General features: G+C 47.8%; 10 protein-coding genes and 2 pseudogenes across 26 annotated transcripts; 10 read left to right on the top strand and 2 right to left on the bottom strand.

The window, feature by feature from the left end:
- The first annotated feature begins 35981 nt into the window (after positions 1-35981).
- LOC100664557 (lysosomal alpha-mannosidase-like) lies at positions 35982-65698 on the top strand. The gene is made up of 18 exons (XM_064279895.1): positions 35982-36149; positions 36946-37213; positions 37580-37773; positions 38261-38393; positions 38499-38644; positions 39178-39294; positions 43458-43537; positions 43616-43736; positions 43817-43895; positions 44080-44189; positions 44477-44584; positions 45160-45276; positions 45737-45922; positions 46771-46868; positions 46952-47048; positions 64991-65109; positions 65199-65300; positions 65470-65698. Exons 1-18 carry the CDS (start codon positions 35982-35984, stop codon positions 65660-65662), a joined length of 2436 nt encoding a protein of 811 aa, XP_064135965.1. The 3' UTR covers positions 65663-65698.
- A 21110-nt stretch (positions 65699-86808) lies between these two features.
- LOC111751490 (low-density lipoprotein receptor-like) lies at positions 86809-110085 on the top strand (annotated as a pseudogene).
- Positions 110086-144252: 34167 nt separating this feature from the next.
- On the top strand, positions 144253-146432 carry LOC100664837 (large ribosomal subunit protein uL4-like; annotated as a pseudogene).
- A 3942-nt stretch (positions 146433-150374) lies between these two features.
- Positions 150375-154588, top strand: ACP5 (acid phosphatase 5, tartrate resistant). Of its 4 annotated transcripts, none has more exons than XM_064280704.1 (6): positions 150375-150516; positions 151983-152069; positions 152314-152580; positions 152794-152921; positions 153060-153405; positions 154004-154588. In XM_064280704.1, the coding sequence occupies exons 3-6, from the start codon at positions 152314-152316 to the stop codon at positions 154244-154246; spliced, it is 984 nt and encodes a 327-aa protein (XP_064136774.1). In that variant the 5' UTR covers positions 150375-150516; positions 151983-152069; the 3' UTR covers positions 154247-154588. The 4 variants fall into 4 exon arrangements, with proteins under 4 accessions (XP_064136774.1, XP_064136772.1, XP_064136771.1 ...); XM_064280702.1 differs by having other exon boundaries at positions 150375-150616; XM_064280701.1 differs by having other exon boundaries at positions 150375-150620.
- Positions 154589-161612: 7024 nt separating this feature from the next.
- On the top strand, positions 161613-166776 carry ELOF1 (elongation factor 1). 3 transcript variants are annotated; one of them, XM_003413079.3, is made up of 4 exons: positions 161613-161736; positions 165404-165537; positions 165708-165778; positions 166081-166776. In XM_003413079.3, the coding sequence occupies exons 2-4, from the start codon at positions 165422-165424 to the stop codon at positions 166143-166145; spliced, it is 252 nt and encodes an 83-aa protein (XP_003413127.1). In that variant the 5' UTR covers positions 161613-161736; positions 165404-165421; the 3' UTR covers positions 166146-166776. The 3 variants fall into 3 exon arrangements, with proteins under 3 accessions (XP_003413127.1, XP_010591624.1, XP_023408162.1); XM_010593322.3 differs by lacking the exon at positions 161613-161736 and adding an exon at positions 161765-161951; XM_023552394.2 differs by lacking the exon at positions 161613-161736 and adding an exon at positions 161994-164050.
- Positions 166777-169029: 2253 nt separating this feature from the next.
- On the bottom strand, positions 169030-177900 carry CNN1 (calponin 1). Of its 3 annotated transcripts, none has more exons than XM_003413080.4 (7): positions 175445-177900; positions 173499-173620; positions 171009-171075; positions 170765-170902; positions 170445-170555; positions 169839-169985; positions 169030-169757 (listed from the first exon to the last, which is right to left on the bottom strand). In XM_003413080.4, exons 1-7 carry the CDS (start codon positions 175505-175507, stop codon positions 169512-169514), a joined length of 894 nt encoding a protein of 297 aa, XP_003413128.1. In that variant the 5' UTR covers positions 175508-177900; the 3' UTR covers positions 169030-169511. The 3 variants fall into 3 exon arrangements, with proteins under 3 accessions (XP_003413128.1, XP_064136776.1, XP_064136777.1); XM_064280706.1 differs by having other exon boundaries at positions 169839-169865; XM_064280707.1 differs by lacking the exon at positions 175445-177900 and adding an exon at positions 174372-174436.
- An 8380-nt stretch (positions 177901-186280) lies between these two features.
- On the top strand, positions 186281-201921 carry ECSIT (ECSIT signaling integrator). Of its 3 annotated transcripts, none has more exons than XM_064280698.1 (9): positions 186291-187114; positions 187309-187446; positions 192656-192772; positions 195642-196065; positions 196316-196539; positions 200358-200415; positions 200536-200684; positions 200850-200955; positions 201550-201921. In XM_064280698.1, exons 3-9 carry the CDS (start codon positions 192677-192679, stop codon positions 201804-201806), a joined length of 1314 nt encoding a protein of 437 aa, XP_064136768.1. In that variant the 5' UTR covers positions 186291-187114; positions 187309-187446; positions 192656-192676; the 3' UTR covers positions 201807-201921. The 3 variants fall into 3 exon arrangements, with proteins under 3 accessions (XP_064136770.1, XP_064136768.1, XP_064136769.1); XM_064280699.1 differs by having other exon boundaries at positions 186292-187114; positions 195900-196065; XM_064280700.1 differs by lacking the exon at positions 200536-200684 and having other exon boundaries at positions 186281-187114; positions 201550-201670.
- A 500-nt stretch (positions 201922-202421) lies between these two features.
- ZNF653 (zinc finger protein 653) lies at positions 202422-219676 on the top strand. Of its 2 annotated transcripts, none has more exons than XM_064280697.1 (9): positions 202422-202714; positions 208953-208996; positions 212201-212416; positions 216355-216978; positions 217111-217291; positions 217394-217505; positions 218447-218561; positions 218874-218973; positions 219238-219676. In XM_064280697.1, exons 1-9 carry the CDS (start codon positions 202422-202424, stop codon positions 219413-219415), a joined length of 1863 nt encoding a protein of 620 aa, XP_064136767.1. In that variant the 3' UTR covers positions 219416-219676. The 2 variants fall into 2 exon arrangements, with proteins under 2 accessions (XP_064136767.1, XP_064136766.1); XM_064280696.1 differs by having other exon boundaries at positions 217081-217291.
- A 3417-nt stretch (positions 219677-223093) lies between these two features.
- Positions 223094-237877, top strand: ELAVL3 (ELAV like RNA binding protein 3). 3 transcript variants are annotated; one of them, XM_064280694.1, is made up of 6 exons: positions 223094-230331; positions 230754-230857; positions 234222-234375; positions 234521-234746; positions 235793-235831; positions 237547-237877. In XM_064280694.1, exons 1-6 carry the CDS (start codon positions 230127-230129, stop codon positions 237875-237877), a joined length of 1059 nt encoding a protein of 352 aa, XP_064136764.1. In that variant the 5' UTR covers positions 223094-230126. The 3 variants fall into 3 exon arrangements, with proteins under 3 accessions (XP_064136764.1, XP_064136763.1, XP_064136765.1); XM_064280693.1 differs by having other exon boundaries at positions 237526-237877; XM_064280695.1 differs by lacking the exon at positions 235793-235831.
- A 3488-nt stretch (positions 237878-241365) lies between these two features.
- Positions 241366-253484, bottom strand: PRKCSH (PRKCSH beta subunit of glucosidase II). Of its 4 annotated transcripts, none has more exons than XM_010593325.3 (18): positions 253375-253484; positions 253121-253173; positions 252857-253020; positions 252527-252643; positions 251931-252026; positions 251778-251835; positions 250800-250917; positions 249231-249360; positions 246056-246140; positions 244972-245050; positions 244075-244161; positions 243601-243786; positions 243433-243529; positions 242811-242880; positions 242499-242588; positions 242190-242264; positions 242003-242102; positions 241366-241927 (listed from the first exon to the last, which is right to left on the bottom strand). In XM_010593325.3, the coding sequence occupies exons 1-18, from the start codon at positions 253441-253443 to the stop codon at positions 241781-241783; spliced, it is 1821 nt and encodes a 606-aa protein (XP_010591627.1). In that variant the 5' UTR covers positions 253444-253484; the 3' UTR covers positions 241366-241780. The 4 variants fall into 4 exon arrangements, with proteins under 4 accessions (XP_010591627.1, XP_010591628.1, XP_010591631.1 ...); XM_010593326.2 differs by having other exon boundaries at positions 252857-252976; positions 253375-253431; XM_010593329.3 differs by lacking the exon at positions 253121-253173 and having other exon boundaries at positions 252857-252976; positions 253375-253474.
- Positions 253485-253532: 48 nt separating this feature from the next.
- ODAD3 (outer dynein arm docking complex subunit 3) lies at positions 253533-264584 on the top strand. Its single transcript, XM_003413081.4, has 13 exons — positions 253533-254270; positions 256831-256952; positions 257039-257116; positions 259244-259411; positions 259490-259591; positions 259691-259816; positions 260025-260147; positions 260700-260852; positions 261825-261985; positions 262065-262221; positions 262813-262968; positions 263422-263506; positions 263695-264584. The coding sequence occupies exons 1-13, from the start codon at positions 254027-254029 to the stop codon at positions 263811-263813; spliced, it is 1794 nt and encodes a 597-aa protein (XP_003413129.1). The 5' UTR covers positions 253533-254026; the 3' UTR covers positions 263814-264584.
- Positions 264585-264817: 233 nt separating this feature from the next.
- Positions 264818-278321, top strand: RGL3 (ral guanine nucleotide dissociation stimulator like 3). 2 transcript variants are annotated; one of them, XM_064280691.1, is made up of 19 exons: positions 264818-264850; positions 265294-265407; positions 266001-266224; positions 266382-266435; positions 266617-266831; positions 271381-271532; positions 271618-271833; positions 272469-272572; positions 272676-272760; positions 273847-273903; positions 274020-274106; positions 274241-274273; positions 274356-274477; positions 275183-275278; positions 275379-275447; positions 275535-275631; positions 276294-276446; positions 276533-276647; positions 277999-278321. In XM_064280691.1, exons 1-19 carry the CDS (start codon positions 264818-264820, stop codon positions 278115-278117), a joined length of 2145 nt encoding a protein of 714 aa, XP_064136761.1. In that variant the 3' UTR covers positions 278118-278321. The 2 variants fall into 2 exon arrangements, with proteins under 2 accessions (XP_064136761.1, XP_064136762.1); XM_064280692.1 differs by having other exon boundaries at positions 275517-275631.
- The last annotated feature ends 4355 nt before the right edge of the window (positions 278322-282676 follow it).

Here is a 282676-nt window from a genome sequence, read left to right as displayed (position 1 = left end):
TCCACATCCTCAAAGACCACTGAGCCCTAAAACATCACATATATTCTGGATCAGCCAGATACCATCTTCTCCAGTGTGTGCAAAAGGATGGGTGAGGCTGACAGTCCTGAGGAACTGAAATAGGTCACACAAGGTTCTATGTTCTACTCTAGACTTTGGTTGTCCGTGTCCCTTCACTGACTACATTTGCCTCGTGACTGTTGGCATCTTATGTCATAGATTTAACAATACTTCTCACATACTGGGCTTATCTCTGCGTAGTTCGACTGTGACCTATCCAGTCTTATTCCTCTCTATATTTATGGTTTAGAACAAGCAGGAAACAGCAGAAGGGAAAAAAAGGGACTGGCAGCTTTTCTGTTGGTTAAACAGACAAAGCAAGCATCAGAACCTGACTAATATGGCAGAGATTTTGAAATTAACAGATGGGGAATTTAATACAAGTATGATTCACATAAAAATGCCAACAAGTGAAAAGGTAGACTACATTCAAAAACATATGGGTAATGTGAACAGGGAGATAGAAACTAAGAAAAATCAACAGGAAATTCTAGGAATCAAATATAACATAATAGAAATGAAGAATGCCTTTAAAGCGATTAGCAATAGATTGGACATGGACAAGGAAAACTCAGTGAGCTTTAAAATAGGTCAATAAAAATGTTCAAAACTGAAATAGAAAGAAAAAGGCACAAAAAAGGGGAACAGAATAGCCAAGAACTGTGTGAACCAAAAGGTGTAACATATGTGTAATAAGAATACTAAAAGAAGGAGAGAAATCAAATATCTGAAGTAATAATGGATGATAATTTTACAAAATTTACAACAGACTCCAAAGTACAAACCCAGAAGTTTAGAGTGGGCTAGAGAGAAACAGTTAAAGGAAAACATGAACAAAGAACTAAAGGTAAACAATGTACCAACAAAATGAGAGGAGTCCCTGGGTGGCACAAAAGGTTAAGCACTCAACTACCAGATGAAACGTTGGCAACTGGGACCCACCAGAGGCACCTCAGAAGTCAGGCCTGGCAATCTGCTCTCAAAGGTCACAGCCAGCATCTGGGGTCTTAAACGCTAGCAAGCAGCCATCTAGGATGCATCAATTGGTCTCAACTCACCTGGACCAAAGGAGAATGAAGAACACCAAGGCCACAGGGGCCTTATGAGCCCAGGAGACAGAAAGGGCCACATAAACCAGAGACTACATCAGTCTGAGACCAGAAGAACTAGATGGTGCCCGGCTACAACCCATGACTGCCCTGACAGGGAACACAACAGAGAAGCTCTGAGGGAGCAGGAGATCAGTGGCATGCACATCCCCAAATTCTTGTAAAAAGACCAGACTTAATGATCTAACTGCGACTAGAAGGACCATGGCCCCCAGACCTTCTGTTGGCCCAGGACAGGAACTATTCCCAAAGCCAACTCTTCAGACAGGGATTGGACTGGACAATGGGATGGAGAGGGATGCTGGTGAGGAGTGAGCTTCTTGGATCAAGTGGACACTTGAGACTATGTTGGTATCTCCTGCCTGGAGGGGAGATGAGAGGGTAGAGGGGGTTGGAAGCTAGTGAAATGGACACAAAAAGAGAGAGTGGAGGGAGGGAGCGGGCTGTCTTATTTGAGGGAGAGCAATTGGGAGTATGTAGCAAGGTGTATATGAGTTTTTGTGTGAGAGACTGACTTGATTTGTAAATTTTCACTTAAAGCACAATAAAAATTAAAAAAAAAAAAGACATAAGAATCTTAAAAAAAAAAAAGAAGTCACAGCCTTGAAAACCCTATGGAGCAGCTCTGCCACACACATGGGGTCGACAACTAATAATAAGAAAATGAGATTATCAATAAAGAGATGTGAATTATACAAAGGTACCAAACAAATTTTAGAACTGAAAAGTACAATAATTAAAATGAAAAATTCACTAGAGGAGTTAAATAGTATATCCCAGCAAGCAGAAGAAATAATCAGTGAACTTGGATATAGGACAACTGAAATTACTGTCTGAACAGAAAGGAAAAAGAAGTGAAGGAAGGTGAACAGAGCCAGATAGATTTGTGGAACACCATCAAGTGGACCAACACATGTATTATGGTGTACAAAAAGGGAAGAGAGAAAGTGACAAAATGAGTATTTGTAGAAATAATGGCTGAAATTGTCTCAAATTTTATGAAAGACATGAATCTTCATATCCAAAAAGCGCAATGAACTCCAAGAAGGAGTAACTGAAAGAGACCCACACTGAGAGGAATTATAATTAAACTGTCGAAGTAAAACCAAAGAGAGAATCTTGAAAAAAACAAAAGAAGTGATACATGAGGGATCATCAATAAAATGAACAGATATCACGGAGACCAGAAGGTAGTGAGATGACATATTTAAAGCGCTGAAAGAAAAGAAAAACAAAAACTTGTCAACCAGGAATTCTTTATCTGCCAAAATTGTCCTTTACAAATGAGGGTGAAATTAAAACATACCCAGATAAACAAGAATTTAGTTGATTCCCACTAGACTAGACTTGCTTTACAAGAATAGCTAGAGAGTCCTTCAGTCTGAAATATGGGGAAAAAAAACACTAGTAATGTGAAGCAGTATAAAGAAGTAAAGACATTTATATATGAGAATATAAAAGCCAGTATTACTGTATTTTAGCTTTGTATCTCTAATTTTTATGTCATAATCCACTGTAGTCAAGTTGATTTCAAATCATACCAACCCTGTAGGACAGAGTACAACTGCCCCATAAGGTTTCCAAGGCTATAAATCTTTACTTAAGAAGACTGTCACATTTTCTCCCACAAAGCACCTGGTAGGTTTCAAACTGCTAACCTTTCATGGCTCCTCTTTTATGTCGTACATGTTTAAAATAACAAATGTGTAAAAATATTTGTAAATTTATGTTATTTGGGACAAAATGGATAAAGATGTAATTTGTGAGAAAAAAACATAAGGTAGGAAGATGGAGCTATGTAGAACCAAAGTTTTTGTATACTATTAAAGATAGTAATAATTTCATTTTAATTGTTATAAATCCAGGATGTTAAATGTAATCTCCATGGTAACCACAAATAAAACATCTAAAAAACATATCTAAAAGGAAATGAAAAGGGAAACAAACAAACAACGTAGAATTGAATGGAGAAACAGTTCTACATGCAGAGTTGGAGACTTCAATATACCACTTTGAATAATGGACAGAAAATCCAGACAGAAGATCAATAAGAAAATAGGAGGATTTGAGTAACAGCATAAAACAACTAGACTTCACAGACGTACAGAACACTCCATCCAACAACAGCATATACATCCTTCTCTCGTGCATATGGATCATTCTCCAAGATAGACCACGCGTTATGTCAGAAACTAAGTCTTGATACATTCAGAAAGACTAAAATCATAAATTATATCTTCTCTGACCATAATGCAATGAAACTAAAAAGCAAAAACAGAAGGAAAAGAAATTTCACAAATGTGTGAGAATTAAACAACACACTATTAAATAAACAATAAATGATAAATCACAAGTAAAATTAGAAAATACTTAGAAGAATAAAAACAAAAGCAAAAGTTTCCAAAACTAAGGGGATGGAGCAAAGACAGTGCTCAGAGGGAAGTTTACAGCACTGAATGCCTACATTACAAAAGACCTCTCAAATCGATAACCTAGTATCACACCTTGAAAAGCAGAAAAAGAGGAGTTAAGTAAGCCCAAAGATACCAGAAGGACGGAAATGATAAAGACTACAGTATAGTAAATGAAATGCATAATAAACTATTGACAGAATCAACAAAACAAGAACTTGGTTTTTTTTTTTAAGATCAATAAAACTGACAATCTTTATCTAGATTGATAAAACAATGACAGAAGAGGCAAATAACTAAAATCAGAAATGAATGTGGAGACCCTAATACCAATCATACAGAAATAAAAAAGATTACAAGAGAATACAACGCACAATTGTACACCAACAAATAATCTAGATAAAAGGGGAAATTCCTAGGAACACATAAACTACCTAAACTGACTCAAGAAGAAATAGAAAATTTCGACAGAACTATAACAATCAGTAATCAACATCATCCCAACAACAGAAAGATTAGGACCTAATAGCTTCAATGCTGAATTCTACCAAACATTTAAAGAAGAATATACATCAATCCTTCCCAAACTCCTCCAAAAATAGAAGGAACATGTCCTAACTCATTCTATGAGGTGAGCATTACTGATTCCAAAGGCAGATACAGACATGAGCAGAAAAAGAATGAAAGATCAATCTCTCCCATAAATATAGATGCGAATCACTCAACAGATACTAGAAATCTAAAAACCCAAAAGCATATTAACAGAATTATGCATCATGACCAAGTAGGGGTTAACCCAGAAAGCAGAGATAGTTAAACACTAATAGAAAAATCAATGTAATACACCAAATCAGTAACATGAAGGAAAAATATTGTATGATCATTTCAATGGATAAAGGGAAAGTATTTCACAAAATCTAACACCATTTGATGATTTAAAAAAACTCAGCATACTAGGAATCAAAGGGAAATGTCTTAAAATGATAATAAGCATTCACGAAAAACCCACAACTAGCATCATATACACGTGGACCTTGCCAGATGGAATACACAGGAATCAAATCGACTATATCTGTGGAAAGAGATGATGGAAAAGCTCAGTATCAGTCAGAACAAGGCCGGGAGCCAACTGCGGAACAGACCATCAATCGCTCATATGCAAGATCAAGCTGACCAAAAAAAAAAAAACAAGCCTGTTGCCGTTATGTTGATTCTGACTCATAGCAACCCTAAAGTACAGACTAGAACTGCCCCATGGGGTTTCCAAGGAGCACCTGGTGGATTTGAACTGCCGACATTTTGGTTAGCAGCCATACCTCTTAACTACTATGCCACCAGGGTTTCCAGATCAAGTTGAAGCTGAATTAAGTTAGAAAAAGTCCACAAGAGCCAAAGTACGACCCTGAGTATATCCCACCTGAATTGAGAGACCATCTCAAGAATAGATTTGAAGCATTGAACACTAATGACCAAAGACCAGATGAGTTGTGGATTGACATCAAGGATATCATATGTGACAAAAGCAAAAGGTCATTAAAAAGACAGGAAAGAAAGAAAAGACCAAAATGGATGTCAGAAGAGACTCTGAAACTTACTCTTGAACGTTGAGTAGCTAAAGCGAAAGGAAGAAATGATGGAGTGAAAGAGCTGAACAGAAGATTTCAAAGGGCGGCCGAGAAGACAAAGTATTACAATGACGTGCAAAGACCTGGAATTAGAAAACCAAAAGAGAAGAACACACTTGGCATTTCTCAAGTAGAAAGAACTGGAAAAAAAAAAAAAATTCAAGCCTCAAGTTGCAGTACTGAACGATTCTATGGCGAAAATATTAAAAGATGCAGAAAACATCAAAAGAAGATGGAATACACAGAGTCGCTACACCAAAAAGAATTGGTCAACGTTCAACCATTTCAAGAGGTAGCACTTGATTGGGACCGATGGTAGTGAAAGAAAAGGTCCAAGCTACACTGAAGACACTGGCGAAAAACAAGGCTCCAGGAATTGATGGAATACCAATTGAGATGTTTCAATAAACTGATCCAGCACTGGAAGTGCTCACTCGTCCATACCAAGAAATTTGGAAGACAGCTACGTGGCCAACCGACTGGAAGAGATCCATATTTATGCCTATTCCCAAGAAAGGTGACCCAACCAAATGCAGAAATTATGAAACAGTATCATTAATATCACACACAAGTTAAACTTTGCTGAAGATTGTTCAAAAGCGGCTGCAGCAGTACACTGACAGGGAACTACCAGAAATTGAAGCTGGATTCAGAAGAGGACGTGGAACCAGGGGTATCATTGCTGATGTCACATAGATCCTGGCTGACAGCAGAGATGCCAGAAAGATGTTTACCTGTGTTTTACTGACTATGCTAAGGCATTTGACTGTGTAGATCATAACAAATTGTGAGTAACACTGTGAAGAGTGAGAATTCCAGAACACTTTATTATGTTTATGAGGAACCTGTACAGAGACCAAGAGGCAGTTGTTCAAACAGAACAAGGGGATACTACATGTTTAAAGTCAGGAAAGGTGTGTGTCAGAGTTGTATCCTTTCATCATACTTATTCAATCTGTATGCTGAAGAAGTAATTCGAGACACTGGACAGGCCATCAGCATTGGAAGAAAACTCATTAACCTGTGATATGCAGATGACACAACCTTGCTTGCTGAAAGTGAAGAAGACTTGAAGCACTTACTGATGAAGATCAAAAACCACAGCATTCAGCATGGATTATACCTCAACATAAAGAAAACAAAAATCTTCACACTAGACCAATAAGCAACATCATGATAAACAGAGAAAAGATTAAAGTTGTAAACGATTTCATTTTACTTGGATCCACAATCAACACCCATGGAAGCAGCAGTCAAGAAATCAAAGGACACATTGCATTGGGCATATCTGCTGCAAAAGACCTCTTGAAAATGTTAAAAAGCAAAGTCCTCACCTTGAGGACTAAGGTGTGCCTGACCCAAGCCATGGTGTTTTCAATTGCCTCATATGCATGCAAAAGATGGACAATGAATAAAGAAGACCAAAGAATTATTGACACCTTTGAATTTTTCTTGAATTACTGTGTTGGCAAAGAATACTGAATACACCATGGACTGCCAAAAGAATAAATATATCTGTCTTAGAAGAAGTACAGCCAGAATGTTCCTTAGAAGTGAGGTGGTGAGACTACATCTCACATACTTTGGACGTGTTATCAGGAGGGATCAGTCCCTAGAGAAGAACATCATGCTTGGTGTCATGGATTGAATTGTGCCTCCCAAAAATATCTGTCAACTTGGCTAGACCACGATGTCCAGTATTGTGTGATTGTTCACCATTTTGTCATCCAATGTGGTTTTCTTATGTATTGTAAATCCTATCACTATGATGTTAATGAGATGGATTCACAGCAGTTATGTTGCTGAGATCTACAAGATTAGATTGGGTTTTAAGCCAATCTCTTTTGAGATATAAAAGAGAGAAGGAAGTAGAGAGTCAAGAGGACCTCACATCACCAAGAAAGCAGCACCAAGAGCAGAGTACATCCTTTGGACTCGGGGTCCCTGTGCTGGAGAAGCTCTTAGACCAAGGGAAGACTGATGGCAAGGACCTTCCCCCAGAGCCAAGAGAGAAAGAAAGCCTTCTTGTGGCGCTACCACCCAAACCCAGTGCCATCGAGTCAATTCTCATGGCACTGGCGCCCTGAATTTGGACTTTTATCTATTAGACTGTGAGAGAATCAAGTTCTGTTTGTTGAAGCCATCCACTTGTGGTATTTCTGTTCTAGCAGCATTAGAAAACTAAGACAGCTATTTAATGTATATATATATAAAATATTGCTGAGAATGTGGAGAAACTAAAAGCCTCATCCACTGCTAGTGAAAATGTAAAATGGTCCATCCACTGCAGAAAACAATTCGGTGATTTCTCAACAAGTTATGCACTCACTCACCTAGGAATGTAAAGGGGAATGCCTGGGTGGCACAAACTATGGCAGTTTGAATCCATCTAGAGGAGCTTTGGAAGAAAGCGCTGGCAATCTACTTCCAAAAGGTAATAGCCATTGAAAACTTCATGGAGTGTAGTTCTCTCTGAACCCAGATGTGGTCACCGTGAGTTGGAATCAACTCGAAGGCAACTGGTTTAAGTGCTTTAAGAATGTGAAGGAGTTATCTAAGGGAATATCTGACAGAATGTTTTTTCAGAGAGGAAGAGTGTGCCCTGCGTGTTGTAGGTAGAGCCAAATACCACTGTGAATGGAGTAGAGTGAGATGTGGGTGAGCATTAGTAGAGGAAGTTGCAAAGGTGATTGAGGTAGGTGGACATATCATGTTTTAGGCATTTTTTGGCCGCAGTAAATCTCTGGCTTTTAACGTAAATGAAACTGCAGAACAATTTCAGGCTTTTGCGTAGAGGCGAATACCAATCTGACAACTCTTAAAAGACCTTTGTGTAGAGGCAAATGTAGAAGCCGGCAGACCTGTTAGATGGTTATGGTCATAATCATGTAAGAAATGATGAGACGGGAGTAGTAGCAATAAAAATGAGTGTGCAAGGGTGGTCCCTAGATACTATAAAGGTAGAACCAACAGACGTTTCAGAGAGACTGAAGGTTGACGTGTGAAAGAAAGAGGTGGCAAGGACGAGTCCAAGATTTTTACCCATGCAGACTGAAAAGATGGAGTGCCATCAACACAGATGTGGAAATTTTCAAGGGGAGCAGATTTTACAGGAAAGCATGCAGAGGTTACCTGGGGCTTTTTGAGAGACAAATGAGGATAAGATACAGAAAAAAGTTTTTTTTTTTTTTTAAAGAATGGTTGGTAATGAGGAAAGAATTTTCTCTACAACACATGGTGCTAGGACAACTAGATTTTCACATGCAAAAGAATGAAGTTGATCCCCATACATCATATCACATGCAAAAATTAGTTCAAAATATATCAACAACCTAAATATAAGAATTAAAACCATTAAAGCAATATTTATAATGCTACCAAAATTAAGCTTCCCAAATATCTTCAAAAAATTGAATTGTTAAATTATTACAGTATATTCCATCCAGAGAGCAACAGACAGCAATTATAGTGCATGAACAACCCATGGAGTCCTCCCAGTGTAAATCTGAACTAAAGGAATTGGCATTAAAAGTACCTCTAGTATTTTTCTATGTTTACAACATAAAAACTATCAAAACTCAAATGTATATAAAAAACCAAACCCATTGCTGTTAAGTCAATCCCAACCCATAGCAACCCTATAGGACAGAGCAGAACTGCCTCCATCGGGTTTCCAAGGCAGTATATCTTTACCAAAGCAGACATGCCACATCTTTCTCCAAGGAGCAGTTGGTGAGTTCAAATCACCAGCATTCTGGTTAACTTATCACTGCACCACCAAATGTATATATTTGGAGATATAGATACAAGTGAAAAAATATAAACAAAAGCAAAGAAATGATCCTTATAAATATCAAACTATGGGTTATACCAAAAGGGCAAAAGGGTAATGTGATTAAAAATCAACTCATGGGGCATGGTCAAGAGCAAGGGTATGTCCATGACGTGGATGTTCATTTTATGTTTCACTCAACTGTACATTTAGTATAAATTTTCCTACATGTATACAAAAAAACTCAACCAAATTTACAAATGGAAAGAAACATCCACAATCTGAAAATGAGCATAAACAAAAAAAAATAATCAAACAAAATAGATAGTGAAAAGTTCAATTTCCCAGAAAGGCAAGTGAAAAAAACAGATATCCATTATTCCATTCCTAGTCAACCATACCCTAGAGCTTTTAATCAGCACATTCACCTCAAAGAAAAAAAGGAAAAACCACAGCCTACTGTATTTTGTAGGTTAAATAATTATGTCTGTACAACCACAAAAGAACACGGCAGTCCCCAGGTTAGGAACGTCCAGTACTTATGAACCTTGTAAAGGCTATTATATTAAAAATTTGAGGTACATACAATGGTTCATAATAACAAAAGGTCACTACTTTGTGACTCACATCATCATTATTATTACTGTATTATGCTAAAGATGTTTTATATAACTGCAACTGCTCCTTTAATGGTTTTTATACATAGAAAGGTGCACTATAGACAACATGTGAAGACAAACATTTACCTGACGTTAGATATGAGTTGCAATTTACATACAAATTCAACTTAAAGACAGGCTTAGGAACAGAAGTTGTTCATAATCTGAGGACTGCCTGTATACAGATTTTTACAGAATTGAGAGATTTTAGCCCTGGTGGTGCAATGGTTAAGTGCACAGCTTCTAAACAAAAGGTCAGCAGTTTAGGTCCACCCACAAATCCATGAGAGAACAGACCTGGTGATTTGCTTCCTTAAAGATTACAGCCTAGAAAAAAAAACCCTATGTGGCAGTTCTACTCTGTCATATCACTATGAGTTGGAACTGACTGGACAGCACACAACAACATATACACTAGTATTTTAAAAGGATAGCATATCTTAGTGAAAATAAAACACATCAAGGAGTGTAACTAATAAAAGATTCTAACAAAAAATTATAAAACATTATTCAATGGCATCCAAATTGCCTGAAGTAAATGGATAGAGCATGCTTTTAGAACACTGTTCTACCCAAATAAATCTTATTTCCAAAGAACATCCAAAAAACTCCAACCAATTTTTTCTTAGAACTTCACAAAAACTACTTCAAAAAGTTATATGGAAGTATAAATGTCCACAAATAACCAAGATATTATAAGGATTACTGCATGGGGACTTAGTCCAAACATATATATATGTATCGTTGTTGTTAGGTGCTGTCGAGTCAATTCTGACTCATAGTGACCCTAGGTACAACAGTATGAAACACTTCGCAGTCCTGCGCCATCCTCACAATCATTGCTGTTTGAGTCTACTGTTGCAGCCACTGTGTCAATTCAGCTTGCCAAGGGTCTTCCTCTTTTTCACTGACCCTCTACTTTACCAAGCATGATTTCTTTCTCCAGGGAATGGTCCCTCCTGATAACATGTGCAAAGTAGGTGAGACAAAGTCTCACCATCCTCACATCCAAGGAGCAGTCTGGCAGTACTTCTTCCAAGACAGACTTGTTTGTTCTTCTGGCAGTCCGTGGTATATTGAATATTCTTTGCCAACACAGTAATTGAAATGTGTCAGTTCTTCTTCGGTCTTCCTTATTCTTTGTTCAGCTTTCATATACATAGGAGGCGATTGAAAATATCATGGTTTGGGTCGGAGGCACCCCAGTCCTCAAACTGGCATCTTTGCTTTTCAACACTTCTTTTTTTTATTCTGCTGTAAGTGAAAGTTTACAATTCAAGTCAGTTTCTCATACAAAAACTCATACACACATTGTTATGTGATCCCAGTTACTCCTCCTCCTTTCTTCCTTGTATTTCTCGTGTCCTTTCAACCAGCTCCTGTCCCCCTCTGCCTTCTCATCTTGCCTCTGGACAAGAGCTGCCCGCTTAGTCTCGTGTCTACATGAGCTAAGAAGCACACTCCTCACCAGTATCATTTTATGTCTTATGAAACCAAAAACCAAACCCACTGCCGTGGAGTCAATTCTGACTCATAGCGACCCTATAGGACAGAGTAGAACGGCCCCACAGAGTTTCCAAGGAGCGCCTGGCAGATTCGAACTGTTGACCTCTTGGTTAGAAGCTGTAGTACTTAACCACCATGCCACCAGGGTTATAGTCTAGTCCAGTCTAATCTTTGTCTAAAGAGTTGGCTTCAGGAATGGTCTTAGTTTTGGGCTAAAAGGCAGTCCGGGGTCCATGTTCTCTGGGGTACCTCCAGTCTCAGTCTGGCTCGCTTTTCTGCTCCATCGGGGACTCTCTATGCTTTTCAACACTTCAAAGAGGTCTTTTGCAGCAGATTTGCCCAATGCAATACATTGTCTGATTTCTTAACTGCTGCTTCCATGGCTGTTGAGTGTGGATCCAAGTAAAATGAAGCCCTTGACAAGTTCAATCTTTTCTCCATTTGTCATGATGTTGTTAACTGGTCCAGGTGTGAGGATTTTTGTTTTCTTTATGTTGCGGTGTATTCCATACTAAAGGCTGTAGTCTTTGATCTTCATCAATAAGTGCTTCAGTTCCTCTTCATTTTCAGCAAGCAAGGTTGTGTTATCTGTACATTCTAGGTTAATGAGTCTTCCTTCAGTCCTGATGTCACATTCTTCATATAGTCCAGCTTTTGGAATTATGTGCTCAGCATACAGACTGAATAAGTATGATGAAAGCATAAAACCCTGACGCACATATTTCCTAATTTTAAACCACACAGTATCCCTTTGTTCTGTTCAAATGATTGTCTCTTGTTGTATACATATATATACACACACGTATACATACACACACACATATAACTCTGTGTGTGTGTAGCTATAATAAATTAGACAGCATAGTGCCAGTAAAAGAATACACGAACAGATCAATGGAAAAAAAGTAAATAGTCCAGAAACAGGTCCACCTACCAATATGGAAAGTTGAGTCATGGCAGAGGAGGCACTGCAGGGTACTGCCAGAAACTACACTCACTTTACTATGAGGGGCTGAGTCACTAATTATCTAATCGGAATAATTAATGCATTACTACCTATTAAAACATTGTCTATAGAAATATAACAAACTGATCCCGAAATTTGCTTTGACTGGAAACTGTGACCTGAGAACTTAAATACACCCATCTGTTGGGTTGCAGATATATCCATTATGGATCCTGCCCGCAAAGGACTCTGGGATTGAGCAAGAGTGATCGACCAACAGTAACCCCATTCATAGTTAGACAAGAACATTAACCAGACTCTCCTCTTTTACCCTTGGGAGGGTATTAGATGGCCCCTAGGAGAACACAGTGGCTATGTGGCACTAATCTCTGGCCTTGGCTGGCCCCACCCGCCACTAGCTGGGTACTTGCGCTCTATGCTTTCCTTGGATCCGTTCCCGCATCTCAAGGTTCTACCCGCCCCTTACAATTAACCCATTTGGAGGGGAAGGTGGAGTAAAAGGTCTGTATTTTCTTGGTGGGAATACTTACCTGCTATTTTTACTCCTAATGTCAGCAATATTAATATAAAAACCAAAATTGAGACATTACAAAAGTTTGTCACTACTGCCCTAAATGACACTGAGCATGGGCTTGCTGCTGTCAACAAAGAAACTGCTGTGCTCCAGAACAGAATGGCTTTGGACATGACAGCAGCGGCCCGAGGAAGCACCTGTACTTTTATTAAACATTGAATGTTGTGTACATATTTCTAACAATGCAGTCCTGGTAAACCACTCCCTTGTTCACTTACAAACCATATTAGATGGCACAGAACGTACAGGAGATAACAACTGGTGGACGGAGATCGAGGGGTGTTTCTCTGGGTGGGGACATGGTGGAAAAATTGCTATTTGGACTTATTTGCCTCTTAATAGGTGGAATCATTTTCTGAACTTGTTTATATTGCTGGTGTGGTATACATTTGCAATGATTTAATAAAGTAGCACTCACTTCCCCCCTTCCCTGCAGGCTCGGGAAAGCCTACAGAAGAGGTGGGCACCTGAGAATGTAAAAGCCAGGCAGGATGGGATGCATTGTGGGGTGTCAGACATATCCAGTACGGATCTTGCTGATGAAGGACTCTGGGATTCTGGGACTGAGCAAGAACGGATGACCAGACAGTAACCCTGTAAGTACTCCGACAAAGACTTTAACCAGACTTTCCTCCTCAAGGTAACTCCAGCCATTCAAGGCTTGAAAAACAACACATGTGTAGAGGGACGGCCCAGTAAAAGTGGAGCAGGGCCTTAGGATGCCGCTTAGGATTGGGTCTCTTGGCCTCCTCTGACACCTTTTAGCTCACAGAAGAAACACAGAGCACACGGCAGGTCCCCCACCAAATCGTATTTAGCCTCACCCCCTTATTCTAAGAATTACCCAGTTCTCTGTGGTACTCACCATTTCCTGGCACAGCTCCTAGAGGTTAAGTGAATTTCCTTTCGGAGCCCAAGAAGCCACTTAAGTAAGACGCATGGGAGTGGAAGCAGAGCCACTGGGCAGTCAGAAGGCAGATAAATACTGTTTGGTCCACAGAGCCAGTCAGAGGAGTTGAATCTCTTACTTGTGATAGCAAGGATGTGCAAAATGGTCGCCCTAGGTACCCAGCTGCCTGACTGGACCAGTTCTCTCCATATCATACCAAGGACCTGAAAAGATGGAGGCAGGGGGGCGGGGGGAATGGTGTATAAAGAGGGAGTAACAGGTCCTTGGCCTTCAGCTCTTTCCCTGGGCAGGATTTCCTCCCAGGCTCAAGACAATGCTCTACCTTCCCGTAAGGGTATTTGCATTTAAGACATGGCAGGTGCTAGCCTTCAGAGCACACAGCTTCATTTTTCACATAGATTCACAGTCTCTTCCTTTTGGCAACAGGTGGAGGAATTTAGTCATTCCAGAGCATGACAGGCAGCCAGGGCAAGGCTGGAAAACTTGAACCTGATTTCCAGGGATTCATGGTTCCAAGGAACAGTTTGTGTGTTCACCTACATAACTTTGCCCCTTGTAGATCAACACACACACTGTTATTTGATATCAACATGGGTGCATTTTCAGGGAGAACCTATTTTTCAAGTTTGGTCAATTCACTCATCATGCATCATTGATTTTTAATTAAGTGCAGTTAAATCTCTTCCATTGAGCTTTGATTTTGTTTGTCAACTTTCATTTCATACTTAGCATTATAATATGTGGTATTTTTCCTGTGGGTTCTGCAATTAACATTTTTATTCCCCTTGAGTATTTCTTTCTTTCTTTCTTTGCTCTCAGACCATGACACCACCAGTCCCCAAGCTTTCAAGAAATCTGTGAGGATTCCTGAACACTTTGTCTTTCAGCATTATAATGAATCAATCAACAAATCAGAAAATCATTAAGTTTTCTCCAAGGAGCCATCTCTCGCCTCTGTTCCCATGCCCCGCCCCCAGTGCACGCAGCTTCCCCATCCAGCTGACTCCCACTCTTTTATTTCTTGATCTCAGTGTAAATGTTCTCTCTTGCATGACCATTACGCATGTGTCTCCCCTTTAAGTATTATCTTGCCTTTTATTATTTTCTTTAATAGCACTAATTTTAATCCACAACTTTATTTCTATATTTATCATTTTCAGCATAAACTGAGGGCTTGTTAGATATGTAGACTCTCATGCTACACCCCAGATGTGTTAAACAAAAATCTGCATTTTAACATGCCCCAGGGCCCCAGGTTATCCACATCCACATTCAACTCTGAGGAGCATTCACAGCTCTATAGCCTGCAACTCAAGGAGTGAGCAGTCTATCAACTGAGATGCCCTCTGAACCTTCTATATCTACATTATATCATCCACTATCTTCTTGTTCCACAACCAATCTCCATGTCTAGGCCACCTCACAGCCCTTCTAAACTTGTTCATAACAAGCTCCTGCTATCATTCATTCATGGTTGTCTTTTCCAGAATCTATTTGCATTACAGGAACTGGAGTGTTCTGTTTTAAATGACAAATATACTCATACCCATCCCTGCTTAATGCCTGTCAGTGGCTGTCTAGCCACTGACCTTCAGAGAGCCCCAAGTAGCCAGCCTGGTTCTAAACGACCTTCTGCCATCGCCTCCTCCAGTCTAGTTCATACAACAGCCCCAACCTCCAACCCACACTTTGTTTTCTTTGCTTCAATCATCTCTGACTCTTATCAAGCAATGGATAATAATGCATTCTCTGCTGCTTCACAGATTTACACACTTTTCCCAACTGAATTACTCTTTCCACGCCCACCCATCACACATGCTATCAACCCTGCTCATGTGTATAGCTAACTATGTATACAGTTGAAGCCAACTAATTCTGTAAATCTTCACATAAATGAGTTTCCCTTTCAAGCAGTCTAACCTGACTCTTGGTTTAGGCCCTTTCATTACAGGTATCAGGTGTCCCTCGTTTTTTGTAACTTATTTTAAACTGTCTCCCATGCTAGACTGTAAATTATGGGCACTCTATATTTTGTTTTCTTGTTCCTTCTGGCCTTTGACATTGATAATTGGGGTCACACACAGAATAATCATACACATGGATTATCACCCATTGTCTATACTCTTGTGCAGCACTATCCAGTGGAACTTTCTTTAAAGACAGGCATGTTTTGTCTCTGCATAGACCAATATGGAAGCCACTAGCCACATGTGGATATTTACCACTTAACACATGACTGGCGCAACTAGGGATCCAAATTTTTTCTTTCAGATTTAATTCATTTTAATTGCGAATAGCTACACACCTGGCTAGTAGATTGACCAGAAGCATAACTGATCAACACAACAGAGAGGGTGAGAAAGCTGCCATCACCACAATGCACAGCGTCACAGCTTTTGGTTTGCTGGAAGCCTGTCATATAGGGAAATAGACTAGATAAAAGCAAAGGTAACATTCCGTACAATTTGGTTGTATTCCCATGATTAAGGTTACTGTCAACCTAAAGTGGATTTACCACATTCTGAAAACTGCAGTGATATTAAACCACAGAAATGAGTGGGAAGAAATGAGTGGGAATACCTGAGGGCCAAAGGGGGAACTCTCTGAGGAGGTGACATTTGCAGTTAGACCTGAATTAGGAGAATAGTGGGATTCCTATGGTAAAAAGTTTTCCTCTAATCAGAGGAAACATCTGGTGCAGAGGATGAAAGGCATGACGAATCTTGGTATCTTTGTAAAAAAAATTTTTAAGTGTGTCAAGAGCTTACTTAACATGAGGATGAGTGTTATAAATTTAAGTTAGAGAGCTATACATAAGCCTGAACATGTAGGACTGTTAGGCAATGTAAAATATACGGACTTTATACGTGATTGACATCTTTCTTAGTTTACATTTTTGAAATATGCATCTTGCTGCTGGGTGTGGATTATACCTTCTTGAGAGAAGAGAAAAAGTAGGAGAAAGTTCAGAGGCTGTTTTTCTACAGGGCATCTCTCAGAGTAGCGTGGAGTAGGGTTGCAGCCATGAAGAAGGTGGTTATATTTTGGTTCCAAACCAACAAGACTTTGTGCTTTCCTGAAGGTGGAGGATGAGGGAAAAAGAGAACAGAAGTGGATGAGTATGTCTCCCAATCTAGTGAATGGATGTTGATGCCACTTACTGATATGGGAAAGCTAGGTGGGATGCAGATTTCCTAAGGTGACATTGCAGAGCTCTGTTTTGCACATGTTAGGTTTCAGAGCCATATAGCCCTTAGCACTCAAGGTGGACTGTGGGAAGGGTTTGGTTTATGAGTCCACTGGTACCCAAGAGCCCATATCTTAACCTGTAGGTTAAGAAGAATCAAACTGTGACCTTTGAAACAGGTTCCACTCCCATTTCTGAAGCTTTATGTTAGAGGGAAGGAAGAACACAGTTCTGGCATGTATTAGGCCTTCAGGAAATGGAAGGCGATATCGTGATGTTATCAGAGGGGCAATTCTTTGATTCTCAGCTAGGAAAATTCAGTAGTTTTAAATGAAGGTTTGAATTTGACGTAAAGTGACCACACTACCAGTCATGGCTCCAAGGGAACTCCAGTCCAAATAGAGAGTACTTCTAGAATATCAGTCTCTACGGATGGAAAAAGAAAAACAAATGCACAATATTTTTCCTGAGATTTCAAGTGGTGTTTAATGATCATTTTTCCTCTACACATTACTGAAATTTTTGGAACATGAAATGTTTTCAATTTTAAAAAACATGAACATTTATCTTCTCCACATACTAGTTTTCAAAAAATGGATTCTTAGCTATGATGCCAAAAGCAAGAGCAACAAAAGTCAAAACAGATAAATTGGACTTCATCAAAATAAAAATTTGGGCATCAAAAGATTTTACCAACAAAGTGAAGAGACAACATACAGAATGGAAGAAAATATTTGGGAATCATATATCTGATAAGCGTTTAATAACAAACATATATAAAGAACTCCTACCACTTAACAACAAAAAGATAATTTCAAAAATGGGCAAAAAATTTAAACAGACATATCACCAAAGAAGATATGCAAATGGCCAATAAACACATAGAAAGATGCTCAATGCCATTAGTCATTAGAGAAATGCAAATCAGAACCACAATGAGATACCATCTCAGCCCTACTACATGGCTACTATCAGAAAAACAGAAAGCAACAAGAGTTGGGGAAGGTGGAGAAATTGTTGGTGAGACTGTGAAATGGTGCAACCTCACAACCGATGACTGCCCTCACAGGGAACACAACAGAGAACCCCTGAGGGAGCAGGAGAGCAGTGGGATGCAGACCCCAAATTCTCATAAGACCAGATTTAATGGTCTGACAGACTAGAAGGACCCTGGTGGTCATGGCCCCCAGACCTTCTGTTGTCCCAGGACAGGAACCATTCCCGAAGCCAACTCTTCAGACATGGATTGGACTGGACAATGGGTTGGAGAAGGATGCTGGTGAGAAGTGAGCTTCTTGGATCAGGTGGACACTTGGGACTATGTTGGCATCTCCTGCCTGGAGGGGAGATGGGAGGGTGGAGGGGGTTAGAAGCTGGCGAAAGGGACACGAAAAGAGAGAGTGGAGGGAGAGAGCAGGCTGTCTCATTAGGGGAGAGTAATTGGGAGTGTGTAGCAAGGTGTATATGGGTTTTTGTGTGAGAGACTGACTTGATTTGTAAACTTTCACTTAAAGCACAATAAAAATTATTAATAGTCTCAAGTGTCCACCTGATCCAAGAAGCTCACTCCTCACCAGCATCCCTCTCATAAACTTACTTTTTGTCTGACCAGCAATACTTAACAAAAGTCCTGCTTTAACGAAGCACAGAAAACAAGAGTACGGTGAGTGGCGGGCTGAAGAGGGGAGCAGGGCATCCAGACTCTAGAAGGCCCGTGACTCTATTTCTCACAAACGCCCAGTGAAACTGATGCTGCTGGTCGGGGAACCACACTTTTTAGCTCAGCGAGGATTGACACGCTTTTACCCCTTAATGGCACCAAGAGACAAGGTACCGCCCAGGCCGTGCAGAAAACAGCTGCGGTCCAGGAGGGCGCGGGCGGGCCGGGCATCGCTCTCGGCCCAGGCGGTGGCGCGAGTCCCCCCCACAGTGCGTCTCCAGGAAGTCGCGCGGCCTTGGAGCAGCCCAGGGAGGGCGGAGAAGCCAGCACTGTGCAGGAGACCGGGACCAGCACCATTAGACCCCGGGACAGGAGTACCGGACCAGGCGGCACGCCAACAGACACCTCACGCCGGAACAGGACAACCACCAAACCTGGCTGTCGTTCCAAGGACGCGTACTTCCGCTTCCGCTTTCTGGGAGGTTAGGAGCGGAAGGAGGGCTTCTGTGTGCCATCCAGAGGTCTCCACCTAGTGACCGTGGGGTTCGGTGGTGTCACCTCGGACTTGGCATTTGTCCACTGCTGTCCTTATCTCCTCTGTAGAGAAGAGCTTAGGTTTTCTGAAATGTGTATATAAGCTTAAAGGCAGATTGCAGTAGACAAAGATTTCTAATACACTTGCGGAGCAGAGAAAGTTGGTATTTGTGTATTTGGCCGTTTGAAAAAATTTTATCACGCTCTTCAAAGAAATATTTGCCCATATTTAGAATCCTGGAAGTCTGAAGTGTTGCTTTCCGTTCATAGTTTGTGTTTTCTTGCATATCACGTATCTTTACCCAGGAACAGGGTAGATGGATGGATGGACGAATGGACGGACTACGGAGGGACGGACAGACGGATGGATAGCTGAATGTTTAGTGAGCACTTAGAAATAATGTGTCTTCTGCTGTTGTTGGATGGAGTGTTAAATGAACGTCAGTTAGGTCAAATTGGTTATGGTATTGTTAAGATCTTTATGCTGATTTCCACATCCTTGTGATTTTTTTTTTCTATTTCATCCTTCAGTTCAATCAGTTTTTCTTTCATATATGTTGAAGCTCTGTTATTAAGAATACACAGATTTTGGATTGTTGAGTCTTCTCATTGAATTCATCCTTTTATCATTATGTAATGTTCCCATTACTTGATGTCAGATAGATCCTGGCTGAAAGCAGAGAATACCAGAAGGATGTTTACCTGTGTTTTACTGACTATGCAGAGGCATTCTTCTGTGTGGATCATAACAAATTATGGATAACATTTCAAAGAATGGGAATTCCAGAAAACTTAATTGTCCTCATGAGGAACCTGTATATAGATCAAGAGGCAGTTGTTCAAAGAGAACAAGGGGATACTATGTGGTTTAAATTCAGGAAAGTTGTGCATCAGGGTTGTATTCTTTCATCACACTTATTCAATCTGTATGCTGAGCAAATAATCCGAGAAGCTGGACTATGTGAAAAAGAACAGGGCATCAGGTTTGGAGGAAGACTTATAAACAGCCTTCTTTGTGCAGATGACACAACCTTGCTTGCTGAAAGTGAAGAGGACTTGAAGCACTTCCTGATGATCAAAGACTACAGCCTTCAGTATGAATTACATCTGAACATAAAGAAAAACAAAAATCCTCACAACTGGACCAATAAGCAACATCTTGATAAATGGAGAAAAGTTTGAAGTTGTCAGGGATTTCATTTTACTTGGATCTGCAATCAACACCCATGGAAGCAGCAGTCAAGTAGACAGGGCAAATCTACTGCAAAAGACCTCTTTAAAGTGTTAAGCAGCAAAGATGTCACTTTACGGACTTTCGCCTGACTCAAGCTATAGTGTTTTCAGTCACCTTACATGCATGCGAAACCTGGTCAATGAATAAAGAAGACCAAAGAAGAATTGATGCCTTTGGATTATGGTGTTGGTGAAGAATATTGAATATACCATGGACTGGCAGAAGAATGAACAAATTTGTCTTGGAAGAAGAAGGACAGCCAGAATGCTCCGTAGAAGCAAGTACGGAGAGACTTCGTCTCACATACTTTGGACACGTTATCAAGAGGGACGAGTCCTTGGAGAAGGACATCATGGGTAGTAAAACAGAGGGTCAGTGAAAAGAGGAAGATCCTCAACAAGATGGACTGACACAGTGGCTACAACAGTGGGCTCAAGCATAACAATGATTATGAGGATGGTGCAGGACCTGGCAGTGTTTTGCTGTGCTGTACATAGGGTTGTATTGAGTCAGAATTGACGCCACAGTACCTAACAACAATAGTGTTCCTCATTATCTCTGGTAATATTTATTCTAGCCTTCCCTTGCTAATTATAATGTCTTTTTCTAAAGGTGAGAAGCCTGGCCCCCATTATCAACAATATCTCTATGTATTTTTCAACCATATTATACATGTAATTTCAAAATTGTTAATACATACCATTCTGTGAAACAAATTTACCAACTAAAGCACAGTGTTTCTGTACAGTTCTTTTTGTATTTAGTCTTGTAGTTTTCAGTAAAAACATGTTTTCCAAAGTTCTTCAGGTCAGCCCCTTTTTTCCTCATAAATATCAGTGAGATAATGGCAAACATTTGTAATACAGTTAGATTCTTTCCATTCTCTGCTGTCCTTTCTAGGATTTACAAATATTCTGGATGATTTTTTTAAATTTACGACTAATATAGTTCACTCTTCGTGATGTATAAATGCATGGTTTTGGCAAATGCTCAGAGTCACGTAAACAGCAAGATAGTACCATACAGAACTGTTCCATTACCTTAAAAATACCCTTGTGTTGCACCTTGGTAGACAGCCCCTCCTCCCTCCCTCGCTCCTTCCAAACACTGATCTACCCAATACATTGGACCAAGACTCCTGTTTAATTACTGCTTTTTTTTTTTTTTAATCTGCTTGCTTATAATCACTCTTCTGATCATTTTCCATAGACCCCTGTGATGGCTAATATCAACTTGGATAAGCCATGATTCTTAGTGGTTTGGCAGTTACGTAGTGATGTAGTTTGGCATTTATGTAATGATGTAGTGATCCTCCATTTTGTGATATAATGTAATTCCCTCCATAATGTGATCTGATGTGACCAGTCAATCAGTTGTAAGGGGCGTTTCCTCAGGAGCATGGCCTGCATCCAATATATATAGATGTTCTGGCAAATCTCACTGGCTTTTTCTGGCTTGGTTCCTGCATCTGGCTCATCATCATCTGAGAAAACACCATGGCTTGAGTTAGGTGCACCTTAGTCCTTACAGTGACATCTTTGTTTCTTAACACTGTAAAGAGGCCTTTTGCAGCAGATTTGCCCAGTGCAGTGCATCGTTTGATTTCTTGACTACTGCTTCAATGTACATTTGTGGATCTAAGCAAAATGAAATCCTTGACAACTTCAATTTTTTCTCCATTTATTATGATGTTGCTCATTGGTCCAGTTGTGAAGATTTTTGTTTATGTTGAGGTATAATCCATACTGAAGGTTGTAGTCATTGATCTTCATCAGCAAGTGCTTCAAGTCCTCTTCATTTTCAGCAAGCTAGATTGTGTCATCTGCATAACACAGGTTCTTAATGAGTCTTCTTCCAATCCTGATGCCCCGTCCTTCTTCATATAGTCCAGCTTCTCAGATTATTTGCTCAGCATACAGACTGAATAAGTGTGGTGAAAGGACACAACCCTGACACACACCTTTCCTGACCTTAAAGCATGCAGTATCCCCTTGTTCTGTTCGAATGACTGCCTCTTGATCTATGTACAGGTGCCTCATGAGCAGAATTAAGTGTCCTGTGATTCTCATTCTTTGCAAAGTTCTCTATAACTTGTTGTGATCCACACAGTCGAATGCCTTTGCATAGTCAATAAAACACAGGTAAACATCTTTCTGGTATTCTCTGCTTTTAGCCAGGATGCATCTAACCTCAGCAATGATATCCCTTGTTCCACATCATCTTTTGAATCCAGCTTGAATTTCTGGCAGTTCCCTGTTGATGTACTGCTGCAACTGCTTTTGAATGATCTTCTGCAAAATTTTACTTCTGTGTGATATTAAGGATATTGTTCGATAATTTCCGCATTCTGTTGGATCACCTTTCTTTGAAATAGGCATAAACATAGATCTCTTCCAGTCGATTGGCCAGGTAGGTGTCTTCCAAATTTCCTGGCATAGATGAGCAAGCACTTCCAGCGCTGAGTCCATTTGTTGAAACATCTCAACTGGTATTCTGTCATTTCCTGGAGGCTTGTTTTTCATCAGTGTCTTCAGTGCAGCTTGTATTTCTTACTTTCTTCCACACTATTGGTTCTTGATCATATGCTACCTCCTGAAATGGTTGAATGTTAACCAATTCTTTTTGGTACAGTGACTCTGTGTATTCCTTCCATCTTCTTTCTTTTTTTTTTTTTTTAATTTTTATTGAGCTTCAAGTGGACGTTTACAAATCAAGTCAGTCTGTCACATATAAGTTTATATACACCTTACTCCATACTCCCACTTACTCTCCCCCTAATGAGTCAGCCCTTCCAGTCTCTCCTTTCCTGACAATTTTGCCAGCTTCCAACCCTCTCTACCCTCCCATCTCCGCTCCAGACAGGAGATGCCAACACAGTCTCAAGTGTCCACCTGATACAAATAGCTCACTCTTCATCAGCATCTGTCTCCTACCCACTGTCCAGTCCCTTCCATGTCTGATGAGTTGTCTTCGGGAATGGTTCCTGTCCTGGGCCAACAGAAGGTTTGGGGACCATGACCACCGGGATTCCTCTAGTCTCAGTCAGACCATTAAGTATGGTCTTTTTATGAGAATTTGGGGTCTGCATCCCACTGATCTTCTGCTCCCTCAGGGGTTCTCTGTTGTGCTCCCTGTCAGGGCAGTCATCGGTTGTGGCCAGGCACCAACTACTTCCTCTGGTCTCAGGATGATGTAAGTCTCTGGTTCATGGGGTCCTTTCTGTCTCTTGGGCTCATAGTTATCGTGTGACCTTGGTGTTCTTCATTCTCCTTTGATCCAGGTGGGTTGAGACCAATTGGTGCATCTTAGATGGCTGCTTGTTAGCATTTAAGACCCCAGACGCCACATTTCAAAGTGGGATGCAGAATGTTTTCATAATAGAATTATTTTGCCAATTGACTTAGAAGTCCCCTTAAACCATGGTCCCCAAACCCCCGCCCTTGCTCCGCTGACCTTTGAAGCATTCAGTTTATCCCGGAAACTTCTTTGCTTTTGGTCCAGGCCAGTTGAGCTGACCTTCCGTGTATTGAGTATTGTCCTTCTCTTCACCTAAAGTAGTTCTTATCTACTAACTAATCAGTAAAAAACCCTCTCCCACCCTCCCTCCCTCCCCACCTCATAACCACAAACGTATGTGTTCTTCTCAGTTTATACTATTTCTCAAGATCTTATAATAGTGGTCTTATACAATATTTGTCCTTTTGCCTCTGACTAATTTCGCTCAGCATAATGCCTTCCAGGTTCCTCCATGTTATGAAATGTTTCACGGATCCTTCACTGTTCTTTATCGATGCGTAGTATTCCATTGTGTGAATATACCATAATTTATTTAACCATTCATCCGTTGATGGACACCTTGGTTGCTTCCACCTTTTTGCTGTTGTAAACAGAGCTGCAGTAAACATGGGTGTGCATATATCTGTTTGTGTGAAGGCTCTTATTTCTCTAGGGTATATTCCAAGAAGTGGGATTTCTGGGTTGTATGGTAGTTCTATTTCTAACTGTTTAAGATGACGCCAGATAGATTTCCAAAGTGGTTGTACCATTTGACATTCCCACCAGCAGTGTTATAAGAGTTCCAATCTCTCCGCAGCCACTCCAACATTTATTATTTTTTATTTTTTGGATTAATGCCAGCCTTGGAGTGAGATGGAATCTCATTGTAGTTTTAATTTGCATTTCTCTAATGGCTAATGATCGAGAGCATTTTCTCATGTATCTGTTAGCTGCCTGAATATCTTCTTTAGTGAAGTGCGTGTTCATATCCTTTGCCCAATTTTTGATTGGGTTGTTTGTCTTTTTGTGGTTGAGTTTTGACAGAATCATATAGATTTTAGAGATCAGGCGCTGGTCGGAGATGTCATAGCTGAAAATTCTTTCCCAATCTGTAGGTGGTCTTTTTACTCTTTTGGTGAAGTCTTTAGATGAGCATAGGTGTTTGATTTTTAGGAGCTCCCAGTTATCTGGTTTCTCTTTGTCATTTTTGGTAATGTTTTGTCTTGTGTTTATGCCTTGTATTAGGGCTCCTAACGTTGTCCCTATTTTTTCTTCCATGATCTTTATCGTTTTAGTCTTTATGTTTAGGTCTTTGATCCACTTGGAGTTAGTTTTTGTGCATGGTGTGAGCTATGGGTCCTGTTTCATTTTTTTGCAAATGGATATCCAGTTATGCCAGCACCAGTTGTTAAAAAGACTATCTTTTCCCCAATTAACTGACACTGGGACTTTGTCAAATATCAGCTGCTCATATGTGGATGGATTTATATCTGGGTTCTCAATTCTGTTCCATTGGTCTATGTGCCTGTTGTTGTACCAGTACCAGGCTGTTTTGACTACTGTGGCTGTATAATATGTTACGTTATATATTATTATATGTTATATAATATGTTCTAAAATCAGGTAGAGTGAGGCCTCCCACTTTCTTCTTCTTTTTCAGTAATGCTTTACTTATCCGAGGCTTCTTTCCCTTCCATGTGAAGTTGGTGATTTGTTTCTCCATCACATTAAAAAATGACATTGGAATTTGGATCGGAAGTGCATTGTATGTATAGATGGCTTTTGGCAGAATAGACATTTTTACTATGTTAAGTCTTCCTATCCATGAGCAAGGTATGTTTTTCCACTTATGTAGGTCCCTTTTAGTTTCGTGCACTAGTACTTTGTAGTTTTCTTTGTATAGGTCTTTTACATCCTTGGTAAGATTTATTCCTAAGTATTTTATCTTCTTGGGGGCTACTGTGAATGGTATTCAGTTGGTGATCTCCTCTTCGATGTTCTTTTTGTTGATGTAGAAGAATCCAAGTGATTTTTGTATGTTTATCATATAACCTGAGACTCTGCCAAACTCTTCTATTAGTTTCAGTAGTTTTTGGAGGATTCCTTAGGGTTTTCTGTGTATAAGATCATGTCATCTGCAAATGGAGATAATTTTACTTCTTCCTTGCCAATCCGGATGCCCTTTATTTCTTTGTCTAGACTAATTGCCCTGGCTAGGACTTCTAGCACAATGTTGAATAAGAGCGGTGATAAAGGGCATCCTTGTCTGGTTCCCGTTCTCAAGGGAAATGCTTTCAGGCCCTCTCCATTTAGAGTGATGTTGGCTGTTGGCTTTGTATAGATGCCCTTTATTATGTTGAGGAATTTTCCTTCAATTCCTATTTTGGTGAGAGTTTTTATCATAAATGGGTGTTGGACTTTGTCAAATGCCTTTTCTGCATCAATTGATAAGATCATGTGGTTTTTGTCTTTTGTTTTATTTATATGGTGGATTACATTAATGGTTTTTCTAATATTAAACCAGCCTTGCATACCTGGTATAAATCCCACTTGGTCATGGTGGATTATTTTTTTGATATGTTGTTGAAGTCTATTGGCTAGAATTTTGTTGAGGATTTTTGCATCTATGTTCACGAGGGATATAGGTCTGTAATTTCCTTTTTTTGTGATGTCTTTACCTGGTTTTGGTATCAGGGAAATGGGGGCTTCATAGAATGAGTTAGGTAGTATTCCGTCATTTTCTATGCTTTGAAACACCTTTAGTAGTAGTGGTGTTAACTCTTCTCTGAAAGTTTGGTAGAACTCTGCAGTAAAGCCATCCGGGCCAGGGCTTTTTTTTGTTGGGAATTTTTTGATTACCGTTTCAATCTCTTTTTTTGTTATGGTTCTATTTAGTTGTTCTACTTCTGATTGTGTTAGTTTAGGTAAAAAAAAAAATAGGTAGTGTTTTTCCAGGAATTCATCCATTTCTTCTAGGTTTCCAAATTTGTTAGAGTACAATTTTTCGTAATAATCTGACATGATTCTTTTAATTTCAGTTGGGTCTGTTGTGATGTGGCCCATCTCGTTTCTTATTTGGGTTATTTGTTTCCTTTCCTGTATTTCTTTAGTCAGTCTGGCCAATGGTTTATCAATTTTGTTATTTTTTTCAAAAAACCAGCTTTTGGCTTTGTTAAATCTTTCAATTGTTTTTCTGTTCTCTAATTCATTTAGTTCAGCTGTAATTTTTATTATTTGTTTTCTTCTGGTGCCTGATGGATTCTTTTGTTGCTCGCTTTCTATTTGTTCAAGTTATAGGGACAGTTCTCTGATTTTGGCTTTTTCTTCTTTTTGTATGTGTGCATTTATCGATTTAATTTGGCCTCTGAGCACTGCTTTTGCTGTGTCCCAGAGGTTTTGATAGGAAGTATTTTCTTTCTCGTTGCTTTCTATGAATTTCTTTATTCCCTACTTAATGTCTTCTATAACCCAGTCTTTTTTCAGCAGGGTATTGTTCAGTTTCCAAGTATTTGATTTCTTTTCCCTAGTTTTTCTGTTATTGATTTCCACTTTTATGGCCTTGTGGTCTGAAAGGATGCTTTGTAATATTTCGATGTTTTGGGTTCTGCAAAGGTTTGTTTTATGACCTAATATGTGGTCTATTCTAGAGAATGTTCCATGTGCGCTAGAAAAAAAAGTATACTTTGCAGCAGTTGGGTGGAGAGTTCTGTATAAGTCAATGAGATCAAGTTGGTTGATTGTTGTAAGTAGGTCTTCCGTGTCTCTATTGAGCTTCTTACTGGATGTCCTGTCCTTCTCCGAAAGTGGTGTGTTGAAGTCTCCTACTATAATTGTGGAGGTGTCTGTCTCACTTTTCAGTTCTGTTAAAATTTGATTTATGTATCTTGCAGCCCTGTCATTGGGTGCATAAATATTTAATATGGTTATATCTTCCTGGTCAATTGTCCCTTTTATCATTATGTAGTGTCCTTCTTTATCCTTTGTGGTGGATTTAAGTCTAAAGTCTATTTTGTCAGAAATTAATATTGCTACTCCTCTTCTTTTTTGCTTATTGTTTGCTTGATATATTTTTTTCCATCCTTTGAGTTTTAGTTTGTTTGTGTCTCTAAGTCTAAGGTGTGTCTCTCGTAGGCAGCATATAGACGGATCGTGTTTCTTTGTCCAGTCTGAGACTCTCTGTCTCTTAATTGGTGCGTTTAGTCCATTTACATTCAGCGTAATTATAGATAAATAAGTGTTTAGTGTTGTCATTTTGATGCCTTTTTATGTGTGTTGTTGACAATTTCATTTTTCCACATACTTTATTGTGCTGAGATGTTTTTCTTATTAAATTGTGAGATCCTCATTTTCGTAGTGTTTGACTTTATGTTTGTTGAGTCGTTACGTTTTTCTTGGCTTTTATCTTGAGTTATGGAGTTGTTATACCTCTTTGTGGTTACCTTATTATTTACCCCTATTTTTCTAAGTAAAAACCTAACTTGTAATGTTCTATATTGCCTTGTATCACTCTCCATATGGCAGTTCTCTGCCTCCTGTATTTAGTCCCTCTTTTTGATTATTGTGATTTTTTACATATTGACTTCCGTGATTCCGTTATGAGTATTTTTTTTTAATTAATCTTAATTTGTTTTTGTGATTTCCCTATTTGAGTTGATATCAGGATGTTCTGTTTTGTGACCTTGTGTTGTGCTGATATCTGATATTATTGGTTTTCTGACCAAACAATATCCTTTAGTATTTCTTGTAGCTTTGGTTTGGTTTTTGCAAATTCTCTAAACTTGTGTTTATCTGTAAATATCTTAATTTCGCCTTCATATTTCAGAGAGAGTTTTGCTGGATATATGATCCTTGGCTGGCAGTTTTTCTCCTTCAGTGCTCTGTATATGTCGTCCCATTCCCTTCTTGCCTGCATGGTTTCTGCTGAGTAGTCTGAACTTATTCTTATTGATTCTCCCTTGAAGGAAACCTTTCTTTTCTCCCTGGCTGCTTTTAAAGTTTTCTGTTTATGTTTGGTTTTGGCGAGTTTGATGATAATATGTCTTGGTGTTTTTCTTTTTGGATCAATCTTAAATGGGGTTCGATGAGCATCTTGGATAGATATCCTTTCGTCTTTCATGATGTCAGGGAAGTTTTCTGTCAGGAGTTCTTCAACTATTTTCTCTGTGTTTTCTGTCCTCCCTCCCTGTTCTGGGACTCCAGTCACACACAAGTTATCCTTCTTGATAGAGTCCCACATGATTCTTAGGGTTTCTTCATTTTTTTTAATTCTTTTATCTGATTTTTTTTTCAGCTATGTTGGTGTTGATTCCCTGGTCCTCCAGATGTCCCAGTCTGCATTCTAATTGCTCGAGTCTGCTCCTCTGACTTCCTATTGTGTTGTCTAATTCTGTAATTTTATTGTTAATCTTTTGGATTTCTACATGCTGTCTCTCTATGGATTCTTGCAACTTATTAATTTTTCCACTATGTTCTTGAATAATCTTTTTGAGTTCTTCAACAGTTTTATCAGTGTTCCTTGGTTTTTTCTGCAGTTTGCCTTATTTCGTTTGTGATGTCTTGAAGCATTCTGTAAATTAGTTTTTTATATTCTGTATCTGATAATTCCAGGATTTTATCTTCATTTGAGAAAGATTTTGATTCTTTTGTTTGGGGGGTTGTAGAAGCTGTCATGGTCTGCTTCTTTATGTGGTTTGATATGGACTGCTGTCTCCGAGCCATCACTGGGAAACTAGTTTTTCCAGAAAATCCGCCAAAAAAAAAATGCAGTCAGATCCCTATCAGAATTGCCTTTGGGTTATAACCGCCACCTTGTTCCCTGTAAGGATGAAAGTCTGAGATTTGGATTATATATGCTTGGCTGTAGCTGGTTCTGTGTTTTTAGTCCAGTTAGGGGTGGATTTTTGGTCCCTGGGTTTTTTTTTTTTGTTGTTGTTGTTCCTTCTCTCAGGCCGAAAGAGTGGGTTAGGAAAAGACCAAAAGAAAAAAAAAAGGGGGGGAAAGCAAAGCCGCTGCGGAGCAATTCCAATGTTAATGAAGCCGCCTGACTGGGACGCTGGCTCCAGGCTCCGAAAACAATCGCTGCTTCCCCGTATTTGTTCGTTTTCCGTCTCTAAATCTGTGTTTGTTGTTCAGGGTTCGTAGATTGTTATGTACTTGATCGATTCACTTGTTTTTCCGAGTCTTTGTTGCAAGAGGGATCCGAGGTAGCGTCTCCCTAGTCCGCCATCTTGGCCCCGCCTCCTCATCTTGTTTTGATGTCATTTCATCTCATGTTCATTTTCTTCACCTTGCCATGCTATTAGGTCTCATCTTCAGGATGAGTTGTTTCAGGGCTTTATTAGGGCAAGTTTAGGCCAAGCTTGAAGAATTCCTCTGCCAGGTGGAAGGACATTAACCAATACACCAATACCTGTATATCAATATGCAAAATTTTCCGCATAATTTTCTTGTTGAAAAGCACAAGTGATTAACATCAGTTTATCTGCAGGGCAAGTAGCTTTGGGTACACAATATTCCATAGAGGTGCAATAGTTGATTAGTAAAAAACGACATTTTATATTTGTAAAGAAAGATAGAAAGATGAATAGAAACAAGTTGGGGAAATTTAGTATTTTCTTCCACCATCCGCCCCAAGAGCCAAACAAGTTATTTAGAATTTCAGATAAAGAGGGAACAGGATCGTTGAGATTGGCACTATGCATTGCATATGGGAAACACAGTGAGTGATATTAGCACTATTATCAGGAATATAAAGAAAACAGTTTGAATAATGGCACAGGCCTCCTTGTGCTGCAGTAAGGATGTCAAGGACCGTTTGGTTCTGAAGAACTACTCTCATCATAGTCATTTCAGTATTCATTTCATAGAGTCCACAGGTGGAATCATTTAAAGTACTCCAAATATATTTAGTCAGAGTTTCTACATGTGTTGGAAACCCTGGTGGTGTAGTGGTTAAGAGCTACAGCTGCTAACCAAAAGCTTGGCAGTTCAAATCCACCAGGCACTGCTTGGAAACTATGGGGTAGTTCTACTGTGTCCTATAGGGTCACTATAAGTTGGAATTGACTCGACGGCACCAGGTTTGGTTTTTTATAGGTTTCTCTACATGTGCCATAACAACGTTCTCTAAACCTATTTGGGATGCAAAAATAGAAGTTAATGATCACACCAGTGAAACACTAGGCTGGACCACTGACCTCTTAAGAAGGGGATGTTAGCTGGAAGAGGCAAGTCAGTTAATATTTGACCTTGGGTATAGCTCAATCCTATAGTACATCTTCCAACCCATCCAGGTGGAAGCCAAGGCCAAAGAGTAGAGCCAGAAATGTGCCATTTGGGGCTAACCAGTAAATGCCAGGGCGTCACAACCAATCAGTGGCAAAACAATCAGTAGCTTGAAGAGAAATAGTGGCTATCAATCAGAAGTTTGCAGCCATCCCATGTTTCTGGTAGACTTTAGATCATGCTGTATGCTATGGTTGACTTGTTCCCAGCGTAGAGGAGCGTGTGACTTAACCTCTCTGCTTAGGGGTCAGCCAAATAAAATTGTCCCATACTTGTCAACAGGGGAGACAATACAGAAGGCGCTGTTTAATTATTCTTTAGGAGATGTTTTAAACCCTTCTTAAAGGCTAAAGCCTGAGTACTATGTAGAGAAATGGTCAAATTGTGTCCTTTGTTCAATGGTGGATGTAGTATTGAGCAACAGAAAATTTTGTTATGGTAGGGTCATTTAGGGAACTTTGTTCTTTCATAAGTTCCTGAATTAATAAATGAAGAACTGCCCAATCTGCCCTTTGCAAGGGGACACCCACCAAGGAGGTTTCAACTGGCTAGAAATAGGCACTGCTGCACAAATCGAATAGTCAGTTTAAAACGATGAGCATAAGTATCAGTCCAGGGTTAAAAGGCATTTGTAGAAGAGCAAATAGAAATGAAGAAACCTGATGGTAGAACTAGGAAAAAATAAGCATATTAAAAGAATAGTCAGTTATAAATCCCCGTTGGGGCTGCTTCCCTAGAGGGAGGTGAGGCTTTTTTTTTAGCTGGGATAAATGAATCCAAGATTTTATCTCTTCTAGCACTCAGCTGCTAACTGAAAGTAGGTTTGAACCCACTACATGCTCCGGGGAGAAAGATGTGGCAGTCTGCTTCCACAAAGATTACAACCTTGAAAACCCTATGGGACAGTTCTACTCTGTCCTGTAGGGTCGCTATGAGTCAGAATTGACTCAATGGCAATAGGGGGCTGAGAGCTTTGCTCAACAAGATTTAGCAAGTAGGACAAAGTAGGGTCCCTTCCACCAAGATTCTAAACTGCTTTTCAATTGTCTCTTCTAATAGATGTATTCTCCAGGCAACAGGTCCTTAGAGTCCTGGGGCCTAAAGCAGTCTCTCATTTGTTGAAGGTTGCCTCAACCTGTGAAGAAGAAACCTGAATATAGTGCATTAATGATTTACAATATTTAAGGAGATCTAGCTGAGCTATATTTGGATCTATAATTTTAACATGCGGCAAAATCATGGGTCTTCCAGGAAGAATTTTATAGGGTGTGAGTTTGTTTTCGAAAGAGAGTTGACCTTAGGTTCAGTAAAACTAAAGGAAGGACTTTAGTCCAAGGCAGTTAGTTCTAAAGAACTACAAAATTTAACTACTTGATTCTTAACAATTCCATTTGTTCTCTCTACTAACCCAGAAGAATGAGGATGGTGAGGGTAATAATGTAATCGATGAATAAGAAAGACTTGGGGTGATTCTTGAATTATTTCCTCCCTGAAGTATGTCCCTCAATCACTATCAATTCCGAAGGAACACCGTAATGTGGAAAGATATTCTCTAAAAGCTTCTTTGCTACAAAGGTGGCAGTTGCTTTTCTGCAAGGAAAAGCTTCTACCCAGTGAGAAAACATGCAGATTATTAAGCAAACTGATAACCCTGGTAAGGGGCAATTGGATGAAATCCATTTGCCATACAAACATAGGCCCTGAAGGCTGTGGAGAATGACCAGGGGGAGGATTTAAGTGTTTTCCAGGATTAAACAAAGGGCAGGTGGGACATGCGTTGTAAATATCTATAGTGACTTTCCGAAATTTACTCCAGCAATAGTTTTACATAATTTGTACTATTTTATCTATAGCATAAGGATTAGCTTCATGTAATAGACAAGGCATTGGATAGTGTAAGGATGAGGGAAGGACAGTTCTTTTATTTGGCCTAATCCATAACGCAGACATGGGGTCTATTGCGTATCTTTCCTCTGTCCATAAAGCTTTTCCCCAAGGTTCTGCATTTTCTTGTTTGGTTATCACATGCTTTGAAAACTGAGAGAAATTTCATTATTTGCGGCTCAGTTATTTCTGAGAACATAATTTTATTTGCACAAATTTGGGTAGCTGCCTTTTGTTGCCCTACAATCTGCAAAATGATTTCCTTTAATTTCTACAGAAGTAAGCTCCTTTTGCTGGGCTTGTATTTTAACAATGGTCAAGCTTTTTAGTAATAATAAGGCATCCAACAGTTCCTTAATGAACTGGATAATTTTAATTTCAGTCCCAGCTGATGTTAAACACCCTCTTTGTTTCCATAACAGTCCAAAATCATGTATAACTCTAATCGCATATTGACTGTCTGCTATGGATTGAATTGTGTCCCCCAAAACTATGTGTTGTAAATCCTACATGACTCCTAACCTCTATGACAATGGTTATAATCCCATTTGGAGATGGGGTTTTTTTTTTTTTTTCATGTTAATGAGGCAGAATTAGCGTGGGATGTGTTTTTAGTCAATCACTTACAAGATATCAAGCAAGAAACCAGAGATGAAGGAAGACAAATGCTGTAACATAGATGACAAGATACATGGAAATATCCAGGGAGCCAAGATGCAGAAGCTGTAAAGACCCTTCCTCCAGAGCCGAAAGAGAAAGCCTTCCCATAGAGCCAGTGCTCTGAATTCAGACTTCTAGCCTGCTAAACTCTGAGAAAATAAACTTCTGTTTGTTAAAGCCATCCACTTGTGGTATTTCTCTTATAGCAGTGCTAGATAACCAAGATGCTGAGAAAGACCATTGGCTACTAGACCCTTAGCTAATACACACGCTCAGATCAGAGCATATACGTCTGCTTGCTGGGCTGAGGTGGCTTTAGGGAAAGGTCCCATTTCTATTACTTCAGTAGGGGAGACTACGGCATAGTCAGTCTGAAATTTGGAGGAGTATGGGGAAGGTTTAAACTATGACCCATCTACAAACAAAAAAGATCAGGATTTTCTAAAGGAATTTCTTTGTAAATCAGGCCCGGGAGTTAGTAACTGTTCAGTAAGATTTAAGCAGTCACGCTTCAGCTCAGAAGAATTCAAGACAGGCAACACAATGAATGAATCTAGGGCTTTGATGTGCTGAATGTGAATGTGAGGAGAGGAAAGTAGAATAGCTTCATAGGTAGCTATTTGACTATGCATATGTGCTGGGTATCCCAGCATTTAACAAAGCATTGACTGCATGGGGAACAAAAACATAAAGATCATTTTCCTTTATTATATTGTTAGTGAAAAGTGAGCAGAGAGACATGGGGACCTCATACCATCAAGAAACAATAGCCAGGAGAATAGTACATCCTTTGGACCTGGGGTCCCTGCACTGAGAAACTCCTTGACCGAGGAAGATTGATGACAAGGACCTTCCTCCAGAGCCGACAGAAAGAGAAAGACTTCCTCTGGAGCTGACACCCTGAATTTGGACTTCTAGCCTCCTAGACTGTAAGAGAATAAATTTCTCTTTGTTAAAGCCATCCACTTGTGGTGTTTCTGTTATAGCAGCACCAGATACCTAAGACAACCCTCAACAAGATGGATTTACACAGTGGCTGCAACAATGGGCTTAAACAGCAACAATTGTGAGGATGGCCCAGGACCAGGCAGTGTTTCCTTCTGTTGTACATAGGGTGGCTATGAGTTAGAACCAACTCAAGGGCACCTAACAACATCATCCAAGGAGGTTTCCCCTAGTGGACATCCCCATTAAAAGAGCAAGATGGGACTTTTATGTTCCATCTGCTTTGCCTGCTTACCCCCAGCTCTGCGTATGACTGTCTCAGTGTCACCCCTGTCTAACCCTCCAATGACTCCCTCTTTAAAGGGACCCTTCCCCTTTCATGCCTAGTTCATTTGTTGTTGTTGTTGTTGTTGTTAGGTGTCATCAAGTGTTTTATTTTGCTGTACATAGGGTTGCTATGAGCCGGAACCAACTCAATGGCACCTCACAACAGCAACATGTACAACAGAGAGAAACACTGCCTGGTCCTACACCATCCTCACAATCGTTGCTATGTTTGAGGCCATTGTTGCAGCCACTGTGTCAACCCGTCTCATTGTGGTTCTTCCATTGTTTAGCTCAGCTTCTACTTTACCAAGCACAATGTCCTTCTCCAGGGACTGATCCCTCCTTACAACATGTCTAAAGTACATAAGATGAAGTGTCATAATCCTTGCTTCTAAGCATGTATTATAATGAAATGTGGGTATTTAGGGGGACATTATTCAGCCTAGCACAGCAGTTTGAGGAATTTTAAGATGCTGGGCCTGGAGCTAGAGCTGAGGAAGAGAGGGGAGAGTGGGAGAGGATTAAGTCAGGGCTGTGATGGGGTCAGAACGAGCCAGGGCTTGAAGGATTCTCTAAGGACTTTGGCTTTTGCTTGAGCAAGAGGGAAGTCATGTGAGGGTTGTGAGCAGAGGAGGGCCTGTTAGGTTTTAACAGGCAAACCATGGCTGCTGTGAGGACAAGAAACTCTGAAGTGAAGCCAGGAGTCTAGGGAGAAGGGACTATATCAGTCTACAGGCCAAATGATAGAACAGGGCAGCCTGGTGCTGTGGGAAGTGACTGAACTTTGGATGCATTGGAAGTCGGTCAACTTCCTGCTAACAGATGGGACATGGAGAGTGGTAGGTGGGACTGTCCACATCTGGTCCTAGTTGGGGCCTCCAGGGCTGGGGACAGGCCCCCTGATTCCAGAACTCAGGCATTGGTCCATGTGAAGGTTGATTCCAGAGATTTCAGCCACCTCCCTCAAGACTCAGATCTACCATCCTTGCCACATTGCTGCCTCCTCAGGGACATTCACCTTCTGGGCTCCTTGTGTTCCAGGGCCCTCCCCTGCCCCAGCCCTGGCTGGGATTTTCTGGACAGCTCCCTAGGAAATGTGGAGGAGCCCCTTCCTTCACCAGGTCTCAAAAGATATTTCTTATAGCTGGTGGTGACCATGTGGATGTCGCAGGAGCTGGCTGCAGTCCAGCTGATACACCAGGTTCCTATGGGGTCCCAGCCAACGCCTCAGGCTCTGCTCCCCGACCTGTCTTCCACGTTCCCATCTCCTTCAGATGACTCAAGCCCCACCCCTACCCAGTCTGGCAGCCCTGATTGGCTGGCCAGATCCGGAAGCCAAGCCTTTGTTCTGTCATAGTTCAAACCAAGGAGAAAGTGACAGTGAAAGCCAGGGAGCAATGGGCACAGAAGCTCATGACTCAGGGATGAACAGGGATCAGGACACAGATGGGACCTCCAAATCCGGAGTCACAGCCAACTCCCGTGTACCAGGGCCTCAGATCCCCTCCTTCCTCCTCCTTCTTTTGCTGCTGGTGGTGCCCGAGGCTCGTGCGAGTGGCTACAAGGTGTGAGGTGCCTACACGGCAAAGTGTCCAAGAGTTGGTCTGCGCAAAGGCTGGGAAGACCCCAGGGCACATGTCCCAGAGTACACCTCTGTGTCCGGAGGATATGATGATAGGATTGCTATGAGTCAGAACTGACTTCACAGCAATGGGGTTTTTTTTAGTGTGTCCTTGTGTGTGTGTGTGTGTGTGTGTGTGTGTGTGTGTGTGTGTGCGCGCGCGCACGCGCGCGCGTCTACTGAATGGCTGCTTTTCTGACCATTGGTAGTCCTCGTGTCATTGTGTAGTCTGAGAATGAGGTTGGTGTTACTGAGTATTTGATTCTGGATCCAGTGTGGGCTCATGGTTGTATGTCTGCTTGTATCTATCTGAGAATGTGGTTGTGTGTCTGACTGTATCAACCGTAGAGGGGCCCAGGCTCATTGGCACATGAATCAGGTCAGAACACAGCGAGGGGTCCTACCTTTGAGTCATGGATTCACTGAATGGGTATCTAATCAAGGCTCATCTTGTGCCCACTTTTTATTCAGCCTGTCCTGGGTGGGAGGTGGGTGAGTGGTGTGGGTGGGTGCTAAAAGCTATGTGTATGTATTTGGAGTCCCTGTGCAGACATGCCCCAAGGTGAAACCAGACATGCTCAACGTGCACTTGGTGGCCCACACACACAATGACGTGGGCTGGCTCAAGACAGTGGACCAGTACTTTTGTGATGGTGAGCAGAGATCTGGGTCCGACTATGCAGAAGACTTCCCCAGAACGTTTATTCCCCGTATGAGCCCCCAAATCTCACCTGCCTTAGATAGTGTGGTTTGGGCTGTGTCCAGAATTGGCTGTCTTGTTCTGTGTGATCACTTCTCACCCATGCCCTTACTATCCAGCTGCCACGCTCAAAGCCCCCACGTGGAAGACTTCTCCGTGTGTGGTGAACATCCTGGACTCAGTGGTGCAAGCCCTGCTTGGTGAGCCCACTCGCCGCTTCGTCTATGTGGAGATGGCTTTCTTCTCCCGCTGGTGGCGTCAGCAGAGAGAGACAACGCGGGAGGTTGTGAAGGAGCTGGTGAAGCAAGGTGATCTTGTCCCAAAGAAGTAAAAAGAAAGTTCTGCCCAGCTTCCCCTTCTGTAGTCCTCTTCCTGCTCTTTTTATGCCATGTATAGGCACGCACATATGGGTTACTCTGCCTGTCAAGAGTTGCCCTTCCCCTGGGGAACTCCTATGCATCCTTCAAGCCCTCCCCTTCAGTAGCCTCTTAAAAGCCAGCCCCTAGAATACTAGGCCATCCTCTGCATTCCCTGGCCCCACTGGACAAAGACTGACCACTCATTCCACATTTAGGAATTCAAGCAGATCCTCTCATCCCCAGATCACATACTCTGGCCTCTTCGTAGGCCCTAATCTGGGACCTCTGCCTCTCACCATTGCTTCTCCTGGCCAGGGCGCCTGGAATTTGCCAACGGCGGCTGGGTGATGAACGACGAGGCCACCACACATTATGGCGCCATTGTGGATCAGATGACACTCGGGCTGTGCTTTCTGGAAGACACATTTGGCAAAGATGGGCTCCCTCATGTAGCCTGGCACATTGACCCCTTTGGCCACTCACGTGAGCAGGCCTCGCTCTTTGCCCAGGTGCAGCCAAACCCGGCCCTTGACCTGACCCAAGCCAGGGCCCTTCACTTTATATTGGCTTTACCACCCTCTCCCCTGCTCTGTGACGGACAAGCTGAGGTGCTTCCCTTCAGGCCACTCAGGCCCACCTCCTCACAGCCCCTTCTAAGCTCTGCCCCCTTGCCAGATCAGACCTGGCCCTGCCTCTAGCTCATTCAGGCTAACTCGATTTGTTTTCATCCATGTTCACTCTGAATTCTGGTCATGCCCCAACCTTGAACTCGAAACAGAGTGGAGTCCTGACTTGTATTTAGACTGGCTTTATTACCTGTGTTCGTACTGAGTCCATCCCCTTCCAGCCCCAGTGGGGTGAGTTTGTAGTTTAGTAGTGGAAGGCACTCTGCCTTTATTTGCATTTACCTGGCCCATCTCAAACTTGCTGGGAGAGGATGGGAACTGGGTTTCAACCCTCCACCCTCTGTGCTCTGAACTTGTCCCCTGCTCCCAGATGGGCTTCGACGGCATCTTCTTGGGGCGCATAGACTACCAGGATAAGTATACGCGAGAGGTAGCACAAGAGATGGAGCAGGTGTGGCGGGGCAGTACGAGCCTCCAACCCCCCACTGCTGACCTCTTCACCAGTGAGTGAGGTGGTGGGGAGGTGGGTGGGTTGGAGAATCATGCTCCTGATCTGCTTCTACGGCTTTTAGCACATCCCTCATCTCACTCCATGGCCTGGCCCATAGGTGTACTCCCGAACAACTACGACCCACCAAGCGGGTTATGCTGGGATATTCGGTGCCATGACCCACCTGTGGTAGAGGATCTTGGCAGCCCCAACTACAATGCTGACAGTGTGGTGGCACACTTCCTGAATGTGGCTGCTGACCAGGTACCCTTGACCAGGACATGGCCCTAACCCGGTGCAATTGACCACAGCATCCACGTAGATAATATTCAGTGGGCTTTACCACAGAACAGGCATCCCTTCAATTACCATCATAACATTATTATCCCAATTAAAGTCAAAGAAACTGACAGCTAGAAAGGTGAATGCAAGGTGAGTGTGCCCACTAGTGCACAGACACACAGCTGGTGGATGGCACAGCTGGGATGGTTGCCCAGGCATGTTTCCTGAATTCGTGTGAATTCTGGCTCAGAGCTAGTAGTATCCTTCCCAATTGCAAACTCCCACCATGTTCAGGAACCAGCATGGCACCTGACTCACCATTGGGTGGGCCCATAGTAACTGCTCAACAAATCTTTCTTATAAATATATTCACATGCTCCAACATGCTTCATGTAACCATCACCACACAAGCATGCACGTGCATCCACACTCTTGACAACTTGTGACACAGCTGTACACAGGGGCAAGGCTTCAGGACACTCTGGTCTAAGAAGATACCACCACTCTGTCTCCAGGCTGGGCACTACCGCACCAACCACATCATAATGACAATGGGTTCGGACTTCCATTATGAGCAAGCCCAGAATTGGTTCGAGAACCTTGACAAGCTCATCCGGCTGGTCAATGCACAGGTGAGCATGCCCTTCCCCATTGGACCTTGTGTGTCCAATGCACAGGTAGTGTTAAAGGATGAGACCGCCTCTTGATATCTCAAACTAAGGCACAAAACTGAATTTATTCCTTACTCAAGTGAAGGAGAGCTATGCTCATCAGGCATGGATTCTCTAAGTGGCGCAGACTCCTGATCTTACGTTGAGTTTGGAGGAAGAGTGGTGTTCAGAGTTTGGGTGACTTTCATAGATGGAGCTGTAGAAAACTCTGATCACTCAGTGAGACAGCTAACCAGTTGCTTTCATCAGCATGGCCTCTGAGGCAAGTTGTTTTTTATTGAAAAGGTTTCAAATAGGTTCTGATGGCCACAAGTTATCATGTCTACAGGAAAACCAGTCTTCCCTAGAACTGTAGAATTGTTTTATCTTCACCACCTAGGCACTTACCCTATGGTACCTGCCTGCCACTGAATATGTAGACTTGCAGGATTGCACGTGGGTGTGGTTCTGTGTATACGGAGTACTGGTGCACTCCAGTTACGTTGACAGGTAGTTGTTCTTTCACATCGGCATGAGAGCCTGATCTCCTCTCATCTAAAACAAAACCTCCTGCCAACCTCATCTAAAGTGAAAATGGGCATCACCAGATCACAGAGATCTTCTGAAATTTTAATTATTTCACAAGACTATTGAATATATCATGGACTGCCAGAAGAACAAACAAATCTGTCTTGGAAGAACTACAGCCAAGAATGGTCTTTAGAAGTGAGGATGGTGAGACTTAGTCTCACATATTTTGGACAGCTTATCAGGAAGGGGGAAACCCTGGTGACGTAGTGGTTAAGTGCTACAGCTGCTCACCAAAGGGTCGGCAGTTCAAATTTGCCAGGTGCTCCTTGGAAACTCTGTGGGGCAGTTCTACTCTGTCCTATAGGGTCGCTATGAGTCGGATTCAACTCAATGGCACTGGGTATCAGGAGGGGCCGGTCCCTGGAGAAGGACAGACATCAGGCTTAGTAAATTAGTTATTGTTAGGTGTCGCTGAGTGGATTCTGACTCATAGCAACCCCATGTACAACAGAATGAACCACTGCACAGTCTTGCGCCATCCTCACAATCGTTGCTATGCTTGAGCCCATCGTTGAAGCCACTGTGTGAATCCATTTCATTGAGGGTCTTCCTCTATAACAAGCATGATATCCTTCTCCAGGGACTAGTCCCTCCTGATAACATGTCCAAAGTATGTGAGAAGTCTCACCATCCTTGCTTCTAAGGAGCATTCTGGTTGTACTTTGTTCTTCTTTCAGTTCATGGTATATTCAATATTCTTTGCCAACACCATAATTCAAAGGCATCAATTCTTCTTCGGTCTTCCTTATATATTGTCCAGCTGTCACGTGCATATGAGAAGATTGAAAATACCATGGCTTTGGTCAGCTGCATCTTAGTAGAGGGTAAGGGAAAAAGAGGAAGATCCTCAATGAGATAGATTGACACAGTGGCTGCACCAACGGGTTCAAACATAGCAAGAATTGTGAGGACTACACAGGACACATACTAAAACCAAAAAAAACCAAACCCATTGCCATCGAGTCAATTTCAAATCATAGCGACCATATAGGACAGAGTAGAACCGCCCCATAGAGTTTCCAAGGAGCGCCTGGTGGATTTGAACTGCCGACCTTTTGATTAGCAGCCGTAGCTCTTAACCACTATGCCACCAGTTTCCAGACACATACTAGTGCTCAATAAATGCTAGTGCTTATTGTTTGTTATTAATACTTCTGGCTAGAAAACTTCTGCTTCTCCTTCAAGGCCCCAGCAGTAATGTGCCCTGTTCCAGAAAGCCCTCCCAACACTCTAAAATGAACCCTTGCTCCCATGAATACCTTTATGCCACATTGAGGACAACTGTAATTCATGATCAGTTTGCTGTCTCTCCCACTCAGCTGTGAATTGCATGGTTCACGGTTTGTGATTCGTCCAGAATCCTGAGCTTATTGAAGAATTAAGAGAATGTTGGTTTAAGCACAAGAAAAGATGCTCAATGTAATTAGCCATTGTTGCTGTGTGCCAATAGAGTCAATTCCAACTCATAGTGTCCCCATAGGACAGAGTAGAAGTGCCCCATAGGGTTTCTACAATGAGCTGCTTAACCACTGCACCACCAAACCAAACCCGCTGCCCTCAAGTCGACTCCAACCCATAGCAACCCTGTAGGACAGAGTCGGAGTACCCCACAGTGTTTCCAAGGCTATAATCTTTACGGAAGCAGACTGCCACACCTTTCTCCCATGGAGCGGCTGGGGGGTTCACACTGCCAACCTTTTGGTTAGCAGCTGAGTGCTTTAGCCACTGCACTACCAGGGCTCCTTACTGCACCACCAAAAAACCCCTTGCTGTCTAGTCAATTCTGAGTCATAGTGACCCTATAGGACAGAGTAGAGCTGTCCCATAGGGTTTCCAAGGTGCAGCTGGTGAATTCAAACTGCCCACCTTTTGGTTAGCAACCTGAGCTCTTAACCCACTGTGCCACCAAACTTCTTGCGGCGAGGGGATTCTGACTCACAGTGACCCTATAGAACAGAGTAGAACTGCCCCGTAGAGTTTCTAAGGAGCGCCTGGTGGATTCAAACTGCCAACCTTTTGGTTAGCAGCTGTAGATCTTAACCACTATGCTACCAGGGTTTCCACTGTGCCACCAGGGCTACTTAATTAGCCATTAGGGAAATGCAAATCAAAAACCACCATGAGATGTCACTTCACACTCGCTAGGATGGCTGTGTTAAAGAAAATAGCCCCCTCCCTTTAAACTTAACTCTTCATGGAAACTAAAAATTCGTATGAAAGACAGTTTTGGGAAAAGGGTGAATAATTAGATAAGCCATGCTGGCTGATCGAATGTAGATCCTCAAATGTAATATACCAATTCAATCTGCCTCCTGCTGATTAAGTGAATGACAGCCAATCATTTTAAAGTTCCCTTTTGCACTGCATATAAATTGATCTAAATTGTAATATGACAGACGAGCTTATCTCTTCAGAGAGCTGCTCCCCATTGATGAATACTTTTTTCTACCCAAAAAAAGTTTTAACTCTTAAAAAACAAACAAGAAAAGACAATGTGGGTTGGCGAGAAAGTCCATGTTTGTGTCTAAGCATCTAGGTGTGTGCAGTTGTCTTGTTGTTAGGTGCTGTTCAGTCAGTTCCAACTCATAGCAGCTTCATGTACAACAGAACCAAACACTGCCTGGTCCTGCGCCATCCCCGCAATCATTGTTATGCTTGAGCCCATTGTTGCAGCTACTGTGTCAATTCATCTCATTGAGGGTCTTCCTTTTTTTTTGCTGACCTTCTACTTTACCAAGCATGATGTCCTTTTCCAGGGACTGATCCCTCCTGATAACGTGTCCAGAGTACGTGAGACATAGTCTCACCATCCTTGCTTCTAAGGAGCATTCTGGTTGTTATTTCTTCCAAGACAGATTTGTTTGTTCTTTTAGCAGTCCATAGTATATTCGAATAATATCCTCCAGATTCATCCACAATATATTTTGAGAATTCATTATTATTATTTATGGCTGCATAGTATTCCATTGTGCATATGAAACACACTTCGTTTATCCATTCATCTGCTGTTGGGCAGTTAGGTTGTTCCCATCTTTTTGCTATTGTGAATAATGCTGCAATAAACATAGGTATGCATATGTTTTTTCATGTCAGTAGTTTTAGTTCTCTAAGGTACATACCTAGGAGGGGGACTGCTGGATCATAGGGTACTTCTGTTTCTAGCTTTTTGAGGAAGCACCATACTGCCCTCCATAATGGTTGAAACAATTTACAATCCCACCAACAGTGCTGTGTATGCTATTTATATTAATATAGCCTGTGCTCTAAAGTCATATTTATTTTTTCCACTAATATTTTATATCATTAAATAGAATTTTCAATAAATTCTGATGTATTCTTTTATTTCAGAAATTCCTTGAAGGATGGTGGTATTTAGCCACAGTCAAATTTTAATTTTCACACTAGGCCATTGATTTTCAACCAAAATATATATATCTTGATTGTTTATCAGCTTGGAGATGGTGTGTACTCGTGCGTATGTGCACACCTGTGTGTCCCCGGGAAGGTGCGGACTCCCCGACTGCTCACCCACCCACTCCTCCCCCCAGCAGCAGACCAAAGGGAGCCGAATCCACGTTCTCTACTCCACCCCGGCCTGTTACCTCTGGGAGCTGAACAAGGCCAACCTCAGCTGGTATTTGGGGAGCCACGGAGGACGGAGTTGGGATGCCCCATGGGCTTCGACTCTGCCCTCAGTGCCCCACCCTCGCAGGTCGGTGAAACAGGATGACTTCTTCCCTTATGCCGACCGCCCCCACAATTTCTGGACTGGCTACTTCTCCAGCCGGCCGGCCCTCAAACGCTATGAGCGCATCAGCTACAACTTCCTGCAGGTGGGTGGGTTCTCGGCTTGAAGGAGTAGCCCAGATGTCCCAGGCAGGCTTGGCCACCCAAACACGTCTCTGCCCACCAGGTGTGCAACCAGCTGGAGGCGCTGACGGGTCCAGTGGCCAATGCGGGACCCTATGGCTTGGGAGACAGTGCGCCCCTCAGTAGGTGTCAGGCTGGTGGGGGTCCCCCGGCCAGGACTAGGGCAGGACGTGTTTTTCGGCCCCTCCTCTGGTCCCTCCTTAAAGCGCCTAAGAACCCTTCCCACCTGCACTGGACCTTCCGTGTCTTCCTGGGGTCCGGGCGGTGTCCGGACGAGTCCCCGCTGGTTCACCATCCCACCCACAGGGGAGGCGATGGCTGTGCTCCAGCACCACGACGCCGTCAGTGGCACCTCCCGGCAGCACGTGGCTGATGACTACGCGCGCCAGCTCGCCGCAGGCTGGGGACCTTGTGAGGTGTGTGGGGCGGGGCCAGGAGACGTGGCGTCAAGTGCAGTAAGGCGGGGAGAGGAAGGGCCCCTGGGGGCAGAGCCAGGAAGAGAAAGGAGCAGAATAAGGCAGCAATGGGGCCAAGAACCGCAGCACCAGGAAGGGTGGGCGCAGGACTCCGCCCCGTGGGTGAGGCCATATACGGAGAGGTGCATGGTGTGGTAGGGTAGTAGACAAAAGGGTGTTTTGAAGGGGGGAACAGGCTAGAGCTGACCCTTTCCTTTGCGCTTCCCATCTTCCTCGCCCACCCGCAGGTGCTCCTGCGCAACGCTCTGGCGCGGCTCAGTGGCTTCAAGAAGAACTTCAAGTTCTGCCGCGAACTCAACATCAGCGTCTGTCGGCTCAGCCAGAGGGCGGCGCGCGTGAGCCCTCTACAAGGAGGGAGGGCCAGGGCCGGAAAGGGTGGGGTTTGGGTGGGATTATCCGCTTCGAGGGGTGGGGCTAGTAGCGGACACGCAGTAGGAGAGCCAGGACCCGGTGGGAACCGCCTGATAAAGGGAAGCCCAGTCCTAAAACTTGGTTATACGAGGAGTGATACAAAAGGAGTACGTGGGAGGGGTGGGACCTCTCTGTGAGTTACAGCGGGAGGGGCCGGGAGGGCCTGAGTCAGCCCGCAAAACAATTCGATAGATAGGGCTGTGGCAGGAAGATCAGTGAACAGGATCATGCACAGAGAAAAATTGGGCAAGATAGGTGAAGGTAGGGCCAGGGTCAAGGAACCTAGACAGCCAAGAGGCTGGACGGCCCCTCATTCGGGCACAAGCCTCGGTCCAAGGGCTCCCGCTTAGGTCGGTGAAGGTGGGCCTATCTACACTTGGGCGGGGCTTAGCGGAAATGGGTTGATCTATCTTACCAATCTCACACAGGGGCACGACCTGGCACGGTAAGTGATACAAGGCCTGCCCTAACTAAAGCCCCTCTCTACCACCTACCCCAGTTCCAAGTCATCATCTACAACCCACTGGCACGCCAGGTGGATTGGATGTTGAGGCTGCCGGTCAGCAAAGGCGATTATCTTGTGCTGGATCCTAGTGGACAGACGGTGCCCAGCGAAGTGAGCCCTCCCTTATATCTCACCCTATGAATATATACTTCCATGACTATCTCCCACCCATGACTATCTCTTCCCAAGAATATGTCCCACCCAAGACTATGTCCCATCATAAATCTCTCTTCGAAGTATCCTCACTTGAAATCCTTCCCCATCATGACTGTATTTCACGGTCTTGACCCATTCCTCTTACCTACCCTTGCCTCAGGTAGGCATCCCTACACCATGAATAACCCTCCTTCACTCTCCCACTTCACCAATTTTTACCCCATTACTGGCTCTCCCTTTCCCGTCATGAATCGCCTCCTCAAACTCAAGCCAAAATTTCTCATCTCATCCAGTTTTTCTCCTCACCCAGGAACACTCCCTACCCTAGCTTGGACAACCTCAAACCTGACTCAGACTGTGGATGTATGTGTGCATCAATAGACTTGTCTCAGTTTTCCTCCTTCCATGGCATCAGGTTGTGGACCATCTAGTCCTCAGCAGTAGGGAGCACCCCCCAGAGCTGCTATTCACAGCCTCCGCACCTGCCCTGGGATTCAGCATCTACTCTGTGACCCAAGTCCATAAGCAGAACCCTCAGACTGGCTCCTCCTGGTTGAACCCACAGAAGTCACAGTCTTCTGTCCTGGTCATTGAAAATGAGGTGGGACCCCAATTTCAAACCCTTTCCCCCATGACATGACATAATTGAGTTCCAGGTTGATCCAGGGGTGAGAAAGGAAATTATGTCCTAGAAGAGAGAAGGGCAATAAAGAGGATAATTGATGTATCATAGGTGAAAATACCATGTATTTCCTCTGGAGAAAAATGAACAAGGGCAGAGATTGTATATTGTCAGGGTGGGTGGGTGGGTGGGTGGGTGGCAATGTTGGACAGGAGGTCCAGAGCAAGGCCTCCCTGAGAAGAGAACACTCAAACATACCCTTGAGAGAGGTAAGCAATGTGAGGGGTGTGCGGCAAGAGCACCCCCAGATGGATGAGCAGGGGCTAAGGCCCTAACAAGCATTTTTGGCTGTGTGAGATACAGTATGCAGGCTATGTGGCTGGAGCAGAGTGAGTGAGGGGAAAGACAAGAGAAGGAGGTGATGGGGCAGATGGTTTAAGGGCAGGAGGGCCAAAGGGAAGATATGCATTTTACTCTTAATGAGGTGGGCGCCTTGAGGGTACTGATCAGAGGAGGGACTTGGCCTGACTTGCAGGTTAAGAGGCTCTTTCTTCACTGTGTAGAAAAGCCTGTGTGGATCAAGGGTGGAAGCCAGAAAGGCCAAGGAGGAAATGAGAGCCATAGTCTGGTGACAGATGGTGGGGGCTGACAAGGTAGCAGAAGCATTCTGGATAGGATTTGAAGAATCAACAGTTTGCTGAAGGATAGGATACGGGGTCTGATAATAGAAACAACTCCAGACGTTTTGTCCTGAGCATCAGGAAGGACAGAGCTGCCATCACTGAGACAAAGATCATTAGCGTCTGCCTGCCCCCCTCTCTCTCCAGCACACCCGGGCTGTGTTCGACACCCACACGGGGCTCTTAAAGGAGCTAGAGAACCGGGACAAGAAGCTTGTATTGCCCATCCGCCAGGCCTTCTTCTGGTGAGGAGTGGCCACCCTGTCTGGGAGGATGTCTGTGAACTGAACTGGTCTTGACCCACTCCTCTTGCCTATGCTTACCTCAGGTATAATGCCAGCAAAGGCTCAGGAGCCTACATCTTTGCACCTGAGAAGTTGGATGCACTGCCCGTGAGTCTCTCATCTGAGACCCACCTGGTGAAGGTTTGGAACCAGGGGCAATGAGGCGGGTGTCAAAGGGCTCTGTGGCATTGGTGGAAGGGAGATTACATGTGGGAGTGGGAAAACCAGGTTTGGTTGTGTCCCTGGTGCTAGGAGGCTGAGGATCCACATCTCACACAGGTGAGAGCTTTTTGAAGACCTGTGGAGTAGTCGCTTATGGACATTACCTCTGTGGGTGCTGTTTGAAGGGTTGGTTATCCCTGAGTTGTAGAATGTTAGCTATGAGAACAGGTATTGAGGGATTTCCCATTTGATGTGTGAGGATCTTACCTTGTACTAGAAATCAGAGAATTCACATTCAGAGCCAAGAATGAGAGAAGTATACCCTAGGAAACCTATGGGAAACTTCTACTCTGTCCTATAGGGTTGATGTGGAACAGAATTGACTCAATGGAACGCAAGAACAACATGTTATATATATTTTTGCAACAAGAAACAAAATAAAATAAAAAGGGGTTACAGACGCTGATACTACTGCTTGTTGTTGCTGCTTTTGTTGTTGTTGTGAGCCATCACGTCGATTCTAACCCACAGTGACCATATAGGACAGGATAACTACCCTATAGGGTTCCTAGACTATAATCTTTACCAGAGCAGATTGACAGGTCTTTTCTCCCAGGGAACCACCAGTGCATTCGAACCATCCACCTTTCAATTTGCATCCAAGAGCTTAACCGTTTCACTACCAGGGTACCTCTAATACTACTTACATATAACATATCACCAACACGGGATTAGTTTCCTTGGTTTGAAGACTTAGGGTTATGGTCTCATGGAACAATCCAGTCAGTTGGCATAATATAGTTCTTAAAGTTTATGTGCTACCTTCTAGTTTGGTGGGTAGGGTCTGGGGTCTTAAAGCTTACAAGAGGTCATCTAAGATACAATTATTGGTCTCTTATTTATCTGGAGCAAAAGAGAAAGAAGGAAATCCAAGATTCAGAGAAGGCACTAGGCTATAGGACAGCTTGTCTCCATGAACCACTGCCTCCTCTACCTTGAGATCAGAAAAACTAGATGGTACCTGGCTACCACTACTGAACAGTCTGATCAGGGACACAAAGATGGATCCTGATAGACAGGGAGAGAAATAAGGAACAGCCTGTCAAATTCTTAAAGAATCCAGACTTACTAGACCCATTGTAGTTGTTCTTATTAGGTACCGTCAAGCTGGTTCCAACTCATAGTGACCCTATGTACCACAGAACAGAACACTGCCCCATTCTGCGCCATGCTCACAGTCTTATGCCTGAGCCCATTGTTGCAGCTACTGTGTCAATCCATCTCGCTGAGGGTCTTCCTCTTTTCCGCTGACCTTGTACTTTACCAAGCATGATGTCCTTCTCCAGGGACTGATCTCTTCTGACAACGTGTCCAAAGTATGTAAGACACAGTCACGCCATCCTTGCTTCTAAGGAGCATTCTCATTGTACTTTTTTCAAGACATATGTATTCATTCTCTTGGCAGTCCATGGTATATTCAATATTCTTCACCAACACCACAATTCAAAGGCGTCAACTCTTCTTCGGTCTTCCTTATTCATTGTCCAGCTTTTGCAGGCATACGATGCAATTGAAAATACCATGGCTTGGGTCAAGCGCACCTTAGATTTCGAGGTGACCATCTTTGCTTTTCAACACTTTAAAGAGGTCCTTTGCAGCAGATTTGCCCAATGCAATGCATCTTTTGATTTCTCAACTGCTGCTTCCATGGGTGTTGATTGTGGATCCAAGTAAAATGAAATCCTTGACGACTTCGATCTTTTCTCTGTTTATCATGATGTTGCTTATTGGTACAGTTGTGAGGATTTTTGTTTTCTTTACGCTGAGGTGTAATCCATATTGAAGGCTGTGTTATCTTTGATCTTCATCAGTAAGTGCTTTAAGTCCTCTTCACTTTCAGCAAGCAAGGTTCTGTCATCTGCATAATGCAGGTTGTTAATGAGCCTTCCTTCAATTCAGATGCCCCATTCTTCTTCATATGGTCCAGCTTCTCAGATTATTTGTTCAGCATACAGATTGAATAGGTATGGTGAAAGGATTCTACCCTGACGCACACCTTTCCTGACTTTAAACCACGTAGTATCCCCTTGTTCTGTCCAAACAACTGCCTCTTGATCTATGTAAAGGTTCCTCATGAGTACAATTAAGTGTTCTGGAATTCCCACTCTTCACAACATTATCCATAATTTGTTATGATCCACACAGTCAGATGCCTTTGCATAGTCAGTAAAACACAGGTAAACATCCTTCTGGTATTCTCTGCTTTCAGCCAGGATCCATCTGACATCAGCAGTGATATTCCTGGTTCTATGTCCTCTTCTGAATCTGGCCTGAATTTCTGGCAGTTCCCTGTTGATATACTGCTGCAGCCGCTTTTGAATGATCTTTAGCAAAATTTTGCTTGCATGTGATGTTAATGATATTGTTTGATAATTTCTGTGTTCAGTTGGATCACCTTTCTTGAGAATAGGCACAAATATGGATCTCTTCCAGTCAGTTGACTGGCCAGGTCTTCCAAATTTCTTGCCATAGGCAAGTGAACACTTCCAGCAGTGTTTGTCGAAACATCTCAATTGGTATTCTGTGAATTCCTGGAGACTTGTTTTTCACCAATGGCTTCAGTCCAGCTTAGACTTTTTCCTTCAGCACCATCGGCTCCTATTGTATGTTATCTCCTGAAATGGTTGAACGTCAATCAGTTCTTTTTGGTATAATGACTCTGTGTATTCCTTCCATCTTTTGATGTTTCCTGTGTCATTTAATATTTTCCCCATAGGATCCTTCACTACTGCAACTCGAGGCTTGAATTTTTTCTTCAGTTCTTTGAGCTTGAGAAATGCTGAGTGTGTTCTTCCCCTTTGGTTTTCTATCTCCAGCTCTTTGCACCTGTCATTATAATACTTTATAAGTTGTCATTCCCAGCATAGTAGACTGTATGACTGTCTGATTCAAAATGGCCAATACCAGTCCATTTCAGCCTAGGATATCGGTGTTTATGTATTCCGTTTCATTTTTGACAATTTCCAGTTTTCCTAGATTCATACTTCATACATTCCACGTTCCAATTATTAGTGGATGTTTGCGGCTGTTCTCATTTTGAGTTGTGGTACGTCAGCAAATGAAGGTCCGGAAAGCTTGACTCCATCCATGTAATTAAGGTTGACTCTACTTTGAGGAGGCAGCTGTTCCCCAGTCGTCTTTTGAATGACTTCCAACCTGGGGGGTTCATCTTCTGGCACTACATCAGACAGTGTTCCACTGCTATTCATAAGGTTTTCACTGGATAATTGTTTTCAGAAGTAGACTGCCAGGTCCTTCTTCCTAGTCTGTCTTAGTCTTGAAGCTCAGCTAAAACCTGTCCGCCATGGGTGACCCTGCTGGTATCCGAATACTAGTGGCATATCTTCCAGCATTACAGCAACACACAAGTCCCCACAGTACAACAAACTGACAGACACGTGGGGGGAACCCTTGAGGCTGGGGGAATCCCCGATACTATTGTCCTGAGATACTCTTTAAGCCTGGAAGTGAAACTATCCCCTGAAAACACCTTTAAACTAAATAGCAGTATAGATCAAAAAGTGAAGAATGTTACTGTTGAGGACAGCACTCCTTAAAAAAAAAAATTGTCTATATCAGACCAAATGGCCAATAGTTACTCTAAAGTATAAATGAGAAGTTTAGGGAGCAGTGAATCTAAGTTAATGGGAGTGAAAAAACTAGAACAGATACAATGAGAACATTAATGTGAAGAACATAACCAATATCACTGAACTTTATAAGTAGAAATTGTTGAGTGAGAGCATTTTTTATATATTGTCACCAAAAGTACAATTTTTTTTTTAATCTCAATATTTGGCATAAAATAAAAATCTCCAAGTATGCAGAGATGCACTCATATGCAACCCATATAAGGGGAAAACTCATTAAGAGATGAAAAAATTTGTAAATGAGAACAATAAAAACAGTAAATAACTGCATTCAATATATTCAAGGGTTTTGAAGAAAGAATCAGTGTTTTTAATAGAGATGTGGGAGATGGTTTTTTAAAAGACAAAAATCAAACTACTAAAGATAAAAAGAAGTCAGATGAAAAACACATTTGATGGAATAAACAGCAGATCAAATGGTGCAGAAGAAAAGATAAGTGAACTTAACACCCACCAAAAGAAACTATCTGAAATGAAACACCCCAAGAAATGTCATGGAAAAAATGAACAGTGCATCAGTGAACAGTGGGACAACGTCAAGTGGTATAGGTACTTATAACCGGTCTCCTCAAAAAGGTGGGATGGACAGAAAAAAAAATTGATCACTTAAGGGTCTCAAAATTTCCCAATTAGATGAACACCATAAACCCAAAGGTCCAGGAAGTTCAACAAAACACAAGCACAAGATAAATGAAAAAATCTACACCAAAACACAACATAATCAAATTGGGATAAACCAAAGATAAAGGGAAATCTTAAACACAACCAGGGAAAAAGACACGTTACATACAGACAAGCAAAGATAAGGTTGATAGTACATTTCTCATCAGAAACAAGAAAACCAGAAGACATTGGAGTAACAACCTTAAAGAACTGAAAGAATAAAAATAACCAAGAATCCTATACCCAGCAGAAATACTTTTCCAAAAGAAAGGAAAAGTAAGAGCTTTGTTCAGGCACACAAAAAAATTAATGGATTTATAATCAGCACACTTGCTCTAAAAGAGTTGTTGTTGTCGTTAGGTGCGGTTGAGTCGGCTCCAACTCATAGCATCCCTATGCACAACAGAACGAAACACTGCCCAGTCCTGCGCCACCCTTACAAATCATTGTTATGCTTGAGCTCATTGTTGCAGCCACTGTATCAATCCACCTTGTTGAGGGTCTTCCTCTTTTCCGCTGACCCTGTACTCTGTCAAGCATGATGTCCTTCTACAGGGACTGATCCCTCCTGACAACATGTCCAAAGTATGTAAGACGCAGTCTTGCCATCCTTGCCTCTAAGGAGCATTCTGGCCACACTTCTTCCAAGACAGATTCGTTTGTTCTTTTGGCAGTCCATGGTATGTTCAATATTCTTCACCAACACCACTATTTAAAGGCATCAACTCTTCTTCGGTCTTCCTTATTCATTGTCCAGCTTTCACATGCATATGATGTGATTGAAAATACCATGGCTTGGGTCAGGCACACCTTAGTCTTCAGGGTGACATCTTTGCTCTTCAACACTTTGAAGAGATCCTTTGCAGCAGATTTGCCCAATGCAATGCGTCTTTTGTTTTCTTGACTGCTGCTTCCGTGGCTGTTGATTGTGGATCCAAGTAAAATGAAATCCTTGACAACTTGAATCTCTTCTCCTTTTATCATGATGTTGCTCATTGGTCCAGTTGTGAGAATTTTTGTTTTCTTTATGTTGAGGTGTAATCCATACTGAAGGCTGTGGTCTTTGATCTTCATTAGTAAGTGCTTCAAGTCCTCTTCACTTTCAGCAAGCAAGGTTGTGTCATCTGCATAACACAGGTTGTTAATGAGTCTTCCTCCAATCCTGATGCCCCGTTCTTCTTCATATAGTCCAGCTTCTCGGATTATTTGTTCAGCATACAGATTAAATAGGTATGGTGAAAGAATACAACCCTGACACACACCTTTCCTGACTTTAAACCAATCAGTATCCCCTTGTTCTATCCGAACAACTGCCTCTTGATCTATGTAAAGGTTCCTCATGAGCACAATTAAGTGTTCTGGAATTCCCATTCTTCATAGTGTTATCCATAGTTTGTCATGATCCACACAGTTGAATGCCACTGCATAGTCAATAAAACACAGGTAAACATCCTTCTGGTATTCTCTGCTTTCAGCCAGGATCCATCTGACATCAGCAATGATATCCCTGGTTCCACATCCTCTTCTGAAACCAGCCTGAATTTCTGGCAGTTCCCTGTCGATGTACTGCTGCAGCCGCTTTTGAATGATCGTCAGCAAAATTTTGCTTGCGTGTGATATTAATGATATTGTTCTATAATTTCCACATTTGGTTGGATCACCTTTCTTGGGAATAGGCATAAATATGGATCTTTTCCAGTCAGTTGGGCAGGAAGCTGTCTTCCATATTTCTTGGCATAGACCAGTGAGCACCTCCAGCGCTGCATCTGTTTGTTGAAACATCTCAATCGATATTCCGTCAATTCCTGGAGCCTTGTTTTTCGCCAATGCCTTCAGAGCAGCTTGGACTTCTTCCTTCAGTACCATCGGTTCCTGATCATATGCCACCTCTTGAAATGGTTGAATATTGACCAATTCTTTTTGGTATAATGACTCTGTGTATTCCTTCCATCTTCTTTTGATGCTTCCTGCATCGTTTAATATGTTCCCCATGGAATCCTTCACTATTTCAACTCAAAGCTTGAATTTTTTCTTCAGTTCTTTTAGCTTGAGAAACCCCGAGCGTGTTCTTCCCTTTTGGTTTTCCATCTCCAGCTCTTTGCACATGTCATTATAATACTTTATTTTGTCTTCTCGAGACGCCCTTTGAAATCTTCTGTTCAGTTCTTTTACTTCATCAATTCTTCCTTTTGCTTTAGCTGCTCGACGCTCAAGAGCAAGTTTCAGAGTCTCCTCTGACACCCATCTTGGTCTTTTCTTTCTTTCCTGTCTTTTCAGTGACCTCTTGCTTTCTTCATGGATGATGTCCTTGATGTCATTTCACAACTCGTCTGGTCTGTGGTCACTAGTGTTCAATGTGCCAAATCTATTCTTGAGATGGTCTCTAAATTCAGGTGGGATATACTCAAGGTCATATGTTGGCTCTCGTGGGCTTGCTCTGATTTTCTTCAGTTTCAGCTTGAACTTGCATATGAGCAATTGATGGTCTGTTCCACAGTTGGTCCCTGGCCTCGTTCTGACTGATGATATTGAGCTTTTCCATGGTCTCTTTCCACATATGTGGTCAATTTGATTTCTGTGTGTTCCATCTGGCGAAGTCCATGTGTATAGTCGCCGTTTATGTTGGTGAAAGAAGGTATTTGCAATGAAGAAGTCATTGGCCTTGCAAAATTCTATCATTCGATCGCCGGCATTGTTCCTATCACCAAGGCCATATTTTCCAACTACTGATCCTTCTTCGTTTCCAACTTTCACATTCCAATCGCCGGTAATTATCAATGTATCTTGATTGCATGTTCGAGCAATCTCAGCTGATAAAAATCTTCTATTTCTTCATCTTTGGCCCTAGTGGTTGGTGCGTAAATTTGAATAATAGTCATATTAACTGGTCTTCCTTGTACGCGTATGGATATTATCCTATCACTGACAGCGTTGTACTTCAGGATAGATCTTGAAATGTTCTTTTTGACAATGAATGCAACACCATTCCTTTTCAAGTTGTCATTTCCAGCAGAGTAGACTATATGATTGTCTGATTCAAAATGGCCAGTACCAGTCCATTTCAACTCACTAATACCTAGGATATCGATGTTTATGTGTTCCATTTCATTTTTGACGATTTTCAATTTTCCTAGATTCATACTTCATACGTTCCAGGCTCTGATTATTAATGGATGTTTGCAGCTGTTCTCATTTTGAGTCGTGCCACATCAGCAAATGAAGGTCCCAAAAGCTTTACTCCATCCACGTCATTAAAGTCAGTTTGTCGTGCTGTGGGGACTTGTGTGTTGCTGTGATGCTGGAAGCTATGCCACTGGTATTCAGATACCAGCAGGGTCACCCATGGAGGACAGGTTTCAGCTGAGCTTCCAGACTAAGACAGACTAGGAAGAAGGACCCGGCAGTCTACTTCTGAAAAGCATTAGCCAGTGAAAACCTTATGTGTAGCAACAGAACATTGTCTGATATAGTGCTGGAAGATGAGCCCCCCAGGTTGAAAGGCACTCAAAAGATGACTGGGGAAAAGCTGCCTTCTCCTCTAAAAGAGAGGCCAAAGGAATTTCTGAAGTAAAAGGAAAATGATACCAAGATGGACATCAGGATACACACAAAGGAACAAAGAGTACCAGAAACGATAACTACTTGGATTAATTTAAAAAAAGTTTTCTATTATTATTTTTTCATAATATTTTATTGTGTTTTCAGTGAGGGCTTATTCAGTAGTTTAGGTTCCCATTCAACAATTGCTACACAGATTGTTCAGTGATATTGGGTACATTCTTCACAATGAGTGAACATTCCCGTTATTTCTGTACTGGTTGTTCTGTTTCCAGTAACCTAGCATCTCTGTCCCTTTACATTCTCATCTTTGTTTTAAAGTAGTTGTTGACCATTTGGTCTCATATAGGTGATTTTTTATTATTTTGAGAGCCAATCTGTGATTTAGTTACATGGTGACCTCAGGGGTTAGTTTCAGTTCAAGGTTTAAAGAATATGTCAGGGCAATAGCCTCAGGGAGTCCTCCAGTCTCAACCAGATCAGTAAGTCTATTTTGTTTGGGGGGGGGTCTCCTTAGGAATTTGAGGTTCTGTTTCACATTTTCCTCCCATTCTATCAGGGTTCAACTGTTGTGGCCCCGATTAGAATGCTCAGTAGTAGTAGCCAGGCGCCATCTAATTCTTCTGGTTTCAGGGCAGATGAATTCGTAGTTCGTGTAGACTATTTGTCCTGTGCACTAGTTTCTTCTTTGTGTTTTTGGTTTCTTTCTTTCTCTTTCGCTCCAGACGAGTAGCGTCTCAGTTATCTAGTGCTGCTATAACAGAAATACCACAAGTGGATGGCTTCAACAAAGAGAAATTTATTTCCTCACAGTAAAGTAGGTTAGAAGTCCAAATTCAGGGCATCAGCTCCAAGGGAAGGCTTTCTCTCTTTGTTGGCTTTGGAGGAAGCTCCTTCTCATCAATCTTCCCCTGGACTAGGAGCTTGTCCACGCAGGAACCCCATGTCCAAAGGACATGCTTTGCTCCTGGCACTGCTTTCTTGGTGGTATGAGGTCCCCCTGTCTCTCTGCTCGCTTCTCTCTTTTATGTAAAAAATCTCAAAAGAGACCGGCTCAAGACATAATCCAATCTTGTAGATCAAGTCCTGTCTCATTAACATAAAAAAAAAACCAAACATAGATGCCATCTATTCCACCTCATTAACATCACAGAGGTAGGATTCACAACACACAGGAAAATCACATCAATCACAAAATAGAGAACAACGACACGATACTGGGAATTATGCCCTAACCAAGTTGACACATATTTTTGGAAGAAGCAATTCAATCCATGACAAGTAGAGAACGATATCTTAGAAGGCCATTTTCAAGCTTTTAACATCTTTTATTATTGTTGTTGTTGTTAGGTGCTGTCGAATCAGTTCCAAATCATAGTGACCCTGTGTACAACAGAATGAAATACTGCCTGGCCCTGCCCCGTACTCACAATAGTTGTTATGCTTGTGTCTGTTGTTTCAGCCACTGTGACAACCTATCTCATTGAGGGCCTTCCTCTCTTTTGCTGACCCTCTACTTTACCAAGCATGATGTCCTTCTCCAGGCACTGGTACCTCCTGATAATATGTCCAAAGTATGTGAGAATAAATAAATTTTATTTTTTTTATGGGAGAGGAAGTCTTGACATCCTTGCCTATAAGGAACATTCTGGCTGTACTTCTTCCGATACAGATTTGTTCGTTCTTCTGGTAGTCCATGGTATATACAGTATTCTTCACCAACACCATAATTAAAAAGCATCAATTCTTGCTTATTCATTGTCCAGCTTTTGCATATATACGAGGTGACCAAAAACACCATGGGTTCAGTCAGGTGCACCTTAGTCCTTAGAGTTACATCTTTCCTTTTTAACACCTTAAAGAGGTCTTTTGCAGAGATTTTCCCAATACAATACATCATTTATTTCTTGACTGCCATTTCCATGGGCACTGGTTGCAGTTCCAAGTAAAATGAAATCCTTGAAAATTTCAATCTTTTCTCTGTTTATCATGATGTTGCTTATTGGTCTAGTTGTGAGGATTTTTGTTTTCTTTATGTTGAAGTGTAATCCATACCAAAGGCAGTAGTCCTTGATCTTCATCAGTAAGTGCTTCAAGTCCTCTTCACTTTCAGCAAGCAAGGTTATGTCATTTGTATAGCGCAGGTTGTTAGTGAGTCTTCCTCCAATCCTGATGTCATGTTCTTCTTCATATAGTCCAGTTTCCCTACTTATTTGCTCAGCATACAGATTGAATAAGTATCGTGAAAGGATACAACCCTGATGCATACCTTCCCTAATTTTAAACCATACAGTATCCCTTTGTTCTGTCCGAATGACTGCCTATTGGTCTAGGTACAGGTTCCTCATGAGCACACTTAAGTGTTCTGGAATTCCCACTCTTTGAAATGTTATCCACAATTTGTTATCCACACAGTCGAATGCCTTTGCAGAGTCAATAAAACACAGGTAAACATCCTTCTGGTATTCTCTGCTTTCAGCCAGGATCCATCTGACATCAGCACTGATATCCCTGGTTCTATGTCCTCTTCTGAATCCGGCTTGAATTTCTGGCAGTTCCCTGTCAATGTGCTGCCAGAACAGCTTTTGAATGGTCGTCTGCAAAATTTTACTTAGGTGTGATATTAATAATTTTCACATTCAGTTGTATCACCTTTCTTTGGAATAGGCATAAAAATGGATCTCTTCCAGTCAGTTAGCCCGGACGCTGTCTTCCAAATTTCTTGGCATAGATGAGTGAGCACTTCTGGCACTGCATCTGTTTGTTGAAACATCTCAATTGGTATCCCGTCAATTCCTGGAGCCTTTTTTTCACCAATACCTTCAGTGCAGCATAGACTTCTTCCTTCAATACCATAGGTTCTTGGTCACATGCTACCTCCTGAAATGGCTGAACATCGACCAAGTCCTTTGGGTGACTTTGTATATTCCTTCCATCTGCTTTTGATGCTTCCTCTGTCATTCAATATTTTGCCCACCAAATACCTCAAAATTGCAACTCATGGTTGAATTTTTTCTTCAGTTCTTTCAGCTTAAGAAATGCTGAGTGTGCTCTTCCCTTTTGGTTAGAAAACCAGATCTTTGCATATTTCATTATAATATTTTACTTTGTCTTCTCCAGCTGCCTTTGAAAGCTTCTATTCAACTCTTTGACTGCACCATCTCTTCCATTCACTTTAGCTGTTTGATGTTCAAAAGCAAGTTTCGGGGTCTCTTCTGACATCCATTTTGGTCTTTTCTTTCTTTCCTGTCTTTTTAATGACCTCTTGCTTTCTTCATGTATGATATCCTTGATGTCATTCCACAACTCATCTGGTCTTCGGTAATTAGTGTTCAACATGTCAAATCCATTCTTGAGATGGTCTCTAAATTCAGGTGCGATATACTCAAGGTCATACTTTGGCTCTCGTGGTCTTGTTCTAATTTTCTTCAGTTTCATCTTGAACTTGCATATGAGCAATTGATTGTCTGTTCCACAGTCAGCCCCTGGCCTTTTTCTGACTGATGATATTGAGCTTTTTCATCGTCTCTTTCCACAGATGTAGTTGATTTGATTCCTGTGTATTATATCTGGTGAGGTCCATATGTATAGTTGCCATTTTATGTTGGTTAAAAAAGGTATTTGCAATGAAGAAATTGTTGGTCTTGCAAAATTCTATCATGTGATCTCCAGCAACATTTTTATCACTAAGGCCATATTTTCCAACTGCCAATCCTTTGTTTCCAGCTTTTGCATTCCAATCACCAGTAATTATCAATGCATCCTGATTGCATGTTTGATCAATTTCAGACTGCAAAAGATGGTAAAAATCTTCAGTTTCTTTATCTTTGGCCTTAGTGATCGGTGGGTGTCTTAGTTACGTAGTGCTGCTATAACAGAAATACCACACGTGGATGGTTTTAACAAAGGGAAATTTATTTCTTCACAGTAAAGTAGGCTAAAAGTCCAAATTCAGGGTGTCAGCTCCAGGGGAAGGCTTTCTGTCTCTGTCAGCCTTGTCATCAATCCTCCCCTGGACTAGGAGTTTCTCTGAGCAGGAACCCCAGGTCCAAAGGACACGCTCTGCTCCTGGCACTGCCTTCTTGGTGGTATGAGGTCCTGCTGTCTCTTTGCTCCCTTCTTTCATTTATATCTCAAGAGATTGCCTCAAAACACAATCCAATCTTGTAGGTTGGGTCCTGCCTCACTAACCCAACTGCCACGCATCCTCCCTCATTAACATCACAGAGGCAGGATTTACAGCTTATAGGAAAATCACACAATACCAGGAATTATGGCCCAGCCCAATTGATACACTTTTTTTAAATACAACCTTTTATTTTTTTAAATAATTTTTATTGTGCTTTAAGTGAAAGTTTACAAATCAAGTCAGTCTGTCACATATAAACTTATAAACACCTTACTACATACTCCCACTTATTCTCCCCCAATGAGTCAGTCCGCTCCCTCCTTCCAGTCTCTACTTTCGTAATCATTTTGCCAGTTTCTAGTTCCCTCTACCCACCCATCTCCCCTCCAGACAGGAGATGCCAACATAGTCTCAAGTGTCCACCTGATGCAAGTAGCTCACTCCTCATCAGCATCTCTCTCCAACCCATTGTCCAGTCCATTGCATGTCTGCTGAGTTGGCTTCAGAAATGGTTCCTGGCCTGGGCCAACAGAAGGTTTGGGGACCATGACCACCGGGATTCTTCTAGTCTTAGTCAGACCATTAAGGCTGGTCTTTTTATGAGAATTTGGGGTCTGCATCCCACTGTTCTCCTGCTCCCTCAGGGGTTCTCTGTTGTGCTCCCTGTCAGGGCAGTCATCAGTTGTGGCCAGGCACCATCTAGTTCTTCTGATCTCAGGACGATGTAGTTTCTAGTTCATGTGGCCCTTTCTGTCTCTTGGATTCATAATTACCTTGTGACCTTGGTGTTCTTCATTCTCCTTTGATCCAGGTGGGTTGAGGCCAATTGATGCATCTTAGATGGCCGCTTGTTAGCGTTTAAGACCCCAGACACCACACTTCAAAGTTGGATGCAAAATGTTTTCTTAATAGAATTTATTTTGCCAATTGCCTTAGATGTCCCCTGAAGCCATAGTCCCCAAACCCCCGCCCTTGTTCCACTGACCTTCAAAGTATTCAGTTTATTCAGGAAACATTTTTGCTTTTGGTCCAGTCCAGTTGTGCTGACCTCCCCTGTATTGAGTGTTGTTCTTCCCTTCACCTAAAGTTGTTCTTATCTACTATCTAATCAGTAAATAACTCTCTCCCACCCTCCCTTCCTCCCCCCCTCATAACCACAAAAGAATGTGTTCTTCTCAGTTTAAACTATTTCTCAAGATCTTATACAATAGTGGTCTTATACAATATTTGTCCTTTTGTGTTTGACTAATTTCACTCAGCATAATGCCTTCCAGGTTCCTCCATGTTGTGAAACGTTTCACAGATTCATCATCATTCTTTATCGATGCGTAGTATTCCATTGTGTGAATATACCATAATTTATTTATCCATTCATCTGTTGATGGACACCTGGGTTGCTTCCAGCTTTTTGCTATTGTAAACAGTGCTGCAATAAACATGGGTGTGCATATATCTGTTCATGTAAAGGCTCTTATTTCTCTAGGGTATATTCAGAGAAGTGGGATTTCTGGGTGGTACGGTGGTTCTATTTCTAGCTTTTTAAGGAAACGCCAGATCAATTTCCAAAGTGGTTGTACCATTTTACATTCCCACCAGCAGTGTAGAAGTGTTCCAATCTCTCCACAGCCTCTCCAACATTTATTATTTTGTGTTTTTTGGATAAATGCCAGCCTTGTTGGAGTGAGATGGAATCTCATCATAGTTTTAATTTGCATTTCTCTAATGGCTAATGATCGAGAGCATTTCCTCATGTATCTGTTAACTCATGTATCTGTTAGCCATCTGAATATCTTCTTTAGTGAAGTGCGTTTGCATATACTTTGCCCAATTTTTAGTTGGGTTGTTTGTCTTTTTGTGGTTGAGTTTTAACAGAATCATATAGATTTTAGCGATCAGGCGCTGTTCAGAGATGTCATAGCTGGAAATTTTTTCCCAATCTGTAGGTGGTCTTTTTACTCCTTTGGTGAAGTCTTTAGATGAGCATAGGTGTTTGATTTTTAGGAGCTCCCAGTTATCTGGTTTCTCTTTGTCATTTTTAGTAATGTTTTGTATTCTGTTTATGCCTTGTTTTAGGGCTCCTAATGTTGTCCCTATTTTTTCTTCCGTGATCTTTATTGTTTTACACTTTATGTTTAGGTCTTTGATCCATTTGGAGTTAGTTTTTGTGCATGATGTGGGGTATGGGTCTTGTTTCATTTTTTGCAGATGGATATCCTCTTATGCCAGCACCATTTGTTAAAAAGACTATCTTTTCCCCAATTAACTGACACTGGGCCTTTGTCAAATATCAGCTGCTCATATGTGGATGGGTTTATATCTGGGTTCTCAATTCTGTTCCATTGGTCTATATGTCTGTTGTTGTACCAGTACCAGGCTGTTTTGACTACTGATACACATATTTTTGGGGGACAAAATTAAATCCATGATGGTGGGTAAATTTGGATAATAGTCGTACTAACTGGTCTTCCTTGTAGGCGTATGGATATTTTCCTATCACTGACAGCGTTGTATGTTAGGATAGATCTTCAAACGTTCTTTTTGATGATGAACGTGATGCCATTCCTCTTCAATTTGTCATTCCTGGCATAGTAGACCATATAATTGTCTGATTCAAAATGGCCAGTATCAGTCTAATTCAACTCACTAATGCCTAGGATATTGATCTTTATGCATTCCATTTCATTTTTGATGACTTCCAATTTTCCTAGATGCATAATTCATACATTCGTACATTAAAGCCATGGTATTCCTAGATTCACACTTCATACATTCATACAGTAATGTACTTCATACATTAAAGATTTTATTTTTAAAATCTTTAAAAGGCAGTAACTGACTCTACAAGGAAAAGTGACATCCTTGCTTTTTAAGATTTTAAAGAGGCCTTTTGCAATAGATTTATTCAGTGTACTATATCATTTGACTTCTTGAGTGCTGCTACCACAGGCATTGATTGTTGATCCAAGTAGAATGAAGTCTTTGACCACTTCAGTTTCTTCATCATTGATCATGATGTCGTTTATTGACAGTTGTGGAGATACGCATTTTCTTCACATTCAGATGTGATCCATACTGAAGGCTGTAGTCCTTTAGCTTCATCAGTAAGTGCTTCTTCATTTTTGGCAAACAGGGTTGTGTTATGTGCATATCCGCTCCTCTGTCAGTTTGTTGTACTGTGGTGGCATGTGTCTTGCTATGATGTTGGAAGCTATGCCACTGAATTTCAAATACCATTAGGGTCACCCATAGTTGACAGGTTTCAGTGGAGCTTCTAGACCAAGACAGTCTAGGAAGAAAGGCCTGGCAAACTACTTCTGAAAATTCACCAATGAAAACTTTAGGGATAACAACAGAACATTGGAGGACTTACCACTGACTAATATTTTGCCCTAATAATAGACAAATAGATTGATGGAATGGAATAAAGTATACAGAAATAACCACAAAAAACCAAACCTGTTGCTATTGAGTTGATTCTGACTGTTACTGACCCTACAGGGGAGAGTAGGACTGCCCCATAGGGTTGCCAAGGAATGCCTGGTGGATTTGAACTGCTGACCTTTTGGCTAACAGCTGAACTCTTCACCATTACATCACCAAGACCCATACGTATGTGGTGAAGTGATTTTACTACAAAAGTGGATTATTCAGTAGAAAATCCTGTCTTTTCAACAAGTAATGCTAAACAATAGGATATGCATATGGAAAAACTAAGGAACTTGGATCTGTGCTTCACATCATGCACAAAAAACTACCTCAAAGTGGATCACAGATACAAATGTAAATCCTAAAATTATAACATTTCTCAAAGAAATCACAGGTGAAATTATTTTGACCTTGTTGTTGTTGTTAGGTGCTGTCAAGTAGGTTTGGGCTCATAGCAACCCTATATACAACAGAAGGAAATACTGCCCAGTCCTGCACCATCCTCACAATAGTTGTTATGCTTGAGCCCATTGTTGCAGCCACCGTGTCAATCCGTCTCACTGCAGATCTTCTTTTTTGCTGACCCTCTACTTTACCAAGTGTTGTATCCTTCTCCAGAGACTGGTCCCTCCTGATAACATGTCCAAAGTATGTGAGACAAAGTCTCACCATTCTTGTCTGTAAGACCCAGTCTGGCTGTACTTCTTTCAAAACAGATTTGTTTGTTCTTCTGGCAGTCCATTGTATATTCAAGATTCTTTTCCAACATCATAATTCAGAGGCATCAATTCTTCTTCGATCTTCTTTATTCATTGTCCAGCTTTTACATGCATGTGAGGCGATTGAAGACACCATGGCTTTGATCAGATGTACCTTAGTCCTCAAGGTGACATCTTTGCTTTTTAACATTTTTATCTTTGCTGTTGTTGTTAGGTGTGGTCGAGTGGATCCTGATTCAGAGCAACTCTATAGGACAGAGTTTCCAGGGAGCGACTGGTGGATTTGATCTGCCAACCTTTTGGTTAGCAGCCGAGCTCTTAACCACTGTGCCACCAGGGCTCCATTTTGACCCTAGGTTAGGTAAATTTTTCATAGATATGATAAAAATACAGGAAGTTAAAAAATGTTTTTGAGAAATCAAACTTCATCAAAATTAAGAACTTCTGCCTTCTTAGACTAAGAAAATTTAAAGAGTAGCCATAGATTGCAACAAAATATTTACAAATCACATATCTAATGAAATACTCATACCCAGAATATATAAAGAACTGTAAAAAGTAGCAATATGTAAACAAACAATGCAACTAACACTTCACCATTGACTATCCATGGCAAATAAGATGAAATGGTGCTCTACATATTTATTAATCAGATAAATGCAAATATAAAGCACAATGAGATACCACTACAGCATTTTGGAAGTCTAAAATTGTAAAGGCTAATATAAAATGTCGGTGAAGATATGGAGCAACTGGAATGCTCATATACCGTTGGCAGGAATGTAAAATGGAACAACCGCTTTGGAAAACACTTTGGCAGTTTCTTCAGAAGTTAAACATACATCTACCACAACACCCAGCTATTCTACTTCTACCAAAAAAAAAAAAAAAAAACCATACCTGTAGCCACTGAGTGGATTTTGACTCATAGCGACCCTATTGGACAGGTAGGGTTTCCAAGCAGTGGCTGATAGATTTGAACTGCTGACCTGCTCTTAACCAATGCACTACCAGGGCTACATTCTACTCCTAGATGGAATAAAATGAAATTTCCTAGATAAATGATACCATATATCCTTACAAACACTTGTACTTGAACTTTCATAGGAATTATATTTTTAACACCCCAAAACTGAATTAATCCAAACACCCATCAACAGATGAGTGGATAAATATATTTTAATATATCCATCATACAATGGAGTATTATTCCACTTAAAAAATTATTGGATGACTCTCAAAATAATCATGCTGAGTGAAAAATGCCTAACACAGGGTATACACTATATGATTCCATTTATGAGAATTTTAGAAAATGAAAAATTTATAATGACATAGAAGACTAGTGGTGGATGAGGAACAAGTTGGGACAGGATACCCAAGAATCAGGAGGTAATTTTCATTACCCAAACCACTGAAATGATGGCTTCATGGGTGTATATATATGTCAGATTTTTAGAATTTGTGCACTTTAAGTATGTGCAGTAATTTTATATCATTTAGAAGTCAATAAAGCATACCTATTCCATGGGCAGTGGGAACTGAGATCATTGGGGACAATGAGCAAAACTTAGGACAGAAAGCCTAGGGCCATTAGTGTTCTTGACTATGAGATGGGCCTTTTCAGAGTTCACAGCTGAGAAGGAACTTTATGGGGCTCCACACTGCTCAGGGTATGGCTTACTACAGTCTCTATCTGTCCCCATGTGCCCACAGACGGCCTTAGTGCAGGAGGTGCACCAGAAATTCTCAGCCTGGTGTTCCCAAGTGGTTCGTCTATACCCAGGACAGAGGCACCTGGAACTGGAGTGGACAGTGGGGCCAATACCTCCAGAGTGAGTGAGCACAGGCTGGATGACAGGGAGGCCATGGGAAAGGTGGGGCTTGTGTGGGGTTAAACTTCTTGCCATCCAATCTGTCTCAGAATTGGCTTTGGAAAGGAAGTCATCAGTCGCTTTGACACAACGCTGGAGACACATGGACGTTTCTACACAGACAGCAATGGTCGGGAGATCTTGGAGAGAAGGTGGGGACAGGCAGGGACACTGTAGGGCAGAGGGTGGCCTATGGCTTGACTGAGCCTAGAGAGCGGTAGGGGTATGTGTGTTTATCAAATGAATGTTGGAGGAAGGAGGTGAGAGGGATGAAGGGGACTTGATCACTAGTCCTGCCAGACTTCCTCCACCTGTTTCCAGGCGGGATTACAGACCCACCTGGAACCTGAACCAGACTGAGCCAGTGGCAGGAAACTACTACCCAGTCAACAGTCGCATTTATATCACGGTACTCTTGAAACCCCCACCTGACCTCCACAATGCATCTCACCTTCCCATTCCCCAGACTGGGGATCCGACCCTCATCCTGTGTACTTCAAGCCTGTATCCATAGGTGCACCTCCTCTGTGCCCTTCCTATGGGCAAGAGCAGGCACGTAGGAATGCTTCTTACCCAGATACTCTCATGTTTCAGGATGGGAACATACAGCTGACAGTGCTGACCGACCGCTCCCAAGGGGGCAGTAGCCTGAGTGATGGCTCCTTGGAGCTCATGGTGAGTGGATCAGAGTCCCAAGTCAGGATCCTCCCACCAGGCCTTCTCCAGAGTCCCCACTTGGCCTTAAACTAGTTTCCACTTGCATCTTTCCACCCCCACACACTTGTCATTGTCTACTCAAGTCGGCCCAGCTGGCCTATGATCTTTCCAACTTTGGTACCCAGTTCCCACCTTGATCCCCTTACTGGACTTTGACCACTTTTTCTCTCATTTGTCTACCAGGTGCACCCCACAGAAGGTGGACTGCAAACTAAGATCTTTGGACCAACTCCTCTAAGATGAGACCTTCATACTCATGCTGTTCCTTTCTCTAGGCCACTTATTACGTCTTCCCTGCCTAGTCCTGCCCAGGACTCTTGTCCATTCGCAGCCCCTACCTTAGGTGCTTGTGTCCTCACTGTCCTGACTCTCTTGATCTGACTCCTATTTCTTCCTGGTTCTGCTACCAGACTTTTATTGCAGTCCTGTGAGGTTTTTAATTCATCTCCTGGTCTCCCTAACCCCTCCCCAATGTTCCAGCCAGGAACCTCTGGCCAGAGGTGTAACTAAGATATGGCAGTAGGGCGCGTGCCCTAGGCACCTCTTGAGGAGGCATGCAAATAAGCAGTGTCTATTGGCCTTCAGCAGTTTCCATTGCCAGCTGTGAGAGATCACTTTGGGCAATGTAAAACTAATTGCCATAGGCCTATTTTCCGTAGATAGGTCCCTGCCTCCACCAGACCTTCGTCTGGTCACATCCTCTCCCAGGTTCTCACCTCTTCCATGGTTGATCTTCCACCAGGTACACCGGAGGTTGTGGTCAGTCGACGGATGCGGTGTAGGTGAGCAGCTGCTGGAGCCGGGCAAGGACCTCAAGGGTTTGCAGGTGCGAGGGCGACACCTCGTCCTACTGGACACGACCCAGGCTGCTGCCGTCGGGCACCGCCTGCTAGCAGAAAAAGAAGTCTTGGCCCCACAGGTGGTGTTTGCCCATGGCGGTGGCGCCCCCTGGACCCACCCAGGCAACAGACGCAGAACGGTGAGAGATGCCCAGCATGAGGGAATAAACAGAAAGAAGGGACGAAAGGAGAAAGGATTGTGGACATGGAAAAGAATGTGCGAGTTTGTGAGGGGGGTGAGGAAGGGACTGCCCTTCCGCCCGCGGTAAGGATAGGGGTGGGAACTTGGTAGGATGGAGGCTGTCCATTTCCTGATCAGTCCCTCTCCACGTGTCTGGACCCCCAAAAACATCCTGGACTTGACTTTTTACCCTGATGTGGTTTTCACCCTGTGGGCCTAGATCTGCGCCCCTCCCCCCGCTTTTTTTAAATTGTACCTTAGATGAAGGTTTACAGAACAAACTAGCTTCTCATTAAACACTACACATATTGTTTTGTGACACTGGTTACCAACCCCACTACACGTCATCACTCTCCTTTCTTGACCTTGGGTTCCCTATTTACCAGCTTTCCTGTCCCCTCCTGCCTTCTCATCCTTGCCCCTGGGCTGGTGTGCCCATTTAGTCTCATTTTTTTTAATGGCCCTGTCTAATCTTTGGATGAAGGGTGACACTCAGGAGTGACTTCATTACTGAGCTAAAAGAGCATCTGGGGGCCATACTCTTGGGGTTTCTCCAGTCTCTTTCAGGCCAATAAGTCTGGTCTTTTTTTTTTGCTTGTTTGTTAGAATTTTGTTCTACATTTTTCTCCAGCTGTCTGGGACCCTCTATTGTAATCCCTGTCAGAGCAGTCAGTGGTGGTGGCCAGGCACCATCTAGATGTACTGGACTCAGTCTGGTGGAGGCCTTGGTATTTGTGATCGTTTAGTCCTTTGGACTAACCTTTCCCTTGTATCTTTAGTTTTCTTCATTCTCTCTTGCTCCCAAAGGAGTGAAACCAGTGGAGTATCTTAGATGGCTGCTCACAGGCTTTTAAGACCCCAGACGCTACTCACCAAAGTAGAATGTGGAACATTTTCTTTAAAAACTATGTTATGCCAATTGAGCTAATTGTTGCCTGAGGCCATGGTCCCCACAGCCCTCAGCCCAGCCATTCCGTCCCTCAGGGAGTTTGGATGTGTCTGTGGAGCTTCCATGGCCTTGCCTGGTACAAGTTGTGCTGGCTTTCCCAGTATTGTGTACTGTCTTACACCACTTGTCTATTGTCTATTTAGTATTTTTCCATCCTCACCCCTCCCCCCCCATAACCATCAAAGATCTTTTCTTTTTGTGCAGCATCCCTCTTGATTACCTGAAGTCCCTCAACGCCCCGGTGGCTCAGCTCCCCCAATCTGGGCTCAGCCGCATTCTGTCCCTGCCCCCCATGCACACTTTCCCTCTGGCCCAAGACACGCCCCTCTGATCACAAAGCTCGGCCCGCCCCCGTCTCCGCCCTGCGCTTCTCATCCCCTTCCTTCTCCTGCGCTCCTCCCTGACCCTCCCTGCTCAACCTGGCGGCCTGACCTCCCGTCCCTTTTGTGCTTCAGTCCTAGCTTGTCAGGGCTAAGTGCCACCCCTCCACCTCCAAAGTGAGACTGCTGTATTTGGGCTCTGTACCTCACTGAGCTCTGATCTCAGACAGACGCCCCAAACCCACTGTGCCCAGTTCAGCACAGCACCTCCCTACTCAATCTTCAGCTGCACCTGGACCCAAGTCGAGTCAACCACGCCCCTTTTCCTAGGCCCCGCCTCTTCGGTGAATAAGCCTAGCCCCGCCTACTGACAACTACTAAGTCCCGCCCCACCCAGGCTGAGCGGTTTGTCCCCTGCCGGGTCTCACCTCTCCCTGGCTGAACCCCACCCCTCTGGGGCTGAGCCCCGCCGCGTTCTTTTCTGCAGTTCTCCGGACTGCGCAGGGAGCTGCCTCCTGCTGTGCGCCTGCTTACCCTGGCCCGCTGGGGCCGCAGGACCCTGCTGCTGCGCCTGGAGCACCAGTTCGCCGTCGGGGAGGACTCAGAGGGCAACATGAGCTCCCCTGTGACCTTGGACTTGAGGGTGAGCCGAGCTGAGGTGGGAAGGAAAAAAGAGTTGAGGGAAAACCTACTTTGCCTCCACTCACCCGGCCCGTTCACTGCCCACAGAACCTGTTCTCCACTTTCACCATCACCCACCTGAAGGAGACCACGCTAGCGGCCAACCAGCCTTGGGATCGTGCCTCCAGGCTCCAGTGGACGCCGAACACGGGTGGGAGCCACGGGCGGAAGGAGCTTGACCGTCGGGAAGCAGTGTAGATGCCCAGGGGAGGTGTATAAGGGTCTGAGGGCTGTGTCTGCAGTGTGAAGGCAGGCGGAGGGTTGGTTTTTTGACCAGGCTCAGGAACAGGGATTGAGGATCTGGGGTGTCAGAGCTCCAGAGGCGCTTTGAGGGTATAAGATTGTGTCCAGGCTTGGGGGAGCCAATCCACTACGGGGAAGGCAGTAGGGTAGATGCCACCTTCACTCCTTGTCTCCTTCTGCAACCGCAGATCCCGACCTCCATACCCCTGCCTCCTCCTTGGATTCTGCTGCCATCACGCTGCAGCCCATGGAGATCCGCACTTTTCTAGCCTCCGTCAGATGGAACCCTTCGTGGAGTGGTAGAGACGTCCACCTCAGAGCCGGAGCACCCTCCACCATGGGCTGGGTGAACCACTGCCTCTCCATCCTCCTGCTGCTGTTGCAAACCAGAGCCATTAAAATGCCACCCACAAGCCCCGGGGGGGGGGGGATGACTGTTAGGCTGCTTTTTCCTTTGGGCACCAATGTATAACTCAGAAATGGCACCAACTCTTCTGCTGAACCATATCAAAAGATTCACTGGCTGGATTCCTGAAATACAGGGCCACACTAACTCCCATTCTCACTCAGGTTCTTGCCACCCTTGCCCCTCATCTGCTTCTTCCTCCTTCATCCACTCATGCCCTAGCAAAGCGGCCTTGAGAAGCCACCCAAGGTGGCTCACAGGGCTCACCCTTCCTGGTCTTGGAGTAGCCAGGCCCAGAGAAGAAGAGGTAAGGATTCACACACCACTGGGGAGACCTAATGCAGCAGGTGACATCTGATGTGAGTCCAAGAGCAAAGCTTTGGAAAGGTGGGATGGAGGTGAGGGCCCTCCAGGAAGAAAGCACAGAACAGTCTGAGTCCCGTGGTGAGGTCTGGGGTTGTCCTGGAGGCAGGAGAGTGCTGGTTAATCCCAACCTTTGCAGTTGGAAAGAACTAAGTTCATGTCCAGGCTGGTGAGCTTGGGCAGGTCCCTCTGAACCTCAGTCCCTTGCGTAACATGGAGATAAGGCTGTTGTGAGGATTAAATTCTTCAGGTAAAGTGCATGACACTAGGCCTTGCATAGTGCAGGCCCTCTACAGAGAGGGGTAGCATTGTTATTGTTGCCTTTGTTGCTGTATATAATAATGATACAGTAGGATGTGAATGAGGTTGGGCAGGCAGGGTCAAGTCATGCAAAACTTGAAATGCCTGACTGAAACTGGGACTTGAGGACACTAGGGACCCATGGGAGGTGTGTGAGCAAGGAGGGACAGGGTGAGGTCTGTGATGGAAAAATTCTTCTCAGGCAGCAGTGAAAGGGTAAGAATTGAAAGCTGGGAGCTTTGGGAGGTGCCTGTGAGACATGGTGGGGGGCTCTCAGTTGTAGCCATGGGGTTTGTGAGCATTAGATGGGCTCAGGTCTCCTTAGAGAGAGATTCCAGAATTTATTGATGGATGGCATTTGAGGGATGAGGAAAGGAGTCAATTCAAAATGAGTTCTGGGTATCGGACTGGATGAGGATGCCACAGACTCAGTGCGGGTAGAGCAGTTAAGGGGAGTGGGGTGAGATGGAGTGTGGGAATCAGGAAGTTAGTTTTGTCCTGGCTTTATACATCCTCTTCCCTCTGTCTGGACACTTTTCCTTATTGAGCTTGCCTGAATGACCTTTGAGGCACTTCTCAAGGACAGAGCCTCTTCTGGGAAAGCTTGTGGAACAGCCCCAATTTTCACCCAGAGAGGTAGCTATTCATCATACTGTCCTACAATCCTCTGTTTCCCCACATCTCCCTCACCAGAATATACACCACCACCATCTGACCCTATGCATACAATTTACATGCATCTGTCAGTCGGTCATACTGTGGGGGCTTGCATGTTGCTGTGATACTGGAAGCTTTGCCACCGGTATTTGGAACACTAGCAGGGTACCCTTGGTGGACAGGTTTCAGTGGAGCCTCCAGACTAAGACAGACTAGAAAGAAGGACCTGGCAGGCTACTTCTGAAAAAACTATCCGGTGAAAACCTTATGAATAACAATGGAATACTGTCTGATATAGTGCCAGAAGATGAGCCCCTCAGGTTGGAAGGCACTCAAAAGACAACAGGGGAAGAACTGCCCCCTCAAAGTAGAGTCGACCTTAATGACATGAATGGAGTCAAGCTTTTGGAACCTTCATTTGCTGATGTGGCATGACTCAAAATGAGAAGAAACAGCTGAAAACATCCATTAATAATTAGAACATGAAGTATGAATCTAGGAAAACTAGAAATCGTGAAAAAACGAAATGGAATGCATAAACATCAGTATCCTAGGCATTAGTGAGCCAAAATGGACTGGTATTGGCCATTTTGAATTGGACAATGATATGGTCTATTATGCCAGGAATGATAAATTGAAAAGGAATGGCACTGCATTCATCGTTGAAAAGAACATTTCAAGATCTATCCTGAAGTACAACGCTATGAGTGATAGGAAAATATCCACACACCTATAAGGAAGACCAGTTAGTACAACCATTATTCAAATTTACACAACAGCCACTAAAGCAAAAAAAAAAAAAAAAAATGCCAAAGATGAGGTAATTGAAGATTTTTACCAACTTCTGCAGTCTGAAATTGATCAAACATGCAATCAAGATGCCTTAATAATTACTGGTGATTGGAATGCGGAAGTTGGAAACAAAAGAAGTTGGAAAATGTGGCCTTGGTGATAGAAATGATGGCAGAGATCACATGACAGAATTTTGTAAGACCAATGACTTCTTCATTGCAAATACCTTTTTGCAACAGCATAAATGGCAACTATACATGTGGATCTCACCAGCTGGAGAGCACGAGAATCAAATTGACTACATCTGTGGAAAGAGACGACAGAAAAGCTCAATATCATCAGTCAGAACAAGGCCAGAGGCTGACTGCAGAACAGACCTCATAGGCAAATTCAAGTTGAAGCCAAAGAAAATTAAAACAAGTCTGCGAGAGCCAAAATACGATCTTGAGTATATCCCACCTGAATTTGGAGAGCATTGCAAGAATAGATTTGATGCATTGAACATTGATGACTGAAGACCAGATGAGCTGTGCAAGGACATCACAGATGAAGAAAGCAAACGGTCATTAAAAAGACAGAAAGAAAGATCAAAATTGGTGTCAGAAGATACTCCGAAACTTGCTCTAGCTAAAGTAAATGGAAGAAATGATGAAGTAAAAGAGCTGAACAGAAGATTTCAAAAGGCAGCTCAAGAAGATAAAGTAAAATATTATACTGAAATGTGCAAATACCTGGAGTTAGAAAACCAAAAGGGAAGAACACGCTCAGCATTTCTCAAGCTGAATTAACTGAAGAAAAAATCCAAGCTTCGAAATGCAATTTTGAAGGATTCTCTGGGCAAAATATTGAATGACACAGGAAACATCAAAAGAAGGTGGAAGGAATACACAGAGTCACTATACCAAAAAGAATTTGTTGACGTTCAACCATTTCAGGTGGTAGCATATGATCAAGACTGATGGTATGGAAGGAAGGAGTCCAAGCTGCACTGAAGGTATTAGTGAAAAACAAGGCTCCTGGAGTTGATGGAATACCACTTGAGATGTTTCAACAAACAGATGCAGTGTCGGAAGTGCTCACTCATCTGTGCCAAGAAATCTGGAAGACAGCTACCTGGCCAACTGACTGGAAGAGGTCCATATTTGTGCCCATTCCAAAGAAAGGTGATCCAACAGAATGTGGAAATTATCAAACGATATCATTAATATCACACGCGAGTAAAATTTTTCTGAAGATCACCCAAAAGTGGCTGCAGCAGTACATCAACAAGGAACTGCTAGAAATTCAAGCTGGATTCAGAAGAGAATGTGGAACCACAGATATCACTGCTGATGTCAGACGGATCCTGACTGAAAGCAGAGAATACCAGAAGGATGTTTACCTGTGTTTTATTGACTATGCAAAGGCATTCGGTTGTGTGGATTATAACAAATTATGGATAACATTGCAAAGAATGGGAATTCCAGAACACTTTAACTGTGCTCATGAGGAACCTGTGCATAGACCAAGAGGCAGTGGTTCGAACAGAACAAGGGGATACTGAGTGGTTTAAGGTCAGGAAGGGTGTGCATCAGTGCATCAATCTGTATGCTGAGCAAATAATCCGAGTTGGACTATATGAAGAAGAAAGAGGCATCAGGATTGGTAGAAGACTCATTAACAACCTGCAGTATGCAGATGACACAAGCTTGCCTGCTGAAATCAAAGAGGACTTGAAGTACCAACGAAGATCAAATCCTACAGCCTTCAGTATGGATTACACCTCAACATAAAGAAAACAGAAATCCTCACAACTGGACCAATAAGCAACATCATGATAAGTGGAGAAAAGATTGACATTGTCAAGGATTTCATTTTACTCAGATCCACAATCAACACCTATGGAAGCCGCAGTCAAGAAGTCAAATGATGTATTGCGTTGGGCAAATCTGCTGCAAAAGACCTCTTTAAAGTGTTAAAAAGCAAAGATGTCACTCTGGGAACTGACCCAAGTCATGATATTTTCAATTGCCTCACATGCATGCGAAAGCTGAACAATGGATAAGGAAGACTGAAGAAGAATTAATGCCTTTGAATTATGGTCTTGGCAAAGAATATTGAGTATACCATGGACTGCTGGAAGAACAAACACATCTGTCTTGGAAGAAATACAGCCAGAGTACTCTTGGAAGTGAGGACGGTGAGACTTCATCTCACGCATTTTGGATGTGTTGTTAGGAGGGACCAGTCCCTGGAGAAGGACATCATGCTTGGTAGAGGGTTAGTGAGAAAAAGGAAGACCCTCAACAAGACGGATTGACACAGTGGCTGCAACAATGAGCTCAGACATAACAATTGTAAGGATGGCACAGGACTGGGCAGTGTTTCGTTCTGTTGTACATAAGGTCGCTATAAGTCGGAGCCAACTCGACAGCACCTAACAACAACAACATACAGTTTACTACAAATAATATTATCACTAATAGATCAGAAATCGGCAGTGACCCCAGGATCCTGCCACCCCAAGCCGCCATGGCCTCAAAGGCTTCTCACTGACCCGAAAATAGTTCCCTGCATTTGAGCGGCATACTGAGTCTTTGGATGTCCAGTCCCAACTTAATTTTCACCTCCCACCATTCCACGAACATGCTCGCCCTTCAGCCAGTTTCTCTACCCTCCTCCACCCCAGTGTCACCCCTGCCTGCTGAAATCCTGTCTACCTACAGGCTGATTTGAAAGCCACCTTTTCCTGATACAGAATAACCCTCAGGTTACATTGTTAAGTGAAAGGAGAAGGGTGGTCCATTTCATGTGGGGTGAAGGTTAAGGAGGGGAATACGTCACCCTTCCTTGTATAAGGAGCCCTGGTGACTCAGTGGTTAAGTGCTCAGCTGTTAACCGAAGGGTCAGTTGTTCAAATCCACCTGCTGCTCCTCAGGAGAAAGATGTGGTAGCCTGCTTCATTAAAGATCATAGCCTAGGAAACCCTTTGGGGCAGTTCTACTCTGTCGTATAGGGTTGCTATGAGTCGGGATTGATGGCAACAGTCTAGGGGTTTTTTTATATGCCTAGAATGTTTCTGGAAGGATACACTGGAAACTAGCAATTTATTGTCAGAGGGGAGGGGAACTGGGTGGCTGGGGTGGGAGGGAAGCTTTTCTCTCTGTGCACATTTTGGGCCTTTTTACTCTGGAACCACGTGAATATTGTACCTATTTAAAATATACTTCTCCTCTAGTAAGCCTTCGTGGTAGAGTGGCTAAGAGCTATAGCTGCTAACCAAAAGGCTGGCAGTTTGAATCCCTGGGGGGTGCCAATGGTTGAGGCACTTGGCTGCTAACTGAAACGCTGGCCGTTTGAGTCCCCTCCTTAGAAGCCCTTGGAAACTCTATGGGGCAGTTCTACTCCGTTGTATAAATTGGAGTCGACTTGACAGCAACACGTTTGGATTTTTGTTTGTTTGTTTGTTTCTCCTCTAGTAGTCTTGCGCTTACCCTAGAAGTAGCCTCTGCATGCCTGACAGGCAAAGGCCCTGCCTGCAGGCAACCTCCCACTTCTCTCTCCTGCAGTCTTGGCTCCTCAAGGCAGAGGCGAGGAGGCCTCCTGGGTCAATTGTGAATCTCCTGGGCCACCAGTTCAGGGCTCTCTCCATCTTCTCAGCACAGGTTTGCTTTTGAGTCTGGTGTGCAGCTTAAAAGGAAAGACTGCCAGCATAGGGCAAAATGTGAGCTCCTAATTATCAAAGCGAGGAGCCCTGGTGGCACTGTGGTTAAGTGCTCAGCTGCTAACTGAAAGGTCAGCGGTTTGAACCCACCTGCTGCTCTGGGAGAGAAAGGTGTAGCAGTCTGCTTCCATAAAGATTCCAGCCTCGGAATCCCTATGGGGTGGTTCTACCCTGTCCTATAGTGTCGCTATGAGTTGAAATTGACTCAACAGCAATGGGTTTTTAGTTCGGAATTATCAAACCACTACCTGTCAGTTTGCTGTACTGTGGTGGTCTGTGTGTTGCTATGATACTGGAAGTTCTGCCACCGTATTTCAAATACCATCAGGATCACCCATGGTGAAGAGGTTTCAGCGGAGCTTCCAGACTAAGACAGACTAGGAAGAAAGGCCTAGTGATCGCTTCCCAAAAATTAGCCAATGAAAACCTATGAATCACAACAGAATATTATTGTCCAGTAGAGTGCTGAAAGATGAGCCCCCTGGGTTGGAAGGCTCTCAAAATACACAGTGGCCACAACAATGGTCTCGAGCATACCAACGATGATGATGATGGTGCGCGACCAGGCAACGTTTCATTCTGTTGTGCATGGGGTTGCCATGAGTCGGAGCTGACTCAACGGTAGCGATACAGCAATTATCAAGATTCCATTGAAAGTGGGATCCAAAAGCGGGGCATCTCTGATGCTGTAGCCCCCAACAAGAATCTCTTTGTTTTTCACTTATTTATTCAACCCTGGAGATACAAGCCATGGTCTCTGCCCTCACGGGGCTTACAAGCATTTTGTGTTGATCATTGATGGTGACAGGAGGGGCAGGTCCCTAGTCAAACCTACTGGAAGGCATCAAGGCCTCTACAGCTACTCGTTCTCTCTGCTGTCTGCAGACCAAAGGCCAGGCCACTTTTGCCATCCATGATGCTCAGATCTCTGCCAAGCAGCCTGGCTCCTTGGGCAGGGACCCACGATGGTTAATCAGGGCTGTGAGAACCGGGACAGTTGGGCTGCCGGTTAGAATAAGGAAAAGTGCGTACCCTGGGATGAATTAGATGACTTCCCAAGCCCAGGAACTTTCAAATGAAGTGGATTCCAAGAAAGGATTACTTACCAACTGCCTACTAGGAAAAAGGCAAGGATCAGTCTTCCCTAAAGAGATTTAGAAAAAAAAAAAACAGTTGAAACACAAGCAGGAAGAAAAAAAAAACCCAAAATAGAGAGCTGATATATGGTGTTTACTGTGTGCCATTCATGGCTCCAATCACCTTACATATACCAATTTATCTAATCTTCATAACAACCCTGTGATTGTTGTTGTTAGTTCCACAATGCAATGAAACCTGCACCAGTCCCATGATGGGTTGCAGATTGAACCATTGTGATCCACAGGATTTTCACTGACCGATTTTTAGAAGTAGATCACCAGGCCTTTCTTCCTAGTCTGTGGAAGCTCCGCTGAAACCCGTTCAGCACGATAGCAACACACAAGCCTCCACTGACAGACGGCTGGTAGCTGTGGATGAGGTGCACTGGCTGGGAATCAAACCCTGGTCTCCCACATGGAGGCGAGAATTCCTTTTTCAGAAGAGCAAACAGAGACTCCAGGTAGGAAATAGGGAAATTAAGCAACGTGGCCCAGCCCTTAGGGCAATATATGGTCATGTGTGGCTGACAGAGTAGGGACCTGAGGTTTTCTCAGACAGGTTGGAGGCAGGTGTGTGTGTAAAGCTGTCCTGGAAACCCTGCCCAAGCCCTGGCATCCCAGGAATGCACTTTTCAGAGCTTTGGCAGTCCTCTTCCAGGTCTGCCCTGCGTTCTCCAGAGAAACTCTGGAGTTTGAGTAAGCCTTCCTGCCAGGGCTTTGAACTTGGGGTTGAACCCCTGCTGCGAATTTGCATTTCTAACAAGTTCCCAGGCCATGCTGATGTGCTGGTTAGAGACCAGTTCTGAGAACCACTAGTAAAGCAGTGGTTCTCAGAATTTATCCTGGGCTTTGAACCAGTTCATTCCAGTTCAAACCTCTGCTAAGAATATGCATTTCCACCCCAGATATACTGAATCAGAATCTATATTTTAACAAGATCCCTTGGTGATTTTTTTTCAATCATTTTTAAAATTGTGCTTTAAGTGAAAGTTTGCAATTCAAGTCAGTTTCTCATACAAAAACTTATACACACATTCTGTGACCCTACAACGTGACTGCACACTCCTCTCCACTATGTATTTCCCATGTCCATTCAAGCAGCTCCTGTCCCCCTCTGCCTTCTCATCTCGCCTCCAGACAGGAGCCGCCCACGTAGGCTCATGTGTCTGCCCCAGGTGATTCTTATGTGTGCTAAATTTTGAGAACCAGGGCTCTGTTTCTTTTCTTTTCTTTTTTTTTTTTTTATAGGTTCTCAGAATTGGTCCCTAACCAGCAGTGTTAGCATCGCCTGGGAACTGGTTAGAAATGCAAATTCTCAGCAGGGGTTCCCACTGGAAAGAACAGTTCAAAGCCCTGCTTCCTGGTAACTCTCTCCAGGTTTGTTGGGGAAAAGGTTTACCACAAGGTGGAGAAAAGGGAAAGATGGGCTCACAACAGTAACTGAGCTCTTTGTCTTGTAATTTTTCTGAAGGGATTTTAAAAAATATAGCATATGGAACAGGAATGGAATTTAATGGTGACCCATTCATAAATGTTACAACAGCTCCCAGAACTACCTAGCCCTGTAAACATCCCCGGGTGATTGCTGATAATCTCATTTGACCCTACTCTGAACCTGCCAAGAGAAGCAGGCATTATTTTCTCCTATTTACAGGTTGGGAAAAGCAAAATTATTTACCCAGGATCTGATTCTCAACCTGGGGCTCTAAACTGCCAAATGTTCTGCTTATAAATTCCCTCCTCTGGATTCATCACTGTTTTTCTTTCTGAGGGTTCAATTGTCCTCTTTCAGCCTCTTTTCTGCCTTTTCTCCTGGGTTTTGTCACAACGCTACTGAGAGGTTAGCACTCCTTGCCAAGTTCTGTTTGCAAAACCCAGGATAACTCTAGCTCATTCCTGGGGGATCCCTCCACGACTGCCAGGCCTTTTATGGGGTTCAGGCAAGTTTTCTACACGTGCCTCTTTGGGAAATGGCCTCTGGCAACAGCATGAACCCCAAAAGAGAATTCTTGATTCTTCAAAGTTGTTTTCTGCCAGCCCTTGGTGGTTTCAACAATCAGGTGCAACTGTGAAAAGCTTGGTTTATTTTGATTTTACTGTAGGGGAAAGGAAACTGCCTTTCTGTTTGTCCAAGTCATTCTCCCAAAAGGATATATCAATATTTAAGTCCAGACCCTAGTTCTGGGTCAACTGATTTTAAAGGTGTTTGACCCTGGTGGCATAGTGGTTAAGCGCTACCACTGCCAACCAAAAGATCAGCAGTTGGAATTCATCAGGCGCTCCTTAGAGACTCTATGGGGCAGCTCTACTGTGTCCTATAGGGTCATTATGAGTCAGAATCATTTTGATGGCAATGGGTAACGGGATTTTGCTCATAATTCATCCACAAAACAAAATGAATTTTTGGCTGTACTTTTGTGAAGAAAAAAAAAAATTTGTGAAGAGTTCCTTTAAATTTTTCATGGCTTACCATTTATACAATGATCTGGAATAACCATCTAAAAACACTATACAGAGGCAGAGCCAAGATGCCAGAATAGACAGACGCTTCAAGCGAGCCCCCTTTACAACAAAGACCCAAATAAACCAAGTGAAACTAGTAAATTTATGACAAACTAGGAGCCCTGAACATCAAAGGCAAGCTTAGAACACAAACTGAGGGGCAGGGGAGGAAGAGGCCGTTCAGAAGTGGAGAGGAGTTACCGGACCTGAATTGTAGGGAGCCCTCAGGCAGCATTTCCGGGAGCGGCAACGGAGGGCTCATTCTAGCTTTTGGCCGCACTCACCTCAGGGAGAAGCAGCCAGCCACACAGCCTACTCACAACTCCTGATCCACAGAAGAACAGCGCTCTCAGCAAAAGCTAAGTACGTGCGTATATTTTACCCTGCACCCGCCCCCCACATCCAAGCTGGCATCAGCGGCTGAATTCCCTGGGCCTGAGATAGGCCCTGTTAAGCACCTAGAGCCATCCTCCCAGCCTTAGAGAAGGGATAAATTTGCAATTAGGGGAAAAGATAATTTGCCAGCTCCACTAACTGGGGGAGCTCAGGACTGAAGTGGCTCCTGTCCAGGCATAAACGGTCCATGGACTTTGAAAATCTTTCCCCTCTGCATGGACCTGTGTAGGCCTATTTCAGGAGAATAGACCCTTGTTGGCAGACTCCAACCATTTCAGCTGTGTGGTGGAGATGTGGGTGTTTGATGTTTGACGTTGCTTTGCCTTTTAAACATAGTCCTCACCTACTCACATCAGGCGCCTAAGGACTGGTAGCTCCACTCAGGTCACACAGCCACCTGTGACAGGGGTATAAGGATAACTGGTACCTCCCAGTCCTTACAACAAAAAAACACTGGGTGCCCATGGTCTGTCTACAGAACCCACCCACCTGTACACTATAGGGAACAGGGACACACTTTCCTCAGAGCACGTGGGGGATGATTCTCAGCCCCCTACCTTGTTCAGAGTGTGACCCCCTGCTGGAACCAGATACCAGTACCTAAACCAATCACCCCTGCCCCTCTAAGACTGTGGGACAGAGCCTGTACCACACACTTGATGATCTGCTACCTGGACACCTGAGCTGAATTTGTATAAGAAAAGTGAATGTACTCCTAGACTGATACAGCTGATAACAGCTCTAGCCATCTGAGAACAGGACATCAGAGCTCCAAAAGCAAAAATAACCAAGTTAACTCACTCAAGCAACCCATTTGGGCATATCAAAACAAAACAAAGCAAGAAGCTACAACATGGTAAGCAAACATAAAATAAACTAATACAATATCTTATAGACGGCTCAGAGACAACAGTCAATATCAAGTCACATAAAGAAAAAGACCATGATCACCTCAACAAGCTCTCAAAACAAAGAATCCAGGGATCTTCTAGATGAAAGTGCCTACCTGGAATCACCAGAGGTAGAATACAAAAGATTAATATACAGAACACTTCAAGATATCAGGAAGGAAATGAGGCAATATGCAGAACAAGCCAAGGAACACACAGATATACCAATTGAAGAAATTAAAAAGATCATTCAGGAACATAAAGAAAAATTTAATAAGCTGGAAAAATCCATAGACAGACAGCAATCAGAAATTCAGAAGATTAAGAAAAAATTACAAAAGTAGACAACTCAATAGAAAGTCAGAAAAGCAGATTTGAACTAGTGGAAGGTAGAATTTCTGAACTTGAAGATAAAGCACTTGGCACTAATGTATTTGAAGAAAAATCAGATAAAAGAATTTAAAAAAACGAAGAAACCTTAAGAATCATGTAGGACTCAGAAGAGAAATAACCTACGAGTGATTGGAGGACCAGAACAGGGAGGGATAACAGAAAATACAGAGAAAATTGTTGAGGATTTTTTGGCAGAAAACTTCCCTGATATCATGAAAGATGAGAAGATATCTATCCAAGAAGCTCATCAAACTCCACATAAACAAAAGGGAGATGTTAAAGTCACCAAGACATATTATAATCAAACTTGCCAAAACCAAAGATAAAGAGAGAATTTTAAGAGCAGCTAGGGATAAACGAAAAGTCACCTACAAAGGAGAGCCAATAAGAATAAGCTCAGACTACTTGGCAGAAACCATGCAGGCAAAAAGGCAATGGGATGACTTATTTAAAAAATTGAAGGAAAAAAACTGCCATCCAAGAATCATATATCCAGCAAAACTGTCCCTCAAGTATGACGGTGAAACTAGGACATTTCCAGATAAAGAGAAGTTTAGGGAATTCATAAAAACCAAACCAAAGCTGCAAGAAATATGAAAGGGAGTATTTGGTTAGAAAATCAATAATATCAGGTATCAACCCAACACTAGAACAATGGGTAGGGCAATCAGAATTCAACCCAGACAGCGAAATAAAAAAAATAAATCAAGATTTAAAAAACACTCAAAACAGGGTAACAGTGATATTATTACATAAAAGAAGACAACATTAAAACAATAAAGAGGGACTAAGAAATGTTGTCATAGATCTTCCATATGGAGAGAAAGACAAGGCGATACAAAGAAATAAAAGTTAGGTTTAAATTTAGAAAAATAGGGGTAAATAATAAGGTGACCACAAAGGACACAAACTATCCTATACATCAAAATAAAATAAAAGAAAGAAAATACAGATTCAGCAGAAACAAAATCAATGACAATGAATATGATGAAAGGACAGTATATAAAGATAATCTACTCAGCACATAAAATTAAGTGGGGAAAAGAAACTGTTCAACAACACACAAAAAAAGACATCAAAATGATAGCACTAAAATCACACCTATGAATAATTACCCTGAATGTAAATGGACTAAATGCACCAATAAAGAGACAGACAGTGGTAGAATGGATTAAAAAACACAATCTGTCTATATGCTGCCTACAAAAGACACACCTTAGACTTAAAGACACAAACAAACTAAAACTCAAAGGATGAAAAAAATATATCAAGCAAACAACAATCAAAAAAGAGCAGGAGTGGCAATATTAATTTCTGACAAAACAGACTTTAAAGTTAAATCCATCAGAAAGGATAAGGAAGGACACTATATAATGATTAAAGGGACAACACACCAAGAAGATATAACCATATTAAACATCTATGCACCCAATGACAGAGCTGTAAGATACATAAAACAAATTCTATCAGCACTGAAAAGTGAGATAGACAGCTCCACAATAATAGTAGGAGATTTCAACACACCACTTTCGGTGAAGGACAGGACATCCAGAAAGAAGCTCAATAAAGACACGGAAGATCTAAATCCACAATCAACCAACTTGACCTCATAGACATATACAGAACACTCCACCCAACAGCAGCCAAGTATACTTTCTTTTCTAGTGCACATAGAACATTCTCTAGAATAGACCACATATTAGGTCATAACGCAAGCCTCAGCAGAATCCAAAATACTACAAAGCATCTTCTCTGACCATAAGGCCATAAAAGTGGAAATCAATAACAGAAAAAGCAGGGAAAAGAAATCAAACACTTGAAAACTGATCAGTACCCTGCTCAAAAAAGACTGGATTATAGAATATAGAAGGCATTCAGGGTGGAATAAAGAAATTCATAGAATCCAATGAGAATGAAAACACTTCCTATCAGAACCTTTGGGACACAGTAAAAGCAGTGCTCACAGGTCAATTTATATCAATAAATGCACATATACAAAAAGAAGAAAGGGCCAAAATCAAAGAATTATCCCTACAACTTGAACAAATAGAAGGAGACCAACAAAAGAAACCCACAGGCACCAGAAGAAAGCAAATAATAAAAATAAGAGCAGAACTAAATGAAATTGAAAAACAATTGAAAGAATTAACAAGGCCAAAAGCTGGTTCTTTGAAAAAAACCAACAAAATTCATAAACCATTGGCCAAATTGACAAAAGAAAAACAGGAGAGGAAGCAAATAACCCAAATAAGAAATGAGATGGGCGATATTACAACAGACCAAACTGAAATTCAAAGAATCATATCAGATTAGTATGAAAAATTGTACTCTAAAAAATTTGAAAACCTAGAAGAAATGGATGAGCTCCTAGAAACACATTACCTACCTAAACCAACACAAAGAGGTAGAACAACTAAATAAACTCATAACAAAAGAAGAGATTGAAAAAGCAAATAAAACACTCCCAACTAAAAAAAGCCCTGGCCCTGACGGCTTCACTGCAGAGTTCTTCCAAACTTTCAGAGAAGAGTGAACACCACTACTACTAACGGTATTTCAGAGGGTAGAAAAGGACGGAATACTCCCAAACTCATTCTATGAAGCCAGCATATCCCTGATACCAAAACCAGGTAAAGACACCACAAAAAAAGAAAATTACAGACCTATATCCCTCACGAACATACATACAAAAATCCTCAACAAAATTCTAGCGAATAGAATTCAACAACATATCACAAAAATAATTCACCATGAGCAAGTGGGATTCATACCAGGTGAGCAGGGATGGTTCAACATTAGAAAAACATCTATCATACAAATAAAACAAAAGACAAGAATCACATGACTTTATCGACTGATGTGGAAAAGGCATTTGACAAAGTCCAACACCCATTCATGATAAAAACTATCAGCAAAATCAGAATAGAAAGAAAGTTCCTCAAAATAATAAAGGGCATTTATACAAAGCCAACAGCCAACATCATCCTAAATGAACAGAGTCTGAAAGAATTCCCCTTGAGATCGGGAACAAGACAAGGATGCCCTTTATCACCACTCTTATTCAACATTGTGCTGGAGGTCTGGCCAGAGCAATTAGGCTAGATAAAGAAATAAAGGGCATGCAGATTGGTAAGAAAGAAGTAAAAGTATCTCCATTTGCAGATGACATGATCTTATACACAGAAACCCTAAAGAAAACTACTGAAACTAATAGAAGAGTTCAGGAGAGTATGGAGATACAAGATAAACATACAAAAAGCACTTGGATTCCTCTACACCAACAAAAAGAACATTGAAGAGGAAATCACCAAATCAATACCATTTACAGTAGCCCCCAAGAAGATAAAATACTTAGGAATAAATCTTACCAGAGATGTAAAAGACTTATACAAAGAAAACTACAAAACACTTCTGCAAAAAACCAAAAGACACCTACATAAGTAGAAAAGCATGTCTTGCTCATGGATAGGAAGACTTAAAATTATAAAAATGGCTATTCTACCAAAAGCGATCTATACATTTAATGCAATTCCGATCCAAATTCCGATGACTTTTTAAAAATAATTTTTATTGAGCTTTAAGTGAACGTTTACAAATCAAGTCAGTCTGTCACATATAAGCTTATATACACCTTACTACATACTCCCACTTATTCTCCCCCTAATGAGTCAGCCCTTCCAGTCTCTCCTTTCGTGACAATTTTGCCAGTTTCTAACCCTCTCTACCCTCCTAGCTCCCCTCCAGACAGGAGATGTCAGCACAGTCTCAAGTGTCCACCTGATACAAGTAGCTCACTCTTCATCAGCATCTCCCTCCTACCCATTGCCCAGTCCCTTCCATGTCTGATGAGTTGTCTTCGGGAATGGTTCCTGTCCTGGGCCAACAGAAGGTTTGGGGACCATGACCACCGGGATTCCTCTAGTCTCAGTCAGACCATTAAGTATGGTCTTTTTATGAGAATTTGGGGTCTGCATCCCACCGATCTCCTGCTCCCTCAGGGGTTCTCTGTTGTGCTCCCTGTCAGGGCAATCATCGGTTGTGGCTGGGCACCATCTAGTTCTTCTGGTCTCAGGATGATGTAAGTCTCTGGTTCATGGGGCCCTTTCTGTCTCTTGGGCTCATAGTTATCGTGTGACCTTGGTGTTCTTCATTCACCTTTGATCCAGGTGGGTTGAGACCGATTGATGCATCTTAGATGGCCGCTTATTAGCATTTAAGACCCCAGACGCCATATTTCAAAGTGGGATGCAGAATGTTTTCATAATAGTATTATTTTGCCAATTGACTTAGAAGTCCCCTTAAGCCATAGCCCAAAACCCCGCCCTTGCTCCACCAACTTTTGAAGCATTCATTTTATCCCGGAAACTTCTTTGCTTTTGGTCCAGTCCAGTTGAGCTGACCTTCCATGTATTGAGTATTGTCCTTCCCTTCACCTAAAGTAGTTCTTATCTACTAACTAATCAGTAAATAACCCTCTCCCACTCTCCCTCCCTCCCCCTCATAACCACAAAAGTATGTGTTCTTCTCAGTTTATACTATTTCTCAAGATCTTATAATAGTGGTCTTATACAATATTTGTCCTTTTGCGTCTGACTAATTTCACTCAGCATAATGCCTTCCAGGTTCCTCCATGTTATGAAATGTTTCACAGATTAGTCACTGTTCTTTATCGATGCGTAGCATTCCATTGTGTGAATATACCACAATTTATTTACCCATTCACCCATTGATGGACACCTTGGTTGCTTCCAGCTTTTTGCTATTGTAAAGAGAGCTGCAATAAACATGGGTGTGCATATATCTGTCCAATGACATTTTTTAATGAGATGGAGAAACAAATCACCAACTTCATATGGAAGGGCAAGAGGCCCCGGATAAGTAAAGCATTACTAAAAAGGAAGAACAAAGTGGGAGGCCCTACCATACCTGATTTTAGAACATATTATAGCGCCACAGTAGTCAAAACAGCCTGCTACTGGTACAGCAACAGATACATAGACCAATGCCACAGAATTGAGAATCCAGACATAAATCCATCCACATAGGACCAGCTGATATTTGACAAAGGCCCCAAAACAGTTAAATGGAGAAAAGACAGTCTTTTTAACAAATGGTGCTGGCTTAACTGGATATCCATCTGGAAAAAAAATGAAATGAGACCCATACCTCACTCCATGCACAAAAACAAGCTCAAAATGGATCAAAGACCTAGAAATAAAATCTAAAACGATAAAGATCATGGAAGAAAAAATAGGGACAACGTCAGGGGCCCTAATACATGGCATAAACAGTATACAAAACATTACTAACAATGCAGAAGAAAAACTAGATAACTGGGAGCTCCTAAAAATCAAACACCTATCCTCATCCAAAGACTTCACCAAAAGAGTACAAAGATTACCTACAGACTGGGAAAAAGTTTTTAGCTATGACATTTCCGATCAGCGCCTGATCTCTAAAATCTACATGATACTGCAAAAACTCAACTACAAAAAGACAAATAACCCAGTTAAACAATGGGCAAAAGATATGAACAGACACTTCACTAAGGAAGACATTCAGGTAGCTAACAGATACAGGAGGAAATGCTCACAATCATTAGCCATTAGAGAAATGCCAATCAAAACTAAAATGAGATTTCATCTCCAACAAGGCTGGCATTAATCCAAAAAACACAAAACATGTTGGAGAGGCTGTGGAGAGACTGGAACACTTCTACACTGCTGTGGGAATGTCAAATGATACAACCACTTTGGAAATAGATTTGATGCTTCCTTAAAAAGCTAGAAATAGAACTACCATACGATCCAGCAATCCTACTCCTTGGAATACATCCTAGAAAAATAAGAGCCTTTACACGAACAGATCTATGCACACCCATGTTCATTGCAGCACTGTTTACAATAGCAAAAAGCTGGAAGCAACCCAGGTGTCCATCAACGGATGAATGGATAAATAATGGTATATTCACACAATGGAATACTATGCATTGAAAAAGAACAGTGATTAATCTGTGAAACATTTCATAACCTGGAGGAATCTGGAAGGCATTATGCTGAGTGAAATTAGTCAGTTGCAGAAGGACAAATATTGTCTAAGAGCAGTATTATAAGAACTCGAGAAATAGTTTAAACAGAGAAGAATATATTCGTTGACGGTTACAAGAGGGGGGAGGGAGGGAGGGTGGGAGAGGGATATTCACTAATTAGACAGTAGATAAGAACTACTTTAGATGACAGTAAAGACAACATACAATACAAGCGAGGTCAGCACAACTGGACTAAACCAAAAGCAAAGAAGTTTCCTGAATAAACTGAATGCTTCAAAGGCCAGCATAGCAGGGGCAGGGGTTTGGGGTCCATCGTTTCAGGGGACATCTAAGTCAATTGGCATAATAAAATCTATTAAAAAAAACATTCTGCATCCCACTTTGGAGAGTGGTGTCTGGGGTCTTAAACGCTAGCAAGCTGCCATCTAAGATGCATCAATTGGTCTCAACCCACCGGGATCAAAGGAGAATGAAGAACACCAAGGATACAAGGTAATTACGAGCCGAAGAGACAGAAAGGGCCACATAAACCAGAGACTACATGAGCCTGAGACCAGAAGAACTAGATGGTGCCTGGCTACAACCCATTACTGCCCTGACAGGGAACACAACAGAGAACCCCTGAGGGAGCAGGAGAGCAGTGGGATGCAGACCCCAAATTCTCATAAGACCAGACTTAATGGTCTGACTGAGACTAGAAAGACCCCAGTGGTCATGGCCCCCAGACCTTCTTTTGGTCCAGGACAGGAACCATTCCTGAACCCAACTCTTCAGACAGGCATTGGACTGGACAATAGGTTGGAGAGGGATGCTGGTGAGGAGTGAGCTTCTTGAATCACGTGGACACTTGAGACTATGTTGGCATCTCCTGCCTGGAGGGGAGATGAGAGGGTGGAGGGGGTTAGAAGCTGGTGAAATGGACAGGAAAAGAAAGAGTGGCAGGAGGGAGCCGGTTGTCTCATTAGGAGGAGAGCAATTGTGAGTATGTAGCAAGATGTATATAAATTTTTCTGTGAGAGACTGACTTGATTTGTAAACTTTCACTTAAAGCACAATAAAAATTAAAAAAAAAAAAACTATGCAGTCAAAATAAATTAAAAATATCTATACAATTCCTGGAAAGGAAAAGGCCAAGTGAGAAAGGAGGGCAAAATAAGCTTCTAACAAAACCTCAAAGTTTTTCCGTTCGAGGCAAAGGGGAAATTGTAGTTACAGTATTTTAGAAGAGTGTTTTTTAACATCCGTTGGGCACCAAAAAGCAAATGGCCGCAGTTAAAAGTGAAGAGAAACTTTAACCGGATCTTTCAAGAGGAGCGTTTCCAATTTAGGGAGCAGCCTGCCCTGGCGTGCTGTGGGAAGGACCCGCTTCGGAGTCAAGGCTTCAAGGGTTAAAGAGCCCATGTCACATCGGGCGTTCGAAACTCCTCCTCCCGCAGTGAGGTGAAGATTTTTGAAAATCACCCCACCGCAAACTCCTCCCCCTGCTAGAAACCTCACGTTGAAATGCTGCCAATGACTCCAGCCCCGCGTGTAGTCGCCGCGGTGCCGCGCGAAGCCCGAGGCTCCAGCCCAGACACAGCCGACCCGGGGCCGGGCCGGGCGTCCCAGACCGAGGCTGCGAGCATGGGGTCGGCAGGCTGGGGGCTGCGCTGCGCCATCGCCCTGCTCCTCGCCGCGGCGGGAGCTGCAGGTAAGGCTGGCTCAGGGCGCGCACGCGGGTCAGGGAGCCCCGACTTCGGGGGCGGTGGTAAGGTCTGCCCGACCCCTCCAATTTGTGTGTGTGGCAAAGAATCACTCCCGACTTGGGAGACTTGCGGGAAAATGGCCCGAGGAGCTTCCCAAAAGGCTGGAGGGAGCACTGAGGTGGGCGTGAGGTTTGGGGGTCTCGGAGGGCTCAGAGGAAACGGGGTCTCCTCCAGCTGAGGTGCCCCCTCGTTTTCCTCAGAGCGGAGTACAGGGACCTCCAGCCCTGAAAGGGAGCGACCCACTCTTCCGGCCATTCTTGAGGCGAAGACGACCCGGGACCCTCTCGCCGAGGCCAGGCTAACCCACCTGGAGGTCCCCACAAGCCTCCCCGGCGCTGGCCCGCGGTCAGGGGATACCTCGACCGCGGAGTCGGCTTTGTGGGGCCGGGGGCTCAGCCACTACCCCCGGCCGGGAGCGGCCTCCCCCGGCGCCTCGCGCTCGCCTCTCCGCTGGGTCACCGCCTCCGGCCCCGCCGGCCCGCCCCCATGCTCCCATTGGTTGCGGTCCGAACAGGCGGGTCTCGAGCCACTCCCCTCGGCCAATGGGAGGCCGTGGCTGTGGAGGGGCGTGCGGCACGGGGCGGAGCATGTGCACGCGTGGGGCGGGGCTGGCGTGGCGTTCGCGTCGCACCTACTTCTCACTGAGAGCGACGCCTGGAAAAGCCTGGGGTCCTTCGGGGCTCTGTCACAAAGGAGGCGGCTAGTCCCGGACTGTAGCTGTATCTGCGAACGTGGACGAAGCGTCCGCCGAACGCCCAGTCTGTTGCCAGGCCTCGGCCCTGATCGTGTCCTCGGGCCGCCCTCGCTCCGCCTGCCCTGGGTTGCCTGTCTGTTCAGAGGCGCTAAAGGGGTTAGTTGAGCTGCCCGCTTTGACGTTTCTTCGTTTGGGGGGCTTCAGATGTAGATTTGGGTAAGAGGTTCGTTGGTGCATGATCCCAAGTTCCCGCTTTCTCCCCGGACATTTTAAATTAGCTGCTGAGAGGCAGTTGGCCCAGCCATTGTTGTTGTTAGGTGCCATCGGGTCGGTTCCGACTCATAGCGACCCTATGCACAACAGAACGAAACATTGCCCGGTCCTGCGCCATCCTTACAATCTTGTTATGCTTGAGCTCATTGTTGCGGCCACGTGTCAATCCACCTTGTTGAGGGTCTTCCTCTTTTCCGCTGACCTTGTACTTTGGCAAGCATGATGTCCTTCTGCAGGGACTGATCCCTCCTGACAACATGTCCAAAGTATGTAAGACGCAGTCTCGCCGTCGTTGCTTCTACGGAGCATTCTGGTTGCACTTCTTTCAAGACAGATTTGTTCGTTCTTTTGGCAGTCCATGGTATATTCAATATTCTTCGCCAACACCACAATTCAAAGACATTAACTCTTCTTCGGTCTTCCTTATTCATTGTCCAGCTTTCACATGCATATGATGCAACTGAAAATACCATGGCTTGGGTCAGGCACACCTTAGTCTTCAAGGTGACATCTTTGCTTTTCAACACTTTGAAGAGGTCCTTTGCAGCAGATTTGCCCAATGCAATGCGTCCTTTGATTTCTTGACCTCTCCTTCCATGGCTGTTGACTGTGGATCCAAGTAAAATGAAATCCCTGACAACTTCAATCTTTTCTCCATTTATCGAGATGTTGCTTATTGGTCCAGTTGTGAGGATTTTTGTTTTCTTTATGTTGAGGTGCAATCCATACTGAAGGCCGTGGTCTCTGATCTTCATTAGTAAGTAATTCAAGTCCTCTTCACTTTCAGCAAGCAAGGTTGTGTCATCTGCATAATGCAGATTGTTAATGAGTCTTCCTCCGATGCTGATGCCCCGTTCTTCATATAGTCCAGCTCTTCGGATTATTTGCTCAGCATACAGATCGAATAAATATGGTGAAAGGATACAACCCTGATGCATACCTTTCCTGACTTTAAACCAATCAGTATCCCCTAGTTCTGTCCGAACAACTGGCTTTTGATCTATGTAAAGGTTCCTCATGAGCGCTATTAAGTGTTCTACAATTCCCATATTTAGCAGTGTTGTCCATAATTTGTTATGCTCCACACAGCTGAATGCGTTTGCATAGTCAATAAAACACAGATAAACATCCTTCTGGTATTCTCTGCTTTCAGCCAGGATCCATCTGACATCAGCAGTGATATCCCTGACTCCATATCCTCTTCTGAAACCAGCCTGAATTTCTGGCAGTTCCCTGTTGATATACTGCCGCAGCCGTTTTTGAATGATCTTCAGCAAAATTTTGCTTGCGTGTGATATTAATGATATTGTTCTATAATTTCCACATTTGGTTGGATCACCTTTCTTGAGAATAGGCATAAATATGGCATGACTCAAAATGAGAAGATACAGCTGAAAACATCCATTAATAATCGGAACCTGGAATGTACAAAGTATGAATCTAGGAAAAATGGAAATCGTCAAAAATGGAATGCATAAACATTGATATCCTCGGCATTAGTGAGCTGAAATCAACTGGTATTGGCCATTTTGAATTGGACAATCATATAGGCTACTATGCTGGGAATGACAGCTTGAAGAGGAATGGTGTTGTATTCATCATCAAAAAGAACATTTCAAGATCTATCCTGAAGTACAATGGAGTCAGTAATAGGATAATATCCATACGCCTACAAGGAAGACCCCCACGTGTCTGTCATTTTGTCCTACTGTGGAGGCTTGTGTGTTGCTGTGATGCTGGAAGCTATGCCACCGGTATTCAGATACCAGCAGGGTCACCCATGGAGGACAGGTTTCAGCTGAGCTTCCAGACTAAGACAGACTAGGAAAAATGACCCGGCAGTCTACTTCTGAAAAGCATTAGCCAGCGAAAACCTTATGAGTAGCAGCGGAACATTGTCTGATATAGTGCTGGAAGATGAGCCCACCAGGTTGGAAGGCACTCAAAAGATGAATGGGGAAGACCTGCCTCCTCAAAGTAGAGTTGACTTTAATGACGTGGATGGAGTAAAGCTTCTGGGACCTTCATTTGCTGATGTGGGACAACTCAAAATGAGAAGAAACAGCTGCAAACATCCATTAATCATTGGAACCTGAAATGTACAATGTATGAATCTAGGAAAACTGGAAATCAACAAAAATGAAATGGAACACATAAACATCGATATCCTAGGCATCAGTGAGCTGAAATGGACTGGTATTGGCCATTTTGAATTGGACAATTTTTATAGTCTACTATGCTGGGAACGACAACTCGAAGAGGAATGGTGTTGCATTCATCGTCAAAAAGAACATTTCAAGATCTATCCTGCAGTACAATGCTGTCAGTGACAGGATAATATCCATATGCCTACAAGGAAGACCAGTTAATACGACTTCTTCATTGGAAATACCTTCTTTCACCAACATAAACAGTGACTATACACATGAACCTCAACAGATGGAGCACACAGAAATCAAATTGACTACATCTGTGGAAAGAGACCATGGAAAAGCTCAATGTCATCAGTCAGAACAAGGCCAGGGGCCGAATGTGGTACAGACCATCAATTGCTCATATGCAAGTTCAAGCTGAAACTGAAGAAAATCAGAGCAAGCCCACGAGAGCCAACATATGACCTTGAGTATATCCCACCTGAATTTGGAGACCATCTCAAGAATAGATTTGACGCGTTGAACACTAGTGACCGCAGACCAGACAAGTTGTGGAATGACATCAAGGACATCATCCATGAAGAAAGCAAGAGGTCACTGAAAAGACAGGAAAGAAAGAAAAGACCAAGATGGATGTCAGAGGAGACTCTGAAACTTGCTCTTGAGCGTCGAGCAGCTAAAGCAAAAGGAAGAATTGATGAAGCAAAAGAACTGAACAGATGATTTCAAAGGGTGGTTCGAGAAGACAAAGTAAAGTATAATAATGACATGTTCAAAGAGCTGGAGATGGAAAACCAAAAGGGAAGAACACACTCAGCGTTTCTCAAGCGGAAAGAACTGAAGAAAAAATTCAAGCCTCAAGTTGCAATAGTGAAGGATTCCATGGGGAAAGTATTAAATGACGCAGGAAGCATCAAAAGAAGATGGAAGGAATACACAGAGTCATTATGCCAAAAAGAATTAGTTGACGTTCAGCCATTTCAAGAGGTGGCATATGATCAGGAACCGATGGTACTGAAGGAAGAAGTCCAAGCTGCTCTGAAGGCATTGGCGAAAAACAAGGCTCCAGGAATTGACGGAATATCGATTGAGATGTTTCAACAAACAGATGCGGCACTGGAGATGCTCACTTGTCTATGCCAAGAAATATAGAAGACAGATTCCTGGCCAACTGACTGGAAGAGATCCATATTTATGCCTATTCCCAAGAAAGGTGATCCAACCAAATGTGGAAATTATAGAACAATATCATTAATATCACAAGCAAGCAAAAATGGCTGCAGCAGTATATCGACAGGGAACTGCCAGAAATTCAGGCTGGTTTCAGAAGAGGACGTGAAATCAGGGATATCATTGCTGATGTCAGATGGATCCTGGCTGAAAGCAGAGAATACCAGAAGGATATTTATCTGTGATTTATTGACTATGCAAAGGCATTCGACTGTGTGGATCATAACAAACTACGGATAACACTGTGAAGAATAGGAATTCCAGAACACTTAACTGTGCTCATGAGGAACCTTTACATAGATCAAGAGGCCGTTGTTCGGATAGAACAAGGGGATACTGATTGGTTTAAAGTCAGGAAAGGTGTGCATCAGGGTTGTATTCTTTCACCATACCTATTTAATCTGTGTGCTGAACAAATAATCCGAGAAGCTGGACTATATGAAGAAGAACGGGGCATCAGGATTGGTAGAAGACTCATTAACAACCTGCGTTATGCAGATGACACAACCTTGCTTGCTGAAAGTGAAGAGGACTTGAAGCACTTACTAATGAAGATCAAAGACCACAGCCTTCAGTATGGATTACACCTCAACATAAAGAAAACAAAAATTCTCACAACTGGACCAATGAGCAACATCATGATAAACAGAGAAGAGATTCAAGTTGTCAAGGATTTCATTTTACTTGGATCCACAATCAACAGCCATGGAAGCAGCAGTCAAGAAAGCAAAAGACGCGTTGCATTGGGCAAATCTGCTGCAAAGGATCTCTTCAAAGTGTTGAAGAGCAAAGATGTCACCCTGAAGACTAAGGTGCACCTGACCCAAGCCATGGTAGTTTCAATTGCATCATATGTAAGTGAAAGCTGGACAATGAATAAGGAAGACCGAAGAAGAGTTGACGCCTTTGAATTGTGGTGTTGGCGAAGAATATTGAATATACCATGGACTGCCAAAAGAACGAACAAATCTGTCTTGGAAGAAGTGTGGCCAGAATGCTCCTTAGAGGCAAGGATGGAGAGACTGCATCTTACATACTTTGGACATGTTGTCAGGAGGGATCAGTCCCTGTAGAAGGACATCATGCTTGACAGAGTACAGGGTCAGCGGAAAAGAGGAAGACCCTCAACAAGGTGGATTGACACAGTGACTGCAACAATGAGCTCAAGCATAACAACGATTGTAAGGATGGCGCAAGACCTGCCAGTGTTTCATTCTGTTGTGCATAGGGTGGCTATGAGTCGTAACCGACTCAACAGCACCTAACAACAACAACAATAAGGAAGACCGGTTAATACAACTATTATTCAAATTTACCCACCAACCACTAAGGCCAAAGATGAAGAAATAGATTTTTATTAGCTGCTGCATCCTGAAATTGATTGAACATGCAATCAGGATGCATTGATAATTACTGGTGATTGGAATGCAAAAGTCGGAAATGAACAAGGATCGGTAGTTGGAATATATGGCCTTGGTGACAGAAGCAATGCTGGAGATCAAATGATAGGATTTTGCAACACCAATGTCTTCTTCATTACAAATACCTTCTTCCACCAACATAAACGGTGACTATACACACGGACCTCGCCAGACGGAACACACAGGAATCAAGTTAATTGCATCTGTGGAAACAGACTCATAGCAACCCTATAGGACAGAGTGGAACTGCCCCCATAGAGTTTCCAAGGAGTGCCTGGCGCATTCAAACTGCCGACCCTTTGGTTAGCAGCCATAGCGCTTAACCACTATGCCACCAGGGTTTCCATGAGTCAGAATCTACTCAAGGGCACTGGGTTTGGTTTTTTTGTTTTTTGATTTTTTTTTGGTGGAAGCAGACGATGGAAAAGCTCAATATCATGAGTCAGAACAAGGCCAGGGGCCGACTGGGAAACAGACCATCAATTGCTCATATGAAAGTTCAAACTGAAACTGAAGAAAATCAGAGCAAGTCCACAAGAACCAAAATATGACCTTGAGTATATCCCACCTGAGTTAAGAGACCATCTCAGGAATAGATTTGACACCTTGAACACTAGTGACCAAAGACCAGACAAGTTGTGGAATGACATCAAGGACATCATACATGAAGAAAGCAAGAGGTCATTAAAAACACAGGAAAGACAGAAAAGACCAAGATGGATGTCAGAGGAGACTCTGAAACTTGCTCTTGAGTGTCAAGCAGCTAAAGCAAAAGGAAGAATTGATGAAGTAAAAGAACTGAACAGAAGATTTCAAAGGGCAGCTTGAGAAGACAAAATAAAGCATTATAATGACATGTGCAAAGAGCTGGAGATAGAAAACCAAAAGGGAAGAGCATGCTAGACGTTTCTCAAGCTAAAAGAACTGAGGAAAAAATTCAGGCCTCGAGTTGCAATAATGAAGGATTCTATGGGTAAGATAGTAAACGACGAAGGAAGCATCAAAAGAAGATGGAAGGAACACACAGCATCATTATACCAAAAACAATTAGTTGATGTTCAACCGTTTCAAGAGGTAGCACATGATCATTAACTAATGATATTAAAGGAAGTCCAAGCTGCTCTGAAGGTATTGGTGAAAAGCTAAGCTCCAGGAATTGACGGAATATCAGTTGAGATGTTTCAACAAACCGATGCAGTGCTGGAGGTGCTCACTTGTCTATGCCAAGAAATATGGAAGATAGCTTCCTGGCCAACTGACTGGAAGAGATCCATATTTATGCCTAATTGTGGCCCAGCCATAGGCAATAGATAAACGGTTCTTTCCCTTCTTCCAGCCTGCTCAGCCTGTGAGAGGCTTGTGGCTATCTGTTGAGCAGGATCGCAGGAAGCTTATTATTTATTGGCAGAGGGGTGGCTTTGAGTGGAAAGCTTTCAGCTCTTGAAATCTGTTGTACCTGTGATACATCAGCCTCTGCCAGGAGGAGAGGGAGGTTGGATGCAACCACATGTAACCTGTTCTTATTGTCATCAAGTCTATTCCTACTCATAGTGACCCTATAGGACAAAGTAGAACTGCCCCATAGAGTTTCCAAGGAGCGCCTGGTGGATTCAAACTGCCAACCTTTTGGTTAGCAGTTGTAGCTCTTAATCACAACGCCACCAGCAACCACATAGCAGGGCATTATTGTGGCCATGCCTGCCGCCCACTTGTATGAAGCATGACCTGATAAAAAGGTACATGATAACCTGTATTCCTCTTGTGATCACCTCCTTCCTGGGAAATGTTGCCAGTGAAGTCTTTAGCAAGGCAATGGCCTCGCTTTAGTTTCCCATCTCGCTGGGTGGCGGAAGAGCTGATGCATGTGTCTTCTGTTCCCAGAAAAACGACAAGCCCTAGGGTTTTTCCCAGGCTTCTGAGAGCTGGCAGCTGCTTTTCTCTTCTGATGTTAGCAGGATGATGGTTTAGCTTATGCAAGTGTAGGCAGCCCTACCTGCTCCAGCTTGCTCCTCCACTGTCTTCAGGGCATTTCCAGGAAAGCTGCTTGTCCGTCCCTTTGCAAACCAAGGTGGTTGGAATACCTTCACTTAGATCGAAATCAGTTAGCTTGTGTGAAGCATTGAGTATGTCCCAATTTAGCAACATGCTCCAGGGGGATTTTCTTCCAGGGAACACTGGCAAAATATGGGAAGAGCTTTATTGAGACCAAACACCTTTCAGGTGAGTTACGTGTGGTTCCTCAGGAGAAGGATGTAGCAGTCTCCTCCCATAAAGATTTACAGCCTTGGAAACCCTATGGGGCAGTTCTACTCTGTCCTGTAGTGTCGCTATGAATTGAAATTGGCTGAATAGCAGTGGGGTATATGTGTCATTCTGTCTTTCCGCGCTGTTCCTGCTCATCTCCAGTTGTATGAAGGTGTAATTCCAAAAGCTTTTGCTGCTCTGTGCTTTGCCATGAGCACATGCTCAAGCCTTAGAAGTCTCCTCCCGTTCCACATTAATTCCATTCTTCGCATTCACACTTCGCTGGCTGTCAGTGGCTGTTTGTTGCTAAGAGGCTGTGGAAGCAACCAGCAGCTAACATCAAGAGTCCTCTTCCAAACGCGCAGTGGGCAACAAGATCTGGCCTTCACGATCACCCCAGAGGGGAAAATACCTTGGCATCATCCAGTTTGTTTCCCATCATAACATTGGCAAATTGACTTCTCATTTGCTTTCAGCTGAGTCATTAGGCCAGCCCAGGGGATTTTCTTCAGTCAAGGAAATGATTCCATCTACAGTCTTGATTTCCCTGTACAACAACTGTTTTACAGCAAACATCGAAAACGTTCACCACCTCATTTGCATGCTGGCGAAAAAGCAGAAATGAGAATGCTCCTCTTCTGTTTCGATAACCTTGTCCCTGGCACCAGAAATTCAACACCAGAAATCTGAGGGCCAGAGTTGAAAGATTTTTTTTTTGAAGGGGTGCAGAGCTTACATAATTGTAGGCATCCCCAGTATGCTGGAGCTAGAAGGGCAGAAGGTAATGCTGGCTTGCTTTTGCTGAAATTCAAATGAACTGACTTGGAAAAACCCAAAACTTGGTTCTGCAGCACCAGGGAAAGACAAGGAAGATGTGCGCTTTCTTTGGGCTGTGGTGTTTGGAACAGGACTAGTTCCATTCCCTTGTTCAGGAGGGTCTTGGCTCATGTGGGAACACTGGCATGATATACTGTCACTCATTCCGTACTCTGTTCCTGATCCCCACCGACTGGCAAGGCCTTGGGGCTTATTTCCCGGCCAACTGCCATCTGGCAGTGGCTGTAGCAGTGAAATCCACATTTTAAACATTGCCTACAGATTGGCCAGCTGATGGATCGCCTGTTCTGACAGAAACAGGTAGCGACAAGGTCTTCTGGTTATTGAGGTCTTTAGCCACCTGTGGCTAGCAAATGTTTGAAGAAGTGTTGGGGGGTGGACTTGATGGTCAAAGGCGTTTTATTGTTCTTTGTCCCTCTTTAAAGAGCCTTATGGTGTTAATTAAAAGGAGCCCTGGTGATGCATGGTTAGGCACTCAGCTGCTAACCAAAAGGTAGCAGTTCGAATCCACCAGCCACTCGGCAGGGGAAAGATGTGGCAGTCTGCTTCCTTAAAGATGACAGCCTTGGAAACTACGGAGCAGTTCTACTCTGCCTTATAGGATCACTATGAGTTGAAATTGACTTGACAGCAATGGGTTTAAGGTGTTAACTAGTGTTTCCAGTCTCCTAAGTGGCACATTTTGTGTGTCTGATGGGCCCTTAAGCAAAGGCTGGGAAGCAGGACAGTGGATTAGTGGTAACTGAAGCCCCAATCCCTGGGCTGCTTAGTGGTGGGGTGATTGAAGCTCCACTTCCAAGCTCCTCATTGCAAATGCTCTTTGCCTGAAATTTCTTGTTGTATTTTTTCTGAGAGTCCTGCAATTCCAAATGCTTTTTTGTGCAAGAAGTGGGGAGATATGAGTCATTTCCTCCTTTTAGAACTATCATAGTTCAGCTGTGAGTCAGGGGGTGTGGGGTAGATTGTAGAAGCACTGCTGAGTGAGACATCCTGTACTGATCAGTAGTTGGGCGATGGTATCTGGGACCACAGCAAATTCCAAAGCTGAACTCATTCACTTTTCTCTTCCTCCCTGTCTTCCACCATCCGTTCTCCTTGTCACCTGGGTTCTAGACTGTGGCCACTGTGATTCACAGTTACCAAGTTCTGTTGATTCTTCTAAATACTCCTTATGTTTCACCATCTTTACCACCTCCATCCGTGTTTTGGTTCTCCTCATACCTCCTAATTTCATCACATCAGTTCCCCAGCCTCTGGAAAGAGCATTGGACTTGAACTTGGAAGGTCCTGAGTTTGTTTTCTTTTTAAATTGAGGTATAGTTGACCTACTACAAAATGGACAGATATTAAGCGAAAAGTTGAGTTTTGACAAGTGTAACCACCATCCACCACCCACCTCCCATCAAGACGTAGACTATTTCCATCCTCCCTAGAAAGTTCCTTGGTGCCCCTTTCCTGTTAATCACCCCACCTACCCCAGAATTAAACACTAACCTGATGTCTAGTTTTGCCTGCACTAGAACTTCATATGAGGCATTGGTGGTTCAATAGTGGTGTTCTCACCTCCTGGGCTGGAGACCTGGTTTTGATTCCCAGCCGATGCACCTCATGTGCAGTTACTACCATTCTCTTAGTGCTGGCTTGTGTGCTGCCATGATGCTGAACAGCTTTCAGTAGAGCTTCCAGGCTAAGACGGACTAGGAAGAAAGGCCAAAAATCGGCCATTGTAAACCCTGTAGGTCACAACGGAACATTGTCCAGTCTGCAGCTGATCACGGGAATGGTACAGGTCCGAGCATTTTGTTCCATTATGCATGGGGTCATCATGAGTTGGGGCTGACATGACGGCAGCTAATAACAAAAACAACAACAGAACTTCCTATAAATGCAATCATACAGTATGTACTCTTGAGCCAGACACAACATAATGTTTCAGAGAGCCATCCATTTCTTTGCCTATATCAGTCATTTGTCCATTCTTACTGCTGAGTAGTATTCTTTTGTATGAATATATCACCTGTCTTTTTTTATTTTTTTAAGTTAATGTCAACTATGTCAGGATCTGGGCAGAGCTCCTCACAAAAGGGAATACCCTGTTGCCGTCGAGTCGATTCTGACTCATAGCAACCCTAAAGGATAGAGTAGAACTGCCCCATAGGGTTTCCAAGGAGCACCCGGTGGATTTGAACTGCTGACCTTTTTGGTTAGCAGCTGAACTCTTAACCACAACGCCACCAGGGTTTCCAACAGGGAATAGGGACTGCTATTGGCACAATAGTTAAAGCAAAACTTATATGTGACAGTTTGACTTGATTTGTAAACATTCACTTGAAGCTCAATAAAAGTTAATAAAAAAAAAAATAGTTAAAGCACTTGGCTGCTGATCAAAAGGTTGTCAGTTCATACCCACCAGCAGCTCCTCAGGAGAAAAGACCTGGTGATCTGTGTCTGTAAAGATTTACAGCCAAGGAAACCCTATGGGGCAGTTCTACTCTGTGCTATAGGGTTGCTATGAGTTGGAATCGACTTGATGGCACACAACGACATTCTCCCGTTTTACAGATGAGGAAACTGAGGCTGAGAAGGATCAAGTCAGTTGCCCGAGCCATTCTAATTGAATGGCCTAGAAAGCCATTTAATTCAAACCTAGTAACCTGGTGTAGCCACCAGCTCACTACCTCACTACACTGCCTCTCAGGGAATCTACACAAAATTGCTGTGTGTGCCACCAAGATAGAAATGAATGTTTTTGTCAGTTGCTGTCAAGTCGATTCCAACTCATAGAAACTCTATAGCACAGAGTATAACTGCCCCATAGGGTTTCCAAGGCTGTAACCTTTACAGAAGCAGACTGCCATATTTTTCTCCTGCAGAGTGGCTGGTGGGTTCGAACCACCGGCCTTTTGGTTAACAGCTGAGCACTTTAACTACTGTGCCACCAGGCTCCTTTAGACAAGGAAAAACAACCCAAATGATAGTTTAATTGTGCTCGCTAGAGTCCAGTACAGTGAAAGATGGTGTGTGTGTGTGTGTGTGTGTGTAACACTCCACGATGGCTGGCATCAGGTTATGGAAAATCAGAAACGACTTACCTTTTCCAGTCATCCCCTGGCTGTGGGCAAGTGCTTCCTCCATCTTGTATGACGAAAATACACTCATCTGTATGGTGGGGCAGTTTATAAACCAGAGGACAGTAATGAAGTACAAGAATGTGGAGTCTCAGAACCCCTGACCCCCAGAGCCCTCAGAGCCCTCAGCCCGGGTTCAGGATCAGGTTCAAGGTCGGGTGAGATATTCAAGGGTATCTGGGGATCTCTGGCCATGTCTACCCGATTAGAAGGACCGATGCCAACGAAAGCCATTTGGGAAGTTATAGGGTCAGAGTGAATGAGATGGATTGACACAGTGGCTGCAACAATGGGCTCAAGCATAGCAAAGATTGTGAGGGTGGTGCAGGACTGGGCAATGTTTCGTTCTGTTGTACCTAGGGTTGCTATGAGTAGGAATCGACTCGACGGCACCTAACCAACGACAACAAAGGGCCAGAGTAACCTGGGCTAAAGCCAGAGGTACATAGTGACTGCGTCTTTCAATTCTCTCACTTAGTTTTTTCCTTTCTTTAATTTCAAGAGTAAAACATTCTTAAAAGAAACTCAAACAGCCCTGACATGCAGTTGGCTTCCCCAAAGCAAGCAGTTCAAGAGAGAGCAGGGAGGAAGCTACAGGGCTTTTTATGACCTCATCTCAGAAGCCACATGCTTCTAGCATTTTCTATCAGAAGCAAGTCAGTAACTCTGGAGCCCACTCCACAGGAGGGAAATTAGGCTCCACCTTTTAAAGGGAGTGCCACAGAATTTGTGAAAGTATTTTAAACTACCACAGATATTTCCCCTTTTCTCTGTTGTAAGTAAAGTCTTGTTGGATCCTTGAACTTACATTGTTGTGCGCTTGTGTTAGTGTATCTGCTGGAGCCTGGACCCTTCGCTTTGAATTTTAACAGGTTCTACCCTGTTACTCTCTTAAAAGATGGAGTGTGGAAGAACACTCCTTTCCCCAAACCTTGCCTGGCTTGGTGATGGACCCGGCTCTAAATTTCAGCCTGCCTATTAAAATTATTATGACTATGTCAGGCATTGGGCTGATGAGTCCAGGCTAGGAGGTACACAAGTCAACAGGCAATTTTGATGCAGTGTCATAGGGGTAAGAAAAAGATATTTTAGGAGCTCATGGGGTACCTAAATCAGTTTTTTTCTTTGAAGATCAGCATGAAGTTGAACCAAACACCAGTAGGAGTTGGCCAAGCAAAGGGGTGGGGGCAGGGAGGGGGCATTGCAGGCAAAGGAAACTGCAGGCCCTTGGGGTTGTGAAAGGTTAACGGGATCCAGCATGGAGGCAGGTTGTGTGTCAAGCTGAAGAGTGCTCCCAGGTTTCTGCAAAAGGAGACTTCTACTTCCTCAGTGTTGTAACTCTCACAGCTCAGGATTGGGAGTTGTTGGTGAAGTCCTGTAACCTCAGGGGCATCCCTTTCTTCCTCACTTGTAGCGTTTTCAGGGCAGTAATTTACAGGGAAAACAGATGTCTGCACCTTGTAAAAAAAAATGAGGAAATGGGATGGGAAGAGGGAGCAGCAGCCATAGATGCATGAGCCTGGGAGGGAAATTTCTAGGCGTGCTCTTCCTCCTCTCTTCTGCCTATGATCTGCTTTCTGGTCCATATCTCTTAGTATTAACTTCGGTGGAGACAGATGGGGTAAAATAGAGGCTCATGGCTCTTTCTTCATCATCGAATTCGTGGTCTTGCTTTCACAAGTCTCCTGCACCCGAAATGCTCCATAAATCTTTATTCACCCTCATTGTTAATGTTTAAGAGTGGGATTGTTAGACTTTATGTAATCTCCTGTCTCAAGGATTTTTTTCCTCCGATAACCTTTTTGTTTTGGAATAACATTAAAACCCCTTGTCATGGAGTTGATTCTGACTCATGGAGACCCCTTGTGTTTTCCTGGAATACCGTTACATTTACAGACAAGTTGCAAAGATGTACAGAGAGTTCTCATAAACTCCTCATCCAATTTCCCCTATATGTCAACATCTTATGTAACTAGGGTACTTTTGTCAAAACTAAGAGATTAACATCAGCATTTTACTATCCCTCTAGGCTTTATTTGGATTTCCCCAATTTTTCCTCTAACATCGTTTTCCTGTTCCAGGATACAAATCCAATATACCACATTGCACTTGGCCCTACAGTCTTTTGGTCATAATCCTAACTAGTTCGTTTTCAGACTTTTAAAATCACACACACCCCTTACTAAAAAAAAATACGAGCATGCCCTCCCCAACATATTTATTTTTTATGTACCTGCACTAATATATTATGTTCATTACAAAGCTTAACTGTAACACAAAAACCAAAATGTTAAAAAAAAAAAGATGATAATAGATAAAAATTAAATACATAACATTTGTAAGTGTCTCGTTCATATTATAATCTGTTAACATCTGAAGCCGCACTATACAGTTAAGGCAGAATTCAACCTCTGGTTTTCTTGTTGTGTCACCTGTCTTTTTTTAGGAAAGTTGGTTAAAGCTAACCCATGAATCCATTAAATTAGACACAGGCTAATGACAGAATGTTGCAACACAATGAAAATAAGCAAATGGTCAGTCTTTCTACCCTTTCCTTTAAGGCCATGACCTGGAATTTGCACATGTCACATCCACTCACATCCCTTTGGCGTAAGCTTAGTCACATGGCCACAGCTAGCTGCAAGGGAGGTTGGGAAATCATAAACCTTATTTGCGTCATTTGCCCACCTGAAACTTTGAGGTCTTCTTTTTTTATTGTGATTAAATACATATATAACAAAGCATTTGCCATTTCAGCATTTTTTTACATGTACAATTCTTTGACATTAATTATATTCACCACTCGGTCCAACCATCACCACTATCCATTTCCAAATGAGGGTCTTATTAACATGGAGGAGAACAGATGCTGGGAAATGTCTTTCAGCAGCCTCAAGGCTAAACAGCTGTGCACGGAAGTTCTAATACTTTGCTGCCATCCCTCAATAGATCCACACTTTGGACTTAACAACCATCAAATCTTTAAAATTGTTGATAATTTGGACTTACTTATTTCTTGGACTTGTATTTCCTGGGACTCGGACTATTGTTCATAGGATTGTATTTCAGGTTCATTCTTTAGTTGGCAGGAAATTGGTCACTTGTTCACTCTCTGACCTAGCACTGAGGGGCCTCCGTTCTCCTTTTCTTCTCTCTCAGCAGGAGACAAGTGTGGAAAGAACGAGTGCATCACCTACAAGTGGGTCTGCTACAGGAGCGCTGAGTGCCAGGACGGCTCTGACGAGTCCCAGGAGACATGCAGTGAGTCCTCTCTGAGCGTGGTGCGCCTCCTGACCCTTTGCAATGATGGCGGGTGGGAGATGAGGTGGAAAAGCAGCCAGTGATCAGGAGGCAGTGAGAGATTTTACTGGGACTGTCCTTTAACAGGAGCCCCAGTGGCAGAGTGGTTGAGAGCTCAGCTGTTAACCAAGAGGTCAGCAGTTCTAATCTACCAGCTGCTCCTTGGAAACCCTATGGGATAGTTCTACTCTGTCCTATAGGGTCACTATGAGTTGGAATTGACTCAACGGCAATGGGGTTGGTTTGGTTTGGTTGTTCTTTAACAGGAGACCCTGGGTAGTGCAGAGTGTTAACACACTCGGCTGCTAACCAAAAGGTTGGAGGTTCAAGTCCACCCAAAACACCTTAGAAGAGTGGCTCTACTTCCAAAAAATCAGCCATTGAAAACCCTGTGGAGCACAGTTGTACTCTGACACACACAAGGGGCTGCCATAAATCAGGTTCGACCTGATGGCAGTTGGTCCTTTAACCACTGATTTCTAGCAAGTTCCATTAAATGCCCTTGCTTTCAACACACAAAGGTGGAATTTACACGCTCTCTCTGAAGACTCTGGGTTCTTCATTTGCAAAGATAGGACTGGTGAGTTTGTCTAGTCTTCCCTTTGCATTAAGCTTCAATCCCATTTCTCTCATAGAGTCTGTTACCTGCCAGTCTGGGGACTTCAGCTGTGGGGGCCAGGTTAACAACTGCATACCTCAGTTCTGGAGATGTGATGCCCAAGTGGACAGCGAGAATGGCTCAGACGACCAAGACTGTGGTGAGTGTGATCCCGGGGCTCTCTCATAATTTTGCCCATAACTACACCAGGCTTCCGGGAAGTGGTATATACACCATTTCCTGGGGCGCGGCCAGACTTTGTTCCCCAGCTTACCTGCCCGTGTTGTGTCTCTTGGGGGCTCATACCAGGCCCCTCCCACCCCTCAAGTCCCACCTTGACCGGGAGGCAGGAGCGCCATGGTGTTTCCTCTCAGGGTTGTCACACACTCACTGAGGCAGTCCTTGTCCACAGCACGGCACCTACTACATGTTCCAGTTAGCCACTGTGACCATCATGAGCCACCTCTCCCTGCCTTTTCCCTGGGAGGCCAAGCAGACAGTGGGTGCTTGTTGGCTGAGACTCAATCCTACAACTAACAAGCAAAAGTAAGAGTGTCACAGAGCTGGAGGATTGTGTTAAGCAGTAAGGCCAAAAACGTATAGAGACCAAAGTTTACTAGTGGTTACTAGGGGCGGAGGAAAGGGGAAAGGGGGAGTTATTGCTTAAGGGGCACTGAGCATCTCTTAAGGGTGATGAAAAAATTTGGAAACGGATAGTGGTTATGGTTGCACCACATGGTGAGTGTCATTAATGTCTTTGAAATGTACATGTAAAAAATGTTTTGTTATGTCTATTTTTACCACAATTAAAAAAGAAAGAAAGAAGGCCAAGATTCCTGAATGAGAAGGCACTTTGGAGCTATGTGTCAGTGTTGGCCCTTTTAAGAACAATTAACGTCAAAGCCTTAAACAACACTTCCTGTGTGCTGGTCCCCACCTATAAGCTGCAAACACGTTAACCCACTAGTTGTCACAACAATCCCAAAAGGCATGTACAGATGAGGAAACTGAGGCACAGAGAGGAACAGTGACTTGCCCATTTTGAACAGGGATGGAGCGGGTGTGAGCCAGGCAATCTGTTCAGAGCCCCGGGGCCTTGATCAGTACCCTGCAAGCTTCTCCACCAGCATGCTGGCCAGGGTCTGACCTCTCCACGGCACAGCTTCCCATCTGTGGAAGGGGCTGGTGTTGGAGACTCCATGGTGACGGGGTTTTCCTCTCCCATCTACCCCGCAGCCCCCAAGACATGCTCCCAGGACGAGTTCCGCTGCCACGATGGCAAGTGCATCTCGGGGGTGTTCGTGGCTCTGACCGGGATTTCTTGGATGGCTCAGATGAGGACGCCTGCCCTGTGACCATGACCACCTGCGGCCCTGCCAACATTCAGTGCAACACCTCCACCTGCATCCCTGAGCTGTGGGCCTGCGATGGCGACCCTGACTGCAAGGATGGCTCGGACGAGTGGCTGCAGCACTGTGGGGGCCACAACACATCTGCCCCACAAAGGGACAATGACCCCTGCTCCGCCTTCAAGTTCCATTGCCATGGCAGCGAGTGTATCCACGTCAGCTGGCGCTGTGACGCCGCCCCCGACTGCAAGGACAAGTCAGACGAGGAGGACTGTGGTAAGGCCTGGCATCCTGCTGTAGGACGGACAGTGGCTTTAAGTGGTTCAGTGATTTCAAACCACACAGCAAGGAAGCTGGCCCCACTTCAGTTTCTTCTCATTTTTCTGATCATGTGAGGGAGACAGTAGCCCCCATATGTGACTGTCTTTTACCCCTAGTTCATCTCTTGATTAAGGGAGCAAGCCACAGGCTGCAGTATTATCGGCCCAGGAAGGATCCTGGGTCCCAGGCCTGGGCTGGAGGCGTTGAGCTGAGTGACCCTTGGCCGAGAACTCAGCCTCACTGTGTCGTGGTCTTCTCCACCCCTCGATAGAATGGGGTAACAGCAGTGACCTGTGTGGGTTGTGGTTAGAGTCCAGCTCTGTCCAAGACAAGCTTCTGTGATGGTGGAAATCTTCTCTATCAACACTGTCAGCACAATAGCCACTAGCCCCATGTGGCTATCGGGCGCTTAAACGTGGCTAGTGAATTTTTAATTTTATTTATTTAAAGCTTAATAGCCTCATGGTTAGTGGCTCCTGAGCTGGAGACAGTGCAAATAAAGAATGTGGCCCTGTATCTGGCCCTGTGTTAGGGCTCCTTAAATGGGGATTGTTAGTGTGTTAGAACGGAGTCCCTGGGTAGCGCAAACGGTTAAGTGCATCACTACTAGCTGAAAGGTTGGTGGTTTGAACCCACTCAGGGGCACCTTGGGAGACAGACCTGGTGATCTGTTTCTGAAAGGTCACAACCTTGAAAGCCCTGTGAAGCAGTTCTACTCTGCACACGTGGGGTCGCCATGAGTGGAGACGAATCAATAGCAACTAACAACTCTTTCGTGTTAGAGAGGCCCTGGGTGGTGTAAACAGTTAACATGCTTGCTGCTAACCAAAAGGTTGGAGGTTTGAGTCCACCCAGAGGTGCCTCGAAAGAAAAATTTGCCATTGAAAACCCTGTGGAGCGTAGTTCCTCTCTGACACATGTGGGGTCACCATGAGCCCAAACGGACTTGATGGCAGCTGGTTTTATCATGTCAGAAACACTGCAAATCGAAAACTTGTTTTCTTTTTGCATCTTGACCCAGATGTAATCAGTTCTCACATAGTTGTAATCCTTGTGTAGATCTAAACTTGTTTTGAGGAGCCCTGGTGGCGCAGTGGTTAGGCACTCAGATGCTAATCTAAAGGTCGGCAGTTCAAACCCCCAGCCACTCCTTGGGAGAAAGGCGTGGCAGTCTGCTTCCGTAAAGACTACAGCCTTGGAAACCCTGTGGGGCAGTTCTACTCCATCGTTTAAAGTTGCTGTGAGTCAGGATCAACTTGATGGGACACAACAATAACAACAAACTTGTTTTAAAGTCACATTTTATAAAATTGGTGACTTCGTATGTGATCTGTTCTAAAACATAACACATACTCATTTAATTTCCATACCTGGGAGGCGGGTTTTCCCTATTTTACAGATGAGGAAACTGAAGCACAGAAAGGCTAAAGGACTTTTCTGAGGACACACACTGTGAAAACCAAAATCTCTGTCATTCTACCACATTAGCTGTCACAGCTTCATTTTTGGTAGAGTTACGTTCAGTTGCTGTTGTCAATGTGAAGACAAACACCTGGATTAAAGAGGGATCATTCCGTCCACGCTTGTATGATCTCTTCACTGACATCCGGAGTCTAATTTTTTTTACTGGAAACGTTTTTATTGTGAACTGTAACACACAGAAAAATGCGTAAAGCACAAATACCCAGCCTAATGCGTTAGCAGGGCAAGTAAACCTGTGTGAGATCAAGTTATAGAATGCGGCCAGCCACCACACGCGTCCACGGGATTCTGATGTTAAGGTCTGCTTTTTCACTTAGCGTCCTCACGTAAGCACTTTCCACGCTCACGGTCGGCCATTTCAACGGCTGTATTATACTCATGGTCCCTGTTCGTTTTGCCCTAATTTACTGGGCTCCTCCCTGCCTCTGGTGGCAGCTGCTCCCATCTGCCTCGCCTGATCTGCTGAGGACCTCCTGTTGGGTCTGTCGGCTTTTTAATGAGTTCCATGTTCTGACAAACGCAAGTGAGGAAGGACTGGAGGGAAATCTAAGAAAATCTTAGTGGCTATGTTAGGGAGTTAGGATTTGGGGTGGTTTTTTTTTTTCTCCCTTCCTATTTTCCAAACTGCTGTTACTTTAATAGAAATTTTCCTTAATTCGTTTTCTTTTTCTTGTGCTTTAGATGAAGGTTTACAGAGCAAATTAGTTTCTCGTTAAACAATTAATATTGTTAACTAATGTTTTGTGACATTGGTTGCCAACCCTGCAACATGTCAACACTCTCTCCAATGGTTCCCGTTTCCATTCATCCAGGTTTTCTGTCTCTTTCTGCCTTCTCGTCCTTTCTCCTGGGTGATGTGCCCGTTTAGTCTCATATACATGGTTGAGCTACACATATTATTGTGTATTTTATGGGCCTCTCTAATCTTTGGCTGAAGGGTGAGCCTCAAAAGTGACTTCAGTACTGAGTTAAAAGGGTGTCTGAAGGCCATACTGTTGGGGTTTACCTGGTCTCTGTCATCAGATCAGTGAGTCTAGTCTTTTTTTGTGAGTTTGAATTTTGTTTTACATTTTTCTCCAGCTCTGTCCAGGACCCTCTATTGTGATCCCTGTCAGAGCAGCCAGCTGTGGTAGCCGGGCACCATCTAGTTGTGCTGATCCTTGATTCTTTTTCATTGAGGAACAAAATACTGTTGTAAAAAAAAGAAACTTCTGAAATCTACATTGGTTAGCAGTTAGAATATGAAGACAGGTGGTAGGCAGGAAGGCTGTTTTTTGACCTGGGTCTCTTCTTTCTCGGAACTGGAGGATGAGCCATTTTCTTCTCCTAGTCGAAGAGGCTTCACTTTTTCCTCTCCGAAGTCCCCACCCATATGGCTGCTCAGAGGGCCAACGCAGTGGGTTCCCTTTGGCCCGTCATGGGCGATGGCGGCTTTAGAGCAGAGGGGATTTTTTCTTACTGCCTCTTCCTGAGAGAGTTAACCCTCCTGTCTTTTCCAGCCATGGCCACATGCTGGTCTGACCAGTTCCAATGTGGGAATGGGACCTGCATCCACTGCAGCCAGCAGTGCGACAAGGAGTACACTGCAAGGACCTGAGCGACGAGCTTGGCTGCATCAGTGCAAGGAGGGGCTTTTGTACCTGGGCTGCGGACAGGCACAGCAGCGTGCCACCTGGTCTCCTGGCCCCCATCTCTCAGTGCCTTGCTCTTTGTGAAGCGCTCTGTAAAGTTGCGAGGGGGGCATTAGGAGGCTGCTGGTGGTGAATGCAGGTGTGGGCCTGGGCTTGGGACTCCCACTCAGCCCCCACTAGTTATGGGTCCTTGGGCAAGTTACTTGACCCCTGGTTGAGCCTCACTTCCCCTTATCTGAAAATGTGCATAATAAAAGCACCTACTTCGAGGTGGGGAGATTTAATAAGGCCAGTGCGCACAGCACTCACGGTTATAGGCGTGATATGATGTCTGCAGCAGTTTCCTGAGCGGACAACCCAGCAGTTCTATGCCTGGAAACGTTCTCTGGAGAAACTGGCAGTACACCGGGACCCGCACTCTGAAATGATCCCAGCAGCACTGTTGTCACAGCAAAAACTGGTAGCAACCCAGAGATTCAACCCCAGTAGAATTAATTCTAAACAGTGGTGGAGTCAGAGCCCTGGTTGCACAGTGGTTAAGAGCTCGGCTGTTAAGCAAAACATTAGCAGTTCGAATCTACCAGCAGCACCTTGGAAACCCCACAGGGCAGTTCTACTCTGTGCTTATAGGGTCGCTGTGAGTCGGAATCAACTTGAAGGCAACAGGTTTGGTTTTCTTGGCTTATGGGTCTTAACAGGATGGGACAGGGAAAGACAGCCATGGTAGTCTAGATCAGGTGTCGGCAAGCCTTTTCTGTAAAGGGCCAGAGAGTAGATGTTTTCAGAACTACTCAACTCTGAGTGAGTTCTAATAAAACTTTATTTAAATGAACTGATTTGGCCCATAGGCCAAAGTCTGCTGAACCCTGCTTTAAGTAACATTCTAATTCTTAAGCTAGGTGGTGTTTCACAGGTGTTCAGTCATTATTATGTTTTATTAATGAATATATTTACATATATTCTTAGATGAATTAACCATCACATTAAAGACTTCTAAGCAGTCTCCTGCACTCAGAAGCACCTGACCCCCCCTGTCTCTGGCTGTCCTAGTGATGCTGTGTGAGGGGCCCAACAAATTCAAGTGCCACAGTGGCGAATGCATCACCCTGGAGAAAGTGTGCAACCCGGTCAAGGACTGACAGGACTAGTCGGACGAGCCCCTTAAGGAGTGTGGTGAGCCCTGGGGTGCAGGTGGCCCACAGAAGTCGTGAAGGGGGAGGGTACAGAGCTGTGGAGGCTTCAGACACCCCTTCCCCATCCCCCACGAGAGTTGGGTGGTGCCGAGAAAGGGCTCCACACACCCATGGCCTGTGGGAGCTTTGGCTCCGTGGCTGGACGGATGTAGGGGCTGGGGACAAGTGACTTCACTTCTGAGCCTCAGTTTTCACATCCATCAGTTGGGACAGTAATTGCTCGCAGGTCCTAGGGCTGTTGCGGGAATTGGCTGATGAGATGCTTGTGAACTATTCCGTAGCACCTGGCCGGTAGTAAGCGCTCTGCAAACTATAGCTATGAGCACTAACAAGTATTTTTAGGAGACTTTCTCTTAAAAAATGGATTCTAGAAAATGTGACTTCTTTGCCTTGGAAGCCTGCTTCTCTCTTGAGAATTTTGTTATTTTAAATTAAGGTGGTGTGGCACTTTTATATTAAGTACCTGACCTTCTGCATGGTTGCTACTAAAAGATTCCATTAGGAAGAGCTATATAGAGTGGAGCCCTGGTAATACAGTAGCTAAAGCACTCGGCTGCCAACTGAAGGGTTGGTGGTTTGAACTCACCAGCCGTTCCACAGGAGAAAGATGTGGCAGCGTTCTTCTGTAAAGACTTACAGCCTTGGAAACCCTATGGGGCAGTTCTACTCTGTCTTATAGTTGCTCTGAGTCAGCAACTGTGCTCATTGGTGTGTGTGCCCCTCCAAGCCACACCCAGGGCACTTGCCTTACCTGCCATACCTTAGATAAGCCTCTAAAGGTGACCTCAAGTCTCCAAACTTTCATTACACTGAGAACCATGTGCACCACCCAGGGACTCCCTTAACTAAAGAAACTTAAAACGAAGAATCCATTTAAAAGAGACCAAAACCTAAGAGCTAAGAATGAAACAAAACAGAAGTAGCTTACGTGGAGCAAGGAACATAAATCAAACACTTGGAAACTGAACAATAATCTGCTCAAAAACTACTGGGTTATAGAAGACATTAAGGATGGAATAAAGAAATTCATAGATCCAATGAAAATGAAAACACTTCCTATCAGAGCCTTTGGGACACAGTGAAAGCAGTGCTCAGAGGTGAATTTATATCAATAAGTGAATACATACAAAAAGAAGAAAGGGCCGAAATCAAAGAATTATTCCTACAACTTGAACAAATAAAAAGAGACCAACAAAAGAAACCCTCAGTCACCAGAAGAAAGCAAATCATAAAAATTAGTGCAGAATTAAATGAAATAGAAAACAGAAAAGCAGTTGAAAGAGTTAGCAAGACCAAAAGCTGGTTCTCTGAAAAAATTAACAAAACTGATAAACCACTGGCCATACTGACAAAGAAAAACAGGAGAGGAAGCAAATAACCCAAATAAGAAATGAGATGGGCGATATTACAACAGACCCAACTGAAATTAAAAGAATCACATCAGATTACTATGAAAAATTGTACTCTAACAAATTTGAAAACTTAGAAGAAATGGACGAATTCCTAGAAACACACTACCTACCTCAACTAACAAAAAGAGGTAGAACAACTAAATAAACTCATAACAAAAGAAGAGATTGAAAAGGTAATTAAAACACTCCCAACTAAAAAAAAAGTCCTGGCCCTGACGGCTTCACTGCAGAATTCTATCAAGCTTTCAGAGAAGAGTTAACACCACTACTACTAAAGGTATTTCAGAGCACAGAAAAGGACAGAATACTCCCAAACTCATTCTACGAAGCCAGCATATCCCTGATACCAAAACCAGGTAAAGACACCACAAAAAAAGAAAATTACAGACCTATATCCCTCATGAACTTAGATGCAAAAATCCTCAACAAAATTCTAGCCAATAGAATTCAACAACATATCAAAAAATAATTCACCATGACCAAGTGGGATTCATCCCAGGTATGCAGGGATGGTTCAACATTAGAAAAACAATTAATGTAACCCATCATATAAATGGAAACCCAATAAAAATAAAAGAAGTAAAATTATCTGTTTTTGCAGATGACAGGATCCTCTATATAGAAAATCCCAAAGATTCTACAAGAAAGTTACTAGAGGTAATATATAAATTCAGCAAAGTTGCAGGGCACAAGATCAACCTACAAAAATCAGTTGTGTTTCTATACACCTGCAATGAGTAATCCAAAAGAAATTTTAAAAACAATTTCATTTACAATGGCATGTAAAAGAATAAAATACCTAGGAATAAATTTAATCAGGGAGGTAAAGACTTGTACACTAAAAAGTATAAAACATTGCTGAAAGGAATTAAAGGGGACCTAAATAAATGGAAAAACATTGTATGTTCTTTAAGACTTAATGTTGTTGAGATGTCAATACTACCCAAAGCAAGCTACAGATTTAATATAATTTCTACCAAAATTTCAACAGCCTTTTTTGTAGAAATGGAAAAACAGATCTTTAAATTCATATAGAATTGCAAGGGACCCCAAACAGCCAAAACAATCTTGAAAAAAAAAAGGAGTACTTATACTTCTTGATTTCAAAAAGTACTACAAAGCTATGGTAATCAAAACATTGTGGTACTGGCGTAAGGATAGACATATAAAGCAATGGAATAGAATTGAGAGCCCAGAAATAAATTTATATATCTAGGGCCAATTGATTTTTGACAAGGGTACCAAGTCCATTAAATGGAGAAAAAAAAAATCTCTTTAACAAAATTAATTCAAAATGGATCAACGACTTAAATATAAGAGCCAAAATCACAAAACTCTTAGAAAACATTGGAGTAAGTTTTCATGACCTCGGATTTGTTAATAGATTCTTAGATATGACAACAAAACAAAATATTGATAAATTGAACTTCATCAAAAGTAAAGACTTTTGTACATCAAAGGACATTACCAACAAAGTGAAAAGACAACCAACAGATTAGGAGAAAGTTTTTTGAACCACATCTGATAAGGGTTTAATATTCAGAATATATAAAGAACCCCTGAAACTCAGCAACAAAAACACATTCAGCCAAATTTAAAACTGGGGAAAGAGCTTAAACAGACATTTCTCAAAGAAAGATACAAATGGCCAATAAGCACATGAAAAGATGCTCAACTACATTAGCCAGTAGGTAAATGCAAATCAAAACCACAATGAGATGCCACTTCACATCTACTGGCATTGTAAAAAAGGAAAATAGCAAGTATCGGAGAACATGGTGGAGAAATTGAAATCCTTGTACATTGCTGGTAAGAATATGAAATGGAAAACACTTTGACAGTTCCTCCAAAAGCTAAACGTAGAATTAACATATGACCCAGCAACTCCACCCCTAGGTACATATATCTAAAGAGTTGAAAACAGGGACTCAGAGACTTGTATACCAGAGTTCATGGCAGCATTATTTACCATAGCCAAAGGGTAGAAACAACCCAAATGTCCATAAACAAATAAATAGATAAACAAAATGTGGTATATACAGAAAGTGGCATATTATTCAGCCATAAAAAATGTATGAAGTTCTAATACATGTAAAAACGTGGATGAACCTTAAAGCTTTATCCTAAGCTAAATAAGCTATGTACAAATTGACAAATATTGTATGATTCTACTTACATGAAATATCTAGAATAAGCAAACTCACATAGACAGAAAATGATTAGAGGTTACCAGGGACGGAGGAGGGCAGTGGACAGAGGGAGAGGGAATGAGGAATTATTGCTTAATGTTGATAGCGTTTCTATTTGGGGTGTCAAAAAGTTTGGAAATAGACAGTGGTGTTGGTTGTACAACGTTGTGAGTATAATTAATGCCACTGAACTGTACACTTAAAAATGGTTAAAAGGCAAATTTTATTTTATGTACATTTACTATAATGAAAATTTCTTTTGAAAGAATGAACAGGCCAGGAAAATTGGCCAGGCCATGTCAAATTACCTCTCATTGACCAGAACCTGGTAACACAGCCAGGCCTAAGCTGGAAAATGTAGTGTTTATTCCAAGCAACCATGGATATTTTGTAAGAAGGGGGCAGTATCTGTCACTGTCACAAATTAAGTGAAAATAAACAGGATGGGAATGTTTGGGGCATCACAATGGATAAGGAGAAGTGTATGGGGCTTTGTTATGGACTGAATTGTGTCCCTCAAAAATGTGTATCAACTTGGCTAGGCCATGATTTCCAGTATTGTGTGGTTGTCCACCATTTTGTGATCTGATGTGATTATCTTATGTGTTGTAAATCCTAACCTAAATGGAGCCCTGGTGGTGCAGTGGTTAAGAGCTTGCCTGCTAACCAAAAGGTTATCAGTTTGAATCTACCAGCTGCTCCTTGGAAACCCTTTGGGGTAGTTCTACTCTGTCCTATAGGGTCGCTATGAGTTGGAATCCACTCCATAGCAACAGGTTTGATTTTTGGATGATGTTAATGAGGTGGGATTATAGGCAGTTTTGTTAATGAGGCAGGACTCAATCTACAGGACTAGGCTGTATCTTGAGTCAATCTCTTTTGAGATATAAAAGAGAGAATCAAGCAGGGAGGAGAGGGACTTATTACCACCAAGCAAGAAGAGCCAGGAGCAGAGTATGTCCTTTGGACCCGGGGTCCCTGAACTGAGAAGCTTTCTAGACCAGGGGAAGATTGATGACAAGGACCTTCCCCAGACCTGACAGAGGGAGAAAGCCTTCCCCTGGAGCTTGTGCCTTGAATTCGGACGTCTAGCCCCCTAGACTGTGAGAGAATAAATTTGGTTGTTAAAGTCTAAGACAGGCTCCTACAAAATTGTTTGGTAGATGACCATGTACCTTCGTGGAGTTTCAAACCAGGATAGAAGTCTTTGGACACCAACCCTTATCAGGTGTGGCCTCACGCCTGCCCTACCCCACCCATGTGCCTACAGATAGCTTTGGTGCAGCAGGTGTACCAGAAGTTCTCAGCCTGGTGTATCCAGGTGGTTCCCCTATACCTAGGATAGAGGCACCTGGGGTTGGAGTGGATCATGGGGTCAGTGCTCCTGATGTGAGTAAGCACAGACTGGGATGACAGGGAGAGCAGAGTGCAACTTGTGCAGGGCTCAGTTACCTGCCATCCGATCTGGTACAGGGACAGCTGGGAGAAAGAGGTCATCAGTGAATTCACATAATGTTGTTAAAAATGCAGCAATGGCTGGAGAGGAAGCGGGAGTGGCCAGGAACACTGTGGGACAGGAATGTCCTTGCCTAGAGAGGCACAGGGGCGTATGTTAATCATATAGTTGTGGGAGGGAGGGAGTGAAAGAGAAGTGAGGAGTGGATAAACAGGAAAAGGAGGGCCAGAGCTCAAACCTGAAGGACTCCACTCCATCCACAAAGGGGGATTACTGACCCACCTAGAACCTGAGCCACAAAATGTCAGTGGTGGAAAAATACCAGGTCAATGACCACATTTACATCATAGTACCCCTCTCCACCCCACCAGCCTGCTCCTCCCCACCTCTTCCTGACATGAAGACATGATTTCCACAATGGAAATCACCCCTCATCCTTAGCAGGGCCCAATTGTCCTCAGCAGTTGACACTTGTGGGCCAGGGCTGGCTTGCAGCATTGCCCCTCACCCCCCAGGATGGGAACATGCAGCTGACAGTGCTAACTGACTGCTCCCAGGGGAGTAGCAGCCTGAGCAATGGCCCCCTGAAGCTCATGGTTAGTGAGTGGGTCAAAGCCCTGTCCCAGCCTGGGTCCTCCCACCAGGCCTTCTTCACCCAGTTCCCAGACCCTACTGGACCTGGAAGCCTGTTCCTGTCCCAATTATCCGGTAGGTGTGGCCCTCACTTTGTAGTCCCCACTAAACTCAGACCTGTTGGGGGACAGCCTCAGCAAGGAAAGACCCTCACTGTGCATCCTGGCAGATAATCCGAAGAACTGACACATAGCTCTTTCCAGATTCTTGAGTTCAGGGAAATTTACTGACACGGGCAAGCAGCTGCTCTCCAGTGTCAGCCAGCTGGAGTATTTTCCGCAACCACCTAGCAAGGGACCCAAGCTTATATACCATTCCAGCTGGGACCAAGCCTTATTGTTTTCTCCCATGTCCTTGGACAGTCAGTGTTCCCAGGAACTTCACATCCAGGCCCAGATGTTTTTCTTCTTGTTACAAGGGCATTCTTCGGCCTTGGTCGCTGGCCCAGTCATGCCACTCCCGGCCTTGTACCTTCGCCTGAGTCCATCCTGAATTCATCCCCAGTATATTTTGGGGAAGAGCAAAGCTGATTCCACTAGGGAGGGGATGCATACAGCTGAATAGCATTACCCTACAGTCCACCCCAGCATACCCTCCTAATGTCCTTACAATCTTACCACCCCCTCTTCCGCAATAGCCCTCGGACTTGGTATGCAGAGAAGCGTTGCAAAACCAGACCATATACTCAGTATAACCGGCAACACAGGAAAAGACATAGTAATAAGAGTCCCAATGTCACACAGAAGCCTGTCTGCCAGGCGGACGGGAGGGATTGTAGCCAGCTGGAGACAGAGTCAGCTGCATCATGTTTGCCAGCAGTGATGTGTTGCTGCAAGTCCTGCAGAGCTAAAGACACATTTTTAGAGGCATCAGGGCTATACATGTAACATTCAGTTTTTATCATGGCACAGGTGCCACCGGGTGGCGGTCAGGATGTTAAGGGCCATCCTACTCTGAAGGAAGACCTTCCATATTTGTTGAGTCTCCACATTCAGAAGAGTGTTAGCCCACCTGGTGCTGTTAAGTGCAGCTGTGGTGTGTCTGGCTAGCACCTCTACCTGCAATTCCACAACTATAGTGGTGGCCTGGGGCAAGAGCAGGAACAGGGGGCAAAACCACCATGATGTGCGCTGGTATCTGTGCTGGGCTGTTACAGTTTGCCAAATGCTGGGAACACTGGGGAGGGTGGGGTAAATATTAGCAGCTATGTACAGCTGCCCCCAGGTGCAGCACCCTACCCAGTTGTAGGGCAGTTACAGCCACCCATGGAAGCCACATGTCCAAAGCTACCCCTTGGGCGATAGGTATGCCCCTGCCTATAGGCTTTGCTTTTGCTTCCCTAACCAAATATTGGCAACAACTAGCAGGGTTCTAGCACACTGTTGTCAGGGGTGCAACACATCACTCTGAGGAAAGAAGAGGTGTTAGCCCTGTTCCAACGCTCCCAGTAAAGGGGAACTTGACCCTTTATAAGGACTTGCTACCTTTTACAGTAGGGCATTATACACTGTGCATGACTGTTTTTCCAACATGCTATACCTCTCTTCCGCTCCTCACCACAACTGGGACCAAAATCCCAGTGGCACTCTCTTGTTGTTTTGCCATTGCCACAGGCCCCACTCATGCCCTTTAGGGTAACAGGCTACGTCCAATTTGCATGGCTGACCCTGCATTAACACTCCTAAAGCCTGTATTTGCTTTACAGTTTCTGGCGGGGGTAGGCTTGGACCTCATCCATCACCACTTCAGGCATCACTTGCCTCTCACATGACCAGATAACACCCAAGCACTTGAATGACAAACCAGACCCCTGCATTTTTCTCTCCACCGCTGCTCATCCCCGTGCCTGGAGGTGTTTGACTACTTCACCAGCTGCAGTCTGCAAAGAAGCAAATGAGTCAGAGGTCAGCATGACATCATCAGTATAGTGGAATACAGCCACCTCAGCAGGGGAAATCCATTGCTTGAGGTCAGAGGCAACCATGCCACGGCATATGGTGGGGCTATGCAGGTACACTTATGGGAGCAGTGAAAGTCCACTGCCTCACCTCCCAACTGAAGGCAAACTGGTCCTGGCTGTCTGAGCGTAGAGGGATATTAAAGAAAGCATTAGTCAAGATGAGCACAAAGTGGTAAGTGCCCAATGCCTCCCCCATTTTCCCCATCATCTGTACAATGTTGGGTAGAGCTGCAAACAAGGGGAGTCACTTTATTCAATTCCCCGTAGTCTACTGTCATTCTCCAGGAGCCATCCGGCTTGCACACTGGCCAGACAGGACTATTGAAGGGGCTCTTGGCCAGTCTTAGAATCCCCACTGGGTGTAGCTCCTGCGTGGCCTCAGTGATTTCTTGGTGTCTACCAGGGAGGTGGCACTGCTTAAGGGCGATGACCTGAGCTGGGGAGTGCAACTGCACACGGGACCATTTAGCATTACCTTGTTACCTTGTACTACAGTTTTTACAGCTCTCACTTGTAGGTGGAACTCACCAGAGGTGTGCAGCTCCAGTCCCAACAAGATATCTCTGCCCAGAATGTATTCGGTATCGATATAGGGGCTAGGTATACTTTGTAGGCCTTTGGGGGCAGCCTTCCAATCTGCAGCACTAGTTTGATTTGGCGCACCCTGACGGCCCCACCCCCCGTACCCATCAATAGCTGTTAGCGGGGGTCCAGTGTGTATGATCATTTCAATGTGTGGCCTCTGGTCCCCTGTCACCCAGTGGAGGGCTTCCTGCACCTGCTGCGCACCTTGGCCACACCTCTTGTCGAGGGGTAAGGGAGACTCCCACCTCTTGGTTGGGGGAGCCATAGGCTTGGCCTCCTCTTGTGGGCTGTGGTCAGTGCCTTTGTGGAACTCAGATCTTTTGTTAGGAACAGTTCTGCACCAAAGAAACACATTTTATAGAATAGACGGTTTGATCGAACATACGGCACAAATAAGAAATATCCTTGCAGGGACTGCTGCACTGAGACCCCAGACTGCTTGTCTGAGATGAATGGTTCAGGCTGGGATTGTCTTGTCCCCTCCCATTAGCCATTTAAACCTGTCCGTTGGAGTGCTCAATTGCCCCTATGTCTTGGGGTGATAAAGAATGTGAAGAGTTCATTCAAGATCCAGTGGAAGCCTCTGTATAGGATAAGAAGCCCCAATATGATTTACCTGCTGAGAACACCCTGGCCTGTTGGCTCGGGAATCTGTCCCTGCGCAGGTTTTAGCCTTGGCCAGGGTCCCGTAGGCAGGTCAGCTTTCCTGTGCTATCCAGTGTTTCCTGATGACAGTGGCAGACCTTGTGTATAGGCCCAGTCTAGGATAGTGTGTGAATCTCCAAGGACGGCCCTCTCTTAAATTCAGGAGGTGGTCGATTGCACATCTCTTTGCTCTGGAGCAGTCAATGCTTCAGCCTCTGCAGTCAGCTAGTTAAGACTGGTCTGCTCCTTGACTGCTTTCCACTCTCAGCATAGGGGCTTTTCTGATGACTATCCACACAAGTAACAAAAGCTTCTCAGGAGCAGAACTGATTTTCTTATTTTTTTGTCCAGATATCTCATTTCTATAGGGGCTTGCATTATATGTCAGTCCGAGGGTTGTCAGTGGCCAGACTGAATGGCCAGGTTGTTAGCTATAGCCCACGTCACAGTTTCCTTGTGCCCCTCTAAAAATGGCCCTAACGTCAGCAATTCCCATCAGGATTTGGAGGCAGAAGTTTACAAAGGTGTGCATTAATACATCAACGTCATCAGTACATACAATAAGGATTTGTAGGGGCCCCATGGGACTTATCCATAGTCAGGCTGGGGCAGGTGCCTCAATGATAGTGACCTCAGACCCAAAGTATACCTCATTGGACTTTAATTGTAACACAAGGCCTTTCCTCCGCACTGGTGACAGAGAAATTAGGCTTAATCCTCAATCTCAGTTATCTCCAAAAGAAGATCTGGGAAAAGTTGGCAGAGCCCTTACTCATTTGTGGGGCCACGCCTCCACCATACCAAGTGCAAGCATGGGTCCGTCCAGTTGCTTGGTAACCTGATGGTGGGCCCCCTTCTTTTAGTTTTCCCCTTACCATTGCAGCTGCAGCTAGGTTGCTGTTCAGTTATCTTGGCCAGGGCAGCTATCGGAGAATTCTGAGGTCTCTTCAAGGTCGCTCAACATAAGCTATCTTGAAGGGCTTTTTACTCCTTTTTTTTTTTTCTTTTTTCCCTGCTGTTTTAACTCTTGCTTTGCACTAGGTGTTACAGGGTGTTCTCAGCACCAGGGACCTGTTTATCCCCTCCAACTAGCTCCAGTCCCATGCTCTACCAATTGAGCTAGCCAAGCTTCACTGGCCACCCCGGGATTCCTCCCACAGAAAAGTATACGGGCCAGACCGCCCCACACAGAGGTCACTGGCCAACCTGGGATTTCCCCCGAAGATCCCTCCTGCTTCCACAAACGGGGCACTAATATTTGGGTGGAGGAGGAATATGCTGCCCGCAAATCCCCCAGTTGCGGCTCTGCTTCCAGCTGCCTAATTAGGGCCCTAGCGACTGGCTCCGCATCAGAAGCCCCTCTCAATGCTGCCAGTAGAGGCCACCCCACATGAGCCGCCTCAACACAGCAATCTGGCTTTTGCTTTGGGACCTCCCATGAATATCATCATGCCCACAACAGCGGCCACGCAACTGCCGCAACCAAAACACAAACAGTCTTCTTTTCTTTCTCAACATGCAAAGACTCTAGTAACTGCAACAGTCCCTGTGGTGTTTTCAGGGCGTCCCCGTATTCACGCACTGGTACCCAGGCATCAACAGCCCAGGCTAGTGGTCCCAGGGCTTGCATCCCTGGCCACCCTAGGATTTCCCCCAGGGGAGCCCACTTTTCCCCACGCATCTGGGAAGGTGTGGTGTGCCCTTTGATTCCTGCTGACTACGCCACTTGTCGGGGGACAGCCCCGGCAAGGAAAGATCCTCACTGTGCATCCTGGCAGATAATCCGAAGAACTGACACATAGCCCTTTCCAGATTCATGCATTCAGGGAAACTTACTGACACGGGCAAACAGCTGCTCTCCAGTGGTGGCCGGCTGGAGTATTTTCTGCAACCACCTAGCAAAGGACCCAAGCTTATATACCATTCCAGCTGGGACCAAGGCTCATTGTTTTCTCCCACGTCCTTGGGCAGTCAGTGTTCCCAGGGACTTCACATCCAGGCCCAGATGTTTTCCTTCTTGTTGCTAAGGCATCCTTCAGTCTTGGCCACTGGCCCAGTCATGCCACTCCTGGCCTTGTACCTTAGCCCAAGTCCACCCCAAATTCATCCCCAGCATGCTTCGGGGAAGAGCAAAGCTAATTCCATTCGGGAGGGGATGCATATAGCTGAATAGCATTAACCCACAGACCCCTATTTCTACAGGAGATGAGACTTTCCTCCACGCTTTTCTCCAATCCTTACCCAAGACCTCTTTCCAGGCCCTGACGTGTCCCACCCAGGCCTCCCTGTTAGGTACGTGCCTCACCCACCCCACCCATCCCCATCCTGGTCCCTTTACCAAGGTGTATCCTCTTTTCTGCTGAGGTTCCATACGAGACCCTAGCCTTCATCTTCATTTGTTTCCCCCACTCTTTAATTTCTGTTGAAATTTCCACAAGCCCTTACCAAATTTCTGGCCCAGGGACACCCACCGGACCCTCACCCTCTCTTGGCCGCTCTCCCCCAAGTGCTCCTAACGCTGCTGAGAGACGGTGCACGTGGAATAGGGGAGCCGCAGCAGGAGGCGGGCCGCTGCTGCCGGGCACCGGGTGCTGGCGGGAAAGGAGGTCCTGGCCCCGCAGGTGGTGTTGGCCCGGGGCAGGGGCGCCCTCTGCCGCCCCGGGCTTGCCGGGCCCACGCAGGTGAGGGGCAGCGGGGTCAGCTGATAGGGAAGACCGGAATGAAGCCTGCGGGTTAGATAAGGTTTTCCTAGGCTCGGTCTGGACCCACCTTTCCCTCCTCTAGCAGGTCAGGGGGAGACTATAAACTGGTATGCGCCCTCTCGGCTCAGCCAAGCCACCTGCGCGGTCCTGGCCCAGTCGCATCCCACTTTGACTGGGTCCTGGTACAACCTAACGTCATGCTGCTTCTCCTCACCTTGACCCGGTCCGGTCTCACTTCAGTCGGATCCTTCTCACCCACTCACTAACCCTGGCTCGGTACCCCCTACAACCCGCCCCTCAGGTCAGCCCCGCCTCCTGACCACGGTAAGCCCCGCCCCGTCCCTTGAGGCAGTTCACGGCGCCTGGTGGCTGGTTAGAACCGGAGGACTTTGCTGCTGAACTTGGTGGTTAGTTCGCCATCTGGAAGGATTCGGGCCGAAACCAGAGCTCCCCTGTGACCTTGGACTTGTGGGTAAGCAGAATAGAGGTGGGAAAGAAAAAAGAGTTGGGGTGAGGGCAAATCCCGCTTTGCCCCCACTCAGCCGGCTCATCCACTGCCCTCAGGACCTGTTCTCCACCTTCACCGTCGCCCACCTGCAGGAGACCATATTGCCGCCAACCAGGCTCAGGACCGCGCCTCGCCTCCAGGCTCCAGTGAACACTGAACATGGGTGGGGGCCAGCAGGCAGGAGGAGCCTGAAGGTCGAGAGGTGGTGCCCGTGATGTAGTGGAGGGGCTTCTGAGGATACGGGGAGGAGTCTAAACCCCAAAGGGAGCCCTTGTGCTTCAGAAGGGATAAAGGCTTTGAAGGTCTGGAATGATGCCTAGTGACCAGGGTCGGGGTGGGAGAGTGGGGGAGGGACGGTGTCTTGATCCCAAGGAATGATTTGTGGATCTGGAGGTGGTGTCCAAGATCAGAAAGTTGGATCTGAGGGACCAGGGACCTGGTCCAGGCCCCAGGAAGGGATTTGATGGACTCAGTGTGGGGGTGTCATCCAAGGACTTGGGTAGGATTTGGGAGTCAAGGCCTCTGTGCAGATCTGAAGGAGGCGGCATGATAGGGTCAGATATAGGAAGCTTGGCACCCCAATCCAGAACAAGTTACATAATTTGTGAGGCCTAGTTGCATAGTGGTTAAGATCTACCACTGCTTACCAAAAAAGTCTGCAGTTTGAATCCACCAGGCGCTCCTTGGAAACCCTGTGAGACAATTCTACTCTGTCCTACAGGCTCGCTATGAGTTGGAAATGACTAGAGGGCAATGAGTTTGGTTTTTTTAGTGCAAAATGAAAATGCAGGCCCCTTGATCAATACTTAAGAATTTCAAAACTGTAACAGCAGAGCATGAAACCAGGCACTGGGCCCTTCTGAACTCCCCACACTCCTCTCACCCTAGAACCAGTTGCTGTCACGCTGTAGCCCATGGAAACACGCATCTTCCTGGTCTTGGTTTGCTGAGAGGAGGATTCCACCCTCAGCGCCCTCACCCCCTCACCAGGGCAGAGGAGACCCTCCTTCTGCTCTTCCTCAGACCAGAGCCATGAAAGCACCACCCACAATCCTCGTGGAGGAGTGACTGAGAGCAAGAAGCTTTGAGGGGACTGAATTTAGGGCCCCAAAAAGTTGCAACTTCTTCACTCGCCCCAGGCCAGAAGTGTCTGCATGGGAGCCACCTATTCATTGCTCTTGTCTTCACACACAGGCATACACCCATGGTGCTCTGCCTCACCCCTCCACTCACTGGCTCACCCCCTCCTTCGAGGCTTGTCCACTCCAGCCTTGGCAAAGCTGCCTTGAGAAGGCAACCCATTTTACTCATCCTAGGCTGACTCTACACTGGTCTGTGAGGCCAGGCTCAGATGTCAGAGTGTGGGGACTCACTCAGTACTTGAAACCAAGCTATCTGGAAAGCTGATAGAGCAGGTAATACCCAAGGTGAGTACCAAAAGGAGGCTCCAGCAAGGTAAAGGCAGAGACAAGCTCTTGGGAGGAAGAAAGACCAGTGTGATGGACCACAACTACTACAGCCTCCACCAGACTGAGTCCAGCACAACTAGAAGGCGTGCGGTACCACCACCGACTTCTCTGACAGGGATCACAATAGAGGGTCCAGGAGAGAGCTGGAGAAAAATGTAGAACAAAATTCTAACTCACACATACACAAAAAAAGATCAGACTTACTGCTCAGGCAGAGACTGGAGAAACCCTGAGAGTGTGGCCCCCAAATACCCTTATTGCTCAGTAATGAAGTCACTCCTGAGGTTCACCCTTCAGCCAAAGATTAGACAGGCTCATAAAACAAATGAGACTAAATGGGCACACCAGCCCAGGGGCAAGGACAAGAAGGCAGCAGGAGACAAGAAAGCTGGTAACAGGGAAGAATGTTGACACATGTTGTGGGGTTGGCAACAAATGTCACAAACAATATTAATTGTTTAATGAGAAATTAGCTTGCTCTGTAAACCTTCATCTAAAGTACAATTAAAAAAAAAAAAAAAAGGCCAGTGTGTGCAAAAGAAAACTATATAGAGGGTGCCTGGGGAAAATCCTCTGGGATGGAACCCAAACTGAGAGGCTTAAAAAGACAGTAAACATCTGCAACAATTTCTGTGAGTCAACAATTTGGGAGCAGCATAGCTGGGCAGTTCCGGCTGGGAGTCTCTAATAAGTTGCAGTCAGCATCAGCTGGTGTTGCTGTCATCTATAGCTGTTGCTGAGGCTGGAAAATCCACTTCCAAGGTGGCTTACTCAATGCCTGGCAATTTGGCGCTGGTTGTTTGCACGTGAACCTCTCCACAGGCTGCTTAAGTTCCTCAATGTGGCAGTTGGCTTACCCTAGAGTGAGGGATCCAAGAAAAGGAGAGCCAGGCAAAATCTCTATCGTTTCAATGACCTGGCCTCAAGTTAAGTGACTTCATGTCCCTCAGGTTTTATTCACTACAAGTGAGCTACTGGAGTATACAATGCCATGCCAAGCATATTGAGCCCGGAGGCAATGGAAAAATCTGTAGTACTAATTCTATCCTTGTTTAAAATTTGATATTTTATTCATCAGGGATTTTTTGCATTCATCTTGATTTTTTAAAATATTGCATTAAAATGTTATTTATCTTGGAAAAAGTGTGTCACTGAAAACTGAAATTAAAAACACAGTATCACTAACAATTGCTCCAAGTAAAATGAAATATAGGAATAAATCTAATAAAACATGTACAGAATCTATATCCTGTAAATTATAAAATGCTAATGAAAGAAATCAAAGAAGACCTGAGTAAATGGAGAGACATACCATGTTCATGAATTGAAAGACTCAGCATACTATAGATGTCAATTCTTACCAAACTGATATGTAATATTAATACAATACCTATCGAAATTCCAGCAAGGCTTTGTATAAACATGTTGTTTTTGTTAGGTGCTGTCAAGTTGATTGCGACTCATAGTGGCCCTTTGCACAACAGAACGAAACACTGCCCAGTCCTGCACCATCCTTACAATCGTTGTTACACTTGAGCTCATTGTTGCAGCCACTGTATCCACCTTTTTGAGGGTCTTCCTCTTTTTTGCAACCCTCTACTCTGCCAAGCATGATGTCCTTCACCAGGGACTGAGCCCCTCCTGACAACATGTCCAAAGTATGTAAAATGCAGTCTCACCATCCTTGCTTCTAAGGAGCATTCTGGTTGTGCTTGCAAGACAGATTTGTTCGTTCTTTTGGCAGTCCGTGGTATATTCAATATTCTTTGCCAGCATCACGATTCAAAGGTGTCAATTCTTCTCGGTCTTCCTTATTCATTGTCCAGCTTTCACATGCATATGATGCGACCGAAAATACCATGGCTTGGGTCAGGCACACCTTAGTCTTCAAAGTGACATCTTTGCTCTTCAACACTTTGAAGAGGTCCTTTGCAGCAGATTTACCCAATGCAATGCATCTTTTGATTTCTCAACGGCTGCTTCCATGGCTGTTGATTGTGGATCCAAGTAAAATGAAATCCTTGACAACTTCACCCTTTTCTCCGTTTAACATGATGTTGCTCATAGGTCCAGTTGTGAGGATTTTTGTTTTCTTTATGTTGAGGTGCAATCCATACTGAAGGCTGTGGTCTTTGATCTTCATTAGTAAGTGCTTCAAGGCCTTTTCACTTTCAGCAAGCAAGGTTGTGTCATCTGCATAAAGAAGGTTGTTAATGAATCTTCCTCCAAACCTGATGCCCCGTTGTTCTTCATATAGTCAAGCTTCTCAGATTATTTGCTCAGCATATAGATTGAATAGGTATGGTGAAAGGATACAACCTTGATGCACACCTTTCCTGACTTTAAACCAATCAGTATCCCCTTGTTCTGTCCAAACAACTGCCTCTTGATCTGTGTAAAGGTTCCTCACGAGCACAATTAAGTGTTCTGGAATTCCCATTCTTTGCAATGTTATACATAACTTGTTATAATCCACACAGTTGAATGCCTTTGCATAGTCAATAAAACATTGTGTAGACATAGACTTATTCTAAAACTTATATGGAATGGCACAGAACCTAGAATAGCTGAAACATTTTTTAAAAATAAAGTGGGAGGATGAGAAGGCAGAGGGGGACAAGAGCTGTATGAATGGACATGGGGAATACAGGGTGGAGAGGAGGAATGTGCTGTCACATTAGGGAGAGCGCAGCTGGGGTTACATAGCAAGGTGTGTATAAGTTTTTGTATGAGAGACTGACTTGAAGGGCAAACTTTCCCTTCAAACACAATAAATTAAAAAAAAAAAGTGTAAGGAATTATTCTATCCAACATTGAGACTTATTATATAGATACAGAAATCAAGAATGGTGGTATTGGTGGAGGGATAGATGGGTAAAACAATGGAATAGGTTAGAGAACCCAGAAATAGACCCATACAAATATGTTCAAAAGGTTTTTTTTTAAGTGAAAAAGCAGTTCAATGGAGAAAGGATAGCCTTTTCAACAAGTGATTTTGTAGCAATTGGACATCTATAGTAAAAAAAAGGACTTCAAACTAAACTTCACACCATATATGAAAAATTAACTCAAAATGGATTATGGAAAAGTAGAAATGTAAAACATAAATTATAAAGCTTTTATGGAAAAAAAGAACAGAAAGAACACTTTGGGATCTAGGGCTGGATGAAGAATTCTTAGACTTAACACCAAAAGCATGATCCAAACAAGGAAAAATTGATAAATTGGGCCTCACCCAAATTAAAAACTTTTGCTCTTCAAAGGAACTTGTTAAAAGGGTGAAAAGACAAGCTAAAGACTGAGAGAAAATATTTGTAAACCACATATCTGGCAAAGGACTTGTGTCTAGAATATATAAAGAACTTTCAAAACTCAACAGTAAAAAAGCAAAGAATCCAATTAGAAAATGGGCAAAAGATATGAACAGACATTGCATTGAAAAGGATAATACAGAGGGCAAATAAGCACATGAAAAGATATTCAACATCATTAGCCATTGTTGTTAGGTGCCGTTGAGACAGTTCTGACTCATAGCAACCCTACAGGACTGAGTCGAACTGCTCCACAGGGTTTCCAAGGAGCAGCTGGTGGATTTGAACTGCCAACCTTTTGGTTAGCAGCCGAGCTCTTAACCACTAGGCTACCAGAGGTCTGCATTAGCAATTAAGGAAATGCAAGTTAAAACCACAATGACATATTACTACACACCTATCCAAGTGATTAATAAATTATAACACTAAATGCTGGTGAGGAGGTAAAGAAACTGGATCACTCATACTTTGATGGTGGAAATATAAAATGATACAATCTCTCAGGGAAAGAGTATGGCAGTTTCTTACAAAAGGAAACATGTGCTTACCATACAATGAAACAATTACATTCTTGGGTGTTTAGCTCAGAGGAATGAAAACTTAAATTCACACGAAAATCTGTGCATGTGTGTTCATGGTAGCTGAGGAATCTAGGTAGTAGTGTCAGAACCTGTCTAACTTCGGAGTGGCTAATGCAAATCGAGATCAGCCCAAGGCTGATCCCTGTGAGGTGGAGGTAAGATATACCTCCACTCTCCAACCTTTCTACCAATTCTGATACCACCCATCCCACGGCACTGTCTGCTTCTCTTCTGGGTTCAATAGTCTGTTACGATGGCCACACAGATCTCACAAACCACACTTACAGTTAAATGGTTTATTAAGGAAGTGATAGGGTACAACTTGGGGTTAGGATCAATGGGCTACAACTCAGGATCAGGATCAGGAAGCATGTAGGCAAAGTCCCCCTTCTTCAGTGCAGAACAGCTCTCTCAGCTTCTCAGCTGTGCAGGCCTCCTCTCAGCCCCCTCAGGACAGGCTCCTCTTGGCCCTGCCGTCTCTCACTGCCAACTCTGCTGCATGGTTCTTTCTGGGCCTCTCACTGCCTTCAGTGTTATAGCCCTTGACCCATGTTACAGCTCTTCTAGGAGGTGCCTTGCCTCTTTTCTCACTGTCTCTGTCTCTGTTTCTTCTCTCTTCCTTCTGCTTCTCTTCCTGTTTCTTTCTGTCTGGCACTGGTTGTATATATATACAGCTCCTTGTCAATTTCAAGGCATGGACCCTCCCAGCAGGGGCCACAAACTGACCAATCCCCTCTTGGTAGGCCACAGACACTTCATTTGCCTAGTAGGCCATAGTCACCTCATTTGCATTGCCCGTTGACCAGTCCCTGCAAGGTGCATACCAATCACAGGGCAGGCTGCAGCTCAGGACCAGACAAAAAGTATCAAACCTCAAGGTGTTTCCAGCTTACCCAGGAAACCTCAACCAACCTGGACAAAAGAAACAAACTTCCTGGGATAGACAACGAGGACAAGGGTAGCTCCTCAAGGGTTAGGAGGAAAACCTCTCAAGCTGTTTTTCCAAAGAACCAAGGCAAAAGGCCACATAAAGGAACTCATTTCACCACAGTAGCTTTTTTTGTAATAGCCCAAACCTGCCAAGAACCTAAATTTTCTTCAAAAGGTGAATGGTTAATCAAACTGTGATATATCCATTCCATGAAATACTAATCAGCAATAAAAAGGAGCTACCTGTGGATACACATAACTTGGATGGATCTCAAAGGAATTATGCTGAGTGGAGAAAAGACAGTCTCAAAATATTGCATACTATATCCTTCCATTTATACAATGTTCTTTTGTTTGAACAGCTTTATTAAGATGTAATTCACATACCATACAGTTCATCCATTTAAAATGTACAATTCAGTGGTTTTTAGCCCATTCACAGAAGTGTACATCTATCACCACTATCACTTTTCAAACATTTTTATCACCCCATACCTCTTAGCCATCACCTCTAATTCTCCCCAGCCCCCTTGGCCCTAGGCAATCACTAATATACTTTCTGTCTCTACAGATTTGCCTAGCCTAGACATTCCATAGAAATGAAATCATGCAATATGTGGCCCTTCATGACTGACTTGTTTTACTTAGCATGTTTTCAAGGTTCATCCATGTTGTAGTATGTGTCATGTCGTGGATTGAATTATGTCCCCCCAAAAATGTGTGTATCAATTTGGCTGGGCCATGATTTCCAGTGTTGTGTGGTTGTCCTCCATTTTATGATTGTAATTTTATGTTAAAGAGGATTAGGGTGGGATTGTAACACACTTACAAAGGTCACATCCCTGATCCAATGTAAAGGGAGTTTCCCTGGGGTGTCACCTACACCACCTTTTATCTTACAAGAGATAAAAGAAAAGAGAAGCAAGCAGAGAGTTGGGGACCTCACACCACCAAGAAAGCAGTGCCAGGAACAGAGTGAGCTTTTTGGACCCAGGGTCCCTATGCAGAGAAGCTCTTAGTCCGGGGGAAGATTGATGAGAAGGCTGACAGAGAGAGAAAGTCTTCCCCTGGAGCTGACACCCTGAATTTTGGACTTTTAGCCACTTTACTGTGAGGAAATAAACTTGTCATTGTTAAAGCCATCCACTTGTCATATTTCTGTTATGGCATCACTAGATGACTAAGACAGATCAGTACTTCATTTCTCTTTATTGCTGAATAGTATTTCACCATATGGATATATTATAAAACATCCTCTGTTGTCGTTGTTGAGAATATACTCGGCAAAACATACACCAGCAGTTTCTACATGTCCAGTTCAGTGACATTGATTACATTCTTTGAGTTGTATAGCCATTCTCGCCCACCTTTTCTGAGTTGTTCCTCCCCCATTAACATAAACTCACTGCCCCCTAAAGTTCCTATCTAATCTTTTGATTTGCTGTTGCCAATTTGATCCCATATAGATAGATCTTAAAAGAACACAAGGTTCAAGGCAGACATTCTTTACAAGTTAAGCTAAACTATTGCTTTGTTTTAAGAAGAATTCAGGGGATATTTTTGGTTTAAGATTAAAAATTATCTCAAGGCGATAGTTTCAGGGGTTCATCCAGCCTCTATGGATCCAGAAATTCTGGATTCTATTAGAGTTTTAAATTCTGTTCTACATTTGCCCCCTTTTGATCAGGATTCTTATATAGAATCTTTGATCAAAATGTTCAAGGGTGGTAGCTGAGCACCATCCAGTTCTGGTCTCGTGGTAAAGGAGGCAGTTGTTCATGGAAGCAATTATCCACACATTCTATTTCCTCCTCCTATTCCTGACCCTCCTTCTTCCTCTGTTGCTCCAGGCAAATAGAGACCAATTGTTGTGGCTTGGATGTATGTAACATTCTTGAAATTTAAAGATAGATAGATATGGAGAACAAATTAGTGGTTGCCAGGTGTTGAGGGTGGTGAAGAGGGAGATGGCTGTGGCTATAAAATGGTAGCATGAGGGATCCCTGTTCTGTATCTTGACTGTGGTGTAGGGGTCACATAAACCTTCACATGTGATAAAATTGCATAAAACTAAATCTACACACACACAAATAACTGCTTGTAAATCTTTTGAAATCTGAATAAGGTCAATATATTGTCTGAGTGCCAATTTCCTGGTACTCTAGTTATGCAAGGTGTTGCCATTGGGAGAAACTGGGTGAAGGGTATATGGGATGTGAATCTACAATTATATCAAAAATGAAAAGTTTTTAAAAAGTGAATCACTAAAGTCTGGCCCACATTCAGTGGGAGGGGAATTAAATTAGGCTCCACTATCTGAAGGAAGGAATAGCAAAGAATTTAAACCCAATTGCATCAGAGATTTGTCATGGAGGGGGCAGAGTGTTAAGGTTAAGTCCCAGCTTTGGAGTTGGAAAGAACTGAGTTCACACCTAGTCTGATGACCTTGGACCTCAGTAGCCCCTGCTATAAAATGGGGATGCTAAAGCTGGTACGAAGCTGCTTTTTAAACTGCACGGGTGCACTTGCTGCTTCAAGGAACACTGTCTACAGGACATTGCTGCAGTTTGGACAGTGGCCACATGGGGGAAGCAGTGGATAGGTCAGAGGGTCTGGAAAAGGACCCTGGCTGTTGGCCCGTCCCTGCTGAGCATTCCCAGAGCTTCCCTGGCCAAGACTGCTGCCTCTTCTGAACTGAGGAATCACCCACCCCACCACCGGGTAGCCTATGCCCCACAGCCCAACAACCAGTGGAAATTGTGCAAACCCAAGTTAAATCAGTCCCTCCTTTGCTCAGAACACTCCATAGCTCCCACCTCACTGGAGGTAAAAGCCAAAGTCCTCACCCAGGGCTCCCAAGGCCCTGTAGGATACAAGATCCCCTACCACTACGCTGCCTCCCCTACACTTCCCCCACAGGCCCCCTCCTCACCTTTCTGTTCTCTTTTCCCACTTGCCCCTCACTCACTCTGCTCCAGCCACACTGGCCTTTCAGTTTCTCAAATCAAACTCATGACGGTGTTTGAGTTTTTGACAGTTTTGGTGCCTAGAAAATTCACCTTTGTGGTTACTTTGTGAATGGACCCACCGAAAAACCCACTACGTCAAGTCAATTCCAACTCATAGTAACCCTATAGGACAGGGTAGACCTGCCCCATAGGATTTCCAAGGAACACCTGGGGGATTCAAACTGCTGACCTTTTAGTTAGCAGCCATAGCTCTTAGCCACTACGCCACCAGGGCTTCCTTGTGAATTCACAGTCAATTTAAATTATGCTTTTAGAAATGGTTTCTCTGAAGCCTATAGTTCAGATTACAGCTATCATGTTACTTATTGTTGTTGTTGTTAGCTACCATTAAGTCACCTGAGGCTCATGGGACCTTATGAACAACAGAAAGAAACGCTACCTGGTCCTGCAACATCCTCACAATTGCCAGCACGTTCCAGTCCATCCTAGAGGATATTGTGCCAGTCCCTCTTACCAAGGGTCCTCCTCACCCTCATTGGCCCTCTCTTTCACCAAACATGATATCCTTCTCTGGTAATTGAACCCTCCTGATGACGTGTTCAAAGCAAGCAAGTCAGACAGTGTTCTGTTGTGATCCATAAAGCTTTCACAGGCTAACTATCAGAAGTACATCACTAAGCCTTTCTTCCTAGTCTGTCTTAGCCTGGAAGCTTCACTGAAACCTGTCCTGCATGGTTGGCCGCACCGGTATTTGAAATACTGGTGGCATAGCTTCCAGCACCATAGCAACCCACAAGCCCCCACACAGATGGCTGGTGGGTATTACTGATAGATCTGATAAAGTTGGCAATCACTTTCAAGAAGAACACGTGATTAATATTTATGGCTATTTACACATTTTGTGGATTAAAATCACTTAAACATTTTATATGGCATTTATAAAGTGTGATATATTTTATTCTTTAATCTTTTTAAATGCCTTCACTAAGCAAAACCTTTTAAAGTACTTGGCAGTTACTATTAAATTAAACATATAAATCAGGGAAACTTATGTTCTCTTAAACATTCCAATACTGCTTCAGGTTTAACCAAATTATTATATACTTTTCAATTTAAAATTATCAATCTGAAATCAATTAATCATCTCTGGAGAGAGATACAAAAATCTGGAGACACATGTTGCCTCCAAAGGGGGGATGTAGTTGGAGGACAAGAATGTGAGGGAGACTTGTCATTGTAAACCATTTGGGACCTTTTCAATTGAAATTACCAGGTTGGGAGGATCAATCAACTTTATCCCTACTCTTTTTTCTTTTATAAAAAGGAAGATATGTATCTGAAGCAATTATGACCAAATGTTAACATTTGCTCCTTTACGTGTCTAGAGGTATTTCTTGCTTGCTGAAGGTGGACATGTAGCACTTCCTGATGACAATCAAAGACTACAGCCTTCAGTATGGATTACATCTCAACATCAAGCAAAAATCCCCATCACTTGACCGTCTCGATAAATGGAGAAAAGATTGAAATTGTCAAGGATTTCATTTTACTTGAATCCACAATCGACGCCCACGGAAGCAGCAGTCAAGAAATCAAATGACATGTTGCATTGGGCAAATCTGCAGCAAAAGAACTGTTTAAAGTGTTAAAAAGCAAAGGTGTTACTTTGAGAACTAAGGTGCAACTGACCTAAGCCATAGTATTTTCAATTATCCCATATGCATGCTCCTTTCCTCACGCAATGAAATAAAGGCTGCTGCCACCAAGATTGCTCAGCGAGGGCAAGGGAAAAGGTTACTTTTAAGGGGTTGACAAGTAGGAAGTCCATAAAAGTTACATCAGCAACATTCTTAATCCTTCTACGCAGGTGCAATGGGGTTTACATATAACTTCATGCGTCACCAAAAAAAAAAAAAAACCAGTGCCATCGAGTCGATTCCAACTCCTACTGACAGAGTAGAACTGCCCTGTAGAGTTTCCAAGGAGCATCTAGTGGATTCGAACTGCCGACCCTTTGGTTAGCAGCCATAGCACTTAACCACTACACCACCAGGGTTTCCTGTATCACCAGGGTTTTAATGTAAAGTTACGGGGTATGCCAAGCAAAGGAACCAGGATTCTAATGAAAAGCTATGGGGTGAGCCAAGCAAAGGAACCAGGATTCTAATGTAAAGATAGGGGGGCATGTCAAACAAGCTATTTGAGGCAGGGGAATTTTCTGCGGCCTGGGAACCGCCATCTTATTCCCTCCTTTTCTTTTTGGACATTGGTCATCCAGGACCAGTGTCCATTTTGAACTACAGCCCAGCTTGGAATTGTTTGGCATGCTCTCAGAGAGGGGGCAAATATTGGACAGAAGCTTGAACAGTTGGCCTTCCATTGTGGCCACTGATCTGCTGTCGTGGTATTATGGGTAGGCAGACCTCACAGTGGTATATTGGACTCTGCCTAGGGTTTTGTTTTTTTTATTAATTTCGCTATTGATTAATTGTGCCCCCTCTTCTTTTAGCCAGTAAATTGGGTGGAGAGGTACAAGGATTATGGGTAATCCTTGCTCTACACACGAAGGGGAGTGTGAACAAATCCAGCAATTGTTCGTCATCCAGTATGGTTACACCTGACTATTCAGTAAATGCTAAAAGAAAAAGATGAGTGGCTTTTATGCTCTGTTTATGTGAATGTTTTCCTAAAAGATGTTTTACAAGATTGTCCTAGCTATTGTCTTTATATCTCAGGGCCCAGTTGCTGTGTCCTTGTGAGTCCAGCTCAGCTGGGTCACATTCTTTGTGCTCAAAGACAGGGAATAATGGCTCTAATATTATCTCCTAAATCATTCTCTCCTTTTGATCAGAGCTTCGACATTGACGACCAATACCTGGATTTAGTCGAGCTCCCATATGGTAGCCATGGCAGGCTCTTTAAACTCACAGTGTTGGTTTTCCCCTGGCACTATCTGGTTCTTCACCAGGATCTTCAGTAAGAGCGATGTTCCCATCAATCTCGTTGCCAAAGTGAGCAGACTCAGTTTATTTTATTTTATTTTAGCCCAAGGACTTCTTAAGTGTGTAAGACAGTAGAAGATAGGTTTTATAATGCCGAATACTATCAGGATACAGACTAAGAACACTATTATTCATTGTAATAGCGATCTAGCTCATGTATTTATTCCTGAGGATAACTAACCAAATAAATCTGATGTTTGTAAGGGTGTTACAGTGAGTAACCGAGTAGCTTGCTGTCTAATTCTATGTATATCCTGTTTTCCTTCTCCTGTGTTATTTATCTAAATATAACAAGACGTATTTGCTACAGCACAGACTATACTTTCATGATCTAATAAAAAAAAAAATCTAAGGCTATTCTGTCTTGTAAAATCATAGCTCAAACTTCAGACACTTTTCTGGTTATGATCTTTACAACTTTGCTAAGTTTACCAACAGGAACTTCTAATTCGAGAATCATTAACCCATTAGTAAGATAATTTAGGAGAAAGGATAAGGTTTTACATATCCAGAAAGTAGAACCTTAAAACATCAGCAATATTTCCACAAAAAACCCATATTAATCCTTTCATTTACTGTGTCTTATGTAGTTTCTTTCTGTTTCACGTGATTCTGGCTCAGCCTCACTCTGTGAACCCGCCAGCTTCTACATACGAGTTCTGGAAGTCTTTTTTTTTTTTTAAGAATTTTTGTTTGTTTTTATTGTGCTTGAGTTCTGGAAATCTTGACTCAGTCTAGTCACAGTCCTTTTCATATGTCCAATATAGTCCATCTTTTTGTTGAGACATTTTGGTCAAATATTTTTAGCAAATCAGCAAAGTAAAAACTTATCTGCAGGTGACAAAACTTAATATGGCCATGATTAATTTATAAAAATAATACCCTTAAAAGTGAAAGACCTGATAGAAATTAATTGCAAGCATAAAATAAAGCCAATAAATTCAGTTAAAAAAAAGCTTTAGACAAAAATATTTTTTAAATATAATGATTAACCTTATTTTCAAAGATCTTCAGATGTAATGCATAGTAATTTTGAGACATAATACCATATAGTCAGGATATACTAAGAAAATACCAAGATTATCAAATCCCTAAATACCTGAATAGTAATTTTAAAAACTTCATAGGTAAGTGACTTGAATTCCCCAATCAAACCATTGGCTTTGGTGATGCTAGATTAAAAAAAAATAAATAAAGTTGCAACCAAGTTAGCAATAATGAAGTGTTACCAAACACAATGGGCCCGCTGCTTGTACTCTCATTAAGAGTAACTAAGAGTCAAGTGGATTTAAATAGGCATAGTTTAATATTCACAGTGAGTAGGAGACAGGGAGATCACTCTCAAAGCACTGTCTCCCAGAACAAAGGGCTGGGAGAAGTTTTATACTATGCAGTAAAAGGGAAGTGATACATATTCATTGGATTTCTGGGAAATAGCATGCATATTCAAAAAAGGGGTTGGATCAGACTTTTGGCAGGAAGTGGCTGGTGGACCTCCCGCTTCTGAAATGGGTGCTGAGTACTATAGACCCAAACCCAGCGCTGTCGAGCTGGTTACGACTCATAGTGACCCTATAGGACAAAGTAGAACTGCCCCATAGAGTTTCCAAGGAGCGCCTGGCGGATTCCAACGGCCGACCTTTTGGTTAGCAGCCGTAGCACTTAACCGCTACGTCGCCAGGGTTTCCCTGGGTACTATAAAAAAAAAAAAAAAAAGATGACCTAAATCCGGTAATTTTAGTTCCTTCGCATGAGTCTTTGGTTCCTGTGCAAGACTCATTATGGGATGGGGACATCCAGCAATCAACCAAACTGTTTCTGTGCCTGTGGAATTCTGGTTTTAGCTGGTTTGCCTGAAAAACAATCCTAAGAGGAAGCCTTAAGGGAAATCTGATTGTTTATCATTTAGAATTTAGCCTCAGGTTGAGACCCTGGTTTCCTCACCTACACCATATCTTATTTGCTTTGGAATTTTTTTACAGCCTCTATTCACAAGAGAGTTTTACCTCAGGACCCCAGACCTGTCTCAGAAATAATAAAATTATGACATAATATTTTGCATTTCCTGTCTAATATTAGGCAAAAACCTAAGAGAAAATACTAACATATAAATTTTAACCCAAAGAGAATCGGGCACTTCTCTTGGTTTTGACAACATGTTCTATGTAATTTACAATATTAAATAAACATTTTTTAGGAGTTTTTCTTTATAAAATTTTTTGTGACTTTCCATGAAGCTTCAAAGTTGTCAGGAGTTTATTATAAGCCACTGAGAAACAATACTTAAGTTATTTAACCAAAGATTTAAAGGTAAAAATCTTAGCTTTTTTTTTTTTTTTTAAGCCATGCGGCTTGGTTTTTGACTCAGGAATCTTATTTTAATGAAAGACCGAATCTTTGCCTTCGAGACAAATTACTCAAAGAATAAATAAACCCTTTTTTAGGGTTTTTTTAACACAGAAATCAAAGAAAATTTTGTTATTTTAACAGCAAGAAACACGATTCTTTGTTTTAAATGCTATTTAACATTAAAGCTCTTAAAAATCTCATAAATTAAACCACTAAACTTTAATCAGACAGATAAAACTTTTGACCATTATCAAATAAATTTCTTTTTAATCAACTATTAAACGTTGTCTTTGTTGCACATCTCTTATAGTGTATCCCTTTAAAATGGCAAAAATGAACACATTTATTAGCAGACTTAAATATATATGTATACATATATATACGTATCCCTTCTCTTGCGGCATACAGAACAAAATTATATAAAATTAAATTATGACAAATATCTATTTTTTTTTATCTATTAAGTCAAATTAATATCAGTAAGCTACCTAAAAGGTCTTAGAAATTATGTTAAGCCTGTATATCACAAAGCATAACTGTTGAAATAAAGTTTGTTTAAATATTCTAAGTTTTTATTTAACTTTTACTATTTCTCATATTATTCCCAATCTAATTTTAGCCCTTAAAGATTTTATCAACTGGCTTCGGAAATCACAAAGTCTCTGCTCAACTGACTAATTCATCGATATGAATATAACCTGAAGTCTCTGGCTAGGGCTGGAAACATTTTTCTAGACCATTTGAGATGTGTCTCAATGTGATTCCTTTTTCTTTTTTTTTTTTTTTTTTTTTGGCTTCTTTTAGAGTTCCCCTACTTTAGATAGCACTTGTTTACAGTTCTTTTATGATTGGGATCCACCCAATTTTTGGTTACTATAGTAAAGCAGCCATTTTTTCTTATTTTCTTTTGTCTTAAAAAAAGGTCTCCACATTTATACAAAGCCAACATCCAACATCATCCTAGCAGAGAGAGACTGAAAGCATTTCCCTTGACAACAGGAACCAGACAAGGATGTCCTTTATCACCACACTTATTCAACATTGTGCTGGAGGTCCTAGCCAGAGCTAATAGTCTAGATAAAGAAATAAACGGCATCCAAATTGCCAAAGAAGAAGTAATGGTATCTTCATTTGCAGATGACATGATCTTATACACAGAAAAATCTAAAGAATCCTCAAGAAAACTACTGAAACTAATAGAAGAGTTTAGCAAAGTATCAGGATACAAGATAAACATGGAAAAATCAGTTGGATTCCTCTACACCAACGAAGGGAACGTTGAAGAGGAAATCACCAAATCAACACCATTTACAATAGCCCGTAAGAAGATAAAATGCTTAGGAATAAATCTAACCAGAGACTTAAAAGACCTGTGCAAAGAAAACTATAAGATGCTACTGCAAGAAACCAAAAGAGGCCTACATAAGCAGAAAAACATACGTTGCTCGTGGATAGGAAGACTCAACATTGTAAAAATGTCTATTCTACCCAAAGTGATCTATAGATACAATGCAATCCTGATCCAAATACCAGCGACATTTTTTTAATGAGATGCAGAAACAAATCATCAACTTCATATGGAAGAGAAAGAGGACCTGGGAAAGTAAAACACTACTGAAAAAGAAGAACAAAGTGGAAGGCCCCACAATACCTGATTTTAGAACATATTATACCGTCACAGAAGTCAAAACAGCCTAGTACTGGTACAACAACAGATACATAGACCAATGGAACAAAACTAAGAATCCAGACATAAATCCATCCACATACGAGCAGCTGATATTTGACAAAGGCCTAAAGTCTGTTAAATGGGGAAAAGACAGTCTCTTTAATAAATTGTGCTGGCATAACTGGATATTCATCTGCAAAAAAATGAAACAAGGCCCATACCTCACACCATGCACAAAAACCAACTCAAAATGGATCAAAGACCTAAACATAAAATCTAAAATGATAAAGGCATGGAAGAAAAAATAGGGACAACGCCAGGAGCTCTAATACATGGCGTAAACAGTATACAAAACATTACTAACAGCATACAAATGCCAGAAGAGAAATTAGATAACTGGGAGCTCCTAAAAGTGAAGCACCTATGCTCATCCAAAGACTTCACCAAAAGAGTAAAAAGATTACCTACAGATTGGGAAAAAGTATTTAGCTATGACCTTTCCAATCAGCATCTGATCTCTAAAATCTACATGATACTGCAAAAACTCAACAACAGAAAGACAATAACCCAGTTAAAAAATGGGTAAAGGATATGAGCAGGCACTTTACCAAAGAGGACATTCAGGCTGCTAACAGATATATGAGGAAATGCTCACAATCATTAGCCGTTAGAGAAATGCAAAGCAAAACTACAATGAGATTCCATCTCACTCCAACAAGGCTGGCATGAATCCAAAAACACATAATGATAAGTGTTGGAGAGGTTGTAGAGAGACTGGAACACTTCTACTCTACTGGTGGGAATGTGAAATGGTACACCCACTTTGGAAATCGATTTATTGCGTCCTTAAAAAGCTAGAAATAGAACTACCATATGACCTAGCAATCCCACTCCTTGGAATATACCCTAAAGAAATAAGAGCCTTCATACAAGCAGATATATGTGTTACCAATTGCCAACCCGACACAAAGGGTACTTGTCTTTTCCTGAGTAAGAATACACGTGAAAGACAAACTTTATCTTCAGCAATCTTTATTTTGCTTGAGTCAAGCAAAAGGAGTCAGGGGGGATCTAAGCCTCTCCAGAAGACTGACTCTAAAAGGGAAGCAAGGCAAGGGCTTATACAGTTCGGTGGAGACAATGGAATAATGAATATTTAGTGCGTTTCTTTCAAGGGGTGGGTACTTCTCAGAATGGCGGCGTATGTTAATTAGGTCGCGTGTACATCTGGAATCTAAGATGGAACCCTCTGATATTCAAGATGGAGTCCTCTCAGCAGCCCTTGGCATCACTTATTATGGGATATAGCCTACCCCTACTTGATCTTCGGCACTACATTGCCATCTTCGGAGGGCTAAGGAAGGTCAAACAGCAGTCACACTCGCTCCTCTGTGCATACAAACCATGCAGAGGAGGAGGGGACTAGAAAGACAGTAAGAAGGAGATAGTAATTCAGGGGCTGCCCCAATCATATCCCATGTTGACAGGGTGTGGTTCCTGTTTACCGAACTTCTAGATGATAATCTTTTAAAAACTCTTTTGTTCAGCCACCAGCACAGTTAACCTTATCTGTCTCATATGCACACTCATGTTCATTGCAGCACTGTTTACAATCGAAAAAAGATGGAAGCAACCAAGGTGCCCATCAACAGATGAATGAATAAAAAAATTATGGTATATTCACACAATGGAATACTACGCATCTATAAAGAACAATGATGAATCCATGAAACATTTCATAACATGGAGGAACCTGGGAGACATTATGCTGAGGGAAATCAGTCGGTTGCAAAAGGACGATATTGCACGAGACCACTATTATAAGAACTCCAGATAAAGTTTAAACACAAGAAAATATTCTTTGATGGTTACAAGGGTGGGGAGGGAGAGAGATTAGCAGGGACAAGGGTCTGGGGACCATGGTTTCAGGGGACATCTAGGTCAATTGGCATAAGAAAATGTATTAAGAAAACAGTGTGCATCCCACTTTGGTGAGAGACATCTGGGGTCTTAAATGCTAGCAAGCGGCTATCTAAGATTCATCAATTGGTCTTAACCTACCTGGAGCAAAGCAGAATAAAGAACTCCAAAGACATATGGTAAAGATGAGCCCAAGAAACAGAAAAGACAACATAAACCAGAGACTCCATCAGCTTGAGACAGGAAGAACTAGATGGTGCCCAGCTACCACCGATCAGTGCCCTGACAGGGAACACAACAGAGAATCCCTGATGAAGCAGGAGAACAGTGGGATATAGATCTCAAATTCTTGTATAAAGACCAGACTTAATGGTTTGACTGAGACGGGAGGGACCCTGACGGTCATTGTCGCTGGACCCTTTGATAGCTCAAGTTTGGAACCATTCCTGAAGCCAACTCTACAGATAGGGATTGGCCTGGACTATAAGATAGGCAATGATGCTAGTGAGGAGTAAGATCCACGGCTCAAGTAGACACTTGAGACTATGCTGGTGGGAATGTAAAATGGTACATCCTGTCAGGTGGCGAGATGAGAAGGAAGAGGGGGACAAGGGCTGGTTGAAAGGACCTGGGGAATACAGCGTGGAGAGAAGGAATGTGCTGTCTCATTAAGAGGAGAACAGCTAGGAGAACACAGCAAATTATGTATAACTTTTTGTATGAGAGACTGACTTGATTCGTAAACTTTCCCCCAAAGCACAATAAATAAATTTAAAAAAAGAAAAGGTCTCCACCTAGTTGGAAGGAGCCTTTTAAAAGCTTCCCCAGAGCTATATGACCTCAGAGACTGGGGGCTGGGAAGGCCTGATCCTGTTTGCCCTCATTTTTTTTAACTCATGGCAGAAGACAAGATTACATCATTTTACTTCATTTTTGTATGTTTAAATTGACCTAGTGATTTAGAAAATAATATTGGAATCATTATTCCCTGTCCTTGAGCATAGAGAATGTGACCCAGCTGGAGCTGGGCTCACAAAGACTCACAAGGACACATCAACTGGGCCATGAGGTATAAAGACAACCCAAAAAGACAACAGCTAGGATAATCTTGGAAAATATCTTTTAGGGAATCTTTCACATGAGCCAATCAACCAGAACACAAAAGAATTCCCACTCTTTTCTTTTTCTACTAGCATTTCCTGAATAGAAAATTTGTTGGACCAATGAAGACCCTCTTGACTGTCCTTACTGAAACCTGTACCCGTGCCATTAAGAAAGAAAATTCAAAATGTAGGATCACAGTTTTAGCAAATCTGTGAAAAGGTGATGATTTCAATGGTTTTGCCCATTTCGTAGTGTTAATATATACTGGTCATTCTGTAATAGTCCCTTGGACTCGGACAGACATGGCTGTGGCAGCATGCTTGTCCATTTTCCCACTTCTGTCTATTCCGTAATATTGCCTTGGATTTAGGAGACATTGGTTCAAGCAACATGCTTGTCTGCTTCTCGCTTTTGCCTTTTTGAATATATGCCAAATAAAACTTTCTTTTTGCTTTACTAAACTTTGTAAGGTTTTTTCCCTGCAACACTAGGCATTTTGAAGGGCAAAAGATAAATTTTTTTTTTCTGTTGTCTTGGCTAGCCCTCTCTCTCTCTCTAGGCTTGCCCTATGCCTCTCTTTTCCTACTCTGGAACTGCTAATTTTACTTTAAGACAAAATTATCCCTTTTTCTTAAATGAAACACACTTCATATAATATCTAACTTAAGTTACTTAGAAAGATTTGCTTCAAAGATTGACATAAACATTTCTTTTTAAAGCCTTCTTATACCAATTAAAATAAACAATCCATCTTTCTTTTAGTGTACTTTTTAAATGGATCAATTTATATCAAAGTTTTTTCTAAGTAGCTCCTAAAAGTCTCTGGAGCCCTGATGGCACATTGGTTAAGAGCTTGGCTACTGTCTTAGTTATCTAGTGCTGCCATAGCAGAAATACAAGTGGATGGCTTTAACAAAGAGAAATTTATTTTCTCACAGTCTAGTAAGTTACAAGTCCAAATTCGGGGTGTTGGTTCCAGGGGAAGGCTTTCTCTCTCTGTCAGCCTTCTCATCAATGTTCCTCAGGACGAGGAGCTTCTTCACACAAGGACCCCGGCTCTAAAGGATGCTCTCTGCTCCTCGTGCGTCTTTCTTGGTAGTATGAGGTCCCCAGCTCTCTGCTTGCTTCCCTTTCCTTTTATCTCTTGAGAGATAAAGGTGGTACAGGCTACGCCCCAGGGAAACTCCCTTTACCTTGCATCAGGGATGTGATCTGGGTAAGTGTGGTGTTCAGACCCCACTCTAATCCTCTTTAACATAAAATTCAGTCACATAATGGAGGACAACCACAGAATACTGGAAATCGTGGCCTAACCAAGTTGACACGTATTTTTGGGGGGGACACAATTCAATCCATGACAGCTGCTAACCCAAAAGTTGGCAGTTTGAATTCACCAGCTGCTCCTTGGAAACCCTATGGGGCAATTCTACTCTGTCCTATAGGATCACTATGAGTGAGAATCAAGTCGACAGCAACAGGTTTTTTTTTTTTTTTTTTTGGATTAAAAGTCTAAAACCTAAGACAGACAAAAGATGCAGTTTTTCTTCGGGCGAGGAAAGAACTGAGGTTGTAAGACAGCCTTACAAAAAACAGCCACTGTCAGCCATAGCCTCTAACCCGATACAACACAGAAACTAAGACACAATGCTCTAGCCCAGAAGAAAGCTCTCAGGGCAAAAGGAGACAGAAAGACCACATAAACTAACCGGACAATACCACACAAAACAAGCATACAGGGATCTTAATTTCTTAAAGTGTATACAGCAATTTTTGGTAAGATCAACTCCATTCAACGGAAAAATCAGTTCTAGGTAAAATTTGTTAACTTACCAGAGCCTTAGGTGGAGGAATATTAAATCTTTTGACAAAATCTGAGTATCAAGCAAAAGTTGCCCCAAAAGGAAAAGACAACACACATGGAAGCTTATTTTCCCAACCCTAAAAGGGGGTCACTAAAATTCCAAATTATTTCTAGTATATTTAGTTCATAGTGTTTTTTAATATGAACCCCAAACCAACGTCGCGGTAGCAGGGGGCAAATCTAGGCTCATTTATTAAAGATGTTAAGCTCTAAGGTTCAAGCTTTTGGTTTTCTTCCTTTTGAACTTAATTCATTCTCCTGGCTGGAGACTTAGTCTCTTATTTTAGGCCTTAAATATACTAGTTCCTCCAACTGGAAAGTACTTTCAAGTAGCTACAGATGATTTTAATTTTAACATTGTGAGTCTTTATTGAGAAACTATCATAAAAGATCCGGAATTACCACTTCTCCCTGCAAATTTCATAAAACAGGTCAGGAGCTATCACCTGCCCCTGCAAATTTGGCAAAACAGAGCACTGTTTTCCAGGTTTTCTCTGAGTCAAAAAAAGAACTTTAATGAGGAAAACTGAGGGATTTGGACAGTGTTTTGCTTAGACCAATGTGTGGCTTTTTTTACCTAACAGTTTGCTCGTGGGCGGCAGGCAGCCTAGTGCTCTAGCCCGTCTTGCAACTGTCTTATTCTGTTGCAACAATGGGCTCAAGCATAGCCACAATTGTGAGGTTGGCACAGGATCGGGCAGTGTTTCATTCGGTTGTACATAGGGTCACTATGAGTTGGAACCGACTCAATGGGACCTAACAACAACAATAATAAGCCTGCTCCTCTATCCCATGGTGTGCGCTTGGGCACTGATATCCGTCTACCTCAAAAAGGGAGACTCATCAGGCAAAAGCGTTACTTTCCTGTGTGTAAGGCTCCCATTTGACCAGCTGTAGCAAACTTTGTTCACATGAACTTGGGCAAAAACAACAGATCGCCTTCTGCGGTCAGAGAACAAGCAGGTCATCAAACCAGTACCAAGTCTTGGTCTGAGTGCAGAGCTATGGCTCAAATTGCCAGAGTTCGAGGTGGTAGAACTCACTGACCTGGCCAGGATGCTTTTGGATACACGTGTTGTGGAGGCCACGTGTTTGCACCAACCGAAACCTGGCATCGTTGGCACCTAGAGTGAACACGACACAGAAGTGCTATGCTATCTGCTCCGCCATGGCTGTCTCAGCCTGACCAGCACTGGTCATATCTAAAGGTCACCATGTTGAGAAAGCGCCTGAACTTCCTTTGGTGGTCAAAGATAAAGTTGAAGGCTTTATCTTTATCTATGAAGACAAAGGAGGCTGTTTTGCTTCTTAAGAAACTTAAGCCTGGGATGATATAAAAATGGTCTATGCCTCTCAGTGAATGAGAGCTGGCAAGGGCAAAATGAGAAACCGTTGTCATATACAGAGCAGGGAACTGTGCCTTGTCTATAACGAGGACAATGATATCAACAAGGCCTTCAGAAACATCCCAGGAGTTACTCTGCTTCATATAAGCAAGGAAGTCACTGAGTGGTACAAATGGTTAATGTGTTCAGTCGCTAACCAAAAGGCTGGCAGCTTAACTCCACCCAGAGGTACCTCAAAAGAAAAGCCTGGTGATCTATTCCCAAAAGATCAGCCATCGAAAGCCCTACGGAGCACAGTTCTACTCTTACACACATGGGGTCACCACGAGTCAGGGTTGACTTGATGGCAATTGGTCTTTTTGGGTTTTTAATGAAAGCAAACGCAACATTTTGAAACTGGCTCCTGGTGGACCTGTGAGGTTTTTCCTACGTTTGGGCTGAAAGTGCTTTTCACAAGTTAGGTGATCTGTATGGCACTTGACGTAAAGCTGCCTCCCCTCAAGAGTAGCTACAACCTTCCCATGCACCAGATGAACAATACAGACTTAAGCAGAAGCTTGAAAAGCTCAGAGATCCAAAGAGCTCTCTAAGCACCATGCAAGAACACTCATCACGGAGTCCTGAAGAACCCGTTGACAAGCCTGAGAATCGAATTGAAGCTAAACCCACATGAAAGGATCAGGTGCCAGAAGTCCATTCTCCCCCAGGCTGGGAGTCACAAACTCTGGATGGAGGAAGCAGCAGCAGCGCTAGTGGCCGGGTCAGAGGAAAAAGCGGCTCCAGGCAGGAAGCCTGTGTCAGGGAAGAAAGAAGGAAAGAAAGCCATTGGTGTTAAGAAGCTGAAGAAGTCAGCGGTGGGAAAAAAGGCTGCAGCTACCAAGAAACCAGCAACTGAGAAGAAGCCAGCAGAACAGAAACCTACCGCAGAAGAAAAGAAGCCTACTGCATAAACCCTTGAGTCTGTTTATTCCATAAAGGTCAATTCATTTTTGGACAGTTTATTTTGAATAAAGATCTGATTTTTAAAAGAAAGAGAAAGGTAATAATAGCCACCTCTCAGAGGATACCATTCTTAATTTGGTTTCTGTTCACACCTGATTTTCTTTTTAATATGTACCATACAGAGTACTTGTACTTTTGTACCAAGAGGATGTCGACAGATGTAGTCAGAGATAGAAATAGATGTGGTTAGCTGCTGTTCAGTCAGCTCCAACTCATGGCCACCTTATGTACAACGTAATGAAGCATTGCCAGGTCCTTAGCCATCTTCATGATCACATTGTTTCGACTATTGTGTTAATCCACCTCATTGAGAGTTTCCTTCATTTTCCCTCTGTGTAGCTCTAGATCTAGACGGATATCTGTCTTGCTTTCTTCCAGACTGACCTTGTGAAAAACACAGTTCAGACCCCATCCTTCAAACCTAACTCCCTCCAGATTAAGCCTTTCAACTCTTTAGCTCTAGGTCCTTGTCCCTGCAGCCCAATAGCCCCTAATCCCCATCTCCTGACACCACTCACCATCCTTCCATCTCAGGTGCTTATCACACCGCATGGACAATCTGATCCCCACCTCCGCTCATTGACCTATTTGTGTCAGAAGTAAAGTTTAACCCCTGCCCACCCACACTCATTGCTCCAAGCACTGAGCATACTTTGGTTGCTCACTCAGACCTGCATTCCTGGAAACTCCTGGTTGGCTGGGGGGTGGGAAGTGTTTGGACAACAGCAGAGTCTGGGGAGTGAGCAGAGGGCTAATTGAGTCAGGACATCAACAAGGTCTGAGGAGGGAGCATTTAAGCCAAGAATTCAATGGTACGAAGATAGAGGAGGAGGAAACAGCAATTGCAGAGGTTCTGAGGTGGGAATAAATGTTCTTAGAGTGACCTGCGTATTGTGACCAAGATATGAGAGAGATGCCACATCTCATCACAGGTCCTTTAGAAATATCTCCAAGAATTCTCATGGAATCCAGCTTTTCTGGAGCCATGGAGGCTAGACGAACCCCTGAAACGATTGCCTTGAGATAATCTTTAATCTTTAAACCAAAATGTCCCCTGAAGTCCTCTTAAAACCAAACAGTACTTGAGCTTAACTTGTAAAGAATGTCTGCCTTGAGCATTGTGCTCTTTCAAGATCTATCTATATGGAATCAAATTGACAACTGCAACTGGAAAGATGAGATAGGAAGTTTAGGAGGCAGAGAGTTCATGTTAATGGGGAAGGAAAAAATGAGAAAAGGAAAGTGAAAATCACTGCACGACTTGAAGAATGTAATCATTATCACTGAATTGTACAGGCAGAAATTGTTGAATTGGTTTATGTTCTGCTGTGTATATTCTCAACAACAACAAAAATAAATCATAAAATGTATATATAAGAATAATAAATTATATATATATATGAGCTCTGGTGGCTCAGTGGTTAAGAGCTTGGCTGCTAACCAAAGGATCAGCAGTTCGAATCTACCAGCCACTCCTTGGCAACACTGTGGGGCAGTTCTACTCTGTCCTATAGGGTCGCTATAGTCGGAATCGACTCCACAGCAATGGGTTTATACATATACAAGACTTGTGCCCCAGGCAGATTACCAAAAACATTAACAAAAGTTACAATTGAATCAGTCTGTAAAGAGATTGGTTGAATCCAACCAAGGGGTGAGGACAGTGGGGAGGGGAGGGGAGGAGACTGCATCCTCAGACTGGATGGAAGGTTGAAAGGATGGGGTGGCCTGAATGGGCATCCCTTCGTTCTATCATTTCACAAATAATTACTGAGCAACCATCTATGTGTGCTCCTGCTAGATGCCGGGTAAGCAGCACGGAACAAGACAGGGAAAGTTCTTATCTCCACAGAGCTCATTCTGATGAGAGACAGAAAAGATAAAAAAGTGCGTGGTTTGTCCAGCAGCGATAAGCACTATGGAGAAACCTACAGCCTGATAAACACTAGACAGCAGTGGGGTGAGGTGGTACATTTCAGATAAGTTAAAGAGACTTGAATGCATTGGGGGAGGGAGCCATGTGGGTATCTGGGGAAGAAAGAACACTCCAGGTGGGAGGAACAGCAAGTGCCAAGACCCTGAGGTCAGAGGTGCCTGAGTAATTCAGGAAGGGTGAGGAGGCCAGTGGGGCAAAGGGAGAGCACAGGGAGGAACTCAAGCAATCTACACCAGTGTTAGGAGGCAGGGGAGCCGGGTGGAGAGGGAGGGAGGCTGTGAGCTAAATCCTGATCCACCTCCACAGTGGATGAACAGAGGGTGAAGAGCAAATTCAGAACCAGGGAGGCCAGCATGAAGACACAGCCAAGGGATCCTTTTATTACATGCCTTCTTTTTTTTTTTTCACGTGGTTATTTTAATCACGTGCACATGCTCTTAGGTTTTTTAATTTAAAAAAGTAAAGCACAGAGGATGATCCCTAAAGCACCTCTATAACCACCACATAAGGAAGCAAATGCTTCAGATATATTTTTCCTCTTCTTTTGTGAAAGAAGGAAAGCAATAGGGATAAAGTTGAACCCCCCGCCCCATCACCCCTTAGCCCCAATTCCATTCCTTTTTCTCCCCCCACCCACCTGCCTGGAGTTCCTGAGTGACGCAAACAGTAATGCGCTCAGCTGCTAACCAAAAGGTTGGCGGTTCAAATCTGCTCAGAGGTACCTCAGAAGAAAGGCCTGGAGATCTACTTACATAAACCCTATGGAGCACAGCTCTACTCTGACACACGTTGGGTCTCCATGAGTCAGAGTTGACTTGATGGCAACTGGTTTGGTTTGATTTGAGTTCCTCTCCCCCAGAGAAACAACCACTGCCTGGAATTTGAGGTGAAGTTTTGTTCCCTGTGTTTACATTTTTACTGTAGATAAATTAGGAGGAATCCTGCATTTATTCAACTGTAAAACAACTAACAGGGCTTTTCAAGAGGAAAATTCAAACAGTATATAAAAGTATAAAATGGAAAGGGACTGCCCCCTGCCCCCAAAAAGGAAGGCAATTAACAGCTGGAGACTTGTGTCTGTGTCATTGATGGCCGTGTCCCCCAGAGCCCTCGATAAATGTTGGTTGAATGAATTTTTTAAGTTCTTGAATCATGGATGTCCACGTTGTCAGTAACCTTTTTATTTTGGAATAATTTCAGATTTCCACAAAAGTTGCAACATTCCTGCAGAGAGCTCCAGTCTACCTCTCACTCACCTTCTCCTATGGTTAACATCTTACCTAACCATGGTACATGGTACATTTGTCACAGCTGAGAAATTAACCTTGGTACCTTGCTATCATAGCCCTGGTAGCCATGGCTGTTAACCAAAAGATTGGTAGTTCAAATTCACTAGCGACTCCTTGGAAACCCTATAAAAAAAAAAAAAAGGCAGTTCTATTCTGTCCTCTAGGGTCACTATAGGGTCACTATGAATCAGACTCAATGGCAATGGGTTTGGTTTTTGTTTTGTTTTTACCTTGCTATTAACAAAATTCCAGATTGTATTTGTATTTCACGCCTTTTTCCACCAACGTCCTCTTTCTGGCTGAGGACATTGCACTTGGTCCTCATGCCTCCTTACCTGTTGTTGTCAATTCCGACTAATATTGACCCCACAGAGTTAGTAGAGCTGCCCCCATAGGGTTTCCAAGGCTGTAATCTTTATGGTGGCACAAGAGCTCTGCTGCTAACCAAATGGTCGGCAGTTGGAATCCACCAGCCTCTCCTTGGAAACCCTATGGAGCAATTCTACTCTGTCCTACAGGGTCGCTATGAGTCAGAATAGACTTGATGGCAACGGGTTTGGTCTTAGGTTTGGAATTTTTATGGAAGCAAACTGCCACATCTTTATCCCCCAGAGCAGGTGGTGGTTTAGCAGCTGAGCACTTAGCCACTAAGTCACCAGGGCTCCTTTCGTGCCTCCATGGTGTACTCCAATCTGTGACAGTCTTTCCCTGTTTTTCATGACCCCTTTTTTTGGAAGAGTCCTGGTCAGGCATTTTGTAGAATATCCCTCTGTTTGGGTTTGTCTGGTGTTTTTCTCATGATTAGACTGGGGTTAACCAAACATGTTGCTGTCAAGTCAATTCTGACTCATAGTGACCCTGTAGGACAGAGTAGAACTTCCCCATAGAGTTTCCAAGGAGCTCCTGGTGGACTGGAACTGCCAACCTTTTGGTTAGCAGCCATAGCACTTAACCCACTATGCCACCAGAGTTTCCAGTGGGCCATGTGATATCCACATGACTTATCCCTAAGGATAGTGACCTTAAGGCAGTGTCTACCAGATCTTAAACATTTTGTTAAGGTGGTGACTGCCAGGTGTCTCCACTTAGTTTTTTTTTTTTTTGCTTTTCCATCCAGCCCACACTCAAATATCAGAAGGGGGAGTATCTACTTATATTATCCGGAATTCTCCTTGATAGGAAGATTTTGAACCTTCTCCCTTAATACCCATTTTAAACACCAGGAAACTGAGGTTGAAGACAGACTTCCTTACTAGAGCCCGGCCCAGCACCCCGCCCAACCTCCGCGGCCCAGGGGAAGGCGCCACTCAGCGCTGCGACACGGGGCTGTGGGCCCCAAGTGTCAAGGCGGGGGGCGACTCCCGGCTGGCTTGGGAAGGGCGTCCGAAAGGAGTCCCCAGCCGCCCTCCCTGGGCCAACACGTACGTCTGGGACTCTCTCTTGAGTTCGTTATTCCCATTTTACAGATGAGAACCCTGCAGCCAGGCGCCCAAGCAGGATTGACGGGTGCAGCCTGCCCAGGCAGGTCAGAAGCGCTGGGGGCGGGGAGGGAGAGTACCGTGGCCGGCCGCCTCCTCCTTAAAGCCGGGCAGCCCCGACGCGAGCGTCCCACGCCCGTCCCGGGCTTCAGCAACTTGGCTTTGGCGAGAGCGGCCGGCCCGGCCCGCAACCCAGCCGCTCGCAGGTGAGGCCGGCCGGCCGACGGCGTGGCGGGCGGTGTGGACAAGGACAACTGCCCCGCCGGCTTCGGCGCCGCGCCCCGGAGGGAGGGGTCGCCGCCTGCCCTCATGACCTTATTCCTTCCTGTTTGCCCCAGCCTGGATGTAGGGGCCCCCAGGCAAGTCGCCAGACTCCTCTGAGCCGGTGTCCTGGGCTTAGCATGAGGGGTCCCTTATCATCTGCCCCGACAAGGACTGTAGGGACTCGTTGTGAGGGTGCAAGTGAAGAGTCCGGGGCTGGGACTAAGCGCTCAGCAGCGTCCTCCTGAAGAGGGAGGGAGTAGAGGAGCGGGTCACATGGGCTGCAGGTGCAGGGGCCCCAACCTTGAGGCCTGACTTCCTGCCCTCAGAGGCTGCGGTCACACGGAGGGCCTGCAGGCAGCTGCTAGGGTAGAGGGCAAAGGTTGTAGTCACACAGCTTCTCACCAGCTGCCTCCTGCCTGGGTTCTTCCTTCAGGAATGTGGAGGAGGAGGGTGGGAACTTCCTGGAAAACGGAGGTGGTGGTGCGGTTTGTGTGTTGGAGAGGGGGCACTGGGACACACACAGAATCCCACGCTCAGATGCTGTCAAACACACATCACATCACACACCAGACACACAACTCACGTTAGAGACACAGTACAGGCACAGCATGGCTATCCACAAGAATTCAGGCACAGAGACACACAGCACAATTCAGGCACAAAGCGAGGACACACACATCCCCGTCTGCACAGACACCCTCACGGCCTCTCAGGAGCACTCAGGCACACATCACTGAGACACACGCAGGCCTGGAGCCGTGTGCATCTGCACAGACATGGGACTCTCAGGCATAGTCAGTTATACCCCGACAGAGACAAACAACCGTCAGAGGGCACAGACATATGAGCCGTGTCTTGGGCACAAAACACAGTAGACACCGCTACATACACAATGCAGATGCACAGGGCACCTTGAGCCACAACACAAACAAGTTCATGGGGCAGACAAGTCTGTGCCGACGAGCACGGCTGCACCCCAACATGCCTCAGGCAGGCATGACTGCACACGTGTGCCCAAACCCCCACCCCAAATCCCGCGTGCTACCCTGGGGAGATCTAGCACTCACGTGACCCATGGGGACGGCTTCTGGAACATTCAGCGGAGAAACTGCATCATCCTCATTAATGATCCACTTCCGCCCCAGGGAATAAAGGCTTGGTGCCTGCTATTTCTGCCCTGGAGCCCACCTGCCACTTGGAGCCCCCACTGACTGGCTTGTGCCTCCGTCAGGGTAAGTGCTGGACGGGAGGCCCAAATCCGGCTGAGCAGGGATAAGGGAGGGCGGAGTGGGCCTGCATAGGCTCCCCTGCCCCGCCCCTCGCTGGACCCTGTCTCCCCTGACCTTCCTGGCCAGCTTTTGCTGAGGTGTCCTGGGAACTAGGGCACCTCCCTCAGCAGGGCAGAAAGGGGGTCTCAAGGGCTTGTTGCCCGTGCCACAACCTCAGGCCCCCAGACGTACGTCTCTCCCCTTCCAGATGGATGCATGGACAGTGCTGCTGACCCTCCTCCTGCAAGCCTTCTTGGCGCTCCCCCTGGCTCAGAGTGCTGCCCCCGCCCTGCGCTTTGTGGCCGTGGGTGACTGGGGTGGGGTCCCCAATGCCCCATTCCACACAGCCCGGGAAATGGCGAATGCCAAGGAGATTGCAAGGACCGTGCAGACCCTGGGTGCAGACTTCATCCTGTCCCTGGGGGACAACTTCTACTTTACTGGCGTGCGGGATGTCAATGACAAGAGGTTCCAGGTATGTGCCCACTGGGTTCCCGGTGCGGGGGGGGGGGGCAGTAGGGAGAAGCCACTTGACCTGGTGGCCCTCCTCAAGACAGTCCAGAGGGAAGCTGACGGGGCACCTGCAGGTGCTTGGAGCACTTGATGATCCCCATGTCCCCAGCCCCTGGAAGAACCAGGTAGCTGCTTGACCTCAGGTATGGGGGGGCGCCCTTTCTGTCTTCTGCAGGAAACCTTTGAGGACGTCTTCTCTGCCCGCTCCCTTCGCAACGTGCCCTGGTATGTGCTGGCTGGAAACCATGACCACCTTGGCAACGTCTCAGCACAGATTGCCTACTCCAAAATCTCCAAGCGCTGGTGAGCCTGCCCGCCTTGCCCCACCCCAGACATGCACTCAGGTGAACAAAGAGGTCCTTTGGCCTGAGCCTGAGCCTGAGCCATCACTAGGGCTCCTTTGCCCAAGATGTCTGCCCACAACCTCTCTCCCCTCCACAGGAACTTCCCCAGCCCTTTCTACCGCCTGCGCTTCAAGGTTCCACGGACCAATGTATCCGTGGCCATCTTCATGCTGGATACAGTGACCTTGTGTGGCAACTCGGATGATTTCCTCAGCCAGCGCCCTGAGAGGCCCCGCGACCCGGTGCTGGCCCGCACCCAGCTGTCTTGGCTCAAAAAGCAGCTGGCAGCAGCCAAGGAAGACTACGTGCTGATAGCTGGCCACTACCCGGTATGGTCCATAGCCGAACATGGGCCCACCCACTGCCTTGTCAAGCAGCTGCAGCCACTGCTGGCCACACATGGGGTCACCGCCTACCTGTGCGGTCATGACCACAACCTGCAGGTAAGGGGCCAGTGGGAGGGCTGGGGAGCCAGGCGAGGGGTACCCACCCCAGCCAATGTGCCACATGCTATTTGAGGGCCTCCTGTGGCCTCCCAAATGTCAATACTTTCCCTTAAATTCTACACTAACCAGAAAAACATGCCAGAGCTCCCTAAAAAAAAAAAAAAAAAAATCTGTTGCCGTTGAGTCAATTCTGACTCATAGCAACCCTATAGGACAGAGTGGAACTTCCCCATAGGGTTTCCAAGGCTGAAATCTTTACGAAAGTAGACTGCCACATCTTTTCTCCTGTGGAGCCACTGGTGGGTCAAACTGCTGATTTTTTGGTTAGCAGCTGAGTGCATGAGCACTGCACCATCACAGCTCCTTGTCAAAGCTCCCTAAAAGCCATAATAATAGCTACCATTTTCCAGTTGCTTTTTTCGGTGCTCTACCTGTGAAGTAGGAAATTCTACAGTTGGGGAAACTGAGGCACAGAAGGGTTATGAACCTTGCCCAAGGTGACTCTGTGGTCAGGAACAGACCTCACCCTGGCCCTCAGGTGGGTGGTCATGGGGGCCTTGGGGCTCCACTGAGCCCTGTGTCCTCTTGTCTGCAGTACCTTCAGGATCAGAATGGCGTGGGCTACGTGCTGAGTGGAGCTGGGAACTTCATGGACTCCTCAAAACGGCACCAGCGCAAAGTCCCTAGCGGCTACCTGCGCTTCCACTATGGAGCTGAAGACTCACTGGGAGGCTTTGCCTACGTAGAGATCAGCCCCAAGGAAATGAGCATCACTTACATCGAGGCCTCGGGCAAGTCCCTCTTCAAGACCAGCCTGCCCAGACGACCCAGGCCCTGAGCCCCATAAGGGTCCTGCTCTGAGGCCTGAGGCAATGGGGCCTCCCACCAGTGGGTAGGTGAGCCCTGCTGGGGCCCTGCCCACGGGGAGGCTTTTCTTCAGGTCTTTGGGGCTGGGGCAGAGCAGGAAGGAGAACCACAACCAAGGAACTGTGGTGCCATGTGGCACTGTGTCATGGATGCCCAAGGATGTGAAAGAGACATGGACACGTGTAAGGGCCAGAGTGCTATGCCTGGTGGCTGGGCTTGGGGGGCAGGGGCAGGGAGGGGAAGCTTTCTCCTGATTCAAGCCTCCTTCTGTCACTGCCATTCAATAAAAGAATCGTTGCCAAGGCCTAGCGTGTGCCCTGAGTGTCTGTCCTCTCCTCGCTGGCAAGTTGTCAGCGCTCCTCAGAGTTGCTGCTCTGTGCCTCCATCTCTTAGCCCCACCCATAGCCAACTGGCCTCACACATGGATGCAATTTTAAGTAAAAACCAATTGGAAAGAAGGGTATGGCACAAAGTAAGTCTTCCTCCAAGACCAGATAGGCAGGCCCCCAGGTTCACCTTCCTGGTGGCAACCACCAGGTCACTTTGTTTCCTTCCACAGTCAATGCTTCCATCAGGAAAAAGTCTCCCTTTTTCACACCAAAGCAACCCAATATGCACGTAGTTCTGCACTTGTTCCTACTTAACCACAACTCTTAGATTCTTCATATCAGAACATTCATCGTTCATATCAGAACAGTCTTGTCAACTTAAATATGGAATCGGTAATACATTTATGTTCTTGTTGTCATTAGGTACTGTCGAGTCGGTTTCGACTCATAGCAACCCTATAGGACAGAGTAGAACTGTCCCATAGGGTTTCCAAGGAGTGGCTAGTGGATCTGAACCGCCAACCTTTTGGTTAGCAGCCGAGTTCTTAACCACTATGCCACCAGGGCTCCAAATACATTCATAGGGCTCAAAAATCTAAGGTTTATAGAAAGATGGAATGTCTCACTCCCACCCTGGGAACTCTCACCTGGTTCGCCCCATTCCTTCCCCATCTCCTATAAGGAAATAATGTTTTATTCATGCCTTGTGTTTCCTTCCAGGATTTCTTTAGGCAAATGAAAGCAAATGTGAATGTTTCTTCTCCCCTTTCCCACTGATCTGCACCTTGCTTTTTTAAAAATCAACTTTTTGAGGTATTAAAACAAAAAAAAAACATTGCCATTGAGTCGATTCCAACTCATAGCGACCCTATAGGACAGAATAAAACTGCCCCATAATGTTTCTAAGATTGTAAATCTTTACAGAGGCAGACTGCCACATCTTTTTCCCATGGAGCAGCTGGTGGGTTCAAACCACCAACCTTTTGCTTAGCAACCACGTGCTTAACCATCGTACTACCAGGGCTCCTATTGAGGCATAACTGACATGTTTTAACTGTACAGTTCAATAAGTTTTGACAAATGCATTCACCCACAGACTCGCCACCAGAATCAAGATGTAGAATATTTCCAATACCCCAAAAGATCGAACTTGATGTATCTATTTGTTATGCCCTGAAGATCTACCTGTCAGCCCTGGGGAGAGCTCCAGTGCTTTCCACAGCCACAGAGGCCCTGCCATTAGCCTATGCCACTGTTTATCAAACCACTTGTCTATTGAGGGCCACCTGAATTGCTTCCAACATTTCTGCTATCCTTAAACAATGCAGGGGGGGAGAAAGGCTGTATATTTGTTTCCTGTGTTTGCAGATATGTTTGTTAGATAAACAGGATAAACTCCCAGGAATATGGTTGACTTTCCCTTCAGCAGGCACGGAGCTTCCGCCTTAGGTCACAGGCTCCTTGCTGGTGTCTGCTGAGGTCTTTTCCAACCTTCCCCTCTCACAAACAAGGCTGCAGTAGACATTCCTGAACCTATTGTGAGGGACCCTGCCCACAAAGGACTCTGGGAGAGAACCAGAATACATTCCTGAGCAAGTGACCTGGGCCAGGAAAAAACACACCATGTACCTAACTTCATGGTAAAGTCAGTCGAAGCCCATTAAATAGTACAAAAACAACCCCATCCACCAAAGATTAAACATGTTTTTTCCTGGTCCCCTTGCATGTATCCTTGCACATAAGCACTAGGTATCTAAACCCCTTCACACACTGCTGTGTGCAGACCTCTGTCCAGGTGACGCTTGACGTTTCACTGTCTGTCGTGAGAATCTTGTTGTCGACCTCTGTATATAAGTTCCCTAATAAAGTCTTGTCTGATCAACCTGGTGTTTCCACCTCTTTTTTCAGAATCCAGTCTGTGTCCCTGTGGGCCACTCCTGCTGCTGGCCCAGTGGGGAGCAACACCCATGCTTTTGTACATCTGTGCAAGCACATGTATAGGAAAACTTCTAGAAGCAGAATGATTTCAGGGGGCCTGGTTCTTACAATAAACATTGAAAGCAGTGTGCTTACTGTGGGTTGAAAGCTGGCCGGGAGCTCAGTTCCCCTTTCAGGAGAGTTGGGTAATGCTCCCCAACAGACAGCCCGAGCACAAGACAACCCATAAACACCACTCCCCAGGCCTACCCTCAACTGCCACTTCAGATGTGACAGGGCAGGGACCCGACTGTTTGGCTCCAGATGCCAGCCCAGCTGAGTGAGGTGAAATATTAACCTGGACAAAATGTAACTGAGATTCCTTCTGGGGAGAGAGTCTTCGTAGGAACGGCACATCCTGTTTGCTACTTTATTTAAAAAAAAAAAAAAGCTGCCGTTCAGTCGATTTTGACTCATAGTGCCCCTGTAGGACAGAGTAGAACTGCCCCATAGGGTTTCCAAGGAACGGCTGGTAGATTTGAACTGCAAACCTTTTGGCTGGCAGCGAAGCTCTTAACCACTGTGCCACAAAGGCTCAGTGCTACTTTGTAGATATCAATAATGTTGAATTTGTTACAAGGTGTATGTGTTACTGTTATAATTAAACAAAACTATCTTAGCAAAATGTCAGCCCTGAGTTCATTCTAACTGACGCCCAGCATTACTACCAGACAAGCTCCGACTCAAAAAAAAATCATTGAGGCAGGGGCCAGACTCATCCCCATTTCTCAGCGGACATTTTCCCACAGTCCAGACCAGGAAGTGGAAGACCCTCAGTGTTAGCCACTGACTCAGAGACTCCAGGCAGGCAGGGGTCTGAATCAGAGGCTGCCTTAGCCCAACATCCCCATTCACAGTGGAAGGGCTCAGAGTGCAGAAATGGGAAGTGACACATCCCAGGTCACACGGAGAACGAGTAGCAGGGAGGGGGGATTGAAACCCAGGCCCCCTCCTCCACGCCAACCAAGAGCTTCTACTGAGCACCAAGGACAAAAGCCCTGTGCCAGGCAGCTGGGGACAAAAGAAGCACCAAGAGGATTAAGGCAAGATGGGCACTGTCTTAGCTATTTAAAGCTGCTACAACAGAAATACCACAAGTGGATGCCTTTAACAAACAGAAGTTTATTCTCTCAGTCTAGTAGGCTAGAAGTCTGAATTCAGGGCACCAGCTCCAGGGAAAGGCTTTCTCTCTTTGTCAGCTCTAGAGGAAGGTCCTTGTCCTCAATCTTCCCCTGCTCTAGTTGCTTCTCAGTGCAGGGACCTTGGACCCAAAGGATGCACTCTTCTCCTGGCACACTTCCTTGGTGGTATGAGGTCCTCCTGTCTCTCTGCTCTCTCCTCTCTTTTGTATCAGGAAAGAGATCGACTCCAGACACAACCTGATCTTGTAGATTGAGTCCTGCCTCATTAACAGAACTGCCTGTCATCCTGCCCATTAACATAATAGAGGTAGGAGTTACAGCACATAGGAAAATCACATCAGATGACAACATGGTGGACAATCCACAATACTGGGAATCATGGCCTAGCCAAGTTGACACACTTTTGGGGGGACACAATCCAACCCAACAATAAGCACTCACCTTCAGGTGGCTTCCATTCAACTGGGGGGGAGTACGATGCTAGTCAGCGCACAGCTGTTATTAGAAAGTCTTATTGAGCAACCACACCTGATTTCAACCATCATCAATACTAGCACTGGTAATATCATCTCCGACCCCAGTCCTCACACCGGGTACTGGGCCAGGCACCAGCAATCTCATGCAGCAAACAGCCCTTACTGGAGGGGCAGGATACGCCCACCTCCTAAACAGCAACGAAGGCCAAGAAGTGTGAAAAAGGAGTCTAAACATGGATGAGCCTCAAACATAGCATGCTATGTTTATACGACTTCCATTTATATGACTTCCTGAAAAATACAAAGCAACCGGAACCAAAAGTCCCTGGGTAGGGTGTAAACAGTTAATGTGCTTGGCTGCTAACTGTAAGGTTGGCAGTTCAAGTCCACCCAGAGGTGCCTCAGAAGAAAGTCCTGGTGATCTGCTTGTGAAAAATCAGCTCTTGGAAACCCTATGGAGCACAGTTCTACTCCGACACACACAGAGTCTCCATGAGTTGGGATCAAATCAATGGCAACTAGTTAACTGGTTATGAACCAAAAACATGTAAGTGGGTGCCAGGGGCATGGGGGTGGGGGGAGGAGTTGACTACAAAGGGGCAGGAGGAAACTTCTTGGGGGGGTGGATATCTTTACTCTCTCGAGTGTGGTAGTAGTTTCAGGCGTGTGCACATGTCAAAACATATCAGATTTCACAGTTTAAATATAGGCAGTTTACTGTTTTTCAATTATACCTCAATAAATTTGTTTATTAAAAAAAAAAGAAAGAAGAAAACTAAAACTAACCTCACAATCATGAGTAAATGAAAAATATATACACCATGTAACCCAGAAAAGTAACTTTTGGAAGTCTATCTTTCACAATAAAAGACCCCGTCTTTAGGATACTGGTCCAGGGACTTTTACTGCATCATTTGCAGAGGCAAAAATCGGAGCACTCCTGAACATGTCCATCAGTAGGATAATGGTTGAATATACTATGGCAGAGGCCATAGTGGCATTATGAATTATGGAGATACTAAAAAGAAGAATTAGATGTATGTGCACTGACCATTATGTGAAAATAACAAGTTCCAGGGTAATGTGTATAGTATGATGCCATCCTTTGTGTGTACAAGTTTGTACCGGCATGGAGAAAGGACACTCCAGGGCAGTTCCCAACAAGGGTAGCACTGCCCCCTATAGGACACTGTAGAGAGAGTGCTGCAGAGCCCCAGAATCTAAACAGTGAAATACATGGTTTTTTTTTTTTTTCCAGTGAACTATATTTGAAATACATTTCATTACAAATTATTGTCCTGAACACTCTAATGAAATAGCTCTTATCAAGGTCACCAGTGACCAAACACTTGCCAATTCTCTTTTCTCATTTTACTCAAACTCTCAGCCACGTTTTCCACAAGTGACTGCTATCTTCATCTTGGAACACTCTCCTTTCAAGGCTTCCGACACCTCTTTCTCCTTTTACTTCATTGACATGCCCAGTCTCTTGGTGGCTCTTCCTCCAAACAGTCTTTGAGGTTGGGGAGCTCCTGGTCTCTTCTTAGCTCTCTCCTTTTGCTATACTTTGCCCTTTACCTCTTGAAACCAGGTGACCTCTCTGGCCCCAAGGCTTCAAATATCCTCCATATGCTAATGACTCTATTGCATCCATATCTTTTCCCTGAGTGCCAGGCTCCCATTTCCAACGGCCTGCTCCACATCTCCCTTTGTCTCAAACTTGTCATGGCCAAAACACAAGCCTTGACTCTCCTCCAAATCATCTCCCCTAAGCCTTCCTCGGAAACCCTGGGGGTGTGTGGTTAAGTGCTACGGCTGCTAACCAAAAGGTCTGCAGTTCGAATCCACCAGGTTCTCCTTGGAAACTCTATGGGGCAGTTCCACTCTGTCCTATAGGGTCGCTATGAGTCGGAATCGACTCGACGGCAACAGGTTTGGGTTTTTTTTTTTTTTTTTTTTTGGTTAAGCCTTCCTCAAAGGTCCCTGGGTGGCACAAATGGTTTGTGTTTGACTACTGACTTAAAGGTTGGTGGTTCAAACCCACCCAGGGTGTCATGGAAGAAAGGCCTGGTGATCTGCTTCTGTAAAGATTACAGCCAAAGAAAACCCTACGGAGCAGTTCTACTCTGTAACACATGGAGTTGCCATGAGTCGGAATAGGCTAGGGCAACGGGTTAAGCCTTCCTCGTTTAAGTAAAAGGCAGCACCTAGGGCTCTAGATAATAGGAGTCATCCTTGACTCTCCTCTCTTCTTCACTCCATCCTATGTTCTATAGGTGCTACTTTGGCTGCTTAGATCCTACTTAGGCTTCAGATTTCAAACTGAACATCAGCCCACCAGGGAAGCCTTCCCTCTCTAGTTCAGGAACCCCCTTCCCCATCATATGCTCTCAGAGACCCACACATCCCTCCTCTGCTTCGCTCAAAAACCAAACCCATTGCGGTCAATTCCAACTCACAGAGTTTCCAACGAGTGGCTGGTGGATTCAAACTGCCCACCTTTGGTAAGTAGCCGAGCTTTTAACCACTTCGCTAACAGGGCTCCCTGCTATACTCAAGAGTGTAGTAACTGATAGTTTATGTTTATGTCCACCCTCTTCACTAAATTGTGGGGTCTTGGTCCCTCCCCCACCACCAGCTCCTGAAACAGGGCTTGGCTTCCTATCTAGACTTCTAGCCAATTCCACAGCAATTAACAACAAAAGCTAAGTGGACTTCTGTCCACTTTCATTAATTCTACCCACGTCCAGGCCACCACCATCTCTCACCCAACTACTGCTATCAACCTGGCCTCCCAGTCCCCCTCTACACTCTATTCTTCACCCAACATCTAGAGTGGCTTCTTAAAAGAGAAATCAAAAGTCACTTCTCTGTTCAAAATCCAAAAAAAGTCCCTAACATGGACCAGATCCCATGTGATGTGGTCCCTGCCTGCCTATCCAACCTCATCTATATTATAACTTCCATCCTCCAAGTGTGGTCTGGGAGAGCACTATGGACGTCACCTGAAAGCTAGTAAATCCAGACTCTCAGCTGAAGCTTTCTCCTCACCCTGGTTCAGCCATACGGGTATTTTCTATTCCTCAGCACTGGGATATCTGAATGAACAGTGTCCGAGGTGGGGGTGAGCCAGGTGGCCTGTGGGGGTCTGAGGCTTGAACTAGAGCAGAAAACAAGTGAGATGTCTCCAGAAAATGCGGCGGCCGAAAGTGAGGCCACCTTTCCAGTAGGGTCGAGCTCACCGCTCCCGAAACGCGGGTATGGCCGTTCTTGGGGACTGACTGAAATGGTGGCCGTGTGCACCGCGACAGTTAAATCAGCATCCTCAAGCAGGGAACCGCGCAACCGCCGCCAGGCCTGGGCTGCGAGTACGCATGTGCAGAAGAAGCTGAAAGAGGCGGGGCCTGCTCGCAGGGCGGTCCCGGCTGGAGGTGGGCGGGACGTGAGAGGAGAAGAGGGCTTTCCGCTTCCTCCGGGAGCCGGAAGTCGCTGTCACCGGGTGAACCGGTCTGTTGCAACGAGGGAAGGCGAGCACAGGTGACGGTTCGCGCGGGCGGGCGTTGGGTCGGGTCGTCCCAGGCTTTCTTCTACTGGGGAGCGCTCACAGGGTCCTGGAGGAGACGGCGGGGACCCCAGGCCTGGGGGATGGCCCATCGGGGAGCTTGATTCTCCCGGGCCCCAACCAGGTAAACGCGGCTGCTCAGGGGCCTGGCTCCTGCGGACGGCCGTCGGGAGGCGACACCGAAGCCCGGGTGAGCCTGGAGGGACCACCCACTGGCTGCCTCTTGAGTCCTTCTTCCGAGTCCTTCTTCCAGCCCCTGTTGGCGCGCCTGGGTCTTATGTCACCAGACTGACAGGCCGAGGCCTCTGAAGTCTTTATGTGGAGGCCAGCCCCCTTTCCTAGGGACGGGGGGCGACAGTCACTGGGTTAAACAGGAAGATTCTGGGGCCCATCCTCGTAGATCCTGATTCAGAAGACTTATTTAGTCATTCAACAAATAGTTATTGAGCCCTTAAGGTATGCCAGGCACTATTTTGAGTGCTGAGGATTCAGCAATGGACCAAACACAGATCAACATCTGGGGTTTCGCTGCTCCTTTCCTCTTCTGTCGCTTCTCATACCCTTGTCTGCATTGCTGAGCTCAGTCGTATCACTCTTTCTCTTTCTCGAAAAGGCTTACCCTACCTCAGGGACTTTGCACTTCTCAGTCCCTCTGCCCGGACTGCCTTGTATGGCTGCCTTCTCTCATCATTCAGGACCAGCTTAAATGACACCCAGAGAGTCCTTCCCTCTCCACCCTTATCTGAAGTAACCTCCCTTCAGAAGCATTCACTTAGCACGATTGCATTAACCTCATAGCACTTACCAATATTTGAAATTATTTCATTTATTTGTTTACATGTATCTGTCTTCCTCCACTACAATTTAAGTGCCATAAGAGCAGACTCCTTGCTTGCCTTATTTATTGCAGCATCACTATGGCTTAGTGTAAGGCCTGGCATTTGTTCATTCACTCATTCAGTAAATATTTATAGGTGCCAACTCCACGCCAGGAGCAGTTCTAAGATCTGGAGAGATAGCACTAAACAAAGAAAAGACACAACTTCCTGCCCTCATGGAATTTACAATTTGGAGGATGAGTGGATGGGCATGGGGATGCAGGGAAACCGATGAGGAGGCTGCTGTGATGATTCGAGCCAGAGATGACTGTGACTCAGACCAGGGCGCTGACCATGGAGGTGGTGAGAAGTAGGCAAATTCTAGATACATTTTACAGGTAGAGTGGCACAATCAGATAAGAAGTATAAGAGAGAAAAATTGAGGATGAATCCAAAGAGCTGGGCCTGAACACCTGGAAAGATAGAGTTGCCATCACCTGAGATGAGGAAGACTTTGGGAAAGTGGGTTGAACTGTCAGGAGCTAGGTCTTCTACAAGTTACATTTAAACGTTATTAGACATCAAATAGAGGTGTGGCGGAGACATGTAGATGGGCAAGTCTGCGGTTCAGGGAAGATATGCCTTGGAAGAAGTACGGCCAGAATGCTCCTTAGAAGCAAGGATGGTGAAACTATGTCTCACATACTTTGGACATGTTATCAAGAGGGACCAGTCCTTGGAGAAGGACATCATGCTTGGTAAAGGGTCAGCAAAAGAGAGGAATACCCTCAACAAGCTGGATTGACATGGTGGCTACAGCAGTGGGCTCAAGCATAGTGACAGTGTGAGGATGGCACAGGACCGGGAGTGTTTTGTTCTTTTGTACATAGGGTTGCTATGAGTTGAAACCAACTCGAGGGCACCTAACGATGACAACATTGTGGCCAGAGTTGGAAGTCATCAGTGTAGGGGGCCACAGAGATTGAGCTCCTGGGCTCTGTTATCATTAGAACAGTCTGGTGGTGAAGAAGCAGCAGAGGAGAATGAAAGGAATCACTAGGGAGGTGAGGGGTTGGGACAGTGCATGGTTCTGAGAGCCACACAGGAAAGGCAGGAGGAGAGACGAAAAGTGACAAGTGTCCTGAGGAGTGAGGACTGCCTGTTGGGGTCGGCAGCATGGTGACCTTAGCAGGTAGGGAGGAGCGGAGAGAGAATAGGAGGGAACACAGCGAGTCCAGACAGCTCTATACTAGAAAAGCCAGCAAAGAGAAAAGGTGGTAGCTGGAAGAGGTGGTTTTGTTTTTTGTTTTTTTTAATGATGGAAGAGATAATAACTATATTCGTTAATGATTCAATGGAGGGAAAATTTGATGTTGCAGGAGAGAGAGGAGATGGGATCCAGGGCACAAGGGAACAAGTTGCTTTTGAGGGGAGCACAGACATTCTTCCATAGCAAAGGAAGGAAGGTCAGGTAGGTGGTCCTGGGGAATTGTGCATGCTCTCTCTGGTTGCTTCTGTTTACTCAGTGAACTGGAAGCATCCTCAGTTAAGAGTGAGAGTGTTATACAATGAGTGATGGATAAATATGAATGAAGCTCTCATCTTTATTCTGCTAGAACCAGCCTGGGGATGGGGATGGAGGGGTTGACAGGATCAGCAATGGCAAACGCAGAGCCCTGAGCACAGAGCCTGGCATGGGAGATGTGTGCAGTGGGAGCTGCTGCTGCTTCCCTGCTTGGCTGCCTCCAGGACATCTATTCTTGGGGTCCCTCTGGCACCTGAACTCATCATTTTCCCCAACACCCTGTTCTTCCTATCCTGTTAGATGTCAGCAAATCATACCACCTTCTCCACCTACCCACCAACCGTGTTCCCCACCAAAAACTTGGAGTTATTTGGGACTATTCCTTCTCTTCCAGCATTCACTTGCTCTGTTGGTCTCCTCAACCTCTCAGTCCCCTACTGCCATCCATCCACCCGCAACAACCCTGTCCTGATTCTGAATTTATCTTCATTCAGACTTGACTCATACTTCTCAGTTTCTTAAAGACACAAAGTGGTTTTATTCTTCTGCTCCCTGTGGCATTCAGGACCCATCCAGACATTAGAAACCCTCCTGTTTCTGATTCCTCTTCATCCCGCCCCTGAGACACTACCCCAGTGCCTTTGCACGTGCTATTTCTCTACTTGCGATGCTTTTCCCCTACTTCTATGCCCAGCAGTCCCTTGTGGATGGAAAAGTACCCCAATGGGCCCATCTGGAGGCTCTGTTAAATCTCCCAAGTGTGACTCTTCCTATATGGCATTTGCACATCCCTCAGCAAGAGGAACACCCAGCATAATATCCCTGGCTCCTGAGCAGTTAGGTTCTGTCCAGCCCTGTACTCCTGGCCCTTCGTAGGGTATCTCATATCATCCTCACTAGCAACAGTGGCTTCCTGGTGTAGGTGCCCACAATGGCTAGGACAGGCCTGTATCTTTACTCATGTCATCCTCAAAAGACCCATCTGAGATGAGCTGAGGCACAGAGAGCTTAAGTAACTTGCCCAGGGTCATGTCAGTGGGGGAGCCGGGGTTGGAACCCAAGCCGCCTGGTGCCAGAGCTTGCTCAAAGCCCATCCTCCCAAAGTACACTGTGATTAGCCGCCTACCTGGGGACTAGGTGCCTCGTTCCTCGGAGGCGGAGGCTCAGGCGCTGTTGTGGCAGTCCTCCCTTCACCGTGGGCCAGTGCCAGGCCCTCTTCCCAGCCTGCTTCTAGAGCATCGAGGCTGGAAGAGCTCTGTGGGTCCCACAAATCACTGACTTCTTCCTACATATACGCAGGTTCACACTCCTGGGGATATGGGACGCAGAAAGTCAAAACGGAAGCCACCCCCCAAGAAGAAGATGACAGGCACCCTAGAGACGCAGTTCACCTGCCCCTTCTGCAACCACGAGAAGTCTTGTGACGTGAAAATGTGAGTTGGGGGGCAGAGCAAGGGATCCTCCCTCGGTCAGGAGGTGGCTCTTCCCCAAAGCTCCAGCCTGTTCTCCATTCAGGGGCAGACTGGTTCTGTGCCTCCCAACTGGGGCGGTCATCAGGCACAGGACTCTTTGCTCACCAGTCCCCTAATTCCTGCCATTTCAGGGACCGTGCCCGCAACACTGGAGTCATCTCTTGTACTGTGTGCCTAGAGGAATTCCAGACGCCCATCACATGTATCCTTGGAAAACCAGGCTTTCCAGTGGGTGGAGGTGGGGTGGTCAGGGCTGCCTTGCCCAGGACATACACTGCTCAAGGGCACCTGCCCACAGGTGAGGGGGCTGGAGTGCAACCCTTGCTCTGTTGGCTCTGCTGGGTGCCCTGGTACAGAGCTGCATTGCCCATGGATGCCTTCTCTTGACTTGCATGGGGTGACAGGGTGCAGGACAGGGGTCAGGCTGACACTGGTGTGAACAGCAGAGGCCTGTGTGGGAAAGGGGTCCAATGCCACCAGATGCCCTTGACCTCAGCGGCTCAGATCTCTCAGAACCAGTGGACGTATACAGCGATTGGATAGATGCCTGTGAGGCGGCCAACCAATAGCAGCACAGAAGACCCACCCCTCGCACCCGCCCACCGTGTACCAAGCCAGAGACATTCCAGGGGTGCAGGGTGTGGGTCCAGGGCTGTCCCGGCCCTCTGTGGGCGTGGGTTGATTGTGTGTGGCTGCAAGCGTGTGTGACTGCAAGTGTGTGTGACAGTGCCCATGAGTGTGTGTGTGCTAGTGGACACAGGGTGGAGTTGAGTCCTTGCTGGGGCTGAGGGGCCTGAACTGGCCTCACCTGGCTCACAAGCCTTTGGCTTGCTGCCTTCTCCTGGTCCTTGACCCTCCCTGGCTTTGGGGCCTTGGCTCCTCCTTCTGACATCCCTGGGTGCGGGCAGATCCAGCAGAGGCTGCGGCGGGGACTTCTCCAGCCTCTCCTCGCCCACCTCACCAGCACCTTGCCCATTTTAACTGGACTTTCCACCTTCCTTCCTTGCCTTCCAATGCCTGAAGCCTGGGATTTGAAGCCACAGTCTCGAAGGCCCCGTGGCTCCTCCCTGGCAGGGCCTGGACTACCCATGTTAACCCGAAGGCTCTGTTTCATGTTTAGTTGCTTTTGTAGAGGAAGAAGGGGCTGGGTTGGGAACAACTATCAGTCACAAGTCCTTAAATAAAGTTGCTGGTGCCAGACCCCCGGCTGTCCGTGTTTTCCTGAGTTCTGGGCCTGCCTCTGTGCCAGGGACTCAGTAGGGAAGCCTTCAATTTCAGAGGCAGCCCAGCGGCCTGTTGGAGGTGGGAGTGGGTCATTCCTTCAAACTGTCCAATGTTTAGTTCACCCACCAAGCATTCAGGGTGAAACAGGGTCAGTGCTAGGCATTTGGGACACTGAAGAACCAGACAGACATCTAGCCAGGCAGTTACAATGACAAATGAGTCCAACAGGGCCCCGGGGGAGGCGGTCAGGGAAGGCTTCCTGGCAGGGCAACATGACTGAGCTAACACTTGAGTGTAACCTCATGCCAGGCGCTGCTCTCAGGGCTAGTCTGTGTTACCTCTTGCATCCCAACTGCAGCCCTGTGGTGGGGTGCTATGGTTAGCCCAGGCTTGCAGATGAGGAAACTGAGGCCAGAGAGGGGAGGTCTCTAGCCCAAGGTTCCACAGCTAGAAAGTGGCATAGCTGGGACTTGAACCCAGGAAGCCTGGCTCCAGAACCCTCTTTCATATACTTCCTTATGAGTAAGACTGGTTGGGGGTGGGGGGAGGGCTAGGTTATGGGAGCAGCTGGGCCATCCAGGAGGTAAGACTAGTCGGGGCTGTGGGAGGAGGGAGACTGGAGAAGGCTAGCATCCACGAGAGAGGTTGCGACCCTGTTTTGGAGGGTGGCGAGGAGTCTCGGAAGGTGGGAGGCAGAGACTAGCCTGTGCAGCAGAGCAGAGGGACAGCACAGTGCATTCGCATGATCTCATGGGTGATGGGCCTTGACACCTGGGTGGTTCTAGCTCCCCCACCTGGCCTTGTGAGCCTGAGCAGCAGGTGACCTGTGCTTTGGTGTTCTCAGTGGTACAGTAGGAAGGATGCTAGGGCTTCCTCCTGGGGCCATGCTGAGGATGAAGGTGCAGCTGGGAAGCACCGAGCACAGGCCTGGCACAGTCTGGACAATGGATGTACCCAGGGCAGTGGTGGATGTGAATGCCAAGCTGGCCCAGAAGCCCTGGCCACCAGGCTGGGCTGCTGGTCTAGCGTGTGTCCCTCAGGACCCACCCTGCTCTAACATGCCCCTCTCTGGTGCTCCTGCTTCCTCTAAGGCCCCAGGTAAGGTCCACCAGCCCTGACAGGAGACAGCAGACATGGGCAAAACAGTGAGCAGGTGCCGGGGGCAGGGTACACTCAGGTCCAGTGGAAAGGGGGCTTGTTCCTCTGGCATCCAGGGCCCGCCTTCCCTACTACCCGCCCACCCCAGTCTCACAGGCTAAGTGCTAATATGGTGCTGTTCTCCGAGGAGCCAGGGCCTCGGGCCAGGCATGGATCCTTCCCGGCACAGCTTCCCCGCGCCAACCCAGAGGGATCACGACTCAGCGGTAGCCAGGCCAAGAGCGCCCGGAATTCGGTTTACAAGGCCCCAGGGGCTGTGTGCGTCTGTACATCCGGTCTCTGGTGTCGGTCTCTGGTTTCTGTCTCTGCAAGTCCCCGTGTTCCAGCCTCAGCCCCTGCCCAGGGCTGAGGAGAAGGGGAGAAGACCGCGGTGTGCCTCCTCCCTGCATTGCTGCATCCTTGGAGCCCTAATAGTCAGCTTCCAGGCAGGATGGCTGGGGCCTCCCCTCTGTGGGAAGAACAGTTTCCCTTCTCAGAGTTCCCTCGGAAGCGTGGGCAGGTTAGGGCTCTGCCTATAGACTGGGTCCTGGGCTGCTGGCCAGGCTCAGAGCCCAGCCCTTAGAAGAGGGCTGAAGAGGGCCAGCCACACAGGTGCAGCCATGCCCCATGTTAAGCTACTCAATTGCTCTGTGCCAGTTGGTACAGGGCCATTGCCCTGAGCCCCCTACATGGCCACCCCCCCCCCACAGCCCCAGACCCCAGTCATCTCTCCACAAGGCAGGGTTAAAGGTTCACCCTGCCCAAGGGGCCTTCAGAACACTGGCCATTGTCCATTCTCATTGGCCAGTGCCTGGACCTCACCAGTGGTTAAAGGTGTGGAACGTCACCTCCTGTCTGCAGGCTTCCCCTGCAGCCCCACGAAGCTCACTGTCCCATTTTCCCAGTAGGAAAACAGGCTCAGGAAGGGACTTTGTCGCCTAGCTGAGTGGCCGTGAGGCTTGAAGGGAGGAGGGGGTTATAGGAGGGTTAGGAGGGTGTGTGTTTTAGAGTGTGTTTACCGGAAATGGAGTATATCTGCATGGGCATGTCTGCATGTGTGTTAGAGCCACACAGGCTCCCGGAGGCCTCGGGTGATTTTACAGCCATTTATTGTGCTCCAGTGAAATAGAAAAAGTGCTCACATTACAAACGCCGCTGTCACGTTCATGTACGCCAGTCGCTGCAAACCAAACCGCGTGTGTCCGCTGGGTCTCTGGGCATGCAGTTTGCTCCCCTGTGGGAATGGGGTGGGGACAGGCCAAGCCTGGGCTCTGGGGGCATTGCTTGGGGGCTTCTTGTCCTGGGGCACCCACCTATGAGGGAGTCGGGGGACAGCTGGAATAGCCTTGCTCGGTGCATCCTTTGGGATGCTGTTGGGAACACCCTGGCTCTATGTTGGACCCTGCAGTGCTGCAGGAAGGAGGGCCCCCTTTCTTCCCACAGACCCCCAGTCTGCTCTCCCCAAACTCTAACCCTGTAGGCAGGTGCCAGGGGGCTGGAGGACGCCATGCAGGGGGCGAGGGTCGGCTGGGCCTGGCTGGGTCCGGCCGAGAGCAGCAGGCAGCCGCCAGCCCCTAGGCTGAGTTATAATAGTTGTGCTGGTGGTGGTTGTGGGCAGGCTCGCTCAACTCCGGGTATTCGGACGTCAGGCAGTACTTGGGGTCGTAGACCTGGCGTGGCAGCCCATACACTGTCATGCCCCTCTGCGAGGCTCCCTTGTTGCTGCCCATCTGCAGGCTGACGTTGAGCGTGTCACAGTGCTCCATGCCCAGCCCTGGCTCAAAGATCTGCCGCTTGGTCCCAGGCGCAGTCATGCCAGCCTGTGGAGGGGCAGTAGGGTCAGGTGGTGGAGATGGTGAGGATCATGGGTCCCACCAGCCCCCTCCACAACCCACACACACCTGGCTGGCTCCCTTGTTGGTGCCCATCTGCAGACTGATAGTGGCCTGGTCCAGGGGTTGGTCCGTGCCCAGCTTGGGGTCATAGAGGTGGCGCCGAGTGCCGTAGGCTGTCATGCCCTGCTGGCTGGCGAACTTGTTGGTGCCCATCTGGGGAGCAAGGAGAGTCACCCCAAGTGTTACACAGCCTCACCATAGGCCATGAAACATAACTGAGCTCACTGGGCACAGCACTCTAATGAGGCACTGTGTCTACCTGAGAGAACACTGAGGCCCAGAGAGGGCCTGTCACTTCCCAGGGGCACACAACCAGTAAGTGGCTCAGAGCACCAGTGTTCAAGTCCAAACCCACCATTCAGCAACTGGGGATCTTGGCCAGTGAGCTAGTTTCTCCAGGCCTCAGTTTCCTCATCTGTATAAAGGGCATGATGATAACAGTATCTACCCTCTAGGGCTGTTGGAGGATTAACTAGGTTAGGGTACAGAAAGTGCTTAGCACAGTGCCTGGCATATAGTTTAGTCAATACCAAATATGGTGTCTCCAAAAGGGTGCCCTCCTGGCGTCCTTGACCTCACAGCTCAGCAGCGAGACTGAGGAGCAGGCAGTACCTGCAGCCCAATGATGTTCCGCCCTTCTCTTAGCTTCTCCGGCTCAAATTTCCGCTCCTGCTTCTCTGCATACTTCACCCCCACATCCACTTTGTTTCCTTTTGTCTTGGCCTGAGGAGTTGAAGGCAGGGACTGATCAGGGCTCCTCTGAGCTGCATTGTCCCAGTGGCGACTGTTTGTAGCCCCTGCTCCACCCCTCCTACCTGTGCTGGGCTTGGCCACAAGGGGCCCATTTGCACCCCAGCCTGGGCAGTGCACAGCTCACCTTCTCGAGCCCTCTTCCAAGCCCTACTCGGTGCCCATCCTTCACCCACACTCACCATGCTAGCCAGGGCCAGGAGGGTGGACTGTACTTGGGTATGGTTGGTGTTCTCAAACAGGTCGTTTGCCTCAAAGATGTCATGGGGCTTCACGCCATACTTGGTGATGGCCTTGATGAAGTTGCCGATGTTCTCCAGCTGGTGGGGATCAGGCAGCAGTCAATGGTGGGAGGGTTGCGGGGTGGCAGTGGAGTTCTCAGGGGCACGTGGGCAAGGGGTTGAGAGAGGTTGAGTCTGGGCTCACCTGGTGCCAATTTTGGGTTGACTCGTTTACCTTCTTCACAGAGCCTGGCTGGAGCTTATTGATGAACCTACAAAGAGTAGGGGAGGAGAGTGACAAAGGTGACCCTTTCTTACTCCCATCCATGTCCAGCCTATCATGGGAGGGGGTCAGGATGACAGTCGGTGGCAATAGCCATTTTGTTGTTTCCCACTACAGTTACCTCTACTGCCCACCAACACCACCAATTGCCGTCAAGTCTATTCTGACTCATGGCAAGCCCATGTGTGTCCAAGTAGAACTGTGCTCCATAGGATTTTCAGTGGCCGATTTTTCAGAAGTAGATCTCCAGGCCTTTCTTACCAGGCACTACTTTGTGGACTTGAACCTCCAACCTTTCAAGTAGCAGCTGAGCATGTTAATTAAACATTTGCACCAAGGGACTCTGTCTCAGCTGCAACCCTGCCAAACCACCCCGCACACACTGTCAGCTCTGAGATGGGAAACCAGCCACAGGGAGCTAGACTCAGGTCCCCAATCAGAAAGGGTCCTTATATACAAGGTTCATTCCCATGCTTGCTGGCAACCACACCTCAGTCTTTGTTTCTTTTGCCAACCTCTACACAGCAGAGAGCCCATAGCTCAGGCCTTGGGTCTCTTCTCTGACTACCCTGACCCCCTTGATTTCATCCAGTCTCTTGGCTATAGATGCCATTGATATACACAACACCCCTACCTCAGCCCAGACCCCTCACAAAACTAGCTCCCTACGTGAGCATCTCAAATCAGACACACCCCACTCCAGCCTTCTAATGCCCACCTCCCGCAAAGCTCAGTCCTCCCTCATTCTCCCCATCTCAGTAAATGGCAACACCATCTTTCCAGGTGCTCAGCCAAAGCCCGTGGAGCTGCCCTGACCACCTCCTTTCCCTTTCTTTCACCCCCACATCTGAACCCTTAGCAAGACCTTTGGCTCTGCCTCCTAAATACATCCAGAGGGCACGGCTTCTCACCACCTCCACCTTCCACCCTGGCCTGAGCCACCAGAGTCTCTCAACCTGGGCTCTGACAGTGGCCTCCCCACGCACTCTCAGCTTCAACACTGTCCCCTATAGACCTGTCTTCATCTAACAGCCAAAACGACCTTTTTAAGACAGTTCAGATTATTCCCAGTTCAGAATCCTCCAATGGTTTCCCTTCTCCTTCAGCATACAATCCTAACTCCTTAGCATGACAAACGCCTCTAGTTAACTCCGTGACTTCATCTCCCTCCACTTCCCCTGACTCATTCAGTGCTGGCCATGCTGGCCTCCTCTCTGTTCCTTTAACTCACCAGACACACACCCACTTCAGAGCCTTTGCATTAGCTGTTCCCTCTGCCTGGAACCGTCTTCCTTCAGATATCCTCACAGCCCTCTTCTTCACATCATCCAAGGCTCTACTCAAATGTTACCTTCACAGGCCTTCCCAGACCATCCTACAGAAAATAGCGAAACACCCCTTCCTCCCAAATGGTCTCCATAGCACTTACCTCTACAGGTAAACTAAACCAAACCCATTGCCATCCAGCCAATTCCAACCCATGTCAACCTCTACAGGCAAGTAAGTATGTGCTTATTGGATTCCTTGTTTACTGTCCATCTCCTTCCACTGGAACTAAAGCTCCATGAGCATAGAGACTCTGATTGGCTCATTGTCCCCAATGCCTAGACCAGTGCCTGGCACACAGCGGAAGCTCCATAAATGCATGTTGCATGAAAAATGAGTGAATGACTCAGGCTTGAGCAGCCTCATGTCTGAGCTGGGACACAAGGGTGGTCCCCTTGTTACCCTGTCTCCTCATTCCTTGTCATTGGCAGATATGATGGAACAAGGTCCCACCCCAAGCACCTAGGACTTGGTAAGACTTTGCCTTCAGAAAGTTTCCCAAAGAGTCACTGTGGCCCTCACAGTCACCCCGACCCGGGTCACACTCAAAGATGCAGATAGGGCCTGGGCTGGGGTCAGGGCTCCATCCTAGCATTAGCTAGGATGGAGTCCTGACTTGGAAGACAAGAGGTTTGCATCCCCTTTGGTGATTAGGTTCTGAGGTGAGTAGTAAATCAGGACCCACTTAAATTACTGTGGCACATCATCATATCTCCAAGCCAGGGATAAACAGCTGTTATTGCTCATTGCCTTTTAGCAATGACCTCTCTTTCTTATGACTCTGGAAGCCACAGATAGGACTGCCCTGTATAGCACCATGGATAAGATTAGATTCTGGAGTGGTTTTGGCTGGAATAGCATGGGACTTTGGGCAATGGGCTTTACTTAACTGAGCCTGTTTTCTTTGTCTGTGAAATGGGCACAATGATTATTTGCCACCTTGGAAGACTGTTTTGAGGTATCAGATATAAAGTGTCCAACACAGCTCCAGGCTCATGGTTGCTTGGGAGGTTGAGGGAGTAGAGACGTATGCCTGGGTTGGAGGATGACCCAAGGCGGGATCTGGGCCACGAGTGTCCCACTCACTCGCAAAGAATGATGCCATCTTTGAGGCCATCCATGAAGTTGTTGCCGATGCGACGTCCTGTCACCCCCTCGATCCACTCGCGCAGCTCCTGCTCCCGCTGGTGGTCGTACTTCTGGGCCAGCTGGGGTGGGGGGCACAGAGAAGGTGGTGAGGACACGGTACATGGTGGGCTGGGCTCCCTGGGCCCAATCCGAAGCTCCATAGGCCTGTTCTCCTTCCTCGTCCCTTCCCAACTAAGGCAATTCTGCGCCCATTGGGGGCTGGGGTGGGCTGAGGGCCAGGAGTGAGGTGGCACCTGCCCAGGGGGCCATTCCGGGCATTCTGAGGTTTGGCACCAGAGAATCCAGACAAGGGGGAGAAGCTGGGCCTCCTGGTTCTCGCTCCAAACTTAGGGCTTAGCTTCCCCACACCCTGCCCCCGTCTATTCCCTACCCCTCTACCCCTCTACTGGAAGAGTAGGTGCCTCAGGCAGGGGAGTGGGAGACCTAAGAAGGTGCCCCTAAATCTGGGCTTCGTCGTTCATCGCTGTGTCTCTCAGTGTCCCTCCAGGTCCACATTTCTCTGGGCTCTGTCTCGGTGTGGGTGTGGGCTTGTCTTTGCCTTAGTCTTGCCTCTGACTCCTGGTGTGTGTATTTCTCTGTCTGTCTCTCCCCCGGCTCTGTAAGTGTTTTCTCGGCACTGTCTTGGTGTCCCCATCTCTCTGGTTCTATACTCCATCTTTAGAGGGAGGATTGGGCTTGTCGCTCTTCCATCTCATTCTGGGTCTCTGACTGCAGTTCCTGGCCTCTGGTGGGGGCTCCTCAGGCTTCCCTTTCTGCTTCTCCATCCCTGTCTCAGTCTTAGTTCGCTCCTGTCTCACCCTCCCTCCCTACCTGTTTCTCTGTTGTCTCAGTTTCCCGGTATTTCTCTCGGCTCCTCTCCCCACTTTGCCCCCCTTCTCAAGAATTCTCCATCTCAGCATAGACAATCTCCCAGCCCTTGGGGGTCGGGCTGCCCCCTTCTCCTGGGTAAGATGGTGAGAGATTTGGGAGGCAGCAGCCCCCTCACCTGGCCCTGCCGCCCCCCTTCCCCACCAGCCCGGCTTTATAAAGCAAACCAGCCCTTATATAGCGCGCCTGGCGGGCCGGGCTCCCTGAGGCCACCTTATATGGCGCGGCAGCTCTGCTGGGCTGGCGCTGGGGGCGGGAGGGCGGGGGGGGGGGCTCTGGGATCTGTCTCCAACTGAGCACCCGCCCCCCTCCTCCAGTCCCAAGGATCCCCCAACCCAGTTTTCAATGCCAGCTCTTATCTTTCTCGCCGTGGGACCCTGGGAAAAGCCACCGTGAGCATCAGTGTTCCGGCTGTCAAATGCCACTGGGACTCCTCCCCTGGCAGCACTCATGGGAGGATTCCAGTGGGGTGCGGATTTCAAATTCCCTCTCCTGGAGAGGCTAACCCTGTTCCTGACCCCGAGTCCAGGGTCACGGCTTTGTACTTGCCTCCTGTTGGACCCTGGCTACATGCCTCTCCTCTCTGAACCTCAATTTACCTATCCATAGATCTCTGCTGTGTCCGTGATGCCTGCTCCCTACCCTGCCCACCTGCCTTCCTCCCCCCCTCCCCCCCGTGATCTTCCACACTTTCTTGGCCTCACTGTCCAGGAACCTGAGTTGTCGAGCCTCCCTCCAATTTCTTTGTCAGGCTGGGAGTGTGGAAAAAAACAAGTGGGTACCACGTCCTCTCCAGGAACATGAAGGGTTAACAGGACTCTGATCAGGTGGGGATCTCTGTTGATTTGTGTCTCCCTTCATGCCCTCCATAAAGCCCCCTACAATAGCTGAGGGCTCTGGATGCTCATGACGGGGAGGAAGGCAGCGTCCACCCCTTGTCTCTCCCCCTTTCCCTCTCAGGTTCCAAGTCACATGGAATAGACAGGAGGGGGTTCAGGGATGCCCTCCAGCCCTACCTTGTTCTTGACCTCAGCCGACAGCCCGTAGGCAGGGCCTCGGTTGAAGTGAGCAGAGGACATGCTGGCCGGTGGGCTCTGACGGGCAGAGGGGGCACTGATGGCAAGGACCGCTGCAGCAGCTGAAGCTCCGTCTGTCTGCACACTCTTCCCTCCTCACACGTTTTTGAAGCTCTGGAGGCGGCCGGGCGCTTCCAAAACTGTCCCATTGGCCACAGGGGCCTGCCAAGGGGCGGGGCACCCCCCACCTCAGCCACCCCCCTTGTGATGTCAGGGCCTTGGTATTGGAAGCTGATTGTGTCATTGTTTCCACCTAGGGGGGCAGCTTGGGTTTTCTTGCGGGGGCTTGGCCAGACAGAGACCTCCAGTGCTCCAGTGTGCCTCCCCCACACTGTCCACTGGGCCCCTGACTGGGTCTCTCTGTCTCTTTGTCTCTGTCTCTGAAGCCATCTCTCTGTGATCTGAGGTCATTTTTCTTCATCTCTCTGGGCTAACTCTCTCCCCCTTGAGGCAGGACTGTCGCCTGTGGTAGTTTAGTGAGCATCACCCTGAGTTTAACTCTAGGCACTAACAGTCTATAACTTTAGGCAAGTCCTTCCCCTCTCCAGACCTCTGTTTCCACAGCTGTCAAGTGGGCTAATGATAGTACTTGCCCCATAGCGGGGCTGTGTTGACCAAAAGAAATACTCCTTCTGTGTCCCCAGCGCCAGAGGGCCTGAGCTCAGGCAATAACATTGTCTCTGCTGAGGACCTGGCACCCCAGTTTTGCCCCCTCCATATTCTCATAAGCTCTTGGGAGAGCAGAGATCCAGGCCCCTACCCATGGGTTGCCTGCACCACAGCGTGACTGTGCCAGTGGGTACCAGGCCAGGAACACCCCCCTAAGTCCCTGTCACTGCCAGGCCAACCTGGAAGGGGCACCTGTAAGCAGCTCTCCCTGAACCACTGGAGTGGATAACACACCTGTACTGTGCCACACATGTCAAGCTGGTGATGGTGACACTTGGATGACTGTGGCCTTCCATACACTCACCACACGCTGAGGGTATGGCTGCAATACCCTAGTATGACAATAGCCCTTATGTCAGGCCATATTCCAAGTGCTACACATGTATCAACTCAAGCCTGGTAACACCCTAAGAGGCGGATGATATTATACACACTTTATGGATTGGGAAACAGAGGCACAGAAGTGCAGAATCACTTTCCCAGTGTCACACTGCTTGCTAGTGGCAGAGCAGGATTTGAAGCCGCCCTACTGCTGTGAGGCTAAGGCAGGGTTTCTCAACCTCAGCACTGTTGACATCCAGGGCTGGCTAATTCTCTGTTGTGGGGCTTTTCATAGGACTCTAGTGCATCCCTAGCCTCTACCCACTAGATGAAAGTAGTACTCCTCAAGTTGTGACAAACAAATGTCTCCAGACATTGCCTAATGTCCTCTGAATAGGGGTAGATCACCCGTTTAAGAGCCACTGGGCTAAGATACTGGAGTTCTTTGGTGGTACAAAGGGTTAAGTCCTTAGCTACTAACAAAAAAGTTGGTGATTTGAATCCACCCAGAGGCACCTTGGAAGAAAGACCTGGCAATCTACTTCCAAAAGATCAGCCATTGAAAACCCTGTGGAGCACAGTTCTAATTTGACTCACATGGCCTCACCCTGAGTCGGAATCCAGTGGATGGCAACTGGTTTGTTTTTTGTTTTTTTGAGTGGGGGAGGCTAATGCTAAGGACAAGTTGATGGTGTATAATATGTTGAAGACCCTAAGATACATTAAATGAGCTAATAATTAGTGCCTGGTGGCCCAGGGGTTAAGCTTGGCTGCTGACCAAAAGGTGAGCAGTTCAAATTCAGTAGCCTCTCCTTGGAAACCCTATGAGGCAGTTCTACTCTGTCCTATAGGATCGCTATGAATCGGAATCAACTTGATGGCAAGGGATTTTTTTATATGCAGGCTTGTTCTAAGGGAAACCCTGATGGCGTAGTGGTTAAGTGCTAGGACTGCTAACCAAAAGGTCAGCGGTTGGAATCCACCAGAAGCTCCTTGGAAAATCTATGGGGCAGTTCTACTCTGTCCTATAGGGTTGCTATGAGTCGGAGTCGACTAGACGGCAACGGGTTTTTTTTTTTTTTTTTTTTTTTTGGTTTATTGTTCTAAGTGCTTTGGATCTATTAATTCAATAGCCCTATGAAGTGGGATATAAGATTTTGCCCGCTCGACAGATGGGGAAAGTGAGACACAGGCGAAGCCAACTCCCCGGGGGACCCACAGATCGAACGTCGCGAACTGGGATCGAAAGCGCGCAGACACCTTGCTACTGCCCATACTGCCCACGTTCAGCGACCCTCGAAGGTCCACAGATCGCTACTGCGCATGCGAGGACTGGCGCCTCGACCTGGCTTGCGGCTGGTGCCCCCTGGTGGCCCAGAAGGGGCGGGAGCGGCATCCGGGCAGCGGTGACGCGCGACGCTGACTCACTCCGCCCCGCCCCCCACCCCCGTCGGCTGCTGCTTGGCCATTTATAGAATCCGCGCGGGCTCTGAAGTCACTGCCCAAGCACGACGGGGGCGGCGTGTGGGGAGCTCTTGGCATGCCCCTCACGGGACAGCCCGGGGTCCCCCTAGGAGGCGGCCCTTTCTGGGTCTGTCTCGTCCTCCGATTCCGGGTCGTGTCTCTGTATCGCTTGCTCGGTCTGTGGGCCTCTGCCTACCTCTCTGTTGCCTAACTTTTTTCTAACTCTACCTTTGTCTCTCTCTGGGTCTGTATGAATCTGCCTGTCTCACTAGCTCTCTCTGTCTCTTCATTTTCTCCCCATCTCTGTGTCTCTCTGTGTTTCTGTTCCTTGTCTCTGTATCAGTTTTTCTGAATGCCTCTGCCTTGTCTCTCTGTCTCTCTGTCCCTCTCTGAGTGGCTCTCAGGACCACCCCGCCCATCCCACCTTGAGGCCCCAACCCTAGGGGACTCTCCCATCACTAACTGCCGGTACTGCAGTCCCCTACTCAGCTCCTATCTGGTAATTCCAAGGCCCAACCCCTTAGTTTCTCATCTAAATGAGAAGTGTCAGACCCGGTAAGGAACAGGGCTTCCCCAAGGGTCCAGGGTAGTCATAAAAGCCCTGTCATGCCTCCCCTCACCTGGGGACCCCTAAAACCTTCCTGACTCTCAGAACCATTTAAAACACACACAAATTTGTACCTGGGTGTCTCAGGGAGAGAGTCACGGCCTCCCACCCTGCACCTGCTAATCTTGGCAGCCCTGCTCTGCCAGCCCCCTCCTCGCTTAACTTTCCTTCCAGAAAGCAAGCGGAGGCTGTTCATAATGGCTTCCATTTCAGGAGCGCTGACTGTAGGCCAGGCACTGTGCCCGGCACAATCTCTTGTAGTCCTCGCCACCATCTCAGGGAGGAAATTATTAGCCCATCTTATAGATAAGGGAGCTCAGGGTTTAGAGAAGGAGCCCTGGTGGTGCAGTGGTTCAAACCCTCAGCTGCTAACGGAAACGCCGGCGGTTCGAACCCCTCCCCCACCACCCCAAGGAGAAAGATGTGGCAGTCCTCTTCAGTGAAGATTAAAGTCTTGGAAACCCTGTGGGGCAGTTCTACTCTGTACTATAGGGCCTCTATGAGTAGGAATCAACTCCACAGCAGCAGGTTTGGTTTGGGTTTTATAATGCTACTAACTAAACTCCTGACTTTATTCAGATGTCCTGGTGTTTCTACTGACATCCTTTTTCTGGTCAGGGGTCCCTCATTGCATTTAGTCGTCACGTTTCCTCAATCTCCTTTGGGCTGTGACAACTCCCCAGACTGCCCTAGCCTTTCATGACCTTGACGCTTTTGAGGAATACCAGTGAGTTATTTTGTACAATGGCTCGCAGTTTGGTTTGTCTAATGCTTAGATTGGGTTTTTGCAATTACTGGGAAGGACATCTCTGAGGGGAAGTACCCTTCTCATCACATCACACAAGGGTGTGCATCATGTCAATAGGTCTTATCACTTACGATGTTAGCCTTGGTCCCTTGGTTAAGGTGGTGTCTGCCAGGATTCTCCACCAGAGAGTTGCTATTTTCCACAGGGTTGTTTTGAGAATTGCTTGTTAAAGAGTGTTGTGCTCTGTGCTAATAGAAATACATTAAATATGTAAATGCCTGTGTTTTAATTTACTATATCTCGAAGAATAAATAAAATAAGAACCAGAGCAGGGCCATCCCCGCCTCTGCTTGCCTTAAGCAGAGCCTACTGCGCCTAGCTCAGCGCTCCAGCAGAGGGCAGTATCGTGCCCTGCTGTTGCCCACGTGGCTGTCAACGTGCTGGAGGGGGGCGGAGCAGGAGCCCTCCAGAGCCAGCAGCTGATTGGCTAGAGTGCCTCTCAGTTCGGCCAATCACAGAAGCCCAAACAAGGCGAATGTGCCCTGGCTGAGAAGAGATTTGGGGCATCCAAGGGGGGGCTACCTGTGCACACGTGTCCGTACAACTGTGTCTCGGAGTTCAAGGAACTGCAAAAATGACTTTATGAGGGCGAATATTCGCCTGGCCTGGGGCCACTACTACTGCCAAGACCCTGCTTGATGTGCTAATTCACCTATGCTATTGGGGGGTTTTGGGGGCTCCAGGGGAGCCCTGGAGCCACTCCGCCCCAGCCTGACATCATAGCACATTCCGCCGCAATTCGCTCCGCTCCAGCCACACAAGGCCTTTGCCATTGCCATTGCCGTTGCCTGTGTCCAAAGTTTGGTTCCTCAAATAGCCAGATGGCGCACTCTACTCATTCAGGGTTTGACTCAAAGATCGCCTTCCCTGACCACCCTGTTTCAAACTGCAGACCTCTCTTGCACCTTCTCCCTTTCCCAGCTTCAGTTTTCTCTATATCAGCTTTTAAGTATATTTTAAAATATGCATATCATGCATACTTATTCAATCTGTATGCTGAGCAAATAATCAAGAAGCTGGACTATATGAAGAAGAACAGGGCATCAGGATTGGAGGAAGACTTGAAGCACTTACTGAGGAAGATCAGAGACCACAGCCTTCAGTATGGGTTGCACCTCAACATAAAGAGAACAAAAATCCTCACAACTGGACCAATAAGCAACATCCTTATAAACAGAGAAAAGATTGAGGTTGTCAAGGATTTCATTTTACTTGAATCTGCAATCAAAGCCCATGGAAACAGCTGTCAAGAAATCAAAGGACATGTTGCATTGGACAAATTTGCTGCAAAAGACCTCTTTAAAGTGTTCAAAAGCAAAGATGTCACTGTGAGGACTAAGGTGTGCCTGACCCAAGCCATGGTATTTTCAATTGCCTCATATGCCTGTGAAAGCTGGACAATGAATAAAGAAGAACGAAGAAGAACTGGCACCTTTGAATTATGGTGTTGGTGAAGAGTATTGAATATACCATGGACTGCCAGAAGAACAAACAAATGTGTCTTGGAAGAACTACAGCTGGAACACGCCTTGGAAGTGAGGACGGCAAGACTCAACGGCACCTAACAGCAACAACATATCATGCATAGTGTACAAATTATAGCTCCATTATTATCACTTCTCTTACCTTTTGAGCAAGCTATTAAAAAAAACCTTGCCATCGAGTCGATTTCAACCAATAGTGACCCTATTGGACAGAGTAGAACTGCCCCATAGGGTTTCCAAGGCTGTAAATCTTTACAGAAGCAGACTGCCACATCTTTCTCCCTCAGAGTGGCTGGTGAGTTCAAACAGCTGACCTTTTGGTTAGCAGCCAAGCATTTAAACGCTGGCCTACCAGGACTCCTATCAAGCTATTACTTAAAGTCAAATGCACAACCCTTAATGGAGAACTCAATGAATTTTTATATATGTACACAACCATGTAATCACCATGCAGCTCAAGTTATAAAATCTTATCTACAGAACGTGAATCTTTTGTCTGTCTCCCTCACTAGACTGTCAGCTCCCAATGTCAGGAATCTTCCCCCCCCCCCCACTACAGTTCCTCATCGCTTAGAGCAGAGTCTGACACAGAGTGTCCACTAACAATAAATACTTGCTGAATGAATCTGAGCCTCCTCATGATGGGGTGGGCACAGCCACAGGCTCCTATGCACGCCCCCTCCACTTTGGCCCTGAGTCTTGGTCTCCAGAAGTGTTGGAGGAAGCTTTTCCACATCTGTTGAGTCCCTTCTCACACTTTGCTCTGGGGCCTGAGGACTCCCCTGCTCCATGCTGTCATGGGAACCCGTGGCAACCTGGCAGGCTTCAGGCCCTGGGCAGCCTGATGCAGGACCTCCACGGCATGTTGAGGGTGTCCAGAACTAGTGTAACCAAGGTTAACAGCCCCTGAGTCTTAGAAAGGCATCACAGTCATGCCAGCTACATACAAGACTACCGCCACAGCCACACCACTCAGTGGGGACACTGGAGAGTTTCAGGGGCAGCCTGGTGTACTCAGGAACCACCTATGGACGAGAGAATGGGGGAGCACGGTTAGGAGTGAGGCAGAGAGAGAGAAGCAAAAGAGGCCCCCACATGCTCCCCAGTCACAAGCTCCCCAGCACCTGAAACTGACAAAGGCTGTGAGCAGACAGAAGTTGGCACAGAAGTTGGTTAAGTAATGCAGCCAGCCCTGGGTATGAAGAAAGATGGAGCAAGGCAGTGGCAAGATGACCCTCAGCCATGGAGAAGGCAGTAACATGGGGCTCTTTCAAAGCCCCCACCAGGCAGAGACAGAAGCAGACAGAATGCCAGCAAGGAGGAGGGACAGCTGCAGGTTAAAGGTTGGGTTGATCATCAGGAGCATCTATTCATTAAATCTCATATGTAATATTTTTTGAGTATTTACCATGTTCCAGGCCCTGTCCTAGATGCTGTCTATCTTCATGAAGCTTATAGCAATCATTTCCAAGAGTGCTTTGAGGATTACATAGCATAATGGCACCTAAAAGCCTTATTAACTGAAGCAATTGAGGAAGGCCATGGTATGGGGGATTAGGGTTAGGGTTAGTGCTCTTTGTAATAACAGTAACAACTCCTATTCATTAAGTGCTGTCTTAGTTATCTAGTGCTGCTATAACAGAAGTACCACAAGTGGATGGCTTTAACAAAAAGAAATTCTCTCACAGCTTAGGAGGGTAGAAGTTCGAATTCAGGGTGCCAGCTCCAGGGGAAAGCTTTCTCTCTCTGTCAACATGGAGGAAAGTCTTTGTTATTAGTTTTCCCCTGGACTAGGAACTTCTCAGCGCAGGAACCCTGAGTCTAAAGGCCACGCTGTGCTTCTGGCTCCAGTTTCTTGGTGGTATGAGGTCCACCCGTCTCTCTGCTCCTTCTGTCTTTTATATCTCAAAAGAGATTGGGTTAAAACACAACCTAATCTTGTAGATTGAGTCCTGCCTCATTAACATAACTGCCTCTAATCTCATTAACATCATAGAGGTAGGATTTACAACACATAGGAAAATCACATCAGATGACAAAATGGTGGACAATCACACAATACTGGGAATCATGACCTAGCCAAGTTGACACATATTTTTTGGGGGGGTACAATTCAATCCATGACAAGTGCTTACTATAAGCAGGCACTGTGCTAACCTATTTGCATTGTTTCATTTCCTCCTCACGACAGCCTTATGAGATGCTTTCATTATCCCCATTTTACAGAGGCAAAGACTGAGGCTCAGTGAGAGAAAGTCACATCCCCAAGGACACACCAATTATGAGGGGCAAGGCTGGGACTCAGCCAAGATCTGCTAGACTCTCAAACTGGCACTCCATAACCTAGCACACAGTACACATGGGCGGGGTGGTGGGGAGATAGCTTGTGGTGTCTCAGGGGTCTTTACAGGAAGCAGTAGAAGCCAGAGAAGGTGCACAGTAACACAGGAACATCTGATCTCCCTGTTGCAGAGAATCAGCACCAGGTCTAGGGTGAGGCAGTGGTCAGAGGTGGGAAGGGGATGGGGTGTGACCCCCAGTCCCACCCAGCCAAATTTTACCTGCCTACCATACAGCAGATAACCAGAAACATCAGCCACAGTCTATAGGTGAGGGGAACGAGGGACCCACTGACCCTCACCCTGGATTGATCTGGCCAGTGCAGCTGGTGGCCTGGCATGGAGGAGTCAAGGCCCTCAGCTCTGCACTTGGCTGGGGTAGAGAGAAACTGTGTGTTGGCACATGAGGCTCCTTAGTGGGACCAGCCTTACTCTGGGAAACTTCCTGGAGGGGTCCCTTTCTCACCTGGACACCCTCCAGCAGTGCTGCCGGCTCTCCACCTGCCCAGAAGCAGGGAGTAGGAATGGGGTGAAGAGGGGTCTATCCATGGGGGCCCAGCTGACTCTTACAGAGCAGGGATTGATGCAGATGGCCTGTACAGAGAACAAGTTGTACAGGCCAGAGCACTAATGGTCAGGGGCAAGTTTGGCCACACCTCTACTTAATTCATGCCCCCCCAGCCCCCCCCACCCAGCTACCTGGACTCCCACTCAGGTGTCTGTGTGGGTCCAAGGCTCTGTGGGCAAGAGGAACAGGTGTGGGCTGAGCGCCCTGGAGCTCATTTGATCAAAATGAAGTCAGGAATCAGAACCATGGGGGCCACAGGTACGGGCAGGGATGTGGCCACGTACACACCCCAGTCACCTCCTCTTCCTGATTGCCCAGCTCCTACAGCCAGAGAGGCAGATGGCAGCTGCACCATCCCCAATGTCGCCATGCTCCAAGGTAAGGCAACAATCTGGGGATCTGCCTGGTGCACACGGGGGAGCAGAGGCACACATCCAGGGACCCAGGCACTGTGTCTCTGTGGTGCGAGGGATCACTTTTGTGTGGCCTTTCTCACCATGGTCTTGTAACTCCCACCCAATACTTGGTTGGAACTGTACAAATAAGGTAATTGTGGTCAGTTTTGCCATCCCACTAGGCTTAAAAGAGAGCCAGTTCCAGGCAAAGGCAGGATCTCATTCACAACCATCAAGGAAGAATAGCCAGGAGCAGAGTGTGTCCTTTGGACCAGGGATCACTACAGCACTGAGAAGCTTCTGGAACCAGGAGACAGTCAGAGTTGTAATACTGAAGATGGTGAGAAGTGGTAGCAGAGAAAGAGCAGAGGAGAGACTGGCAGGGACAGCACAGTGGGCTTCCCGGCACACGGAGCAAAAAAGCTGAGTGCTTTTGGGCAGGAAGCTTGGTGGCAGAGTAGGGTGCCTCCAAGCACTTGGTGGAGTTAGGTTTGCCGACCCATGGAGCTAGCGCTGAGTGTATTCTGGCTGAGGCTTACTGGTGGAGTGGGGTGCCTGGGGACGCTTCGGGAAGAGCTAAAAGAGCTTTGTGACACTTGCCTGAGCAGGGAAGAGGCAGAGAAAAGCAGTGGCATGACTGGGAACAGACTGTCTTGATGGAAGAACTGTATCCTATGTGTTCCTGAGCCTGTTACTTCCCTAATAAACCCCATAATCATGAGTATTATCTGTGAGTTCTGTCTGGCCATTGCAATGAATTATCGAACGCAGCAGAGAAGTAGAGAGTGCTGTGGGAGAGACTGTTGTGTCAGAATTGGTAAAGATGCCAGAGAGAGGAGGCATGTCTGACCTCTGCCTCGCAGGAATCAGCCTTGGGCTGTTGATCTTGATTCTCCTCTCCCCCTGTGAAACTAGAGATCAGGTGCCGTCCCCACACCATATTTACAACCTCACACATACAGGGTCACACATTCAGGATACAGCCAGCCCTGGGTAGGTACTGGGGATCAGACACATAACCACAGGCAGAGAGATACACACGGAGTGCTACAAACACAGTCACAACCCCCCACTGTGGTCAGATATACACTCATACACAGAAGGAGTCTAGAGACACACTATTGTCACAAACACAGACCAGCCCACACGCAGACAGCCAGACACAGTCACAGAATCACTGAGACACACTTATAACCAGGATCATCACAGACATACACAGTGCCGTAGAAGTCAATGGCCAGGAACAATCACACACATACAAGTCAAGGACACACAGAGTGTCACAAACACAGTAACAAACACACACTGGTTGGAACACAACCACACATGGAGTCCCACAACATCAGAGACTTTGGCATGGTCAGACCTGTTACACCATTGCTGAAACACAATCAAAATCACACACATGGTGTGCCACACACTCACAGAGTCACAGACTCACTCACTTGTAATTAGACATACAATCACACCCAGAGTGACCGATCTGGGGTATCACACACAGTCACATGCACTCCGATGATGGGACACAATCATGTATGCATAAGTCATAGACATACAGTGTGACAAATACAGTCATTTATCCACTGGTGTTCAGACATGCAGTCATACACACATTAAGGCACAGGAACAATCACAGAAACATTGACACACATACTGCCAGCCCCTTGACTTGTGGGGCAAATCCCCCTTCCCACACGCACAGAGTCACAGACACCCAGAAGCTAGTACACTAAGAGTCACACATGCAGCTACTGACAAACACACAAGAACCCATGAGACACTCACTATGACATGCTGTCACACACACCAATGCCCAGACTGGCCTGGGCACCACCCCTGACCCACACTCACACAGCCGCACATACACCTACACGCCTTTGCTTGAGTTTGGAGATACAACAAAATGCACAACCCCCTCCCACCACACACACACACTACCACTCCAACATTGCAGTGACATTCCTCCTCCCACAGTTCCAGGACACATTCATGAACACACACACAGCCCCACACGACCCTCAGCCCTCAGTGAGGGTGGCCCAAGGGTCAAACCAGACTCCTTCGTCCCAGTGGGGTGAAGAGGGGGTTGGGGCGGTGGGGTGGGAGAGGAAGGCTGAGGGTGAATCCCGCATGATAACAGTGGTGTTGTTGTATGCCATCAAGTCGATTCCTACTCATAGCCACCCTATATGACAGAGTAGAACTGCCCCATAGGGTTTCCAAGGAGTGGCCGGTGGATTTGAACTGCTGACCTTTTGGCTAGCAGCCTGAGCTCTTAACACTGCCACCGGACTCCATGATAACAAAACAATTTATATGGCTGTTCTCCAGGGATTAATTCAATTAAACCTCAAACAACCCTATCAGATTATTATAATTGCCCCACTTCACAGGTGAGACAATGGAGGGACATATGGGTTAAGCACTTGCCCAGAATCATGGACCTAGATTAGCAGAGCCTGTCTCTTCCACTAGTGTCAGCGCTGTGACACTCTAGTTTTGTTCGCTGCTGTATGCTCAGGGCCTAGAACTGTGGCTGGCACACAGTGAGTTCTCAATGGATGTTTGTTGAGGGAAAGAAGGAATTCACATCCCTTCCAACTTTGATAAGTTGATAATTCAACTCTGCGTCTCAGGAGGGAATACCGGAGGCTTAGGCTGGGATCACAGTCCCCCGAAGTCCAGCTTCCCAGTCTGGGACCGGCTCAATCACTCCTTCCCCAGCCATAGTTCACGGTTCCCAGGTGGAGGGTGCGGCTTGCCTTGTTAAGGGCGGGGCCTGGCTCGTTATTGGTGGGCCTCCCAAGGTAGGCGGAACATCTCTAAACTGGTCTTCACGATTTGCTGTCACCTCGGGGAGAGGAGACGGTAACCCGGAAGCTCTTCGGGTCAATATGGCGGCGCCCAGCTGGAAGATAGAACCGGTCCGGTGGCCGCGGCCGGCCTCATGAGGAGGTAGGTCACGCGTTGGAGGGGGAGGGAGAGCTCCTAGGCCCCGGGGTGGCTCGTTCCGGGTCCGGGAACGCGGAAGGGCGGCCCCACAGGGACCCATCTGCAGGCCTACAGCGCCGTGACCTTTTGAAGTGCGGGGCGGGGACGTAGAGGAAATCGCTCCCGCAGCCTCACATACTTTATTTCCCATTTTGTAGATAAGACAACTGAGACTCAAAGAGGTTAAGGCCCTCGCTCGAGATCACGCTGCAGGTCCGTAGCAGGCGAGAATTCGAACCCGTGTCTGCCAGTTGTTCTTGAGACGCAGAATCTTGGCAGCCAGCCGCAGCGCTGCTGTACGTACACCCATTCAAGGGGTTCAGGTTTATAGAGGTTTTGTAGAAATTTAGATCTTATTTCCTTTCAGTTTGATAGTTGTTGGGCAACTGCCATTACCAGACACTGCCCCAGGTGCTGGGTACACAGCAGTGAACAAGACAGACAAAAATCCCGTCTTTTCTGGGTGAACGGGACATTGAACAAGTCAGAAATAAATGAAACAGATGATTTCAGCTACTGATCATTGCTGAAAATGCATTAATCTTGGTAATGGAGGCTTTTTAGATGGTGGGCAGGGCGGTCAAGGGAGGCGTCTCATTTGAATGGAAATCTGAATGACCAGAGACAGCCCTGGGGAGGTCTGGGGAAAGTTCGTTCCAAACAGAGGGAAAAGCAAGTGCAAAGATCCTGAGACGAATAAAACTTGGCCTGTTTAAGAAACAGTGTAGCTGGAAGAGTAGACCCTGTGGGATTTTATTTTAAGCGTGTGATATACATTGGAGCCCTGGTGGCTTAGTGGTTAAGAGCTATGGCTGCTAACCAAAAGGCCAGCAGTTCAAATTCACCGGTTGCTCCTTGGAAGCTCTGTCCTATAGGATCGCTATGATTTGGAATCGACTCCACAGCAAAGCGTTTTGGGTTTTAGACCATTCCTGATTTTAGGCAGAGTGCACTGAAAATAACTTACATTTAAAAAAAATTCCTCTGACCACAGTGATGAGAACTGACTGGAGGCAGGTAAAGGTAGAGGTGGGAGAGGCTGAGTAGGTGCCTAGGGAGAGGCAATGGATTGGGGTCATGGCCTGTGAATGAAGAGAAATGCATGCATATGGAATCAATTTGGGAATAGTCAAATTGATGGATTGAATGGGGGAGTGAGGAACTTGGCGGGCTCAGAGCTGACTCCTAGGTTTGTGGCCTGAATAACTAGGAATGGTGGTGCCATTGCCTGTGATGGGGAGGAACAAGCTTAAGCAGCGATACCAGTTTGGAGCAAGTTAAGTTTGAGATGGCTGGGTGTACATCAAAGCGGCAGTTAGGTATCGAGGCTGGTGCTCTGGGCTGGTGTTGGAGATAAACATTTCAGAGCTGTTAGCGCATAGGTCAACACTTATTAGACTTTAATACACACAGGAGACGCCTGGAGCTCTTGTTAAAACACACATTCTGATTCTGCAGGTGGTGTGGATTAGGGCCAAGATTTTGCATTTCTAATAAGCTCCCAGGTTATGCTGAAGCTACTAATCCCTGGAACACACTTTGAATAGCAAGGATTTAGAGCAGCGGTTCTTAATCCTAACTGCATATTAGAGTCATTGGTATGCTTTAAAAATTTGGTGCCTGGGCCCCACACCCAAATATTCTGATTTTGTTTATTTGGGGTGTGGCCTGGGCATGAGAATTTGTTTTTTTAATTTTATTTATTTTGTTGTTGAGAATATACATAGCAAAACATAACACCAGTTCTGCAGTTTTTACATGTACAATTCAATAACGTTGATTGCATTCAGTGACGTTGATTACATTCTTCAAACTGTATAACCATTCTCACCCTCCTTTCTGAGTTGTTCCTCCTGCATTAACATCAACTCACTGCCCCCCCCCCCACAAAAGGCTCCTATCTAATCTTTTGAGTTGCTGTTGTCAATTTGACCCCATATAGATAGATCTTAAAAGAGCACAATGCTCAAGGCAGACATTGTTTACTAGTTAAGCTAAACTACTGTTTGGTTTTAAGAAGACTTCAGGGTATATTTTTGGTTTAAGGTTCAAAGATTATCTCAGGGCACTAGTTTCAGGGGTTCATCTAGCCTCCAGGGCTCCAGAAAGTCTGGAGTCCATGAGAATTTGAAACTGTTCTGCATTTTCCTGGGCACAGGAGTTTTTTAAAGCTCCCTAAAAGATTCCAATATGAACAAAGTTTGAGAACCACCAGGGCTGTATATAGGAAATACAAAGATGAGAGGAACAAGTGAAATGACACTGCAGGGAAGCAAGCAGACAAATCCACAATGTGAAATTCTTTGCAGTCTCATTACACAAAGTGTAGTCCCCAGATCAGCACATCAGCCTCATCCAGGAGCGTTTTGGATGTGCAGAGTCTCTGGCCCCAGCCCAGATGTGCTGAATCAGAATTGGCACTTTAATGAGATCCCAGATGAGTCATCTGCATATTCAAGCACTTGTGAACATTGCAAAATTTAGAGAAGGAAATGTATCCTGCTGATTGATAAACAGAGAAAGTAAACCAAGAAAATATCTGAGTGTTGAGAAAAAGGCGGGAGGGTAGGTCACTTGTACCAGGTGCTTCTGAGAAATTGAGCAAGACGGAGTCCTGAGAAGTAACCGTAGCCTTTATAAGATATAAAACACAGAGGCCTTTACAAGAGAGATTTCATTGGAATGGTTGGAGGAGCAGCCAGGTTAGAGAGAGTGAGGATGGAGTTGTAGTGTGTAGACACCTCTTGGGAGAAATTTTGCTATAAAGGGAGCAGATATGTGGGACAGAGGTTGGAGGGAGACCTGGGGTCAAGATGGGAGATGCTAGAACAGGTTTAAATGGTGATAAGAATGATTCAAACACTTCCCAACTCATTATATGAGGCCAGCATTATCCTGATATCAAAACTAAACAAAGACATCACAAGAAAAGAAAACTACAGGCCAATATCTTTTATGCAAGAATTCTCAACAATATGCTAACAAACTGAATCCCAGCAACATATAAAAAGGATTATGCACCATGATTTATCCCAGAAATGCAAGGTTAGTTTAACATCCAAAATCAATTCAAGGGACAAAAAATACACAATCATCTCAATAGACACAGAAAAAGCATTTGGCAAAATCTAACACCCATTCTTGATAAAAACACTCAACAAACGAGGAATAGAAAGGAGCTTCCTAAATCTGAAAAAGGGCATCTATGAAGAGCCCACAGCTGGCATCATACTTAGTGGTGTAAGACTGGATGCTTTCCCCGAAGATCAGGAACAAGACAAGGATGTCTGCTCTCACCTTTTCTATTCGACATTGTACTGGAGGTTTTAGCCAGGGCAGTTAGGCAAGAAAAGAAACAAAAGGTATGAGATTGGAAAGGAAGAAGTAAAATTCTATTTGCAGACGACATGATCAGGTATATAGAGAATCCTAAGGGATACACTAAAAAACTCTTAGAACTAATAAATGAGCTCAGCAAAGTTGCAGGATTATAAGATCAACATATAAAAAAATGTATCTCTACACAGACAATAAATAATGACATTAAGACAACAATTCCATTTACAATACTTAAAAAACAAAACACTTAAGAATACATTTAACAAAAGAAGTGTAAGACTTGTACACGGAAGACTACAAAACATTGTTGAAGGAGATTAAAGAAGATCCCAATAAATGGAGAGACATTACATCCTATGTTCATGGATCCAAAGATTTAATATTGTTAAGATGGCAGTACTCCCCCAAATTGATCTACAGATTCAACACACTCCTTATCAGAATCCCAGCTGGCTTTCTTGTAGAAATTAACAAGATAATCCTAAAATTCTTGTGGAAATGCAAGGGACCCAGGGTAGCCAATATAATCTTCAAGAAGAACAAAGTTGGAGGGCTCACACTTCCTAGCTTCAACACTTAATAAAGCTACAATAAACAACAATGTACTGGCTTAAGGCTAGACATACAGACCAGTGGAATAGAATTGAGAATCCAGAAATACATATGTTTATGCTCAATTTTCAGTAAAAAAAAATAAAATAATTTTTTTTTTAAAGGGTGCTAATAAATGAGGAAGAATTAGTCTTTTCAACAAATGGTGCTGGGATAAATGGATATTAACAGGCAAAATAATAAAGGGAACTTCTTCCTGACACCATACCCCAAAAATTAACTCAAAATGGATCACAGACCTCAATGTAAGAACTGAAACTCCTAGAAGAAAACAGGAGTAAATTCTATGGGTTAGGCAATGGTGTCTTAGATACAAAATCAAAAGCACAGTGACAAAAGGAAACATAAATTGGACTTCATCAAAAGTTCAAATTTTGTGCTGTAAGCAATACCATCAAGAAGTGAAAGGACAACCCACAGAATGGGAGAAACTTTGCAAATCGTAAGGGTCTGGCGTCCAGACTAAAGAACGCTTACAATTCAATAATAAAAAAAGAACCCGAATTTTTGAAAATTGACAAAGACTCTCCAAAGACATTTCTCCAAAGAAAGTAAACAAATGGTCAATAAGCACAGGAAAAATGCTGAACATCACTGGGAAAATGCAAATCCTAACCAGAATGGGGTACCACCTCACATCCACTAGGATAAAACTGTTAAAAAGACAGACAATAACAAGTGTTGACAAGGATGGGGAAAATTGGAAGCCTGATGCTGGTGGGCGGTGAAATGATACAGCCACTTTGGAAAACACTTTGGTGGTTCCTCAGAATGTTAAACAGTTGCCATATGTCCCAGCAATTTTGTTCACACAAAAATCTATACAGGAGTGTTCATAGCAGCATTAGTCATACGAGTCCAAATGTAGAAACAACCAGAATGTCCATCAATTGAATGGATAAATAAAATGTGGTTAAAGTCCCACCATGGAATGTTTTTTGGCAATAAAAAGAAATGACAGTCTATACAACCTACAACATAGACGAACCTTGAAAATATTACACTAAGTGAAAAAGTCCAGACACAAAAGCACGTATGTTATATGACTCCATTTATATGAAATGCCCAGAAAGGCAAATCTATAGAAAGGAGATTAGTGGTTGCTTAGAGTTGAGGGTAGGAGAAAACAGAGTGACTGCTCTGTACAGGGTTTCTTTTGGGGGTGACGAAAATGTTCTAAAATTAGATTGTGGTGATGGTTGCACAACTCTGTGAATACATGAAAAACCATTGAATTGTACGCTTTAAAAGGTGAACTGCATAGTATATGAATACAGCTGTTTAAAAAAAAAAAAAAAAAAGATCCATAGGGTGGGTGACCGTTACAGAACAAATTCTTCAAGAAAGTGAAGGGTTGGGCCCACTAGAAGCAGGGGCCCTTGATTTTAATAGTCATCTAACCCCATCTGGTGGTTGAGGAAACCAAGGCCTTGTCCAGAGTCATGGGGTAAGTCAGCCATGCAGTCTGGAACATGGCCTCTGTACGCCTGTGGGGTTCTTGTCTGTGTTAGTGGGTGAGGGTGCCAGGCTGATGGTGTCTTTTCTATTGGCCAGGTGGTCATCTGACAAGCAATTATGAGCTGTGTCCAAGCCATGCTGCTAGCCCGGGGCCTCTCTCGGGGCTGGGGAGGCATCTTCGGGGCCGCCCTCATAGGAGCCCCCTTCTCTCAGGTAACAGCCAGCTGGGTGGTCAGCTCCCCTAGTCAGAGTCACGGAACGAGAGCCCGGGATTTGCTCCCAACCCCTTCAAAATCCACCCTGTGAAGCCAGCTTCAGGGGGTCTGAGCTGGCCTCTTTGCTCTGAGGTGGAAGGTCCCTAACTTATTTTAAGAGGTGCTGATGGGCATGTGGGTGAGGAGGTTGAATTTGAAAAGGGTGCATGAGCTAAATGGATGTGGGTGGTGATTGTGGGTGGCTCCTCCATCCACTTCTAAAGATGGCGGCAGAAAATTGAACTTCCTTCCTTTATCCAAAGTGACCAGAATGCACAAGTAAATTATCAGCCACAGATAACAATGGTGACGATCGTATTAATAGGTCCCATATTGAGGATATACTCTGCGCCAGGCCCTGTGCTAAGCATTTTATTTGCATCATCTCATTTGTGTTGTTTCCCCCACTTTGAGCATTCCAGAACTTCCTAGTACCTGTAGTATTAAATTAGAAAACCAAATCCATTGCCATTCAGTCGATTTCAACTCACAGCGACCCTACAGGACAGAGTAGAACTGTCCATAGGGTTTCCAAGCCTGTAATTTTAATGGAAGCAGACTGCACATCTTTCTTCTGTGGAGTGGCTCGTGGGATCGAACTCCTGACCTTTTGGTTAGCGGCCAAGCACTTAACCACTGCTCCACTAGGGGTCCTTCCTGTAGTTTTAGTTGTCTAAAATTTCACTTTAATTCAACGCCTTTTTTTAAAAAAAATAACACCTTATCTAAACAATACATCTGGATAAGCTGTTGGAGGCAGCAGAACAGAGGGATTGAGAGCACAGACTCTAGTCAGCATCCTACTATATCACTCTGGGCCTCGGTTTCCTCATCTGTAAAATGGGCATAGTAAGAAGACTCCCTCATGGGGCAGTTGTAAAAAGTTAAATGTGTCTCATGCTTATAAAGTGCTGCGCAGTACCTGGGAGGGAAGAATACCATCTAGAAGAGGGGTTGGCTGACTTTTTCTTTAAGGGTCAAATAGTAGATATTTTCAGCTTTGCAGGCCCCACTATCTCTGTCACAACAACTCTACTCTGCCGCAGTAACACTAAAGCAGCCACGTACACTAAGTAAATGAATGAGCATGGCTGTGTTCCAACAAAACTTTAATTAGAAAAGCAGGCAACTGGCAGCGTTTGGCCTGTGGGCCATGGTTTGCCAACTTCTGTTCAGCATGCACTGCCCACTCTGGGCAGTAAGATCTCCTTGACCCAAGGGAGGTGCCATCAAAACAGATAGGGAAACTGAGGCCTGAACATTAAAGTGGGATATGGGCCGTCATCACCTGGCCTAGAACGGTCAAGCCAAGACTGCTGCTGACTCCGAAACCTGTATTTTCCTTTTTAATTTTTTTTTGGAACAGGTAATACAGTTAATTACAGTGAGGAATAGAGTTCAAAATTCAAAAAGTTCTGAGGCTATATCATGACAAGAGTCTGTCCCACTCCTGTCCAGCCACCACTTAGTTCTCTCTGGAGGCAAAAGATGTTACTGCTTATTGTATTTCTTTCCAGAGATATTTTATACCTATTCAAAAAAATAGAGAGAGAGAGAGAGTATTCATGCCCTGGTGGCGCAATGAACCCAGCAGCAGTTCGAACTCAGCCCCAGCTCCACAGGAGAAAAGACCAGGCAATCTGCTTCTGTAAAGATTGTTATTTTTATGTGCCCTCCAGCTGATTCTGGACACATAGTGACACTACAGGACAGAGTAGAACTGCCTAGGTAATCTTTACGGGAGCAGATCACCAGGTCTTTTCTCCCGCACAGCCCCTAGTGGGTTCAAACTGCCGCCCTTTTTGTTAGCAGCTGAGCGCTCAACCATTGCACCACCAGGACTCCTCTGTAAAGATTACAACAGAGGAAACCCTACAGGGCAGTTCTGCTCCGTTATGTTGTATGCCATCGTGTAGATTCTGACTTATAGTGACCCTGTAGGACAGAGTAGAACTGCCCCATAGAGTTTCTTAGGCTGAAGTCTTTATGGGAGCAGATTGCCAAGTCTTTTCTCCTATGGAACGGCTGGGAGGTTCAAACCACCGACCTCTTGGTTAGCAGCTAAGCGCTTTGAGTCAGAATCAACTTGACAGCACACAACAACAACACATGTATTTCTTTTTTATACAAATGGGGAGCTACTCACACATTGTTTCACACCTTGCTTTTGTTTAATAATACCCCTTGGAGCTTATTCCAGCTCACAGGGCAGGAGCCTCCTCAGTCGGTTTGACAGCTGCAGGTGTTCCTTGCCCAGGTACATGGCTGTTTGTTTCTGTGCTCCCTTGCTGATGGGCACGTGGGCCGTTTCCACTGCTACAGTGGATGACTTTGAACAAAAGTCACTTGGCACGGGTGTGCTTCAAGCTGTGTTTGTAATCGTGGTGAACACTGCTGAATGCCTCCATGGAGGTTTTCCTAGCAGCCACCAGCAATGGAGGAAACCCTGGTTGTGTAGTGGTTAAGAACTACAGCTGTTAAGCGAGAGGTTGGCAGTTCGAATCCACCAGGTGCTCCCTGGAAAACCTATGCGGCAGTTCTGCTGTCTCCTATAGGGTCACTATGAGTCGAAATCAACTCAAGATCAACAGGTTTTTTTTTTTTTGATCAGCAGTGGATGAGTGTCCGTTTCCTCACAGCCATGCCAGCATGGCGTTTTATCACACTTTGCAAGGGCGCCTAATCCTGGGTTTGTAACCACAGTACCACACTTCCCCAGGGCCGCCCTCAGGGATACTGCTGGCACCTCTCCTAGGAAAGAGCCAGCCCGGCAGCCTCCAAGGGGCCCTGGGAGGTGCCATATTCCAGCAGCGATCCTCTGTCCCCAGGTTGCCCCCAAGGTCCCGCGGGGCCTCCACTGTAGTGCAGCCACCCACAGCTCTGACTCTGACTCTTCGGTGGTCCCACGCCCCCCTGAGCCTTCGAGGTGGCCCATGAAGGGCCTGGCGCCCCACCAGGAGCTGTTTGGGCAGGCGCCTAGCGGGGAGCGGGACAAGGCGAGCTTTGTGCAGGCCGTACAGAACTTCAAGCAGCACAGCGTGCGCAGGCGGGGCCACGTTGACTTCATCTACCTGGCCCTGCGCCAGATGCGGCAGTACGGCGTTGAGCGGGACCTGGCCGTCTACAACCTGCTGCTGGACATCTTCCCCAAGGAGGTCTTCCGGCCACGCAGCATCATCCAGTACATCTTCGTACACTATCCTCGGCAGCAGGAGTGTGGCCTCGCCATCCTGGAGCAGATGGAGAACCACGGTGAGGCTGGTTCACATCTGGCGGGGGCAGGCCTCATGTGACAGGCGGCAGGCAGCTCCCTCCACCCATGGCTCTGACTCGTCTCCTTACCCCTCTCTGTCTGCCCTCTCCCTGACTTCAATTTTCTCTGCCTCTGATTCTTGGTCTCATCTCTGCTTATCTGTCCCTCCTCTTCCTCCATCTCTTCCTCTGTGTTCTTTGTCCATCCCCTGCCTCCCTCCCGGGGCTCTGCCTGCGTCTGCCTGCACAGGGGTGATGCCCAACAAGGAGACAGAGTTCCTGCTGATTCAGATATTTGGACACAAAAGCTACCCCATGCTCAAGTTCCTGCGCATGAAGCTGTGGTTCTCCCGCTTCAAGAACATCAACCCCTTCCCTGTGCCCCAGGACCTGCCCCAGGACCCGGTGGACCTGGCCAAGTTGGGCCTGCGGCACATGGAGCCTGACCTCAGCGCCAGGGTCACCATCTACCAGGTATCCACTCCCCTGTCCACACTCTCAGCCGCCACCCTGGGCTGGGCGCCACCATGGCTTGCCTACCTGAGTGATTGTGGTGATATAGCCCTGACCCCCTGCCCCATCCCTCCCATGGACTGCCACAGCCCTTACTCCTCACCACAGCCCTGACTCTCTACCCCAACCCTCCCATGGACTGCCATGGCCCTTACTCCTCACCAGAGCCCTGACCACCGCCCCCCCCCCCCCCCGCCCCAACCCTCCCATGGACTGCCACGGCCCTTACTCCTCGCCACAGCCCTGACTCCCTGCCCCAACCCTCCCATGGACTGCCACGGCCCTTACTCCTCGCCACAGCTTACACAGCCCTGACCCCCTGCCCCAACCCTCCCATGGACTGTCATGGCCCTTACTCCTCACCACAGCTTACACAGCCCTGACCCCCTGTCCCAACCTTCCCGTGGACTGTCATGGCCCTTACTCCTGACCACAGCTTACACAGCCCTAACCCCCTCTCCCAACCTTCCTGTGGACTGTCATGGCCCTTACTCCTGACCACAGCTTACACAGCCCTGACTCCCTGTCCCAATGCTTCCGTGGACTGTCTTGGCTCTTAATCCTCACCACAGCTTACACAGCCCTGACCCCCTGTCCCAACCTTCCCGTGGACTGTCATGGCCCTTACTCCTGACCACAGCTTACACAGCCCTGACTCCCTGCCCCAACCCTCCCATGGATTTTTATGGCCCTTACTCCTCACCACAGCTTACAAGGCTTTGATGGCCTCCAGCCTCTGCTCCAGGCCCTCTCCCACAGTCACCATGTTCTAGGCAACAGTCGACCTTTCTGTTCCTTGAGCATTCTGTGCCATGTCCCACCTCAGGCCTTTGCACTTGCTGTTCTCTCTGCCAGGAACACTCTCCCCTTAGGAAGACTTCCCCCAGGGACTTCATATTCTTAGGTCTCAGCTCCACTGTCCCTTCCTCAGGATGCCCCTCCTAACCAGCCTGAGGCACCCACCCCTTGCCTATACTAGGCACATTTATTAATTTGGTTCCTTGTTCACCATCTGTGTGGCCTGCTAGACCAGAGCTCCCCAAATGGAAAAAACCATGACTTAGTCTCCCAAGGTACCCAGCACAGGGTCTGGCACAAAGCTGATGCTCACCAGGTGTTTGTTGAATGACTGAACGAAGTACCCCCAGTATCCTGGGAGCCCCCACTCATACCAGGCCATGCTGGCTGTCCAAAGAATGTCCCTCACAGAGAGACCCAGATAACAGTTTCCCTCAGAGCACTAGTTCTAAGGCAAAGAAGCCCGGGGGGCTGTCGGAGCCCAAAGGAGGCAAGAGTGAAGGAAGACTTATTGAAGGAGGTGAGAGTGAGTTGAGTTTTTGCAGGATAGGAGGGGCGAGGAGAGCTTCCAGGCAGAGAAAGCAGCATGTGCAAGGCTGGGAATCCCTGGGATACTGAAAGGGCTTCCTGGGGCCAGGACATGGGACACCAGGGTGCTGGAGGTGGGGAAGAAGAGGCACGGGGGACTGCAGGTTAAAGAGCTTGGTTTTAAACCTATCGGTTGGTGGGAAGAGCCATGGAGCCGTTTTAAGCAGAGGAGTGACAGACTCAGAGTCATGGTTCTGGAAGAATCTGCAATTTCAGAAGCTCCCTGTGGCTGCTGTGTGGTTGGTACTGGATGGTGGTGGGGCAAGAGGATGGAGGGTGGCAGGATAGGAGGTGACTGCAGCATCCAGGTGAGAGAGGGCCTGGACTTGGCCTGGAGCGTAGCAGCAGATGGAGAGGAAGGGTAGATTTTAACGCATCTCTTCATTTTGGTAAGTACTGCACCTACGTGGTAAAGAAGCCAAACAGCACACAAGAGCACACAGTGACGAGTCTGCCTCTCTGACCCTGGCGTTTCAGTCCCCAGGCTTCTCCCCTGGGGGTGACTGCCCTTACCAGCACTGTCTCCTTCCAGAGTCTGCATTTGCAAGCAGCTACATCTTTTTATTTATATATATCCTTTTTATTTATATATATCCTTTTTATTTAAATATTCTTCCACACCTTCAGCTCATTATGAAAAATACATAGAGAAAAGTTGAAACCATGGTAAAATGATTACCGTTCTACCCAGCACCTAGATTTTGAGTGGAAACAACTCCAGTGCCCTCCGGAGATACTGGCCATGTGGACCATGGGGTCTCCAAGTTGTAGGGTGCCGAGCAGCCAGGGAAATGAACAAAGCAGTGAAAAGGGTGAAGACCAGTGTCTAGTGAGCTACCTTAGGTGTGAGAAGGGAGGAGACAGAAAAGCGTATGTGTGTTTCTGTTCGCTTCATAAAAAGAATATGAACTGGAAGTGAGTACAAAGAATTATTTCCAGGGGGCGCTGGACAATGGGGTAGAGGGGGCAGGAATGGAAGTGATAACGTCTCTTTTAATATGGGTCGACTTACACTGTGTAAATGTTTAGTGTATTCAAAAACAAAAAAGGGAAAAAAAAACGAACCAAAATTGAAAACTGATAAATGGGATTAAATTTCTAATTGGTAACGTAGGCATTGAGAGAACAAAATGATTCTGAGGTGTTGTTGAACCCACTCATCCAACTGCCCATCCCTGGTGTGTATCCCAAGAACAGGAAACAACTCAGAGTAATCCTAAATGTAATCCCATGGCCTTAGGGTTAGTAGTAAGATTGAAGCCATTTTATGTGTATTGAAGGATCAATCAAGTAAAAGTATTACTGTTAGTGCCCGTTGCCATCGAGTTGACTCTAACTCAGCAAGCCTATAGGATGGAGTAGAACTGCCCCATAGGGTTTCCTAGGCTGTAAATCTTTACGGAAGCACAAACTGCCACATCTTTCTCCCTTGGTGCTGCTGGTGGGTTCAAACCACCGACTTTAGTTAGCAGCCCAGCGCTTAACCACTGCACCACCAGGGCTCCTTATTATTGCCAGGAACCAAGAGTTTTACTATGAGAAAGAGAGAATTAATATACCATTAAAAAGTTAAGACAAAAACTCCAGAATGTTAAATTTGAAATGAAATGTTAGTATAAACATGTGTACTGTTCCGTGAAGACGCCTAGGAGCAAAACATACACTTTTAAAAGTGTTTTCCAAATGCAGAGCATTGTACACACATTCTGTACTTGCTCTTTGCTTTTTCTCACTGAACACCATGGTTTGGAGCCCGTTCTAAGTTAGTACCTGCCGAGCCAGCCCATTTCTTTGTAACCTGAAAGGATGAACGGTGCATCAGCAGTTGTCTACCGTGGGATGTTTTGGTCAAAGTGTATGTGCATTTTTTTTTAATTAAATTGTGTTTTGTTTTTCAAACAAGTAATCATGTTCAGGGTATAAAGACACAAAAGGGTATTCCTTCCCCACTGTTCCGCATGGAGGCATGCACTGGGACTTGCTTCTCACGTCTCCTTCCTGGGATCTGTGCATGTGAAATTACTTTTCTCTTTTAACTGTACAGGCACTTAGCACTTACTATGTGCCAGGCACTGCTCTAAGCATTTTAGAACCATCTGAAATCAATGCTGTTATCATTCCCATTTTGCAGTGGGGGAAACTGAGGCACACAGGAAACTGACTCAGCCAAAGTCACACCACTTGTGGCAGAGCCAGGGTTTTAACACAGATGGGCCAGCTCCAGGGTTCCCTCGGTGTAAGCATCTTAAATGTTCATGGCTCTTGCCAAATTGGATGGAAGTGAGGAGGGGGTAGGTTTGAGTGGTATGAGGCCCAGTAGATGGTCTGGGAGATGCCCTGAATTCGCTGGGGTTCCCTTTCCCTGTTTCTCCCACCTACACTCTTCCTTGCAGATGCCTTTGTCCAAAGACTCCACAGGGGCAGCGGATCCCACCCAGCCCCACATTGTAGGTAAGGCCTGTACCTGCCCCAGCCTCTGCCAGGTTCCCAGCGGGCCTGTGGATGGGCTCCCAGGGCCTGTGGGCAGAGCCACTCAGCCAGGGCTCAAGGACATGTGTGTCTCCACACCAGGAATCCAGAGTCCCGATCAGCAGGCTGCCCTGGCTCGCCACAACCCAGCCCGGCCTATCTTTGTCGAGGGCCCCTTTTCCCTGTGGCTCCGAGATAAGTGTGTCTATTACCACATCCTCAGAGCTGACTTGCTGGCCCCTGAGGAGAGGGTGAGTGTGGGGGTTTGGGGGAGGCCAGACACTGCCCAGAGTCCTCATGTGAGGGGCCCTAAGGTGCAGGCTGGGGCAGGGCAGCTGCTGGGAGGGTAGAGGCAGGAAGGTGGCTGTAAGCTCATTGGCTTCCAACCCTGCCTGCGCTCTCCCCTTCTGGAGTAGGAAGTGGAGGAGATTCTGGAGGAATGGAACCTTTACTACCCCATGCAGCTGGACCTGGACTATGGGAGGAGCGGCTGGGATGACTATGAGTTTGACATCCAGGAAGGTAATAAGTGGGAGGGGCAGGACTCCAAACACCACACAGAATGGGGAGCAGTGTTGAGGGGTGGGGCCCAGGCTGAAACTGTCCACTTGCCACACACACCCAGCAGAGACACATGTACACACACACTCCCACCCCGCTGCCCAGCTACACTCCATGGTCAGACATCACACTCTAGCTAGAGGCCACCAGGCCTGTGAGCCCTTGGTTGTACCCTCTACACATTTATGTACTGTGTTATTCCCTCTGTGCTGGCTACTGGGTGTGACCAGGACAGACCCAGTTTCTGCCCTCAGCAGCTCAGACCAGCAGGGGACTATGCAAGTTCCATTCTTGGGAGCCCAGGGAAGAGGCACATACCCAGCCTTGGGTGGAGTCGGGGGGGTCACAGGGCTTCCTGGTGGAATCTTGAAGAACCAGAAGGCATCATGCAGGTAAAGTGTGGGAAGGGCAGAGGGGATAGCTTGTTCAAAGGCTTGGAGACGCAAGAAAGCTAGCTGAAAGCTCCAGCCCTTGGCCTTGAAGGGGTTGTGGGGTTGGGAGAGCTGCCCCAGCCCCCACCACACAAGCCCTTGAAGCCCCCTCTCTTCCCAACAGTGGAGGAAGGTCCTGTCTTCGCCATGTGCATGGCCGGTGCCCACGACCAGGCCACACTGGCCAAATGGATCCAGGGCCTGCAGGAGACCAACCCTGCCCTGGCCCGGATCCCTGTGGTCTTCCGCCTGGCAAGGTCCACTGGGGAGCTCCTAGCGGCCTCCCCAGGACTGGAGGACCTGCCACCACAGCCACCAGTCCAAGGCCAGGAAGAAGAGGAAGACAACCTGCAGCGGCAGCAGCAGCAGAGCCAGAGCTGAGCCTAAGCACAAGCTGTGGCTGAGGAGACTGGACTGGCGTGAAAGCATGAGATGACCTTGGGGGAAAAAAAAAATTGGGACTGTACAGCAAATAAAAGTTTTCTTGTCTTCCCTCCTCTCTGGCAGTGTGGCATCCCCTCCCCCCGGAACTCAGGTGGGGCAGCCAGCGATGGAACAGGCAAAACCTTTCCCTTTAATGCCTGCTGGCGCAGCTTTCTAAGGACCCTCCAGCGTCCAGGATTGACGGGTAGCACCCCAGACCTTTCCCTCTGTCTTCACGTTCCATTGTCATCCCCAGGATGCGTTCAGGATAAAGGCGCCGAGGGACAAACCCTTTCTTTCAGATCTAAGAGTTCTTCTGGCTCTGCCTTCTTAGGGCTGGCCCCCACACCTTTAGGCTCTCCTGTGTTCCATGCAAAGCTAGAAAATTTAAGACTAAACGTAAAAAGTAAGCGAATGTATTATTGTACGCATGCGCAATCCTCGCTCACGTTCTTCTTTTGGCGCAGGGAGGCAGTGAGAGGCCACGAGAAGTTTCCCGGCGGCGCGGAAGATGCGCGCCACTTCCGGTCGGGCTCCTAACAACGGGGGAGGCTAGTAACCAGGGAGGGGGGGATGGCGGAGCGGGCGCCGGAGCCCGGGGCGGAGGCTGAGGCGGGCGCAGGCGGGGAGGCGGCGGCTGAGGAGGGCGCGGCGGGCCGCAAGGCGCGCGGCCGGCCGCGGCTCACGGAGTCGGACCGGGCCCGGCGGCGGCTCGAGTCCCGGAAGAAGTACGACGTGCGGCGCGTGTACCTGGGCGAGGCGCACGGGCCCTGGGTGGACCTGCGGCGCCGCAGCGGCTGGAGCGACGCCAAGCTCGCCGCCTACCTCATCTCGCTGGAGCGCGGCCAGCGTAGCGGCCGCCACGGGTGAGGGGGCCCGGCCCGAAGGAGGGAGGGAGCGAGGGAGGAGACGCCCCCATCCCCCGCCGAGTCTGGTCCCGCCCCCTCCGCCTCGAGGCCCTGCCCCCGGCACCTGTGAGCCCCGCCCAGGGGCCGGGCAGTCGGCCTGGATCTCTGACTGCCGGTACCCGAACGCGCCTGGTTCGCGACCCCGCCTCCCGTCGCGCTGGCTGCCCAATCCTAGGGATGCGCCCAGCTTCTCGGCCTGCCTCCTGAGCATTTGGCCTCGCCCACTATATCTCTGATTGCCCAGTCCTGGCACGAGCCCCGCCTCCAAGCGTTCTAACTGCCCAGTCCCGGGACGGGGCCCCGCCCCGTGAGACCTCAGCGGGCTTTGGGCTGTCACAGGCTTCACCCTCTGAAACCCTCACAACGTTGCCCTGGACTCTGACTGGAAGCACAGGATACCTAGTCCTGCCTCTCATAGGGGTGCCCCACCTGGGACTGCGTATGACCCCCTTCCCACAACCCTAGGTCCTACCCCCCATGGCCCCACATACCCGGGAGACCCCTCACAATCCAGACCAAACTTCTAAACCTCTTGGCTCCCGGGGAGCGCCTCAGCCTGGGACCCCTCCCAGGCCCATCCCTGGGCCCCAAGTGAAGGGGAAGCCCCAGTTGCCAAGCCTCAATCTTGAGAATGAGCAGTGTGGGTGGGTGGAGTTTGTCCCTTTCTGCCTCATAGGTTGACGTGAGCATTAAATTAGTTAAAATACAGAAAGGGCTTAGAACAATGCCTGGCACACAGTGAGCAGTCGATGATGGTGCTGATTCCGTATTACTAGCAGCGCTGCAACAAAAACCTCGTTCTGCCCAGTTTTCACTAGCACACGTTTCACATGTTTCTCTTGGGGTGTTTCTGAGAGTCAAGAATTAACTAGATCCTGCTGAAGTGTTCCCCCAACGCCCGCACTGGGTGGCAGGCTGGTTTATACCCGCCAGCAGGGCAGGAAAATGAACGCTTTAAAAGTTTTGTTGTTGTTGTTGAGAACATACACAGCAAAATATACACCAATTCAACAGTTTCTACATGTACAATTCAGTGACACTGATTATATTCTTCCAGTTGTACAATCATTCTCACCCTTCTTTTCTGAGTTGTTCCTCCCTTGTTGACATAAACTCACTGCCTCCTAAGGTTCCTATCTAATCTCTCAAGTTGCTGTTGTCACTTTGATCTCATATGGATAGTTCTTAAAGGAGCATAATGCTTAAGGCAGACATTTTTTACTAGTTAATCTAAACTATTGTTTAGTTTTAAGAAAACTTCAGGGGCTATTTTTGGTTTTAGGTTTAAAGATTATATCAGGACAGTAGTTTCAGGGATTCATCCAGCCTCCTTGGCTCCAGAAAGCGTGGAGTCTGTGAGAATTTGAAATTCTGTTCTGTATTTTTCCCCTTTTGGTCAAAATACTTCTATAGAATCTTTGATCGAAATATTCAGTAGTGTAGCTGGGCATCATCCAGTAGCCCTTTAAAAGTTTTAAAAACCTTAGGTCAGTGCCCCATCCTTGGGGTTTCTGATTCAGTTAGTCTGAGTGGGTTTGCAGACCCTGCATTTTTTTTTTCAGAAAAGCCCCCAGAGAATCTTGGATGTGCAGCTGGGGTTGAGGACCACTGGCCAGAGGAAGTCCCTGGAGGTTCCTAAGTTGAAGGTGATGTTTGCAGAAGCTTGATTTGGTTCAGCTCGATCCGTGTAGACCTGTAGGACTTGGGGGTTGCCAGGCAGTGTGTGGCAAAAACCTGGTCCCAGGGCCACATGACTAGTCAGGAGACTACACTAACCTGAGTGAAGGTCTCCTGTGGGGCGTAGACATGACCAGAGATAGAATTGTGTTTATTTATAATCTGTTATACCTGGAAGGATTTCAGTTCAAGAGCTGTAAAACAAGGACAAGAAGACAAATGAAAACCAGGGTGAAAGGTGAAATGAAAACAAGGGACACAGTTGGGCCAGGGTCAATACTACTGGGTCAAGTGAGGCAGAGATCACTGGGAATGTGACAAGGGCAGTTTTGTGACATGGTGTTCAAAACCGGACCAGAGATGTTCAAGAGACATGAAGAAGAGAGAATGGAGAATGAGCTATGAATTTGCCTTGGAGCTTCCTAGGAGCCAGTGGGAAAAAGGAAATATGGTCAGTTGTAGCATTCCCAGTGTTCCTTCATTCATTTGTTTAAGAAATGTTTATTGAGTACATACAATGTGCCGAGCACTTTATAGATGCTGAGGATACAGCAGTGAACAAAACAAAGATCCCAGCTTCCTGGAACTGACATTTTTATTCGTGGTGGGGAGAGGCAGACAAGAAACAAGTAAAATGTATAGTACATTAGAGAGTGGTAGGGACGGTAGGGGGAAAAAAAAGTGGAACCAGGAAATAGGAATCAGGAGTGGGAGCTGGAAGTTCAAATAGGGTGGTTAGGTTGGGCCAAATTGAGAAGACAGCATCTGAGTAAGGACTTCAAGGAGGCAAGGAGTCAGGCAGATACCAAGGAAAGAATGTTTGAGACAGAAGGAATAGCAGTGCAAAGGCCCTGAGGCAGGACATTGTCTGGTATATACAAGGAACAGCAAGGAGACCTGTGCAGTCAGAACAGGGTGAGGGAGAAGGATGTGGGGGAGGCAAGGGCAGGGAGGTGACAGGGCAGAGTATGCAGGGCCTTGCTGGCTGTGGAGAGGACTCTAGTTTTTCCTCCCAGGAGATGGGAGCACTGACAAAAGTCTTTCTCAAACATGACGTGATCTGGCTTTTTTTTAAAAAACAGCAGCCCCTGGGGTGTGTGTGGCAGGAGAAATGGGCAGGGTATGAGTTGAAACAAGCTTGGCCAGGAGTTGAAGGTTAAAGCTGGTGATGAGTTTAAGGAATTTGCTCCACTCTTCTCTCTAGTTTTGTGTGTGTTTGAACTGTTCATTTTATATTTTAAAATTTTAACCAAAAAATGAAAAAAATCTACTGATTCCTGCATTGAGACGGGGGGCGGGTTGAGGGCAGGAGCCAGGAGACCAGGAAGGAGGTAATGGCCCTGGTCCAGGTGAGGATAACAGGGGCGGGGCCAGGTGAGGCAGTGGTGAGAAGTAGTTGAAGTTAGGGCTGACAGGGTTTGCTAGTGGGTGTGGATCTGAAAGACTACCCTGAGGTTTTGGCCTGAGCACCTAGAAAGTGGCAGTTGCCATTAACTAAGGGGCAGCTTGGGGGACAAGATGGCAGCTTGCGTGTGAGATGCCTGTGAGACCCTATGCGTGGTGTCGAGGTGGTGGGTGGTGGTTGGGGGTGTGGTGCTGAACTGGGGAGAGGGCCAGGCTGTAGATCTGAATTTGGGAGCCTCCAGGGTACATAGAGGTGGTCCAGCCACCGAGATCACTAAGGGGTGCGTGTGGACAGAGAACACAAGGCCTGAGTCAGGGCTCACTCTCCACCCTTAGAGGAGTCAGGGGCATGAGGAAGAATAGCAGCTGGGAGGAGGGGCGGAGAACCAGGTGAGAGTGGCATCCTGGAAGCCAAGGGAAGGATCCTCCAGGACGATCACTGCCGGGGTGAGCGAGGTGACAGTCCTTGGTGACCGTGGCAGAGCGGTTTTGGGACATGGTGGAGAAAAACCCTGTCTTGGAGCAGTTCAAGAGAGACAAAGGAGAGGAAATGGAGACAGTGACTATAGACTATTGTTGGGCAAAGTGGGACAAAGAAATGAGGCTGATGGGGAAGCGGGTCAAGATCTCCATCTAAGATGAGAGTAATGACAGCGTGTTTGGATGCCGATGGGAACGTTCAATAAACAGTGAAAAGCATATGGCAGAGGAGAGCGAGGGAAGGTGCCGCTGCTGAGTAGAGAGGAAAGCCAGGCCTGGAGAAGCCTGAGCAACTGTGGTTGTCAGGTGCACATGGCCTCTGCTGGGAGTCACTGGGGTGTCAGAACTTGGAGAAGCGGGCAGGTTGAGGGAGGAGGCATTGCATTAGGTTTGGAACGTGCGTTCGCAGTGTGCCTAGGCTCGATACACATGACCTTGTTTAATCCCCACAGCAAGTGACTCTGGGTGAGAGGCACTGCTGTTAGCTCTACTTCACAGATGAAGAAACTGAGGCTCGGAGGGGATGAAACCTGCCTGAGGTCACACAGCCAGTTAGTTGCAGAGCTGGGACTTGAACCTGGTCTGGCTGGCCCCCAAGTCTGTCCCCACCATGACATGGCATTCTCAGCCCCCTGGCCCGTGGCAGGGCCATGAGCAGGTGGAGGTGACCGTGGACATTTGGGCTTGGGTTTGAGTGAGGATCAGGGTAGCGTGGCCCCTTGGAGGGGAGGGTGGAGGCTGTGGGAGGGGACGGAGGGTACAGAGGTACCCAGGACTGGACATGTACGAGCAGAATCCTGGCCAGAGGGGCCCTGAGGGGGTTGCTGGGGACCAGACTAGGGGTTCTAGGGCTGAGACTTGTCAGGCTGGGCGGGGGTCAGAGAGGGCAGATGGTGGAGCTGATGAGAGACCCTGGACCAACTGTCAGGGTGTTTGTGACAAGGGCATAGCTCCAGCCATGGCCTTGTGGGGAGGGCAGGGCCTGGGGATCTGGCTCTGGGATAATATTGATAATGACTGATCGTCACTACCATTTGCTAAGCAATTATGAAGTGCCAGGGGCTACGCCAAGCTCTTTGCAATGCACAGAACCTCAAGCCAACCCTGTGAGGAAGACGCTGTTATGATCCTGTGCAACAGATGGGGAAATTGAGGCATAGGAAAGTGAGGGCACTCGCCTAGAATCATGAAACCTGCTGCTGCAGCACAAGAGGACAAGGACAAGGAAGCAGCCAGGGTAGGGCTATCACAGAAGCATCGTGGCAGGAACAGAGTGGGAAGGGTCAGGCAGAGGTGCTCCAAAGCCCATGTGCTGGGCCACAGCCTGCACATGTTGGCTCAGAAACCCACTTGGCTCAGGAACCCACAGGAACCAATCCTGGTGTGAGAGGCCATGGGGGCCCCCTGGCCTGTGGGCTTGATCATGCCCTGGGCTCCCCGAGGCCTCGGTTCTCTGGGACATGTGGTCAGGGTGTTGGGCCACAGCCAGAGTGGGGAAAGGGCTGGAAGCAAGTGGGCTGGCTGCAGGGCCAGGACTGACCAAGAGCAACAGGGTCCTTAGCAAAGCCAGCCCTCCAGAATGGGTCTTCCCCACCCCCCAGGGCTCTTGGACATCCCCTGAAGAGGCAGCACAACTTCTGAGGCCAACCAAACTTGTTTTCTCTTGTTGCATAGCAAATAGTAGCTTCAAATCACACAAATTTATTATCTCACATTCTGTGGGTCAGCAGTCTGACACATTTTAACGGGGTCCTCTCTTCAGGGTCTCAAGGCTAAAGTCAAGGTGTTGGCAGGCTGCTGCTTCATCTGGAAGTTCAAATAGGGAAGGGTCCACTTCCAAACTCCCTCACGTTGTTGGCAGAATTCGTTTCCTCCTGGTTATAAACCTGAGGTCCTTGTAAAGGACTCCCCTGATTAGGTCAGGCCCATTTCATTGATCTCTCATTTGATTAACTCAGAGTCACCTAATCCCAGGAGCGATAGTCTATCATATTCACAGGCCCTGCCCACACTTAGTGGGAGAGGGTTATACACGGTGTGCACCCCAAGGGTGGGAATCAGAGGGGCCATCTTTGAATTCTGCATATGACACCAGCTTTCCTTATCTCATTTCTGACTTCTCCACTCCCTGGCCACGGCACCTGAGGCAGCGTCACCCCCTTGAGCCTTAGTTTCCTGCCCTGTGAGGTGGGTAATGATACTAGACTCCCTCCAAGGGCCGCAGTGCCCATGTGAAGGCACTGCTGGCACTCTGCTGGAGTAGGGTACCCAGAAACCAAACCAAACCCATTGCCGTCAAGTTGATTCCGACTCATAGCAACTGTGTAGGACAGAGTTGATTCCGACTCATAGCAACTGTGTAGGACAGAGTAGAACTGCTTCATAGGGTTTCCAAGGAGCACCTGGGGGATTCGAACTGCCAACCTCTTTGGTTAGCAGCCAAACGCATAACTACTGCACCACTGGAGTGGGGTACGTGCCAGTAAATGGAAGCTAAAATTCTACTGCCAGGTCGTCCTATCCTGGAGCAGGACAAATGGCAGGCATAGTTGCCATCACTATTTTTGTCGTCCATCGGGAGGCTGGCCTAGCCTTTGTCCCTGCACTCACCCCTCACTGCCTCTCTCTGTTGCAGGAAGCCTTGGGAGCAAGTCCCCAAAAAGCCAAAGCGGAAGAAAAGTAAGTCCACCTGCAGCCCACAGGGCCGTGGGGGCCTTGTTCCTTTGCTTGCTTGCTCTTTCTGTGCCATTTGCTGAGGCCCCACGTGTGCCAGGCGCTGTGTGAAACAGGAGCCCAGTTTTGTGGGGAAGGCAGAAGGTAGGCTGACCGGGGATAGGATAGGGGGCTGAGGGGGGAGGTGGGAGCCACTGGGTGCCCAGAGAAGGGGCCTGGTCCAGCCCAGTGGGGATCAGGAAGGATTCCTGGAGGGACTGGAACGTGTGCCATGTGGGGGCAGCGCTATGTCCCACGGGAGAGCTCTCATCATCCCCATTTCAAACACAAAGAAACTGAGCCCCCCAATGTGGGTTCTCAGCCCCAGGCTGTACAGCTGCAGAGCCAGACCTCAGGCCCAGGTCATGTGTCTCCCAGCAGTCCTCGTAGCTTCTCCACTTCTGCTGGGTGCATGGGGTCAGACAGAAAAGAGAGGGGAGGAGGTAACAACTTGTGCTAAGGCCTAAAGGGCGTGTTGTATGCCAGGCTCCAGGGCAGCAAGGTGGGGGCCATCAGTGGGAAGGCCCCCAGCTACAACTGTGGGAATTTGAGCCCCTGTTCTGGGCCACTGGCCCTGGCACCACCCAGCATGGCCTCAGAACCCGGAGGCTGAACCAGGGAGGGTCCAGGGAGAGCCATCTGGTGGCAATGCACCCCTCTCCTCACAGTTCTTCAGGTGGGGCCAAGCTGAGATTGTGACCCCCAAAATCCCAAAGGTAGGGGGGTGAGATAAGGAAGCCAAGTGATGGGCATGAGAGGCAGCTGCTGGTGGTGTCAGAGGCCCGGGCACGATCCCTAGGCCCAAGAACCTCTCACAGGCCCCTCCTTATCGCCCAGCCTGTTGGGGGTACACACCTTCCTCCCACTCACCACGGGACCATGAGCATCACACTAGTCACTGGAACCACTCCTTGAGTGCTTGCTGTATGCCTGGTCCTGTCTATATTCTGTCGATGTCTCTGCCCTCCCCGTCCCTGGCAGCCCTCAGGGAATGGGGACCCTCAGTTTTCCCTGACCCAGAGGTGGCATCTGAGTTCAGAGAGGCCAAGTCACTTGCCTGGAGCCACCATTAGGAAGTGGCAGAGCAGGATTCAAACCCAGGCCATCTGGCTGTATGATACCCACTCCCTCACAGCATTGGCTATCCAGCAAAAGTTCATGGAGTGCCTACTGTGTACCCAGCCCTGCATCGGCCTGGGCATAAAGCAGGAACAAAGCAGATAAATGTCTCCGCCCTTAGGCAGCTGATGTTCTAGTGAGGGAAATGGACAAATAACCACTAGACAGTATCTAGGTGCTACCAAACAAAAACCAAACCCCCAGTGTCGTCAAGTCCATTCCAACTCATATCTAGGTGCTACCAGGAGAAAAAGGACAGCAAGGTAAGGTGAATTAGAGTGATGGGGGAGAGGGGGTGGCAGGCTGGGTGAGGTCAGGGGCACTTCTAAGAGAAGGGCACATTGGGCAGAGACCTGAGTGAAGGGAAGCAGGCGCAGCCCATGCAAAGGCCCTGAGGGAGGACCGCACCTGACATATTTGAGGAGCAGCAAGGAGACTAGCGTGGCTGGATTGGAGTAAGGGGAGGGAGTGGGAGGCTGTCTTAGTTATCTAGTGCTGTTATAACAGAAATACCACAAGTGGGTGGCTTTAACAAACAGAAATTTATTTTCTTAAAATTAAGGAGGCTAGAAGTCCAAATTCAGTGTGCCGGCTCCAGGGGAAGCCTTTCTGTTATCTCTGGAGAAAGGTCCTTGTCTCTTTGAGCTTCTGCTTCTGGGCAATCTTCATGTGTCTTGGCATGTCTCTTCCCCATCTCTGCTTCTTTGGCTTGCTCGTTTAATCTCTTGTATCTCAAAAGAGATTGATTTAAAACATACTACATTAATACAGTCTCATTAACATAACAAAGACAACCCATTCCTAAATGGGATTATGACCACATGCATAGAGGTTAGGATTTACAACACATATTTTTGAGGGACACAATGCAATCCGTAACATTCCACCCTTTGGCCCTCAAAAATTCATGTCCTTGCCACATGCAAAACACATTTACCCCATCACATCATTCCAAAAGTGTTACATCAACTCCAAGTCCAAAATCTCATCTAAATCAAATATGGGTGAGACATTAGGCATATTCCATCCTGGGACAAAATTCCTCTTCATCTATGAACCTGTGAAACCTAGAATACAAGTTATCTGTTTCCAAAGTACAATAGTGGAACGAACACAGGGTAGACATTCCCATTACAATTGGGAGAAATTGGAGGGAAAGAAGGGGTAACAGGCACCAAGCAAATCCAAAACCCAGCAGAACAATTTCCATTAGCTCTCAAGGTTTGCAGCCCTGGCGGCACAGTGGTTAAGAGCTTGGCTGCTAACCAAAAGGTTGGCAGTTTGAATCCACCAGCTGCTGTTTGGAAACCCTATGGGGCAGTTCTACTCTGTCCTATAGAGTCGCTATGAGTTGAAATCAACTCCACGGCAGTGGGTGGGATCTCCAGGCTTGAAAATAACCCTCTCTTTTCTGAGACCATCTGGGCAGTGCCCTACCCTCTGGATTCCGGGTGGGGGCCCTTCAACCCTGGGCTTCAGCTTCACCTTCCAGGTCCTCTGGAACAGCAACTGAGGCAATGATAGTGGGGAGGTAGAAGATGGTAGAAAACGCAGGGCCTTGTAGGTCACAGTGAGGACTTGGGTTTTTGCTTCAAGGCGGAAGCCATAGAAGGTTCTAAACAGAGGCGCGACATGCTCTGACTCAGGTGTTCACAGGTGCCCTCTGGCTGCTGTGGGGAGGAGAGACTGTTGGAGGAAGAGTGGGAGCTGAGGAGCCAGGGAAGAGGCAGCTGGACTGGTCCGGGGGGAGGTATTGGTGAGCACGATTATCACAGTAACAAGCAGCCAACGATTGTGCGCCTACTGTGTGCCAGACACTTTCTTCATATGACAGCTCACCCAGTGAGGACAGTCCCTGGACCAGTACTTATTATCTCCAGAGTGTCTCTCTCACCTCTCTGAGCCTTAGTTTCCTCATCTATAAACTGGGGACAGGACTAGACAGGCTTAGGGAGGTGTCTCATCCCACAGGCACGCATAAGGCCCAGGTAGTTCTAGAGACCTGAGGGACCAAGCACTGCCCCTCACTGCAGCACCCCCCCTTGTCCACAGGGCGACGACGAAATGTGAACTGCCTAAAGAATGTGGTGATCTGGTATGAGGACCACAAGCACCGCTGCCCGTACGAGCCACACCTTGCCGAGCTGGACCCCACCTTTGGCCTGTACACCACAGCCGTGTGGCAGTGCGAAGCCGGCCACCGCTACTTCCAAGACCTACACTCACCCCTAAAGCCACTCAGCGATTCAGACCCCGACAGTGACAAAGGTGGGCCTCGGGGTGAGGCTGTGGTGGTGGCCACTCTGCAGCCCCTCCCAGAGTCAGCCCAGCCTGGGCTTCCCAACCTCCTGCCCAGCCAAAGGCCCTGCCAGCTGCAGACCATTGTCGCAAACATAACAGCAAGCACGTTGGCGCTCAGGGATGGTGCACAGATGTGATGGGCTCAGGCTGACTGCTTCAGAGACTTTCAGTCTTTGAGTCTGCCTCTCTCTTACGGGTCAGCTGAGGCATGGAGCAGGTGGGCCATTTGTGCCCAAGGCCAGTCACAGGCAAGGCTGGATTAGGAGCCTGGGAGGCATGAGGTATGGAGTTGCTGGGTGCCCAGACCCCAAGGGCGCTGCTCTTCTCTGCTTCTTCCTCCTCCATTTGCTCTGTCTTGGGTTCTGTCTCTCCCAGTCTCATTCTTTTTTCCCTCTATCTTTCCAAGTGTTCTCTGTACCCTCTGCTGCCCTGTTCTCCTTACTCCCCAGTCTCCTCTTTCAGCTCGCTCTCCTTTTTCCTCTGCCTTTTATCTTCTGTTTCTTCCTTTCTCTCTATCTCTTCTCTTTCTGTCTCCTTCCTTTTTCCCCTCTCTTTCTCTCTCCCTTTCCCTCATCACTCTCCCTTCCCATCTCTCACTGTCTCTCCCCCTGTCCCACACTGGTCACACATGGGATGACTGTCACCTGCTAGGAGCCAGGAGTGACTCAGTTAAGAAGAAGGCTCAGTTGGCCCTGGTGGGAAGCAGAGGAGACACTGTGAGGGGTGAGGGGGCCGGAAAGACTGCCTCAGGGGCTTGGCATCAGACATTCTGCCAGGGCTGAGGGTGGGGTCAGTCAACTAGGGCTGAGCCTGCACTGGCAGGCATCTCAGAGCAGGTGGCATCCCAGCTGGTGAAGGGGAAGCCGTGGGAGAGAGGTGTTCCAGGTGGGCACCCTCGCCAACAGCCATCCCGTCGCGTGTCGGCCAGGCTCCCAGCATGCAGCCGGCCCCTCAGCTCTACTGTCCTGTACCCTGGGAACAGCCTGTCACTGCCCCCTTCACCGTGCCCTACTCCAGGCCCTGCCCCCAGCCACCCTGAGTCCTCTCCCACAGCCCAGGAGTCAGTGCTGTCATTAGCCCCACTTGGCATATAAGGAAACCCAAGACCTGGGAGTAACATGACTGGGCCATCTGGTAACGGGTCAGGCTGGGATAGGGTGGCACTCAGAAGAGCCCCCTTGCACCCCAACCCAACTTTGACACTAGTGGCTGCCGGATCTGGGCTCTCAGAAATGAACACTGATCAACTGGCTAGGTCTGCGGCAGGTACCACGGGGTGGTATGAGGGGGTGGCTGTGTGTACCTGTCCCCGCCCTGGTCCTTCACATCCCAGCCCTAGTTCCTCACACAGCACTATTTACCAGCTCTGGGCACAGCGCCCAGAGTACTCCCAGCATGCAGTACACAGTCATTTCTGTTGTGATTATCATCACCACCTGGAGAGAGGTCCAGAGTCGGTCTAGGTGGATCCCGACACATGCCCAGCTCTGCCCCCAGCTAGGTCACCTCAAGTGGCCTGACCAGCCCTCTCCTTCAAGGTGAAGCCAGGGGCCTCAGCCTACCCTGCAGATCACAGGACAGAGAGGTATTACCGAGATCCTGGCTATCTCCCTGCCCAGAGGGGCATTCTGATAATAATGATAGCATAATAATAGAAAACACATATAGGGTACTTACTGAGGCCAGTACTGCCTTAAACCCTTTATGTATATTTACTCGTTAAATACCCAAAACACCCCACTGTGGTAGGTACAATCATTGTCCCCATTTTTGGGGGCAAGGAACCAGGCCCAGAGAGGTTAAATAAGGCACTCGGGTCACACAGCTGGAGGTGGGCACCCAGATTCAACCCCTGGCAGTCTGGCTGTAGAGCCTGTGCTCTCAACATGATCCTTGGTGGCATAGGACATGTCATCTCCAGACAGCATGGCCCCAACTGTCATGAGTGTGTAATTTAAGGGAGTTGTTCATTTTTTCTGTCCCCAGTTTTTCTCTGTGTGTGAATTTAGCATCATATACCTGGGTGGGATGTCAGTCTCCTCAGCCTTCATCTCAGCATTGGTCTGAGAATTTGTATCGTTTATTTATACGTGTAATGAGTCCCTACTGTGCCAGGCACCCTTCTAGGCACTGGGAACTCCGCACAGGGATCCCCATCCTTGTGGAGTTTACATTCTAGAAGGGAAGCAGACAGTAAACAAGATAAACAAGTAAAATATAGCATATACTGGGTGGTAGGAAACCCTGGTGGCATAGTGTTTAAGTGCTACAGCTGCTAACCGAAAGGTCAGCAGTTCGAATCCACCAGGCACTCCTTGGAAACTCTGTGTTGCAGTTCTACTCTGTCCTCTAGGGTCGCTATGAGTCGGAATCAACTCGACGGCACTGGGTTTGGTTTTAGTTTGGTTTTTGGAAGGTGGTAAGGACTTTGGCAGAAAACAGAGGAGGGTAAGGTGCTAGTTGAGACGGAGTGCCCAGGGAAGGCCTCGCTGAAAAAATACCATTTTGCAGAAGGTCTGAAGGAGATGAGAAAGGAAGCCCCCATGGGTGTTGGAGAGAAGAGGGTTTTGGGCAGAGGAAATGGCAAGTGCAAAGGCCCTGAGGCAGGAACCTGAGTAGCATCTCCAAGGAATAGCAGGGAGGCCTGTGAGGCTGGAGTGGAGAGAGGCAAGGGCGAGTGGGAGGAGATATGGGCAGAAGGTGACAGGCAGACTGTGCAGTGCAGTGCGGGTAGTAGTGAGCTGAACAGGGCATGGACAAGGTAATGCCAGCTGCCAAAACGGACAAACCCCCACTCACATGCCGTAATTCAGGAGTTTGTTCCACACACACGAAGTTCAGCGCTCCCGACGTGCAGGCTGTCTTCCATCCTGTGGCCTCAGCCTGTCAGTCTGATGAGGACAGATAGGCAGAGGATTGTCCATGGAAGATCACTTCCACTCACATTCCATTGGTCGGGACTCAGCCATATGGCTACACCTAACTGCAAGGAATGCTGGGAAATGTAGTCCACCTGAGTGCCAGGAGGAAGGGACACAGGTTTGGTGAACAGCTGGCCTGTCTCTGTAACAGGAAGTGATGAGAGGGTTGTCAGTTGAAGAGCTATGAGACCTGAGCAAGTGTTCACAGGCACCCTCTGGCCACTGTTGGGGGAGCATACTGGCAGGAGACATAGGTGAAAGCTGGGTCCAGGGAGAAGGGACTGTGCTGGCCCTGGCAGGGGATGATGGAGTGGTGACCAGGGTGCATAGAGGATGTGAGAGAAGCAGTCAGGCTGTGGATGGAGTTTGGGTGCAGCACCAGTACATTTTGCTGACAGGTGGAAGTGGGTGTGAAGGAAAGAGGGAAGTCAAGGATAACCCCAGGATTTTGGTCTGAGCAACTGGAACGGCAGAGCTGCCATCAGCTGACATGGGGATGGCCGTGACGGTGCTGGCTTTTTTGAGAGAAGATTCGGAGCTCAGTGGCTCTGCTGAGTCTGAGGTGCCTGTGAGGGCCCATGGGGAGCAGCAGTGCAGGAGACAGTGAGATTGGAGAGGTTGGGGCTCAACACAGAGGAGTGGACCCCCGTGTGAGTCTCCAAGGTAGAAGTGGCGTGTCACACCCCCAGCCCTGAGGAGAGGTCCAGGCCTGAGGAGCCTTGTGCACCTGCAGGGGCAAAGGAGTCTGAGAAGGAGCCATCAGGGAGGGACCAAGATACCAGAGAGGAGGGTCCTGGAAGCCAGGCGAGGAGGGTGTCTCCAGGAAGCAGGTGCCTTGAAGCAGTCAAGGTAGATGGGCACTAAGAAGGGACCATTTTGTTGGCAGTGAGAGGGTCAGAGTGCCCAGTACCTGGTGAGCTCTCAACAGATACAACTGCTGCTGCTGTTCCTGTTGTAACCACCCCCTTTCCTCTGTCTCCACAGTGGGCAATGGCCTGGTGGCCGGCAGCTCTGACTCCTCTGGCTCTGACTCCGGCTCCGGCTCTGACTCTGAGGAGCCCCCTGAAGGCCAGCCAGCCAAGGCCTCGGCCACAGTGACTCCTACCAGCCCAGCGGGCAATATCGGGCTCATCACGCAGGAGGGCATGCACATCCCCTTCGACGTCCATCACGTGGAGAACCTGGCCGAGCAGAGCACCCCCCTGTGCCCCAACCCACCAGGCAGTGGGCCCGAAGCCCTGGAGACGGTGGTGTGTGTGCCAGTGCCCGTGCAAGTGGGTGCAGGCCCTGGCGCCCTCTTTGAGAACGTGCCCCAGGAGGCACTGGGCGAGGTGGTGGCCAGCTGCCCCATGCCAGGCATGGTGCCCGGTTCACAGGTGATCATAATCGCAGGCCCAGGCTATGATACCCTCACAGCTGAAGGCATCCACCTCAACGTGGCGGCAGGCAGCAGTGCCCCTGGCAGCAGCCTGGGTGAGGAGGTGCCCTGTGCCATGATGGAGGGTGTGGCGGCCTACACCCAGACAGAGCCTGAGGGCAGCCAGCCCAGCACCATGGACATCACCACCACAGACACCGTTACCACGGCAGGCATCGAGACCAAGAAAGGTCTGGTGGCCGTGCCAGTCCAGGGAGGGTCACCAAAGACTCTGGCAGGGTTTGGGATGGGGCCTGGGAGGGAGAGGGCAAAACAGTTTTCATCTCCCACAGACACCCCTGCCCTGTGTCCACTCCCTGTAGAGAACGAGGACCTCTGTACGCTCAAGAAAGAGGAGAAGGAGGAGCCGGTGGCCCCAGAGCTGGCTGAGCTGGCGACAACGGTGCCCGAGAGCATAGAGCCTGAGGCAGAGGCCGACAGGGAGGAGCTAGACGGCAGTGACATGTCTGCCATCATCTACGAGATCCCTAAGGAGCCTGAGAAGTGGGTGCCCGGGGTGGGCAGACTATGCCAGAGGGGTAGCCAGCAGGTGCCCAGCCTGCCTGCTATGGGAACCCTGACTCCACAGGCCCCTTCCCCCTCCAGGAGGCGGCGGAGCAAGCGGTCACGGGTGATGGATGCTGATGGCCTGCTCGAGATGTTCCACTGTCCCTACGAGGGCTGCAGCCAGGTCTATGTGGCCCTCAGCAGTTTCCAGGTGAGGCCTCCACCTGAAGCCTGCTCCTGTTCCCACAGCCTGTGTACAGGGTGGGGGCCCTGGGGACTCTGTGCTGGGCTGGGTAACTCATGGAGGGCTGGAAGGGTGTGGACCATGCGTTTGGTGGGGGGACCTGGACTCTGCAGCATGTATGATTTGTGAGTGTTTCTGTGACACAGCTACACAAGCAAAACAGTGTGGGCGACACGCCAGCCCCACACATCCCACCCAGTGCCACTGGCCTTCAGGTCCCAGGTCACAGCACCACCAGGACAGAATTGCTAGCGTACCCTCTGGAGTCTGGACGGGGTGGCCCTGAGGACAGAGATGGGGTCTTATCACCTCCCCACACCTGGCACAGAGGCAGTCCCAGGCCTTTGATTTTGCTGAGCCATATTTTCATTCAACATGAGCATCTACTGTATGCCAGGCACCTCTGCAGTGACGAGCTGCAGTCATTCTAGTGAACTAAAAAATGCAAGAACAAAGGAAGGAATGAGTCAGGGTTGCCCGCTCCAGGTCCCAGGGGGCAATGTAAGCACATAGAGTCGCTGCTGTGGGGCTGACAGCCCAGGAAGCCAGTCCCAGTCCTGCCACTGCCCACCTGAGATGCATTCCTCAAACCACTGAGCCTCTGGAGCCTCAGTTTCCCCATCCATAAACTGGATGAGCAGCCAGGCCCTTCACAGTACCGTGGGAGGATTGACTGAAGCCCAGCCCAGAGCCTGCCCCAGAGTAGACACAATAAATGCTCTTTGGTCCCAGTTGTGCCACAGGGCTCCAGCTCAGAGCTGGGAGTCTCTCCCAGGGCAGGGGCACCCCTCTTTCTTCTTCCAGGCTAGGTGGGCCCCAGCCTGCCTCCCTGCTACCCTGACCTCTCCCCAGCCTCGAGAGTCCCACAGGGAAGGCCACAGCCATCTACCTGCCCCTCTTACCTGCAGAACCACGTCAACCTCGTGCATCGGAAAGGGAAGACCAAAGTGTGCCCTCACCCTGGCTGCGGCAAGAAGTTCTATTTGTCCAACCACCTGCGGCGGCACATGATCATCCACTCAGGTCAGGCCCAGGGCAGGGTAGGCGACACAAGCAGGGGCCACCCCTGCCCCTCAGGGACTCCAGTACAAAATCCACCTGGGCTCTCCGTGTTCCCGGGCAGCCTGCCAAGCCTCATGCTGGCCCATGAGCCCCCCTTCATGTCAGCTGCTCTCATTGTTATACTCGGCATTGCTACCAGGAGGATGTGGGGTTTGGTGTGACTGCACTGGGCCGCCTATCAGAGCCTGCTACCCTGTTTCTTCATTGCATCAGAGATGCCCCACAGACCCCCAAACGGCAATGCCCTCAGCCTGGCATCTTCACCGTCCCCAGGTGTCCGTGAATTCACCTGCGAGACGTGCGGCAAGTCCTTCAAGAGAAAGAACCACCTAGAAGTACACCGGCGCACGCACACGGGAGAGACGCCCCTGCAGTGAGTGACAGACCACCTGCCAGTGGGCTAGTAGGGAGGGCTCCCAGCCTGGGCCCGCGGAGGGGGTGTCCCCAGGGCTGGCTCCGCCCCTGCCTCTGTCCAGTTCCACGTGAGTGCCCGCCCCAGATGGCACTACTTCTGGGTACCCGAGCAGCCCCGCCCCCAAGACGTTGCCTGCTCCCCCCCCCCCCCCGTCTCCCGCTGCCCTCTCGGCCCCACCCCCAGGCCGAGCCTGCTCTGACCCTCCAGTGGTGCTGCCCGCAGGTGCGAGATTTGCGGCTACCAGTGCCGGCAGCGCGCCTCGCTCAACTGGCACATGAAGAAGCACACGGCAGAGGTGCAGTACAACTTCACGTGTGAGCGCTGCGGGAAGCGCTTTGAGAAGCTGGACAGCGTCAAGTTCCATAAGCTCAAAAGCCATCCGGACCACAAACCCACCTGACCTACTCGACCACTGACCGTTTCTATTTATTTGTCCGCTTGGATACCTCACACGGGCCTGCGGGTACCTGGACAGCCACGGGGACACCGAGACTGCGGGCCGGAAGGAGGCGTCCCGCCCCGCCCCGCCCCGCCCCGCCCCAGGACTGGGCCCCCTGGGCAGCTCCCCCTTCCCTACCGCATCCCATCTCTGGAGGTGGCACCTGGGGCTGCGCGGCCGGAACTGTCATGAGAACAAATGAGATTAAAGAGTAAGAAGGGAGATGCATCTCCCTAGGCCTGGATAATTTGGTGGGGAGGGGTAGACCCCCTTTCTATTTCCAACCTGGTCGCTTCCTGAGCCTGCAACTCCGCAGCCTCCTCCCACAAGGTCAGGGGCCTGGCAGGCCCCTGGGCATCTCCCACTACTCAGGATCCCAGTGTCCAACCCTAATCCCTCAGGGAACACGCGGTAGACATTTGCTGAGCGTCGGCTGCAGTCCCCACCCTCAGAGAGCTCAGGGACCAGTGGGAAGATGCTCACTAAACTCCTAAATACGATATTTACAGCTAATGACAGGCGCCATGCAGAAAACAGTGATGTGTTGGTTTTAGGGAGGGCCTCTGAGGAGGTGGCATTTGAGCATAGACCAGAATGACAAAGAGGATCCATCCCTGAAGAAAGGAGGAGGCAAGTCCCAGGCCAAAGGAACAGCCAGTGCCAAGGCCCGGAGGTGAGCCAGCTCGGCCTGTTCCTGAAACAGGAAGGGGCGTGGATTGGCAGAAGCTGGGCAACTGCCCTGGCCCCATTTCCCAGAGGAGGATGCTGAGGCTGCCGCCGCCTGTCGGCCACGAGGGGAAAGGCCGGGGAGCCATACCCCGCGGCGCTCTTCTTCCCTGCTGCGGCCGCCAGGTGGCGCGCGAGCCGCGTGGGCCGTAGTGGCTGCGGCCACGTGACCCTGGGGACCGCAGCCGCGAGCCTGGGAACGTGCCCAGGAGAGCCCTGTGGCGCCACGCCGAGATTGGCCCTAGCGGCTCCTCACCTGCTCTGGGGGGCGGTCGGCCCCAGTGTCCGCTTTGGACCGGGGGCTATACGGGCCGGGGACGGAAGAATCTGTGAGAATGAGGCCGCTGAGGGTCGCTCTCCACCACTTAGGCTCACTACTCTTCGCCCTTCCCGCATCGCCGCAGCCGGAGCCGCCAGTTTCCATGGGAACCGCAGCCGGGTCTGCGCACCCAGGAGTAGCCACCCTCCTGACGCAGCGTCCGATCTGGGAGGAGCATAAAGTAGGGAACAAGTGATCGCTCGAGGTCTCCACAGCCGGCGGCCCGGTCTGCCCCGGTAGGCCCAAGCTAGGCCACCCGAGGGTCCGCATCGCCACCGCCTGGATTGCGGAGCCACTGTGATTGGCCTACAGTCTCCATCAGTGTGGCAGCGCCCTCTGCTGCTGGCGCTCTGATTGGCTCAGTCTCTAAGGCATCCTCTTGCTATTGGTTCTCCCTAGGGTCGTCCCTGATTGGTCAAATTAGGCTCTCCTCGCTGGGTTTAATGACACTCTCGGACAGAGTCTGTAGTCTACAAGGGAGTGCAGGGACGAGGATAGGGTGGAGGCGACTCTCAGGTTAAGGGGTGCCGGGCTAATTTGCCCAGTCTCCGCGCCCTCGACTGAGCCGTCGGACCGCTGTCTATGGTGCTGAAGCTGAACTCTAAGGCGTCCCCCCCCCCCCTCGCCCCAGGGAGAGCGAGTTCCCGCGCCTGGCCGCTGCCCCGAAATAAATATGCCTGTGCGCCTCTCACCAAAGGAGGTTGCATCTCCTCCATCGACTTAGAGAGAGGCCAGGTCCTCCTACCAGAAAAGGAGCGTGACTCCACAGCCAGGGAGACCAATCACGAGCCCAGAAAGCCAGGATATTTAAATGGCAGATCCAACCACCCCAGTGTTAAGGGTAGCGAGAGGCCCCATGGCTTCCTGCGGTTGCAGAGTGCCAACGGGAATTGGATGGTACCCTGAACCCGGAACCTCTTTCTCCCTTTGGAGCAGTGCGGGGTTCCCTGCACTGTGGGGTGCAAGTCCCCACTTTCTGAACCCCAGAGGCACCTACCCTACTCCTAACAATCCAGGGGGTCCCAACATCTTTTCAGATAGATTAGGGCTCCAATCATCAACCACCCACCCCCCTAGTTTTGAAGGGCTACACCTTGTGCCCCCAAGACTGGAGGCTTCTTCCCATTGAAATCTTTGTTCCCCGTCCTCTTCCAGTCTTCTCGTGGACAGTGCCTCCGGGAGATCGGGCCACCTATTCCTTCTCGCCCTCATCTCGGATGCTGGACAGAAGTAGGAAACCTACCCTGTCGCCCCAACATACAGTCCACTCAAGAAGGGGAGTTAAGGCAAGGGACAGGGTCTGCCGAGGCAGCCGGGTCAGAAAGTGGCAATCAGAGCCCCAGGATGCGCTTTCCGAGGCGCTGAGTCCGCGCCAGCGCGCACTCGCTTCCACCTGCCGCGCCGTCGGGTGCCGCGAGGGGGCGGGGCTCTGGCGCTTCAGCCAATAAGCGACGCCGGCGCTGGCAGCTGCTGCTATAAAGGGCTGGGGGCGGCGGCGGCGCGGCCCAGAGCGCGGAGCGCGCAGCACCGGCCGGCGGGAGGGAGGGAGGGCGGGCGAGGGCAGAGAACTGAGCACCCGGGACCCGACAGGCCGAGCCGAGGGGGCTGCGGCGATTGGGCAGAGCGCTAGGAATTCTGTTGGGAAACGCAACCTCCCCGGGCCCCGCGGGGCCGCGCAGGGGGCGTTCTTAACCCCGCGCCCTCTTTCCGTCCCCTGCCACCCGCCGGCCACCCCGGGGCCCGGTCGTCCGCGCGCGTGCCCCCCGGGCTCGGGCCCGTCCCCCAGCCTCGAGGGAACCGCCGCCTTCACTGCCGCCTCTGCAGCTGCCGCTCCAGAGGCCGCCCGGGCGGGCCCCGGCGTGAGCATCGGGCGCCCCCCATCGGAGTGCACGACCCCCGGAGCCGCCCTCTACACGGACCGCGCCCGCCGGGCACACAAGAATGGTCACTGTAGGTATTCTGTCGCCGAGGGAAAACCTGGACGGGGAGAGGTTGGGCCCAGGTTCCGTGGAGATGGGGGGGGGGTAGGACCAGGCCTAGCTAGGCCTGGGTGGGGGGGTAGGACCAAGGCTTGGGGCCTGAGAGTGGGCAGGGCGGCGCCCAGAGTGCTGGAGGCGCTCAAAGCCTGTCCTGGAAAGACTTGGGGAGCCGGGTTGCGATTCAGAGGGATTTCTACGCGGCCCTGGGGGCGAGATTGCCCACCTCCCCAAAGCCGGCCTGATGGGGGAGGGGCCGCAGAGGCGGAGGATGCCGCCTCCATCCAGCTCCGGACCCCGCAGGCCGCCCAGGCAAACGCAGGGCCCCGATCACTGATGCTGGGCCAGGCCAAGGCAGGCAGGGAGTCCCCGAGGGCCCCGGGGAGGCGGGTGGCGTAGGATCGCGCGCCCCAGGACTCGGCCGCGCCCGGGAGCCTGGTGTCTCGTCCTCGAGCCCGACGACCTTGCGGCAAGCGGGGAGGGGAGGGGGCGCGCCCGGAGGCCCCGCGGGCCCGCCGCCGCGGCCGCCGCGTCCCTTTGTTTCTCGGCGTTTCTTTCCGGGCGGTAGCCTCGCGCGGGCGCCTCAGGCTGCGGGGAGGGGGAGGGGAGAGGAAGATTCTCGGGGGGGGGCTTTCGGGCTCCTGGGCCCCCGCCTCCCGGGAGATGGGATAGGGGGCTGAGGCAGCCCCCCTAAATCGGTACCAGGCGCCCCACTCCGCCAGGGCTCTGGGGCGCGGGGTGACCTTGAATACGCTCGCCCGCCCGCTCCACTCGCCCGGCGCCCGGAGCCCGGCTCCTTCAGCAGCCACGGGGCTGGTCAGCTCCCGAGCTCGCGGCCCCGCCCGGCCGGCCACGCCCTGTCTGGCCACGCCCCTCCACGCCCATCGAGGCCACGCCCCCTAGGGCCCTGGGGCCTGGCCTCGTACGAGCCCTCGAATTTCCACTCTGCAGCCCGGGCGTATCCCGGAGGCGGGGCTGGGCAGTTCTGACCCCGCCCCGGCTCCGCCCCTCGCCCCCGTCGCGCGACTCCGCTCCCAGCGCCGACGCGCGTCCTTTGTCTGGTCCCGGCGCCCAGGCCTCCCTCTTCCGCTCTTCTTGTCTCTCCCTATGTGTCTGTATACTGTGTTTCTTTCTGGGCTTCTTTTTCGAGTTGTGGCGAGCACGGTGGGTGAGGGTATGGTCAGCACTCCCTCCACCGTTGGGCCTCTCCCCCCTGCACCCTGGACCCGCCCACCCAGCTCACCTCACAAGCTCACCTCAGGCCAGCTCCCTTCCCTCCCTGCTTCTCAAGCGGCTCACCCAGGTCTGAGACGGAGAGTATGACCTCCTGAGGACCCTCAGAACCCCACAACAGCCCAGCCCCGCCTATTTGGAAAAGGGAAACTGATGGACAAAGAGGAGAGGGTGTGGCCAGAGGCCACACAAGGGCCTTGAGGCCCTTGGGGGCCTGGCCACCCCAGTGAGGGACACTCAGGCAGAGACCCATCCTGAGGATAGGCTGGGAGGCAGTCAGGGGGTAAACTGAGACAGGCGAGGGTCCTGCATGAAGGGGGAAGGGCCCAGAGTGGGAGGCTCAATCAGCACCACGTGGTGGCCCAGCCTCATCATGTATGCCACTCAGTGCCCTATTGTCAGGCATCTGCTGCTATAACTGGGGCCGGGGGATGCAGCTCGGGTCAAAGGGGTCAGACATAGGAGGGTCTATGCAGCAAGCGACCTCAGGTGTGTTCACTGCAAACTTCACATGCCAAACGTGTGTTCAGTGCTGCAAAGGGGCCGGAGAAAAAGAGTGACAGAGAGAGGAGGAGGGACAGAGAGGGGGTGACATGGGCAGAGACTGAGTAGAGGGGAGGAAAGAGGAGTTCAGAGAGAGATGGACAGAGAGGAGGTAGGGACAGAGGAGATGAGAGAGAGAAGAAGAGAAACAGAAAGAAGGAGAGACTCAGAGAGAAAGTGCGCACACAAGAGAGCTCCCTTGCTCCCAGGCCCGCTGTCTGCCTCTGTTTCTCCATCTTTGAGCTAACCTCACCCCTCCATCCCTCTCCTGGCCAACCCTTGAAGGTCCCTGTGATCTCCTTGCTGCAGGCTGGGGCAGGGCGGGCGTGGCTTCTACCAATCCAACCCCATTAACGGCTCAGCCAGCAGGCTCAGCTGAGGAGGAAACATGACACTGATCCCTCTATGTTCTGGCAAGCTCTGGCGCAGATGGGGTGATGGAGAGATTGGTAGGCTGGGCCTCAGGATCCCAGGTCTGACTACCCCAATCACCTCTTCACTCCATTCAAGCTGGGGGCAGCGTTAGTGGTCGGGCAACTCATAATCCTGTAGTCTCTGGAATCAACTGATCAGGGATCAAATCCTGATTCCACCACTTCCACCTTCTCCTGTCACCCTGGGCAAGTCAGAGGCCTCCCTGACTCTCCGTTTCTCCATTTGAGAGTAGAGAAGACAATCTCCACCTTTCAGTGTGGTTGTGAAAAGTCAATGAAAAATATGCACTTGAAATACTTGGGTCCATGCCTGGCACATAATTGTTGTTAGTTGCTGTCGAGTGGGCTCCAACTCATGGTGACCTCATGTACAACAGAATGAAACCTTCTCTAGTCCTGTGCCATCCTCATGATCATTGGTATGTTCATTGTTGTGGCTATCGTGTCAATCCATCTCATGAAGGGTTTCCCTCGTTTTCGCTGACCCTCCACTTTTCCAACCATGATGTCCTACCATAGTAGAGGTTCCAAAACTGGAATTGAACGTCCTGAGCCAGTAGCTTGTGTACTGATGTTTGCTTATCAGACTCCCATAGCAGGCACACCAATCACACAACTCTGTCTTCAGCAGCCTGGGTGGAAATTCAGAATTCATCTCCATATGTGAGGGACTTCTGTGTCATACCTTTATTGAAAAGACGGAGGCCCAGAGAGGTGACATGAGTGTCAGAGGAGACAGGGATGAGGGTAGAGCCAGTGCCTAGCACGTGGTGGCAAATTGAATGACTTGGCGACATTGACGCCCAGGGCAGGGCATACGGTAGGTGCTCAGTTCTATTAGCTCTTTTTATTTTTATTATTACTGGCCGTTTTGTTAGGAAAATGAGCCTGGAATCCAACCCCTGAACTTGAATTCTCAGTTCGCCATTTAAATGCTGCAAGTCCCTACCCCTTATTAAGACTTAGTTTCCTCATCTGTAAAATGAAGAAGAGTCTCATAATTTTCAACACTGGGAGGATCAACTGGTAAATGTTACACAAAGAATTTTGTCTGGCACATGTCATGGCCATGGTTATTAAAAAAAAAAAATTATTAGTAAAGTATTAATGTCACGAGACTGTGATACAAATCTGTGGAACGTGAGTTGTTTCTTCACCACCAGCATCCGTGGCAGACATTGCTAATCCATCCAGCATGCATTCCTGCTGAGCCCGGACACGGCTTCAGAATACTCCAGGCAGTCCCTCAGGCAGACACTTTCACCCAGTTGTATTGGAGTTGCAGGGAAGTTGATCCTCTGTTGTTGCTGTTGTTAATTGCTGTAGAGTCAGTGGGTATGACTCGTACCAACTTTATATATAACAGAACAGAACGTTACCTGGTCTTGTGCCATCTTCATCGTCTGACCCTCTGTGCCATCCGTTTAATAAGAGTAAATGAGAAAGATACAGAGGCCCACGGAAGAGCAAGATCATTCCTCAGGACACACCGCTATAAGGTGGCAGAGGGATTCGCTCGTTTTCCCTTACCCTCCACTTTTCCATCCATGATGTCCTACATAGTAGAGTTTCCAAAACTGGAGTCTTTAATCACTACAGGCTTTGGCTGTAGTGATTAAAATCAGTTTTGTAGTCAAACAGACCTCCTAATGTCTGTGAACTCAGTTTTCTCACCTATAAGCTAGAAAACTAGAGAATGTTCTCTGCCTTTTGAGACTGTTGGAAGAAATAAATGAGAGTGCCCCACACAGTGCCTGGTACCTGGTAGATATCCAAAATCAGGGAGCAATTATTAATAGCAATATTATGAGGTAGGAATGTCAGACATGACAAACCTGCTTCCATTTCCCATGACGGTGCCTGTGGCAGGCATTGCTAACTGACCTCAGAACATGTTCCAGCTGTTTCCACGTGTGGCTTTAGATTCTTCCCTAGGCCACTGTGCCAGTAATTTGAAGTCTGTGGCAAAGTGGAGCAGAGGCCCAGAAGCAGTAAGTGGCATGTCTGAGGATGCACAGCTGAGAAATGTTGGTGCTGGAACTAGCCTTGATTGGCACTAGAAGTTGGAAATACAGGCTAGAGGTCAGAAAAACTCATGTATAAATCCTGTTCTGCCATTTACTATATGCTACCTGATCTTTGGCAATTTTTAAAATATCTTCAAACCTCAGTTTTCTAATTTGTCAAGTGAAAATTAAAAAAAAAAAAAAACTTTTCAGTATTCTTGTGAATAAGAAAATCGGTGCCTGGCACACAGGCAGGAATAGCTGAGGTAACACATACCTGCTGTCTATTTGTAATTCTGTGGCCATGGCAGACATTGCTAATTCATCAAAATGGTCTTTCCCACTAAAACTGGATATAGCTTCCCAACACCCCTCAATTCAACCATCTAGGATGACCCCATCAACTCATTTTGAGTTTTCAGGTGAGGGCAACCTATTTGCCAACTGTGCTAAAGGAAGGGACATGAGAAAATGCAGGCTAATTTACCTTACTATGTCCGTAGCAGACAATGTCAATCAATCCCACCACTGTTACCTGCTGAGCTCAGATGTGGCGTTAAAATTCTTCTCTACATGGCCCCTGAGATAGCCATTACCAGTTCTTTTGAGTTCATAACAAAGTAAAACAGAGGCCCCCAAAGTGCCAGGCTTCCTCCTGGTGTGGGATACAGGTGAATTCCACCTGTGTTGCTCTCAGAGAGCCCATACCCAGGTGCAGGACCTGCCCCCAGGACAGACCACAGTGGAGGGACAGAAAAGGCCCTGAAGGGTGAGAATTGTTGCACAACTCGAAGAATGTTATCAATTCCACTGAATTGTACATGTAGAAACTCGAATTGGCATATATGTTTTTGCTGTGTATATTAACAACAACAAAAATAAAACAAAGTAAATTATTTTTTAAAAAGAATAACTTAACAAAAAAAACTTTAAAAATAACATTTTAGAGTCTTTTTAACAATTAAACATACAACAGTATGCTGTCCTGAACATAGAGATAAAAAATTCTAAAAAAAAACACAAAAGCATTCAGCAAATAAAATCAAAAACAAGAATTACAACATGACCAGGTTTGGATTATGCTAGGAATCCAAGGTTGGTTTAATATTGTAAAATTAATTAATGTAATTCATAACGTTAACATATTAAAGGAAAACAATAATTTCAAATAGATGTAGAAAAAATTTCAATAAAATTCAACATCCATCCCTTAGAAAAATAATCTTGTTAGAATTATAAGAATAAAATATTCTTAACCTGGTAAAAGCCATCTGCAAAAAAAACCTATAGTAAAGATCATGTTTAGCTGTGAATTGTTTAAAACATTTCCTTTAACATCAGGAATAAGGAAGCTGCTGCTAACCAAAAGGTCAGCAGTTTGAATCCACCAGCAGCTCCTTGGAAACACTATGAAGGCAGTTCTACTCTGTCCTAAAGGGTGGCTATGAATGAGTCAAAATTGATTTGATGGCAACAGGTTTGTTTTTGCTTTTAGTCACATTGTAGCCACTGCAATAAGACAAGAAAAAAAAAAAAAAAAACAGGTGTAGACTGGAGAAGAAGAAATAAAATTGTCATTATTTGCAGGTGTTATTATGTTATCCATAAAAAACCAAAATAGCTCAATGGAAAAGCTGTGGGGATAAATGCCTAATGGAAGTCTATGCATGAAGCAAAAGAAATATTAACATGATACTTGGAATAGGGATTACCTTTAAGGGGAAGAAAGGAGTTTATTATCAGGGAGTGGGTTGTGGGGGCTTCTAAAAAATATATATATATATTATATATATTTTATAATTTATTTTATTTTTGTTGTTGAGAATATATACAGCAGAACATACACCAATTCAACAGATTCTACGTGTACAATTCAGTGACACTGGATACATTCTTCAAGTTGTGCAGTGATTCTCAGCCTCCTTTCTGAGTTGTTCCTCCTCCATTAACATAAACTCACTGCCCCCTAAATTTGCTGTCTAATCTTTTGAGTTGCAGTTGTCAATTTGATACCATACAGATAGATCTTAAAAGAGCGTAATTCTCTAGGCAGGCATTCTTTACTAGTTAAGCTAAACTATTGTTTGGTTTTTAAGAAGACTTTTAGGAGATTTTTTGGTTTAAGGTTTCAAGATTATCTTAGGGTAATAGTTTCAGGGGTTCATCCAGCCTCCATGGCTCCGCAAAATCTGGATTCATGAGAATTTAAAATTCTGCTCTGTATTTCCCCCTTTTTGATCAGGATTCTTCCATAAAATCTTTAATAAAAAGGTTCAGTGATTGTAGCCAGGCAACATCCTGTTCTTCTGGTCTCGTGGCAAAGGACACAGTTGTTCATGGATGCAAAAAGCCACACATTCCATTTCCTCCTCCTATTCTTGACTCTCCTTCTTTCTCTGTTGCTCCAGATGAATAGAGACCAATTGTTCTGCCTTGGATGGCTGCTTGCAAGATTTTCAGACTCCAGGCACTACTCAACAAACTAGGAGGTAGAAAAGAAGCACTAAACACATTATGAGGCCAACTAACTGGGATGTCCCATGAAACCATGACCTTAAACCTTCAAACCAAGGAACGAAATCCCATGAGGTTTGATTGTACATAAGCAGCCTCAGCTTTTTTTTTTTTTGGTCAGTGCTGTAAATATATCTATCACACAACTTTTGCCACTTTAGCTCTTTACAGATGTACAATTTATTGACAGCAATTACTATTAGTCGGCTGTGCAACCCTACTCTTAATCAATGTGATCTTTCCATCACTGTAAACTGAAACTCAGTACTCCATAAAAAATTGTTGTCTTTTTTATTCTGAAGACATAAATGTTCATTTTATTATTCTGTAAAATGCACAGATAGGTTTGAGACTTCAGTTTGCATATACGGTATTTATGTAAGAAATTTTTCACAGTAAAATCACATGTGGAGTGCTTTGTCCAGTCCTGGAGCATAGTTGTTGTCCATTGCCATCGAGTTGAATCTGACTCATGGCGACCCTGTGTACAACAGAAGGAAACTTTGCCCAGTCTTGTACCATCTTCACGATTGTTGGTGTGCTCAAGTCTACTGGTGCAGCAGCTGTGCATTTTGAGTGGCTTCCAACCTAGGGGGGTCATCTTCCAGCACTATATTGGACAATATTCTGTTGTGATCCATAGGGCTTTTATTAGCTAACTTTAGGAGGTAGATCACCAGTTGTTTTTTTTTTTTTTCCTAGTCTATCTTAGTCAACACATAGTAGGTGCTTAATATATGCAAGGATATAGGCAAATATGTCATTACCAAAAGAATACACGGTCCCCTCCCCATGTTCAAGCCCATGTCCGACATGGCTAATTGATCACCATTAAGCCCCTCCCCATTCCCGCTGGCCCTGGTGTAGGAACTGGGCGGTGAGCGGGTGTGGCCTAATTGTCTCCAGCAGATACTCGGGGCCATGGAGTCTCAGGTGGCGGGGGGCCCGGCAGGCCCGGCCCTGCCCAACGGGCCACTCCTTGGTACAAACGGAGCCACTGATGACAGCAAGACCAACCTCATTGTCAACTATCTGCCCCAGAATATGACCCAGGATGAGTTCAAGAGTCTCTTCGGTAGCATTGGTGACATCGAATCCTGCAAGCTGGTGCGGGACAAGATCACAGGTGTGGCTTCTGGTGGATGGGGTGGGGCAAGAGCGAGGAATAGAGGTGAGAGGTGGTAGCCTCAAGAGTATAGGTGTGATGGGGCAGATAAGACTCTGAGGGATTTGAGATGTGATAGGGAGACAGGTGCTATTCTAAGTGGGGAGTTGATGGAAACAGGTGAGATTTTGGGGGACCTGAGATGTGATGGAGGGACAGATGTGACCACAGATGGGGTTCTCAGGGGTTATGGAGGCAGGTGGGATGCTGGGGTGGGTCTACAGGTATCATGGAAAACGGGTAGAACTCTGGAGGAAGAGATAAGAGTGGGGTCTTGGTTCACATAACCTTGGGGAGGGTCAGCCCCTCAGGCCTGGTTTTGGGAGGACACTGGCAGGTCTGGGGTTTGAGTGGGGAGGTCATCGTGCCGGTCCTACCCACAGGGCAAAGCCTCGGCTATGGGTTTGTGAACTACTCTGACCCCAACGATGCTGACAAAGCCATCAACACCCTCAATGGCCTCAAACTGCAGACCAAGACGATCAAGGTTGGTGCTTTCACACCCCCACTGCTACCTACCTGCTCCCTGATACCCAGCCCCCACTACCATCCTTCTTCCTGCATTTCTACCCCTCTCCTTCCCAATACTCACCCCCTGGGCAGCTTGAACCTCTCCTCCAAGGCTTTCTGCCTGGGTCACCTGGGGACCAGTGGCTTTACCTCTCTGAACCTCAGTGTCCTCACCTGTCAATGGGGACAATAACAGCCCCTCCTCCCTGTTCTCTGGAGCCCCAGAGAGTCTGTCAGCCCTGGAGGTACCCAGCAGCAGCAGCAGGAGTGACCAGGGTCCAGTGGGCAGCCCCCTCCCTGCCTTTGTCATGGAAATATAGGGGGCGGAGCCCATCTGCCATCTGGAGCTTAATTAGGGTCTGGGAGGGTGGGACTGGGGGGGGCCCACCTTTGTGCAACACACCCTCCTCTTGCAGCAGCTGCAGCTGGGACCCTGCAAGCCCAGGTTCCCTGGGGGGGGGGGTCGCCATGGAAACTCCCCCCTCTAGGTTTGCCTGGGGGTGTCTGGGTTCCACCCCACAAATCTGCTCCTGGACCCTGGGAGAAGCTGGGGGAGGGGTGGAGCACCCATCTGGCCCCCAGTTCACCATAGGAACAGAGGTGCCAGAATCTGTTCCTCTTCCTGAGGTGGGGTGGGATAAGGTCATGACCCGATGGGCCCCTATATGGCCAACTAGACCCAGAAGCCCTGCGGTGTGAGGGTGGTCATAGGTGCCAAGGGTGGTACCTAGTGACTAACTGTGAGAGCCAGAGGGCCATTGTATGCGCACAAGGCGGCATGTGTGTGTGTGTGTGTGTATGTATACATGGGTGTGTGTGTACACGATGCAGGGGGTGTATGTAAGACTCTGAGGGGCACTTGGACTCTGAGACACAGTATTCGTGGGACATGGTGTTTTGTAGCACTGTGACTTCAGCTGTGACGTGGTATGTCTGGCTGTTCCTGTCGGTGGTTGTGTGACATAGTGGTGATGTGTTTGTTAAGCATGGTGTTGATTTGACAGGTGTTCTGTGACACATTGTAACTGGGCTGTGGTGGCGCTATGTGGTGTGCCTGGCTATGACAAGGTGTTTGTGTGGCATGGTAAAGTTGGGTGGTTATGTCGAACTGTGCCCCATCCGGGGTGAGACGTGTGTGACATTGTGTGCTTGTGTGGCGGTGTGGCAGGTACGCGGCTCTCCGACTCTCCCTGTAATTGTATAAGACCCCGGGTGTCACCACAATGTGGCAGTGGCCTAGTGTTAACACTCCTGATGGTTCAAGTCACTGTGGCTGTGGGCTGTGTGATGCAGTGTGGCCTTGAGTGTGTTTCTGCCTGTGTACTGCGTTGTGTGGTCAGACCTGGCTGGGGGGTCCAGCAGATTCTGCCCCAAATATTTCCAGCTCCCCACTGTGTGCCAGGCCTCATCCTGGTGTGAGGGGTGTGGGAGGAATTTCACCTGTGTTGCTCTCAGGGAGCCCACACTCGGGTGCGGGACATGCCCCCAGGACGGCCCGCAGGGAGGGATGGGAAAGGCCCTGAAGGCCTACTCTGTGGCTGCATCTCTCTGTGCATCTCTGTGCTGCTCCTGGACCCCAAACACCCACCCAGGACCCCTCAGCAAGTCTCTTCCTATCAAAGCTCACAGTTCAGTGGGGGAGAGAGAAACCCATCAAATTCATGGCCATAATTTTTTTTATCCCAGAATAGTAGCTCCTGGGTTTGTCCCATTTCAGAAGGACCCCAGGTACGCACCACCCTACCAGTCACAACCTCCCACCCCTGAGCACCCTCAGCCCCATCCACACTCAGGCCGCCTTCTTTACTTGGCTAGTTTTTAATTAGTTATTTCTAATGAAGTAATACACCTTCACAACTCACTGCCCCAAACAAAACTGAACCCTTGACAATGACCCCTGTCAGCCCAGAGGTTAATTAAAAAAAAAAAAAACAGAAAATAGATATTGGCAGAAAAAGGAGGCGGGAGAGCTCACGTCCTCCCCGCCTCCCCAGCTAAGGGTCCCTCCAGCCATTTTCCAGGACATTTATAAACACATAATGAGATGGGGCCACACATACGCGCTACTTTGTAAATGGACTTTTCTTTCCCTCACTTCACAATACTCACCACTGTTTCCGGGAGATAAATATACACGTCCACCATTTTTTAAACAGCTGCAGAGAGTTTCATTGTTGGGCTGGACCCTTATAAATGACAGAAATCAAGTGATCACACCAAAACGTGTATTAATTCACAATGGAGAGAAGTGCTTTGACAGAGAGTAAGGGGAGGGGGCGCACATTCAGACAGGAAAGGTCTGCTGGGAGGACGTTTGAACTGAAAGCTGAAGCAGAAAACGGAGGAACAGAGTCCCAGGCAGAGGGCACAGCCAGGGCAAAGACCTTGAGGTGGGACCCTGCCTCTGGGGTGTTTGGTGGCTGGAGCCGAGTGAGGGAGGGGCGTAGACGGTGGAGACGAGGGCACAAAGGTGACAGACAGATGGTGCAGGGCCTTGGGGGGGGGGCCCATGGAGAGACTTGGGCTTTTGCTCTGAGTGAGGTGGGAGCCATGGAGGGCCCTGAGCAGAGGAGGGATATGCCCTGACTCAGGTGCTCACAGGTGCCCTCTGACTGCTGCAGGGAGGACAGACTGTGGGGGCAAGGGCAGGTGCCGGGGGACCAGAATGGAAGCGACTGCACTGGTCCAAGCCGAAGATGGTTGGACCAGGGTGGGGGTCGTGGGAGTGGGAAGAAGCACCAAATTCTGGATGACGTGGAAAGTGGAGCAGACTGGATTTATGGTGGATAGGACGTGGCATGAAAAAAGTGTCAAGCACATCCTCAGGCCTGGGTGCAGTCACTTGGGGGTGGGCAGGAGTAGGATGTGGCTGTGGAGACCCCATGTGGGCCACTGGGAGGCAGGCGTCACGCAAGTGTATAGCCCTAGGGCGAGACCCACACTGAGGACTGACATTTGGGAGTTGCCAGTGTGGAGCTGGTGCTTAAAGCCCTGAGTCTGTGTGCCTGTCCTCAAGGGGCAGAGTGTAGGCCAGAGGCGGAGGGGCCAACAGGCCTGGCCCATTTTCCAAAGGGGTCAAAACATGGCTGTTTGTGGACTGTGGAGCCAGAAGGTGTGACGCCTCGGGGGAGGTGTGACCCCAGTGGGGGTACACTCAGAACAGGCAGGACATGTTGTCAACACCACAGCTGTGTCCTCTCTGGTGATCAGTCGAGAAGCATTTGTTGTGTGGGTGGATGAGGCATCTCTGTGACTCGGCAGTGGTTTGGATGTGGCCTCACTCTCCCCATCTATGAAATGAGCCTTCCCTTCACCCCTGTCCACCCGACTCCTCCTCCCAGGTGTCCTACGCCAGACCCAGTTCTGCGTCTATCCGGGACGCCAACCTGTACGTCAGTGGGCTCCCCAAGACCATGAGCCAGAAGGAGATGGAGCAGCTCTTCTCCCAGTACGGCCGCATCATTACCTCACGCATCCTGGTGGACCAGGTCACAGGTCAGGCTGCCAGGAGGGGCCTCGAGGGGGTGAGGGGCAGAGGCAGAACCCAGATGGAGAAACCTCAGAGGCCAGGGCAAGAAGTGGGTGTGAGGGAGTCACATGGGAGAGGGCAGTGTCCTCATTGCCCCCTCCCACCTAGCAGGCGTGTCTCGGGGCGTGGGGTTCATCCGCTTCGACAAGAGGATTGAGGCCGAGGAGGCCATCAAAGGACTGAACGGGCAGAAGCCACTGGGCGCAGCTGAGCCCATCACGGTCAAGTTTGCCAATAACCCAAGTCAGAAGACGGGGCAGGCCCTGCTCACTCACCTCTACCAGTCGTCTGCCCGGCGCTATGCAGGCCCCCTGCACCACCAGACACAGCGCTTCCGGTGAGCCCCCTGCCACCCCTCCAGGGCATCCTGCACCCCAGGCCGGTGCCCTAGGCTTGTAGCCACCCTCCCTGAACCCACACGGTAGAGGGACACAGGGACAGTGCCCACATGCCAGGGCTGCTGAAGGCAGCAAAAGCGAAGTGTGTGGGTGCTGAGCCTAGGCCCTGGTATACAGCAGGCACTCAATGTGTGCTAGCCCTACTGAAATCTAGACCTGGCTGCCCCTCTCTCAGACACGTGGCTTTCTGTGTGTCAGGTTCCTCGTTTGTAATAATCATAATAAACATTTAATGAGAGCGTTCTGCATGCTAAGAGGTTCCTGCGTGGCACAAATGGTTTGCGCTTGGCTACTAATCTAAAGGTTGGTTTGAACTCACCCAGCAGTGCTGTGGAAGAAAGGCCAAGAAAGCCCTACAGAGCAGTTCTACTCTGTAACGCGTGGGGTCGCCATGAGTGGGAATGGAGCCAATGGCAACAAGTTTACTGTGGCCCAGGAACTTATTTATTCTGCACAGCAACCTGATGAAAGCAGCTTTAATTTTCCTCACATACGAATGATGACCCTGAGGCACAGAGTCACTTGCCCAGCCAGACACAGCAAAGAGGAGGCTTGAACCCAGGACCTGCGCCCAGGCTTTTAGCACTGAAAACGGGGACAATCATGGGAGCCCCTCATGGGCCCCTGGATAGCCAAGCCGTGAGGAGTTACACTCCCCAGCCCTCCTCAAGTGCTGGGAGAGAGTTGGCTGTGGTGTTACTGTCGCCTTTGTTAGGGATTAAATTATCCACCCCAGAGAGGCCGGCCCCTGGACTTTGATGGGACGCCCTGCGGCCGGAGGGGGAGGACAGAGGCCGCAGCCGCAGGGCAGGAGGACGTGGTGCCAAGAGCGGGTCGTGCCAGGCGGTGTCCAGCCGGGCGGGAGCGGCGGGCGGGGGCGGGGCGGCGCTGCGGGCCTGCGGGTGGGGGTGGGGAGGCAGGCCGACGGCGTCATCGCTGGGGGTGGAACCGAGGCCGCCCCTGACCATCCCTTCTGCCTCCACAGGCTGGACAATCTGCTCAACATGGCCTACGGAGTCAAGAGGTAACAGTGCCCCCGCCCCCTGTCCTCGTGTCCCTCCTCGGCCGGTGCCCCCCCTCCCCAAGGAGGGCCACGTGGTTGTGCCTACCAGCGCTGGGGGAATAGCATGGCCATGAGGAGATTTAGTTCAGGCAGACCTAGGTTCTCCACTCGGTGCCTCAGCCTCATCTCTGGAATGTGATGAGATTGCATAAAGTTGCAGACCCTCAATCCCCCTACCACCGGGACAACAGGCGCAGCAGACCTGGAGGGTGGGAAGAGCTCCCAAGACCAGAGCAGGGACCTGGGCCTCTCCCGGTTCCTCCTTTCCATCCCAGTGCAGGCGAGGGTCTCACCCTCAGGGTCCCCATGTTCATCTCAGAGTTCACCCCCACTGCTGATCATCTTTGCTGAGGGTCACAGGGGTGAGGTGGACTAAGGTCCCTGTCATCGTCATCTTCGTCCCTGACCTTGTGACTGTCCCTGTGTTTATTCACTAGTGAGCTGTTGAGTGCGTGCTGTGTGCCAGCGCTTCGCTTGGGGCTGGGGCTCCAGCATGGCCAAGTCCTCGTGCAGATTAAGTGACTGAAGCGAATACAGCCTGCCTTGGCACAGTGCTTGGCACATAGTGAGCACTCAATAAAAGGCAGCCACTACTGCTGTTGTTGTATTATTAATAATCCCCATCCAGCGGGGAAGGATAAAGATCAGGGCCATGAAGGGGGCAGCGTAAGGGGTGATAAAAGCCAGTGGAGACCCCGACCCATGTGAGGCCTGGGATCGCGGGGCAGAGTGGGAACGGCGCTCCTGGCAGCAGGAACAGCCTATGCAAAGGTTGGGAGCAAGGAGTGAGCAATTAGTTCCATATGGCCAGGGATGAGTGGTTCTGGCCATGAGTGGTTTTGTCCTGAAGGCTTGGGAGCCTACAAGGAATGTGGCCCAGCAATATCTTTTATTAATTCATTCACTCAACAAACACTCGTGAGCACCTACTGTGTGCCAGGTGCTGCATTTGGTGCTGGAGCCCCACAGGGAACAAAGCCCTGCAGGGAGGATGGAGCTATATGCGCTGGTGCCCAGATGTTTGAGTGGGAGAAGGCCTGTGAGGCACAGAGGGATTACAGAGGCCGCCCTGAGGAGGTGACCTGAAGAGCAGGAGGGAGTCGCGATGCTTACGTCCGTCTCCCCGCGCTGCTCTTCCAGGGTGGGCCCCTAGCCGCGTGGGGGGTGTCAGGGTGGCCAGTGGGACAGTGGGGACTGGGTTGCCAAGGGTGGGATCAGGGCGAGGTCAGAGCTGGTCAAGGGTAGGAGTGGGGTAAGAAGATGTACCTAGGGAAGGGTGAGGGTCAGGGGAGGGTAGGGGGCTGGGATCAACAAGGCCAAGGACCTGGTGGGTCATGGGGTCAAGATGAGGTCAGGGCTCAGGGCAGGATCATGGGCTGAGGCATACAGCTTCAGGGACAGTTAGAGGTCGAGACAGGGCTACAGGTGAGGATGGTGGTCAGGATCAGGACGGAGATCACGGAGTCAGGGCAGACCCAGGAATTATGGGGTCAGGAACCATGGGGCCATGGCAGGGTCAGGAGGGTGCAAAGGCCATAACACAGTCCCAAAGTTGTCATTCGGCCATGATCATGACAGTGTCGGGGTTGCGGGGTCACAGCGGGGTCGGGGACATGCTGGGGGTCAGGGCAGAGCCCGCGTGACCCCCAAAGTAGTCCCCTGTCGCTCATCGCCAGGTTCTCGCCCATCGCCATTGATGGCATGAGCGGCCTCGCGGGCGTGGGCCTGTCGGGCGGTGCGGCGGGCGCCGGCTGGTGCATCTTCGTGTACAACCTGTCACCGGAAGCGGACGAGAGTGTGCTGTGGCAGCTGTTTGGTCCTTTTGGGGCAGTCACCAATGTCAAGGTCATCCGTGATTTCACCACAAACAAGTGCAAGGGCTTTGGCTTTGTCACCATGACCAACTATGACGAGGCAGCTATGGCCATTGCCAGCCTCAACGGCTACCGCCTGGGCGAGCGCGTGCTGCAGGTCTCCTTCAAGACCAGCAAACAGCACAAGGCCTGAGCCACAGCCGCCCATCCGCCCTCCCCACCCCTCCCCGGGCAGCAGAGAGAGAGAGAGAGAGAGAAGGGGCCCGAGAGAGACAGCGCAGGCAGACCACCGACGACGTGAGGCCCCACGTCCCTGCGGAAGCCACAGGGTGAGCACTCAGGGGCGGGAGGGTCTGCAGGGAATGGGGGTGCCTGGGGTCCCCCATCCCGTCTCCTGCCCCCACCTCAGGCTGGGCTGTTCACTCTCTCGTCTTGGTTTTGTTCATGGCGGAGGTTTTTGTTTCTTTTTTCGGCTAAAAAGAAAGCAGAGATGTGCCCCCACCCCACCCTCAACCACCCTCCATGGGTGGTTTGGGAGGTACTGGGGGTTCCCCCCAGGACCCCTTGTCCAGGCCCCCCAACATCTCCGAGGGCCTGGGGGGAACAGGTTTAAAAATCCCCAACAAAGAGAAATGTGAGGAGGGGCATGGGCATCGCTGGCCCAGAGCCCCTTGGTGGAGTGTGGGGAGAAGGGGAGGGGCTGGAAGCAGAAACAAAATGGAAAAAAAAAGGGGGGGGTGGGAGGGGAAGAAAAACTCTATTTTTGTAAAAAGGGAAAAAGACCTCGTGGAGAATTTTTACTGGGGATTCTTGAACTTGAAAAAAAAAAAAAAACACAAAAAAAGACAAAAAAAAATATTTTGGCAGGTTATGTTTACCACCTGGGGCAGGGGACAGGGAGCAGGGCTTAGGGGCTGGGGTCTACAGGCCCACACAATAACTACGGCCAGACAAGGCACACAGGGGCCACATTTACACCCCAGGAACGCACAGCAGCACAGACAAACACAGAGACATACCCCAGACACATTTAGGGAATCACTGGCCTTACTCAGACACAGGGGCCTTGATGAACACACAGAAAGAAGGAGGTGGAGGCATGGGGCTACATAAATGTGGACCCAGATACATATGGACGTGGGCAGATGTGAACATAGACGTGCACAGATACAGGTACATGTGGACCCAGACACACGTATACATGGGTACATCTAGACATGGGTGAGCACCGGTGCACGTGAACACCATGGCACACATGGACCCGTGAGTGTGGAGACAGATACATGTAGACACACAAACACGACACCCAGGGACACACAGAGATGCCCACAGCATCGGGCCCAGGCAAAAGGTCCCACCCCTACCCCACCCCTCCACTTTCCTCCTGCTAGGCCAGCAGGCACTCCCGGCCACAGCCCCTGCCCCAGGTTCTCTGCAGAGTTCTCTCCTGGATCATCAATGGTCTCCCTGCCGCCCACGAACACAGGCGTGCACACACAGCGTCCACGCATCCAGACACACGATACCTCGTTCCACTTTGGCGTCACAGTGGGCTGGGAGCTGCCCCCCCACAAACACTTGAGGCCAAAGGACCCTCTGTCCCTGGGGCTGAGTCTCCCTGGGCCGAGGCCATGGCCCACGAAGCTGAGGGGGCGGCCCAGCCCTGAGCCTCCCCCACAGCAAGCAGCCACCATGCTTGCCAGGCCCAGGGTGGACGGGCCCAGGGGCCCTGCCCCGCACTCCCTCCCATCCACTTGTCACCCCCTTTTTGGTTTGTTGGGTTTTCCGTCTTTCCAGATTGGTGAGGGTGGTGGACACAGCCCCCATCCCGAACCTGGCCCAGCCTTGGCTTCTGTCTGGATTTTACATCCCCCTAGTTTTCATTCTTTTTAAAAATCTCCAACAGAAGCCGGAGGCTAGAGCCCCCGGAGCCCTCGTACCCACCCCACCCCCAGCAGACCCAGTCAGAACTGAGAATTGCAAACCCCGACTTTAGCTTTAGTTGCCTTCTCCCTATGTCCCGGCATTTGGTGTCCGGCCGTGGCCCCATCTGACTGTCCAGCTCTCTCTCCCCCACCCCTCCCGGTGTTTGTATTAAACGTCTGTGGAGCTTCTGCTGCAAGGAACAAAAAGAAAAAAAAATCAAAAAAGCGACAAAAAAAAAAAAAACCAACAGAAGAGAAAAAAAGCGACAAAAAGGAAAAGAATAAAAAACACACACACACACACACAGAAGAGATTTAAAAAAAAAAAAAGAAAAAAAAAAAAAAGACATAAACTGGCACCAGTTAACTTTCTTGTACTTTTTTGCCGAATTTAGCTTCTTGTAGTTTTAACTTATTGCTATGTTAACTATTTATTATCCTTGTTGCCCTGTAAGGACATTTGTGTATATTTCTGTTACTTCATCCAGTTTGCAAGTTAAAGGAACGACGATGTTCTTTCTTTCTTTCAGTTTTGCCGAGACGTGGTTATGCCTAATTTATTTATAAAAGGGGAAGTGGAATCATTAAAGTAATAATAATTCTTAATAACAGTAAAGGTAGCTGAGCGACACCCAGGGTGTGTGCCCTGTGGCCGTCCCCGCGGCCAGCGACGTCAGGGTCTCAATGGGATAATTTTTGCTCTTGTCTTGAGAATTTTTTCAGTCCTATTTAGCTGGTGAAGACCCTAGCTTGTTCTTGATACATGAACCTATTTATTCTTGTGGTTTTGAGTCCTCCCACCCTCCTCCCTCCAGCAGGGCAGGCACCCCCAGGGGGTCCCCCCTCTCCCCTGCTGTTTCTTGGGGCTTTCCCCTTCCGCCCTCCGCGCCAACACGTGTGCCCACGTGGGAAGCGTGCCCGAGGCACTTGTGAGCAATAAGGGCTGGGTTTGTCCTCTACCCTGGGAGGGGGCTAGGCTTTGGAGAGGGGGCACCTCCCCGCCCCCTATCGAGGCCTAGGCCCCTGCCATCCCCAAGACTGGGAGGGGACGGCTTTTTCTAAAACACAGAACTCAGCCCAGCCAGGCCCCCTCCCTGGAGGCCAGCCCCTAACCCCAGCAGCAGGCCAGGCCAGGGCTCCCAGGAAGGTGGCCGGGGCAGGTGGCAGGGCCAGTGGAGAGGGGGCTCAGCCCCTTCAGCCCTCCCTTCATCCTGTTATTTATTTGGAAGGTTTCAAATCACGACAGAGTCCATGTTGGAGGTGATTTAAAAAAACTGTAAAAAAAAAAAAAAAAAAAAGCCAAAAAAAAAAAAAACCCAACAAGAACACTTTGCGTTGCGTTTAGACTATTTATTACCGGGATTACAGGCCTGGCCACGGTAACAGACTTTTACATGGAATTGTTTAATTATTTGTACTTTTCATGCCAGAAAATAAAAGTTCAGAATCTTACAGCCTTGGGTGTCTGCACTGGAGCATGGGGCTGTGTGCTAGGGAGGTGCCGTCGTCACTGGCTGTATGGCCTGAGCAGGCCGCCATCCCTCTCTGGGCCTGGGTCTTGTCTGGAGCACAGGCTCAGGAAGGGTGAGAGGCTGACTGTGACAGAAACCCAGATGGAAGTGCCAAAGCTGGACTTGAACCCCAGTCTGTTTGCCTGAGGCCCCCCCGCCAACTGTGGTGCTGACTTGATGGGACAGGCCTGCAGACATCCCACCCTACCCCTTCTCATGCAAGCAAAGCAAGGCACACAGAGGACTGAGGGTGTCCATGTTTATTGTTTTCAGGTCATAGGTCAAGTTACTCACCCCCACCAGGAGGGGAGGCAGATGCCCCAAGCAGGCGGCAGAGTGAGCCACCAGGAAGGACACAGGGAGGCAGGCTCCACTGGGGCCTGGGGTGTGGCTCAGCCCTGCCCAGCCCCCTGAGAGCTGGGCACAGCCCCACACTGTTCCTGTCCCCACGGGGGAGGAAGGCAGCTGGGGGAGCAGCCTGGGTCCACAGGCTGAGGGTGGGCATGCAGCTCGCTGGGGCTGGGTCATTCATGCCTTGAGGTTCTGGGGCAGGAGAAGGACCAGATGGGCAGGAGGGAGATGGAGGGGACAGTGGTGGAGGGGCCGCTGAGGCTGAGCATTTTCCTAGGCGGAGCGACCTCAGCCCTGGCTTGGGCCTGGCTAGAGCTCATCGTGTTCGCCGTCAGCGGGCGGCTCAGGTGGCGGCTCAGGGCAGGCGGCCGGTGTCATCAGCTCCATTAGGTACTCGCAGCGGCTGGGCTCTGTTGTGCTGGTCACCACTGTCTCCTTCCCACACAGGAGCCGCACCTGGGGCAGGGCAGGAAAGGGGCTGCTCGGGTGGGCCCGGCAGGGCCTGGGCGCCCCCACCCGTCAAGCACTCACAGTCGTGGAACGATTGGGGCCCTGCCAGCAGCCTGTGCCCTGCTCATACTTCATGGCGCTGAACTTGTCGTGGTCGGGGCCGGCCCACGCGCCCCACGTGCTGCAGAGAGGGATATGCTGAGGGCCCACTGAGTGGGGCGGCGGGGGGAAGGAGGGAGGGAAGGAGGCCCAGCCCAGGACCACTCACCCAAGGTTGGTAGGGGAGCCTCCCTGTTTGGGTTTCTGCGAGACAAGCTTGAAGGGGCAGAGCCGGTAGATATACCTGTCACAGGACAGGGCTGGTAGGCACGGAGACACAGGGACAACAACCTCCTCACTACCAGCCTTTCCCCGAACTCAGACCTACACTGGCCTCAACAGCCCCGCACATAGGGGGTTCACAGGCACCTCCAAGTTCACTCCAACGCAGAGCCCCGGCCCTACTCCCCTCCGCCTTAGAGGAAGGCAGCCCCACCTAGGCCCCCGCTTCTCCCATGGGTAGGGCCCCAGCACGCACTCATTGGTAGTGAGCTCGTAGCACTGGCTGTAGAGGTAGGCAAACTCCCCACTGGGGCCAAAGTCAAAGGAAATCTCCTGCTCCAGGTTCCTGGAAGGGCAGGCCAGGGCGGGGTGAGGGGCAGCCGTGAACACAGAGCATAGCCCAGGGCTTCAGCGAGCAGTCCTGCAGCCTGGGCTCTCGCCCGGGGACCCTTCCACAGGAGCCGCCACCCGCCTCCTCCTGTTACCTCGGTGACACCCAATTACCACCTCCTCTAGGGAGCCTGGCAGCACGGCTATGGGGCGGGGGGGGACTCGGGATCCCCAGTACCTGATGGACTCTTCCATGTCCCTCAAGGACCGCTCGGCTTCCTCAAACTTGTTGCGGGCCTCCTGGGCAGCTGGGGAAAGGGCATGGAGGTCAAAGGTGCTGCTACAGGGATAGGAGTCACAGGTATACAGCCTCCTCCCCAGGCCTGCTCTGGCAGGACTGGGCCCCAGGGGGCCCTATGGGCCCTCACCAGCCTGGGGCCCGGCCCACCCAACCCTGACGCCCAGGCAGCAGGAGACTGGGTTCTGCAGGGAGCGAGGCCAGGGCTCCAGTTGACTCCTTGCCTGCCAGGGGTGGCACAAACGAGCTGTAGGCCGTGGCGAGGCAGGAGGGTCCCTGGGCTGCTTGGTGAGGCAGGCCCCTCCCTGGCCCCAGACACCCCGTCCAGGGCTCCCCCAGCCACTACACTTGCTCTGCCACCCAGGCCTGTGGCAGGCATGGGTGGGACCCGAGTCTTAGACCCCAGCAGGAGGAGGCAGGTAAGGGGGGGCTAAGTTGAGATTCTTCTCCCCAGTGGCAGAGTAGCAGCTGCTGGATCAGGAGAGAGCCATGCCATGGCAGGAACTGCCCGGCCCATCCCCACTGCTGGGGACAGCAGGGCCCCCGTGGGCCCAGGCCTCACCATCGATGAAGGCCTGCGTCTGTTCATCGTAGGGTGGCATTTTGTCCTCCTCGGTGGCGCTAGCAGGCGGGGGAGGCACCAGTGGGGGCAGGGCCTCCTGGGGAAGGGGGAGAGTCAGCAAGTAACCCCTCCCCACCAACCCTGCCAGCCCCCATTCCCCCGACACACCTTGGGCTGCTCTCCCTGTGCCTCAGGCTCTTCTTCCTCTTCTTCTTCCTCCTCCTCCTCCTCCTCAGCCTCTTCCTCAGCCTCTTCCTCTTCCTCCTCCAAGGGTGCTGAGGGCACAGGTGGCGGCTGTTCCTCCTTGGGCTCTGTCACGTCAGTAGGAAGTGCTGGCTGATCGGTGGGCAACACCTGGTGGGCAGGTGGGGGGGGGTGGATGCCACAGACTTGGGAGTCCACCCTCCACCCCAATCCTCTGGGTCTCAGGTCCACGCACATACCATTGCCCAAGGGGAAGCCTGTTTCCACCCCTCCTGAGGGGCCTGGAGGGAGGGACAGGTAGGGGTGGAGGGCCTCCATGGAGGGTGCACTGGTAGCCCAGCTGGCCAGGGTGACCCTGTGCCAGGACTGGAGGTGGTGCCTTTGTGGGGCGATGAGAATGGACAGGGGCAGGACCACATCTGCCCCTCCCCCACTGACCTCGGACCGGTACTTGTCCCTGACGGCAGCCCAGACACGGTCATAAAAGGCAGTGACGTCTGTCTGCGAGTCCCCCCCGAGGAGGGCCTGTGTTGATGAGGGTGGTGTCAGGATCGGGGCCTGCATGTCCCCTCCCTTCTGCTCCAGGCGCCATGCGGGGGGGGGTCCTCAGGCTGCGGTGCCAGGCACGGGCGTGCTGGCTGGCCCAGGGCAGAGGCCCAGCTCCCAGCCCCAGGCTGTCCGGCTGGGCCCTGAGCCCTCCTGACCAGGCCTGAGCCAGGCTGGGCTGAGGGTGCTGTGGCCAGAAGGGGACAGCACAGGAGAGGACAAGAGGGCCAGAGAGCCAGCCACCAGAGAGACAGACAGAGACTTCCAGAGAGAGCCAGAGAGGGAAGCAGGGGAGGAAAAGAACCAGAGAGTGCCAGACCCTCTGAGGGAGAGGCTGAGACGGGACAGGGAGGGACCCAGCACTTGGCAGGGGCAGACAGAGGGATGGATGGCCACAACACGGAACCGATGAGCAGTCCAGACTGGTGAGTGGAGAGGGGAAGACAGAAAGCTGCAAGCCCTTTCGTGAGAAGGGTGAGGGGTGCACATACTCGGGGAATCAAGTGGGGACGTGTGGGGTGGGGGCAGGCATGGAGAACCTGGCTCTTTAACCCTGTGACACCTGCCATGACCGCCCCCCATCCCTCCCACAGGCCTGGTAGAAGCTGCCCTTGGTGGCTGCCATCCTGGCTCACTCAGGCATGGCCAGGCCATGTCAGCCACAGCTGGGTACCTAAGCAGCCCCTGGCCTGAGCAGCCCATGGCCAGCCTGCCCTCACCCCATGCACTGAGGTCACCCTGGAGACAACCGCCTCTAGAAGTCCAGGCCAAGGGGCAGGGTGGGGGTACCTGGGCTTCCCCTTCTGATAGTGCCCCGTCCCCATCCATGTCCAGCTCCGGGTGGGTCTGCAGCTCGGCCACCGAGACCCTGAAGGGGAAGGAGGGGGATACAGCCAGGGAAAGAAGTGAGGCCCCACTGGCTCCCAGCCAGGTAGCCAGCAGGCCATGGGCACCACATGATCTGCCCACTCTTCCCGCCAGGGCCCCTCCCCAGGACTTGTTTCAGGACCTTGAGGTGGTGGTAGGGGAGGGGCACAGGAAGTAGGCAGAAGATGAGGTCTGGGGCTGGGGGTCCCACTCTGGCCTCCAGCCCCAGAAGTACCAGGTCTCCACCACCCAGTTTCCTGCCTCCTACCCCTTACTCCACAACCTTAAAGGGGCTCAAAGAAAAGGGCCGGATTAGAAGATGGCTCCCTCATTCCCCCAGACTCATATCCTGACCCACCCAGGCTCCACCTCCTTCCACCCTCAGAACCCAATACATCAAAGCTGCCGTTCTCCCTTGTGCCTCCTCTAGCCAAGCCCCCACTAACCACGCTGGCCAGTGACCCAGGTGCCAATCCTGCTCCCCCAATCCCATCGCCAGCCGGGGAACGGCCCACCCTGCCCATTCTGCCCCCTTGGTCCCCCTGAAGACCACCTGCTCTTCCCACCCCACACTTCCTGCCTGCCTGATGAGCCTCGTTCTGGGTTCCCTGAGTACTCTCTCACCCCCATCAGTGCACCCCCAACTAAGCCATTTGACTGAGGTCACTGGGCCAGTTCAGAGGCACAGCTGGGATTCAAAGTCAGGTCTGGCTTCCACCAAAGTGGTCAGGCCACAGAGCAGGCTGGGGAAAAGTAAGATGACCCCGCTGTCATGTTCTGGGCCTGAGGCTCCATGCTCAGTTCATCCAGCACCCTGGGAGGAGGTAAAGCGTCTCCCTTACCTCCTCAGGTGAGTACTCAGAGGCTCACTCAAAGGCCTTGAGACCGGCAGGGCCCCCAGTGAGGAGGGGGAGCTGGTGGGTGAGCCAGGGAGGGCTCTGGCTGGCCGCTAAAGGCAGGGGTGGAGGATAGGGCCCAGGGCAAGGTGGCAGGTGGGCACACTCACATCCCATCCATGTCATCATCCAGCTCCTGGAAGGCATTGGCCGCCAGCTCCTGCTCCTGCTGGGCCTTGGAGGCAGCCTGCTGCTCTGTGGAGGGGGCCAGCCCATCAGACTTCTTACCCGCCAGCTCCCAGTACCCCAATATCCCACAGGACCACTCACCCCTGAGTACCCACTGTGTGCCCCACCCGACACAGCACAGACAAGAGGGACAAGGATTCCTGCCCTCTGGAGGGAGTAGGGGAAGACAGGCAAGAAAGTAGCAGGGGACAAGGCCAGGGGACCACTAAAGCAGGAAGCAGGGGTGGGGTGCTGGGGTCAGGAGGGCCAGGTGACACGGCTTCTGGGAAGAGCCACGTGGGGATCAGAAAAGCCGTGGGGGAGGAGCAGGTGTGCACAGGCCACTTGAGGACCAGCGGGGAACCTGCTATGGCCAGAGCTGAGCAAGCAAGGAGGAAGGCTTCCAGGAAGTGGGATCCACACAGAGTTCTGAGCAGAGGAACAGGCCCTGAGTCAGGCTGCTGTGGGGAACTGACTAGGGGGTGAGAGTGGGAGCCAGGAGGCCAGGGCAGGGCACAGATGGGGGCTGGCCAGGGTGGGGACCGAAGAGGCAGAAGGAATGGCCAGATGCTGGGTAGACTCTGAAGTGGTGCTGATGGGGTTTGCTAAAAGGTCAGGTAAGGGTTGAGAGAGAGAGGGCGGGAGTCCCCAGGGCTTTTGGTTTGAGCAGTGGAAAGACGAAGAGCAGCCTTGACTGGAGCCAGCAGGAAGGGCAGCTCTGGGGGCAACACATTGGTGAGGCCAAACTGTCATCTGCACGGGCTGATGAGATCAGGCGAGAAGAGGCCCAAGGACCTGGCCCAGGCTCGCTCCCCAAGAAGTCAGATGAGGAGGGAGCAGTGAGGGCAGTTAGGGGGGACATGAGGAGACCAGGTAAGGGTCACTATGTAGGCCCCTGGGGGATAGCATCTCAGAAGGGAGGGGCCCGCCCGCTGGCTGCCGAGAGCTCCCAGAAGAGTCTAGTGGGTGCAGGATTGGGCCACACTCACTGGAGATGCCCTGCTGAAATGGTCTCCCTCTGCTCCCTCATTCCCACCTAACAAGGGGAGGGGGGAGAAGGCTGCAATTATTAAGCTCCTACTATTTACCAGTCCTCAGCTCAGCCCACATGCTATAACAACCCCAGCATTTCCTGAGCCCTGACAGAGCTATGGGTCATCCGTGAGATCCCACAATGCCCCAACAGACCCAACTGACCACTGTCCTCTCACAGATGCAGGGACTAAGGCGGCTTGGCAGGAGGAGGGACTTGTCTGTGGTCACGCAGTCAGTGAGAGGCACAGTCAGAGCCAAAATCAGGCCATCTGCCTCAGAGCCCATGCTTGTCCTGCCATCCTTTGGGAATCTGGGTTAAGACATGGTGCCCTGCGCTCTGACTCAGCAACTACAAGCTAAGAATGCATCTAACGGAAAACCCAACATAAGATTATCAAGACGTGTGAAAAAGGATGCTTGTGGCCGTGCAAAACGATGACAATAGGAGCAGTCAAAGAAAAGATGTGTGAATTCAATTTCTATAATATGGCCTGGCCAAAAGGCACCAAGGACCTAGGACCAAAGACAAATGGTAAAAGTGAAGAAGACATTTGCAACTTAAGCAACAAAGGCTAACCCCCTAATGTATCACAGACCCTTATGAACAAAGAAGAACACCAACGACCTGATGGAAAAACTGATAATTGGATGAAACAGATTCTGCTAGAGCCAGATAACGGAATACTACACAGCTGTTAAAAGGAGGGAGCGCACCCATGTCACCCGCCTCCCTCCCCCCTCACTAGAACGGCTACGATCAAAATTACAGGGAATAAGAAGTCTTTGCACCTGGCCCCATCTGGCTCTCCTCCTTCCTTTGCAGGCAGGGCCTTTGTCCATCTTGATCAGTGCTGTACTGCTGGCACCTGGTGTGTCCTGCTACATAGCAGGTGCTCAGCAAATGCTTGTTGGATGAATTACTGGTTTCAAGACATCAGGGAGAGCCAGCTGGCAGAGGGAGGGGAGAAAGAACACAACAGATGCCCAGAAAGATGGGGAAGGTCAACCATGTGGCCTCAGAGAGGGGGCGGTCCCGGTTCCTGCAGGCCACCCAGTTCTTTGTGACCAGCACTGTGAGTAACTAACATGTCTCCAAATCCTTCCAGTAATACCTTGTCTTTTAACTAGTTTGGAGGGGGTTTCCACCCTGCCCCACCTTTCTATCCTACTTCCAGAGTTGTGTCCCCCCAGGGAGCAGACTAAGCACCCAAAGACTGAAAATGCGGGCCAAGGCTTCAGACTTCCAGTAATGGTAGCGCAACCTGCCAACACCAAGAAATACTAGACAAAGCATAAAAAAGTCAGCCTCTTTTTGAGCCCACTCAGCGGCGCCACTGAAAGACACTGGCGATTTTCTTTCCTAAAGATCAGAGCCAAGAAAACCCGTTGGAGTGGCTCTACTCTGTGACACATGGGGTCTCCAAAGTCACTACCAACAACAAAACAAAATCAACAACAAAACAGCCAGCCCCTTAAAATCAACTAGGATCTGACAAGACAGTATGAACTGCCCGGGCAAGGCAGGAACCCAGGAAGCCGCATCTACCCTAAGAAACTTCGCCAGTCCTGGAAATTTTCGGTGTCTGTTTCGGTTAAGACTTCAGTGGGCAACGGATATGGAAATCAAAATCCAAGGTGGGAGACTAATAGGAGACCCCCACCAACAACTTAGCTGTGGCCCAGGGGGTGTCCTCTCCGGGCTAGGCTGGACCAGAAATAACCCAGCCTGTGCAGAGATCTCAGCTCATACAAGGCCTGTGAGGTCTGGGGAACTTCAAGCCTTGGATTTGGATTAAGAGGGGCCCCCAAATGGTAGTGTTCCCAGGCACCTGGCAGAAAGAAAACCAAATCCTCTTTGGAGAAAGAACCCTGATTCTAGGCCACAAGTTACCACTATAATTAATTTTCAAATACGATGACCAATATGTAGTCAAAGATAACTAGGCATAGAAAGAAATAAGATACCATGATCAAAATCCAGTTGGAAAAACAAACAACACATAAGGAGCAAGAATCTCCCGGGCCCAGGCCCCCTCCTATCCAGAAGTGAAGGGTGAGTACTCTGGCCGCCCCATGACATACCTTCCCACAGCTTCCGGTGCTGTTCTTTGGCCTCCTTCTCTGGCTTCTCAGCCTCCTCCTTCACCGTCCGCAATGTCTCCACCTGGTCCTCCAGGGACTTCTTTCCTTCCTGTAGCTCGATGAGCTTTTTCTGGGTGGGAAGAATGCAAGAGCCCAGCTGTTCTTCTGCTCTGCCTCCTCTTCATCCTTACCACCTCCATGCCTCCATTCCACAGGACAGCCACGGGCATCTTTCCAAAACACACACGTCACCAGATCTGGCCCCTTGCTATGGTTCCCATAGTGCTCTGGAGAGAACCTCAAATACCTGGATGCAGCCCGCAAGGCCTTAACCACCTCTCCAGCCCCATCTGCCCCATCCTAATCTCAGGCTAGGCTCCAACTGTCCTGAACAACATTCAGACTCCCAAACACTCTTTTGCCTCTATTTCTTTATACATGCTGTTCCGTCTGCCTGGCTAACTCCAAACTACCCTCAGACTTCAGCTTAGATAAAAGTCTCCTCCTCCAGAAAGTCTTCTTTACCACCTACTTCCAAGACAGGACCCAAGGCAGGAGGGGTAGGGAGTGGAGGGCAAGAGCCTCCTTTACACCTCTTATCCCAGAGCTTCCCTCTTCTCAGCAGCCCTGGATGTCCCTTTCTTTCTGTCCCTCCCACTAGACAATGCACCCCTGACACAGATCAGGTCTGGTCCCAGCCTCCTGTCCCATGCATGACACATTCTTGGCCTCTGTGTATATTTTCACCAAGAAGGAATGGGTACACTGGGAAGGCTCCAGCCTAAGGATGGGGCCCCCAAGCTACCAGGGTTTTAGTCCAGGTCACTCAGGTGAGTCTAAGCCCCCATGAGATTGGTTTCCTCCCAAGATCTTGGCCAACACCTCTGCCTGGCTTCCTGCCAGGGTCCTCCTGCCTTCCCAGGAGGGCTGAGGTCATTTGGAGATGGCCTCCCAACATGGCTCCCCACTCCTTCCTGAACTTGGGAAGGGCTTTGGGGTGGGAGAGAGAGATCTGGAGTCTTTCCTGGTGGAAAGAGAGCTAGAGCTCTTGCTCAGTGGGTCAGGCACAAGCCCAGGAGCAATAGTGAGGACTCTGACCCATCAAACAGACAAGCAGGTGGAGGGCAAGGTAGGGCGAAACACACCTGGGGATACAACCTCCTCTGGCCCCCCTCAAGTACCCACCCTATTGAGCTCAACATCACCTTGTTGAGTCCTCCCCCAGAACTGGGCAGCCCCACCTTACAGACAGGACAGCAGGGTGCAAACATGAATTCCGAGTATCCCTAGGAGGTGGCAGGGCTCCTCCAAGCCCAGTTCAGTCTGATGCCTAAGGCTCTGCTCTCAACATCTGTGCTGACTACTCCCGTTTGATAACTGCATGACGAATCACTAAACCCCCAATGGACAAATCAGCAAACCAAGGCAATGACAAGCAGTAACTTGCCCCAGGACACCACTAGTCAGCTGCAGGTGTAAACTCCACCTGGTTCTGCCTGCCTGGCCAGCCCACACCTGCAGGCCAAGGGGCCCAGTCCTGCTGTGGGCAGTCCCGGGGGGGGCCCTTACCTGTTTCTCCTCCCGGGCCTTCTTCCAGTCCTCAATGAGGATCTTCTTCAGGCGGAACCCCTCGCGGGTGACCTCAGCCATCTGCTGCAGAGTCTCCCTCTCCTTACGGCCCTTCTCTCTGGGGGTGTGGGGGGGGGACACACACAGGCCACCACTAGGGGGCACTCAGGGCCCACCGGGCCTGCCTCTTCCAAAAGGGCTCCGTCCACCTGCCCCACAACACTCAGAAGGGCTGAGAGAGAGAGCAAACCATCCCCAGGCTCTCTAAGTCTCAGTACCCTTCATCCCTGTCCTTGGTGAAGAGGAGCAGTGGGCAGGCTCCGTCCACCCTTGGGGTCAGGAGATGGACTAGAGAGTGCTGGGAGGTGAGGCCAGAAGGTAGGGCTCCCCAGAGAGAAAGGAGAAGTCAGATTCCCAAACAAAAAGGCTTTGTGCCCAGCAAGTGTGTTGTGTTCAATCCACTCTCTACTCAGAAGATCTGGACTCTGATAAGTGTTTATAAGTACTGGGACTTTCAGTTTCTTTGACAAATAATTCAGCCCCACCATCAACTGACAGAAGTAGAGGGCAACTGTCCCCTCAGATGCCACAATCTTCACCACTCCCCCCTGCCTCCACTTAGCCCACAGTTCAGATTACCTGCTTGCGGGTATTTACATTCTCAGGCTCTGCTGCAGAGCGTGGCAATTAAAAGTGCCGATTCTAAAGGAGACTGACCCAGGTTTGAGTCCCGGCTTTGCTAGCTCCCAGCTACATAACCCTGTGGAATCCATTTTCCTTTCTGAATTTCAGTGCCCTCATCTGTTGAGCAGGAAAAGGATTGCACCTGCTCCCAGGCCAGAGGGAAAACTGGTGATGTCAGGCTCACAAGGCGCCTGGCACAGAGTAAGCACGGGACACCCAAAAGCAGGAGAGGGGGTCTGATTCGCTGGTGGGGGGGTGCAGGGAGAAGGGCAAGGTGGGGGGTCACCCACGTACTTGCAGCTGTTCTCGCAGACGATGCCACTGTTATACTCGTCTGTCCCATCACAGCAGTCTGAAGGCAGAGGCAGGCTGCTGTCAGATGTGGCAGCGCCTCCTTCCTTGCTGCATGCCCTGTCTCTTCCCCAGCCCCGGGACACCCTCACTCACCACAAATTCCATCGTTGACCCGGCTGGAGGGGATGTACAAGGGCTTGTAGCCAGTATTGGAGCAGTGGAAGCTGCCATTCGGACAGGCAGCTGTGCCTGTGAGGAAGTGGGGGAGTTTGTTGAGTCAGCTCAGGCCAGGCAGGCCCATCCCTCTGCATATAGAACCTTCACCCCACAGGGACACAGAGTCCAAGAAACACGGGAAGGACAAAGCTGCACACTCAGGGCCTGCGGCTCCCCCTGCCTCTCCTCACCGAGGTCCTTCAAAACAGGGCACTGCCGCCCTCACCTCTGGTCTCTGACTGCCCTTCTGCCTCACCATCTCTCCCAACTCTAGGTGTTTGCACGTGCTGGCCCCTTTGTCTGCAGCACCCACCAGGATTCCTCCAAGAAGGCTTTCCTGACCCCTGGCTGGATGGGGGCCTGTGGCTCCCTCTCCATAACACTGGCCGCACATTTCTGGGCCTGCTTTCCCCTCCCACTCAACAGGGAGGCACTTAAGACAGGGATGGGTCTGTCTTGGTCGCTGTATAGAGCCTGGCACTCAGCAGGTGCTGGAAAAAAATGCATGATGAATGAATGGAGAAACAGCTCACCTGGCTCGTCTGACCCATCCTTGCAGTCACAGTAATCGTCGTTGACCTGATCGAAAGGGATGGTGGCCGAGCCGTCTAGGCAAGTGAAAGGCTTGGACTCATCGTAGAAGTGGTGGTCTTGGGGAAGAGGCAAAGGGGCTCACTCCAGGGCAGGAAGAGGCTGCCTTAACAATACTACCTCCGCCCCCCACCCACCAGCTCAGCACTATCACCTTCCCTACCCAGAGGCTGAGAAGTGAGGGAAAAGGCCTATCGCCGGAGCCAAAGGTGGCCCCTCCCAAGCCCTACCCCCACCTCCAGCCTGGCAGGTCAGTGAACAGGGGCACTCACTGGAGAGGGAGACGCCTCGGGGCCGCTTGACCTCCACTGCAGAGCAGAAGGGGAGCAGTAGCAGCAGCAGCGACGGCAGCAGCAACATCTCCCTGGAGGTTCCGAGGCCGGAAACGGATTCTACAGAAGGAAGAAGGCTGCGGGGAGATGCACTTTCCCCCACGCTGCGGCAAGAAAACGACTACCAGTTAGTCGGAAAGGACCCAGTTCCAGCCAAAAAAAGGCGCCCCTTCCTCCTGCCAATTAGATTCCTCGATTGCTTACGAGTAGCGGGGGCTCTTTTTCCTTCCGATAAGCGTGGGGGAGTCTTTCCAAACCTGGCCAGGGAAGGCGAGTGTCACTTTGCTCAAATCAATGGTGGGACTCTCAAAACCTCCGTTCCCCGTGGAGGGGAGAGGGTTATTCAATTCCCGCCAATAGGCCTAAGAGGTTAATAGCCTACCCCGCAACACACACTCCCTCCGGCAGCCCCCTATAGGAAACTGGGGTGCCCTCCCGCCCGCTAGCTTGTCACTTACACGAGGCTGAGGCCAAAGGTCAATACCCACTGCTCCCCTCTTGCCCAGGAGCCACAGTTCCTGCTGCATAAAGAAAAAGCCTAGAATGCGTCATTTCCGGTCCCCTGCAGTGCGCCCAGAGCGGCTGCTCTGGACCGCCATGTTGGGAGTGGCATGAGCGGGGGCACTCGACTCAAGACGGCCATCTTGGGTAGGACTATGAAGCCTTAGAAAGATAGCGCTGAAGGCTCGCGCTTAATGGCGGCGCCAGGTGCCTCCATTTTGGGAGTGGCTGCTTCTGCAGCCGGAAAAGAACGTTTCCGCAAGATGCCCGCGAAGCCCAGCAGGCGAAGTAAAATGAACACGTGACTCCAAAATACCCTTCCCCCCTCCCTCGTGGCAGAACCGCTCTGCCCCGCCCCCTGTTGGGACCGCCCCCTACGCCCCGCAGCAGCCAATGAGAGCGGCGGCGAGGAACGCGGGCGGTTTCCTTGGGAGCTCTCCGGAAGAAGGAGGGGAAGGCGGTTACCTAGCAACTGGGATATGCTGAGAGGCCCTGCCAAGCTCTCGGAAAGTGCATTCCCACAGCCCGAGGAACGCGAACTGGATCCTGGATTGGAGGGACTTCTAGTCACCCCCCTAGCCCCTAGGGACTTGCGACCCCACCCTAATCATGACATCTCCTCTGTGCAGGGCGGCTTCCGCCAACGTTCTGACTGCTCAGGACCAAGTTTCGACGCCCTCCTCCAAGGTCAAAGGCAGTCAGCCTCAGGCCAAGACTGGCCACCCCCGAGGCAAGGGTGCGGCCCAGGCCTGGTACCCAGTCCATTCCAAATCTGGACATCTCCACCCCGGCGGGGCGAAGCCCGCAGTGCACACACGGGTGGCTGAGTTACAAAGGAAGATACAACTGTTAGGTAAGATGGCTGTAGAGGGCAGAGAAGGGCCAGGGGTCAACAGTGGCCGTCCAGTCCTCCGACCAGGCATGGTGTAACCAGTGCGTTTGGACCAGATGGCCTGTTGCTAGAGGCAAAAATTCATACACGCTCACAGTTTTCCTCTTTTTTAAAGCTTCTCCTGGGCTCAGAACGGAATGGAGTGTATTTCACACTTTTGTGTAATTTCAACTCTTCTGTCATGCATGGAGAGGGCAGTGGTGGTTCAGTGATAGAATTCTCACCTTTCCTGCAGGAAACTTGGGCTTGCAGCCATCACCTATCTGTCACTAAAAATTGCACGTTGTTGTAATGCTGAACAGGTTTCAGTGGAGCTTCCATGCTAAGACAGACTAGGGAGAAAGGCCTGGCAATCTATTTCTAAAAAATCTACCAGTGATCTGGAAGGCATTATGCTAGGTGAAATTCGTCAGTTGCAAAAGGACAAATATTGTATGAGACCAGTATTATAAGAACTCAAAAAATAGTTTAAAGAGAGAAGAAAATATTCTTTGATGATTATGAGAGTTGAGGGAGGGAGGCTTTTCACTAATCACATGGTAGATAAGAACCATTTTAGGTGAAGAGAAAGACAACACACAATACAGGAGAGGTCAGCACAACTGGACTAAACCAAAAGCAAAGAAGTTTCCTGAATAAACTGAACACTTTGAAGGCCAGCGTAGCAGGGGCAGCGGTTTGGGGACCATGGTTTCAGGGGACATCTAAGTCAATTGGCATAATAAAATCTATTAAGAAAACATTTTGCATCCTACTTTGGAGATTGGCATCTGGAGTCTTAAACGCTAGCAAGCTGCCATCTAAGATGCATCAATTGGTCTCAACCCACCTGGAGCAAAGGAGAATGAAGAACATCAAAGACACAAGGTGATTACGAGCCCAAGAGACAGAAAGGGCCACATAAACCAGAGACTACATCAGTCTGAGACCAGAAGAACTAGGTACTGCCTGGCTACAACCAATGACTGCCCTGACAGGGAACACAACACAGAACCCCTGAGGGAGCAGGAGAGCAGTGGGATGCAGACCCTAAATTCTTGTAAAAAGACCAGACTTAACGGTCTGACTGAGACTAGAAGGACCCCAGAGGTCATGGTCCCCACACCTCATGTTAGCCCAAGACAGGAACCATTCCCAAGGCTAACTCTTCAGACAGGGATTGGACTGGACTATGGGATAGAAAATGATACTGGTGAAGCGTGAGCTTCTTGGATCAAGTAGACACATGAGACTATGTAGGCAGCTCCTGTGTGGAGAAGAGATGAGAGGGCAGAGGGAGACAGAAGCTGGCTGAATGGACACGAAAATAGTAGAGGGAAGGAGCGCGCTGTCTCAGTAGGGGGAGAGCAGCTAGGAGAGTATATAGCAAGGTGTATATAGGTTTTTGTGTGAGACTGAATTGGTTTGTAAACATTCACTTAAAGCACAATAATAATAAAAAAAAAAAAACCTACCAATGAAAACACTTTGGAGCACAACAATTTGATCCCATTGTGCATGGGTTAGCCGTGAATCAGGTGCCAAGTCGAAGGCAGCTAACAACATCATGTGTGGGGTAGTTAAGAGCATAGATTCCAGAGCAGATTTTCTGAGTTCAAATCTTAGCTCTGTATATGCTAGTTATTTGACCTTGCGGAAATCAGAGTAACTGAATTGCTCTCAGTTTCCCCATGTGTAAAATGGGGGTTGTAACAGTACAACCCCACATTGTTGTTGTTAGGTGCTGCCTAGTCAGTTCCGACTCATAGCAACCTTATATGTAACAGAATGAAATGTTGCTCAGTCCTGCGCCATGCTCAGAATTGTTGCTGTTTGAACTCATTGTTGCATCTACTGTGTCAATCCATCTCCTTGAGGGTCTTCTGCCATAGGCTGTTGAAATGTGTAAAGTGTTTAGAAACAGTGACTGGCATGTAGTGAAGGACTATGTAAGTATCAACCACTGGTTCTCAGTGGACGGGGTGATTTTGCCCCCCAGGGGACCACTGGCAATTTGTGGAGACATTTTTGGTTGTCACATTTGGTGTGGGTAGGGGTAGGATGGTGGTGCTACTAGCATCTGGTGGGTAGAGGCCAGGGATGCATTCTAATCCACAGGAGAGCCCCCCGCTCCACTGCAAAGAGTTATCCAGACCAAAATATCATCATGCCAAGGGTGAGAAATCCTGGTAAAAACCGTCATTGTTATTACTGTTTTTATAATTATTAGGAGGTAGTCTTCCATAGTGATTGAAAGTGTGGGCTCAGGAGTGAGACTGCCTGTAACGTTGGCCAGTTTGATCAGCCTCTCTGAGCCTCAGTTTTCTCATTGATAAAATTGGTATAATAGTGCTTGTTGGCATATGATAATTTGATACCTATAAAACTCTTAGTCCCGAATCACTTGGAGTAACACATGCTCCAAGTGAGGTATTGTTGTAACATTAAGTGGATGATTACAAAAAGGTCTTCCCCCTGGGAAGCTTCCCCTCCCCACTGCAATGATGCTCTGCTTGTGCCTGCTCACCTCATCTGCCCCCAGAGGGCGACAGGAAGGCCTTTTATGAGAGCTCACAGTGGACCATCAAGAAGAACCAGGAGACCATCAACCAGCTCCACGAGGAGATCAAGGCATTGCAACTACAGCTGGTGAACCTGCTCCAGGTGCGAGTGCAGAGACAGGTCGGGGTGAGGCACTGCCTCAGTGGAGGGGGCCTGAATGAGGAATGACCAGGCAACTCTCCCTACAGGGAGATGAGAAAGTGGTCCAGGAAGTGATTCGGGAATGGAAGTCAGAGAAGTCTTACCTGAAGAACAGAACAGGCCAGGTTTGTTCTCCCCCTCTGACCATCCCCCATCTCCAGCCAGGCCCCACCCAACCTCCCACTACATTTCCTGCCTCCAGTCTCACTGTCTCCAGTTCTTTCTCCACGCCAGCCACCATTCATTTATTTACTCAATGAAATCGTTATTACATGCCTGCTATGTGCTTGGCATGGGATCAGGTGTTGGGGACCCCCGGTGAACAAAACCAACTAAGTCCCCACTCCCAAAGAGCTCACATCCTAGTGGGGGAAACACACACACACACAAAGCCCAAAATAACATATATATATATATATATATATATATATATATATATACCTTGTTTCTACATATATATAGAGAGAGAAAATAACGTATATATATATATACGTTATTTTCTCTCTCCCTCTATATAGAAACAAGGTAATTTCCATTAACGGCAAGAAAAACAAAATAAGGTGATGTGATAGACGGATTGGAGGGGCAGGGATTTGCACTTTGGATTGGATGGAGGTCGGCAAAGACTTCTCTCTCTACAAGAGGTTGAGCTGAGAATGGGCCAGCCAGGAAAAGGTCTGGGCAAGTGCACTCCAGGCAGAGGCAACAGCAAGTGCAGTGCAAAGTTCCTGAGGCAGGAACAAGCTTAGAGTGTTGGAGGCACAAGAGGAGGCCAGTGTGGCTGAAGCCAAGTGAGTGAGGGGTGTGGTAGATGAGGTCAGAGAGGTAGGTGGGCCCGGCAATGATGAGGAGTTGGGATTTTATAGTAAGAAACAGAGAAGTGGAAAATGGACCATGAGGGGCAAGAGTGGAGGCCAGGAGGAGGTCACCCAGGCAAAAGATGGTGTTGGCAATAGGATAAAAGTGATGAAAATGGAAAGAAAGAAATATCTACGGGGGGAACATTTGAGATAGAACACAGAGAATTTGCTGACAAATTGGATGTACGTGGGATAGAAAGAGAGAAGTTGAGGATGACTTCAAGGTTTTAGGTTTGAACACCTGGAATGATAGAGCCGCCATGAGCTGAGCTGGGGAAAATGGGAGGACAGGGCTGGGGATGACCAGGAGGTCAATTTGGGGCATGATGATTTTGAGGTACCTGTGGAAAATGTCTGGGGCCCCTGGGTGGCGCAAACAGTTAACAGGCTCGGCTGCTAACCAAAAGGTTGGAGGTTCTAGCTCACCCTGAAGCACCTTGTAATAAAAGTCTGCCAATCCACTTCTGAAAATCAGCCATTGAACACCCTAGGGAGCACAGTTCATTATGACACACATGGAGTTGCCCTAAGTCAAGGCTGACTTGACAGTAACTGGTAACTGGTGGAAATGTAGGCAGAGCATGTATGGATATATGGGCTCGTAGTTCAGGGTGGAGGCTAAATTTGAGTCATCACAGTGTATCAAACCCAAACCTATTTGCCATCAAGTCGATTTCAACTCACACCAACCCTATGGGACAGAGCAGAACTGTTCCAAAGGGTTTCCAAGGCTGTAATCTTTACAGAAGCAGACTGGCACATTTCTCTCATGGAGCTGCTGGTGGGTTGTAACCATCAACCTTTCAGTTAGCAAATGCGCCACCAGGGCTTCTTCATCTCAGTGAATGTTGTTGTTGTTAGGTGCCATCGAGTCGGTTCTGACTCATAGTGACCTTATGCACAACAGAATGAAACACTGCCTGGTCCTGAGCCATCCTAACAATCGTTGTCATGCTTGAGCTCATTGTCGCAGCCACTGTGTCAATCCACCTTGTTGAGGGTCTTCCTCTTTTCCACTGACCCTGTACTCTGCCAAGCATGATGTCCTTCTCCAGGGACTGATCTCAGTGAATAGGAGGGCTTTAAAACCCTGAATCTGATGAGGTCACTAAGGGTGTGACTGTGGACAGAGGAGAGAAGAGCCCCAAGGACTGAGCCTGGGGCCCTGTCTCCAAAGGCAAAGGAGACTGAAAAGGGCCAGTCAGGGCGGTGGGTGGAAAACGTAGGAGGGGGGTCCTGGAAGCCATGAGAGATGAGAACCTGAGGGAGGAAAACGATCAGGTGCTGGGAAGAGGCCAAGGCAGTTGAGGGCCAAGATATGGGAGAAGGAAGGAAGGAAGGAAGGACTAGGTGGGGCTCAGGCCCCTGCTCTCGCTGGCCTCCCTGCAGCAGGCCCTGGAGTTCCTGGATCACCGGCTGAGTGAGAAGGTGAAGCAGCTGAACTCCCTGCGACACGAGGTGGAGATGCGGCAGAAGCGGCTGGACGAGCTCCAGCTGCAGCACAGCCTGCGAGAGCTCGAGATGGCCGAGGCGCAAGATAGCAACACGGAGGTGGCCAAGGTGGAGCCAGCGAGGCAGGCAGGGCGGGGTCTTGGGGAAAGAACGAGGGGGACTCAAACCAGCGGTACTGCCGTGTAGACCATGCGGAACCTGGAGAACCGCCTGGAGAAGGCCCGGATGAAGGCGGAGGAGGCGGAACACATCACCAGTGTGTACCTGCAGCTCAAGGCCTATCTGCAGGTGGGGACTAGGACAGATGGGGGTGGGGGATACAAGCAAGGAGAGCAGGCCTGGACGAGGACAGTCCAGTCACAGGCCTGCCCCACCTCCCACCCTCAGGAGGAGAGCCTTAACTTGGAGAACAGGCTGGATACTATGGAGGCTGAGGTGGTGCGGACGAAGCACGAGCTGGAGGAGCTGCACCTGGTGAACCAGGAGGCGCTCAACGCCCGGAATATCGCCAAGGTGTCCGCCTGCCTGTCCCCCAGGGTCCTATCCAACTGCCTGGGGCTCCCGGCCCCAGAATCCGATCCTCAACTGCGCCCGGGCCCCTCCCATCTATCTCCCAGGATCCTGTGGCCTGGCCCAGCTGGCTAGGGCCTGGGCCCGTGGCTCACGAGCGGAGCCGTGGTAGGTGCCAGCCGGTCCCCCGGCTTCCCTGTCTGCCTCGCAGAACCAGCTGCAATATCTGGAGGAGACGGTGTACCGAGAGCGCAAGGAACGGGAGCGCTACATAACCGAGTGCAAGAAGCGAGCAGAGGAGAGGAAACTGCAGAACGAGCGCATGGAACGCAAGGTGAGCTCACTCAGGTGTGCGACCAGGGCCGGGCCCTCCGCGGCCGGCTGCTGCAGCCAAGGCCAGCCCTACCCAGCCTTGGCCACGCCTCTAGTTGGGTCCGGACAGGAGATATTTCCCGGCCCTGGGTACTTCTGGCCACGCCCCCGCCCTGACTCCACCCCCGCCTCCAGAAGACCCCAGATGCTAGGTCTCCTCTCACATTCTTGACTCTGCTCCTCACTGCATCATTTTGCGTCCAGCCCTCCCTTGCAGGCCCCGTCCCAAGTCTCCTCCACTTGACTTGGCCGCCTGCCCTAAATCTGACTGCTTCTAGCTGGCCCCTGCAGGTCCCGCCCTCACTCTCCACTCATCCGCGTCCCCCCAACCTGTCCCGCCTCCCTGGCCCCTGCCTGGGTGCTCTTATTTGGCCCCCTTCTCCTCACCATGGCTCTCCTGGGCCCCCAGCCCAGTCCCCGCCCTCTCCTTGACCCAGTCCGAATACCCTCGGTGGCCTCTGTGCAAATCCCTTGTCCGGGCGCTGACCCTGGCCCTGATCTCAACCCGGAGCAGACCCAGCGCGAGCACATGCTGCTACAGTCCGACGACACGATCCAGGACAACCTCCGTGCCAAGGAGGAGGAGCTGCTGCGTCGCTGGAGCATGTACCAGATGGAGGTGATCTTCGGCAAGGTCAAGGACGCCACTGGTGTGGCTGACACACACGTGAGTGCTGCCCACAGTCTGCTGTGCCCAAGCCTAGGAAGCCAACATGCTGGGGAGTCCCCACAGGGAGCCTGCATACCTCACTTCCCCTCTCTGCATCTACCCATATTTCTCAGCACACAAACCTTCTGTCTTCTTAAAAGACATCCCCTCCCCCTCCCAGCTACTGCTTCATTTCTCTGCTGCCCTTCACAGCAAAACTCGCAGGAGTTGTCTACACTGGCTACCATGTTCTGTCCTGTTCTCTCTTACGTTGGATCTGCCGTGTCAGATCCTTGAAGACTGTCTTCTGTGTCTCCAGTGCCTGTAGCATGGTCTAGCACACAGTACACAGCTAATATTGCTCATAGACTGTGCAAACAGACCCCCCCCCCTCACCCCCACTCAGGGTGCCGAGCTTTGCAGCCTCTGCAAAATATTCTAAGTCCCTCTCTGGTGCCTGGTTCTGGCTGGCCAACATTCGTGTCTGGCTGGACCCTGGTCTTGCTTCTTCCCTTTGGATGCTCTCCAACCCTCTACCCCTCTGCCACAGCATGGGGTTGGTCCTCAAGGAGCTCTGGGACTCTGGGGTCATCTTGGGGCACCATGACTAGGCCCCTTTCCAGAAGGGGGCCTGGTGAGCAGATCACTCCTGCTGGCTGGTGTGCTACCCTCCCAAGGACTGGGTAAGATTGGCCACCAGAATGTTGCTGAGACATTGGTTTTGAAAGGCAGCTATGCTCACCACTACACTAACACCACTCCACATGCTGATTTTGGGTGACTCCTTAGACAAGAAAAGACCTTGCAAAAATTTGTCTGGGGCTGTACACAGCCCTGAGTCCAACCCACAGTTCCACATAGTCCCCAAGGTTGCTGGGCAGAAGCCCCCAGTTTAGGCCACCCGTCCTGTGTGCCTGGGAGAGAGGAGGAGGGGTGACCCTGTGCCTCCCCAAAGGCCCTGGCTCTGACTGGGGGCTGGGCTGCCCGCAGTCCGTCGTGCGGAGGTTCCTGGCCCAAGGCGATACCTTCACGCAGTTGGAGACCCTCAAGAGGGAGAATGAGGAGACACTAGTGAGGCTGAAGCAAGAGAAACAGGGGCTGCAGCGGGAGCTTGAGCGCCTCAAGTACTCAGGGGAGGCCACGCTGGTGAGGTGAGACCCCGGTGCACAAAGGAGGGCGAGGGCTCTGCGTCGGGGTGCTCCAACGGGGGCCTCATTCACCCCCCGCTAGTGAGCAGAAGCTGCATGCTGAGCTGCAGGGGCGCCTCAAGACCGAGGAGCAGCGGAGCGCTGCGGCACAGGAACAGCTAGTGCGTACCACGCGGGCCATGCAAGTGGCCAAGGCGGGCCTCGAGCACCTGGCCGGCAAGCTGCTGTACATCACCGTGGTAGGCCCCGCCCTATTCCCTGTCCAGGGCATCAGAGGCAGGAGAATCCGAGACTTCAGAATCGCTGCCCCGCCTCAAGCCCACCTCCACGAAAAGTCTCACCCTGCCCTCACCCAAAACCTCAGAGACCCCGCTCAAATCCAAGAGCAGCCCAAGACAGAAGCTCCACTTCATATGTCCCCCGACCCCACCCCCGCCCGGGTCAAGAGATCTCCCGACTCTACTCCTGCGGCTCTTGAATTCAGAGGCTCTGAAACTCTGGTGGCATAGTGGTTAAGAGCTACAGCTGCTAACCAAAAGGTCGGCAGTTCAAATGCACCAGGCAACTCTATGGGGCAGTTCTACTCCGTACTATGTGGTCGCTGTGAGTCGGAATCGACTCGGTGGCAACAGGTTTGGTTTGCGGCTTTTTTTGCCCTCACAGAGCGGCCCTGGACTTCAGAGGCCCCGCCCCACACAGGATAGCACCACCCCTGTGGGTGGCCCCTCACCTCAAGGATTTGTCCCTAAGAGGAAAAGCCCCGCCCCTGCGTCCCATGCGACTCAGCCCGGGCTCCCTCCAGACCCACCCGGCTCTGCCCCTGGCTGCAGGAGGACAGCCGCTTCGCCGGAAAGGAGCTGGATCCCCAAACAGCCAACTACCTGCCAGACCTGCTGGGCGTGGTGGAAGAAAAGCTGCTGAAGCTGCAGACGCAGCTTGAGGCCCTCGACTTGCCGGAGATGCTGCAACACATCGCCGATCGTGAGGTGCCCACGCCGTCAGTGGGCAGGGCTCTGAAGACCCGGGGGTGGGGCGGAGGGGACAGGGGTTGGGTCGGAGAAACCACGGAGCCGGAGGGTCGACCCTTGGGAGACCAGGAAGGAGGCCGAGGAGCCGAGGCTGAGCTTGAGAGACCCGGGCGACGCCAGGGGAGTTGCGAGCAGGTCCAAGGAGACCGGAGAGCGGGGACTAGGCGGCAGGGGGCAGGCGTCAGAGGCCAATACGTGGGGCCTGAGAAACCAAGGGCGGGCCTGAGGGCCGAGGGGGCGGGACTGGGTATTAGGTGCAGGCTGCGAAGGAGAGAAAAAAAACAGGTTGGGCAGTAGTCTCTCTCTGGAATCAGGATATAGCTCAGAATGGGGTGGAGGGGAAGGGAAAAGGGTACTTGCCTGCAGCCCGTGCCCCGCCCACACTCCTCTCCCCCGCCTCCCCCCACCCAGTTCTACGCCAGCTTAGAGGGAAAGCTGCCCCAGTACAACACCCGCATCGATCTGCCCCTTGTCAGCTCCAAGGACAAGTACTTCGGTCAGTGAGGGCAGGAAAAGGGGAGGGGCGGGGGCCCAAGCCGAAGAGCCTGATCTGAAGCCAGATTAACCGCCAAGGCGGAGCAGGGCGGATGGGAGGAATAGAGGAGGTGGAGGCCTGGAGGAGTGGCCGAACATGGAGACCAGGACACTCTTCCCTTCTCCCTTACTCGTTCCCCGCCCCGGCAGACGAGGAGGAGAGTGAGGACGACGACAACCACGTGGCGACTCGTGCGGCGCTCAAGATCCATTCCCAGAAATTCATCGAATCCCGAAGCAAGAAGCGGGGTCGCTCACGGAGGTCCTAGACTCGCCCTTGCATCCACTTGGCACCTCCGATTCCCTTCGGAGCCCCCGACCCCTCTGGGCCCAGCCACGGGCCCCTTCAAGGGCTGAACTGCCTCAGATAGGCTGTGGAGCCAGTCATCAGCACAGGGAAGGAGGGGAAAGGGGCCTGGCCGGACGTTCCCACAGTAAATCTCCCCTAGTAGAGCTGCTGGCCTCTGAATGCGCAATAAAGGTCATGGACCAGCCCCTTGGCTATTTTCTTCTCCTTCACCCAGTACCAGAGTCCCTGGGTGATGCAAATGGTTAATGCGCTCGGCTGAAATGCTGAAACGTTGGAGGTTTGGGCCCACCCAGAGACTCTTCAGAAGAAAAGCCTGGTGATCTACTTCCAAAATAATGCGCCATTGAAAACTCTATGGAGGATGGTTCTACCCTGACACACATGCGGTTGCCATGAGTAGGAGCTGACTGGGCAACTGGTTGGTTGATCCAGTACCAGCTAAGAGAAGTCGGCCCCTCAAAACCGGGTGCCATAGACTCAGCTCTCTCTTGCCTGGGGAGTGAGGAGACTCCCAGCAACTGGTGACACAGACTGAGCCCTCCCTCAAAGATCAGAGATACTTCCATACCTGGAGCAAATCAGCCCTACCCACCTGAGCACAGAGGACCCTCTTGTCTGGGAACACATACTTGCCCCCCACTCAGCGATACATCCTAGCTCCCCTGCATGTAGGGACCCAGAAGAGAACTCCTAAAAAGATATGTATCCTTTCTCCTGAGGACAGGTTGATACACACCTACTAGCTGGGGTCCCATTGGCCTGGGCTGGGCGCTAGGGCCTGGCTGCGCCACATGAGAGGGGTGGGTCGTGCCCACTTTTCTTGTCGCCCCGCCCCAGCCCGCCCCACGCTGTCCGGCCGCCCCGCCTCCCCCCTCCCCCCACCCCGGCGCCCCTCCACTGCCTGCCGCCCGCGGGCCCTTCCGCCTCAGTCTGCAGCGCCGCGGAGCGCAATAGGTGCGGGCCATGCAGCGGACAGCCGGCAAGGAGCTCAACCTGGTAAGGGACAGAGGACCCGGAACCCCACATCCCTGGCGACCCCCAGGTCCAGAATCTCCAGGCCCCCGCTCCTTAGACCTTTATCTCTCCTCCCCCCTCCATCAAACCGTTCCGAACCACTGGGGAGTCCCCACCTCCGAACTCGGGACTCCTAACCCTGGAAGTGACTGGTTACTTTTGGGGATGGGGGTGGGGAGCCTGGAACGGGTCTGAGGGAGTGAACAGATACTGATTCCGTGAGCCTGGACCCTTGGACATCCCCAAAGCCCACCCTATGGCTTCAGGACGGCGCTCGGGGCACTTCTCCAGCCTGGGACCCTGTCCCAGGCTCGGAAGAGGGGGAATGGAGCAGGAAGGCTGGGCCTGAGTCCTCGCAGGTGATGGGGCGCCGAAGCCCCGGGATTAGTGTCCCTGGGGTGCCCTGAGCCCGCCTCCGCGTCCAGGCGCCGCTACAGGACTGGGGCGAGGAGACTGAGGACGGCGCCGTGTACAGCGTCTCCCTGCGGAGGCAGCGTAGTCAGCGCTTGAGCCCCGGGGAGAGGTCTGGAGGCAGCCAGGTGAGGAAGGGGTTGAAGAGTGGTGCGGTCAGGTGAGGGCGGGGCTGCCTGGGAGTAATCAGATGAGAGCCGAGCTTGGGCAGCCAGATGAAGCGGGCTGGGGGGAAGGGCGGGGCTTAAAGGTGACCAGGCGAGGGCAGGAAGGGGCCTAGGGGTGGCCGACTGAGTGGGGCTGCGCAGTTGCCGAGCAAGACCTGGGGGCAACCTGGTACGGGCGGAACTGGACAGCAGAGCCTGGGAAAGCTAAGTTTGGTGGGGCGGAGCCGGGAGGAGGGGTGGGGTTTAGAGGCTGCAGGTGACGGCGGGATAGGCCGGAGGGCAGGGCCTGCGAACACTAAGCAAAGCGCGAGGGGCTGCAGAGTTGAGAGAAGCCTGGGGTAACCAAGTAAGGGGAAGGCTGAGAGCAGCTTCTGGGAGGGCGAGGGTGCCAGGGGGCGGGGTGGAAGGATTCTTTGTGGACAGGGCAAAAAGGATGAACCTAGGGACCCCATATTCAGGGAAAGGGACAGGATCAGATGCAAAGGGCAAAGCATGAAGGAGTGTCCGAAGGCGCCACCCCTGCGTGGCTCTCTCAGCGCCCTCCTACCCCTCAGGCCCCCAGCCCCGCTGCTGAGGCTTTTCTCCATTACCGCACGAGCAAGGTGAGAGCGCTGAGGGCAGCCCGGCTGGAGCGGCTGGTGCGCGAGCTGGTGTCCGGAGATCGCGAACAGGACCCGGGATTCGTGCCCGCCTTTCTGGCCACGCACCGGGCCTTTGTGCCCACTGCTCGCGTACTGGGCCTTCTGTTGCCGCCGCCGCCGCCGCCGCTGCCGTCGGGGTCAGTATCTACCCGGACCTCCAAGTTCCCAGCCCTAGATTCCTACCCGGACACTCCCCTCAGGTTTTAAACCAGGAACCCCCTCAACCTCAGAGCCCTCCTCCTAAGCCCCTTCTCACCCCCTCTTCGTCGCCTGATTGGAGGGGGCTCTTCCCAGGGTAGAGATCAAGAAGACAGAGGGACAAGAACTGAACTGCAACAAGAACCTGAGGTTTGTCCCCATTGGGGTGATGGGGGGTCCTGGAGGTCCAAGGTCAGGCCTGAGGGCTACAGGGTTGGATAACCTGGAAGTCTAGGTTGGCTAATAAAAGATCGGAGGTCAGGACTGAGGTTTTCGGCAGGTGAAGTCCAGAGCTCAGGGCTGGGTTCTGATGCCCCACTCCTCTTGCCAGGGCTGTGGTGTCTGTGCTGGGCTCCTGGCTTCGGGACCACCCTCAGGACTTCCGTGACCCCCCTGCCCACTCAGACCTGGGCAATGTCTGCACTTTTCTGGGCTGGGCAGCCCCAGGCGGAGCTGAGGCCAGGGAGGCAAAGAGGCTGCTAGGAGATTTCTTGGAGGAGGCTGAGCAGGAACTGGAAGAAGAGGAGCAGCCTGACTCTTGGGCAGGTGAGGGTGAGGGATTGTTGGAACTGGTGAGCACTACCCCTACCAGGGACCTTTTCTCCCTTCTCAGGGCTACAGACCTTGGGCTGGTTCTTAACTCTGTCTGAGCCTGGGTTTCCTCACCTGTAAAATAGGATGATAACTTTTTTTTCCCAAAGTGTTAACATTTGTTCAGCACCCTCCCCCCCCCCATCCCCAGTCCTAACTACAAAGTTACTCCACCATTGGGTCAGGATACCCTGTGTTTCTAGCTACAACCATTCCACCCCCACTTGACTTCAGAGCCACAAGGACCTGGGTTCAAATCCCAGCTCTGCCACTTGCTGACTGTATGACCTTGGATGAGTCACTTCATCTCTGTGAGCCTCAGTTTCCTCACATCTGTGAAACAGAGGTGATAACAGTTTTTGCAACATCAGGCTCATTACTCATTCAACAAATATTTAGCTACCGGCTCTAGGTATATAAGGACGAACAAGAGCTCACAGTTCCCTGGTGAAGACAGTAAACAAGTAAATAAACAGTAAGGGCTTGGCACTATATCTTGGCAAATAGTATTTTTTTTTTTTTTTATTGTTGTTGTTATCTATCTTGGAAACCCTGGTGGTGTAGTGGTTAAGTGCTATGGCTGGTAACAAAAAGGTTGGCAGTTTGAATCCACCAGGCGCTCCTTGGAAACTCTACAGGGCAGTTCTACTCTGTCCTATAGGGTCGCTATGAGTTGGAATCAAATTGATGGCAGTGGGTTTGGCTTGGTTTTTTGGGGGTTGTTATCTCTGATTCTTAATTATTAGATATCTACTACTTATAATAAAACATAGACAAGAGGCTATACTGATATTTTCTTGTAGAGTAGATGTCAGCAAACTATCTGACCCTTTACAAAAAAGTTTTCTGACCCTGTTGTAGAGCACATTAGGGGTTGGGGTATATCAACATATGTACTTCACTCGTGTCTTTGTTCCAAAGCCACCTCCTCAGAGAAGCCTTCCATGACTTCCTCAGCAGAAATATCCTCTCCCCCTGCCTTATTTTTCTGCATTACCACCCTTTACTCGCTTCAGTTCTGGCTTATGCTCATCTGCCTCATGGACTGAGTGCATGAGAGCAGGACCACATCCTTCTTGTCTCCAACTCTGTCTCCAGGGGCAGGAACAACTCAGTTTTGTTGACGGAATAATCACCTCCTGGCTCAGGGGTCAGCCCTCGCTGTGCCAACAGCTTACGGTGTATCATCTCCCACCCATCTGTGTCTGATTTGATCCCTATTACAAAAAGCTTCTATATCCCTAATCCTCATCCTTTAATCCTCAGATTACTGTGGCTACATTCCTCTCCGTTTTACAAAGTAGCAGCCACTTCTTTATTCTTGGTGACAAATCCCAGCTGTTTTCATATTTTTATTTACCCTTCTCCCCTCCCGCTTACTAAGGGTCTTTCTCCCCTCCCCCCGCCTTCAAGATTTCATCAACTTATTCCAAGTCATTAGAGATTAATTGTCCAATGTTGTAACCATGAGCCCCATGTTGCTGTTAAAATTGAATTTAACTAAAATTAAAGAAAAATAAAAATCCTGTTCCTCAGTCACACCAGCCACATTTCAAGTCCTCAGTAGCCCCCTCTGGCTCATTGTGACCACACTAGACAGTGCAGAGAGAGAACATTTCCATCGCTGCAGAAAGTTCTAGTGAGAGTGCTGTCCTAGGCTCTGAGTTCTTTCAGGTCAGAGGAGAAAATGAAGATTGAGTACCTACTGTGTGCCAGACTCTGGGACACACTTTATTTTGCTATCTTCTCATTCGGGTTTACTTTTATTATGGAAAATTTCAGATGTACCGAAATAGTGTAGTACACTAGGATATTCCTCACCCATCTTCAACAATTATCAATTTGATCAGTTTGTTTGTTTTCCAGGAGGATTTTAAAGTAAATCCCAAATTTCATTGTGCCTCTAACTGAAAAGAACTTTTTGTTTGTTTGTTTGTTTTTTATAACTTTCATGCCTGTGATCATTTCTAACAAAATTGGCAACAATTCCTTAATATCAAAAATGCCGAGTCCATATTCACATCTCCCCATGGTCTCTAAATAGTCTTTTTACAGTTATTCCTTCAAATCAGGGTCCAAAGGCGATGATACACTCAGGGCATTCAGTTGTTTGTCTCTGAGGTCTCGTTTATTCTACAACAGTCCCCCCTCGTGTTCCTGTTTAATGCCATTTGTCTCAAGACATGTCCCACATTCTCAATTTGCCTGTTTCCTTCTTCATGGTGTCATGTAGCATGGTCCTCTATCCCCCATCCTTGCTGTGAGAGCTAAAGCTTTGATTAGATTTAGGTGTACTTTTCTTTTATAACCCATTTTTTTAAATTAATATTTTTACAATGCTACCTTTCCTAATCTGAAATGAAAGACAGCTTATTTAAAAGATAATTTAAAAAATAATATGATGAGGTAACTGGAACATGAAGAAGAAATAAAATGAAAGTAATTTACACAACAATAAACTACGCTTTTTGATATGTTACTTCTTGAGAATGCCTCACCAGGAGACATAATGAAGTTGTCTGGTGCCTTTGCTTGGCGTAACATCACAGTGAATGGGACACTGGCAAACACTGAAGGATACAAAGATGTGCAGTGACGGTTCAGACACAGCAGCAAAGATGATGGTGACATTGTTTTCCAAAATGGTGCATAACACTTGAAAATTCCAAACAAAAGAAGTCTGAACTTTCATGGTTTGTATTTATGAGCAAGATAGTCAAGTTCTAGGTGCAGATGACTCTAAACAGATTTTCTAATGACATGAATGTCTGGAGGGACATTTGAAGACTGGCGACAAGTCTAGCTCTCACAAAGCAGAATTTCCAGCATCCTGCCACTCATCTTGGGACATCCAAAAACAAATCTAGAAACTTCCAAAATGTCCCCTTGGGGCGCCCCCATTGAAACCCACTGGGGTAAAAATCACATTTATTAACCACTTTGTAGCAGTTTGGTATGTCTGATCTCATTTAATCTAAAAAAAAAAAGATCAAGATGAAGAAACCAAGGCACCTATCGAACCCTTTGCCATCGAGTTGATTTCGACCCATAACAACCAAGGCACAGAGAAGTTAAAATACTTGCTTTAGCTTACACGGAAACCCTGGTGGCATAGTGGTTAAGTGCTATGGCTGCTAACCAATGGTTTGGCAGTTCAAATCCACCAGGCGCTCCTTGGAAACTCTATGGGGCAGTTCTACCCTGTCTTTTGTTGTTGTTAGGTGCCGTCGAGTTGGTTCTGACTCACAGTGACCCTATGCACAACAGAACGAAACACTGCCTGGTCCTGCGCCATCCTTACAATTGTTATGCTTGAGCTCACTCTTGCAGCCACTGTGTCAATCCACCTTGTTGAGAGTCTTCCTCTTTTCCACTGACCCTGTACTCTGCCAAGCATGATGTCCTTCTCCAGGGACTCATCCCTCCTGACAACAAGTCCAAAGTATGTAAGACGCAGTCTCTCCATCCTTGCCTCTAAAGAGCATTCTGGCCACACTTCTCCCAAGACAGATCTGTTGGTTCTTTTGGCAGTCCATGTCATATTCAATATTCTTCGCCAATGCCACAATTCAAAGGCGTCAACTCTTCCTCGGTCTTCTTTATTCATTGTCCAGCTTTCACATGCATATGATGCGATTGAAAATACCATGGCTTGGGTCAGGCACACCTTAGTCTTCAGGGTGACATCTTTGCTCTTCAATGCTTTGAAGAGGTCCTTTGCAGCAGATTTGCCCAATGCAATATGTCTTTTGATTTCTTGACTGCTGCTTCCGTGGCTGTTGATTGTGGATCCAAGAAAAATGAAATCCTTGACAACTTCAATCTTTTCTCTGTTTATTATGATGTTGCTCATTGGTCCAGTTGTGCTATAAGGTCTCTATAAGTTGGAATCAACTCAGTGACACTGGGTTTTTTTAGCTTACGCAGCAAGCTGAGTGGACAAGCCATGATTTGAATTTCAGACTATCTGACAACAGTCTTCCCTCAACCATGAAGTTATACCATCGTTCCCAAAGGAAGAGGGCAGATGAATCTTATCCTAAAACAGGCTTGAAGTCATAAAACTTGATTTTCTACTCCAGCCTTTGAACACTTATTGTCCCCATTCTGCCATTTACTGAAAGTGTGATCTAGGGTCAATGGCTCTGTGCCTCAGTTTCCCTTACCTGTAGACGACAGTCTATAAATAATAGCACCTCCCTCTCTGGGTTAGTGTGCTAGGTTAATCCAAGCTAGGTGCTCAGTGAAGGTCAATGTTGCTGTTGCAGTCCAAGGTTTTTGTTCTTGCTGCTAGGTGCTTGCACTCACTGCAACCTCATGTGACAGAGTAGAACTGCCCCATAGAGTTTCCTTGGCTGTAATCCTTACGGGAGCTGACTGCCAGGTCTTTCTCCCACAGAGCCGCTGAGGGTATGCCAACAGTCACCCTTTCAGTTAGCAGCCAAAGTTTCACCGTTAGGCCACCAGGGCTCCTGAGGGTTCCTCCCCATCTTGCTCCCTTAAGGACCTCCCAGAGCTGCCCAGACTTGGGGCCCAGACTTCCCGGAGGGCTGCATAGAAGAGGAGGAAGGATTGGAGGGACTCGTGCTGGAAGGCCCTGAGCTCCTGGACTTCAGCGTGGACGAGGTGGCCGAGCAGCTGACCCTGATGGACGTGGTGAGGACCTGAACTCGGGTGGGGCGGGGTGGGGTGGGGGTGGAGCAGTCCCGCTGAGCTCAGTCCCACACCCCACCCGGTCCAGAAGCTCTTCTCGCGCGTGCGGCCCTGCGAGTGCCTGGGCTCCGTGTGGTCCCAGCGGGACCGGCCGGGGGCCGCAGGCACTGCCCCGACCGTGCGCGCCACTGTGGCCCAGTTCAACAAGGTGACCGGCTGCGTACTGGGCTCGGTGCTCGGAGCGCCAGGCCTGGCTGCCCCGCAGCGAGCGCAGCGGCTGGAGAAGTGGATCCGCATCGCCCAGGTGAGTGTTGGGCTTGGGGAGGCGCAGGGTCCTGGCAGCGGAAGGTGGAGTAACCGGGTCGGTGGCTGGAGGTGGGGCCAAGGACAGAAGAGGCACGCTGGGGCGGCTCTAGGGATAAAAGAATAAGGTGGGGGGTTGGGGAAAAAGTAGGATTGGGGGAAGAATCTAAGGCAAGGACAGGTCGGGGTCCCGAAAGGGACTGAGTAGAGCGAGACGGAGTCCTCTGGGCTAGAATGAAGAGGGAGAAATGGCCTGGGTGCCAATAGAAGGCTGGGGGAGGGGCATGAGGGGAATCCCGGGATAGTAAGGGAGGGAGCCTGGGAGAAGGCTAATACCTGGGGTGAGACTTGGGTTCAGGGAGGAGGGGTCTGGGTCTGGGAGAGATGCTGTGGGGGAGTCTAGGGCCCTGGGGAGTCGGGAGAGGTAGGAGGCAGGCGGGAGAGGTAGGAGGCAGGCGAGGGGAGAAACCTAGGTGGGAGGTGGAGGCTGGTGAGAGACCGGGGCCAGAAGAGAGGGGAGGGGAGGAGGCTTAGTCTTGGTAGTTTTGGAGGGGTCAGAAGTCACGGGGTCAAAGGCGGGTCTTGCCTGGGGGTTAGATATGGGGTCTGACCAGCTCCCCTATCTGGCTCCCCCAGCGCTGCCGAGAACTGCGGAACTTCTCTTCCTTGCGGGCCATCCTGTCAGCCCTGCAGTCTAACCCTATTTACAGGCTCAAGCGTAGCTGGGGCGCAGTGAGCCGGTGAGCAGGGCCGGGAGTGGGGGGCTGCTGGGGTGGGACCTCCTCCTCACCCCAGCTTTGACCCTCCCAGCCTCTGACCTCTGACCTCCCTCTGGTGCCCCAGGGAACCGTTATCCACTTTCAGGAAACTTTCACAGATTTTCTCCGATGAGAACAACCACCTCAGCAGCAGAGAGATTCTTTCCCAGGTATGGATGGGTTGAGCCGCAGGGATTCCAGGCCCAGGAAGGGGACGTGGTTTGGGCAGGGGACCTGCCTTGTCCTTGTTATAACATCCAGTGTTCTTTCCCTATACCTCAAGAATGACCTTTCCTTTGTCTGGGGAGCCCCATTGCCTCTGTTTCCCCCACTATAGCTCACTCAGTGAATGCTTTGTTTATTCAGTCAACAAACACAAGAAGTCACAAGGAAAAGGTCATTTGAGACCAGAGCCATAGCAAAGAGTGAAGGGGGAAAAAAAATGATGCTGGGAACTTTACCTTGATAACTAAAAAAGGTGTGCCAATAAGTCTGGTTTATTGTAGGCCAGACTTAAGTTGTATTTACAATAAATATCCCACTTCAGAGAGGCGGTCCCTAAGTCCCCCATCATCTCCACTGCACCTTACTAAGGACCCTTATGTCCGTGTGCCATTAGAGTTGTTGCCTGTGTCTCCTGCATTCCTGTCTGCTCCAAGAGGCTGGGATTGATGTCTGTTTTGTTGACTGCTGGGTACCCAGCATCCAGAATGGCACCTGGCCCATAGTAGGTGCTCAATAAATATCTGTTGGTGAATGAATGACTCAAGTAATGGGAGATCCAATAATAAGGAGCCTTGCACTAAGCACCTACTGTGTGCCAGGCACTGTGCCAGGAACTTCCATCATGAACCAGACACCGTTTCTGCCCTGGGAGACTCAGTACCATGACAGCTGCCCCAGAAATTCTGTAATTACCAGGCAGAGCAAAACTCTGAAGACAAGATTCAGGGTGTTCCCAGGGTATCCCCAGGGGCCCTGTTCCATCCAGGCCAGGCACAGGATTCTCTCCTGTCCTGGCACCATGAGCCCCACTTGCCATCATCCCCAGTGGGGCCTGCCTACTGCTGCTTACCTGCTCCCTGCCTTCCTCTGGTCACTTTTCCCCAGTGTGGTCCACCTCCTTGGACTTGGCCTTTACAATGGGCTTGTGATTGTTGAAAGCAAAATGGGTGTATATGGTGGGTCTTAAGGCTCTGCCCTGAGGGAGGGGTCAAAGGAGACCCGGGATCCTCTCAGTCCTTCCTCTCCCCCAGGAGGAGGCCATTGAGGTTTCCCAACAGGAAGATACTCCCCAAGGAAGCCCGTCCTCAGTGAGTGATTCAGTTTGGGATGAGGGACAGGCAGGACCCTCAAGGGGGGCAGTGAGAGGTAAGGTGGGCAGGGGGTCACTGATGATCAAGAATGACTGGAGCTCTGGGGCCTGCAGAAGCTGTCCTCAGGCCCTGTACCCTACCTTGGTACCTTCCTCACGGACCTGGTAATGCTGGACACAGCCCTGCCGGACATGCTGGAGGTCTGACCCCTGACTGCTGACCCCAGCCCCACTTCCCCTTAGCTCAGTGGGCCTCCTGATAGCCCAGACCCAACCCTGACTATTGCTCCTTGACCCTGAGTCTCTAGTTAAGACAAACTTTGTCTAATGCCCAGGGGGATCTCATCAATTTTGAGAAGAGGAGAAAGGTGAGTGGGCACTGGGGTAGGTGTGCAGGGTGCTCAAGGGTGGGGGAACGGCAGGGCAGGGTCTCAGAGGCTTCCCCCTCAGGAGTGGGAGATCCTGGCCCAGATCCAGCAGCTGCAGAGGCGCTGTCAGAGCTACTGCCTGAGCCCCCGCCTGCCCATCCTGGCTGCCCTGCGTGCCCAGCGCCAGCTCAGCGAGGAGCAGAGGTGATCACTGTGGCCTGACCTGGTCTCACCCCAGCTGACTCTGGACCACACCCTCGATCCAGCTTACCTCATGCCCCTCTTCAACTCCTCCTGAGCCCAGACCCCCAACCTGTGACCTTTCGTTCTCATCAGACCAACTGAGGGCCCCAATCAACCTCTGACCCCAAACTTTGACCCCATTGGACTTTCCGATTTCAACCTTTGACATTCATCTGGCCATTCAACTCAACTGTCCTGTCTGTTCTCTTATCCAACTTCTGATCCTATCTTACCCATGGCCCCAATTATGACCCCCAGATCTGACCCTCTGACCCCAGTCATTGACCCTCAGTGCTGAGTAACTGACTCTGAACTTTGATGTTTATTTGGCCACCTGACTCAACTATCCCAATTATTTCCTTTCATTCCACGGACTCTGTGACATAACCATTGACCTCAGTGATTACCTGATCCCAGACTGACCCCTGACCCAATTTGGCTCCTCAGTTTCACCGTTTTAGTCCCCATGTGGCCTGCTGACCGAGTCATCCCATCCCATCCCTGGCCCTAATAAGACCTTGGTGTCCTGATTGACCCCTGTTTCATACAATGATCCTGACACTTGATGCCCCCCACCCAAAATCCAACTCCCAGCTGATTCTAACCCTTCATACCCTGCTGCTTCCTGACCTCGACCCCCCGTTCATTTGCCCCTTGACCTCTCAGTTACCGCATCTCCCGCGTCATTGAGCCGCCAGCTGCCTCCTGCCCCAGCTCCCCACGCGTCCGGCGGCATATCAGCCTCACCAAACGTCTCAGTGTGTGAGTCTTGGGGTGTGTGGGGGTGATGTGGGCAGTGGTATGTGGGGGCTGCTCCTAGGCTGAGTCTGACCTCAGCCTCATCCCCTGCCCCCATTCTCAGGAAGCTGTCCCGAGAGAAAGGTTCATCCACTGATGGGAGCCCCAGGGACCCCTCATCTTCCACCTCCAGGTGAGGATCTCACTTGGTGGGAGGGACTGGAGACGGCAGGGTTGGAAGCAGGCAGACACCTCACCTCAGGCTCTGCATCTGCCCCAGTCTGTCTCCAGGCTCCCCCCCATCCAGCCCTAAAACCAAGGACCCTCCTCCTGGCAATCCCCCAGCCTCTCCAGGGCCCCAGGGCCCTACCACTAAGGTACCAACTGCCTGTGTGTGTGCGTTGAGCTGTGGGCAGCGGGGGCTCTGTGTATGTGCTTACATGCACGTGTGCATGGGTTTGAGGGCATAGATGTGGAGACTGTATGCATGGCTGGCTGAGCACCCTGGGTGGACGTCCAGAGGACTGTGTGCTTCTCCGTGGTCCTATTTGAGGGATCACTGTGCCAATCTGAAGACCTGTGCCAACCAGGACCTGTGCATCGGCCACCCACCGGGCACTCTAGGGTACAACCTCATGCTTTTGCAAGGATGCGTGTGCCCCCAAGAATCTGCATATCTAAAGAGGAAATGTACTGGTGGAACCAAGTTTGGGACTGTTTGCTAAACAATGGTTTGTGTGTGCAGTTATCATGAGTGTGTGTGTATGCACTGCTTCCTGTGTACACGGGATTCCTGTGTGTTTATTGGTCACGTGTAAATGTGCTGTGTAATAGGGAACCAAGGTCTGTATGTGATGGGACTGAGTGTATGTGGGCGGTCTGATTGTGTGTCTCAGGCTTTGGGTGTGTAGGGGGACTCGTGGTCTATGTGTAAACATAGGCCTGTTGGATACATCAGTGCAGGAGGGGTTGCTAGCTCTCCATCCCTCAATATTGGCCACTAGGCCAGGCTTCAGCCTCTACCCCACACTGCCTACAGCTGCACCTGAGTCCAGACCTGCCAGGCCCCTGGGCCCTGACCTTGCCCCTGAGTGGTCCTCACATCCCTCTTCCCGGGCGGCAGAGCTCAGATGCCCGTGTCATCCGCGTCAGTGTCGACAATGACCATGGAAACCTGTATCGAAGCATTTTGGTGAGGGGCTGGGCAGGTGGCCTGCTGGGGGAGCCCTGCTTTTGAGCTTGTTCCTCACACTTCATTTCTTGCCCCTGCCTTCCCAGCTCACTAGTCAGGACAAGGCTCCCAGTGTGGTACAGCGAGCCTTGCAGAAGCACAATGTGGTCCAGCCCTGGGCCCGTGACTACCAGCTTTTCCAGGTCCTTCCTGGGGACAGAGGTGAGCAGGGACAGCTGGGAGCGTAGGCTTGGGGGTGGCTGGGAGGGTGGCAGATAGCAGGGTCCAGGACGGAACAAGGTTGCCAGGGCTCACAGGGCCATGAGGTGGTTCCTGCTCAGGGTAAAGGTAAGATGATGTCCTATGAACTCACTGGCAGGGTTGAGGGAAAAGGCAGTAAAATGGCTATGTTTAAATTACGTGGGGTCATGAGGTTGTCCAGGCTCAGTGTTAAGAAACCAAAAACCAAATCAAACCCATTGCCATTGAGTCAATTTTGACTTATAACGATCCTGTAAGGCAGAATAGAACTGCCCCATATGGTTTCTAAGGCTGTTATCTCTATGGAAGCAGATTGCCACATCTTTCTCCCACAGAGTGGCTGGTGGGTTTGCCAGCCTTTTGGATTGCAGCTAAGTGCTTAACCACTGTGCCACCAGGGCTCCTTAGTGTGAGGAAGGGGGCCATCAAAAGTTGTCTTCGCACAGTGGTTAAGCATTCAGCTGCTAACCAAAAGGCTGGCAGTTTGAATCCATCATCTGCTCCTTGGAAACCCTATGGGGCAGTTCTACTCTGTCACATACTCTACTTTTTGTCGTTGTTAGGTGCCGTTGAGTTGGTTCTGACTCACAGTGACCCTATGTACAACGGAACGAAACACTGCCAGGTCCTGCACCATGCTTACAATCATTATGCTTGAGCCCGTTGTTGCAGCCACTGTGTCAGTCTATTTCATTGAGGGTCTTCCTCTTTTTCCCTGACCCTGTACAGCATGGGTTTGGATGGGGAGATGAGACTGTCCAGGGTCAAAGTGGAAAAGGAAATGTAGAAGTTTGTCTGGGCTTAAATTTTAAGGTCATGAGATTGTTGAGGCTTAGCCTGATGGGGTAGGAGGCTGAAGGGAGACTGGGCTTGCAATTGTGAGGAAATGAGTTTGTCTAGACTCGTCATGGAGACCCCAAAGTTATCTGGACTTGGGATGGAAGAGGGCCAAATGATTTTGAAATTCAATGTAGGGGAGCATGAGGTTGTTTGGCGTGGAGGGGAGAAAGAGGTTGTCCAGCCTATGAGAAGGAGAAGCAAGAGGTTGACTATTCATGCTGAAAGGCATAGCATGCGGATGAATACACAAGAGGAAGGATTACAGGAGGTTTGTCAGGTGTTAAGTGTAAGGGCTTGGAGTTAGAAGTTGTTCAGGTTCATGGCACAGGGAGCATGAGGCTGGCTTGGTACTGGCTGGAGGGACTCAAGGCTGTTCAGGCCCCAGATTAAATGGCAGAAGGTTACCCAGGTCCTTTGTGGGGGAGGCATGAGGTTGTGCAGGCCTTTCACTATCACCCCCACCCCTGGCCAGAACTCCTGATTCCTGACAATGCCAACGTCTTCTATGCAATGAGCCCAGCCGCCCCCGGAGACTTTGTGCTGCGGCGGAAGGAGGGAGCTCAGCATCCACCCTCTCTTTCCTCAACTTGAGGTGGGTCTCCGCTCCCTCCAGGAAGCAGACCCCACAGGCAGCTTGGGGCCTGGCTCATACCACTACTGAGGCAGAGGGCTTTTCTCACCAAAAGCCCTCATCCCCCTGTAGAAACCATCGTGTGCTGTACTCTGTGACCACCCTCCCAACTTTAGCTTTTTGGACCACAGCCCTTTGACTCTCTTGGTGCTGTTCCAAGGACATCTTCACAGGATGGCTGGTGGGGAGCCTCACCTCATAAACATAGAAGGGGGCAGGGTGTTGGGAGGTCAGATCCCTTCCCAGAGAAATCTTGTAACTTTGGAGACACATCAGAACTGACAGAAGCAGATGAAAATAGTGAGCAAAGTTACAAAGCAGGAGTCTTGTTTGTTCTGCGCCTGTGCACCATGGTGACTCTTCATCACACAATGGAAAACTAAGAGCCCTCTCTTGGTTATCTAGTGTTGGTATAACAGAAACACCACAACTGGGTGGCTTTAACAAACAGAAATTTACTTTCTCACAGTTTAGGATGCTAGAACTCCGAATTCAAGGTGCTGACTCTACAGGAAGGCTTTCTCCCTCCATCAGCTCTGGAAGAAGGTCCTTGTCTCTCCTGAGCTTCTCCTTCTGGGCAGTCTTCATGTGGCTCGGCATCTCTTTCCCCCCATCTCTACTCTGCTGGCTTGTTCAATCTCTTATATCTCAGAAGAGATTGACTCAAGATACACCCTACACTAACCCTGCTCCACTGACATAACAAAGACAACCAACTCCCGAGTGGGATCATAACCACAGACAGAGAGGTTAGGATTTACAACACATATTTTGGGGGACACAATTCAATCTATAACAAGCCCCAAGAAAGCAGCTGGGTGAAGCACACCCAACACCACAGAGGTGATACGCCTCTTTTTTGCCATGTATATGGGAGATTGAAGAAGTGAACTTCCATTGGAATAGGAGACAAGTAGTGTCATTACCTCTGAGTCAATAAGGGCTACGAGGAGGAGTAGTGGAGTAGGAAGAAGAAACAGAGAAGGTAGAGATGAAGTGAGCTGTAGGGCCAACTCCAGCATACCAATAATAATAATCACCCCACTTAGGCACTCCTACTATGTGTTGGTCATCAACTAGGAGATTTACCTCTCATTGTATTACTCAAGGTTCTTTCTGTTTTAAGTGGTCAAGGATCCAACTGAAACAAACAAAAAAAAGAGCTTGTGCAAAAAAGGAAATTTAATGCTTCATGTAATTGAAAAGTCCAGTAAGCCTGGATTCAGAGAGAGTTGAATCCAGCGACTCAAAAGATGTCATTAAGATTTTGTCTCTGTCACTCTGCTTTGCACTGAGGATGAGACTGTCCGTTGATCCCCCCAAATCCAATCACCTTATTCGGTGGTAATAGAAACCCTGATTTTTAGCAAGCCACCCAAAGTAAAAACCACATCTCCTCTCTCTCTTGCAGCAGACATGGTCATGTGACTAAGTCCTAGCTGATGAGATGGAAAGGAAAAGGATGTAGACAAATTCCAGGTCTTTCCCAAAAGAGTAGGGATATGTCCTACCCTTCCATTTCTGCCTCCTGCTGGCTGGAATGAAGACATGGAGTGAGCCATCCTGGATTGGGTGGTTCATACTCTCTGAACAGCTGAGCAACAAGGTGAAAGAAGCCTGGGCCTCTGACACCAGGGAGCTGTTATACTGAATTGCTGCTACTTGGATTGCTATATAAGAGAAAAATAAATGTCTGTCTTACTAAAGCAACTGTTATTTGGGTCTCTGTTACAGTAGCCAAATGAATATTTAAATTAATACAGCCCCCCCAAAAAAACTACTAAACACTAGTTTTTTTATCCCAAGACAGGGTCATCCCTTATGGGAACAGTGCTAGGCTTACATCCAACTAGCTCAGCCCTTCCATTCAAAGAGAGCCCCTCTTTCCCATCATCTCCAGCAAAAGTCCCAGAGTAGGTGCCCATTGGACCAACTTGTGTCATGTGTTCACCCTTGAACCAATCACTGTGTTCAGATTAATCCAATATGCTAATTGGACAGGCATAGGTCCTGTGCTCAGGTGCAAAGTGTTCAGATCACAGGAATGGAGTCTGGAGGGCACATAAATGGAAATTAAAATTGGTTACTATTACTAGTAGGGGAATGGCCAGTGAGTAGGCCAAAAAAAAAAAAACAGTATCTAGGGTGCTAAACATTGTCCCTGAGGCAATAATAGGGGATGTTCAGTCACTGTCTAGGGTGAGAGAGAAGATGGAAGAACCTAAACATCATGTAAGATCTGATAAAAGAAAATTCTAAGGCCAATTACAAGATACAATGTATTACTTTACAAGCTAATTTTTAATTTTAGTCACATCCTCCATAAGCTAGGTTAAGCAAATAATAATTGCTAACTTTTACCAGAGGCATTGGTGGTTCAGTGGTAGAATTCTTGCCCTTCATGCAGGAGAAACCAAAAAAACCAAACCCGTTGCCATCAAGTCGATTCCAACTCATAGCAAGCCTGTAGGACAGAGTAGAACTGCCCCATAGAGTTTCCAAGGAGCACCTGGCGGATTTGAACTGCCAACCTTTAGGTCAGCAGCTGTAGCACTTAACCACTATGCCACCAGGGTTTCATGCAGGAGACCCAAGTTCAATTCCTGATCAACGCGCTTTATGCGCAACAACCACCCATCCGTCAGTGGTGGCATATGTGTTGCTATGCTGTTAAGCAGGTTTCAGATTAAGATGGACTAGGAAGAAAACACATGGTGATCTACTCCTGAAAATCAACCAGTGAAAATCCTATGGAGAATGGGTGAAACACACAGGGCAGAACCCAAATTCTTATTAAGCCCAGAAGTACTGGACCAGCCGAGACTAAAGAACTCCCGGAGACTATTGCCCTGCGACACTCTTTAAACCTTGATCCGAAACTATCCCCTGAGATCACCTTTGTAGTGAAATAATAGATTGGTACACAAAATAAAGGATCTTTCCCATGAGTACTCCAAAAGGTCAATTACTCTGAAGCAAAGATGAGAAAATAAGGGGGCAGGAAAACTAGAGTACTGGACATGGAACAGCCAGAATGTAATCAAAGAGCATGCTGACACATCGTGAAAAATATAACTGATGCCACTGAAAAATCTATATAGAAAATGTCAGATGGGAGCCTAGTTTGCTGTGTAAACCTTCACTGAAAACACAATAAAGTATTATTAAAAAAAGAAAAAATCCTGTGGATCACAATGGCCTGGGGCAGCATTTCATTCCATTGTGCGTGAAGTCACCATGAGTTGGGAGCCAACTTGAGGGCACCTAACAACAACCTTTACTGAGTGCTGTCTATGTGCCAGGCACTATTGTAAGAACTTGACAAAATCCATCTCCTTTAATCCTCCCAGTAAAAAAAAAAAAACTTTTTTTTTTAATCCTCCCAGTAGCCCTGTAAAATATGGAGTATTATCTTCATTTATAATTTACACAGGAAGAATCTGAGATTAGGGAGGATAGAGTCACTTGCCCATGGTCATGTGGTAAATACATGGCAAGGCTGAGCTTCAAACCAGAGTGATCTGATCCCAGAGCACATGCACCTAACCACTGGGCTAGTTTGCCCTTCTTAGTCACAAGTTAGTTTCTAATTCTTTCAGGCACAGTCCGAATGCCAATTTCCAGGGGAAGAGATTCTTACCATCTCTCTACATCTCTGGGTTTAGTTTTTCTGTCATCTTTTACTCAACAAATATTTCTTGAGCTCCTACGGTGTGCCAGCCCCTATTCTAGGTGCTGGGGAAACAACAACGAGGAAAACAAAAGTCCCGGCCCTCATGGATTAGTGGGGAGTGAATCAGTAAGATAACATCAAATACAAAAAACCAGGCCATTTAAGGGTAATAGGGAGTGTGGGGTGGGAGGTTGCTACTTTAAATAAGGTGGTCAGGGAAGAAATACATTGAGGAGGTGATATTTTGGCAGAGTCCTGAATAAGGAGAGGGAGTGAGCTTTCCAGGTAGAGTGAATGGACAGTGCCAAAATGCGTGTTTAGTTTCACGATCAGGCAACGTCTTCCCTTCTGGTGGCAAAAATACCTCCGGCTACTCCATCCACCCAGCCCATGCCTAATAGAAAAGGATACCCCTTTCCCAGTAACTTCAGCTGAAGCCCCAAGATGAAAGCTCATTGGCTTCCCTTGGGTCACATGTCCACCCTGAGCCAATCACTGTGCCCCCAGGGTATGGAGCACTGGCTAGTCTGAGACAGGCAAGCGCAATGAGAACCCACCTCCTCCTCTGGTGTACCTCAGTCCGGGTGAATAGCTTTTATGGTTTGATTCACACTTACTTTCCAGATTATTAAAAGAACTGCACACTCCTTGTAAAGTAAAATGCCAAGAGTACAAAAATGTAAATAACAGTAAAAAGTTGTTTTTAAAAAATCGTAATTGAAATATCACGTTCCAGAATATATGCAATTTTACAAATACACGACGGTGTTATATACACTGTTTGGCAACACTACAATGTACGCAACAACTGCTAGTCGTTTGTTCCTTTCCGGACAGGGGAGGGAG

The sequence above is a fragment of the Loxodonta africana genome, chromosome 3 (assembly GCF_030014295.1).
Source record: "Loxodonta africana isolate mLoxAfr1 chromosome 3, mLoxAfr1.hap2, whole genome shotgun sequence".
NCBI lineage: Eukaryota > Metazoa > Chordata > Mammalia > Proboscidea > Elephantidae > Loxodonta > Loxodonta africana.
Note: the sequence above shows the minus strand (reverse complement) of the source record. Positions and strands in the feature narration are given on the sequence as shown.

Bases quoted from the DNA above. Each gene is read 5' to 3' on its own strand.
- LOC100664557 (XM_064279895.1), top strand. From the start codon at position 35,982: ATGGGCACAGAAGCTCATGACTCAGGGATGAACAGGGATCAGGACACA. The intron at 39,295-43,457 runs GTGAGCATGCCC...CCCCAGCAGCAG, and splicing joins TCCGGCTGGTCAATGCACAG to ACCAAAGGGAGCCGAATCCA. The intron at 46,869-46,951 runs GTGAGGAGTGGC...TGCTTACCTCAG, and splicing joins ATCCGCCAGGCCTTCTTCTG to GTATAATGCCAGCAAAGGCT.
- ACP5 (XM_064280704.1), top strand. From the start codon at position 152,314: ATGGATGCATGGACAGTGCTGCTGACCCTCCTCCTGCAAGCCTTCTTG. The intron at 152,581-152,793 runs GTATGTGCCCAC...TGTCTTCTGCAG, and splicing joins TCAATGACAAGAGGTTCCAG to GAAACCTTTGAGGACGTCTT. The intron at 152,922-153,059 runs GTGAGCCTGCCC...TCCCCTCCACAG, and splicing joins TCCAAAATCTCCAAGCGCTG to GAACTTCCCCAGCCCTTTCT.
- ELOF1 (XM_003413079.3), top strand. From the start codon at position 165,422: ATGGGACGCAGAAAGTCAAAACGGAAGCCACCCCCCAAGAAGAAGATG. The intron at 165,538-165,707 runs GTGAGTTGGGGG...CTGCCATTTCAG, and splicing joins AAGTCTTGTGACGTGAAAAT to GGACCGTGCCCGCAACACTG. The intron at 165,779-166,080 runs GTATCCTTGGAA...TCAGCGGCTCAG, and splicing joins ATTCCAGACGCCCATCACAT to ATCTCTCAGAACCAGTGGAC.
- CNN1 (XM_003413080.4), bottom strand. From the start codon at position 175,507: ATGTCCTCTGCTCACTTCAACCGAGGCCCTGCCTACGGGCTGTCGGCT. The intron at 171,076-173,498 runs GTGAGTGGGACA...TACTCTTTGTAG, and splicing joins GATGGCATCATTCTTTGCGA to GTTCATCAATAAGCTCCAGC. The intron at 169,986-170,444 runs GTACTGCCTGCT...CTTGCTCCCCAG, and splicing joins GGAACATCATTGGGCTGCAG to ATGGGCACCAACAAGTTCGC.
- ECSIT (XM_064280698.1), top strand. From the start codon at position 192,677: ATGAGCTGTGTCCAAGCCATGCTGCTAGCCCGGGGCCTCTCTCGGGGC. The intron at 196,540-200,357 runs GTATCCACTCCC...TCTTCCTTGCAG, and splicing joins CCAGGGTCACCATCTACCAG to ATGCCTTTGTCCAAAGACTC. The intron at 200,416-200,535 runs GTAAGGCCTGTA...TCTCCACACCAG, and splicing joins CACCCAGCCCCACATTGTAG to GAATCCAGAGTCCCGATCAG.
- ZNF653 (XM_064280696.1), top strand. From the start codon at position 202,422: ATGGCGGAGCGGGCGCCGGAGCCCGGGGCGGAGGCTGAGGCGGGCGCA. The intron at 216,979-217,080 runs GTCTGGTGGCCG...CATCTCCCACAG, and splicing joins AGGCATCGAGACCAAGAAAG to ACACCCCTGCCCTGTGTCCA. The intron at 217,292-217,393 runs GTGGGTGCCCGG...TTCCCCCTCCAG, and splicing joins ATCCCTAAGGAGCCTGAGAA to GAGGCGGCGGAGCAAGCGGT.
- ELAVL3 (XM_064280693.1), top strand. From the start codon at position 230,127: ATGGAGTCTCAGGTGGCGGGGGGCCCGGCAGGCCCGGCCCTGCCCAAC. The intron at 230,858-234,221 runs GTTGGTGCTTTC...TCCTCCTCCCAG, and splicing joins TGCAGACCAAGACGATCAAG to GTGTCCTACGCCAGACCCAG. The intron at 234,376-234,520 runs GTCAGGCTGCCA...CCCACCTAGCAG, and splicing joins CCTGGTGGACCAGGTCACAG to GCGTGTCTCGGGGCGTGGGG.
- PRKCSH (XM_010593325.3), bottom strand. From the start codon at position 253,443: ATGCAGCAGGAACTGTGGCTCCTGGGCAAGAGGGGAGCAGTGGGTATT. The intron at 242,881-243,432 runs GTGAGGCCTGGG...CCCTTTCCCCAG, and splicing joins GACGCAGGCCTTCATCGATG to CTGCCCAGGAGGCCCGCAAC. The intron at 242,589-242,810 runs GTACTGGGGATC...CTGCCCTTCCAG, and splicing joins GACATGGAAGAGTCCATCAG to GAACCTGGAGCAGGAGATTT.
- ODAD3 (XM_003413081.4), top strand. From the start codon at position 254,027: ATGACATCTCCTCTGTGCAGGGCGGCTTCCGCCAACGTTCTGACTGCT. The intron at 254,271-256,830 runs GTAAGATGGCTG...ATCTGCCCCCAG, and splicing joins AAGGAAGATACAACTGTTAG to AGGGCGACAGGAAGGCCTTT. The intron at 261,986-262,064 runs GTGAGACCCCGG...ACCCCCCGCTAG, and splicing joins GGGGAGGCCACGCTGGTGAG to TGAGCAGAAGCTGCATGCTG.
- RGL3 (XM_064280692.1), top strand. From the start codon at position 264,818: ATGCAGCGGACAGCCGGCAAGGAGCTCAACCTG. The intron at 271,533-271,617 runs GTGAGGACCTGA...CACCCGGTCCAG, and splicing joins AGCTGACCCTGATGGACGTG to AAGCTCTTCTCGCGCGTGCG. The intron at 276,648-277,998 runs GTGAGCAGGGAC...ACCCCTGGCCAG, and splicing joins GGTCCTTCCTGGGGACAGAG to AACTCCTGATTCCTGACAAT.